The 247,276-nt window shown below is 43.8% G+C and overlaps 8 protein-coding genes and 3 long non-coding RNA genes across 27 annotated transcripts in view; 5 read left to right on the top strand and 6 right to left on the bottom strand.

The window, feature by feature from the left end:
* Window positions 1–10,608: 10,608 nt before the first annotated feature.
* LOC112216900 lies at window positions 10,609–23,413 on the bottom strand. 4 transcript variants are annotated; one of them, XR_006079220.1, is made up of 5 exons: window positions 23,131–23,413; window positions 16,308–16,574; window positions 16,060–16,125; window positions 15,896–15,956; window positions 10,609–11,907 (listed from the first exon to the last, which is right to left on the bottom strand). XR_006079220.1 is itself a non-coding variant. In XM_024377043.2 (5 exons), exon 2 carries the CDS (start codon window positions 20,891–20,893, stop codon window positions 16,334–16,336), a length of 4,560 nt encoding a protein of 1,519 aa, XP_024232811.2. In that variant the 5' UTR covers window positions 20,894–21,937; window positions 23,131–23,406; the 3' UTR covers window positions 10,609–11,907; window positions 15,896–15,956; window positions 16,060–16,125; window positions 16,308–16,333. The 4 variants fall into 4 exon arrangements, 3 of the variants coding, with proteins under 3 accessions (XP_024232811.2, XP_042156158.1, XP_042156159.1); XM_024377043.2 differs by having other exon boundaries at window positions 16,308–21,937; window positions 23,131–23,406; XM_042300224.1 differs by having other exon boundaries at window positions 16,060–21,937; window positions 23,131–23,409.
* Window positions 23,414–24,148: 735 nt separating this feature from the next.
* On the bottom strand, window positions 24,149–54,745 carry ttll12 (tubulin tyrosine ligase-like family, member 12). 6 transcript variants are annotated; one of them, XM_042300222.1, is made up of 16 exons: window positions 54,482–54,743; window positions 52,842–52,990; window positions 52,285–52,483; window positions 52,035–52,194; window positions 43,760–43,893; window positions 43,159–43,235; window positions 42,962–43,078; window positions 42,098–42,292; window positions 41,927–41,999; window positions 41,358–41,378; window positions 41,170–41,187; window positions 40,503–40,654; window positions 32,088–32,169; window positions 31,800–31,868; window positions 27,267–27,405; window positions 24,149–25,086 (listed from the first exon to the last, which is right to left on the bottom strand). In XM_042300222.1, the coding sequence occupies exons 1-16, from the start codon at window positions 54,632–54,634 to the stop codon at window positions 24,935–24,937; spliced, it is 1,890 nt and encodes a 629-aa protein (XP_042156156.1). In that variant the 5' UTR covers window positions 54,635–54,743; the 3' UTR covers window positions 24,149–24,934. The 6 variants fall into 6 exon arrangements, 5 of the variants coding, with proteins under 5 accessions (XP_042156156.1, XP_024232804.1, XP_024232806.1 ...); XM_024377036.2 differs by lacking the exons at window positions 41,170–41,187; window positions 41,358–41,378 and having other exon boundaries at window positions 41,888–41,999; window positions 54,482–54,742; XM_024377038.2 differs by lacking the exons at window positions 41,170–41,187; window positions 41,358–41,378; window positions 54,482–54,743 and adding an exon at window positions 53,377–53,471 and having other exon boundaries at window positions 41,888–41,999.
* LOC112216899 lies at window positions 32,604–34,867 on the top strand. Its single transcript, XR_002948419.2, has 2 exons — window positions 32,604–34,605; window positions 34,682–34,867. It is a non-coding gene; the product is annotated as an uncharacterized LOC112216899 (long non-coding RNA).
* A 264-nt stretch (window positions 54,746–55,009) lies between the features above and the next one.
* On the top strand, window positions 55,010–82,057 carry LOC121839775. The gene is made up of 3 exons (XR_006079219.1): window positions 55,010–60,432; window positions 70,364–70,472; window positions 81,650–82,057. It is a non-coding gene; the product is annotated as an uncharacterized LOC121839775 (long non-coding RNA).
* Window positions 68,593–89,691, bottom strand: LOC112216898 (patatin-like phospholipase domain-containing protein 2). Its single transcript, XM_024377042.2, has 10 exons — window positions 89,553–89,691; window positions 88,806–89,019; window positions 87,301–87,533; window positions 86,928–86,993; window positions 75,229–75,438; window positions 70,730–70,790; window positions 70,342–70,530; window positions 70,006–70,138; window positions 69,446–69,565; window positions 68,593–69,320 (listed from the first exon to the last, which is right to left on the bottom strand). The coding sequence occupies exons 1-10, from the start codon at window positions 89,688–89,690 to the stop codon at window positions 69,089–69,091; spliced, it is 1,596 nt and encodes a 531-aa protein (XP_024232810.2). The 5' UTR covers window position 89,691; the 3' UTR covers window positions 68,593–69,088.
* Window positions 89,692–103,354: 13,663 nt separating this feature from the next.
* LOC112216895 (patatin-like phospholipase domain-containing protein 2) lies at window positions 103,355–130,415 on the bottom strand. Of its 2 annotated transcripts, XM_024377034.2 has the most exons (11): window positions 130,270–130,415; window positions 130,014–130,167; window positions 129,663–129,876; window positions 121,966–122,198; window positions 121,588–121,653; window positions 119,105–119,314; window positions 110,471–110,531; window positions 109,704–109,889; window positions 108,714–108,846; window positions 105,529–105,648; window positions 103,355–105,403 (listed from the first exon to the last, which is right to left on the bottom strand). In XM_024377034.2, the coding sequence occupies exons 2-11, from the start codon at window positions 130,128–130,130 to the stop codon at window positions 105,175–105,177; spliced, it is 1,569 nt and encodes a 522-aa protein (XP_024232802.1). In that variant the 5' UTR covers window positions 130,131–130,167; window positions 130,270–130,415; the 3' UTR covers window positions 103,355–105,174. The 2 variants fall into 2 exon arrangements, with proteins under 2 accessions (XP_024232802.1, XP_024232801.1); XM_024377033.2 differs by having other exon boundaries at window positions 130,014–130,392.
* Window positions 130,416–152,614: 22,199 nt separating this feature from the next.
* On the top strand, window positions 152,615–173,953 carry sult4a1 (sulfotransferase family 4A, member 1). Of its 2 annotated transcripts, XR_006079218.1 has the most exons (8): window positions 152,615–153,130; window positions 161,123–161,253; window positions 162,271–162,351; window positions 162,450–162,576; window positions 162,848–162,942; window positions 166,761–166,899; window positions 168,278–168,376; window positions 172,043–173,953. XR_006079218.1 is itself a non-coding variant. In XM_042300221.1 (7 exons), the coding sequence occupies exons 1-7, from the start codon at window positions 152,962–152,964 to the stop codon at window positions 172,153–172,155; spliced, it is 855 nt and encodes a 284-aa protein (XP_042156155.1). In that variant the 5' UTR covers window positions 152,620–152,961; the 3' UTR covers window positions 172,156–173,953. The 2 variants fall into 2 exon arrangements, 1 of the variants encoding a protein (XP_042156155.1); XM_042300221.1 differs by lacking the exon at window positions 168,278–168,376 and having other exon boundaries at window positions 152,620–153,130.
* Window positions 173,954–189,295: 15,342 nt separating this feature from the next.
* On the top strand, window positions 189,296–190,185 carry LOC121839774. Its single transcript, XR_006079217.1, has 3 exons — window positions 189,296–189,425; window positions 189,796–189,897; window positions 190,096–190,185. It is a non-coding gene; the product is annotated as an uncharacterized LOC121839774 (long non-coding RNA).
* A 204-nt stretch (window positions 190,186–190,389) lies between these two features.
* LOC112217174 (EF-hand calcium-binding domain-containing protein 6) lies at window positions 190,390–205,627 on the top strand. Its single transcript, XM_042299976.1, has 20 exons — window positions 190,390–190,419; window positions 191,155–191,457; window positions 191,771–191,931; window positions 193,791–193,919; window positions 194,099–194,312; window positions 194,550–194,664; window positions 198,327–198,454; window positions 198,787–199,019; window positions 199,122–199,185; window positions 199,297–199,415; window positions 199,540–199,689; window positions 199,838–199,993; window positions 200,403–200,613; window positions 200,867–201,061; window positions 201,119–201,385; window positions 201,801–202,073; window positions 202,332–202,527; window positions 202,678–202,865; window positions 204,603–204,752; window positions 204,868–205,627. The coding sequence occupies exons 1-20, from the start codon at window positions 190,390–190,392 to the stop codon at window positions 204,988–204,990; spliced, it is 3,405 nt and encodes a 1,134-aa protein (XP_042155910.1). The 3' UTR covers window positions 204,991–205,627.
* On the bottom strand, window positions 202,313–245,767 carry LOC112216893 (metallophosphoesterase domain-containing protein 1). Of its 3 annotated transcripts, none has more exons than XR_006079215.1 (8): window positions 245,487–245,767; window positions 241,346–241,807; window positions 240,433–240,614; window positions 230,881–231,106; window positions 212,437–212,552; window positions 210,992–211,105; window positions 210,095–210,277; window positions 202,313–202,447 (listed from the first exon to the last, which is right to left on the bottom strand). XR_006079215.1 is itself a non-coding variant. In XM_024377031.2 (7 exons), the coding sequence occupies exons 2-7, from the start codon at window positions 241,516–241,518 to the stop codon at window positions 210,156–210,158; spliced, it is 933 nt and encodes a 310-aa protein (XP_024232799.1). In that variant the 5' UTR covers window positions 241,519–241,807; window positions 245,487–245,767; the 3' UTR covers window positions 206,517–210,155. The 3 variants fall into 3 exon arrangements, 1 of the variants encoding a protein (XP_024232799.1); XR_006079216.1 differs by having other exon boundaries at window positions 202,320–202,450; XM_024377031.2 differs by lacking the exon at window positions 202,313–202,447 and having other exon boundaries at window positions 206,517–210,277.
* Window positions 245,768–246,817: 1,050 nt separating this feature from the next.
* The window catches only part of LOC112217173 (signal peptide, CUB domain, EGF-like 1), a 144,642-nt gene continuing 144,183 nt past the window's right edge, over window positions 246,818–247,276 (bottom strand). For all 5 annotated transcript variants that reach the window (XM_042300216.1, XM_042300217.1, XM_042300218.1 and 2 more), the window contains one exon: window positions 246,818–247,276. This exon is cut by the window's right edge and continues 2,529 nt beyond it. The gene's annotated coding sequence lies outside the window, so the exon portion shown is untranslated.

The following is a 247,276-nucleotide window of genomic DNA, read 5'->3' as shown; positions in this document are numbered from 1 at the left end:
CAGGACCACATTTTAAATAACAGAAGACTCATCTACACTCTCACCCTCCTAGCCTGTTGGGTCCTAAATTATTCATGCCCACTAAATTAAGTTGTAGAATCTGGGTGACCTCATCGCCATAAAGCAGAACTTGGTATCCTAGGTGACCTTCCTGAGGCTAAGGCAGATAGCTATAACTCAGCTATAGGCACATTCAAATGATAGAGTTTACTCTGACCCACAGGGTGGAGATGTTTTGACCATTTAGTGCCCTGTCACTCAGGTCTCATGATGACCTCTAGGCACTTGGAGAGCAAACAGAGATAAGATGAGTGGTTTGTCCTTCAGTTCTTCAGTAGATAAGTACAGACCTTCCAAGGAACATGTGTCTCCCCATATGCATGTGTGTCTATTAAACCTTTTAAAATACTAAAACATGTTCACTATCTTTTTATCCAGCATTTTCCACACCTTGAAAAAATGTATTGTTCCCAACAAGCCCCAGTAGCCATACAGTTTTAGGTCTGTAAATGTAGCAACCCAACGAATACAGAGTAACAACCTTATGCCAATGCATGTGTTACTTTACACCAAAACATGTATGCAGCTGCTGCTGGTCCTCCGCTGCTCCCCCTCCTTTCCTTACAACGGCGCTACCATCCATCACAGTACCATCCATCACAGGACCATCCATCACAGTACCATCCATCACAGTACCATCCATCACAGTACCATCCATCACAGTACCATCCATCACAGTACCATCCATCACAGTACCATCCATCACAGGACCATCCATCACAGTACCATCCATCACAATACCATCCATCACAGTACCATCCATCACAAATCTGTGTGTAAACCATGCATGGGATCATTTCCACTCAAAGTGGGAGATTATCAATAAGAACGTGGACAATAACAGTTAGCTTATCTATTGTTTGAGACTGTAGCCAGTTCAAGGCCAGACTAGCTGTGCTCCTGTTCCCACAGTGTACACAGTTAGCTCATCTTGTGAATGTGTGAAGAACTCAGTGAGGAATGTAGAGCTCTCTGTCACGACTTCTGCCGAAGTTGGCTCCTCTCCTTGTTCGGGCGGCGTTCGTCGGTCGAAGGCACCGGTCTTTTAGCCATCGCCGCTCCACTTGTCATTGTTCCATTTGTTTTGTCTTGTTACCCCGCACACCTGGTTTACATTCCCTAATCACACTACATATATATTCCCTCTGTTTCCCCCCATGTCTTTGTGTGGATTTGTTTTGTTACATGTTTCGTGTTATGTGCCAGGCTGGTTTTTCCCCGGGTACCGTGTTGAACCCGAGTGTGTTTAATTGTTAAACCTATGCATACTGTATTTGTGACTGCTGTCACGCTTTGCACTTTTGCCATTTGGCTGGAGGTTTTTGATGCAGTTGCGTCCGTCTGTTGTTACTTCTGCCAATTAAAGTGTGCGCCTGATCACAACTCTCCGCTCTCCTGCACCTGACTTCTTACCAGTAGCGCACAACCTGACACTCTCATTCATACTGTTGTAGAAATATTGAGTTAAATGCTTGCACCAATACTGGAACTTGTAAATTCAGTTAGACATTATCACAAAGTAACCGAACCGAGCAATTCCATGGAACAACTAACTTCCTCATCACAGAGCCCTGTCTATTATAGTTTCCCCTCTTTACATACCACACAGTCACCTCCCTCTATATAGAGAATAATAAGTCCCCTTGACTTCGCCACCATTATCTTCCAGTCTCAGTTCTTGCTTGTTAACACTCACATCTGCTTTGGTCTAGATTATAATGGTGATCAGTAATCATTGGCATGAGTATTTGCTCCCACAATACACACACTTGGAGGTACAGAAACATACGCATGATAAGGACGCATTAATACAGCCAGGCCTCACCTCTGTCCCCAGTGCCCCACTTGAGCATAAGGTCTACAGCGTAGATGGCCCGGGAGGAGGGGTAGGCACAGAAACCGTAGGGGGCTGGCTGGGAGGAGACTGCCTGGAAGAGCTCTGCAAATGCCTTGAATGCCTCTCTCTGAGAAAGAGGAGAGAGGGGAGGGGTGAAGTGTGAGAAGCGGCTGGGACGAGACTGCCTGGAAGAGCTCTGCAAATGCCTTGAATGCCTCTCTCTGAGAAAGAGGAGAGAGGGGAGGGGTGAAGTGTGAGAAGGGGGTAGAGAGAGAAAAAACAAGGGGGGATAGACAAAGAAAGATGAGAGGCAGAGACATAAGGAAGAGAGACAGAGAGGATGGGAGTAGAGAGAGAACAGTAACAACTGTATTACCCACAGTGTTGGGGGTAACACATTAAAGTTTCCAGTTTTATTAGTCATATGTACAGGATACACATTGTCGACACCGTCCAACTAAATGCTTACTTGCAGGTTCCTTCTTGACAATACAACGATAAGAAATAATAAAAGAGTACGAACAAAGTAAATGGCAGTAGAATAGAACAAACATTTTAGCATAAGTATGATACGACTCTACAAAGTGTCGAAAGTGTTCCACAGGGATGCTGGCCCATGTTGACTCCAATGCTTCCCACAGTTGTGTCAAGTTGGCTGGATGTCCTTTGGGTGGTGGACTATTCTTGATAAACACGGGAAGCTGTTGAGAGTGAAAAACCCAGCAGTGTCGCAGTTATTGACACACTCAAACGGGTGCTCCTGGAACCTACTACCATACCCCGTTCAAAGGCACTTAAATCTTTTGACTTGCCCATTCACCCTCTGGATGGCTCACATAAACAATCCATCTTAATTGTCTCAAGGCTTAATAATCCTTCTTTAACCGGCCTCTTAACTAGTCTCCTCCCATTCATCTACACTGATTTGAAGTGGATTTAACAAGTGACATCAATAATGGATCATTGTTTTCATCTCGATTCACCTGGTCAGTCTATGTCATGGAAAGAGCAGGTGTTCTTAATGTTTTGTACACGCAGTGTATATGCTTGTGTGACTTATGCTATTCAGCTGAAGCATCCAGTTGAGTGAATAAATCTGGTTTGAGCTTTTATCAGTGTCTGTCTGGTCTGGACCTGGAGTAGAACCTAAACGGGTGAATAAATCTGGTTTGAGCTTTTATCAGTGTCTGTCTGGTCTGGACCTGGAGTAGAACCTAACAGTAAATGTTGTTTAATATACGTTCATTAAGTTTAGGTAATAAACATGTTGGAGTCGCAGTGAAAAATACCGACTTGCTGTTGTGCCAGATTGCATATCTGGGGTCTTCGGTCACACAGACACTTCCCCAAACATGCAGCAACCCTTTTCTCCTCTCATACTACGACTTTATACATCAAAACATCCCAAAGGTTTAAAGCCTAATTGCACTTAAACTTAAATCACACTAAAGCAATTATTTACAAATCAGTTTATATGGCTAATTAAGCATCCAATATACAGTGCAGCACTTGTAGACCAGGACAGGAAAGCAGCGCCACAGATGAAAGGGGAAACTAGTGATCGTCAAACCTGAGTTAGTAGTTCTGCATAGTGACACCACACATACACACTGCTGCTACTGTCTATTATCTATACTGTTGCCTAATTACTTTACCTATTACAGTGCCTTCGGAAAAGTATTCAGACCCTGTGGCGGAAGAATCAGAATTAGCTCGGTAACATAGATAATTAAGATGTCTTATTTGCATAAAATGCATATATGATTGAACTGTTGAACAATTGTAATTAGAATGTATCCCTTCTGTTAGGTTCTAATTATCAGGGTAAGAACTCGAAGGACTCTATGAAAGCTTAAACCAAGTTTATTCTTCCCAAAGGATCGAACAGCTGAACAGACAAAGACATGGCTCCACCCGTGGTAGTATACATACCCCACTTTGGATGGAGTCTCCTCCTTATAGCTAAAAAGTGCATGTTTATTGCTAGGCTGGAAGCTAAGTGATATGGGCAATAAACGGTTCCTCTCCTTATCAGTACTGCCATATGTGACCGTTTTCCCTGCACTCAGCCCCTCGGAAGCTTCATTATGGCTCCCCTCGTGTCTCTATTATAACTAATGATTAATAATATAACTAATGATTAATAATACCCATCACTTCGGACTCTGGTGTTGGTGGTTGCACTTCCTCCCTCATATGGGCCTCAGTCACCTGGGACCCAGAGAGGGGAGAAGTCAGGCTTGTCTATCACATGTCCCTGTTGCTATGCAGAATATCAGAAAGAGAATAGGGCAAAGGAGGACAAGAGGGAACATTGTCTTCATAAGTGAATGTGTCTTTACCTATTGCAAAGCATGTGAAGGGATGGCATGATTAATGGGGAACCAAATACTTGTCTCCACAATGTCTGTGCGCCAGTCACTCCCTCCTTCGGCCTTGGTGTGTGTGGGGGAGGGGGGGTGTAAGGTCTGAGACAGGATGTGTGGGGTAGTGTCTGGAACCATTGTATGTCAACTCTGATGTTGCACTGGGACAATGACCCAGAGGCTCACTCCCCTCAGTGAGCTCTGTGAGAGAAATATCTGGTATTTACCTGATTTGTTTAATATTAATAGTTAACAATTATATATACTTAACAAATAGTAAAACATTTCTGTTCTACTAAGGCTGTGTTTCTGCAAAGGGATGGGTTATACTCCAGCTCCCTGCAGCTAGCTTAGGCGTGTGGTCAAGACATGGGTTTTACGCGAGAAAGGAGTATCTGGAGCTGACAATTGATTTATGCCATAGAATGAGTTGGTGTTTCTGTGCTGTGAGGTACCAGGGACGAGATAAGAGCCTTGTCTTAGGGGCCAAACGCTGTACAATAAGAACAGTCTTCATAGCAAATGCTATCTGGCTTGGGGATACTCCTTTCTTATACATCAAGTCTTACCTTGTGACCCATTCCATACAATCGGGGGAGAAGGGCTTTGGTCAGGGAGGTGAGCAAGAACCCGGTGGTCACTCTGACAGAGCTCTGGAGTTCCTCTGTGGAGATGGGATAAACTTCCAGAAGGACAACCTTCTCTGCAGCACATGTGATAGGAAAATGACATATTTACCTGATTTGTTTGATATTGATAGTTAACGATCATATACTTAACTCATCGTAAGACATTTCTGTTCTATTAAATTAATTCGATATTAAATAAAGATTTTTTTTTAAAGAAATGACAAAGACTCTCTCAGTATGAATTTCCTCAACACACTCCACCATGTCACGTTCTGACCTTTATTTCCTTTGTTTTGTATTTATTTAGTATGGTCAGAGCGTGAGTTGGGTGGGCAGTCTATGTTTGTTTTTCTAGGTTTTGGGTATTTCTATGTTTCGGCCTAGTATGGGTCTCAATCAGAGGCAGGTGTCATTAGTTGTCTCTGATTGAGAATCATACTTAGGTAGCCTGGGTTTCACTGTGTGTTTGTGGGTGATTGTTCCTGTCTCTGTGTTTTGCACCAGATAGGGCTGTTTTTGGTTTTCCACGTTTATTGTTTTGTAGTGTTCGTGTTTATCTTTTTTTATTAAACATGAATCAATATAACCACGCTGCGTTTTGGTCCGTCTCTCCTTCACCACAGGAAAACCCTTACACACCAACTCGGGACTTTATGGTAGAGTGGCCAGACGAAGCTACTCCTTAGTAAAAGGCACGTGACAGCCCGGCTTGGAGTTTGCCAAAAAAGCACCTAAAGACTCTCAGACCATGACAAAGAACATTCTCTGGTCTGATGAAACCAAGATTCAACTCGTTGGCCTGAATGCCAAGTGTCACGTCTGGAGGAAACCTGGCGCCATCCCTATGGTGAAGAATAGTGGTGGCATCATCATGCTGTGGGGATGTTTTTCAGCTGAGGGACTGGGAGACTAGTCAGGATTGAGGCAAAGATGAACCGAGCAAAGTACAGAGAGATCCTTGCTCCAGAGCCAAGACAATGCAGGAGTGGCTTCAGGACAAGTCTCTGAAAGTCCTTGAGTGGTCCAACCAGAGCCCAGACTTGAACCTGATCAAACATCTCTGGAGACACCTGTGCTAGCTGTGCAACAATGCTCCCCATCCAACCTGACAGAGTGTGAGAGAATCTGTAGAGAAGAATGGAAGAAACTCCCCAAATACATGTGTGCCAAGCTTGTAGCGTCATAGAAGACTCAATGCTGTAATCGCTAACGAAGTACTGAGCAAAGGGTCTGAATAGTTATTTATATTTCTGTTTTTTATTTATAATACATTACCAAAGATTTCGATAAACATGTTTCTGCTTTGTCGTTATGGGGTATTGTGTGTAGATTGATGAGGGGGAAAAAACAATTAAATCAATTTTAGAATAAGGCTGTAACGTCACAAAATGTGGAAAAAGTCAGAGGGTCTGAATACTTTCCGATGGCTATGGTATGTACAGTATATCGACTCGAAACTGGTGCTCCTTGTATATAGCCATGATATTTTTACTCATTTCTATTAGTTATTCACTGTTTATATATTTCTTGTCACTATTTATATATTTTTATTTGATCTTATCTTTAACTCTGCATTGTTGGAAAAGGACACGTAGGTAAGAATTTCATTGTTAGTCTACACGTGGTCTACAAAGCATGTGACAAATAACATTTGATTTGAGTAAGTATCCTGTCTCTTGTAGCGTATCGCTGACAGTCAAACAAATGAGTGAGATTTAGATTTTTCTCCTGAAAGTAATATAACGCATTTACTATCCACACAAAGTAATATTGCAAAGTAGCGGATTACTTTGTTCAATGTATCACTATATATTACCTTTCCAAGTAACTCATCTCTGATTATGTAAAAGAGTTACAGAGAAAAGCCGGGTGTACCCTACACAATTTTGGCCACGATATACCTGTTCTAGACAAGTTTGAGATCAGAGACAATATGCCCATGTTGCCTACTCGGAGCGCTGACTAGATATTTCAACTGAATGTCTGACTGAAAACGTTTATGAGGCTGCTTTGAGCCACAGCTCGTTGTAGCTACATTAAATCACATCATTGTTTTCGCGAGACAGCGTGGTATCTACAATCCTCACGACCAAGTGAAGTATCTTGTAGTGTGTGACCCCCCCCTTCTGTACCACGTCGTTTAGTGTGAGAACCACTACGTTGGTAACACCCCAACAAAAATACAGGAAAGACGGTCGTTTAATGTTGAAAGTCGTAAAGTGTCCACCCATCTTAACTCACACACACAGACACAAGCGAAAGATTAAAAGTGTGTGTTTATCTCAACCTCTTTCCATGGATACTGAGGATACTGCTTTTCAAACATAGGTATGAATTCATCGTAGTGAACCTGGGGCACACAGAGTATCAGAGAGAGAATACAGTAGGCTGCATGTGTCCGAAAGTGATTGATGACCTATTTTATGTATCACGTGGTTATGCCCATTTATGTACATCCTGTCCGGATGTTCTCACGCTATCGAGTGAGTGCTTTTGTAACCTGATAGTGCAACTGTTTTGGGTAAACCATGTGTTTGCAATAAAGCTGTCCTGGTGATTGATGTGTAGTGATGTTGTTGAACTGTGGAATGTGTTTGAGCATTTGAAAGAGTTGGGAAATGTACATGAAACGAAAACTGGATGGCTCTGGAGAAACGTATTGGAAGAGACAATGTCTGAACCTGTCACATCTTGACGGTGGTGATTTACAGACTGATGGAGGTGTTGGTTTACCATAGATCATTCCCCAGGCCTTTTTTCTCTTGGAAAGGAATTCAAGAATAATTACATATAAACATGTACAGTTGAAGTCAGAAGTTTACATACACCTTAGCCAAACACATTTAACTCTGTTTTTTACAATTCCTGACATTTAATCCTGGTAAAAAATGTCCCTGTTTTAGGTCAGTTAGGATCACCACTTTGTTTTAAGAATGTGGAATGTCAGAATTTGTATTGTATTTCTTTCATCACATTCCCAGTGGGTCAGAAGTTTACATACACTCAATTAGTATTTGGTAACATTGCCTTTAAATTGTTTAACTTGGGTCAAAAGTTTTGGGTAGCCTTCCACAAGCTTCCCACAATAAGTTAGGTGAATTTTGGCCCATTCCTCCTGAAAGAGCTGGTGTAACTGAGTCAGGTTTGTAGGCCTCCTTGCTCCACATGCTTTTCCAGTTCTGCCCACAAATTTTCTATAGGGTTGAGGTCAGGGCTTTGTGATGGCCACTCCAATACCTTGCTCCCTTCGGTCTCAACATAGACTTTGATCTGAAGCATTCTCGTGATTATTGTGACTTTGCCATTGTAATTGTTTGTAGGCTTATGTAGACTTACTATGAATGTAGCCAAAGGGAGCGTGATAAGATCATAGGATTGGTCCCTTTTTGACATGCCGGGGGGTAATTCTGACCTCTCGAAAGAACTGTTAAAGCGCCAGACGAGAACGCATCTACATATAGTCACACTATCGCGTGGCAGCGCAGACATTCATATCAAATCTGATGCATTAAGTAGGTAAATTGGGTGTTAAATGTCCACTGTATGTAGTATACATATTAATAAATATGTTGCATGCTGCAGGCTATGTTTAATTTTCTCTGAATTGATTTAGTTAATTAAAATGTTTTATGGATATTATCTCATGAGGTGGGCATAACATACAGTATTTAGCCTGTTATTCCCCGATCCATGCGACAGACACAATGGGAAGGGCCTTTTCCTCCACAGCCCAGCACCTCTTATCTGACACCTGCTGAGATCAAAAAACACACAGCTCATTTACAGCCATTCAGAGGACAGTGGGATATTATGACCCCTTGCTGAGAACCTGTCTTCCTGTCCATGGAGTAAGAGGGGAGGACAGGGAGGAGGGTGGAGGAGAAGGTTACTATTACATGACTCCATAATTCTCTCATGGATTGCGTGAATATGTCATGGAAATACCGAATTAAATATTTCTCAGATACCGGAATTTGTCAATTCAAAAATACTTTATTACAAAAGTAACAGAATTCCATGGAACAACTGACTTCTCTTGTTCAAAACATCAGCATTTATACATTTCCACCAGATAATGACACTCTTCTTTTTGTAGATTACATACATGTTCCCTCCTTTCTATGTAAATGATTAACTCCCCTTGGACCACCATTATCTTTGTGTTTTAATTCTGGCTTGTTTACACCCACATCAGACTCAGTTTAAATTATATTGGTCACCACCGGTTTACTATAAAAAATATATATATACATTTATTACATACTGTATATATATGTTCCCATTATAAGTACATTTCCAATAGCTTTTGATTAATACAACCATGTCTTCCCAATACATATACATAGCTTGTGGCCCCTGTTGTGGCCCCTGTTTTGGTTGGTAAATATGTACAGTCACTGGCCCACACCAGTCCAGGTCTATGTCACTTGGAAATGATTAACCCATGTACCTGTATAGTAACCTTGACTAGATTCTATATGTCAGTCCAAACAGTCTGGTCTATGTTAGCTCAGCGTAGCATGTTCACATAGATACCTCTTAGTTCTGTTTATTCGTGTCTAATGGTTAACTCTTTGTTGGACCACTCCTGCACATTTACATGGTTTCCACCTTCATTCTGTTTACACATCTAATATTTAACATTATACTGCTTCTTCTTCCAACCTCAAAAGGAAATAGAATAGGTACAGGAAAATCACCAGGTGACTGGACTCTCCAACATGGGTACAGGAAAATTACCAAAGAGCTGGAAATTTCCCCAACAAATACGATTTGGATTTTAACCCTCTGATCTCCCAGGCCAGGTCAGCCATGTATATAATCCTGTAGCCTACCAAGTAGAAAAGGAGGCGGCAGGTAGCTTAGTGGTTAGAGCGTTGGGTCAGTAACTGAGAGGTTGCTGGTTCAAATCCCCAAGATGAGAAGTCTGTTGTTCTGAACAAGGCAGTTAACTTACTGTTCCCCGGTAAGCTGTCATTGTAAATAAGACTTTGTTCTTATCTGACTTGCCTAGTTAAATACATTTCCTCCTGCATTGAGGAAAACAAGGCATGCTGACCTCAAGTATGGAAGATTAGGACTTTTCAACTCAGGATGAGATATACAAATCTCATTTGTAAGCAGTGATTTTGTACTGTTGAGAATGTCGATTTTGATCTGAAGACATTCTTGTGATTATTGTGACTTTGTAATTGTTTGTAGTCTAAATTGAATCTATGATGCTATGCTATCCATTTGTTTTTTGTATGTCATTTTAATATTTGAGAATTAAACCATATTAGGCCATACTTGGCCATGATTACAGACACCTGTGTGTGTCTTTTGACACTATATAAACGAGTCACCCTGCAGTGTTTGTGATTATACCCTGGCGAAGACAGCTTGTCTGTCGAAACTTCGGACATTACATTTTTGCATCTGAGCTCTTAGTGTGCAGCTCTCCTTTATTTTCAAGTGTTCTACTCTGCTAGCCAGCACCTCGCCTAAATAGGTGTGCGTTTCTTTTTCCTCTAGATAAGTCTCAACACATTGGAGAAGCCGAGAAAGAAGCCTTGCACAAGCGAGTGACTGAAATGAAAGGAACAATAATATTGTACTTTGCTTCCCTCTGGTGGTGTAACTGTATGTGTCTTAATTGTGGTCTTCGCCTGGTGGTGAAGGTAAATAATACTACAATTACCTTCATTGGATGCTGGGTAGTCTGAGAAGACAGGTATCAATCAACAAAAACATATTTTCTATATTTATATTATTTCAGTGCCATAACAATACAGTAAACAGAGGTGTACATAAAAATAAACAATACACCATCAAAACGTACAAAAAATGGACCCATATTAAAAACAAAACATGGGATTGACAACTTTAAGACGAAGTATAAAACCAGTGACCTGTAAACTACATACATTCCTCAATACCTGAAACATCAGCAGCATCAGTTGAATTTAACTACAAACATCATCTATGGCCACAAAACTATAAACCAGTGCAAGAAATCACATTAAAAAAGCGACATAATGGCTTTCAAACATCATTTAATATCGATATCCATGATGGATTTACCCACTTTACCACCAGCGTTAAAAAAAGAACATATTACAACAACAAGTTGTCGGGTTTCTTCCCTTATGTTTTGGTTCTGGTTGCAATAGAAAACACTGTAAACAAACAATGTCCAATACCATCACTATGATGGTGTCCTAACAATGTAGGCAAACAATACTATAGGAATACAGGTAACCAAACACCAATCACCGTTAGGTGTCAAGAGTAACAATAACACATGTACATACTATATAATACACACTTCTGACTTCAACCACAGCTAACCGACCCTATTAATTAGGGAGAGAAATCAGACATTTATTCATTTAAAAATAGATGAAAACATGTAGAAAAGTAAACTGCATAATGTAGCCTAAATATGTAGGGTTTCAAGTTTTTTTTTAAAGAACAGCATAGGCACGATGTCAGGTTTGAGGTAAAAGTATTGTCTTTGCAGGTTGACATCAACTACTGTTCTATCTGGTGTATCCTGTCATGGCCGACTGATATGCTTACGAATTACGTCTCTCCCGACCACCGCTTGTTCCATTCATCCATGGGAGAGCTATGGTGCCTGGCTGTTGGCTCAACTCTTCTCCCATGGCTAGAGGATGAATGGTGACCACGAGGGGGCTTACATTCTGAGAGGAAGGTGGACAGTGACCGTGACGGGGACTTGCATTCTGAGAGGAACCTGGATGGTGACTGTGACGAGGACTTACATTCTGAGAGGAACCTGGATGGTGACTGTGATGAGGACTTACATTCTGAGAGGAACCTGGATGGTGACCGTGACTTGCATTCTGAGAGGAACGTGGACAGTGACCGTGACGGGGACTTGAATTCCGAGAGGAACCTGGATGGTGACCGTGACTTGCATTCTGAGAGAAACCTGGATGGTGACCGTGACTTGCATTCTGAGAGGAACCTGGATGGTGACCGTGAAGGGCGCTTGCATTCAGAGAGGAACCTAAGAGGCAAGCATAAGTGAGAAGGTGAGAAATATTCACATTAGCACTGTAGGAAATAGGCGTCACCCAGCTACTGGCTTTCCAAGTGGAGATGAAGGATCAGTAAGGCAACTTTTCAGTTCAAAAATCTATTGAACGTACACAGGATCCTGAGAACACTGCCTCAGAATATACTCAAGAGCATGAACAGAAAATGTTCCAACCCAGTTAACAGAAGTCACACTTACAGTGGGGCAAAAAAAGTATTTAGTCAGCCACCAATTGTGCAAGTTCTCCCACTTAAAAAGATGAGAGGCCTGTAATTTTCATCAAAGGTACACTTCAACTATGACAGACAAAATTAGAAAAAAAATCCAGAAAATCACATTGTAGGATTTTTTATTAATTTATTTGCAAATCATGGTGGAAAATAAGTATTTGGTCACCTACAAACAAGCAAGATTTCTGGCTCTTACAGACCTGTAACTTCTTCTTTAAGAGGCTCCTCTGTCCTCCACTCGTTACCTGTATTAATGGCACCTGTTTGAACTTGTTATCAGTATAAAAGACATCTGTCCACAACCTCAAACAGTCACACTCCAAACTCCACTATGGCCAAGACCAAAGAGCTGTCAAAGGACACCAGAAACAAAATTGTAGACCTGCACCAGGCTGGGAAGACTGAATCTGCAAATAGGTAAGCAGCTTGGTTTGAAGATATCAACTCTGGGAGCAATTATTAGAAAATGGAAGACATACAAGACCACTGATAATCTCGCTCGATCTGGGGCTCCACGCAAGATCTCACCCCATGGGGTCAAAATGATCACAAGAACGGTGAGCAAAAATCCCAGAACCACACGGGGGACCTAGTGGATGACATGCAGAGAGCTGGGACCAAAGTAACAAAGCCTACCATCAGTAACACACTACGCCGCCAGGGACTCAAATCCTGCAGTGCCAGACGTATCCCCCTGCTTAAGCCAGTACATGTCCAGGCCCGTCTGAAGTTTGCTAGAGAGCATTTGGATGATCCAGAAGAAGATTGGGAGAATGTCATATGGTCAGATGAAACCAAAATATAACTTTTTGTTAAAAACTGAACTCGTCGTGTTTGGATGACAAAGAATGCTGAGTTTCACCCAAAGCACACCATACCTACTGTGAAGCATGGGGGTGGAAACATCATGCTTTGGGGCTGTTTTTCTGCAAAGGGACCAGGACGACTGATCCGTGTAAAGGAAAGAATGAATGGGGCCAACATTGTGAGATTTTGAGTGAAAACCTCCTTCCATCAGCAAGGGCATTGAAGATGAAACGTGGCTGGGTCTTTCAGCATGACAATGATCCCAAACACACCGCCCGGGCAACGAAGGAGTGGCTTCGTAAGAAGCATTTCAAGGTCCTGGAGTGGCCTAGCCAGTCTCCAGATCTCAACCCCATAGAAAATCTTTGGAGGGAGTTGAAAGTCCGCGTTGCCCAGCAACAGCCCCAAAACATCACTGCTCTAGAGGAGATCTGCATGGAGGAATGGGCCAAAATACCAGCAACAGTGTGTGAAAACCTTGTGAAGACTTACAGAAAACGTTTGACCTCTGTCATTGCCAACAAAGGGTATATAACAAAGTATTGAGATAAACTTTTGTTATTGACCAAATAGTTATTTTCCACCATAATTTGCAAATAAATTCATAAAAAAATCCTACAATGTGATTTTCTGGATTTTTTTTCTCATTTTGTCTGTCATAGTTGAAGTGTACCTATGATGCAAATTACAGGCCTCTCTCATCTTTTTAAGTGGGAGAACTTGCACAATTGGTGGCTGACTAAATACTTTTTTGCCCCAATGTACATAGGTTTCAGTTACCTAACAAGTTGGTATTGATGTTCTCATCGATAAGGCTGATTTTCTAGTGAAGTACATCAACTTTTTCCCCGAGCTTTCTCTTTACTTTATGGGTCGTTCCATTTGATTTCAATCACCTTTTGACTGCACCCCTCTTGATTTGACAAATCTTTCCACACATGTTTGACCGGTCAAAACGTGATTGAAATCAAATGGAATGACGCTTATCAATTACATATGGTAACGTATTACAGTGCCTTGCGAAAGTATTCGGCCCCCTTGAACTTTGCGACATTTCAGGCTTCAAACATAAATATATAAAACTGTATTTTTTTGTGAAGAATCAACAACAAATGGGACACAATCATGAAGTGGAACGACATTTATTGGATATTTCAAACTTTTTTGACAAAACAAAAACTGAAAAATTGGGCGTGCAAAATTATTCAGCCCCCTTAAGTTAATACTCTGTAGCACCACCTTTTGCTGGGATTACAGCTGTAAGTCGCTTGGGGTATGTCTATCAGTTTTGCACATCGAGAGACTGAAATTTTTTCCCATTCCTCCTTGCAAAACAGCTCGAGCTCAGTGAGGTTGGATGGAGAGCATTTGTGAACAGCAGTTTTCAGTTCTTTCCACAGATTCTCGATTGGATTCAGGTCTGGACTTTGACTTGGCCATTCTAACACCTGGATATGTTTACTTTTGAACCATTCCATTGTAGATTTTGCTTTATGTTTTGGATCATTGTCTTGTTGGAAGACAAATCTCCGTCCCAGTCTCAGGTCTTTTGCAGACTCCATCAGGTTTTCTTCCAGAATGGTCCTGTATTTGGCTCCATCCATCTTCCCATCAATTTTAACCATCTTCCCTGTCCCCGCTGAAGAAAAGCAGGACCAAACCATGATGCTGCCACCACCATGTTTGACAGTGGGGATGGTGTGTTCAGGGTGATGAGCTGTGTTGCTTTTACGCCAAACATAACGTTTTGCATTGTTGCCAAAAAGTTCAATTTTGGTTTCATCTGACCAGAGCACCTTCTTCCACATGTTTGGTGTGTCTCCCAGGTGGCTTATGGCAAACTTTAAACAACACTTTTTATGGATATCTTTAAGAAATGGCTTTCTTCTTGCCACTCTTCCATAAAGGCCAGATTTGTGCAATATACGACTGATTGTTCGTGCTTCTACACCTGCATTGCTTGCTGTTTGGGGTTTTAGGCTGGGTTTCTGTACAGCACTTTGAGATATCAGCTGATGTACGAAGGGCTATATAAATAAATTTGATTTGATTTGATTTGATTGTTGTCCTATGGACAGAGTCTCCCACCTCAGCTGTAGATCTCTGCAGTTCATCCAGAGTGATCATGGGCCTCTTGGCTGCATCACTGATCAGTCTTCTCCTTGTACGAGCTGAAAGTTTAGAGGGACGGCCAGTTCTTGGTAGATTTGCAGTGGTCTGATACTCCTTCCATTTCAATATTATCGCTTGCACAGTGCTCCTTGGGATGTTTAAAGCTTGGGAAATCTTTTTGTATCCAAATCCGGCTTTAAACTTCTTCACAACAGTATCTCGGACCTGCCTGGTGTGTTCCTTGTTCTTCATGATGCTCTCTGCGCTTTTAACGGACCTCTGAGACTATCACAGTGCAGGTGCATTTATACGGAGACTTGATTACACACAGGTGGATTGTATTTATCATCATTAGTCATTTAGGTCAACATTGGATCATTCAGAGATCCTCACTGAACTTCTGGAGAGAGTTTGCTGCACTGAAAGTAAAGGGGCTGAATAATTTTGCACACCCAATTGTTCAGTTTTTGATTTGTTTAAAAAGTTTGAAATATCCAATAAATGTCGTTCCACTTCATGATTATGTCCCACTTGTTGTTGATTCTTCACAAAAAAATACAGTTTTATATCTTTATGTTTGAAGCCTGAAATGTGGTAAAAGGTCGCAAAGTTCAAGGGGGCCGAATACTTTTGCAAGGCACTGTAAGTCACATCCTGTGAGAGTTGGGAAATACACCAGTCTGTTCACCCCTATTCTCTGTCACCCCTCTCACTTTGACTCCCAAGTTTGCTTAGGTCATATTGACCCAGACTCAATATAGCATGATACATTTGCATTCACTACTCAGCTCCTATAAATAACACAATACCCTTTCATCTAGATGATTCCAATCAGAACCCAACGGTCAGTCAGTCTAGGTCGAGATTTTTCTAAAAGGAAAAAGACATACACAACAGTTTGAAATACTGGGAAATCATTGGTGCAATTGTAAAAGTAGCCTACGATGTGAGGCTAGCATAGCCTGCGACTTACCTTCAATTTCATTTGGCCTCTTCTTCTGCTTCTCGGACCACTTGTAACCAACTCCAGTTATTTTTGCTGTAACCAGAAGAACTTGTCAATGACTGGAAATCCCCAAAAATGTATCTAAATATTGACCTGTTGTGTGTTATTCTGTGTGTTTGTTTTTCATGTCCATGCTAGCTATACATATTACACAAAAACTTTGAGGGAATACATGCCATTTTCTTTTGCCAGTGGCTTGTGATTAGTGTCCTTACCTGAGTGCCTGAAGTCTTTCGTAGGATCACGATGGAGAGACTTCGTCCAATGCTTTGCCTGACAAATACTCTTCATCAAAATGGCAGCAGGATCCTGCATTTGCCACTTCCTTTTTGAAGCTCTTTTCACAAAACACACTTGGTCCAGGCTTCAGCTCCCCTATATCTCGCAGCTTCTCTTCCATAACGGGGGACTGTTCCTTCGTGTTCTGGCAGTTCACAGGAGCATCTTCAGAACACTGTGCATCTTCCGGATCTGTGTAAGACCTGTTGAACATGGCGTAATTTTCATATTCACAGGGCTTGAAGTAGTGCACTTTCCTTGGATTCAAAGGAAAGCTGATGTTCCGCTTGGGTTTTGGCGGAGCATCGACACGTTTTAGAATGGGTCGGATGATCCTGGTCTCCGAGCTGGACCTGGGACTGGCCTGTTGACCTTCCACTTCCTCTGGAGGACACCCTGATCGTCTACGAGTCCGGGGGGTTGGAGTCGGTACAAAGCTGCTCTCCCAATCTGAGAACACCTGTTGCCTCGCAGAGACTTTTTCCCCAAAATCTACGTTGCCATGTGACGGTGACACCATGGCCGTATTAAGGCAAGCATGACTACCTGGGCTGTAACCACTGGGACTGGCAAGTTTGATAAAAGATTTGGGCTTGTGTGCCACTCTTGCTGGTTTGTCCAGCATTTGTGATTCAGGTGAAGCACTGGGAGATGGCTCTTTCCTGTTCTCTCTCTCATGCCAATCCTTTGAAACCTCTGGAGTCCTCGGAAGCTTCAGAATCCTTGGCGGCGAGTCATTCTTACACTCACTTTTTGAAAACATTCCATTCAACACCTTTGGAATCTTTGTCAAATTCTTTTGGGATTTCAAGTCGCTCTGTGCCTTACGTTTTAGTTTCTTGGACAAGTCAGGATGCTTAGAAACCTTTACCCCTAAACCCTCAGGCTCTCCTCTATCTGCCACCCTCTTCTGCCTTGGTGGAGAACCTTCCTCCCTCTTCCGGCTTGGTGGAGAACCTTTCTTGACAAGATTTTGGGGTAAGGACAGCTTTTCCAATCTGATTTTTAAGCATTGAATTGTTTGCTTTTGTTTGCCGCCATTCCTCTGCCTCTCTTTGACAACAGGAGACATTGACTTTGCAGGGGAGCAGTGTCTGTTAGTTTTGTTCTGGGCTTTAGTCTTCGGGATTTTGAGGATTTCCTCTGCATGTTTTGAGGGTGAGGCGTTTATGGAAGGCTTTTTGGGGATGTTTATGGAGATTTTGAGAGGAATGGTGGTGGTTGAGGATCCCTGCACATGGAGGGTTTTCACCCCAGGGCACGGGAGTGAGTTTCCACTGGCCCTCTCTATGTCCACCAACTGGCACTGTAACTCTTTGGAGTCTGAGTTCCTGCCGTCAGTTTCAGTTGAATTTCTCCTCTTCTGTGACATCTTGTCCCTACTTTGATTGTCCTCTCTCTCTTTCACAGTTGAATGTCTCCTCTTCGGTGGCTTCTTGTCCCTGGATTGACAGCCTTCACGCTCTTTCTCAGTTGAATGTCTCCTCTTCAGTGGCTTCTTGTCCCTGGATTGACAGCCCTCACACTCTTTCACAGTTGATGATCCCTTCTTCTTGTCTTTACATCGATTTTCATCACTCTCAGTTGAATGTATCTTCTTGTGTGATGCATGTGGCTTCATGTCCCTGCATTGATCATTCATAGTTGCCTTCAACCCAGAGCTCTTAGCGGTTTGGGATGGTGTCCTTCCCCTCTCTGCTCTCCCATGGCTTTTCTTGTGCTTTTGCCTGTCAGATGACATTGGATGGAGGGTCTTCTCCTTTTCCATTTTTTGATGTACTTTTTTCTTTGACTTGCAGGTTTTGTATTGAGTGACAAAGTCAGCAACTTTGTCATACTTTTCTACAGGCGAACCACAGACCTCTATAGGTGAAAACCAGTTGTCTGCTATGATGTTAGCTCTTAACTTAGAGGGGTTTTCAACCTTGGGAAGTGGTAATGTACTCGTCCTGCAGTCTTGGTCCTTCTCTTGCCATATTTCCCTATCCTCAGAACCAGGACTGACTTTGCTTTGGGTCGTACGTTCTTGGGCTGACGCACATGGTGCTTTGGCATCAGTTTCAGGTTCTGTCCTTTTAACATTAGAAGCATGAGCTTCAATCTGAGCATGTTGTTCATTATAGCTCTCCTCTGTCTCCTGATCGGTATCTGACCAGAAAAAAAAGTCAATGATCGGTATGACGCCTGTCCATTGCTGCATTTCACCCTGTGTCTTATTGTCATCACCCTCTTCTTCAGTTGAATGTATCTGCTTCTTGTCCCTGCATTGACTGTCAACAGTCACCTTCCCCCCAGAGTCCTTAGGGACCTCTGTCTCCTGATCATTTGTACGTGACATGGTAAAGCAGTGAGCGATTGTTATGCATCTTGTACCTTGCTGCAATCCTTTCTCTCTCTGACAACTGGAGCATAGGCCCATTTCAAACCCATTGTCAGTTTCAATACCACAAGGACAGTAGCAGGACTTATCTAAGCTGCCACTTTCTATATTCTCTAGTTGCTTTGTCTGTGTTTTATCTTTGTTTTTAGAGCAGGATTTAGGGGACGCGAATTGGAGGTCAGAGCCATTCTCGATCTGGCAAAACAGTCTCATGGCATCCTCAGATGTCAGGATGGTCAAATTCATTGGGGAAAGGGGTTCTGTGTCCGAGTCTGTTGTGAGGTCTACGACCGTTTTGAGGTCTGTGTCTGGTGCCTCTGTTTCAGCAAGCAGTTTCACAGCGTCCTCTGGTGTGAGGACGGTCAAAATCATTGGGGAAAGGGGTTCTGTCTCCAAGTCTGCGTTTGTTGGGAGGTCTGTGTTTGTTGGGGGGTCTACATCCATCGTGAGGTCTGTGTTTGTTGTGGGGTCTGCGTCCATCGTGAGGTCTGTGTTTGTTGTGAGGTCTGAGTCTGTTGTTTCTGCAGGAAATTCCACAGTCTCCATCTTGCTGTGGAAGGTCTCATCCATCTGGACACCCCCAACCACTTTGGAACTGTCCTCTGCTTTATCTGGTATGAACCACAGAGACCAAGCTCTTCCAGAATCTTTGTCAATGTCATTCAGCTTCTCGTTGACATTTAACCATGACGACCTGTAACCCACTTGGGAAGAGGTGTCAACATGTACTGGAATGGGAAACTTCTCGAGCACTTCCCCTAGTGATATACCACTGACTGCAAAGAGAACCACTGCCTTCTCATCCTCTGTGGCCCAGGCAGACACATCCTGCATGATTTTCTCATCCATTTGATCTTTTAAAGCCTCTACCAGGTCAGAAGTATCCCCTCCCCGATACAACTCCAATATGGCCTCGAGACAACCATCCTCTGCCTCTGTGAGTGTTGTCGCACTCTCCAGATAAGTAACCAGTCTCTGCAGCGCACATAACTTGAACTGAACTTCAGAAATTGTGGACAAATCAAGAGTGCTCTCATCTGCAACATTAGAGCTACCTTCCACGATTATCTGGGCACCACCGATGCATACAATATCAGTTGCCTGAGGGTTGGTGTGGACAAATGGTGAAGGTGATCTCTTGTCCATTTGTGTGATGACCTGAAGGACCTCATCATTGTCCTCTCCTGTAGATGCCATTGAACTTGTGGCAGATGCATCTACAGGTTTATCACACTCCAGAAGACACTCAACTTGAACCATCTCATTTAGGACAGAGAGAGAACTTGCATCATCTTTAGCTCTTTCCCACAGGTTTTCTGCCTGTTTTTCGTTGATGGACCAGGTCTGTAAAATCTTAAATGGCAGCTCATTGCCTGCATTCTCTGTCTCCATGGGCTCTGGGGACTGCTGTGGACCCATTGGCGGGACGATAGCCACGGGGGGCGGCGGAGCGGTGGCGACTGCCGTCAGGGTCATGTACCTGGGGGTGGACTTAATCTCCAGCCGTATAGTGGAGTCCTCATCACTAAACCTCTCAGGGGGCCTCGCCTGGTAGTCTTTGGTGTTTAGATGTAGTTGTGTTTTGTCTACTTGTAAAACATCCATCTTCTCTGTGCTAGATTGTTGGGACTGAGAGGGGTCTTGTGTTGAGTTATTCCCATTTACAGGTCCATTTTTAGATCTTAAAACACTCTGGGGCCAGTGCTGTATTTCCTTGAGTGAGATCTTATGTTTATGAGGTTTTTCCCGATGGGTGTCAGTGAGAGAAGGAGAGGAAGCAGGTTGCTGTTCAGGGGTGGTAGAGGTCTGTGTGTGAGAAACCAGAGCAGCATTGCCAGGAAGATGATCTGTATGTTGTGTTATGGCTTGGAAAGGAACACTAGGTCCTAGTATACCATGGGTGTCTGCATTTGTTACCTGGGCTGCTTTTAGGTCAACAACACCAGATTCTGTACCTCCCGTGGAAGGGAAATCCGTAAAAACACACTGCTGTGCAGTCGTAGTAAAGGTCTGCACAAGTGATGTAGAATATCTCGCAGGACCTGTTGTATAACCTGATGTTGTTTCACTGTGTTTGTTGTTGACCATAGGAACAGTTGGAGTGATGTTGGCGTTCTGAATGTCTGTAGAACTGTTGGTCATAGTTTGACATGCTTAGCCTGGAAGTCCAGCCTGGGAGACCTGCTGGAATGGACGCTAGAACGTCCACTAGAGCCACCCCTAGAACGTCCACTAGAGCCACCCCTAGAACGTCCACTAGGGCCACCCCTAGAACGTCCACTAGAGCCACCCCTAGAACGTCCACTAGAGCCACCCCTAGAACGTCCACTAGAGCCACCCCTAGAACGTCCACTAGAGCCACCCCTAGAACGTCCACTAGAGCCACCCCTAGAACGTCCACTAGAGCCACCCCTAGAACATGCACTAGAGCCACCCCTAGAACGTGCACTAGACCCACTCCTAGAACGTCCACTAGACCCACCCCTAGAACTTCCCTTTGAGCATTCAGTATAATGAACCCTGGAATAGGAATTAGAATGTCCCCTTGAATGTTCATTAAAATGTCCTCTAGCATGTCCATTGGAATGGGTGGGATCTAACATCTGCCATTTGCTTTCCAAGTAATGGAGATTGTTATAATTCACTATTCGACCAACCATATAATCCCGGTCAGCTTTATGGTGATGGGTTATATCCTCATGCCCTCTTTCGACAATGAGTGGGGGCAAAAACTCATAGCTGGGGAAGTGGGGTTCATGCTTAGCCCATGTTTCTGTTATCTCTCCACTGCGGTGTAAGGTTACATTAGGGGATGCCTGGCCTCTCAGGGGTCCATAGAGATTTGGCCAATCCTTTATGTTCTGACTCGGAGCCATTCTGTGATGGTCCTGATGATACAGATGCGGCGGCTGGGTCTCTTGTGCCCCATGTCCACGGAAGTCCATTGGAGAGTTTTGTCTAAGGGAGTTGTAGTGGGCCCGTATGGCAGCTTCTTTCTCATGGTTCAGCCACTGGCGTTCCCTTTCCTGTTGGATGAGGTACTGTCTTTCACCAGCAGGGGGAGGACTTTCCCACTGAGCCATATTATGGCAGCTGTATCCATCACCATTATTCCATTCTCTTGCTCTGGCATTTTCACAGGCGTTATCCATGTTGTGTCAGTTCTATCCGTCCCAGCACATTGAACTGGGTAGGATTTCAAGTATAAAAAATAGAAACTATTGTGAAAACTAAGCAATGGTTATCCATCAACCAAGTTATTGATTTTTCTAACAAACTGCAACATGTTTTTGATATGTGACTGCCAGTTGACATTATGGGCTGAAAGTTAGTTAGAGTGCAGATCACAATCAAGTAACACAATCAATATAGTACACGCTCATATAGGAGGAGCCTGTGCCCCACAAATAGCAGTCTGGGCAGGAGTAGAGTTCCACCTCAGGTCAGGTTGACCCCCCAGAGGAATCAGAGAGGGTGTTGATCCATCCACATCTGTTTGGTATATAATATCGGCATTGTTGATATCCAAGGCCATTTCCCGGGATTAAACTAAGGTAATTTGTCTCACGCTAATCAGTATTATAACGATTAACCACACAACGGTCTCCAGCCTTGAAGTGATGCAGAGATGCAACCTTGAAGTGAATGAATCACACTGGTTAAACGGTTAACATAACAATGGAGCCTATTCATTCTATCTAAACAACTTCCCTAGAGCAGCGTATCTTAAAGTATGGGTCGGGTCGCGATGTGTCAGAGGAAATGTATAATTATTTTATCAATTACTGGAATTGATTTGGCCAAGTGCATCTGCGCTCTCGGGTTCAGTGCGCTCTCTGCTTAGCAGCGGTGCCTCTGCTGTCTGACAGCTTTGCGAGTGGGAGGGAGATGTCTGTGCGCTTCGTGGTTTAACGGATCTTTTTTCAGCAGCTTTATTTTAGATCACTCCCCGCTCATGCAGCGTCTGGGCGGCAGGTGATAAACTATCAGACCCTGACTTGTCAGTCCCACTCCTCAGCAACTCACCGCCGTTATCGAATGGACTCGAGCTACCCACAGGTGCTGACTGAGCTCAATCGTCACGAAACGCAAATAGCGATGACTTTCTCTCTTGTTTTCCATACAAACTTTGAGAAATAACGAAGTGCGCCCATAATGTGTTTTGTGGGGTGAAGAGCTTAGTAAGGATTGCGCTAAAAATGTGTTACAAAGTGACGAACAAACATATTGAAACGGTCATCCATGCATTTGCTTGGATATCTCTTGGGGAATGAATACCCATACGTAAATCTGCTGCTTTTTTTGCATAAATATAACACTGTTCAACATAGATAGCATTGCTGTTCATGTCAACCATTGGATGTTCCTAGTATACTTACAGAAAGTGTGCCCCGCTCCTCTCTCTTTCACATACGGCAGATCAGCTGAACACATGGATATCCCCAACCGATATCTATCAATCAACAACTCGCACTCTTCTTCTTCTGGGATGGGGTTTATCAGCATCCAACGTTATAGTGCATTATTGGCAAAAACACTCCAGTCTTCTGTTAGAACTTCTTCAAATGTATATGTGGGAGCGCCCGTGGCTGGTACCAGTAGATTCAAGTTCCACGCCCCCAGAGTTTTCTTCGCTCCTTCGCAACTGATCGGCAGATTTCTCGAACTATTTTATTTTAGCAAATGACAAAAAAACATAAAACCAATTTTACAAGACAAATTAATATACAGAAACATGTTATAATTTCTGTGATTTTTGCTATAATTTACTTATTTAAAAAAATATAAATTCATGCTATAAATTGACCGTTGATCAAGTAAAAATAAAATAACCAGTTGTTTCGTTGATTTATTACTGAACTAATGCTTAGTGATATGGAAGAACTGACTATAGATCTGCAGCTATTTAGAAAGCATTTTCAAATGGTGAAATTCCATCAATTGCCGAAAGCACGTGGAGTCCGGAGAACGTTGTCATAGAATGAGAAATGCTCACAGAAGGAAAACGTTATAAGCTTAATGACAACTGTACTGTGTGCTTTAAAGCTATTATCCAAGTTGAACTAGAACCAGACAGATCTGGATTTGAGAGAAGGTAGTATGAAACGTGGCAGTATCTAATTGTTAAGTTTGTCAAGAAAACCCAGCAGAAAAGAGAATACTTATTTAAACCCGATGTTCCTTGCCCATATAAGCTAAAAATGGATGTGTCTGTCCAGAAAACGGTATTCCCAGCGCAGGTCACTTGAATAAACCGTGTGAATGCTTAACAGTTTTTTCAACTACAAGAGCAAATTTTTCTACAACACTGTAACCCATCAATCACCATACTTATGATTGGGGTATGATTATGAACACCTCTTCACACAAATTAATAGTAATACACCACACTGACAGTTCATTTAACATTTGCATGAGGTTTAATACCGATCAGAACATTTACAAAACAAACCAGTGTTCCTTGGAAGTTGGAGGATCTAGAGAGAAACCACAGCGCATAACAGTGCAATGGCCTTACTTTGCCTGCTCAGCAGTCCTCTCCAGCAGGAAGTGCAGTAGTCGACCTCCTGATTTGTACTGGAGCGGAGAAAAACTTGCCTTTCCCCTTCTTCTAGATCACTTTCCCAACCTCTAGCTTGTTCCCACTCTTTCCCCACGTCAGCTTCCCCCCCCCCCCTTATCATTTTACTGGGGGTGTGTGTGATCATTGTGTATCAGTCCAGACCAGGGATGTCAAATATACAGCTCGCGGCCCAGATCCATCCCGCGAATAATGCTAAAAATAAATACAATTAAAACATTCGGAGAAACTCATTTGACATTTAAATATGACTCTAGCTAAATCCAAACTGTGTAGAAATGATAATGAACCTACATTTACATTCTCTTCTCAGTTTGCTAAGTCATCGAAACAAAATCTAGACAGTCAGGGAGCATAGAAAACTCCAAAAGTGATTTAAAAAAAATGTCCTTACTAATTTTGATGAAGAAGAAATATAATACATTTGAAGTGCGATCCTCTGGACCTCAGTAGTGAATGAATGCAACCCAGGAGGGGGGAAATGTATTTGGCACCGCTGGTCCAGACCATTACTCATGATCAATTCCTACTAGAAACACAAATTGTCCAAATGGACCTTTTCAAGTGTCTAATATGGGTTCAAGATCAGGGGTTAGAGGTCATCATGAGACCTGAGTGACAGGGCACTGATCAGCCTCATCCAGGAAGAGTGTTTGAAACATGTGGTCGTAGAAACCAGGGTGATGGAGGCAAGCCCGGGCGCAGTCTGGACTGAAGTTCACCTCCAGGATCTGAGGCTTCATCACACGTTCACCTGATCCAGGAACAGATCAAAGAGGGTTAGATCATACACTGAATATTATTAGCAGGGGATAATAATGGATTACATTATATAACTAAAATATGAGTTTTATAAAGAAATACAAATTAAGTGTGAGAAATTTGATGAAGTATATGGTATGTAGTGTACAATGGTCTATACTGGTAATACTCCACAATGGTATAACTATTGATTTATAGATGAACAGTGCCATTGTACCCATCCTCCTGGGTGGAAACTATCACTACGGGAAATTCCCACTAAGATACATAGCAGTTTTCCTACACGCTGAGGTGTGAAACTAAACCTCTGTCAGTTGATTAGTGATGTATAACACATACGGATTCTGTTAAACCATCCAATCTACCTCTGACAGATCTGAGTGAGTAATGCACGCTATTTAGCAGATACTTTTATCCAAAAGCGACGTAGTCATTTTATTTAACTAGGTAAGTCAGTTAAGAACAAATTCTTATTTACAATGACGGCCTACCCGGACAACGCTGTGCCAATTGTGCACCGCACTATGGGACTCCCAATCACGGCCTATTGTGATATAGCCTGGAATCCAAACAGGGTCTGTAGTGACGCCTCTTGCACTGAGATGCTGGACCAGTCGGGAGTCATGTGTGCATACCTTTTACCTATGGGTGGCCCCAGCGGAGGTTGAACCCATGACGCTTGCCATTCCAAGCGCCATGCTCTACCAACTGAGCCACACAGGACCACATTTTAAATAACAGAAGACTCATCTACACTCTCACCCTCCTAGCCTGTTGGGTCCTAAATTATTCATGCCCACTAAATTAAGTTGTAGCATCTGGGTGACCTCATCGCCATAAAGCAGAACTTGGTATCCTAGGTGACCTTCCTGAGGCTAAGGCAGATAGCTATAACTCAGCTATAGGCACATTCAAATGACAGAGTTCATTCCCACCCCTTTGCTCTCTCTCACCCCAGATACAAAGTTAAATCGATTAAACTTTCTGAAATCTTCATCCATCACCATTCAGCAGACAGTTCCAGCTAATGGAAAACCCACACTGCCTTATCTAAACATCCTAGCTAAGTTGAGTCGGTTCAACCATAGGTTAACGACCCTTTCTGCTTACTTAAAAACCCACAATTCCAGTCTTCTCCAACCTGGCTGGAATGGTATTTATTTAATTTAATTACCCCCCGTTTCAGGCTCCACAATCCCTTTCTTATGAATTAATATTGTTAATCAGATATAATAAAACAGTAGAGATTGAATTAGTTATAGTTCTATTTAAAATGTAGATATTGTTTAGTCATTATTCATAAAGTTCCTAGCAATAAGTACAGACCTTCCAAGGAACATGTGTCTCCCCATATGCATGTGTGTCTATTTAACCTTTTAAAATACTAAAACATGTTCACCATCTTTTTATCCAGCTTTTTCCACACCTTGAAAAAAATGTATTGTTCCCAACAAGCCCCAGTAGCCATACAGTTTTAGGTCTGTAAATGTAGCAACCCAACAAATACAGAGTAACAACCTTATGCCAATGCATGTGTTACTTTACACCAAAACATGTATGCAGCTGCTGCTGCTGGTCCCCCCCGGCAGTACCACACATCAGATCAGGTTCTTTACTTCTCACAGTGCAGATGCATGGTGTCATCATTACAACACAATCAGTTATGGGGGTCTCCTATAGCTGGTTCAACTAGTCTGGTCACAGAGACAAGAGGCTGATTTGGCTGCGTTACCTTGCATACAAAGTGGGTACTGGTCAGCTGGTCTGGCCTTGAACTGGCTATTCTCAGAAACAATAGATCAAATCAAATGCATTTGTCACGTGCGCCAACAGGTGTAGACCTTACCGTGAAATGCTTACTTACAAGGCCTCATTTACCAATCGTGATTAAGCACAAATCAGTGTGTAACCCATGCGTGGGATCACCGCCACTCAAAGTGGGAGATTATCAATGAGAACGTGGACAATAACAGTTAGCTTATCTATTATTTGAGACTGTAGCCAGTTCAAGGCCAGACTAGCCGTCCTCCTGTTCCCACAGTGTACACAGTTAGCTCATCTTGTGAATGTGTGAAGAACTCAGTGAGGAATGTAGCGCTCTCACACGTAGACACACTTGGAGGTACAGAAACATACGCATGATAAGGACGCATTAATACAGCCAGGCCTCACCTCTGTCCCCAGTGCCCCACTTGAGCATAAGGTCTACAGCGTAGATGGCCCGGGAGGAGGGGTAGGCACAGAAACCGTAGGGGGCTGGCCTGGATGAGGCTGCCTGGAAGAGCTCTGCAAATGCCTTGAATGCCTCTCTCTGAGAAAGAGGAGAGAAGGGAGGGGTAAAGTGTGAGAAGGGGGTAGAGAGAGAGAGCACAGCAGCAAGATGTGACCTGTTGCCACAACGGCAACCAGTGAAGAACAAACACTATTGTAAATACAACCTATATTGATGTTTATTTATTTTTCCTTCTGTACATTGACTATTTGCACACCGTAACACTGTATATAGACCTGACATTAAAATGTCTATTCCTTTAGAACTCGAGTGTAATGTTTACTGTTCATATTACTTGTGTTTATTACCCATTTCACTCTCTTTGGCAATGTTAACATGTTTCCCATGCCAATAAAGCCCTTAAATTGAAATAAACAAGGGAAGGGAGGTAGAAAGCTGAGAAAGAGGCAGAGACATAAGGAAGAGAGACAGAGAGGATGGGAGTAGAGAGAGAACAGTAACAACTGTATTACCCACAGTGTTGGGGGTAACACATTAAAGTTTCCAGTTTTATTAGTCATATGTACAGGATACACATTGTCGACACCGTCCAACTAAATGCTTACTTGCAGGTTCCTTCTTGACAATACAACGATAAGAAATAATAAAAGAGTACGAACAAAGTAAATGGCAGTAGAATAGAACAAACATTTTAGCATAAGTATGATACGACTCTACAAAGTGTCGAAAGTGTTCCACAGGGATGCTGGCCCATGTTGACTCCAATGCTTCCCACAGTTGTGTCAAGTTGGCTGGATGTCCTTTGGGTGGTGGACTATTCTTGATAAACACGGGAAGCTGTTGAGAGTGAAAAACCCAGCAGTGTCGCAGTTATTGACACACTCAAACGGGTGCTCCTGGAACCTACTACCATACCCCGTTCAAAGGCACTTAAATCTTTTGACTTGCCCATTCACCCTCTGGATGGCTCACATAAACAATCCATCTTAATTGTCTCAAGGCTTAATAATCCTTCTTTAACCGGCCTCTTAACTAGTCTCCTCCCATTCATCTACACTGATTTGAAGTGGATTTAACAAGTGACATCAATAATGGATCATTGTTTTCATCTCGATTCACCTGGTCAGTCTGACATGGAAAGAGCAGGTGTTCTTAATGTTTTGTACACGCAGTGTATATGCTTGTGTGACTTACGCTATTCAGCTGAAGCATCCAGTTGAGTGAATAAATCTGGTTTGAGCTTTTATCAGTGTCTGTCTGGTCTGGACCTGGAGTAGAACCTAAACGGGTGAATAAATCTGGTTTGAGCTTTTATCAGTGTCTGTCTGGTCTGGACCTGGAGTAGAACCTAACAGTAAATGTTGTTTAATATACCTTCATTAAGTTTAGGTAATAAACATGTTGGAGTCGCAGTGAAAAATACCGACTTGCTGTTGTGCCAGATTGCATATCTGGGGTCTTCGGTCACACAGACACTTCCCCAAACATGCAGCAACCCTTTTCTCCTCTCATACTACGACTTTATACATCAAAACATCCCAAAGGTTTAAAGCCTAATTGCACTTAAACTTAAAATCACACTAAAGCAATTATTTACAAATCAGTTTATATGGCTAATTAAGCATCCAATATACAGTGCAGCACTTGTAGACCAGGACAGGAAAGCAGCGCCACAGATGAAAGGGGAAACTAGTGATCGTCAAACCTGAGTTAGTAGTTCTGCATAGTGACACCACACATACACACTGCTGCTACTGTCTATCCTGTTGCCTAGTTACTTGATCTCTACCTATAGAAACCTAGCTAGCTCAGTTACCTCGTGCCTCTGGACATCGACTCAGTACTAGTACTCGGTATATAGCCATGTTATTTTAACTTGTTATTCACTTGATTTCTTCCTTGTGTCACCATTTCTATATTTTTATCTTTGTTGAAAAAGGACCAGTAAATAAGAAATGTACTGTTAGTCCACACGTTGTCTATGAAGCATGTGACAAATAACATCTGATTAAGTAGCTCATCTTTGGTAGAGCATGCACGTGTTGCCTTGTTCTGACAGTAACACCGGTGAGATTCAGATTTCTTTTCATGAGTGAAAAGTAATAACTCGTTAGTTCCGACAAAAAGTAATATTGCAAAGTAACGTTACTTTGTTAAACGCAATGGGTAATATATTACTTTCCCAACTAACTAATCTCAACACTGATTATGTAACAGAGTTAGAGTAAAGCTGAGTGTACGCTACACGATTTGTCAGTCCTAGACACATTTTTGAGATCGGAGACAATATGCCAATGTTACCTATTCGGGGCGCGCGGCCGCCACCGACGCTCATTTAATGTGAGCGGGTCAAAGACGCAATCTAAGGGTTACCGATCTAGTCTTTGACAATATCGGGACGTCTGGGACTGCTCAAACATTTTGGATTTTATCTGCACAAAATCTGCAATGCTCTTGTACGATGAACGATGATCAGCAATAGCCAATGAGAGCTCACCAGAGAAGACATCACCCAGAATGTGTCGACTCTGGGGCAGGAGCCATGACTACTACTAGCATGCGTTTGTACTTGCCTTTGTAGGAGCAAAACTCATGACAATGATTACACTTCCAGTATCCGGACTGACCACTGAGGTATTGAGACAGAAACACATGTATAAGGGATAAAACATATGTGAGCTGAATATCTGCTTAGGTAAATGGACAGAGCTAGATAAAAAAAAAAAAAAAAAGAGTTAAGTATTGGACTACAGTAAAAAAAAAGTCATTGGAAAGGTATATGGACCTGATAACTAGACACGTAGAAACTGAATGTCAGCAGGAAAGGTATATGGACCTGATAACTAGACACGTAGAAACTGAATGTCAGCAGGAAAGGTATATGGACCTGATAACTAGACACGTAGAAACTGAATGTCAGCAGGAAAGGTATATGGACCTGATAACTAGACACGTAGAAACTGAATGTCAGCAGGAAAGGTATATGGACCTGATAACTAGACACGTAGAAACTGAATGTCAGCAGGAAAGGTATATGGACCTGATAACTAGACACGTAGAAACTGAATGTCAGCAGGAAAGGTATATGGACCTGATAACTAGACACGTAGAAACTGAATGTCAGCAGGAAAGGTATATGGACCTGATAACTAGACACGTAGAAACTGAATGTCAGCAGGAAAGGTATATGGACCTGATAACTAGACACGTAGAAACTGAATGTCAGCAGGAAAGGTATATGGACCTGATAACTAGACACGTAGAAACTGAATGTCAGCAGGAAAGGTATATGGACCTGATAACTAGACACGTAGAAACTGAATGTCAGCAGGAAAGGTATATGGACCTGATAACTAGACACGTAGAAACTGAATGTCAGCAGGAAAGGTATATGGACCTGATAACTAGACACGTAGAAACTGAATGTCAGCAGGAAAGGTATATGGACCTGATAACTAGACACGTAGAAACTGAATGTCAGCAGGAAAGGTATATGGACCTGATAACTAGACACGTAGAAACTGAATGTCAGCAGGAAAGGTATATGGACCTGATAACTAGACACGTAGAAACTGAATGTCAGCAGGAAAGGTATATGGACCTGATAACTAGACACGTAGAAACTGAATGTCAGCAGGAAAGGTATATGGACCTGATAACTAGACACGTAGAAACTGAATGTCAGCAGGAAAGGTATATGGACCTGATAACTAGACACGTAGAAACTGAATGTCAGCAGAAAATACAGAACCTATACAGGAAACACAAGTATTATTTTTTGTATAGTAACAAGGAAACCCCGCAACCGTTATAATCTAGACCAAAGCAGATGTGGGCGTTAACAAGCAAGAACTGAGACTGGAAGACAATGGTGGCGAAGTCAAGGGGACTTATTATTCTCCATATAGAGGGAGGTGACTCTGCTTAAAGGTGTTGTGGAAATATTGAATCAAATATTTGCACCAATACCGGAACTTGTAAATTCAGTTAGACTTTATTACAATGTAACAGAGCCGAGCAATTCCATGGAAGAACCGACTTTCTTATCATAGAGCCCTGTTTATTTTAGTTATCCCTCTTTACATAACACAAAGTGTCAGATTGTTACGGCTCTGAAGTTCACAAGCAAATGTTACTCAATTAAAAATGTTGCCTAGATATTTCAACTGAATGTCTGACTGAAAACATTTATGAGGCTGCTTTGAGCCACAGCTCGTTGTAGCGACGATAAATCACAGTGTCGATACCACGCTGTCTCGCAAAAACAGTCCTCACGACCAAGTGAAGAATCTTGTAGTGTGTGACACATCGTTTAGTGTGCGCGCCACTGCGTTGGTAACACCCCAACAAAAACACAGGAAAGACGGTTGTGAGGCTCAGTGATGTTAGGATGTTGAAAGTCACGTAGTGTCCACCCGTCTTAACACACACACACAGACAGACAAGTGAAAGATTAAAAAGTGTGTGTTTACCTCAACCGCTTTCCATGGATACTGAGGATACTGCTTTTCAAACATTGGTATGAATTCGTCGTAGTGAACCTGGGGCACACAGAGTATCAGATTTAGGAAATACATTCAGGTGGTGTGTGTTTATTGTAGCTGTGTGTATATGTTTTTGTGTTGCTGCCTTGTGTGTGCGCGTTTTCTTTGACAAGTGTTTGTTTACTTTTCTGTGTGTGTGTGGATGTGTGCGTCCTTTGACGTCGGTTGGCTTCGTCTGCTTTTGATGAATGCGAGGGTTTGCTTTGTCATCATTACCTGTTTGAGCTGGACCCCCTCTGCATAGTTCATGACAGTGAAGTGCTTCTGGTAGTCATCAAAGTGGTCCAGAGAGAAAGGCCTGTGTGGAACAGAGATGAGTGAGACCAGCATAAAGCTCCAGGCCTGTATTCACAAAGCGTCTCAGAATAGCAGTGCTGATCTCGGATCAGGTTCCTCTTCTATGAGGCAAAACAGATCCTAGATCAGCACTCTCAATCTGGAAGTGTTAGTAAAATTATGATTAAATGACTGAACAAATCATTTTAAATGGAACTGTAAGTAAACTTATACTCTGTTTTATTATATCTGATTAACAATATGAGTTCATAAGGGATTGTGTGACACGGACAAGGAGTAATTAAAGTTAATGAACACCATTCCAACTAGGCAGAAACGAATGGGTTGTGGATTAAGTAAGCAGATAAGGTAGTTAACCTATGGTTGAACCGACAAACTGAGCTCTGGGGTGTTTTAGGTAAGGCTGTGAGTGCATTCCTAGGTTCTGTTAATTAGAACTGTCAGCTAAGTGGTGATCGATAATGTTGAGGGGTCAAAAGTTAATTCAGTTATGTTGTGTGACCTGTGAGTGTGTTAGTGAGTTAGAATGAACTTTTAACCTCACTTGATTCTAGGTCGGGAGGAGGGGATTCATTTTAGGAGCAATGAAATGATGTCATGTTATTGTATATAAACTGTTGCTCGTGGTAATGTGGGAGCGCGCACTGTGTAGCATTCATAGAAGTGGAAGTGTGGTCTGGCCTCTGATGTGTTCTCTGGGAGAGGGTGGGGCTTTACAGGAGTGTCAGTGTACCTGTGTAATGGGGGAGGGTGTCCGTATGGGGATTACATGATAACCAACTTGGGACAGTTCTGGGATTGGAGAAGAGGGTATCCTTATAGCATAGGGGATCCCACAAAGGTGGACAGGTTTTCCACGATATGGGGGAAACCTGGGAGCACTGTTGAACTCTGTAAAGGTGATGACATCCTACTAACCATCAAAACTATTAAGCTCTCTGATGCAGGCACTTACACCCTCGGACTACAAAGGACCGGGACAGACACGATGGGTGTGTTTTCTATTAAGGTGCTGCCAAAACCACAGAGGTCCCAGACAAACCAGAGCCAGACACACTCCTCTACCACCCCTGGACTGAACCTGCCACCACTGTGTCAAATCTCATTCAGGTAATTAACATTAGAGACTATTCAGCTTTTGATCAATTAGGCACTGAGACTGGTTTTGATGGTAGGGACAATTTGTGGCTGTCTTATATGAGGTACACAGCTAAAACCCTGAGAAGAAAGGACTGCATTATTTGTAGTCATGCTAGACCTGTTTTGGCTACACACTCATTTACTGTAGGAGAAGGAGAGGGGTGGTTGTGTATTCTGAGAGGTTTTTACCAGGTTCAGCCCAATTCAACTCTCTGTTCCTCTTTGAGCCTTGTGTTTCCTACAGTACCTCCTCATCGGGTCCCTTCGGGTGTTAAGGCATATGGGGGCAATTACAGTTGCATCACAGGTACAGGTAATGGCATTGATTATGGGAGATTGCCTGAAGATGATTGCAGTAGTAACATAACCATTAATGCCACTTGGCCAGTTACAGGCCTAAACCAAACTAGTGGTCTGGCTGATGTGTGGTGGATCTGTGGACCCAAGAGAGTGCTGAGACCCATTCTTAGAGGAGACTGGCAAGGTACGTGTGCTCTGACCAGTTTGATAATTCCACTGACCATTGTTGATGTTACTGCTGAGCAGCTGTTGGGTTCTGTATCCAGGAGACCTGAAAACATTCCATCCCATGGGAGACATAGACGTAGTGCTCCAGGACAGAGGATGTAGTTGGCATACACACTAACCTGTTGGGAGTGCCAGTGGGGGTTCCTCATGAGTTTCAGGCCTTGGGTAGGAATGATGGACTCTGGCACTTACTACCTATTATGGGTCCAGCCATAGTGGATACTACAGACTGCATGGATTAATTACATCTACTATAATCAACAGCGTTTTGTGAATTACTCCCGTGATGCACTCACTGGTATGTCTGAACAGCTTGAGGCCACATCTAGGGTTTCCAGAATATACTTGCTTTGGATATGCTTTTTGCCAGTCAGGGGGGTGTCTGCAAGATGTTCGGTGAACAATGTTACACGTTTATTCCTAATAACACCAGTCCAGATGGTAGTATATCTAAGGCCCTTAGTGGGCTTGATGCACTATCTGCTGAGATGAGGACCATGGCGGGGGTGGAGGAGTCTGGACTGTTCTCTTGGTTGGGAGCCTGGTTTGGTAAGTACACTGGCATGGTGGTTACTGGATTTCTGACCCAAATTCTTGTATTTTTGTTATTGATGGTATGATGCAAGCAGCACAACACGTGTTTTAAGAAGTCTGTTACAGATGTGGTGAAGGCTTCAGGCATGATGCCTTTGCTTGATGCTCCAGTTGGAGATGCTGATACTGAATCAAGCTTTCAGGGGAGGATGGGACTGACTGAGGATGACCCATGGTATGCTGTGGGTGAGGTAGTAGAATAAATATTACACCACCACAGTTCCTTCTTTTACATTTTTGTTTCTTTCCAGTATGTTTGTTCTCCCTGTTGTGAAGGTTTGGAGTCCCTGGGTGGCATGGTGCCCACCTGGTGCAGGATAGGAGTAGCTGAGAGGACCAGATGGTTTATAATAATGCTTTGCTCTGCTTTACTCTGTTTTCCATGACCAAAGTTTTATCCTACATCTTACATGTCAATAAACAAAGTCTTATCCTGTATTTGTCAAAAGGGGGAGACAAAAGCATATATCACTTGATTTTTATTTTCTCTTGGTCGATTTTTATTTTGTTTTTCTGTAAATTAAAAAAATTATAATAATAATTATGTTTTATTAATAATAAACTTTTATTTTCATGAACTGCTATTAACATATTACTATGTTGGGACTTCTGAAATAAAGGATAATGAGTGACACCCTAGCGGGTGTCAAAAGGGGGACTTAAATGTAACACCATTTTCTTTTATTCTGTTTTTAAATGAGCTGTTGTTCTCTTTTGACATGAGGGTTTTAAGTTCCTAGGTGGCTGATAGCCAATCTAGTACATAGTGGGATCGAATGGAGGACATGTAGGTATTTTAAACTTTGTAACTGTTATATAATTCATTGCTGAATTTTTGTTCACACCCTTAGGGGTGTGAAAAAGGGGGATTGTTGGATCCTGTGTTTTACATTATAGCCATTACCATATATATGATTGAATATTATCTGCTGTTGGCTTGTGTGGATGTATGTATGTGTTATGCAACATAGCTGACTTGAAACATTGTTAAAAGCTTCAGGGCCATGGGCCTTTCTTATGATGGAAAAATACAGAGTAGCATGAAGACAGGAGCTGTTCAAATTAGTTGGGAGGGGGGCACATTCAGAGCGGGGTGTTGCGAGAACAAGCGGTCTTTTGTTAGACAACAGGAGCCAGGTGCGAGATAACGGTATGGAGCATGAGAGCCTGGATGTTCTTCACAGCAACAGTTACATCAACAGAAGCGCCAAGAGGCGGGGACCCGCCTGAGCGCCTGCAATAGGCTGAGCAAGTTTAAACCACGCCCAGTCTCTACTGTGATAGGCCAACAGATGGGTTGGAACTGTCTATCACATTAAAGAATACTGTTTACATACATCTTGTCAGTTCCCTGTTCTGCCCTGCGTGGTATTACAGTGAGCCCGTTTATACGAAAGTTGCATTTGCCATTTATTACTTAGCTAATAAAAAATACATAGTATTCAATCGTTGACTCATTGTTATATTTATCCTGATACCAGATTCGAATTTACGCAACCCTAACACTATCCACCGGATGTGTACCAAACTCACTAAAAGTGGCAGCAATAAAGCCTCTCGAAAAAGCCAGACCGTGACCCAGAAAATATAAAAAACTATCGGCCTATATCGAATCTTCCATTCCTCTCAAAATTTTTAGAAAAGGCTGTTGCGCAGCAACTCACTTCTCCCTTTTGTCTCCACTCACCTGAAGACAAACAATGTATACGAAATGCTTCAGTCTGGTTTTAGACCCAATCATAGCACTGAGACTGCACTTGTGAAGGTGGTAAAATACCTTTTAATGGCATCAGACCGATGCTCTGCATCTGTCCTCGTGCTCCAAGACCTTAGTGCTGCTTAACTGTAAATTTCGGTGTTCCTCAAGGTTCCGTTTTAGGACCACTATTGTTTTCACTATATACTTTACCTCTTGGGAATGTCATTCAAAAACATAATGTTAACTTTCACTGCTATGCGGATGACACACAGCTGTACATTTCAATGAAACATGGTGAAGCCCCAAAATTGCCCTCGCAAGAAGCCTGTGTTTCAGACATAAGGAAATGGATGGCTACAAATGTTCTACTTTTAAACTCGAACAAAACAGAGATGCTTGTTCTAGGTCCCAAGAAACAAAGATCTTCTGTAGAATCTGACAATTAATCTTGATGGTTGTACAGTCATCTCAAATAAAACTGTGAAGGACCTTAGCGTTACTCTGGACCCTGATCTCTCTTTTGATGAACATATCAAGACTGTTTCAAGGACAGCTTTTTTCCATCTACGTAACATTGCAAAAATCAGAAACTTTCTGTCCAAAAATAAATGCAGAAAAATGAAACGATGCTTTTGTTACTTCTAGGTTAGACTACTGCAATGCTCTACTTTCCGGCTACAAGGATAAAGCACCAAATAAACTTCAGTTAGTGTAAAATACAGCTGCTAGAATCCTGACTAGAACCAAACAATTTGATCATATTACTCCAGTGCTAGCCTCTCTACGCTGGCTTCATGGTAAGGCAAGGGCTGATTAAGGTTTTACTGCTAACCTACAAAGCATTACATGGGCTTGCTCCTACCTATCTATCTGATTTGGTCCTGCCGTACATACCTACACGTTCGCTACGGTCACAAGACGCAGGCCTCCTAATTGTCCCTAGAATTTCTAAGCAAACAACTGGAGGCAAGGCTTTCTCCTACTGAGCTCCATTTTTATTGAATGGTCTGCCTATGTGAGAGACGCAGACTCGGTCTCAACCTTTAAGTCTTTATTGAAGACTTGTCTCTTCAGTGGGTCATATGATTTGAGTGTAGTCTGGCCCAGGAGTGTGAAGGTGAACGGAAAGGCTCTGGAGCAACGAACCGCCCTTGCTGTCTCTGCCTGGCCGGTTCCCCTCTCTCCACTGGGATTCTCTGCCTCTAACCCTATTACAGGGGCTGAGTCACTGGCTTACTGGTGCTCTTTCATGCTGTCCCTAGGAGGGGTGCGTCACTTGAGTGGGTTGAGTCACTGACGCGATCTTCCTGTCTGGGTTGTGCCGTGGCGGAGATCTTTGTGGGCTATACTCGGCCTTGTCTCAGGATGGTAAATTGGTGGTTGAAGATATCCCTCTAGTGGTGTGGGGGCTGTGCGTTTGGCAAAGTGGGTGGGGTTATATCATTCCTGTTTGGCCCTGTCCGGGGGTATCATCGGATGGGGCCACAGTGTCTCCTGACCCCTCCTGTCTCAGCCGCCAGTATTTATGCTGCAGTAGTTTGTGACGGTGGGGGCTAGGGTCAGTTAGTTATATCTGGAGTACTTCTCCTGTCTTATCCGGTGTCCTGTGTGAATTTAAGTATGCTCTCTCTAATTCTCTCTCGGAGGACTTGAGCCCTAAGACCATGCCTCAGGACTACCTGGCATGATGACTCCTTGCTGTCCCCAGTCCACCTGGCCGTGCTGCTGCTCCAGTTTCAACTGTTCTGCCTGCGGCTATGAAATCCTGACCTGTTCACCGGACGTGCTACCTGTCCCAGACCTGCTGTTTTCAACTCTCTGGAGACGGCAGGAGCGGTAGAGATACTCTTAATGATCGGCTATGAAAAGCCAACTGACATTTACTACTGAGGTGCTGACTTGCTGCACCCGACAACTACTGTGATTATTATTATTTGACCATGCTGGTCATCTATGAACATTTGAACATCTTGGCCATGTTCTGTTATAATCTCCACCCGGCACAGCCAGAGGAGGACTGGCCACCCCACATAGCACATAGCCTGGTTCCTCTCTAGGTTTCTTCCTAGGTTTTAGCCTTTCTTGGGAGTTTTTCCTAGCCACTGTGCTTCTACACCTGCATTGCTTGCTGTTTGGGGTTTTAGGCTGGGTTTCTGCACAGCACTTTGAGATATCAGCGGATGTACGAAGGGCTATATAAATACATTTGACTTATGGGTTGCAGCATTTGACTTTCAAATTCTGCCTTCGCTTAAATCTTATGAGCCTCACACCCCTCCCCCACACATTCTAAAAGATGAGCGACGAACAGAGGACCTATATGCAGTCTTGAGTGGAGCATGTCGATAAAGGGGGAAGCTGTGGTTAGCAAGGCAGCTGGTTTCTAGCTAAAAACAGGAAGTACCAGTGACACGCTTAATACGGATGTGGTCGGATGAAGCAGACGAGGCTACAAGACTGTTTTGCTAGTAGACATGTTCTGGGACTCATCTGAGGGGTTTTAACCACAACAGTCAAGTGCATAGATGATGTCATCCCCACAGTGACTAAGAATGTATGCAAACCAAAAACCTTGGATTACAGGCAACATCTGCACTGTGCTAAAGGCTAGAGCTACCGCTGACAAGTAACAGGACACAGACGCATACAAGAAATCCCACTACGACCTCCGACGACACATCAAACATGCAAAAGGACCATATAGAAGGAAGGTGTTATTGGAGAACATTCCAGTATACGTGTTATGTTTTTATAAGCTTCACTGTAATGCATCTTACAGGGTTTTACCACATGTAGAGGACAAGGTTCCTAGGCTGAAAGTCATAAACTTAGTCCAAAGAGTCCATTATAATGTATGTGTGTGTCATGGTCACTGGACTAGAGGAAGGGTTACTAGGTTGGAAGTTGTGTGTGTGTGTGTGTGTGTGTCATGGTCACTGGACTAGAGAAAGGGTTACTAGGTTGGAAGTTGTGTGTGTGTGTGTGTGTGTGTGTCATGGTAGGTGGACTAGAGGAAGGGTTACTAGGTTGGAAGTTGTGTGTGTGTGTGTGTGTGTGTGTGTGTGTGTGTGTGTGTGTGTGTGTGTGTGTGTGTGTGTGTCATGGTCACTGGACTAGAGGAAGGGTTACCTGGTTGAAAGTCATTGCTTAATCCCAAGAGGCCATTAGATCTGTGCTTGGGAGCCATTGACCAACTATATGGGCACCAGTGGACACAGACCTACATTAGGAGTGTGCGTCCAAACTATTTTTGCATTAACACTGTGGTTTCGCCACCATAATTGATGCTTGGAAACTACGGCCAGGAAGAGGGGTAAATCAGATATTGTCAAGGTTACGCCACCAATATAATCTAAACACGGACCAACAAGGGTAGCAGATTAAGATGGGAGTAAACATAATGGAAGGAGACGAAGATAAAGGTTGTGAGAAGCCAAGGGGTATAGATCATTTACACAAGAGGGAACGGCTATGAATATGATGCAAGGATGAAACTGTATAAAAGAAATGTCCCGAGAATGGAAAATCAGTTGCTCTGCAGACCAGCTCGGCTCTATCGCTTTTGTAATAAAGTCCATCTTGATTCCAAACACTTGGAGATGCTTCGCTTTTTTTAAGGAAACTTGAGGACAATTTTCCACAACAGTTGCAGGGCTTGCAGACTATAACAGACTACAAAAGGAAACCCAGCCATGAACTGCACAGCAATGCAGAACTGCCAAACGAGCTAAATGCCACAGAGTGGTGTGGACAGCCCAGTACGTCACTGGAGCCAAGCTTCCTGCCATCCAGGACTTCTATATCAGGCGGTGTAATTGCCAAAGACTCCTGCCACCCAAGCCATTGAGTGTTCAGTCTGCTACCGTCTGGCAAACGGTACCAGAGACAATATGTGCACTGACCCCACACAGCCACTCCCACATTGCTGCAGCAACTCTGTTCTTTATTTTACTCCAATTATCAATCCTGATACCTAGTCACTTTACCCTGCCTTCATGTACATATCTACCTCAAATACCTTATTATTATCATCATCATATATCCTGATGCCTAGTCAGTACCATTGATCTGGTACTGGGACTCTCTGTATATAGCTCCATTTGTGTGCATATTTTATATTATATTATTTTTTTATTTTATTTTTTTCCTCCACATCGTTGGGAAAGGTTCGTAAACGAGCATTTGACTGGAAGGTTGAGACCAGTTGTATCCGGCGCATGTGATAAATAAAACGTGATTGATTGGTTTCCTACTGGAAAGAAACCCAGTATAGACCAGCATTTTGTGGTGAACGCCAGCATGGCAAACGTGGACAAACAAGTGTTGCAAGGAATCTCCACCTCCTGTAGCAGTTGATGGGAAGTGTCTCTAACCTGTTGGCGAAGCGCAGCCAGAACACGTTGTAGGAGTAGAGGCGTAGAGGCTGAACGGAGCGCAGCAGCAGCATGTAGCGGATATCAAACTTCACCATCCCCACCTCCTCCCTCTCAAACAGCACCGGATCCTCCAGGTACTTACACACCACCTGAGAGACACACACACACCTTCAACAAATAGGCTAGTCAACAACTTCATTTATCAGGCAACATCTAATTGCTGTGTTCACTTCATATTGTGATGTTTTGACTGGATGTGTATAGGCATTATGGTTCTCTCCGAGGCTTGCCTTTGGCTTACACCTGTGGTGGAAATCCTAACCAAAAGAAGAGACTAGATGATTTTTAGCAGAAATTCATGAGGCCATCTGGACCGGGTCTCAGAGGGGTTTAAGATGGGACCACATGGGACACAAAACTCCAGGCCTTAGACAGAGGAGACTGGTGGTATTAATATTTAAAAGTCTGATGTAAATAGATACAACTGCTGGGGGTTAAATTAGCATGCTTTTCCATAATAGTTTTTCCATATGACCATGGTGTGTGTGTTACCTTGGGTGTGCTCTCTCTGTCTGATGATGTAGTCTAGATTGTTGGTGGTGTGTTACCTTGGGTGTGCTCTCTCTGTCTGATGATGTAGTCTAGATTGTTGGTGGTGTGTTACCTTGGGTGTGCTCTCTCTGTCTGATGATGTAGTCTAGATTGTTGGTGGTGTGTTACCTTGGGCGTTCTCTCTCTGTCTGATGATGTAGTCTAGATTGTTGGTGGTGTTTTACCTTGGGGGTGCTCTTTGTCTGTCTGTCGAATGATGTAGTCTAGATTGTTGGTGGTGTTTTACCTTGGGGGTGCTCTCTGTCTGATGATGTAGTCTAGATTGTTGGTGGTGTGTTACCTTGGGCGTGCTCTCTCTCTGTCTGATGATGTAGTCTAGATTGTTGGTGGTGTGTTACCTTGGGCGTGCTCTCTCTGTCTGATGATGTAGTCTAGATTGTTGGTGGTGTGTTACCTTGGGCGTGCTCTCTCTCTGTCTGATGATGTAGTCTAGATTGTTGGTGGTGTTTTACCTTGGGCGTGCTCTCTGTCTGTCGGATGATGTAGTCTAGATTGTTGGTGGTGTTTTACCTTGGGCGTGCTCTCTGTCTGTCGGATGATGTAGTCTAGATTGTTGGTGTTTTACCTTGGGGGTGTTCTCTCTGTCTGATGATGTAGTCTAGATTGTTGGTGATGTGTGTGTGTGTGTGTGTGTGTTACCTTGGGCTGTTCTGTCTGATGTAGTCTAGATTGTTGGTGATGTGTGTGTGTGTGTGTGTGTGTGTGTTACCTTGGGCGTGTTCTCTCTCTGTCTGATGTAGTCTAGATTGTTGGTGATGTGTGTGTGTTACCTTGGGTGTGCTCTCTCTCTGTCTGATGATGTAGTCTAGGTTGTTGGTGATGTGTGTGTCCAGCCCCCGAGCCAGGTTCCAAGGCTTACAGATCCAATGATTGTCCTCTCCCCTGGAGCAGACACACACCCACAATGACTTCGATGAAAACGTATCAAGGTAGTAAGTTATGTCCTATATGAAGGGAGACATCTGATTATCTGAGCTCACCTCCCTTGTCTCTGTTGGTAATGTCTGACAAACTGAGGCAGCTCGGTCTGCAGGTTGAATGTCTCTGGCAGCCACTCGGCCCCCTGGCCTCCCCGGGCCCTCCGCGACACGGCGGAGACGCAGTCCTTCACTGTGACCACCGTCTCACAGGGAAACTGATTAGTCATAACGTGAGGACGCTCCTCACTTAACTTCCTGTGGAGACACAGACAGACTCCGTGTTTGAGGGAGAGTGAGTCAGATTAGGATTATTATATTAGTTTGGTATTGTTGACATCAAGGCTAGGATTGAGAGATCCTAGATGAGTAAGTTATCAATAAATCACTTGTACTCTCATTAATGGTGTCCTAAAAGACATAAGTCTCCAGGGCTCTGGCCTCAATCTTATCTCATCACCCAAACAGCCTGGAAGCTTTGGTTAAAGTGTCTGTGGTGTGTCTCATTGGGACAGAGAGCAGCCATCTCTGTCCCAATGCACTATAAAATAACTACAATTTGAAGCATCTCATCATTTACATGTCACCTAACACTTCTTACTAAAAGGTACTCACACTTGGAAGGCCATCAGCGTTACATATGCACCTGTGATGTCGGTGGTTGACATAAGATATGGGTTGTGGTGAAGTGAGCCCTGATCTTACTAAGACGACAGTGCGGTGTCAGTCAAAAGCAACATACTCAGAAAGCACACCAAAAAGACCACATCTAGTGAAAACCCCAAATTAGTTGTAGAAGTGAACAGTATCATTTCTGAAATAATGCAGGCGTTTTGATACGTCGGGTAGATTCCTGCCGGGCGTCAGTGTGATTACATGATGGAACAGTGCTTTGGGTACATGTCGAAAGAGTGTGTGTTTGTTCACCTGTAGTCTCTGATGTGGGAGAAGGTCCAAAGAATATCCGCCTCCTCTTCAGTCTCGGTGAAGGTGAACCGGGGGTGATGGAGATTGGTTAGAACCTGTCCCATCTCTGTGAACACCCTGCAAGGCATGCAGACAGAGGTGTGTGAGCATCATTATGTCACATCTCGGTAATGAAATCTAAATGGACTTGGACTGACTTGAGCACTTTGTCTTTGGGGACAGTATGGGGCTGAATGTCCAGAGGAAGAATCTCCTTGTTCTCCTGTGAAATGGTCTGAGGAGAGAAAGGCAGGGGGAGAAAGAGGGGTTGGCAGTTTAAAATGGCACTCCAGTCGGCTTTTCACTCCATTTAACAAAAGGCACATCTCAATAACTGGTCCAGGTAAGTCATGACATGGCACAAGTGGGGGGGGGGCCTTTACTTATTTGTTTTCTATTGCTCCTCAAGCAACAGATATCCATCAGATCAACTCCTTGAATTCCTTCCATGCAGGTTTGCAGTTGTCTAAATAAACACTTTTGTTAAAAAACTTTTTTTTAAATTACCCTTTAGTGTGTGTACTTTACTGTACTTATACTTGGGATATTGCTTTTCAACAGGATCTTACATTTTTTAAATATTTTTTTTACATAAATCACTAGAGGACATATTTAAATGTAGTTAAAAATGTCATTCATTTGACCTCTGCAGGTTTCATGTGTAGACTTTTCACTTATGAACTTCCTCAAGACATTGCGTGAGTCATTCATTCATGGCTGACTGTATTGACACTAGAAACATGTTTCCGGTCTCCCTACCTCATAGTAGATATCAGAGGGTTCAGGGGTCAGAGTGCTGACCCCTTCCAAGTCAGCGGGTACCCATGGCAACAGTCGACATCTCCTCACCAGAGGGTTGCTCTCGCCATAAGCATAGTCCCGTGTCACTTCCTCTGGGAGAGAAACTTAGTTAAGAGAGACACACTGGGGAAAAAGGGTTATGGGGACATAGGGGGAAACACACGAGAGAAAGAGATGCACTGACCGGTTCATCACACCTAGCCTATAGATTACGTGGACCATTTTTAAGCAGTGTGTTGTTGGGTTCTAGTTTGAAATACTTGCTATAATAGAAGTATACATTCGTCATACGGTTACATGTATAAAGAATGTATATGGTGGGGTCAATGGAGGGTGGATAAGAGCCAAGGGGAAAAGGGAATAACATTGTTGCGGTCACTGATAAGGGTGAATTGTTGAGGAATGTGGCTGAGGTCAGGTCAGATGAAAGGAGAAGGAACAGTTTTACACACTTAAATTTAAAAAAAAAAAAATACTTTAACAAAGTCAGTTAAGAACAAATTCTTATTTTCAATGACAGCCTAGTAATAGTGGGTTAACTGCCTGTTCAGGGGCAGAACGACAGATTTGTACCTTGTCAGCTCGGGGATTTGAACTTGCAACCTTCCGGTTACTAGTCCAACACTAACCACTAGGCTACCCTGCCTCCCACATTATGTAAGTTCCTGCCTAGCAACAGAGATTTATTGGCTGTCTAGATGTGCAATGAGTTGACTCCACACAATATATGTACTTGTGTCTGTCTTTATGGCTGTCTTTTTCAGCTGTTTGAACCAGCAGGTGAATAAACTTGGTTTGGAGCTTTGACTAGTTGTCCGCCAGGTTCTAAATAGAGTTAAAAACGAACCGTGGTAAACATTAGTTCAGAAACTTAATGTAGGTATTGTGATATGCTGTAGACCACACTATCTACCTGGAGAGTTTCTGTATTCTTCGTAGCTGTCTCCATACCACCACAGACCAAGACTAGCACTAAAACCGCACTCAATGAGCTGTATACCGCCATAAGCAAACAGGAAAAAGCTCATCCAGAGGTGGTGCTCCTAGTGGCCGGGGACTTTAATGCAGGGAACCTCAAATCAGTTTTACATAATTTCTATCAGCATGTTAAATGTGCAATCAGAGGGAAAGAAAATTCTAGATCACCTTTACTCCACACACAGACGCGTACAAAGCTCTCCCTCACGCCCCATTTGGTAAATCTGACCATAATTCTATCCTCGTGATTCCTGCTTACAAGCAAAAATTAAAAGGAAGCAGCAGTGACAAGATCAATAAGCAAAAGCAAGTGGACAGATGAAGCATCTGCTTCACTACAGGACTGTTTTGCTAGCTCAGACTGGAACATGTTCCGGGATTCTTCCGATGGCATTGAGGAGTACACCACATCAGTCACTGGCTTTATCAATAAGTGCATCGAGGACGTTGTCCCCACAGTGACTGTACGTACATACCCAAACCAGAAGCCATAGATAACAGGCAACATTTGCACTGAGCTAAAGGGTAGAGCTTCCGCTTTCAAGGAGCGGGACTCTAACCCGGACGCTTATAAGAAATCCCTCTATGCCCTCCGACGAACCATCAAGCAGGCAAACAGTCAATACAGAACTAAGATTGAATCGTACTACACCGGCTCTGACACTCGGATGTGGCAGGGCTTGCAAACTGTTAGACTACAAAGGGAAACACAGCCGAGAGCTGCCCAGTGACATGAGCCTACCAGACAAGCTAAATAACATTTATGTTCGCTTTGAGGAATTAACACTGAAACATGCATGAGATCATCAGCTGTTTCGGATGACTGTGATCACGCTCTCTGCAGCCGATGGGAGTAAGAACTTTAAACAGGTCAACATTCACAAGGCCGCTGGGCCAGACGGAATACCAGGACATGTACTATGAGCATACACAGACCAACTGGCAAGAGTCTTCACTGACATTTTCAACCCCTCCCTGTCTGATGCTCTAATATCAACATGTTTCAAGCAGACCACCATAGTGTTCTTGGACACAGGTACTAAGGTAACCTGCCAAAATGACTACCGACCCGTAGCACTCACGTCTGTAGCCATGAAATGCTTTGAAAGGCTGGTCATGGATCATATCAACACCATCATCCCAGAAACCCTAGACCCACTCCAATGTGCATACCGCACCAACAGATCCACAAATGATGCAATCTCCATTGCACACCACACTGCCCTTTCCCACCTGGACAAAAGGAACACTTGTGAGAAAGCTATTCATTGACTACAGCTCAGCGTTCAACACCATAGTGCCCTCAAAGCTTATCACTAAGCGAAGGACCCTGGGACTAAACAACTCCCTCTGCAACTAGATCCTAGACTTCCTGACGGGCCGGCCCCAGGTGGTAAGGGTAGGTAACAACAACTCCGCCACGCTGATCCTTAACACAGGGGCTCCGCAGGGGTGCGTGCTCAGTCCCCTCCTGTACTCTCATGACTGCACAGCCAGGCACAACTCCAACACCATTATTAAAAGTTGGCTGACGACACAACAGTAGTAGGCCTGATCACCGACAACGATGAGAGAGCCTACCGGGAGGTGATCAGAGATCTGACCGTGTGGTGCAAGGACAACAACCTCTCCCTCAACATGATCAAGACAAAAGAGAGGATTGTGGACTACAGGAAAAGGACTGAGCACACCCCCATTCTCATTGACGGGGCTGTAGTAGAACAGGTTAAGAGCTTCAAAGTTCCTTGGTGTCCACATCACCAACAAACTAACATGGTCCAAGCAGACAAAGACAGTCTTGAAGAGGGCACGACAAAACCCATTTCCCATCAGGAGACTTAAAATATGTGGCATGGGTCCTCAGTTCCTCATCCTGACGAGTTGCATCACTGACTGGTATGGCAACTGCTTGGCCTCCGACCGCAAGGCACTACAGAGGGTAGCGCGTACGAACGGCCCGGTACATCACCGGGGCCAAGTTTCCCGCCATCCAGGACCTCTACCAGGCGGTGTCAGAGGAAACCCCCTAAAATTGTCAAAGACTCTAGCCACCCTAGTTATAGACTGTTCTCTCTGCTACCAGACAGCAAGCGGTAACGGAGCACCAAGTTTAGGTCCAAGAGGCTTCTATACAGCTTCCACCCCCAAGCCATAAGACCCCTGAACAGCTAATCAAATGGCTACCCAGACTATTTGCATTGCAATTGTAATTATGAGATTTGTGGTTTGAATTTGGCGCCCTCTATTTTCACTGGTAGTTGTCATATCGATCTCGATATCGGGATTGCAGCCATAAGTTAACACAGGTGTGAGTGTTGACGAGGACAAGGCTGGAGATGACTCTGTCATGCTGATTGAGTTTGAATAACAGACTGGAAGATTCAAAAAGAGGTTGGCGCTTGGAATCATTGTTCTTCCTCTGTCAATCATGGTTACTTGCAAGGAAACATGCCGTCATCATTGCTTTGCACAAAAAAAGGTCTTCGTAGGCAAGGATATTGCTGCCAGTAAGATTGAAACGAATTCAAAATTGTATCGGATCATCAAGAACTTCAAAGAGAGCAGTTCAAATTATGTGAAGATGGCTTCAGGCTCATCAAGTCAGTCCAGCAAGCGCCAGGACAGTCTCCTAAAGTTGATTCAGCTGCGGGATCGGGGAACCACCAGTACAGAGCTTGCTCAGGAATGGCAGCAGGCAGGAGTGCATCTGCACAGGAGTGCAACTGCACGCACAATGAGGCAAAGACTTTGAGGATGGCCTGGTGTCAAGAAGGGTAGCAAAGAAGCCACTTCTCTCCAGGAAAAACATCAGGGACAGACTCATAAAAAGCTTGTCCGGAGAAGACAAGGTGAGCGCTACCATCTGTCCTGTGTCATGCCAACAGTAAAGCATCCTGAGACCATTCATGTGTGGGGTTGCTTCTCAGCCAAGGGAGTGGACTCACTCACAATTTTGCCTAAGAACACAGCCATGAATAAAGAATGGTACCAACACATCCTCCGAGTGCAACTTCTCCCAACCATCCAGGAACAGTTTGGTGACAAACAATGTCCTTTCCAGCATGATGGAGCACCTTGCCATAAGGCAAAAGTGATAACCAAGTGGCTCTGGGAACAAAACATCGATATTTTGGGTCCATAGTCAGGAAACTCCCCAGACCTTAATCCCATTGAGAACTTGTGGTCAATCCTCAAGAGGCGGGTGGACAAACAAAAACCCACAAATTCTGACAAACTCCAAGCATTGATTATGCAAGAATGGGCTGCCATCAGTCAGGATGTGGCCCAGAACTTAATTGACACATGCCAGGGCGGACTGCAGAGGTCTTGAAAAAGAAGGGTCAACACTGACTCTTTGCATAAACCTCATGTAAATGTCAATAAAAGCCTTTGACACTTATGAAATGCTTGTAATTATACTTCAGTATTCCATAGTAACGTTGACAAAAATATCTAAAAGACACAAGCAGCACTTTGTGAAAATTAACTTGTCATTCTCAAAACTGTACAATGCCTTCAGAAAGTATTCACACCCCTTTGCCTTCGCACATTTTGTTATTACAAAGATTAACAGTAAAAAAATAATAATAATAAATATAATATATATATATATATTAGATAAGTATTCAACCCAGAGTCAATACATGTTAGAATCACCGTTGGCAGTGATTACAGCTGTGAGCCTTTCTGGGTAAGTCTCGCAGACCTGGATTGTACAACATTTCTACATTATTCTTTAAAATTATTAAAACTGTCAAGTTGGTTGTTGATCATTGTTAGACAACCATCTTCAAGTCTTGCCATAGATGTTCAAGTCGATTTAAGTCAAAACTATAACAATGCCACTCAGGAAGATAGTGTCTTCTTGATAAGCAACTCCAGCATATATTTGGCCTTGTGTTTTAGATTGTCCTGCTGAAAGGTAAATTCATCTCCCAGTGTCTGGTGAAAAGCAGACAACCAAGTTTTCTGCATGTGCTTCGCTCTATCCACTCCATTCATTTATCCAGAAAAACTCCCCAGTCCTTAACGATTACAAGCATAGCCATAACATGATGCAGCCACCACTATCCTTGAAAATATGTAGAGTGGTACTACGTAACATGTTGTATTTGATTTGCCCCAAACGTAACACTTTGTATTCAGGACATTTTTTTAACAGTATTTCTGTGATGCGGTAGCACAAAAAAGGGGTCCGATGACACCTCCTTTACTGGATCCGCCCTCTTAAGTGGGAGCCGAACAACTGGTTCGATGAGATACCTCAGGTTCAAGCACCATCCACAGACAAAGGAGAATGCGAGTCACTAAACAAACCAGAGAAAGTCAAACCAGAAGTAGAGTCTGACTGGGTGAACTTGATGCAAGATTTGGGCTTAGAGGATGCATAGACACTGTCACTAGTGATAGTTTCACAGTGGCATTTCACAGTGACAGCTGGCCGCATCTAAAAATGTGTCGGTGTGATGTGTCAGTGTGACATGTCAAACTGACCCTTTGCAGGAATAGCTAGCCACAAGATTAAAATGTGCCTCAGCGCTAAGGCTGACTTGGTCCTGAAGAGAGAGTATAGAAGCATGCTTTCAATGGAAAGGCATGATAGTGCTACTTGACTTATCACTGACAGACAGCCCGTGATACTTCAACGATCATCAACCTAAAATGTCTGACTTTCATACTCCAGAACAATTGTAACTTTTGATTTCTGGATTTTGTAAAGAGACAACTACCCTGTACGCTCCTATTGCTTAATAAATCCACTCCGTAACTGGAGTAGATACACAGCATCAGTGGAGATACGAAGGGTCTTGATCTCGACACAGCCTTTTAACAAGATTCAGCGAATCATAGTACAACTTCTAGTAGGAGAAGCAGATACAATTGTTCTAGAGTATGAAAGTCAGATCTGTATCTCTTGACTTCTGAACGAGACATACTGAGACAACTACCAAATACCCTCCTCGTGCTGAATATATCCACCCCCTAACCGGAGTAGATAAATAGCATCGGGGATGTTACAAAGGGACTTGATCTCAAACCGTTCTCTTCACTGATCAGTAAATCATAGTACAAACTTCTAGTAGGAGAAACAGATACTGAGTGATTGGATAAGCCTCTAGAGAAATTGTGAGTGGAAGATCATACTCTTTGGGGAACAACCAGGTCATTCTACGCTAAGGTAATTAACAGCCTGTTGTAATACATATATAAGGTAATTAACAGCCTGTTGTAATACATATATAAGGTCATTAACAGCTTGTTGTAATACATATATAAGGTCATTAACAGCTTGTTGTAATACATATATAAGGTCATTAACTGCTTGTTGTAATACATATATAAGGTCATTAACTGCTTGTTGTAATACATAAGGCATTAATAGTAGTAAGTGTTTAGATGATTGTTGATGTTATAGATTAAGGACAAAAAATAAAACTGTAATAACGTGTACAACTGTGTGAATTGCAAACATTGAATAAAAAGTAGAAACTAGACCCAAAACCCTAGGGGAGAGACCACCTCTGACACTCCCAATCTAGGGAACAAGTCTAGTTTCTACACTAAAGACAATATAATGGTCTGGGCAGAATAATCATTTTATTGTAACAGTTATCCTCTATATTAATACTCAAGTAGTATTAGTCAACGGACATAGACTATAAATCGTAACCAAGTTATAGCTTGCGTGAGTCTAGATATAAGAGCATACAAAGGGAAAGTAAGGTACTCTAAGTATGATTGATATTATCTAAGATCCCGAAACAAGCCTAACGGCATCACACAAGGCTAATCTCTGAATAAAGGGCAGGATACATAACCAGGCCAGTCCGGCGGACCTGTCAGTCACCTGTTAGCCGGGTGACACAAGAACTTTAGTGAGACAACTTGTATCACTCTCGACAGGGGTACCTTAACGGTCCTACAGCAAAATCCCCTGCCGCGACAACGCTTGTGCCTTGCAAACAGCATGCATGTTTTGGAATATTTGTATTCTGTACAGACTTCCTTCTTCTCACTCTGTCATTTAGGTTAGTAATGTGGAATAACTTCAATGCTGTTCATCCATCCTCAATTCTCCTATCACAGCCATTAAACTAAGTTTTAAAAAGTCACCATCGGCCATATGGTGACAACCCTGAGCAGTTTCTTTCCTCTCCAGCAAATAAGTTAGGAAGGACACATGCATATTTTTAGTGACTGGGTGTACCGATACACCATCTGAAGTGTAATTAATAACTAATGCTGTAATGCTTTGCACACCGAGTGAGTCCATGCAACTTACTGTGTGACTTGTTAATTAAGCAATTTTGTACTCCTGAATTTATTTAGGCCATAACAAAAAGGACTGACATCTCTGCTTTTCATTTTATTATAAAAAAGAAAAGGAAAAACATAATTCCACATGGAACATACACATAACATGCATACTGGAAACACTCACACACTGCTGGCACAGTCTTATCTATTATGTTGCCTAGTTACTTTACTCCTACCTATATGTACAGCACATTGCTAGCTCAATTACCTCATACCCGTGCACATTGACTTGGTACTCCCTATATATAGCCATGTTATTCTGTTTCCAGCCATGTTATTTTTATGTCACCCATTGAGCATGTTTGGGATGCTATGGATCGACAGTGTTTCAGTTCCAACCAATATCCAGCAACTTCGCACATCCATTGAAGAGGAGTGGGACAACATTCCACAGGCCACAATCAACAGCCTGATCAACTATGCGAAGGAGATGTCTTGCGCTACATGAGGCAAATTGTGGTCACATCAGATACTGACTGGTTTTCTGATCCACGCCCCTACTTTTTGTTCAACGTTTGTCACCAACAGATGCATATCTGTATTCCCAGTCATGTGAAATAAATAGATTAGGCCCAAATGAAATTCTTTCGATTGATTTCCTTATATGAACTGTAACTTAGTAAAAATCTATGAAATTCTTGCATGTTGCGGTTATTGTTTTTCAGTAGTTTCCTTCTGTCATAATCACATTATGATTAGTATTGCATGGATTCTACAGGTTGAGGAAACGTCCCTCTCTCTAATGTAGATCAAGTGGTGATTGAGATCCATGTGTGTTGGAAGTTTGTATGCTGCATGTGTACAACTCGTCATGGCTCATCATTTATAAAACCTTGAATTGAAGGGTTTTTGTCATTTTGTTCTCGGGATTCATCAAAACTCAGAACCCTCCACTGTGAATGTGTGTGTGTGTATATATGCACATGAGTGTCTATACCTCCCTCCTGCAGGTCTGCGAGAGGCCAGAGCACAGTGTAGGCCAGCTGGCCCTGTGTGTAGAAGAAGGGGGCCATGCAACAGCTAGGCTGGTCAGAGTGCTGCACCTGGGAGCCAAACTCATCCATGATGTACCAGACGGGCACTTTTTCCTCTGCTGACTGGACACACACAGGAGAGAGGGGGGGGGGGTGTTAGAGAGCGAGAGAAAGAAATAGTGTGCGCGAAAAAGAGAGAGTATGTGCTCATACCCCCTGGGCCAACTGGTAGGTCTGGTTGTACTTCCACATTTGTTCCAGCACCAGCTCCACAACGTCTGGGTCAGGGGCCTCTCCGTGGAAGTCCACCCCCATGAGGGAAGCCATCCTGGGTAGGAGTCCGGGGATCTGCTCCAGCTGCTGCCTAGAGCTCTCCACACGGTACGTCCATGCATGGTCAACCAGGAAGATACTAGAGGATGTAGGAATTAGAGGATATGAGGTAAAAGAGATATAGGATAGGGAAGTGGAAGAGGAAGTGATGAGGCAGGACAGACAAAGAATAGAAGAGATGTAGACAGAGGTGAAATGCTAGTATGTGGGATGTCTTTAAAAAAAATGGGTAGGCCCACCAAAGCGTAAGAAAATAAGTGTACCCACTTTATACAATACTATCTGTAGTTTTACACCTACTTATGAAAACACTGCACTTGACCTTGAGAAAATAAAGAAAAACGATATATCTCCATGAAAAAGTGAGGTGACATGCACTGGTGACTTGCATGAGATGGTAAACAGGTGGTTATTTATTATGACTAAAGCGCCCTCACCTGGTGGGGTCCGAGGCTTGCATGCCAGTCCCCCTGGTCACAACCACTTTACACCTAATCTCTACACTAGGATAAGCCTTCTTTCCCTCTTCCTCTTCATCGTCCTGTTCTACCTGCATGACGCCAAACACTTCTCCTGCATCGTACACCTAGATCCGAAGAGCAAGGGCAGATTTAGATAGGCTAGCCAGACAACCATAAAGCCCAATTGTGTATACAACAGCATGCACAGAACATTTGGCTCACATAATATAAATTAAAGGTGTACATTAAGGTGCCTGTAATAGAATTAACTAATGTAAATCTCAATAAATGCATTTCTATAGCTTCCAAAACATATCAAGTATCAAGATGGCTGTGCAGTGGGTTCAATACAGCAGCCCCTGTCCTGTCATCAAGGATTTTCGAATTTACAAAACACATCTTTTAGAAACATCAATAATGATCACTTTCAGGTATGGCTTTGAAACATATGGCCCTTATCTTTCATCAGCGAGAAAGAATCCTTAACATAAAATATTTAAAAAACACTTACTGTAGCAGTTTTGCAGATCCATATAACCATGGATCCATACAGCCATACGAAACAACACTTCCTGAGTTACTTTTACACATACACTACATGAGCAAAAGTATGTGGCCACCTGCTCATCGCATATCTCATTTCAAAACCATGGGCATTAATATGGAGTTGATGTTGGGCGATCAGGCCTGGCTCACAGTTGGCATTTCAATTCATCCCAAAAGTGTTCGATGGGGTTGAGGTCAGGGTTCTGTGCAGGCCAGGCAAGTTCTTCCACGGCAATCTCGACAAACCATTTTTGTATGGACCACCGTTTGTGCACATGGGCATTGTCATGCTGAAACAGTGAAGGTCTTGCACAGAATCGTCTAGAAAGTAATTGATGGCTGTAGCATTGAGATTTCCCTTCACTGGAACTAAGGGGCCTAAGCCCAAACCATGAAAAACAGCACCAGACCATTATTCCTACTCCACCAAACCCCACAGTTGGCACTATGCATTCGGGAATGTGGCATCCTCCTGGCATCCGCCAAACTCTAACAAGGCAGAAATTTGACTGAGTTGTTGGAAAGGTGGCATCCTATGACGGCGCCATATTGAAAGTCACTGAGTGCTTCAGTAAGGCCATTCTACTACCAATGTTTGTCTATGGAGATTGTATGGCTATGTGCTCGATTGTATACATCTGTCAGCAACTGGTGTGACTGAAACAGCCGAATCCACTAATTTGAAGGGTTGTCCACATACTTTTGTATAGATAGTGTAAGTGTTCGGAGCATGCTACATAGCTAATTACCACAGGTGGTCGGTCTCCTTTTGTCTTGTTTTCCGTAAATAAACGTGCGGTAAAAAATGTAGGGGTTACTGTTCCTACACGGCCATAAAACGTGTATATCAATTTAACCTAACCTTTTGTTTTTTGACAATTCTTTCTCACTGATTTCAACGATCCTTATGTTTGCAAAACCGTACCTCAAGCTTTGCATGTGTTCAGACCGAGCGCCCAGGATCTTAACAAATATCTCCCCTTCGTCCAATGACTTAACGTTACGCGTAATGTAATTGAACAGAGTCATGATCAAGGGCTATATCTAGCTTCAGCCATTACGTTACCGACCTCGTTGATAAGTTTGTAATACAAGCTCTTCCAATACAGCGAAGGGATTCTTGAGGACTGTAGTGCAGCGGAGTGCAAAGACAGGAAGGTATTGAAATGTTCCTCCTCGCCATTCATAACGTTTATGTTAGATTCCGTGTTTGGCTGCTCCATCTTTAACGTTACGCGTGAATCGCATGAGGTAAATAAGAACGTGTACCGAACTACCGGGTACTACCGGAGCATACTGGCGGTGCATTGTGGGAGATTTCTGGAACGAACCATAGACTTGGATAGACATGTCGTCATTGCATTTGTCCTATTATTGCGTCTGTTAGAGCAGTGGTTCCCAAACGGTAGGGCGCGCCCCCTAGTTTAAAGTTGTAATAGTAGAATGCACAAGGTGCAATTTCGAAATTGGTTAGTGCATCATAAGTTATTCTTGTCATGTTAGTCATTGCATACCTTCAACTAGCCCATGTCAGATACCGGGTTTTTTTGTCACTCAAATATCACATGTATACACATTAGACATGGCAAAATGATAGAATTGCAAGAACATTTGCTTTAAAACTGCTAGGTGTTATTTTCACCCCATGACAAAATGTGTATAATTTCAGGAAATAAACCTGTAAAATTCTCTCCACCAGCAGGAGAGTTGTGAACAGTTTGTCATGAACAGTGCTTGTGCCCATAGAAATAGATGTGGTGCGCGCGGGATGTTCCCCAATGCTGGAAGGAGGGCCCTGAGGGAAAACGTTTGGGAACCCCTGTGTTAGAGCACCCGAGTGGTCAGCGGTCTAAGGCACTGCATCTCAGTGCTGGAGGTGTCACTACAGACACCCTGGGCCGAATCCAGGCTGTATCACAACCGGCCATGATTGGGACTCCTATAGGGCGGCACACAATTGGCCCAGCGTCGTCCGGGTTTGGCCCGTGTAGGACGTCATTGTAAATAAGAATTTGATCTTAACTGAAGTTGTGGAAATATTAAGTCAAATATTTGCACCGATACCGGAACTTGGAACTTGTAAAAGTTTAGACTTTATTACAGAGTAACACAAAGTAACAGAGCCGAGCAATTCCATGGAACGACTGACTTCTCCTGCCCTGGACCTCTGTTTTTATAGCCTTCCTTCTTTGCATAGCATAAAGAGCTACCTCCTTCTATATGGATAATAACTCCCCTTGCCTCTCCGCCACTATTATCTTCCAGTCTCAGTTCTTGTTAACGCACACATCTGCTACAGTCTAGATTATAATGGTGGCTGTGATACAAAAAAGAATACATTTATTACATACATGTGTTTCCAGTACAACCATTGTTTGTTTTGTTGCATTTTCTGCTGACATTCTGTTTCTATATGTCTGGTTTTTAGCTTCATGTACCTCTTCCTGCTGACATGCAATGTCTACATGTCTGGTGAGGGTTTCCATATGTATTTTATGCTGACATTATGTTATCACTGTAGTCTAATTTTCAATTCTATGTTTATCTAGCTTTGTCCATCGTTATATATTTTCACCTGTCCTAAGGCTTCAAAGTGGTCAGTCTAAAAACTAGAACTACAATCATTGACACATGGGTTTTTGCTCCTACACTGACTTGCCTAGTTAAATAAAGGTTAAATAAAATAAATATATATAAATAAAATAGAGCATTTACAGCAGTTTCCACTAGCACAGCCACAAAGTCAAAATTGGCAGTATCGTAAACATTTATGAAAACAAAATAATCCTTTTTAGTCTTAATTAAAGGTTAGGCATGATTTTGGCAGTGTGGTTAAGGTTAGGTTTAAAATCACATTTTAATTAGATAAATTGTAGAAATAGGTGGGGTTCAGGACTTTATGGCTGTGGTAACGAGACCATGAGCGCCATTGAGGCCATCTCCATTTTGAAGTAGACCATTTTCTTCCTCTACTACTTCTTTGAGTTGGAAAACATACATACTATAAAGCCAAGGTTGACGATTTACTTCCACTTTCATTTACGGAATGTTTCCTCACAAGGTATAATTCATTGGCTGATCCCTCCCGATGACCTGGATGGAATTAGGTGATCATCCCTTAATCCATAGGGTTGAATCATGTCTTACAAGTGGGCTACACTTTAAGTGTGGTAATTTTAGCATATGGAAGTACACTTTGTTGTCATTTTATAGTACTATTACAAAGTACGAAAATATATGCACTCACAAAGTCGCTCTGGATACTAGTTATTTTTTTATTTTGTAGGGGTAATTCAACGAGAATTACCCAGGCCACCTTGACCTATGGGATGGTGGTTTATTTTTGTAGAGGTAATTCTGTGAAAATGACCCAGTGAATGAGCTGTTTGTGAAAATGACCCAGTGAATGAGCTGTTTGTGAAAATGACCCAGTGAATGAGCTGTTTGTGAAAATGACCCAGTGAATGAGCTGTTTATGAATAGTGCGTTGTATGTTTCATTGTTTGTTTGTCTGTGGATTATGGTGGGGTTTATTGGGTAATGGCCCAATGGTGGAATAAAAAGTTAGGAGTAGGACAGAAGTTATTTGAATAAAAGGTTGAACATATTTGTTAGTGACATTTTTCTACAATAGGAAATGTACAACCCTTAGTATACCAGTAAAATTATTACAAGGAAGTTGTGTTCTGTAGAGATTTTCATCGAAAATTACTTTGTGACGCTATCACCAGGGGGCACTGGTGTATAACATATTACTGTTACTCTGCACCCTTAAGATATAATATTCATGCGGTTGTATATCATGCGGTTGTCTCTGTGAGGCCCGTGTGTGAAATATATTTGCGTTTAGTAGAACCATTTACTATAGCCTGGATTAAGTGAGCGTAGAAATAGGATTACAGTATCATCCACTGTTGTTTAACACACTAAAAGGAGATAGATAATAATTTATATAGGCATACTGCTACATATTACGCCCACTTTAGGATAACCCTATAGGAATTAAACAATACATTACACGCAGACTAGCTAAATAAAAAGCCGGAGCACCATGGCACAGTGGAACCAGAATGAGGAGATAGGAGCAATGAAGCCTGTACAAGACTAGGTTGGATTTAGTCAAGGAGATAATTCAGACAAGAAAAATGGACAAAAAGAAAGTGGATGAAGAAGAGTACCCTCGTATCAGAAACTGTGATAGGAATGATGATGCTGAAAGGACAGATCTTTCTGAACAAGGCTACCGCGACCAAACTAAAGCTGGAGAGAACAATAGAGTGCGGGAGGAAAGAAATGAGTCAGGACAGAGGCAGAACAGGAATACTCCCTACCGCCGTATGAGACTTAACCCAGAGGAGAGGGTAGATACACAGATCTACCCTCTCACACCACTGACAGAAGAAAATGGAGAAGTAACCACAACTGTCCTCACGGGGACTCTGATGAAGGAGGTGAATGACACAACAGCAGCAACGAGCGGCATGAGAACAATAGAATTGGATGGGGGAAAAGGAGGCACAGTTCCTGGAGGGAGTATCCCTCGACACCCCAACTCACTCCACAAAAAAAAAACATACTGGCAGACCCTAGACATATGGCCGTCTGTAGAAAACAAACTAACAATTAAAGAAGTAAAAGAACAGTGTTACCATCCATGGGTGACCTATTCAGAGACCAGAGAGAAATGGAAGAAATGAAGAGAGAAGAAGGAAGACTGGAAAACGATAAGTTGTATACACTGTGAAAAGAGAAGAGAAAGTTGAAAGAAGATCTGCAGGTGCTAATTGCTGATAAGATTAAAGAGACAATGGAAACAGATGATGTGGACAAAAGTAAAAAGCTAAAAGAGGAGGTCAGACAAGCCACGGATATGGTAAGACAATTCCAGCGGGAGATAGAAGAGTGTGAAAGGAGGACACGACACTGCACTGAAGAAGGCCCAGCTTGCACAGATCGAGACAGGAAGTGGTGATTTTACTCACAATATGATGGCGGCTCAAGTTGTTTCGACAGGCTCACCACAACCACAGCCTGCAGCTCCCCCACAGTCACATCAGTCACACCCGTGAACCCAGTGCCTGCAGGGTATGTGCTTTTCACCACTCAGCATTATGGTGACCCACAAACATGGACTGGAAGAGGAGGTGGGCCCGCCAAAGCCCCTTGTGACTGGAACAACACTCAATGCTGGACCTGTGGGCAGTTGGGGCATGTGAGTTTGCAGTGTGGGGTAAATGGAAGAGGAAGAGGTGACTAGAACAATGCTGGACCTGTGGGCAGTTGGGGCATGTGAGTTTGCAGTGTGGGGTAAATGAAAGAGGAAGAGGTGACTAGAACAATGCTGGACCTGTGGGCAGTTGGGGCATGTGAGTTTGCAGTGTGGGGTAAATGAAAGAGGAAGAGGTGACTAGAACAATGCTGGACCTGTGGGCAGTTGGGGCATGTGAGTTTGCAGTGTGGGGGAAATGAAAGAGGAAGAGGTGACTAGAACAATGCTGGACCTGTGGGCAGTTGGGGCATGTGAGTTTGCAGTGTGGGGGAAATGAAAGAGGAAGAGGTGACTAGAACAATGCTGGACCTGTGGGCAGTTGGGGCATGTGAGTTTGCAGTGTGGGGGAAATGAAAGAGGAAGAGGTGACTAGAACAATGCTGGACCTGTGGGCAGTTGGGGCATGTGAGTTTGCAGTGTGGGGGAAATGAAAGAGGAAGAGGTTGCAACAGGGGCAGAGGAAACATGGGCCTTGCAGAGGAAGAGAAAAATAGGGCAACATGGCAACAATATGCTCCTCAGCCACAGTACCACTCGCCCGGAGCTGAAAATGCTCCCCAGGGGCCACCTATGCCCTATGGACAAGGTGGACAAGTTAATGACAGAGGACAGCCATGGCCAATGGGAAATCAGAACACCAACAGTTCTTATTTCCTTCCTTGCACAAATTTGAATCAGCATGTAGAACAGTTCATTTATCGTTGCGAAACATATTTATTATTTATTATATAATATAGACAAGGGAACTCCACTGCAACCAGGGAAGTTCCCCACTCCAAAATGATCTTTTATCCACCTTGCTATGGATTTCATAGACATGGTAGAGCAAAAAGAAAGAAAGAGATGCTGCCTGGTGATAATTGACAGGTTTAACAGGTGGGTGGAAGCATTTCCCACCACCAACTGCGATGCACGAACAGTTGCAAAATTGCTAGTCAGGGAAATTATACTCAGGTTTGAAGTGCCTGAGGTTTTGTCTGCAGACAATGGGACCCATCTCATAGGAGATGTGGTTGCCCAAATGGCCAAAATGATGGGTGTTGACCAGAAGTTTGTCTCCATCTATCACCCGCGGAGTAACGGGAGTTACTGAGAGGGCTAATCAGACCCTGAAAGGCTCCCTTGCCAAACTGCCATTCCACAGGAATGACATGGGTAGAGGGATTGCCCCTTGTCCTCATGAAAATGCGCACCAGCCTTAACAATGGTATTGGGTGTACACCTTCCGAGATGTTAACAAGACAACCAATGAACACCCCAGGAGTGAGACCTATGACTGTCCGACAGACATAACAGAGGCACAGTGTGATCACATTGAGTACATGAAAGAACTAACTTCTATTGTCAGTTTTCTCCACTCTCACACTAGGAAAGCAGCAGAACCAGTCCCAGGTGAGGATCCAGATGCTCTGACCATCTGCATGGAAGTCTGGGTGAAACTATTAGTCCATAAAAGAAAATGGAACCAGCCAAGATGGATGGGACCCTTCCAGGTAACCATGGCAACACCGATTGCAATCCAGGTAGCGGAGAGGTCCGGCTGGCATCATCTCTCCCACTGCAAGACTCTCCCAGAGTGGAAGCCATGGATGAGTGACTGGAGGGAGAGCAGGGCCCCGAGAACATCTGAAGGAGGAAGAAGGTTTCGAGCCAAAGGACAGAAGCAGAGGGCCCAGACCAAACGGCCGGAAAGAAAGATGAAGAAGAAGGCTGTAGCCAACCAGCAGAGGAAGGAGACCATTTCACACTCAGGTTCACACTCATTTCACACTCAGGTTCTATAACCACTGAGCTGTTCGGGAGTCAGGTTGAGCCTATGAGACGGCCGAGGTTTGAATGTGTTTTTTTTCCTTCTCCCAAATTTCGTGGTATCCAATTGGTAGTAGTTACTGTCTTGTCTCATCGCTGCAACTCCCGTACGGACTCGGGAGAGGCGAAGGTCGAGAGCCATGCATCCTCCAAAACACAACCCAACCAAGCCGCACTGCTTCTTGACACAACACACACCCAACCCGGAAGCCAGCCACACCAATGTGTCGGAGGAAACACCGTACACCTAGCAACCTGGTCAGCATGCACTGCACCTTGCCCGCCACAGGAGTCACTAGTGCGCGATGAGACAAGGATATCCCTGCCTGCCAAACCCTCCCTAACCCGGACGACGCTGGGCCAATTGTGCACCACCCAATGGGCCTCCCAGTCGTAGCCGGCTGCGACATAGCCTGGGCTCAAACCCAGAATCTCTGGTGGCACAGTGCCTTAGACCACTGCTCCACCCGGGAGGCCTTGAATGTGGGTTTTTATACTTTATAAAGAGAGGTAGTGAGACACAACCTATTAGGAGAAGGGAGACCACAGGACTGTTCTGCCATAATTACACAAGAATGTTACAATACCTCCAGGGCACCCTATTGTAGCAGGCATTGATGCGGTAATGGCTCCTCTATCAACCTTTGTTTACTTTTTTATTAGACCACTCGCAGAACAGCTCCCCTCCTTTGTAAAGGACACCAGCAGTATGATCTCTATCATTGAATCTCTTGATCCTCTCCCTGAGAATACTTTGTTAGTTACTTTTGATGTTGAGTCGTTATACACAAATATTCCACACAAGGGCGGTATTGAAGTTATGGAACATTTTCTTCTGCAACTTGACCCTAATGAACTACCTTCCAGTGCATGCATTGTAACATTGGCTGAAATAGTACTCACACACAACTACTTAATGTTTCTAAATGATTTCTTTATTCAGACAAAGGGTACTGCTATGGGATCCCCCAAGGCTCATAACTATGCTTATTTGTATGTGGGTTACATGGAGAAATAGTCTATTTTCAATCCTCTCAAAAATGTTTTCTTGCCTAACATCATTATTTGGAAACGGTACATTGATGATATTATTGTTCTGTGGAGGGGTGATGCAAAACAGCTCCAGGCATTCCATGCTTTTCTTAACTCCTGTTCTGAGCATCTGAGATCTACTATGCAATCTGATACACGTCAAATCAGTTTTCTTGATCTTCTGATCTTGTGTGAAGATAATGTTCTATACACTGATCTTTACAGGAAGCCTACTGATCCTAACAGTTTGTTGAGGGCTGACAGTTGTCACCCACTTCCCTTGAAAAACAGTTTGCCCTACAGCCAAATCTGTCGAATCAAAATAATTTGTAAAAAACAATCAGATTTCGACAGAAATATGGCTGAGACGCAAAGACAATTGAAGGAGAGGGGGTACAAAAATGGTCAGATTGATACTGCCATTCAGAAAATTCAGAACCTTCCCTTGGTCGTATTCTCGCAGGGCAGAAACCTCTGAACCTCTGATTTACCACCCCAAGATATCTCTGAACAACGTCTATTTGCTCCCCAACTGGATGGAAACTACAAATGTAACGGCTGTGCTCAATGCAATGGCACTTATAAATGTAGATCCTTCAAACACCCCCAAACAGGGAAACAGATCCCAATCAAAGGTGTTATCACGTGCTCCACTAGGCAGCTATTTATCTTAGAACGTGGCCTTGTGGTAAAAAGTTTGTGGGTAAAACAAAGCGCAAATTAAAAGTACGAATCTCGGAGCGTCATAGCACATTTAGGTGCAAAAACTTGACTTACTCAGTACTCAATTTCGTCTCTACGTTATATTGGCATCGAACATGTCACCCTCCCTAGGAGAGGGGGTGACCTCGACAATTTATTGTTAAAACGAGAGGCTGCCTGGATCTTTAATTTAAAGACCTTGCTCCCTTCAGTCTCAACGTAGACTTTGATCTGAAGCCATTCTTGTGATTATTGTGATTTTGCTATTGTAAATGTTTGTAGGCTTATGTAGCCAAATTATATCTATTATCGTATGCTCTCCATTTATGTATTTAGTATGCTATTTTAATATATGAGAATTAGCCAATGATATCAGGCCATACGTGGTCATGATTACAGACACCTGTGTGTGTCTTTTGACACTATATAAATTAGTCACCCTGCAGTGTTTGTCATTATACCCTGATGAAGACAGCTTGTCTGTCGAAACGTTGGACATAAACATTTTTGCATCTGAGCTCCTAGAGTGTGCGGCTCTCCTTTATTTTTTAAGTGTTCTACTCCGCTAGGCAGCACCTTGCCTAAATAGGTGTGCGTTTATTTCGCTTCTAAAAGACACAGAACCCTGCAGGGGAGTGAAAGAGATAAGAGACAAGTCAGACATACCACTATAAAGCAACTTGGGGAGTGGAAAATGACTGCTGAGCCCTTAGAAAACACTGGAACTATTGTCTCTCCTGCAAGGTTGTATAACTGTATATGCATGGGCTTGGTCTCATGAGTAGAAGGCCTTGATGTAGGCAGTTACATCACTAGGGTTTGATTGCAAGCATATTAAAGCAACTTGGAACCTTTCCTATTTTGCAGAACTTACTCGGAAACATGCGTGCTATGTTCCCGTTGTCAACTTCTGTCTGCAATTGCATTAATAAGGTTTTTTGATTGATTTACTTAAAGATATTTTCTGATTGCTGATTTCACCAATAAGCAAATATTTGACAACGAACAAGGAACCTACCCCAACACTTGAAACGAAGTGTATTGCGTGAACATTGGAATCGATTTTTCCATACTCCAAACATACAACAGATATGAGCTCTGTTGTATGTTTACTGCTCACCTGCTGAGTATCTTTACTGCTCACCTTATGTATGGTGTGAATGAAAAGTTACCATATCCACGGTCACCAGGTAGTATGTCCACTATGTTGTCCTCTCTGAAACTGAGCACACAATGAAGAGTTGAGAAAAATCCTTGAATCATGAGTTGCGCCTTTCCAACGGGCAACAGTGTTAGAAAACTCTAAATTAAGAGTGCATACACCCTGAACATTGATGGAAAACCAGTTCTTAAGGTTCCTGTACTCCTCAGTCAGCATCAAGAGTTGATGGACACTTGATGGGAACATGACATCCATTTATACAGTCAATCACTCCTGGGAAGTGCCCATATTCATAGAATAGCACATTATAGTTGGCTTGGCCAGTAGTATCAGGAAACTTGATGTAAAGCCTCCTCAGTTCACAAATGGTCCTGCAGACTTTGAACTATTCTACACACAGTTGCTTCACTGGCACCACACAAATCACCAGTTTCACAATGAAATATTCCAGATGCCAGAAACCTCAAAGTGATCAGAACTTGGAGAGAATTAGGTGAAGGCCTTCCTCTTTGAGACAGAAAGGAATGTCTAGGCTCAAGCAAAGATATTATCTCCAATGCATGTTCTTTGTACATACGAAGGCGGTCTCAAAAAGCTATTTCATCAAAGTAATTTAATGGATTACTCCTACAGTGCCTTGCGAAAGTATTCGGCCCCCTTGAACTTTGCGACCTTTTGCCACATTTCAGGCTTCAAAACATAAAGATATAAAACTGTATTTTTTTGTGAAGAATCAACAACAAGTGGGACACAATCATGAAGTGGAACGACATTTATTGGATATTTAAAACTTTTTTAACAAATCAAAAACTGAAAAATTGGGCGTGCAAAATTATTCAGCCCCCTTAAGTTAATACTTTGTAGCGCCACCTTTTGCTGCGATTACAGCTGTAAGTCGCTTGGGGTATGTCTCTATCAGTTTTGCACATCGAGAGACTGAAATTTTTTCCCATTCCTCCTTGCAAAACAGCTCGAGCTCAGTGAGGTTGGATGGAGAGCATTTGTGAACAGCAGTTTTCAGTTCTTTCCACAGATTCTCGATTGTGTTCAGGTCTGGACTTTGACTTGGCCATTCTAACACCTGGATATGTTTATTTTTTAACCATTCCATTGTAGATTTTGCTTTATGTTTTGGATCATTGTCTTGTTGGAAGACAAATCTCCGTCCCAGTCTCAGGTCTTTTGCAGACTCCATCAGGTTTTCTTCCAGAATGGTCCTGTATTTGGCTCCATCCATCTTCCCATCAATTTTAACCATCTTCCCTGTCCCTGCTGAAGAAAAGCAGGCCCAAACCATGATGCTGCCACTACCATGTGGTGTGGTGATGAGACACTCATTCAGTGGCTGTAGTGTAGTTAGTATGTGTTAATAATTCCATATCTGGCCATGTCTTATGACTTTAAATTCTTATTTCTTCTTATTTCATGTTTTAATTCATGGGTGATGAGCTGTGTTGCTTTTACGCCAAACATAACGTTTTGCATTGTTGCCAAAAAGTTCAAATTTGGTTTCATCTGACCAGAGCACCTTCTTCCACATGTTTGGTGTGTCTCCCAGGTGGCTTGTGGCAAACTTTAAACAACACTTTTTATGGATATCTTTAAGAAATGGCTTTCTTCTTGCCACTCTTCCATAAAGGCCAGATTTGTGCAATATACGACTGATTGTTGTCCTATGGACAGAGTCTCCCACCTCAGCTGTAGATCTCTGCAGTTCATCCAGAGTGATCATGGGCCTCTTGGCTGCATCTCTGATCAGTCTTCTCCTTGTATGAGCTGAAAGTTTAGAGGGACGGCCAGGTCTTGGTAGATTTGCAGTGGTCTGATACTCCTTCCATTTCAATATTATCGCTTGCACAGTGCTCCTTGGGATGTTTAAAGCTTGGGAAATCATTTTGTATCCAAATCCGGCTTTAAACTTCTTCACAACAGTATCTCGGACCTGCCTGGTGTGTTCCTTGTTCTTCATGATGCTCTGCGCTTTTAACGGACCTCTGAGACTATCACAGTGCAGGTGCATTTATACGGAGACTTGATTACACACAGGTGGATTGTATTTATCATCATTAGTCATTTAGGTCAACATTGGATCATTCAGAGATCCTCACTGAACTTCTGGAGAGAGTTTGCTGCACTGAAAGTAAAGGGGCTGAATAATTTTGCACGCCCAATTTTTCAGTTTTTGATTTGTTAAAAAAGTTTGAAATATCCAATAAATGTCGTTCCACTTCATGATTGTGTCCCACTTGTTGTTGATTCTTCACAAAAAAAATACAGTTTTATATCTTTATGTTTGAAGCCTGAAATGTGGCAAAAGGTCGCTAAGTTCAAGGGGGCCGAATACTTTCGCAAGGCACTGTATCCACAAATCCTCATCTGGCTGGTCTCTGCAGTGCATGTTGGTCTACATTTAGATATTCCAAATAGTCTATGTTCCCTCACAAAAGGTACTAAGCAGAAGTTAAACATGTTTCTTTGAAGGATTAATTTAAACTTCAATTTAGTCCTTAGAGTAGCTCTAATCCTCCATCTTGCAATCGGCTTTGTTTAATCCAGAACAGGCTAAATCTACCACTATTTTAAGATAAATCTGTGCAAGTCGCTTTGAGTTAAGACAGCTCAAACAGGCATTTTAGTCTTGGACTAACTAGGCTTAAGCCTTGTCTGTGAAACCGGCCCATAGATGGTTTAATGAGAGATCACCTCATGTTGAGCCGGTGCTCAATGTTGGTTGCAATTGACCCAATGTTTTCAGTTTTCACTTGCACAAAGAAAGTACAACAATATACAGTACATACTGCGGCAATATTGAAAACACGTATACACAGTTTCCATAATCAATAGGATTTTAACAGTTACAGTATATTTAAACACAGAATGTCACGACTTACGAATGTGCACACCTGGTTTCCATTCCCATAATTATATATTTCCTTATTTAACCCGCTGGTTCCCCCATGGTTTTGTGCGTGTTTGTTCGTTGTAAGTTGGTCTGTATTTGTGAACTTGATTATTTTCCTTCTTGGAATATTTGTTGTTTTGAGTAAAGTTACGTGAATTACTCATCTCTGTGTCCTGCACCTGACTCCGCCTTACCTGCTACACCTAGACGCCTTACACATCATAACATTTTTTGTTGTGCTTTATGTTATTAAGATAAGGGCTGTGCAATAACAACAATAAAGGATAAAAGGAACAAGTAGGCAGAGGTTTTCAGTGTAACACATACAGTACCAGTCAAAGGTTTGGACACACCTACTCATTCAAGGGTTTTTCTTTATTTTTGCTATATTCTTCATTGTACAATAATAGCGAAGACATCAAAACTATGAATTAACACATATGGAATCATGTAGTAACTAAAAAAGTGTTAAACAAATCTAAATATATTTTATATTTGATTATTCAATGTAGCCACCCTTTGCCTTGATGACAGCTTTGCACACTCTTGGCATTCTCTCAACCAGCTTCATGAGATTGTCACCTGGAATGCTTTTCCAACAGTCTTGAAGGAGTTCCTTTATATGCTAAGCACTTGATGGCTGCTTTTACTTCACATTCATACCAAACCATCTTCCAACTCATACCAAACCATCTCAATTGGGTTGAGGTCGGGTGATTGTGGAAGCCAGGTCATCTGATGTAGAACTCATTCACTCTCCTTCTTGGTCAAATAGCCCTTACACAGCCTGGAGGTGTGTTTTGGGTCATTGTCCTGTTGAAAAACAAATGATAGTCCCACTAAGTGCGAACCAGATGGGATGGCGTATAGCTGCAGAATTCTGTGGTAGCAATACTGGTTAAATGTGCCTTGAATTCTAAATAAATCACAGAGTGGCACCAGCAAAGTACCCCCACACCATCACACCCCCTCCTCCATGCTTCACGGTGGGAACCACACATGCAGAGATCATCCATTCACCTACTCTGCGTCTCACCAAAACACGGGATTGGAACCAAAAATGTGTAATTTGGACTCATCAGACCAAAGGACAGATTTCCACCGGTCTAATGTCCACTGATCGTGTTTCTTGGCCCAAGCAAGTCTCTTCTTATTATTGGTGTCATTTAGTAGTGGTTTCTTTGCAGCAATTCAACCATGAAGGCCTGATTCATGCAGGTCTCCTCTGAAGAGTTGATGTTGAGATGTGTCGGTTACTTGAACTCTGAAGCATTTAATTATAAATATTATTATAGTCAACTAGTATACCATTTGTATGATTTATGGACAAATTACAGCATCATATTTTGTGTCTTATTCATATGAAATTAGGTTGTCCTAAATATTTTTTTAATAAAATGACTTGAGAATTTAATTCAAAAGCATTTCAGTCAAGAGAATTTGGGGTAAAAAAAAATACAAAATTCTGGCAAAAATGTCAAATGTATTGAAAATAAGACACTTTCCAAAAAACTAGACATCTTAGTCCTCTGAATGATAGTTGATTTTGCAGATGCATCATGGTTTTGTAACTCAGTTTTCTACATACATTTTAAAACTGGTTTCATGAAAATGACCCATTTGAGATGCCATATAAAAATTGTGAATCCTATGCAACTCAAGTTATTGTGCTTAAGCAACGGTCAACATTAAGAGAAGTTCTGAAAGGAACTTTCAAGAACATTGTGATTCAAATTTCTTGACATCACAGTAGTTCATAGTTCAGTTCAAGGGTCCTGTCTAATAGTAGTCAGGAAAACGCACAGCTCATAGTCAAGGAAGTCAACTTTAACTCAGGTCAACAGTCCATTAGGAATGAATGCTACATTTAATTGAACACACGTAGGTAGGTACTGTTGCAAAGGAGGCTGCTGAGGGAAGGACAGCTCATAATAATGTCTGGAACAGAAAACACATGGGAACCATGTGTTTGATACCATTCCACTACCGCCATTACCACGAGCCCATCCCCCCAATTAAGGTGCTACCAACCCCCTGTGTACTGTAGGTAGGTAGCAGAGGAGGCTGGTGGGCGGAGCTATAGGAGGACAGGCTCATTGTATTGGCAGGAATGGAATTAATGGAACAGAGTCAAACATGTGGTTTCCATATGTTTTTTAAATTTTAACTAGGAAAGTCAGTTAAGAAAATATTATTATTTACAATGACAGCCTACCGGGGAACAGTGGGTTAACTGCCTTTTTCATGGGCAGAACGACAGATTTTGACCGTGTCAGCTCAGGGATTCAATCCAGCAACCTTTCGGTTACTGGCCCAACATTCTAACCACTAGGCTACCTGCCGCCCCTGTTTGATGTTGTTGATACCGTTCCATTTATTCTATTCCAGCCATGAGCCAGTCATCCTATAGCTCCTTCCACCAGCCTCGTCTGGTAGGTAGGTACTGTAAGTAGGTAGGTATAGTTGTAGTGACAACAAGTAATCTGGAAAAACTAGACATAGTTATTTATAAAATGTATAATTTCAAAAAAGAATTCACTTGCAGAGGTCTTTGGTGGTGAGCTGGTAAAATTGTTCTACAATGTAGAATAAAATATGATTGTTAGAGTGATCAAAAGACATGATTAGTGTGTCTATAGCAACAGTTCTGGATCCCAAAGCTATTCAATCACATGACCATCATTTGTCCATCCCAGTTCCTATAGCCTATAGACAGGCCCTGTGGGAGGGATCTTGAGCTGGACTGTCCTATCATATTTTAAAACAATGTCAAAGTGTCCTCTCATTGGTGGATGGGACTGTCAGTCAGTCTCATCCTGCGAGCCAACAAAGAAGCAGATCTGTCGTGGGGAGGGGCTGGGCATGAGGGGGCTGGTGGGGCGGCGGGAAGAGGGGGCGGTGGGGATGTTCCAGTATTGGCTTTGGAGGTCAAGAGCAGAGAGAGCGAACCCGGAGGGATGACTGTTTCTCTCCCTGGGTCCGTCACTGTCCAGGGGTAGGGGCAGGCTCATGTAATTCCTCAGGGAACCATCACTGCAAAAAGAAAAACACACAAGGCCATTAGCCTTTATTCATACTGTATGACATACATCCAAATCTACACGTAGACTCCATCCATCCATAATATAACCCAGTAGTAGAAACTCCATGTCTCTCACCTGGTTATGTCTGCTGGTGCTCCTCTCCGGGTCTGTCTGTACACGCTCCCAGCTACATCCCCAGCCACCCCAGCTAGCCAACGCATATCTGCAGGCACCTCTGGGATCCACTCCACAAACCTGGAGTACAGGAGCGGGACGAGAAGAGTCAATGTACTGTGATGTACCACCAAGTGTGTGTGTGTGTGTGTGTGGGGGGGGGGGTCCTCAACAATTCCTGTGGTGGATTGACTTGCCAACTAGGTGGAGCCCCTGTGCAGCACATTCAAATTTATTTGAATTTGTTTGCTGTGGTGGGCTAATGACTACTTTAAAGACTACTTTGTTGTCAGTGGTTGCTGTCAGGGCTAGTTTGAAGGTATTGGCTGCTGTATGCTAAAGCCTAGTTATGCTAAAGGATAGTTATGCTAAAGAATATTTCTGGGCTTTTTAAAAGCTGATTTGTTTGCATTACTGTTGTCATTGGTTGCTGTTTGAGCTACTGTGACTGCGTTGAGTTCATTGAGGGCTTGTTAGTTTGTGGTAGGCAGCACTAGTAGTGGTATAGGATGTAGACTTACCTCTTGCCCACTGAGTAGGCTGATACCACAGGTAGTGTGCAGGGCAGGAGCATGTAGGAGGCCACTCTGACCGGCAGCATCTCAGACACCTGAGCATACAGACCAGGCTTCTGCTGGCACGCCTCACAAAACACTACAGTCATAGTGACACAATAAGTCACACTTCGCTGACACGGGCACAGCCTCAGATGACTTTCAGATACACAGAACAACCACACGTCACTGACAAGAGCATGATAACAACACAAAGTTAATGTCAGAATTGTAACTAGATAACAACAGTTTCTAACAGCTTTGAACAGAAAACATCTGAGTCTAGGTTAACCTCCCATCTACCTTTTTTGATTTGGGTTGGCAGGTTGTCAACAATCTGCTCGTCCAGCCACCAGTGCCGCTTCCTCAGGAGGCGGAGCCGGCGGAGCATCCAGTCCTTAGTGGTTTCCGTGGCGATGGGCTTGCAGCAGCAGGTGTGTGTGGCTTCTGATAGGCTGGGACCGGCAGTCGGACACTCCAGCTTCAGCAGATCTGACATCATAAACAATACATTCATCATCTTTGTAACACAGCATAAAAATATTACCCCATAAATAAGTGCAGGGTAACTCCATACTTCATGTTGAACCCTGTACATCATTGATGCCCACTGCATGTACTGTATTTCACATTAGCTTATGATCTTAGCACAGCCCACTACTACTGTCAAAGGCAACATAGTTATACTCACGGTTCTCCTCAAGAAAGCGAAGGGTGTCCTTGTAGCCACTCTGACATATCTCTGCCATGACCTGTCAAAGAAAACACATAGATCGTACCTATTGAGGTAAGGGATCATATGCAAGAGGTAGATTGAATAAATAATCATATCACAGGATCATCAGGACTCAGATATACCCACCCACACACGATACAGAGCATGATCTCACATTATGTGATTAGTTATAACTATCACTACCGCTGACTGGTTAGCAATCATGTTATCGCTGACAGTTAACAACTGTATTAAACAAGTACAGCTGTTTATAACCACATAAAACAGAGGGGACTAATATCATGGCTTTGTCGTGGGATTTGGCATAATCCCCAAATTCCAGTTACAACATTCCAGGCACACATGAAGGGAAAAGACGGTGGCAGATCTTAGCAAAAACTGAACCAAGAGACAAAGACCAACCTCAAAGAGGGCAAAGTTCACCTGAAGCTAAAAGTTGACTCCCATGTTATTATCCAGACAGTGAAGAAGTATGTGCAATACAGGAAATGTAATTCAACAAGGACAGAAGCCAATAACGTCAAATCAAATCAAATCAAATTTTATTTGTCACATACACATGGTTAGCAGATGTTAATGCGAGTGTAGCGAAATGCTTGTGCTTCTAGTTCCGACAATGCAGTAATAACCAACAAGTAATCTAACTAACAATTCCAAAAAACTACTGTCTTATACACAGTGTAAGGGGATAAAGAATATGTACATAAGGATATATGAATGAGTGATGGTACAGAGCAGCATAGGCAAGATACAGTAGATGATATCGAGTACAGTATATACTTATGAGATGAGTATGTAAACCAAGTGGCATAGTTAAAGTGGCTAGTGATACATGTATTACATAAGGATGCAGTCGATGATATAGAGTACAGTATCTACGTATGCATATGAGATGAATAATGTAGGGTAAGTAACATTATATAAGGTAGCATTGTTTAAAGTGGCTAGTGATATATTTACATCATTTCCCATCAATTCCCATTATTAAAGTGGCTGGAGTAGAGGCAGTGTCATTGACAGTGTGTTGGCAGTAGCCACTCAATGTTAGTGGTGGCTGTTTAACAGTCTGATGGCCTTGAGATAGAAGCTGTTTTTCAGTCTCTCGGTCCCAGCTTTGATGCACCTGTACTGACCTCGCCTTCTGGATGACAGCGGGGTGAATAGGCAGTGGCTCGGGTGGTTGATGTCCTTGATGATCTTTATGGCCTTCCTGTAGCATCGGGTGGTGTAGGTGTCCTGGAGGGCAGGTAGTTTGCCCCCAGTGATGCGTTGTGCAGACCTCACTACCCTCTGGAGAGCCTTACGGTTGAGGGCGGTGCAGTTGCCATACCAGGCGGTGATACAGCCCGCCAGGATGCTCTCGATTGTGCATCTGTAGAAGTTTGTGAGTGCTTTTGGTGACAAGCCGAATTTCTTCAGCCTCCTGAGGTTGAAGAGGCGCTGCTGCGCCTTCCTCACGATGCTGTCTGTGTGAGTGGACCAATTCAGTTTGTCTGTGATGTGTATGCCGAGGAACTTAAAACTTGCTACCCTCTCCACTACTGTTCCATCGATGTGGATGGGGGTGTTCCCTCTGCTGTTTCCTGAAGTCCACAATCATCTCCTTAGTTTTGTTGACATTGAGTGTGAGGTTATTTTCCTGACACCACACTCCGAGGGCCCTCACCTCCTCCCTGTAGGCCGTCTCGTCGTTGTTGGTAATCAAGCCTACCACTGTTGTGTCGTCCGCAAACTTGATGATTGAGTTGGAGGCGTGCGTGGCCACGCAGTCGTGGGTGAACAGGGAGTACAGGAGAGGGCTCAGAACGCACCCTTGTGGGGCCCCAGTGTTGAGGATCAGCGGGGAGGAGATGTTGTTGCCTACCCTCACCACCTGGGGTGGCCCGTCAGGAAGTCCAGTACCCAGTTGCACAGGGCGGGGTCGAGACCCAGGGTCTCGAGCTTGATGATGAGCTTGGAGGGTACTATGGTGTTGAATGCCGAGCTGTAGTCGATGAACAGCATTCTCACATAGGTATTCCTCTTGCCCAGATGGGTTAGGGCAGTGTGCAGTGTGGTTGAGATTGCATCGTCTGTGGACCTATTTGGGCGGTAAGCAAATTGGAGTGGGTCTAGGGTGTCAGGTAGGGTGGAGGTGATATGGTCCTTGACTAGTCTCTCAAAGCACTTCATGATGACGGATGTGAGTGCTACGGGGCGGTAGTCGTTTAGCTCAGTTACCTTAGCTTTCTTGGGAACAGGAACAATGGTGGCCCTCTTGAAGCATGTGGGAACAGCAGACTGGTATAGGGATTGATTGAATATGTCCGTAAACACACCGGCCAGCTGGTCTGCGCATGCTCTGAGGGCGCGGCTGGGGATGCCGTCTGGTCCTGCAGCCTTGCGAGGGTTAACACGTTTAAATGTCTTACTCACTTCGGCTGCAGTGAAGGAGAGACCGCATGTTTTCGTTGCAGGCCGTGTCAGTGGCACTGTATTGTCCTCAAAGCGGGCAAAAAAGTTATTTAGTCTGCCTGGGAGCAAGACATCCTGGTCATTGACTGGGCTGGGATTCTTCCTGTAGTCCATGATTGACTGTAGACCCTGCCACATGCCTCTTGTGTCTGAGCCGTTGAATTGAGATTCTACTTTGTCTCTGTACTGGCGCTTAGCTTGTTTGATAGCCTTGCGGAGGGAATAGCTGCACTGTTTGTATTCAGTCATGTTACCAGACACCTTGCCCTGATTAAAAGCAGTGGTTCGCGCCTTCAGTTTCACACGAATGCTGCCATCAATCCACGGTTTCTGGTTAGGGAATGTTTTAATCGTTGCTATGGGAACGACATCTTCAACGCACGTTCTAATGAACTCGCACACCGAATCAGCGTATTCGTCAATGTTGTTGTCTGACGCAATACGAAACATCTCCCAGTCCACGTGATGGAAGCAGTCTTGGAGTGTGGAGTCAGCTTGGTCGGACCAGCGTTGGACAGACCTCAGCGTGGGAGCCTCTTGTTTTAGTTTCTGTCTGTAGGCAGGGATCAACAAAATGGAGTCGTGGTCAGCTTTTCCGAAAGGGGGCGGGGCAGGGCCTTATATGCGTCGCGGAAGTTAGAGTAACAATGATCCAGGGTCTTTCCACCCCTGGTTGCGCAATCGATATGCTGATAAAATTTAGGGAGTCTTGTTTTCAGATTAGCCTTGTTAAAATCCCCAGCTACAATGAATGCAGCCTCCGGATAAATCGTTTCCAGTTTGCAGAGAGTTAAATAAAGTTCGTTCAGAGCCATCGATGTGTCTGCTTGGGGGGGGGGTATATACGGCTGAGATTATAATCGAAGAGAATTCTCTTGGTAGATAATGCGGTCTACATTTGATTGTGAGGAATTCTAAATCAGGTGAACAGAAGGATTTGAGTTCCTGTATGTTTCTTTCATCACACCATGTCACGTTGGCCATGAGGCATACGCCCCCGCCCCTCTTCTTACCAGAAAGATGTTTGTTTCTGTCGGCGCGATGCGTGGAGAAACCCGCTGGCTGCACCGCTTCGGATAGCGTCTCTCCAGTTAGCCATGTTTCCGTGAAGCATAGAACGTTACAGTCTCTGATGTCCCTCTGGAATGCTACCCTTGCTCGGATTTCATCAACCTTGTTGTCAAGAGACTGGACATTGGCAAGAAGAATGCTAGGGAGTGGTGCACGGTGTGCCCGTCTCCGGAGTCTGACCAGAAGACCGCTTCGTTTCCCTCTTTTTCTGAGTCGTTTTTTTGGGTCGCTGCATGTAATCCACTCCGTTGTTGTCCTGGTTGTAAGGCAGAACACAGGATCCGCGTCGCGAAAAACATATTCTTGGTCGTACTGATGGTGAGTTGACGCTGATCTTATATTCAGTAGTTCTTCTCGGCTGTATGTAATGAAACCTAAGATGACCTGGGGTACTAGTGTAAGAAATAACACGTAAAAAAAACAAAAAACTGCATAGTTTCCTAGGAACGCGAAGCGAGGCGGCCATCTCTGTCGGCGTCCTGACAGTATTATTCACTGTGGGGTTAGGGAGGAACAGGGGAGGACAAAGTTCAGATAGGAAGTATGGGGGGTAAGGATAGGAGTCCAAAGAGGAGACAGGGTAAGGGGTGAAATGGGGGAGTTGGGGTTATATAATCAGGGAATAGGATAGTTGAAGGTCAGGGGCCCAGTCTCCCATACCAGACTACTACGCTCTCCTACAGAAATGTACACTCCTACAGAATGTTTAGACTATTTCAAGGGTACCTATATAAGGATTTCATTTACACAAAACCCATACATAAGGCTTCTATTTACAAGTAGTCATAAACAACCCATCTGATGAATTGGACTAAGGAGCATCCTGATCCTCCATCCTACCTTTGGGAATAGGGCCAACATAAGGACTACAAACCTCTTCCCAGGGCCATGCATAACGCATTGGTAAGCAGTCATAGCGGTCTACCTACCTTGGGTTCTGGGGGGAACAGGGCATTGCTGAGGCGATACATATTGTCCAGGTTCATCTGGATGGAGTTGTTGGTGAAGCGCAGCTCGTGGAAGTTGAAAGAGGTGTCCCGGGGACAGATGTCGCACTCGCCGGAGAACGGAGAGATGCTGATGGTGTTCTTCAGCTCCGACTGAGGAAGGTTGTCACTGATTCCCCCATCCACGTAACGCTACAGTGAGAAGAGGGGGAGACAGGGAGGAGGAAGAGAGCGAGAAAGTGAGAATAATTGGGTGTTTTTGGACCCATGCACAACTATAAACAAGCCGTATTTGTTTGACCACAGGACCACAGCCTTTACATAACAACACCCCAGGCATACTGTAGTCCGGACGTCTCAGGGCTGACATAGATGACTGTTCTAAATCTCTATTTATTTATTATAAATATTTGTTGTTGACTTCCTCTACCTATCTTCTGCTAAAAAATATGTAACTTATAACCCAACTCGGTTATCACTGAAATCTAACATGATACGATATGTCACGCCCTGGTCTTAGTATTTTGTGTTTTCTTATTATTTTGGTCAGGCCAGGGTGTGACATGGGTTTATTATGTGGTGTGTTTTATCTTGGGGTTTTTAGTAGGTATTGGAATTGTGGCTTAGTAGGGTTATCTAGTAAAGTCTATGGTTGCCTGAAGTGGTTCTCAATCAGAGGCAGGTGATTATCGTTGTCTCTGATTGGGTACCATATTTAGGCAGCCATATTCTTTGAGTGTTTCGTGGGTGATTGCTCATGTCTTTGTGTTTGTTTGCACAAGATAGGCTCAGTCACTTTGGTTTTTCTTTTTTCCTTGTTTTGGAAGAGTAGAGAAGAGAACGAGCGCCATTCTCCTTGCGGAGATGGTGCTAAATCCATCAACACGGTCGGTCCCTGGGATTGGGCTGGCCAACACGATTCGGTTTGCTTGGAAGGAAAAGGAGTTGGAGCCTTTAGGACGGGAAACTTTTGGAAGGATAATATTGATGGGGATTCTAAAGCTGATGGTGAAGGACGTGTTTTGTTTCCAAGGCAACTCGTTGGAGGGAGCATACGACGTGGCACTATATACAGAGGAGAAACACGATGATATCCTGAGAAGGGCAAGAGCAGTGGGAGGTGAGAGGCCGATGAGCCACTATGAAATAACAAGCCTGGCGAAGAACAACTTTAGGGTTGTAACTGTCAACATTTACAACCCATACGTTAAGGACGAAGAGGTGAGGGCCTTTCTGGGGAGATACATGGATAACGTCTCCTCAGCAAGGCACCTCAAAGACTCCCTTGGGTTTTGGAATGGGAGGAGAGGCTTCCAGGCCCTCCTCAGGGAGGACCCAAAGGGACATGGTGGCTACCTCCATCCTCCTGCTATGTTCTCCCTAGGGGCTGACAGGGGACGTTGTTTTATGCACGTCAGCCCCCATTTTGCAGGCGCTGTATGGCCTACGGCCACATATTCGCCTCGTGCAGCACAAGAAAATGCAGATTTTGTGGATCTGAGGAACACGAGGCGGGGATTGTGACAAGCCTAAGGCGTGCCACGGGTGTGGCTCGTCAGCACACCTGTGGCGGGGGTGCTGCTGGTTTCCCCAGGCCCTCAACTTCTGTTGGGTGGGGACACACCTAACAAGACTTAGGACTGAGTACAGGAGGAGGTGGGGAGTTTTTTGTTTGGGGACTCAGCCTCCCCGACTTTTTTATTTATTTATTTATTTATTTATTTCCAAACCAGCTGCAGCACTGGGGAGGGGGAGGAGTGTGGGGGTAGACCCAGGGTGCAGGGCACCCCGGAGCCAAACACTATTCCTGCATCCTGGGTTGGTGAGATGGAGGAAGAGGGGGGGGATGTCGGGAGTACGGATGGTGTTCTCACCGGTAGATATGGAGCAGGGGAGCATCGGGTGAGTCTCCTGTTTTTGTTTTTTTCTGTCTGGGTTTAGAATTTGAGTGTATTACATGTTTTTATTTTATTATTTCATGGGGTCTAATTTTACTTTTGTTAGTTTAAATGTAAGGGGTTTAAGGGATTTTGTTAAGAGGGCGGTTTTTAGTTATTTGGAGGGTGTGGGGTTTGATTTTTGTTTTTTACAGGAGGTTCACCTGAGGGATGGAGGGGATGTTAGTAGGTTTAAGAGGGAGTGGGACAAGGGGGAGTCGGTTTGGGGTATTGGGGGTGCACTCATCGGGGTAGGGATTTTGTGTGGGCACAGCGAGGTAAAAGTGGAGGATTCTTTTGTGGTAATGCAGGGAGGGTTATAGGGGTGGATGTCACGATAAGGGATTGTAAATTTAGATTAGTGGTGGTGTATGGGCCACAGGTGGTGGCAGAGAGGAGGGAGATGGTGGACTATCTGACGCCCCTGTGTGTCACAAATAGGAAATTAGTGATAGGGGGGGATTTTAATACAGATTTAGGAATAGGGGGGGATAGCAGTGCAGGCGCCATTACCGGGCTAATGGCTTGCCATGGTGTGGTTGATGGTGGTCTGCACACTACTCCCGAAAATGGCCGGTCCTACATGGCGCAACTCCAGGGGTTGAGTGGAGGCTCGACTATATTTTTGTACCCAGGTCTTTGGGTAAGTTGTCTGGGCGGCTGTTGCCTGTTTTCTTTTCGGATCACGACGGGGTGCTCCTGCAGGTGGGGTCGCCAGTCTGCCTCTTTGGTAGGGGGTACTGGAAGTTAGATCGGGTTGTGCTGGAGGAGCAGGCTTTTGTTGACGGGTTTTATGGTTTCTTTTGGAGGCTTGAAGGCCTCCGGTCCATGTGCGAGGGGGTGTTAGAGTGGTGGGAATTAGTTAAGGTGAGGATTAGGGCTTTTATAATAGGGTATTGCAAGAGGGAAAAAAGGGAGGAGAGGAGGGAGGTGGATCGTATCCAAAGGTTAATTGAACTCGAGTACGAGGCAGGCAACCTCGGTGGGTCGTTTGACTGGGAGAGATCCGCTACCCTAAAGGCGCAGCTCAGGGAGTTGCAGGAGCGGAAGGCTCGAGCTTTCCTGGAGCGTGCGCATAGTGGCTTTCTAGAACACAATGAGACTTGTTCTGCTATGTTCTTTAAGTTGGTTAGGGCCAGACAGAGTAGGAAGGTAATGCATGGCGTTAGGGAAGAAAATGGTAGTATAGTAAGTAAACCAGAGGATATGGTCAGGGTGACAACTGATCATTTCCAAGGTTTATTTAAGGAAAGGGAAATAGATGTAGAGCAGGGAAATGTGTTTTTAGAACACTTGTCCAGGCGGTTGCCGGAGGACATTAGAGAAGTGATGGAGGCCCAGATTTCACTAGAAGGGGTTGAGAGCGCTCTTAGGAGGATGGGAAAAGGGAAGGTGCCTGGGATGGATGGGCTGCCGGCTGAGTTTTATCTCAAGTTTTGGGGTATACTTGGACCAGTGGTCCTCGAAGTCTTGAAGGCCATCCTTGAGACGGGGGTCCCGGGGGATCAATGGCTGTTGGTGTGCTGTCACTTTTATATAAGAAGGGGGAAGTAACAGACCTTGGCAACTGGCGGCCGTTGACCATGCGGTGTGTAGATTACAAGCTACTTGCAAAGATTTTAGCAGACCGGTTGCGCACAGCCCTTCCCTACGTCGTCCATGAGGATCAGACGTGCGGGGTAGAGGGCCGCTCTATTAGATGGAACCTACAGTTAATCAGGGACTCCATCGCTTGGGTTGAAGATAGAGGACTGCCTTTAATGGTAGCAGCGCTAGATCAGGCGAAAGCCTTTGATCGCGTGAATAGATCCTTTTTATTCAGAGTGTTAGGTCAATTAGGATTTGGGGAGAAGTTCATAGGATGGATTCGTACATTATATGTCAGAGCGGGGTGCCGAGTTAGTGTAAATAGTCACTTGGGTGACGTTTTTGACCTCTCGTCTGGGGTCAGGCAGGGGCGCCCACTCTCGGCTCTCCTCTTCGTTCTGTACATGGAGCCTCTGGGGGCTGCCATTAGGGCAGACACAGGGGTGGAAGGCTTGTTGATCCCTGGAAGTGGTGGGCTGCGTGTTAAGATGACGCAGTACGCCGACGACACTTCCTTGCTGCTGTGCAAGGACTCGTGCCTGACAAGGTCCCTTGCCATCTTTGGGGATTTCACCCGTGCGTCGGGAGCGGTTCTGAACCATGCAAAGTCTTCCGTCAAGTTTTCCGGTAGATGGCGCGGTAGAACGGATGTGCCTGGGGGGTTATCTCTCTGTGAGGGGGCCCTGAGGATTCTCGGGGTCCATTTTGAGACCTCCGGCTCAGCGACGCTAAACTGGAACATGCGTATCGCAGTGGTACAGAGGAAGCTAGCCATGTGGAAGGCTAGGTATTTGTCTTTTATGGGCAAAGTCCTGGTCCTAAAGGTGGATGTGTTGCCGTCTCTTTTGTATTTGGCGTACATCTACCCATTGCCGGCTTGTCTGAGGAGGCCTCTAGTGAGGCTTGTGTTTCAGTTCATGTGGAGTGGCAGGTGCGAGTGGGTCGCCAGGGCACGCATGCTCTGTCCCATCGGGGAGGGAGGTAGGGGGGTACCACATTTCCCCCTCAAGCTGGACACAATTTTTGTTTCTTTCTTGCTCATCCAGTGATACACCCGTCCGGTTACCTCCTGCGGGTGTTCTTCTCGTATCAGGCGAGAAGCGTAATGGTGTGGTCTAACACGGGTCCTCGGGCGGAACAGCTGCCGTGGCACTTTGGTCATGCGGCCAAGTGGCTGCATGCGCACCCTGAGGTTGAAGTTGCCCGAGTAGGTTTAGATCACAGGCACCTGTACGAGGAGGTCAGAAAGGTAGGGAGTCCGGCGCCTGTAGTGGGCATCTCGGAAGTGGTTTGGGAGGGAGTGCAGGCGCGGGGTCTGGACAACAGGCTCAAGGACCTGAATTGGTTGAGCCTCCATAAGTGCTTGCCGGTACGTTCCATCATGTACCGGTATAGTTTCGTGCAATCTCCCACCTGTCCAAGATCCTCTTGTGGCCAGGTTAGAGAGAGGTGTAGGGAGAGCGAGAGGGACGGATAGGGAAAGGTTTCTGCTCTGGCTTCTCATGAGTCTCTTTAAACGGGGGCTGTGGGAAGCCAGGCAGAACATGGTGAAGACAGGGAGAGATTGGGGGGTGGAAGGGATAGTGAGGAGGGTGGAAGGAGATTTGAGGGGGAGGATGAAGAGGGAGGAGAGGAAGTGGGGGCAGAATGCTGCTCGGGAGAGGTGGAAGGGGGGTTTAGGGCTGGGTGTCATTTAGATTTGTAAGGGGATAGATTAGGGACGGGGAGATAGGGAAAGGTAGTTTGTAGGGTGACGGGGAGGGAAGATGCTCCCCTGAGGTTTTGTTTGGGGTTTTTGTTTAGTTAAATTAGTTAAATTAAAATACCATTATTTGAGTATGTATGAAAATTATGAGTTGTAAAGAATGAATGGTATTGAAGATAATAAATTATTTTTTTATTTAAAAAAAATAGGCTGTATAGGTTTTCGCGTTACGTTTGTTGGTTTTGTATTGTTCGTTTTTTCATCATTATTAAACATGTATGAAAATGACCACGCTGCATTTTGGTCCGACTCTCCTTCACCGCAAGAAAACCATAACACGATACAACACATTCAAGGAAACATTCCCCTCTTGAGGGCATATTAGGCATGTCAGATTTCCCCTTAGCCGAGCTTCTCCACACTGCCAACTCATGACCAAACAATCTCACGTTACTATTTGGAGAATTAATCCATTTTTACACCAGTCTCATGTAATTATCCGATGCAGCTCCATTCCCAAGTTCAGATGCTACCCTCTAACATTTCAACATGAATTAATCGTTTTCCTGTGTAAAACGCTGAGAACATCTGAGGGGAAAAAAGGATAGCAGTGCCAGTTTCAAAGCATGATCAAGACTCAACTTGGCAGTGAGTTTAGCAAAGAGAGTTCAGGGCTGAGGACAAAGAATGCACTATTTTTCCTTGTTCAGAGTGTCAAAGCCAACTGTTACGAGTCCAGTGATGAAATCTAGTTTAAATTAAACTTCATCACTTTCACAAGAAACTTACATAAATAGTTTGCACATTATTCTGAAAAAGTACATGCTCCGCCAACTGGCAGATAGTTCAACTTCATGCCCTCAGATATGCTGTTTATAAGTAATTTATGACTGTTCTATATATTTGTCATAATAGACCGAGTATGGGGCATATATATATAGAGAGATGGGGCATACATCTATATAGAGACATGGTGTCACACCCTGATCTGTTTCACCTGTCTTTGTGCTTTACTACACCCCCCCCCAGGTGTCGCCCATCTTCCCCATTATCACTTGTGTATTTACACCTGTGTTCTCTATTTGTCTGTTGCCAGTTTGTTTTGTTCGTAGAACCTACCAGTGTTTTTCCCCTCGCTCCTGTCTCGTCTTAGTCTTGTCTTCCTGTTTTCTAGTTTTTTCCCGGCTTTGCCCCATCTGCCTGTCCCGACCCTGAGCCTGCCTGCCCCGACCCTGAGCCTGCCTGCCGTCCTGTACCTTTGTCCCGCTACTCTGGTTTATCGACTTCTGCCTGCCCTGACTGTGAGCCTGCCTGCAGTCCCGTACCTTTGCCCCACAACTCTGGATGACCAAGCTCTACCTGACCTGATGTAACTCTGAGCCTGCCTGCCATCCTGTACCTTTGCCCCTGTTCTTGTAATAAACATTGTAACTTCGACAGTCTGCATCTGGGTCTTACCTTAAAACATGAGAAATGGAGCATACATCTACATAGAGAGATGGGACATAAATATAAATCCAGAAATGGGACAGAACGTGTCTCCTTCCTGAGCGGTATGACAGCTGCGTGGTCCCATGGTGTTTATACTTGCGTACTATGTATGTACAGATGAACGTGGTACCTTCAGGCTTTTGGAAATTGCTCCCAAGGATGAATCAGACTTGTGGAGGTCTACATTTTTTTTTCTGAGGTCTTGGCTGATTTCTTTTGATTTTCCCATGATGAGGTATGCCTTGAAATATATCCACAGGTACACCTCCAATTGACTCAAATGATGTCAATTAGCCTATAATTTTCTGTTTTTTTCTATACTATTCTATAATATTACTTGTCATGCACAAAGTATTGTCGTGGCCAAAAGTTTTGAGAATGACACAAATAATAATTTTCACAAAGTCTGCTGCCTCAGTTTGTATGATGGCAATTTGCATATACTCCAGAATCAAAAGTCCCTCTTTGCTATACAAATGAACTGAATCCCCCAAAAACTTTTCTACTGAATTTCAGCCCTGACACAAAAGGACCAGCTGACATCATGTCAGTGATTCTCTCGTTAACACAGGTGTGAGTGTTGATGAGGACAAGGCAGGAGATCCCTCTGTCATGCTGATTGAGTTTGAATAACAGACTGGAAGCTTCAAAAGGAGGGTGGTTCTTGGAATCATTGTTCTTCCTCTGTCAACCATGGTTTCCTCCAAAGAAACACACGCCATCATTGCTTTGCACAAAAAGGGCTTCAAAGGCAAGGATATTGCTGCCAGTAAGATTGCACCTAAATCAACCATTTATCGGATCATCAAGAACTTCAAGGAGAGCGGTTCAATTGTTGTGAAGAAGGCTTCAGGCCGCCCAAGAAAGTCCAGAAAGCGACAGGACCGTCTCCTAAAGTTGATTCAGCTGCGGGGTCAGGGCCCCCAACAAGTACAGAGCTTTCTCAGGAATGGCAGCAGGCAGGTGTGAGTGCATCTGCACACACAGTGAGGCTGTCACGCCCTGACCTTAGTTATCTTTATTATTTGGTTAGGTCAGGGTGTGACAAGGGTGGTTTGTTTAGTTTTTGTATTGTCTAGGGGGTTTTGTATGTCTAGGGGTTTTTCTAGTCTAGGTGTTTATATGTCTATGGTTGCCTAGATTGGTTCTCTATCAGAGGCAGCTGTTTATCATTGTCTCTGATTGGGAACCATATTTAGGTAGCCATGTTCCTTGGTTATTTTGTGGGTTGTTATTCTATGTTTAGTTGCCTGTTCTGCACTAGCCATATAGCTTCACGGGAAGTTTTGTTGTTTGGTATAGTTTTGTTCAGTGTTCTCTCTTTCATTAAAGAGTTATGTACGCTTACCACGCTGCGCCTTGGTCTCATCAATATGACGAACGTGACAGAGGCGAAGACTTTTGGAGGATGGCCTGGTGTCAAGAAGGGCAGCAAAGAAGCCACTTCTCTCCAGGAAGGAGAAGACAAGGTGAGCACTACAACCAGTCCTGTGTCATGCCAACAGTAAAGCATCCTGAGACCATTTATGTGTGGGGTTGCTTCTCAGCCAAGGGAGTGGGCTCACTCACAATTTTGCCTAAGAACACAGCCATGAATAAAGAATGGTACCAACACATCCTCCGAGAGCAACTTCTCCAAACCATCCAGGAACAGTTTGGTGACGAACGATGCCTTTTCCAGCATGATGGAGCACCTTGCCATAAGGCAAAGGTGATAACTAAGTGGCTCGGGGAACAAAACATCGATATTTTGGGTCCATGGCCAGGAAACTCCCCAGACCGTAATCCCATTGAGATCTTGTGGTCAATCCTCAAGAGGCGGGTGGACAAACAAAAGCCACAAATTCTGACAAACTCCAAGAATTGATTATGCAAGAATGGGCTGCCATCAGTGCCATGTGGCCCAGAAGTTAATTGACAGCATGCCAGGGTGGATTGCAGAGGTCTTGAAAAAGAACACTGCAAATATTGACTCTTTGCATCAACTTTATGTAATTGTCAATAAAAGCATTTGACACTTATGAAATGCTTGTCATTATACTTCAGTATTCCATAGTAACATCTGACAAAAATATCTAAAGACACTGAAGTGGCAAACTTTGTGAAAATGTATATTTGGACGTCGTCATGGAAATGACCGGACCAAGGTGCAACGTGGTGAGTGTACATTTTCCTTTATTTATGTAAATGTCGCCAACAAAACAGGAAACAAAGCAATGACCGTGAAGCTTACTAGGGCTATAGTGACTAACAAAGATAACTACCTACAAAATAAAGGAAAAAAGGCTGCCTAAGTATGATTCCCAATCAGAGCCAAAGATAGACAGCTGTCCATGATTGAGAACCATACCCGGCCAAAACATAGAAACAGAAAACAGAAAAATAAAGAAACGAGAATGCCCACCCTAGTCACACCCTGGCCTAACCAAAATAGATAATAAAAGCCACTCCATGGCCTGGGCAAGACAATTCTGAAAACATTTGGACACGACTGTAGATGTCCTATCCGACTTGTCAAAACTGCAGTTTTGTTAACAAGAAATGTGTGGAGTGGTTGAAAAAATAGTTTTAATGACTCCAATCTAGGTGTATGTAAACTTCCGACATCAACTGTACATCTATATAGATAGATGGGTAATATATATATATATATATATATATATATATATATATATTCAAAAAATAAAGGGAACACTAAAATAACACATCCTAGATCTGAATGAATGCAACATTCTTATTAAATACTTTTTTCTTTACATAGTTGAATGTGCTGATAACAAAATCACACAAATTATCAATGGAAATCAAATTTATCAACTCATGGAGGTCTGGATTTGGAGTCACACTCTAAATGAAAGTGGAAAACCACACTACAGGCTGATCCAACTTTGATGTAATGTCCTTAAAACAAGTCAAAATGAGGCTCTGTAGTGTGTGTGGCCTCCACGTGCCTGTATGACCTCCCTACAATGCCTGTGCATGCTCCTGATGAGGTGGCAGATGGTCTCCTGAGGGATCTCCTCCCAGACCTGGACTAAAGCATCCGCCAACTCCTGGACTGTCTGTGGTGCAACATGGCGTTGGTGGATGGAGCGAGACATGATGTCCCAGATGTGCTCAATTGGATTCAGGTCTGGGGAACGGGAGGGCCAGTCCATAGCATCAATGCCTTCCTCTTGCAGGAACTGCTGACACACTCCAGCCACATGAGGTCTAGCATTGTCTTGCATTAGGAGGAACCCAGGGCCAACCGCACCAGCATATGGTCTCACAAGGGGTCTGAGGATCTCATCTCGGTACCTAATGGCAGTCAGGCTACCTCTGGCGAGCACATGGAGGGCTGTGCGGCCCCCCAAAGAAATGCCACCCCACACCATGACTGACCCACCGCCAAACCAGTTATGCTGGAGGATGTTGCAGGCAGCAGAACGTTCTCCACGGCGTCTCCAGACTCTGTTACGTCTGTCACATGTGCTCAGTGTGAACCTGCTTTCATCTGTGAAGAGCACAGGGCACCAGTGGCGAATTTGCCAATCTTGGTGTTCTCTGGCAAATGCCAAACATCCTGCACGGTGTTGGGCTGTAAGCATAACCCCCACCTGTGGACGTCGGGCCCTCACCACCCTCATGGAGTCTGTTTCTGACCGTTTGAGCAGACACATGCACATTTGTGGCCTGCTGGAGGTCATTTTACAGGGCTCTGGCAGTGCTCCTCCTTGCACAAAGGCGGAGGTAGCGGTCCTGCTGCTGGGTTGTTGCCCTCCTACGGCCTCCTACACGTCTCCTGATGTACCGGCCTGTCTCCTGGTAGCGCCTCCATGCTCTGGACACTACGCTGACAGACACAGCAAACCTTCTTGCCACAACTCGCATTGATGTGCCATCCTGGGTGAGCTGCACTACCTGAGCCACTTGTGTGGGTTGTAGACTCTGTCTCATGCTACCACTAGAGTGAAAGCACCACCAGCATTCAAAAGTGACCAAAACATCAGCCAGGAAGCATAGGAACTGAGAAGTGGTAAGTGGTCACCTACTGCAGAACCACTCCTTTATTGGGGGTGTCTTGCTAATTGCCTATAATTTCCACCTGGTGTCTATTCCATTTGCACAACAGCATGTGAAATTTATTGTCAATCAGTGTTGCTTCCTAAGTGGACAGTTTGATTTCACAGAAGTGTGATTGACTTGGAGTTACATTGTGTTGTTTAAGTGTTCCCTTTATTTTTTTGAGCAGTGTATATAGATAGATAGATAGAGATGGCTGGGCGGGGGTGGAGGAGGATAAACAGGATATCTAAATATCTATCTGTGAACCTGACACACCCGACAATGGGACACACTAACTATATCCTAAATTTATTGAACAATCTAGTGTGTTCCGCCTGTGCTCTATGGATGTATAATTTGGCACTGAGCAAGGGACATGCCCAGATAGAGGCTATATGCCCTCAATGAAAAGAAGAGCAGATAGCAGTGAAATATACTAGAGAATAAGTGGCATAAATAGATCATTGTTACATGGTAGTTGATGTTTTGGAGGACTGTGCTCCTATGTCCTAGAGACTCAGTTTAGAATGGAGACACCCTGGACTTCCTGGTCCAAATCTGCTGAGGCCAGAAACCAGTCTGGAAGTATATAATACACCACTGGTCTGCCAAGGGAAATGGTTCACGGGCTGATTAGCTCCTAGAGTAAGGTAGACTGACACATGAACAAGTACCAGAGTGTATGCACAGACCGACAGACAGACATACACACAAACAGAAAAACACAACATTACGCTACACTTGAACCTAGACACCTTATGACTATGACCTGAGCAATAAAGGCATTAGACGAGACCATAATAAACCCAGTCTAACATCAGTCTAACATCTGCTGCTTTTTCTTAGAAAACAAGGAAACAGTGTTCAAAGAAACGTAAGAAAGCAGTTGAGGCATTAGGGCCTTGGGTACTTACCACTCCTTGGAAGGATGGAGGGATCAGGCCACAGTATATGGGGATGAAACAGCTACACAGCAGTGCCTGTAGACACATCAGAGAGAGAGAGATGTTACACAGTCCAACCCAGTTTACATTACATACAACTCATGTAAACAGTCAATGGCAAGGCCAGTAAGTGAAAGGACAAATATGTATGGGATATGTATGGGATATGGAAAAACTCAAGTGCTCAGGGGTGTTCAGGGCCCATATTCACAATGTGCTTCATAGTAGGAGTGCTGATCTACAATCAGGTGCCACCTCCTTATCCAACTGATCCTAGATCAGTACTCTTACTCGGATATGTTTTGTGAATAGCAGCCCAGGTGGGTTGAGTGGGGACACTCACCTGGATGAGCTCCGCCTTGGACTTGAACTCGGACACGATGACGTTTTGTCCATCAGACACGCGAGTGAGTGACACACACAGCCTCCCGGAGGCGAGTGTGTGCGCGTCGGCGGGCAGGTCACGCTCCAGGCCCGACCTGATGACCTTGAGCAGGTTGAAGGAGGGGTGGAGGGGACCCAGGTTACGCTTCCGGGCCTCCTTGACTGTCCCGATCACATCCTCACAGCACTTAGCTAGAGGAGGGGAGAGATGGAGAGACAGTGTGTTAGTTGTGTTTGGGCCTTCCGTTGGGAGGAATTGGATGTTTTTTATTCAAAGGAAGATTGATTCTCAAGGGAACTAAACAGTGATCTGTAGCTCACAAAACATTTCTCCACTGGTTTAACTTATTTACTGCTCTGCACCTGTACTGAGCTAGTTATGTGTGTTCATCTTGTCTACACTTGGATGGAATGGATCTAAAGACTGTTATACACACAGACAGAATTCCAGTAAAGAAAATCAAGTGATTACAAAAACACTGAGGTAGTCTTATCTGGCTGAAATAAGGATGTTACTCGTACTATCAGTGGAACACATTGGAGTCACTGAGTGACAGTGAAACTCTGAGGTCATGAACGGTAACCTATATCTTCCTTCTGCCAATTTTCACAACAATCCAGTACTTTCTTTTGACTCTTAATGACGCTTTTATTGACTGTTCACTCGATTGTTATCCCTCTATTACTATAACTCTCTCTCTCCCGCTCTCATTTAGATAGTAAGTGTCCCAGTTGTGTCCTAAGTTCCCCAGTCTTTCATCTCTTCACTATAAGGTTATTGGGTTTAAAAGACGGTGAAAGAGGCATGGTATCACACCGAGACTCAACTAAGAGTCACGTTCTATGTCAAGCTGGGGCATGTTTGCTCTTAATCATGATTGCGTTTTCCCTCAGTCAGCGAGATCTATCAGTACCATTGGGAGGCCTCTGATCTAGAGGACCAATAGGTCAATAGTCCTATAACTGACCCAGATGACTTTTATCAATGGTGTGACATGATCAATGAGTGGAAGGCTACCATATTTATACACAGGCAGCCATTTTGGCTCTAACCATGTAATTATGTCATTCTTAATAATTAGTAGTTTATTACATGAAAATAATACATGCAATTTAGCAGATGCTTTTATCCAAAGAGATGTACAGTCATGTGTGAATACATTTTGTGTCTGTGTGGACCCGGGAAATGAACCCACTACCCTGGCGTTAAAAGCGCCATGTTCTACACTGAGCTACAAAGGAGACCCAGTATAACCACCTATCTATTACATAATAGCAAAGTTTTAAACATTATTGAAATAATTTCCCCCGTGTATCAAGGCCACAAGTGATGATTCTTTAAAGGTAATTTAGTTGCTAATCTAAAATTGCGACTTTTGCGTAAAAGTCACCATCCAGGCATTCATTCCACTGATGACAGGGTGCGATGAACTCAAGGGCCAGTGTAGGGTATTGGATGCTCACCTATGGATGCCTGGCTGGCGAGCACCGAGGCGGTTAGGGCACCGGCCGAAGCCCCGTAGATCTTGGTGGCACCTTTGATGAGATAAGGCGCTTGTTCCAACAGGCAGCTGGCCACTCCGATGTGATAGATCCCCAGGAACCCGCAGCCGGCAAACGACAGATTCCATTCCTTCGTTAGGTCGAACATCCCGGGTGGACAGTCCTTGGAGAGAACCTGGATGTTTGGGTAAATGCGCTTGTAATAATGACTCCCAAATTTTACCCTTGGAGTCTATGACAAGTTCCCTTCATTACTGAATGTCAACAACTGTTCCGAAAGAGGACGGCTCAAACTAGCGCACACTACTCAGTCTACTCCTCTCGTGTAACGTACAAAGAGACAGTTATGTATTGAGAATTGCGGGAGGGCGGACTTGCCATAAACTTCTCGGTTCTAGAACAGGGCAGGTCTGGCCAATCCGCATAAGGAGGCTGAGCCTTATTTTAGGTGGAGCCACGCCCCCACATTCTGCATCGGTAACACATGAGAGCGATGCAATCCATTCATGTCTATTCTATTCTAATATATTATATTCAAATCTATATTCGTTTCACCTGCCTGCTATTACTGTGACATGTCGAACTTTATTATTAATCGATTTGAGCCTATAGGCTAACATCCGGAGCATTCCATAGGCTCATGATACCATTCACGTATATTTAAAAACCTAATCTGTTGATTTGATCTTCCAAGAACAACAGGCCTACCTGCATCATCTTGAATGCTTCCCGTTCGCTTGAAGGCGTTCCTCCTCCGGCTACAGAGGCTAGTGAGCACGCGCATAACCCGCCACAGCGAACTGGTGCTGAAGCTGAAGAGGAGGCGCTCGCATTACATGATCGCATACAATTCCATCACGTTGCAACGACGTGATTGGCTGAAGCCTGAAGGCCAAGGAGTACTTCGCTCGCCCACTATCACGTCCTAGCCAAGCCATACTCAAGAGGAAACAAATTATCGCTCTCAAAAGAAATCTAATTATAACCGTTGAATTGATTACGAAGATATTTTCGTTTGGTGCCCGTTTTGAGGATGGCGGAGAGTGGAGGATGGCCGAGAGGAGGCAGACACGCCAAGCACCCAGATAGAGTTTGAGAGCAAATACTTCAAGTTTGATGGAGTGCTGCTCCCACCCTTCTGCAGAGGAAAGATGGAGGAGATCGCCAACTTCTCCCTCAGAAGTAGCGACTTATGGATTGTCAAGTATCCCAAGTCAGGTTAACAATATTGACATGTGTTGATGCTATGCTATATGTTAGTGTAGTACCCTCACTACCCTGAGATGCAACATGCTGTAGGCTTGAGAATGCAGGGTCTTAGGTGTATCAGTGGAGGCTCCTCAGAGGAGGGAGGGGAGGACCATCCTACTCAGTGAATGTAATAAAAAATACAAATAGTGAACAATTAAAAAGGTATCCTTTTTAGATAAAATTATACTACAAATATTGAAGTCACCACATAAACTGATTAAAGCACTGTTTTGCAATGGTCAGTAGCCTCAACAGCACTCTCTGGGGTAGCACCATGGTGTAGCCGGAGAACATATATTTTCCACCCTCCTCTGGGTACATTGACTTCCATACAAAACCTAGGAGGCTCACAGTTCTCATCAACCTTCCATAGATTTACACATGAATTTTGACAACTTCCGGAGGACGTCCTCCAACCTATCAGAGCTCTTGCAACATGAGCTGACATGTTGTCCACCCAATCAAAGGATCAGAGAATTAATCCTGTATAGAAAGCTTAATCTAAAGCTAGCTAGCACTGCAGTGCAGTGCATAAAATGTGGTGAGTAGTTGACTCAAAGAGAGAGAGAGACAATAGTTGAACAGTTTTGTACAGAAGCAGCAGAGAGAGAGCGCTAAAATGCATTGCTTTGTCATTATGGGGTATTGTGTGGAGATTGATGAGGATTTTTTATTTAGTTTATCCATTTTTAGAACAAGGCTGTAACGTAACAAAATTTTGAAAAAGTCAAGGGGTCGGATTATATTCCGAAGTATAGTTTACATAGCTAATGCAGCTAGCTAATTTAGCCTACTCAAATACCCGGCTCAAACAGAGATGAATGCTATTTATGCTAGCAAGCTGGTTAAGGCTATCCAACACTGGAACTCTTCCAAGTCAAGGTATGCTTTCGGTTTTACTTATTTATTACCGTCGGGTCCCGCCGGTGTAACTGCTAAACTGCTTGCTGTACACTGTACTGCATGATTTTAACTGGTTAACAAACATGTTAGTTCTAGTAGCTATGTTAACTATGACATTAGCTAATATGGTGACAATGATGTAGGCTGTGTGTAATGATTAGCGGTTATGGTACTGTATGAAGGTTTGGCTTGGAAAGGTTTTTTCGCTTGGTCACAGACAGCTGTTGTGTTCTGCACTGAGCTCTATGAGCAAAGGGAAAAGGTTAGAGGAGAGCTCATAGATGCGAGAAGGAAATATACAATGAGCAAAGTGATGATGCTGTTCGTATGTGGCTGCTATGAAAGTGAATTGTGTGTGTGCGGGTGGTGTGGTGTATTCACTCGGCCGAGTCTGTTGAAAAAAGTTTCTTAAATGGAACGAAACGGGGATAAACCTACTTGAATTTGTCCAATAAAAACTCTTACTTGCAACTGTTTGGCCTAATGATTACACTGTAGATCAGCTTGATGCAAGCAAGAGTGTGCAAGGCGGTATTCAATGTGTCACCTTAATTACTCTAACTTGTACCTCGGCCTGTGCACCTACTTTACAAACTTTCATTTGTAGGCTAGGTTGTAGGAACCTCATGATGCGTATAGGGGAAATTAGAGTGGTAGCCTAAACCTATTGATGTTACATTGAGCTGGTTGAATTGAATATGAATGACTGTCCTCCCTAATCTTAAACAGCACCGACCGCCACTGGTGTAGGTCTATAGTTGCTTTAGAAAGACAATGTCCCGTGGCAGCAGCTCAGGTTGATGTTATTTTGATCTTTTCCTGAAGACAACTAATAGAAAGGCTTCAGAATGACCAGTGAAATATGTGAAACATATTTGGTGGACAAAAATAACTAGCCTGTCATTGCACAGTATTTGCATATTTCCCAGTGATCTTTGCCCAAACTGAACTTTTCAGTGAGGTTTGTTGTGTGAACCCTACAAAAATGCTGACACAATGGCAGAGTTGAACTGCCAAGCCTGACTCTTTTCTCTGTAAGTGTGCCTTAAAAACGTATTGGTGACAGGGGGGCAGTACTGAGTAGCTTGGATGAATAAGGTGCCCAGAGTAAACTGCCTGCTACTCTGTCCCAGATGCTAATATATGCATGTTATTAGTATTATTGGATAGAAAATATTCTGAAGTTTCTAAAACTGTTTGAATGATGTCTGTGAGTATAACAGAACTCATATGGCAGGCGAAAACCTGAGAACTCCAACCAGGAAGTGGGAAATCTGAGGCTTGTAGTTTTTTTAAACTCAGCCCCTATTGTAGATAGATACAGTGGGATGTTGGTTATGTTGCACTTCCTAAGGCTTCCACTAGATGTCAACAAACATTAGAACTTTGTTTGAGGATTCTACTGTGAAGTGGGACAGAATGAGAGATTGCCACAGGCTCTGAGGCACGGTCACGAGAGAGTTAGCTCTCGTTCCATTGCTTTTCTACAGACATAGGAATTCTCCTTTTGGATTTGTTTACCAAACGCCCTAACAAAAGAAGCTATTTGAACATAAATGATGGACATTATCAAACAAAACAAACATTTATTGTGGAACTGCGATTCCTGTGAGTGCATTCTGATGAAGATCATCAAAGGTAAGTGAATATTTATAATGCTATTTCTGACTAATGTCGACCACCCAATATGGCGGATATCTTTTTGCTGCTTTGTTGTCTGAATGCTGTACTCAGATTATTACATGGTTTGCTTTTTCCATAAAGTAAAAAAAAAAATCTGACACAGTGGTTTCATTAAGGAGAAGTATATCTCTAATTCCATGTATAACAGTTGTATTTTCATCAACATTTATAATGAGTATTTCTGTAAATAGAAGTGGCTCTCTGCACAATCCCCGCATGTTTTAGAACTACTGAACGTAACCACGCTGCGCCTTGGTCTCCTCCATACAACGACCGTGACTCACTGGCTGTTGGCGAGGTGGGACGCTACCGTCCCACATATCCCAGAGAGGTTAAAGGTCCACTGTGTAGTTTTTGTATGACCTGACCAATTTCAGATAGGTGGGGGAAGAAGGTTCTTCTCATCACTCCTATCAATGCCAACTAACAGGCACATGGAGGGAGGGCTTGGAATTGAGGTTGGTTTAGGAGTTGGGTCTTGTAATACTGTGTTCGTAACCAAGTGGGAGGTTGGAATTTACCAGTTGTGAAGTCGTAAATACCAGTTGGATTTACTCAAGTGCTTGAACTCGTTTGAAACGCTGATTGGCTAAAGGCCAACAAGCTGCATAAACCATGAAAGAAAAGTACAGCAATCATGCTTGTAAACAAATTATAGTGTTCAAAACCATATTAATAGAATGATTTTTAAAAATAATGTTTTGTTGTTACATGTAGCCCTTTACACTCATATACAGAGCTGTGAAGGACAGAGCCTGGGGTCTGACATCATGTATAGCATGTTACTGTTCAGCCACAATGTTCCAATTTTGGCGTTAATCACTGCCTAAATCAGCCGTTTTCAACCCGTATACAATTACTGTTGATGTTTACACAATCCAAAAACAGTCCATTATAAATCGCAATCTGGGCCAGGTGGGCATCCTTTGAAAGCCTGTTCGATTGTCAACATGACTAGCTAAGTTAAATACAATATTACAGTGTTAGGCTTTCCCAAAGCAAATCAGGGAAACTAATTCTGGTGCGCATGGATAGGAGTCATGAGTCATTAAGAGGAGTGTGCCGCGGCATATTTTCTTCACAGTAGACAAACACAGGCTCATTTTGTTCAGAATAACACAGGGTATGACGCAATGTCATCTTGTAACTGTACGTCAAACATAGTGATCATAAACGTTGGCGTGTTTTATGATATAGAATTGTGAAGTGCACATTTGACTTGTTTGGTTTGCTTGTATGACAATTAAAGCAGCATTTATTATAATCCATTAATTATAATTATAATGAAAGTCTCATCTTTCAAAATACAATGAGTCCTCTTAACTTACAGCATTTCCCTCAGTCAGACAACAAAAGATTTGCAAAAGTTGCCCAATTAGCAGGAGGGACGGGGGCAAATTCCTGTCGCATAAGGTGCTCAAGTTCAGAATGGCTGTCAGTCAAAACCCATACAGATTTTGACTGACAGTCAGTAATTGTGTGCTGGTGCGGATGCAGGGTTGTGTTCCAAGCAAAACAACTACAAAAGTGTGCTTTCTCTAGTTCCTCGATGACACAGCTAGGATTCAAAAAAGCACCTCAGAGTTTAAGACTCTTTGAGTCATCAGTGTGCATTGTGTGATTTTTAACCAATTATGAGTAGGTATTGCCTACTAATTGGTTATCTTCCTCTATATTTTTTACTACAAAACATAGAAACGTGCAATCTTCATGTTGATGTTGGGGTGATGCTGGAGATAATGCAGTGGATTTAAAAAAAAATGTCTCTTTTAAACACTGTACAGGAAATATGTATTCTTTTGCATTTGATGTGATATGAAAGTATTATCGCAATTGAGATTGTTGGGGGTGGTGCTGGAGATGATAGATATGAAGTAGACGTTGTTTTATTTATTTCCCTTTAACACAGTTGCAGCCAACAGTACTTCTCAGTTTCAACAACTTTCTGCCGTCCATCCGTTACACACGGTCATTCAAAGACGCTTCCGTAAACAAGCCGTAAACATGGAAATAGAGCCGTGTGGTGGTAAGAAGGAAGTGGTGGTCTGGAAGGGAGATAGAAAAAGGAAACATTAAGAGCACGTTAACACAAAGGTGCTCGAACTGATAAAGTAGGGCCAGGTGACTAAAGAAAATGGACATATAGCATCGATAAACTTAGGAGCCCGCCAGAACTAAACATAACTAGAACAGAGCATTAGCATAATCGTTAGCATAAACGGAGGGGCATAGATATATTACATAACACTTACATCTACACGACTATATAATAATATAAAGGCACTTACATCATCATATCATGCACGTAGGATTGATATGCTGCTTATATGGGGAAACAGGAGAGACAAATGCAGAGGGGAGGTGATTAGGGAGTGGGAACAGGTATGGAGGGAAAGGGCTTGACATTTTTTGACAGTTGGAGTCCTGTAGTGGTGCACCCCGCATTTAACCTAACCCCTCAACAACTACTCATATACATTTTAGTCATTTAACAGACGCTCTTATCAATAGTGATTAGGGTTAAATGCCTTGCTCAAGGGTACAGACAGATTTTCCACCTAGTCATCTCAGGGATTCAAACCAGTGACCTTTCAGTTACTGGCCCAACGCTATTAACCGCTAGGCTACGGCTAAAACATTAAATTAGAAAAATATTGTGATATGACATTTAGGCTATATCACCCTACACACAACGCATCTCTTTAATAATAAAGCAATGATGCTTGGGTTTTATATAGCATTCATCATGGAACCAAATATGATGTTATTAGAATCTGTATTGTAAGCTTTGTACATCTTGTCCCCAGTGCAAGCTCAAAACATGATGTCCCTAAAGCCAGTATTAGACATGGTTATGGCAGACAGGCATTCCTTTTGCGGGACATGATGTGGCCTGTCATTACTTCATTAACCTCGATCACATGAAACCAATTCTAGTGAAGCTAACTGTTGGATTATCTTGAAATTCCTATTTTATTTGATTGTGGTCAGTGCCACTGGGCTCTGTTTTGAGACTTGGTTTCCAGAAAGACATAACTACTGAGAGACATGATTGTTAATTGTAATGTGTTGGATGCATGGATTCTGTGGGACTTGCTGATTCTATGGGATTTATGTGGTGTGTCATTGCCTCTGGAGCTTATATGCCCAATGATCGGTAACCAGGCTGTCTAGTATCTGATCTCTACTTCACAGTAACAGTGTTTGTTTCCCTTTAAGAGAGGGTTCATGGAAGCCAACTACATAATTTGGGGTGTGAGGTTGGCATAGCTGTGAAATCTCTTGTCCTAGGCTACTGTAGGGCAAGTCTCTGTCACAGACGGTGGGAGATGCTAAAAGCTGACAAGTTGCACATTGAGAAAGACCAGATTTGGAAAGAGAAATATAGTTTGGTAAATGTTTGCCTGACATAGCACTATACTGGTTTAGTTTGGGCTGTGAATATTTCCCTCATTGATGTCATATTCCATTTTAACTAATGACTAACCATTTATCTTTTCCTCTAGATTTCAACTACCCATTACCCTTTCCTCTTGATTCTCTCTACCTCCCTCAGCCTGGCCTAGACATCATACAGGTAGGCCTACAGTACTGAGTATTACTACTGTTCTGTAGTACCCTCAGCCTAGACATCATACAGGTAGGCCTACAGTACTGAGTATTACTACTGTTCTGTAGTACCCTCAGCCTAGACATCATACAGGTAGGCCTACAGTACTGAGTATTACTACTGTTCTGTAGTACCCTCAGCCTAGACATCATACAGGTAGGCCTACAGTACTGAGTATTACTACTGTTCTGTAGTACCCTCAGCCTAGACATCATACAGGTAGGCCTACAGTACTGAGTATTACTACTGTTCTGTAGTACCCTCAGCCTAGACATCATACAGGTAGGCCTACAGTACTGAGTATTACTACTGTTCTGTAGTACCCTCAGCCTAGACATCATACAGGTAGGCCTACAGTACTGAGTATTACTACTGTTCTGGAGTACCCTCAGTCTGGCCTAGACATCATACAGGTAGGCCTACAGTACTGAGTATTACTACTGTTCTGTAGTACCCTCAGCCTAGACATCATACAGGTAGGACCTACAGTACTGAGTATTACTACTGTTCTGTAGTACCCTCAGCCTAGACATCATACAGGTAGGCCTACAGTACTGAGTATTACTACTGTTCTGTAGTACCCTCAGTCTGGCCTAGACATCATACAGGTAGGTCTACAGCACTGAGTATTACTACTGTTCTGGAGTACCCTCAGTCAGAAAAATATTGTGATATGACATTTTGGCTATATCACCCTACACACAACTCATCTCTCTAATAATAATAATGTTTGGGTTTTATATAGCGTTTATCATGGACCCAAATATGATATTATTAGACTATATTGTAAGCTTTGTACTAACACTAAAACTTCACTCAATGAGTTGTATACCACCATAAGCAAACAGGAAAACGCTCATCCAGAGGTGGTGCTCCTAGTGGCCAGGGACTTTAATGCAGGGAACCTTAAATCAGTTTTACATCATTTCTATCAGCATGGTAAATGTGCAACCAGAGAGAAAAGAATTCTAGACCACCTTTACTCCACACACAGATGCATACAAAGCTCTCCCTCACCCTCAATTTGGCAAATCTGACCATAATTCTATCCTCCTGATTCCTGCTTACAAACAAAAATTAAAGGAAGCACCAGTGACTCAGTCTAAAAAAAAGTGGTCAGATGAAGCAGATGCTAAACTACAGGGCTGTAGGACTGGAACATGTTCCGGGATTCTTCCGATGGCATTGAGGAGTACACCACATCTGTCACTGGCTTTATCAATAAGTGCATCGAGGACGTCGTCCCCACAGTGACGGTACGTAATTACCCCAACCAGAAGACATCAAACAGGCAAAGCGTCAATACAGGACAAAGATTGAATCATATTACACCGGCTCCGATGCTCGTCAGATGTGGCAGGGCGTGTAAACTATTACAGACTATAAAGGGAAGCACAGCCACAAGCTGCTCAGTGACACGAGCCTACCAGACAAGCTAAATAACTTCTATCCTCGCTTCGAGGCAAGTAACACTGAAACCTGCATGAGAGCATCAGCTGTTCCAGACGATGCTCTCAGCAGCCAATGGGAGTAAGAACCTTAAATAGATCAGCATTCACACAGCTGTTCCAGATCACGCTCTCCGCAGCCGATGGGAGGAAGACCTCTAAACAGGTCAACATTCACAAGGCCGCTGGGCCAGACGGATTACCAGAATGTGTACTATGAGCATGCACAGACCAACTGGCAAGAGTCTTCACTGACATTTTCAACCTCTCCCTGTCTGATCCTGTAATACCAACATGTTTCAAGCAGACCACCATAGTCCCTGTGCCCAAAAACACTAAGGTAACCTGCCTAAATGATTACCGACCCATAGCACTCACGTCTGTAGTCATGAAGTGCTTTGAAAGGCTGGTCATGGCTCACATCAACAACATTATCCCAGAAACCCTAGACCCACTCCATTTGCATACCGCACCAACAGATCCACAGATGATGCAGTCTCTAGGGGCTTAGACAGCTGCCCTAGGGAATTCCTGAATCTACCTGTATTATGCTGGAGAGAACACCCTCTGTGTTTTGTTAGACAGGTTATCCACAATATCGTTTATCCACAATATCGTAGGGAGTGTCAAGCCATAAAACTTGAATTTTTCCAGCAGCAGACTGTTATCGATAATGTTAAAAGCCGCACTGAACAGCCCCCACAATATTTTTATAATTATTTTCTCTCAGCCAATCATCAGTCATTTGTGTAAGTGCTGTGCTTGTTGAATGTCCTTCCCTATAAGCGTGCTGAAAGTCTGTTGTCAATTTGTTTACTGTAAAATAGCATTGTATCTGGTCAAACCCCATTTTTTCCAAAAGTTTACTCAGGGTTGGTAACAGTCTGATTGGTCGGCTATTTGAGCCAGTAAAGGAGAATTTACTATTCTTAGGTAGCATAATGACTTTAGCCTCCCTCCAGGCCTGAGGGCACACACTTTCTAATAGGCTTAAATTCAATGTGGCAAATAAGAGTGGCAGTATTGTCCTCTATTATCCTCAGTAACTTTCCATCCAAGTTGTCAGACCCCGCTGGCCTGTCATTGTTTATAAGACAACAATCATTTGTGTGTGTGAGTGAGTGCGTGAGAGAGAGAGAGAGAGAGAGAGAGAGTGAGAGAGTACTCGTACACCCTGGGCAAGCTGGTAGGTTTGGTTGTACTTCCACATTCGTTCACCAGCTCCACAACATCTGTGTCAGGATCCGCTCTATGGAAGTCAACCCTCATGAGGAAAGCCATCCTGGGCAGGAGGCTGGGGATCTGGGGCGGCAGGTAATCTAGTGGTTAGAGCATTGGACTTGTAACCAAAAGGGTTGGCAGATCAAATCCCTGAGCAGACAAGGTACAAGTATGTTGTTCTACCCCTGAACAAGGCAGTTAACTCACTGTTTCTATGCTTTCATTGAAAATAAGAATTTGTTCTTAACTGACTTGCCTAGTTAAATAAATATAAATCTGCTCTATGTCCATGCAAAGTCAACCAGGAAGATACTGGAATTAGAGGATATGGGAGAGGGAGATGGAAGAGAAAGTCATTAGAAGGCAGAAGAGATGTAGTGGGATGTGAAAGAACATTTTAATTTGACCCTTTTTCTCCCCAATTTTGTGGTATCCAATTGTTAGTAGTTACTATCTTGTCTCATCGCTTCAACTCCTGTATGAGCTCGGGAGAGACGAAGGTCGAAAGCCATGCATCCTCCAAAACACAACCCAACCAAGCCGCACTGCTTCTTAACACAGCACGCATCCAACCCGGAAGCCAGCCACACCAATGTGTCGGAGGAAACACAGTGCACCTGGAGACCTGGTCAGCGTGCACTGCCCACCACAGGAGTCGCTAGTGCGCGATGAGACAAGGATATCCCTACAGGCCTAACCCGGACGACGCTAGGCCAATTGTGCGTCGCCCCATGGACCTCCCGGTCGCAGCCGGCTGCGACAGAGCCTGGGCTCGAACCCAGGGTCTCTGGTGGCACAGCTAGTACTGCAATGCAGTGCCTTAGACCACTGGCCACCCGGGAGTAAGAACATTTTTAAGTATAAAAAAGTGTACCCACTTCATACAATACTTTCCATAGTTTTACACCAAGGCCTACTTATAAATACATTGTGTGTTCTTGAAATGCTCAACTGCATATCTCTATGAAGAAGTGAGGGGGTAGGTGACTTGAGTTGGTTACTTGTCTGAGATCCAACAGATGGTTATTTGTTATGACTACTGCGCCCTCACCTGGTGGGCTCTAAGCCTTGCATGCCAGGCCCCCTTGACACAGTCACTCTTTTGTATCTATCTACTGGACACCAGGATTAGCATTCTCTCTTGATCTCCTTCCTTATCGTCCTGTTGTACCTGCAGTGAGGCCTACGCCTGCGTCGTGCACCTAAAGCAAGGGCAGATCTAGGTAGGCTAGCCAGATAACAAGAACATGACCAACAACAAAAAAACAATTAAACGCAACTGCATGCACAGAACGATAACTTTAAAATTGTGTTAAACCAACTGTAAAATATGCAAACCATTCAGAAAGGCATTTGATCTGATACTGAGCTGTAGCTAATAGTATCTAGCCATAGCCATAAGGCTACCAACCTCACTGATGAATTTGTAGTACAAGCTCTTCCAATACTGCGGTGGGAATTGTTCTTTTTTGCCTGCACTACAGACTCCACTAATACAGAACTAGTAAAGGCCCAGTGCACTATATATTTCTTTGTATTACATTTATTTATTATTATATATATCATATTTTTTACTTCCCGAGCCTATGCCCATAAGCACTCTGTTATGTTGTGCTGGATGTCAAGCACGGATGCTGCTTTATAATGTTTCTAAATTTGAGTCTTCAGTCGAGCCAGAGTCCTTAAAAGAACAGCAAGTTACCTAACCACAAGAAGATTAAAATGTGTTTTTTGGTGATGGCTTTATGGGATACCTAGCAACTTGTAAACAACTACCCATTCCTATGAGTGAGTACTATTTTAATAGTTATGTTAAATAATACACACAAGGTCCAATTATACTATATGACTGTTGCCTCCCGTTTATTGGGATGGTAATGCCGTTTGTTTTCTGATTTTATATATATATATATATATATATATATATATATATATATAAATACAGTTGAAGTCGGAAGTTTACATACACTTAGGTTGGAGTCATTAAAACTTTAATTCAGAACCAAAAATTAACCTAACTTCAACATCTGGGAAAAGACATCTTTCAGATGTGTACAAAACAGGAACACCTTCCTAATACTGTGGCAGGTAGGTAGCCTAGTGGTTAGAGTGTTGGACTAGTAACCGAAATGTTGCAAGACCGAATCCTGAGCTGACAAGTTAAAAATCTGTTGTTTTGCCCCTGAACAAGGCAGTTAATCCACTGTTTCTAGGCTGTCATTGAAAATAAGAATTTGTTCTTAACTGACTTGCCTAGTAAAATAAAACTGCACTCCCTTTTGCCCTCAGAACAGCCTCAATTCGTCGGGCATGGACTAAAAGCGTTCCGCATGGATGCTGGCCCATGTTGACTCCAATGCTTCCCACAGTTGTGTCAATTTGGCTCAATGTCCTTTGGGTGGTGGACTATTCTTTACACACCGGAAACTGTTGAGTTTGAAAAACCCAGCAGTGTTGCAGTGCTTAACACACAAAGCGGTGTGCCTGGCACCTACTCCCATACCCTGTCCAAAGGCACTTAAATATTTTGTCTTTCCCATTTATCCTCTGAATGGCAGACATACACAATCCATGTCTCATTTATCTCAAGGTTTAAAAATCCTTATTTAACCCATCTCCTCCCCTTCATCTACACAGATTGAAGTGGATTTAAGTGACATCAATAAGGGATCATAGCTTTTACCTGGTCAGTCTGTCATGGAAAGGGCACTCAGTGTATGTACCCAACAATGAAAACACTTACGGGAGAGTGGTGTAAGTTGAGCCATTTTTTACATTCAGCATCACTCTGTCAAGGGAAATGTAGTATTTTTCTAACAAAGATATCTACATATATTTCAGGATGTTGCGTATCCCTGGAAATAATCAGAATTTATGTAAAAATTAAAGTTTTTAAGATATATCTTGTCCAAAAAGTGGTTTGCACAACTTACCCTGGGTATGGGGTTAAGCCACCTACACATTTATGTACTGAATTAAATATTACCACTACCTTTATAAAACCATGTCTATCTTTATTTCCCAAACACAATTCAGTACAATCACAATATATATTTGTATCATTTTAAGCATATTTTAACACAGGCTTAATACCTAACAAACACTTTGTACTTTTAAAAACATTATTAACATCGGCCAGACCCTGTTTAAGCCTGGGAAGAAAACACAAATTTGCTCAACTTGCAATTGGCTCAACCATTGTCTCAACTTACCCCATGGTCATTGTCTCAACTTACCCCATGGTCATTGTCTCAGCTTACCCCATGGTCATTGTCTCAACTTACCCCATGGTCATTGGCTCAACTTACCCCATGGTCATTGGCTCAACTTACCCCAAGGCAAACATCTTCACTATATTAGCCCACACAGCTACAAGGATGCACTTTCATGCTAGGTTTAGGACCTCATATTGAAGGTTATTGAGACCCCAACTGTTGTATAGAACAATCTTAAAATGATCTACCTAAGTTGGTTTAGATACAAGCATCATGAAACCTCGAACACAAATTAATTTGACGTGGTAAACTTTTTTTTTTTTTTTTACCTAACTTGCTTACCACTTTTTCCATGTGGTTTCTTCCTTCAAACTCCATGAAATTATGGACTCATCCTAAATATTTGGTCAAATTATGAATTTTGTGTATAAACAAAGCTCAATTTACCGCTTTGGTTCAACTTATCCCACTCTCCCCTACCTATTCTGCACAGTTTCCATAATGATGAGGCACCAAAATAGGATTTTAATACTTACAGTATATTTAAACACAAAAGGTCACATCATAAAAACCGTTGTTGTGTTTTATGTTATTAAGATAAGGTCCTTAATGTGAAATAACAACAGTAAAGTATATTTAAGAAATAACCGCTAACTACTAGGTCATCTTAGGGACATCTTAACCACCTGCCATCTTAGGGACAAGTAGGTAGAGGTTTTCACAGTGTTACACATGTTATATATACAAGTACAGTATGTACCCTACTATAAATGGGGCCGTGTGGTAATTTAAATTTGACATTTGATTATGCCATTAACATTGTGAATCCTATGCACCTAAAGTTATTGTGCAAAAGCAATGGTCAACATTGAGAGACATTGTGATTCAAATATCTTGACATCACAGCTCATCACAGTAGTTCATAGTTCAGTTCAAGGGTCCTGTCTAATAGTAGTCAGGAAAGCACACAGCTCTTAGTCAAGGAAGTCAACGTCAACTCAGGTCAACAGTCCATTGGGAAGGAGGCATGAATGCTACATTTGACTGAACATAGGTAGTTAGGTACTGTAGGCATGTAGGTACTGTAGGTAAGTAGGTAGTGATAACACGTTATCTGGTAAAACTAGACGAAGTGATTTATAAAATGTGCATTTCCAAACAATAATTCACTGACAGAGGTGGTGAGCTGGTTAAATGTTTTACAATGTGTACTGTAGAATAAAAAATGATTGGTGGAGTGATCAAAAGACATGATTGAGTCAATAGTGTGTCTAACAGTTCTGGATCCCAAAGCTTTTTGATCACATGACCATATTTTGCCTATCCGAATCCACCTTTCAGTTCCTATTCACTATAGACAGGCCCCGTGGGAGGGAACTTTAGCTGGTACATGTGGCTTCCATATGTTTGATATGTTCCATTTATTCCATTTCAGACATTACAAAAATGCCCATCCTCCTATAGTTCCTCCCACCAGTCTCCTTTGTTGCTCAAATAGGTTAATAACTGATTGATAGTGCTAAGTGGTTTGCTGCAACCTACAGTATCAGACCACTACTTATGACACAACTGATTACAATATAGCTACAGTATGTCAAGGGGCAAGGCTCTAGACTGAAACCATTTAATGGCGTTTTGCAACCCTTTGACTTGGCTGTGCGAGTTAAATTTGTATTGGGTGCCGTGCGAGCTGAACATTCATGACATGTTCACCTCACTCAAAAGTTTAAAAAAAATAATTTAAAAAAAAGTCCTATTTTTTTGGGTGGCTAAGATCATGATTTGGTCAAACAGTAAAGTGCATTATCCTCATGATTCCTGCAATGAAAGTTTCTGCCCAGTCCCTTGGCTTGTTTCGCTGGAGCCACAGTGTGCACTCCGGGAGAGAGAAAAAAGGCTTCTTGATTGTATAGCATTTCAATATAACATTTCAAAATCCAATTGCATGAAATACATAGCTTTAGAAGCACCTACTGTGCTCAGCTTTCTGTGGGTATACTTTATATTTGTAATTTCCATCATTTTCAGCTCAACTGAGCTCCTGAGTGGCACAGCGGTGTAAGGCACTACATCTCAGTGGTTGAGGCATCACTACAGACACCCTGGTTCAAACCCAGGCTGTATCACGACTAGCAGTGATTGGGAGTCCCGTAGGGCGGCGCACAATTGGTCATCTGGGTTTGGCCGGTGTAGGCCGTCATTGTAAATAAGAATTTGTTCTTAACGGACTTGCCTAGTTAAATAAAAAAATAGCAACTATTTTACAATCAAAATATTAGATATGGCTTTAAGATACGAAGCCTGCGAAATGCGCTATTGCGACTGCATAGGGTAGCAGGGCTACAACTGCAACAAAAAAAGGACATTACATTTACTTTTAGATTAATACATGGCTACTAGCAGTGGGTATTATATTTAGTATTAGTGATCTAGCTAATGTGTTTTGAGTTTTCACTTTATCATGTGGTGTATAAGCCCCAAAATAAATTTGCCTATGATATTTGTGCACATAACGATATAGGCAAATTCATCTCTATTGAACAAAAAAATATCAGAAAATTCTGGAGCCCTATTTTAACAGTAAAATATAACAACTCACAATTCATAAATATATCAACTCGCAATTCATGACAATTTTTGGATTACGTTGCACATCAAAATACTGTATCTGGAATCATGCTTTCCTGCTTGGACGTTAGATAGAACAACTTATTTCTTGAATAGCCTACCATCTCAGTAGTTATAGTCCATCTTGGGTTAGTTATACAAATCTTTGATTTGACTTTACTCCCATAAAAACTCTGGATGGAAATGTGGTTTGTGGCTAATGAGGCAATACAAATGTGATGTGACTAAAATATGACTCAAATTAAAGTGCATTCAGTTGACTAAAATGGCTCTGTTTTTGTCATTTTAACAATGACTAAATCATTATTCAAATCACAAAAATGTGACTAAGATTTAATGATATTTTAGTCAAATACCAGACTAGAATGAATCTAAAAAAGAGTGCCAAAATGAACACTGAAGCAGATCTGTCGTGGGGAGGGGCTGGGCGTGTGGGGGCTGGTGGAGCGGTGGGAAGAGGAGGCGGTGGGGATGTTCCAGTATTGGCTTTGGAGGTCAAGAGCAGAGAGAGCGAACCCGGAGAGATGACTGTTTCTCTCCCTGGGTCCGTCACTGTCCAGGGGTAGGGGCAGGCTCATGTAATTCCTCAGGGAACCATCACTGCAAAAAGAAAAACACACAAGGCCATTAGCCTTTATTCATACTGTATGACATACATCCAAATCTACACGTAGACTCCATCCATCCATAATATAACCCAGTAGTAGAAACTCCATGTCTCTCACCTGGTTATGTCTGCTGGTGCTCCTCTCCGGGTCTGTCTGTACACGCTCCCAGCTACATCCCCAGCCACCCCAGCTAGCCAACGCATATCTGCAGGCACCTCTGGGATCCACTCCACAAACCTGGAGTACAGGAGAGGGACAAGAAGAGTCAATGTACTGTGATGTACCACCAGTGGTGGATTGACTTGCCTATTTTGTTACAATGTCCACTAGGTGGCGGCCCTGTGCAGGACATTCAAATTGATTGGGTTTAGTAAGAAACCTCAACCTATTAAATTGTATTTGTCACATGCTTCCAACAATGCAGAGATAAAAAAGACAAATAATAAAAAAAGAATAATACAAGGAATAAATACACAATGAGTAATGATAACTTGGCAAAATACACAGGGTACCAGCACCGAGTTGATGTGCAGGGGTACGAGGTAATTGAGGTAGATATGTACATATAGGTAGTGATAAAATGACTAGACAACGGGATAGATTAAACGGTAACAGCAGCCTATGTGATAAATCAAAAGAGATTAGTACGAAAAGGGTCAATGCAGATATTCCAGGTAGCTATTGATTAATTATTTAACTATTTAGCAGTCTTATAGCTTAGGGGTGGAAGCTGAACGGTCAATGTCTTGGGTGGCTGGAGTCTCACAATTTTTAGGGCCTTCCTCTGACACCGCCTGGTATAGAGGTCCCGGATGGCAGGGAGCTCGGCCCCAGTGATGTACTGTGCCGTACACATTACCCTCTGTAACACCTTGTGGTCGGATGCCAAGCAGCTACCATACCAAGTGGTGATGAAACCAGTCAAGATGCTCTCAAAGGAGCAGCTTTAGAATTTTTTGAGGAATCTATTCAGGCTCCTGAGGGGGAAGATGCATCATCTCCTCTTCACGACTGTGTTGGTGTGATGTGGACCATGATCATTCCTTAGTGATGTGGACACCGAGGAACTTGAAGCTCTCGACCTGCTCCACTTCAGCCCCATTGATGTGGATGGGGGCATGCTCAGCCCTCCCCTTCCTGTTGTCCACAATCAGCTGTTTTGTCTTGCTGACGTTGAGGGAGAGGTTGTTGTCCTGGCACCACACTGCCAGGTCTCTGGCCTCCGCCCTATAGGCTATCTCATTGTCATCGGTGATCAGGTCTGCTACCACCATCGTATCGTTGGCAAACTTAATGATGGTGTTGGAGTCGTGCGCTGCCAGTCATGGGTGAACAGGGAGTACACTAGGGGACTAAGCACGCACCCCTCAGGGGCCCCAGTGTTGAGGGTCAGCGTGGCGGATGTGTTGTTGCCTAACCTCACCACCTGGAATGGCCAGGCAGGAAGTCCAAGATCCAGTTGCAGAGGGAGGTGTTCAATCCCAGGGTCCTTAGTTTAGTGATGAGCTTGGAGGGCACTACGGTGTTGAACGCTGAGCTGTAGCCAATGAACAGCATTCTCACGTAAGTGTTCCTTTTGTCCAGGTGGGAAAGGGCAGTGTGGATTGTAATAGAGATTGCGTAAACTGTGGATCTTTTGGGGAGTTATGTGAATTGGAGTGGGTCTAGGGTGTCTGGGATGATGGTGTTTACATAAGCCATGACTTTCAATACATTTTATGGCTACAGATGTGAGTGCTGCGATAGTCATTTAGACAGGTTACCTTGGCGTCCTTTGTCACAGGGATTATGGTGGTCTGCTTGAAACATATAGGCATTACAGATTGGATCAAGGAGAGGTTGAAAATGTCAGTGAAGACGCTTACCAGCTGGTCAGCGCATGCTCCGAGTACGCATCCTGGTCATCCGTCTGGCCTTGTGAATGTTAACCTGTTTATAGGTCTTTCTCACATCGGCAACAAGAGCGTGATCTCACATTCAACCGGAACAGCTGCCAGTCTCATGCATGGTTCAGTGTTGCTAGCCTCAAAGTGAGCATAGAAGGTATTTAGCTCGTCTGGTAGGCTCGCATCACTGGACAGCTTGTGGATGGGTTTCCCTTTGTAATCCATGATTGTTTGCAAGCCCAACCACATGCGACGAGCTTCTGAGCCAGAGTAGTAAGATTCGATTTTGGTCCTGTATTGACGCTTTTTCTGTTTGATGGTTCGTCGGAGGGAGTATCGGGATTTCTTATAAGCATCCACATCAGTGTCCTGCTCCTTGAAAGCGGCAGTTCTAGCCTTTAGGCCAGTGCGGATGTTGCCTACAATCCATGGCAACAATAAATATGTATCTACGGTCAATTTGGGGACGACGGCGTCGATGCACTTATTATTGAAGCTGGTGACTGATGTGGTAAACTACTCAATGCCACCGGATGAATCCTGGAACATATCCCAGTCTGTGCTAGCGAAACAGTGCTGTCCGCGTCATCAGACCACTTCCATATTTTGCCCGTCACTGGTACTTCCTGTTTGAGTTTTTGCTTGTAAGCAGGAATCAGGAGGATAGAGTTATGGTCAGAATTGCCAAATGGAGGTCGAGGGAGAACTTTGTATGCATCTCTGTGTGTGGAGTAAAGGTGATCTAGAGTTTTTTGGACTCTAGTTGCACAGGTGACATGCTGGTAGAAATGAGGTGAAACGGATTTCCTGCATTAAAGTCTCCCTCCACGAGGAGCATTTTCTTGTTTGCTTATAGCCCTATACAGCTCGTTGAGTGTGGTCTTAGTGTCGCATCGGTAAATGGTATGGTCTACAGCTTATCATGAGCTATTCCAACTCAGGAAAGCAGAACCTAGAGACTTTCTTAATATTAGCGATCGCACACCAGCTGTTGTTAACAAAGAGACACACACACCACCTCCCCTGAGCTTCTCAGACGTCACCGTTCTGGCCAAATACATTTATATTTACCATGTCCTTGTTCTGCCACAACTGAGAAATATAGGATATTACAGTTCTTCAGATCACATTGATAGGATAGTCTCGAACAGAGCTCATTCCGTTTATTTTCCAGTGATTGCACGTTCGCCAACAGAACAGAGGGTAGATAATTGGTTGCTGTAGTGGGCTAATGAGGTTGCTGTATGCTAAAGGATAGTTATGCTAAAGGTTATTTCTGGGCTTTTTAAAAGCTGATTTGTTTGCATTACTGTTGTCATTGGTTGCTGTTTGAGCTACTGTGACTGCATTGAGTTCATTGAGGGCTTGTTAGTTTGTGGTAGGTAGCACTAGTAGTGGTATAGGATGTAGACTTACCTCTTGCCCACTGAGTAGGCTGATACCACAGGTAGTGTGCAGGGCAGGAGCATGTAGGAGGCCACTCTGACCGGCAGCATCTCAGACACCTGAGCATACAGACCAGGCTTCTGCTGGCACGCCTCACAAAACACTACAGTCATAGAGACACAATATGTCACACTTCGCTGACACGGGCACAGCCTCAGATGACTTTCAGATACACAGAACAACCACACAGTTTAAGAGTTAAGTTCCTCCAATTCATCACATTCTGCCAAGGGGCGTAGAGACAATGTTGTAGTTTTCAACCAAGTTTGCTACAATTCTACACATTTTGCCATGGGGCGGAGAGAAGATTTAGCAGTTTTTAATATGATATCTGAGTGACTAACAAAATCATTGGGGGCTCCCCGATCTGTAATTCAACCATGATCATGATTACTGTAAGTTTAGATAAATTCTAATTTAGCCAACTATCAATCCCCCCCAAAAAATGCTGACATGGGCTAATTGAGTGACGGAGTAGCTAAGTTTCCATCCAATTTGCGACAGATTTTCATGTGAAAATATGATAAAATCTGCATAAAACAATATGCACATTTTCCCACCAGAGATGTGTTTTCATCTATCTGAGTTTTTGTGGATAAAAGGCTGGTTGTGATGAGTTAGTGCCTGCCATGTCTGCATCTATAAAATTGTACTGGCATTTCATGTTTTCATCAGCCTGGTGGTGACCTTTTTTAATGCTTCAGGTAATTCAACTGCATTAAATGGTTGATGGAAACCTGCTTAGTGACTGACATATCAAGAGAAAAACCGCTGATGCACAACCATCTTACGAAATTGTACCTTGTGTATTCTACTATACGAACTCTCAAGAGTAAGTTGAGACCCCGGCTGAGTAAAAATATATCATATATATATATATACACACAAAAACGTGGAAATTCATACGTAGGCCTACAAAAGGGCCAGTTGCCAATCCCTGGTCTAGGTTGACCCATTTACCTTTTTTGATTTGGGTTGGCAGGTTATCAACAATCTGCTCATCCAACCACCAGTGTTGCTTCCTCAGGAGGCGGAGCCGCCAGAACATCCAGTTCTTTGTTGTTTCCATGGCGATGGGCTTGCAGCAGGCAGCTTCTGATAGGTTGGGGTTGGGGCCGGCAGTCGGACACTCCAGCTTCAGCAAGTCTGACATCATAAACAATACATTCATCATCTTTGTAATACAGCATAGACAAGTTGTTTGTTTAGCAACAAAACCGACGCGTGGCAACTATGGGGCAAAACAGACAAGGTTGGCTTAGGTTGTTGACAACATGTAAACTATATTTTGTCTCAATGTTTATTGAAACCATAGATACAATTGCACAATGAGCATTTGTTGTCACTTAAATACATTGTTAAAGTTGTTGGTTAGCTAGCTAGCCATATTAGCATTGACATGAAATCAGTCTAAACACCTCAAAACAAGACCTGGTAATCAAGATAAAACTAGCTGAAACAAGCCACCTACGAGTCCCCACACGGCAGTTTCTTGTCATTGTTGCTAGCTATCTGACTGTTCAGAATCATAACAAAGCATGGCTTCGCGCACCTTGTCAGCCAACCCTATACAAATATTACACCATAAATAAGCGTTGGTTTACTCCATACTTCATATTGAACCCTGTACAATTGACATCATTGATGCTCACTGCATGTATGTCACATTAGCTTATGATCTTAGCACAGCCCACTACTACTGTCAAAGGCAACATAGTTATACTCACGGTTCTCCTCAAGAAAGCGAAGGGCGTCCTTGTAGCCACTCTGACATATCTCTGCCATGACCTGTCAAAGAAAACACATAGTTCGTACCTATTGAGGTAAGGGATCATATGCAAGAGGTAGATTGAATAAATATACTGCTCATAAAAAAGAGACACAAGATACCCACAAGACAGAGATTTTGTTAATCATATAACAACCGATACAGTTGAAGTCGGAAGTTTACCTACACTTAGGTTGGAGTCATTAAAACTCATTTTTCAACCACTCCACAAATGTCTTGTTAACAAACTATAGTTTTGGTAAGTTGGTTAGGACTTCTACTTTGTGCATGACACAAGTAATTTTTTCAACAATTGTTTACAGATTATTTCACTGTATCACAATTCCAGTGGGTCAGAAGTTTACATACAATAAGTTGACTGTGCCTTTAAACAGCTTGGAAAATTCCAGAAAATGATGTCATTTGCTTTAGAAGCTTCTGATAGGCTAATTGACATAATTTCAAATCAAATCAAAGTTTGTCACGTGCCCCAAATACAACAGGTGTAGACCTTACAGTGAAATGCTTACTTACAGGCTCTAACCAATGGTGTTTAAAAAAAGGTATGTATGTATGTATGTGTGTATGTGTAGTAAAGAAATAAAACAACAGTAAAAAGACATTTGAAAAAAGAGTAGCAAGGCTATATACAGACACCTGTTAGTCAGGCTTATTGAGGTAGTATGTACATGTAGGTATCGTTAAAGTGACTATGCATATGTGATGAACAGAGAGTAGCAGAAGCGTAAAAAGAGGGGTTGGCGGGTGGTGGGACACAATGCAGAGAGCCCGGTTAGCCAATGTGCGGGAGCACTGGTTGGTCGGGCCAATTTAGGTAGTATGTACATGAATGTATAGTTAAAGTGACTATGCATATAAGATAAACAGAGAGTAGCAGCAGCGTAAAAGAGGGGTTGGGGGGGAACACAATGCAAATAGTCCGGGTAACCATTTGTTTAACTGTTCAGGAGTCTTATGGCTTGGGGGTAAAAACTGTTGAGAAGCCTTTTTGTCCTAGACTTGGCACTCCGGTACCGCTTCCCATGTGGTAGTAGTGAGAACAGTCTATGACTGGGGTGGCTGGGGTCTTTGACAATTTTTAGGGCCTTCCTCTGACACCGCCTGGTGTAGAGGTCCTGGATGGCAGGCAGCTTTGCCCCAGTGATGTACTGGGCCGTACTCACTACCCTCTGAAGTGCCTTCCGGTCGGAGGCCGAGCAATTGCCGTACCAGACAGTGATGCAACCGGTCAGGATGCTCTCGATGTTGCAGCTGTAGCACCTTTTGAGGATCTCAGGACCTGAGGGGGAATGGGCTTTGTCGTGCCCTCTTCACGACTGTCTTGGTGTTTTTGGACCAATCTAGTTTGTTGTTGATGTGGTCACCAAGGAATTTGACGCTCTCAACCTGCTCCACTATAGCCCCGTCGATGAGAATGGAGATGTGCTCGGTGCTCCTTTTCCTGTAGCCCACAATCATCTCCTTAGTCTTGGTTAGGTTGAGGGATAGGTTGTTATTCTGGCACCACCCGGCCAGGTCTCTGACCTCCTCCCTATAGGCTGTCTTGTCGTTGTCGGTGATCAGGCCTACCAATGTTGTGTCGTCAGCAAACTTAATGATGGTGTTGGAGTCGTGCCTGGCCATGCAGTGGTGGGTGAACAGGGAGTACAGAAGGGGACTGAGCACGCACCACTGGGGAGCTCCAGTGTTGAGGATCAGCGTGGCAGATGTGTTGCTACCTACCCTCACCACCTGGGGGCGGCCTGTCAGGAAGTCCAGGATCCAGTTGCAGAGGGAGGTGTTTAGTCCCAGGTTCCTTAGCTTAGTGATGAGCTTTGAGGGTACTATGGTGTTGAACGCTGAGCTGTAGTCAATGAACAGCATTCTCACATAGGTGTTCCTTTCGTCCAGATGGGAAAGGGCAGTGTGGAGTGCAATAGAGATTGCATCATCTGTGGATCTGTTTGGGTGGTATGTAAATTGGAGTGGGTCTAGGGTTTCTGGGATAATGCTGTTGAAGTGAGCCATTACCAGCCTTTCAAAGCACTTCATGGCTACGGACGTGAGCGCTACGGGTCTGTAGTCATTTAGGCAGGTTGCCTTTGTGTTCTTGGGCACAGGGACTATGGTGGTCTGCTTAAAGAATGTTGGTATTACAGACTCAATCAGGGACATGCTGAAAATGTTAGTGAAGACACCTGCCAGTTGGTCAGCACATGCCCGGATGACACGTCCTGGTAATCCATCTGGCCCCGCAGCCTTGTGTATGTTGACCTGTTTAAAGGTCTTACTCACGTCGGCTACGGAGAGAGTGATCACACAGTCGTCCGGAACAGCTGATGCTCTCATGCATGCCTCAGTGTTGCATGCCTCGAAGCGAGCATAGAAGTGATTTAGTTCGTCTGGTAGGCTCGTGTCACTGGGAAGCTCGCAGCTGTGCTTCCCTTTGTAGTCTGTAATAGTTTGCAAGACCTGCCACATCCAACGAGCGTTGGAGCCGGTGTAGTATGATTCAATCTTATCCCTGTATTGACGCTTTGCCTGTTTGATGGTTCATCGCAGGGCATTCCGGGATTTCTTGTCAGCTTCCGGGTTAGAGTCCCGCAGCTCTAGCGGCAGCTCTACCCTTTAGCTCAGTGCGAATGTTGCCTGTAATCCATGGCTTCTGGTTGGGGTATGTACGTACAGTCACTGTGGGGACAACGTCCTCAATGAACTTATTGATAAAGCCAGTGACTGATGTGGTGTATTCCTCAATGTCATCGGAAGAATCTCGGAACATGTTCCAGTCTGTAGCAAAGCAGTCCTGTAGTTTAACATCTGCTTCATCTGACCTTTTTTTTAATAGGCCGAATAGACCGAGTCACTGGTGCTTCCTGCTTTCATTTTTGCTTGTAAGCAGGAATCAGGAGGATAGAGTTGTGGTCAGATTTACCAAATGAGGGCGAGGTAGAGCTTTGTACGCGTCTCTGTGTGTGGAGTACAGGTGATCTAGAAATGTTTTTCCCTCTGGTTGCACATTTAACATGTTGATAGAGATTTGGTAGAACTGATTTAGGTTTCCCTGCATTAAAGTCTCCGGCCACTAGGAGCACTGGGTGAGTGGTTTCCTGTTTGCTTATTTCCTTATCCAGCGGACTGAGTGCGGTCTTAGTGCCAGCATCTGTCTGTGGTGGTAAATAAACAGCCACGTATAGCTGAGAACTCTCTAGGCAAGTAGTGTGGCATGCAGTTTATCACAATATACTCTACTTCAGGCGAGCAAAATATCAAGACTTCCTTAGATTTTGTGCACCAGCTGTTGTTTACAAATATGCACAGACCGCCCCCCTCGTCTTACCAGTGTGTGCCGTTCTATCCTGCCTCGGTACAGCGTGTATCCCGCTAGCTGAATATCCATGTCATCATTCAGCCACGATTCCGTGAAGCATAGGAATTTACATTTTTTGATGTGCCGTTGGTAGGATATTCGTGATCGTACCTCGTCTAGTTTATTGTCCAATGATTGCACGTTGGCGAGTATTATTGACGGTAACGGCAGCTTTCCTAGTTGCCTTCTGCGGGTCAGGATGAGGTATCTGGCTCTTCGTCCTCTGCGTCGCTTCCTTTTGTGAATAATTGGGATGTCTGCTTGTTGTTGAAGAAATCTTTGTCTAATCTGAGGTGAGGGATCACTGTCCTGATATCCAGAAGTCAATTGGAGGTATATCTGTGGATTTATTTCAAGGCCTACCTTCAAACTCAGTGCCACTTTGCTTGACATCATGGGAAAATCAAAAGAAATCAGCCAAGACCTCAGAAAAACAATTGTAGACCTCCACAAGTCTGGTTCATCCTTGGGAGCAATTTCCAAACGCATGAAGGTCCCACGTTCATCTGTACAAACAATAGTACGCAAGTATAAACACCATGGGACCACGCAACCGTCATACCGCTCAGTCTCCTAGAGTTGAACATACTTTGGTGCGAAAAGTGCAAATCAATCCCAGAACCACAGCAAAGGACCTTGTGAAGATGCTGGAAGAAACAGGTACAAAAGTATCTATATCCACAGTAAAACGAGTCCTATATCGACATAACCTAAAAGGCCGCTCAGCAAGGAAGAAGCCACTGCTCCAAAACCGCCATCAAAAAGCCAGACTACGGTTTGCAACTACACATTTCTGACAAAGATCATACTTTTTGGAGAAATGTCCTCTGGTCTGATAAAACAAAAATAGAATTGTTTGGCCATAATGACCATTGTTCTGTTTGTAGGAAAAAGGGGGAGGCTTGCAAGCCGAAGAACACCATCACAACTGTGAAGCACGGGGGTGGCGTAATCATGTTGTGGGGGTTCTTTGCTGCAGGAGAGACTTGTGCACTTCACAAAACAGATGGCATCATGAGGCAGGAAAATTATGTGGACATATTGAAGCAACATCAAGACATCAGTCAGGAAGTTAATGCCTGGTTGCCAATGGGTCTTCCAAATGGACAATGACCCCCAAGCATACTTCCAAAGTTATGGCAAAATGGCTTAAGGACGACAAAGTCAAGGTCAGCATTTGTGTATGAGAGAATCTACAGATCTGCAGTTCATGTGGGACGCTCTGTGAACGCAGCTGCCCTCATCTCCATCTACATGGTGGTGCAGGTTAGAGAGCTATGCAACTCCCTGGCGAACGGTGGCACCGTCGACCGGGAGAAGCTAATGGAGCTAAGTCACCATGCCGACCATACCACCAGCACACTCAAGTGTACTGCGCACGCGACCGCCGGCCAGAGAGCCATCTGGCTGAACAACGCAAGGGTGTCAGAGGGAGAAGGGAAAGATTCTCAATGGACAGATTGATCCAACCAGACTTTTTGGACCAGCCTTACAGGATATACAGGCCAGGTTTGACTCTAAGAAAAAGGAGACTGAGGCACTGGGCTCCCTGTTACCACAGAAACAATCCCTGAAACCGCAGAAGCCCACGTTTGCCCAGGTTGTCAACATGAGCCTTCCCTCCCAGAACTGGAGGATCCCCAAGAAGCCTCAGCAGGCTTCTCCTGCATTTATGACCCAAGGACAGACACAGTATGCTCACCAGCAACGCAGTGCCTCAGGACACAGGCGTCACTCCAAGCAACGAGCAGCGGAGACACCCTCAGCTTCATCCGGAGGGAAGGGGAAGAAGCGGCACACCTAGTGCTTGAAGATCCGGAAGAGTTCCTTTGACCTTAATGACCAGAGTCTTCTCGGGAGTCCTGCGTCAAGTCCCACAAGCTCGTTTACACATGGTATAGGTGTAGCACAGGAGCCCCCCTCAAGACCCATAAGCCCTCATTGGGGTGGGTCAACACTACTCTTCCCCAAGTACAGTTCTCAAATAAAGAGTTCCCATCACATCCAGGCCCACGGTCCGAGGGTGATGGTTCAGAATGTTCCCATGCAAAACAATCAACCTGCGGATGTGCCCCAGTGGGGTGACTGCCACAGAGCTCCCCGTCCCCCCCAGGGGGCAGGCGGGTTCGCTTACTTCTGACAGAGAGCAGTGGCATGCGTGTGCAGTCTCCCCTTGGGTTCCACGCACAGTAGACCAGGGGTACAGACTACAATTCAAAGGGGTCCCCTAGCGGTGCATGTCCACTGCACAGGGGGAAGCTGCCCGAGACCTTAGGGATGAGATACAGTCTCTGTTGGCCAAGGGAGCCATATGCGTGGTGCTGAGGGAGGAAGCTCACCTGGGCTTATTCAGACGGTATTTCTTGCACCCACCCCCCCCAAAAAAAGGGGGATCCTGGATTTATAGCACTTCAACAAGCATCTGAAAGTCTACAGATTTCGAATGACTGGTTGATCTGCGCGGACACTCGGGCGGAGGCAGTGGAGCACACAGCCCTGCTGTTGTCATGCCTACTCACTCTAGGCTTCAGGATAAATCGTGCCAAAATCGTACTCTACCTGACCCAGCAGAAATATTTTAGCGATTGTCTCTGGACAATCTGGAAAAAAAAAATCCTGTTGAGCAACCCTCACTGTAGAGACAGCAACGGCTTTTCGCCACTGCCTCTGTGTTTTGCCCAAACAACATCAGTCACGTAATGGATGAGTCTGAGGCTTCTTGGGCTCATGGTCTCCATGATTGTGGCAGTTCCGCTTGGTCTCCTCATGAGAGACTTCCAGCAGTGGGTGACCTCACTTCACTAGGACCCGTTTCTCCATCGGCACAGGCGCGTGCTTCTCTCTGCAAAGTGTATATCGGCACTTCAATGCTGGAAAGACCCAACCCTATTGACGTGGGGCTGCCCTACTGGGAGAGTGTTCACGCGTAAAGAAGTGACAATGGATGCATCACTACAGGGATGGGGGCAGTCCACAAAGGGCGTACGGTGAACAGCGTATGGTCAGACTATGAGGACAGCCCATATCAACGTTTTTGAGCTCTACACTGTGTTACTAGCCCTCAGGCACTTCCGTCCATTCTTACAGGGCCAAAATGTCCTGGTCAGGTCTGACAATACGTCTACGGTGGCATATATCAACTGCCAAGGAGGAACATTCTCAACTTCACTCTCTGGCGAGAGAGCTCTTGCTATGGAGCAGCGACCATCTGTTGTGTCTCGGAGCAACACGTGCCAGGTAGACTAAACTGAAGTGCGGATTTACTGTCGGGGGGAACCCCCTACCAGGGGAGTGGTGACATCATCCTGAAGTCGTCAAGGAGGTGTCGGGGCGTTACGGAAGGGCTGCTGTTAATCTGTACGCATCGCAGGACAATGTGCACTGTCGCTTGTTTTTTGCGATGAGAGATCACAATGCTCTTCTAGGCGTGGACGCGCTGGCCCACAAGTGGCCAGACGTGCTTCTGTATGACTTCCCTCCAAATGGGCCTGACCCCACCTACTCTGGACAGAGTGAGAGCAAATGGTCTATCCCTCATCCTGATAGCTCTGCAGTGCTCGGGAAGCCATGGCTGGCGGAGATTGTACCTCTCCTGTACACGCAACCATGGTGCCTCCCACAGCGCAGGGATCTGCTATCCCAAGAGCAGGGCGAAATATTCCACCATCATCCCGAGCTGATGGATCTCTGGGACTGGCCCATGAAAGGTCCAACTTAGACTCGGCGGGCTGCCTCTGAACGTGGTTGCCACAAATCAGAGTGCCACAGCCCCTTCAACAAAGAGATCATTACGACCTGAAGTAGAGGGGATTCGAGAGGTTGTGTTAGAGACGAGAGTTGGTGTTCTTTCAGTGTTCCATCACTGCCGTTCGCTCCTTCCTACAGGAATTTCTCGACAAGGGCAATGTGGTAGAAACCTACATGCGTGCTCGGTTCATTCTTTATGCACTCAGTTTGCCCCTGACTACTCAGGGGCAAACTGAGTTAGGAATGAACGCAGCGTTAGGACATATCATAAGGTCATTACCATGACTTATAGTAGACAATCCACTGACCTCTTTCCCTTCCACCCTCCCCTGTTCTCTTCTCCAGAGCAGCATTAACACGTTGTGTCCGGCACGCGCACTGCGCAATTACATCGACAGTAATAGGCCATTCTGGAGTTGTGATCAACTGTTTGTTTGCTTCACCAACCCTGCTCGGGTTAGGGCTTTGCCCAAACAACACGTCTCCCATTGGGTAATCACCAAGGCGTACAGTTGTCGTGGATTGCAGTCTCCCCTGGGTGTCTGGGCACATTCCACTATAGGAATTGCCACATTATGGGCACTGTTCAGAGGCATCTCCGTCTTGGAGATTTGTGTGGTGGATAGTGAGGTTCTATCACCTGGATGTTACTGTGCCCTCCCTGGCACACACAGTCCTTGGTGCTGGAGCTGAGTAGGATGGATCAGGTACATTACCATGTACCAAAACAGGCTTCTCAGGAAACTGACTACTGGCAATCGGTGTGTTTTGCAAGTATCCCATAGTGAGATGTCGAACCGAGTCGACTGAAAGAAAACTTTGGGTTACCGTATTTAAGCCCAGTTCAGTGTAGGCGATGAGGGAGACATCTCCCCAGATTGCCCCTCTTGCACGACTTGTGTAAGAGGTAGTTCTTAGAATGAGGAACCCAGAGCAGTACAGGGTGTTATATAGACATGCAAGGCATACACCCACAAAGCTCTGATTGGCCTGTTAGGCGTGAATGAATAAGGCTTCAACAAATGACCCGCCGAAGAAGGCGTGTCCCATAGTGAGATGTCTCCCTCAGGAAACCGGGGTTACATACCGTAACCCAAACATTTAATATTAGATTCATAACCCATACATAAGACATTTACAATCAGGCATAAACAACCACGTCTAATAAATGGGACTAAGGAGCATCCTGATCCTCCATCCTACCTTTGGCAACAGGGCCTACATAACGACTTCCTAACACATTCATAACCCATAAATAACGCATTGGTAAGCAGTCATAGCGGGTGACCACCACTCCTAGAGTGGTTCTTAGGAGAACCCTTTTTGGTTCCAGGTCGAACCCTCTGTGGAAAGGGTTCTACATGGAACCAAAAAAGGTTCTACTTGGAACTAAAAAGGGTTCTTCAAAGAGTCCTATGTGGACAGCCGAAGATCCATTCTAGGTTCTAGATAGAAACAAAGGTGCTAAGTGTGTACCTTGGGTTCTGGGGGGAACAAGGCCTTGCTGAGGCGGTACATGTTGCTCAGGTTCAACCGGATGGAGGTATTGGTGAGACGAAGCTCGTGGAAGTTGAAGGAGGTGTCCCGTGGACAGATGTCACTTTCGCCCGAAAACGGAGAGATGCTGATGGTGTTCTTCAGCTCCGACTGAGGAAGGTTGTCACTGATTCCCCCATCCACGTAACGCTACAGAGAGAAGAGGGGGAGACAGGGAGGAGGAAGAGGAGGAATAATTGGGTGTTTTTGGACCCATGCACAAATTCAAACAAGCCTGTTTCACTATTTCCTTACATCAGGACCACAGCCTCTCCACAGAACAAGACCCCAGGCATACTGTGGTCAAGATGTCTCAGGGCTGACAGATATGACTGTTCTACATCTCTTATACTGTATAAAGGCTATCAACTTAGAATGAATGCCAGACAAATCTTCTCCAAGGGGTAAGACACTTCAATATACAGTGGGGGAAAAAAGTATTTAGTCAGCCACCAATTGTGCAAGTTCTCCCACTTAAAAAGATGAGAGGCCTGTAATTTTCATCATAGGTACACTTCAACTATGACAGACAAAATTAGAAAAAAAATCCAGAAAATCACATTGTAGTATGTGCTAGAATAGCACTATTCCATGTAGTTCTCATTCCTGTTATTATGTTACTACTGATAATGTATGCAAAGAGTCCTTGCTCTTGTGTGTTGCTGTGAAATAGGATACTATTTGTATAATATACAGTCCTTGTCATCATTCTTACTGTGCTATTGTCACGCTCGTCATTAATCTGGTGTTACTATGTAATGCATGGTTATTAAGTCATTATTAGATACAGTCCTTGTTGTTCTATACCATATCTCATTCTATCGTACTCTGAACATATCTATTCAGGACAGTGTATTTGTCTCCTGTATAGCATATTTACTCCCTCTCTATTTCAGTCCATTACAGAACCATACCCATGTACATCTTCTCCTGTGTATGATTAAAGTTCCTGTGCGTGTTAACTCTGGGCTGTTTTATTCCCTCTAACCGGGGGAGGTGTCAGTGAGTCACGAACCAGTAAAATATGTAGAGGGTCGCTCTCTTTCAACAGCCCTGTGCCCGAGACCAAAATAGATATAGCACATAGGCCACTTAAGCACTGACAGAGACCATTAGGTATTTTGAGAAGAGAGGAAGTAAATAATAGTATTTGGAAAATCTATTATAAATATCTTCTGCTAAAAAAAAAAACGTGCCACTTAACCCAACTCGGTTATCACTGAAATTGAATGTATACGATACGACATATTCAAGGAAACATTTTCCTTGTGGGCATATTAGGTGTGGCGTGTCAGTACAAGATTTCTCCTAAACCAGCTTCTCCACACTGCCAAATCATGACCAAACAGACCGACAGTACTATTCGGAGAATTAATCAATTTTGCCAGTCTTATGTAATTGCACGATGCAGCTCCATTTCAAGTACAGATTTGTGCATAATTAACATTTTTCTTGTGTAAAACACTTAGGACATCTAAGGGAAAAAAGGATATCAGTGCCAGTTCCAAAGCCAGATTAAGACTCAATTTGGCAGTGAGGTTGGCAAAAACATTGGGTTGTTAGTTGACCCGAAATGCACATAGATACTTTTTTCTGGATCTTAGTAGAATTTGGACCCATTTTGAGTCCCACATATAATCGTGTTCTCTCTACTCCCACCATTTAAAAAGGGGAAACCGAGTTCGTTTCTAGTAATCTCTCCTCCTTCAGTCTTATTCTGTGGACTTTACATGGCGGTTAGCAGCCAACCTGGCTACGCAGACGCTCATTGACGCGCGCAAGCAGTTTAGATTAAATGGTTGAACAACATGCATGTGTACATTTATTTTGCAACGCATGCAATGAGGGGCGGTGTGGTAAAAGCATATTAGACAGGTCTGTGTGTTAATGTGCTCAGTCACAATGTAGACTTGGCTCTGAGACAGTTCTTCCCCTGAGTCAGAATGGTACGAGAGAGAAAGAGAATACTTTGATAGGTCATTGTTACATGGTAGTTGATGTTTTGGAGGACTGTGCTCCTATGTCCTAGTGACTCAGTTTAGAATGGAGACACCCTGGACTTCCTGGTCCCAATCTGCTGAGGCCAGAAACCAGTCTGGAAGTATTTAATACACCACTGGTCTGCCAAGGGAAATGGTTCACGGGCTGATTAGCTCCTAGAGTAAGGTAGACTGACACATGAACAAGTACCAGAGTGTATGCACAGACCGACAGACAGAGACAGACACACAAACAGAAAAACACAACATTACGCTACACTTGAACCTAGCCACCTTATGACTATGACCTGAGCAATAAAGGCATTAGAGACGAGACCATAATAAACCCAGTCTAACATCTGCTGCTTTTTCTTAGAAAACAAGGAAACAGTGTTCAAAGAAACGTAAGAAAGCAGTTGAGGCATTAGGGCCTTGGGCACTTACCACTCCTTGGAAGGATGGAGGGATCAGGCCACAGTATATGGGGATGAAACAGCTACACAGCAGTGCCTGTAGACACATCAGGGAGAGAGAGATGTTACACAGTCCAACCCAGTTTACATTACATACAACTCATGTAAACAGTCAATGACAAGGCCAGTAAGTGAAAGGACAAATATGTATGGGATATGGAAAAACTCAAGTGCTCAGGGGTGTTCAGGGCCCATATTCACAATGTGCTTCATAGTAGGAGCGCTGATCTACGATCAGGTCCCAACTCCAATCCATTATGATTTAAGTGGAAAAACTGATCCTAGATCAGTACTCCTACTCGGATATGTTTTGTGAATGGCAGCCCAGGTGGGTTGAGTGGGGACTCACCTGGATGAGCTCCTCCTTGGACTTGAACTCGGACACGATGACGTTTTGTCCATCAGACACGCGAGTGAGTGACACACACAGCCTCCCGGAGGCGAGTGTGTGCGCGTCGGCGGGCAGGTCACGCTCCAGGCCCGACCTGATGATCTTGACCGGGTTGAAGGAGGGGTGGAGGGGACCCAGGTTACGCTTCCGGGCTTCCTTGACTGTCTCGATCACATCCTCACAGCACTTAGCTAGAGGAGGGGAGAGACGGAGAGACAGTGTGTTAGTTGTGTTTGGGCCTTCCGCTGGGAGGAATTGAATGTTTTTTATTCAAAGGAAGATTGATTCTCAAGGGAACTAAACAGTGATCTGTAGCTCACAAAACATTTCTCCACTGGTTTAACTTATTTACTGCCCTGCACCTGTACTGAGCTAGTTATGTGTGTTCATCTTATCTACACTTGGATGGAATGCATCTGAAGACTGTTATACACAGTGTTCTAGTAAAGAAAATCTATTGGTGATAAGAAAATACTGAGGTATCTAATAGTTCATCAAATGGCTATCAAGACTATCTGCAGTGACAGCCTTTTTTTGCACTGACTCTCTTGCACTGGCTCTATGCACACTCACTGGACTCACCCATACACTCACACATACTACAGTGACAATCACACACACACTACATACACTCTCACACACACTTTCACACACTGCTCCTACTCTATTTATTGGCTGTTTATTATCTATTCTGATTGCCTAGTCACTTTTACCCCTACCTACTTGTACATTTGACCTAAATCACCTCAACTACCTCATACCCCAGCACATTGACTCGGTACCGGTACTCCTTTTATATAGCCTCGTATATTTTGTGTTCCTATTTCCTTTTTTTGTATCCAAATGTTCTTACTTAAGCCCTTCACAGTAAAGTTTACAACTGTTGTATTTGTTGCATTGGGCACAGAGAATATTTTGCAGCTGTGAAGCAAATTTCCTGTAATAAAAAAAAATGTCATGGCTTATGATGTATTCATATACTATCTGGGGGGACCAACCCAAAATTAATATATGTCAAACAGTCCCTCAACCAGCCAAATCACCAGTTGAGATCTTTATCAGCCTCTCTCCCCTCAAACATACAGTCATCACAGGAAGGTTGGTGGCACCTTAATTGGGGAGAATGGGCTTATGGTAATGGATGGAGCGGAATCAGTGGAACGGTATCAAATACATCAAACACATGGTTTCCAGCCATTATTATGAGCCGTCCTCCCCTCAGCAGCCTCCACTGACGGTCATAAATCAACAGCTGTTCAACATGGATTCTTCAACGGCAAAACTATTTTGGTGCATCTTTTATTGGAAGTGTTGTTAATGGTAATGTTATCTGTCTTAGTTGGCAGGCTAATGCTACCACACATTCATGGGCGTTACCAAGTAGACCTTATGCATTTATTTATTTATTTTAGCTTTTTGAATAATTCAAATCAAATCAAATTTTATTGGTCACATACACGTTTAGCAGATGTTATTGTGGGTGTTTCGAAATGCTTTTGTTCCTAGTGCCAACAGTGCAGTAATATATAACAACTCACAAAAATACACAGAAATCTAAAAGTAAAAGAATGGAATTAAGAAATTGATAAATATTAGGAGGAGCAATGTCAGAGTGTCATTGACTAAAATACAGTAGAATACAATATATACATATGAAATGGTTCCATTATTAAAGTGACCAGTGATTCTATGTCTATGTACATAGGGCAGCAGCCTCTAAGGTGCAGTGTTGAGTAACCTGGTGGTCGGCCGGCTAATGATGGCTATTTAACAGTCTGATGGCCTTGAGATAGAAGTTGTTTTTCAGGCTCTCAGTCCCAACTTTGATGCACCTTTACTGACCTCGCCTTCTGGATGATAGCGTCCTCGATGATCTTTTGGCCTTCATGTGACATCGGGTGCTGTAGGTGTCCTGTAGGTGATGTGTTGTGCAGACTGCACCACCCTCTGGAGAGCCCTGCGGTTGCGGGCAGTGCAGTTGCCGTACCACACGGTGATAGAAGTCAACAGGATGCTCTCAATTGTGCATCTGTAAAAGTTTGATGTTTGTAGGGGCCAAGCCAAATTTCTTCAGCTTCCTGAGGTTGAAGAGGCACTGTTGCACCTTCTTCACCACACTGTCTGTGTGGGTGGACCATTTCAGATTGTCAGTGATGTGTACGCCAAGGAACTTGAAGCTATTCACCTTCTCCACTGCGGCTCCGTCGATGAGAATAGGGGCGTGCTCTCACTGTTGTCTCCTGAAGTCCACGATCAGCTCCTTCATTTTGTTGACGTTGAGCGAGAGGGTATTTTCCTGGCACCACTCCACCAGGGCCCTCAGCCTACATGGAGGAGATGTCTCGTCATTGTTGGAAATCAGGCCTACTACTGTTGTGTCGTCTGCAAACTTGAGGATTGAGTTGGATGCGTGTGTGGCCACACAGTCATGGGTGAACAGGGAGTACAGGAGGGGACTGAGAATGCACCCTTGTGGGGCCCCTGTGTTGAAGAGCAGAGAAGTGGAGGTTTTGTTTCCTACCTTTGCCACCTGGGGGCGGCCCGTCAGGAAGTCCAGGACCCAGTTGCACAGGGCGGGGTTCAGACCCAGGGCCCCAAGCTTAATGATGAGCTTGGAGGGTCCTATGGTGTTGAAGGCTGAGCTATAATCAATGAACAGCATTCTTACATAGGTATTCCTCTTGTCCAGATGGGATATGGCAGTGTGCAGTGTGATAGCGACTGCATCATCTGTGGATCTGTTGGGGTGGTATGCAAATTAAAGTGGTTCCAGGGGTGTCAGGTAGGGTGGAGGTTTATATGATCTTAACGAGACATCACTTCGTGATGACAGGGTTAAAGTCATTTAGTTCCGTTACCTTTGCTTTCTTGGGTACAGGAACAATGGTGGACATCTGTGGACAGCAGACTGGGATAGGGAGAGATTGAATATGTCCGTAAAGATTTCAGCCAGCTGGTCTGTGCGTGCTCTGAGGACGCGGCTAAGGATGCCGACTGGGCCAGCAGCCATGCGAGGGTTAACATGCTTAAATGTCTTATTCACATTGGCCACGGAGAATGAGAGACCACAGTCGGTGGAACTGTGTTATCCTCAAAGAGAGCAAAAAAGGTGTTCAGCTTGCCCAGGAGCAAGACGTCAGTGTCTGCGACGTGGCTGGTTTTCCCTTTGTAATATGTGATTGTCTGTAGACCCTGCCACATGTCTCATGTCTGAGACATTTAATTGAGAATCATATAATTGAGAATACGTCTCTGTACTGACGTTTTGCCTTTTTGATTGCCTTACGGAGGAAGTAACTACACTGTTTGTATTCTAACATATTCCCAGTCACCTTGCTGTGCTTAAATGCGGTGGTTCGCTGTTTCCGTTTTGCGCGAATGCTGCCATCTATCCACGGTTTTTGTCTGTGCATATGTCAATGTAAATCTCAGAGGCAACCCGGAACATATCCCAGTCCATGTGATCAAAACAATCTTGAAGCATGGATTCCGATTGGTCAGACCAGCGTTGAATAGACTTTAGCACGGGTACTTCCTGTTTGAGTTTCTGTCTATAGGAAGGGATGAGCAGAATGGAGTCATGATCTAATTAGCCAAAGGGAGGGCGGGGGAGGGCCTTGTAGCCATTCCGGAAGGAAGAGTTACAATGGTCGAGAGTTTTTGAAGTGCAAGGACATCAGGCAATATGTTGATAGAACTTTGGTAGCGTTTTCCTCAAATTTGTTTTGTTAAAACTTCTTAAGGATAGCCCCCTTTTTTTCCAATTTTAGCCTAAATGACATACCCAAATCTACCTGCAGCTCAGGCCCTAAAGCAAGGATATGCATATTCTTGGTACCATTTGAAAGGACACAGTTTTAAGTTTGTGGAAATGTGAATTGAATGTAGGAGAATAACACAATAGATATGGTAGAAGAAAATACTGTGTTTTTTTTTCTTTGTATCTTTCTACCACTATCTTTGAAATGCAACCGAAAGGTCCCTGTTCCAGCCATCACTGGTTGTAATTCTGATGGTGTCCACAAGATGGCAGCAGTGTATGTGCAAAGTTTCAGACGGATAACTTGAAGCATGAGCGAACTCCATGACATTTAGTGTGGAGTCACCCAGGTACATTTGGGCAAATCATGAAGTATACATTTGCATTCATATTACATTTTTTCGGATACTCCCATAAAGCCCAGCTCATTGGCTATCTAGCTAGTTTTGACCCCGATTGGTGCTTATTTGACAAAGTTAGAGTCGTTCAAGTGAAGACCACCCGCGTCATCGGCGTGCCATGAAGTTGTCACTTATATGTACCGACATTTGTTTCTCTAAAATCTGTGATGATGACACAAGACACTGCATGATTTACAAGTCCAGTGTAGTTCCTTGAGGGCCATCATGGTATTGGCTTGAGGGGGAATATACACGGCTATGACTATAACTGAAGAGAATTCTCTTGGGAGGTAATACGGTCTACATTTGATTTGTGAGCTATTCTAGGTCGGGTGAACAAAAGGACTTGAGTTCCTGTGCGTTATCACAATCACACCATGAGTAGTAAATCATGAAACAATCATGAAACACCTTTCTTTTTCCCAGAGAGTTCTTTATTCCTGTCTGCGCAATGTACTGAGAACCCAGATGGCTGTATGGATGGGGACAGTATATCCGGAGAGAGCCATGATTCTGTGAAACAGAGTATGTTACAGTCCCTGATGTCTCTCTGGAAGGAGATCCTCGCCCTGAGCTCATCTACTTTTGTCCAGGGACTGAATATTATACTCGGAAGCGGTGGATGGTGTGCACACTTCCTGAGTCGGACTAGAAGCCCACTCCGAATAACTCTTCTCCACCGGCTGCGTCTTGGAGCAGCCTCTGGGATAAGTTCATTTGCCCTGGGGGGTACGAACAAAGGATCTATTATGGGAAAGTCGTAATTTGGGAAAGTCGTACCCTTACCTACATATACAAATTACCACGACTAACCTGTATCCCCGCATATTGACTCAGTACCGGTACCCCCTGTATATAGCCTCTGTATTGTTATTTTGTGTTACTTTTTATTATATATTTTACTTTAGTTTATTTAGTAAATCATTTTTCTTGAACTGCATTATTGGTTATGGGCTTGTAAGTAAGCCTTTCACGGTAAGGTCTACACCGGTTGTATTCGACGCTGTGACAAATAAAATGTTATTTGATTCTGGTTGTAATGCTGGCGAGTTACCGCCGCTCTGATATCAAAAAGTTATTTCCGGCTGTATGTAATAACACAAAAAACGGTCTGGGCTAATGATGTAAGAAATAACACACAACAAACAAAGAAGAAGAGCTGCCGGCGTCATCTATTTTACTTCAGGAATGATGTTCAAACCCCTGCTCATATGAAACCTCTCTCCTGGACGAATCAATTGATCCACACCAGTCACTTTCCTCCATCCTCACCTACCACAGGTACTTTTGGCTGGCTGAGTTAGCGTTTTATAGCCTATGCAAGCACAACACTATTTTGAATATCTAGTTTATTCAATTGTTATAGCCTACTGACTCACTTTTGAAAGAAATCCTGAATATGTTGCCAAGCAATTGTGGTCCCAATAAGGGCCCCTGTTTATAGTGTTTTAGGCCATCCAGGGCTTTTTAAAATCCAAGACCAAAAATACTAGACATTTACATAATTGTATTTCACTTTACAGGAATCTCTGTGATACAACCTCTCCCCGGATTACACAAAACTAAGTACTATTACTCACCTCAGCGGAGTACCTGACCAGAGCTCCCCTTTGCATGCACATAAAAACATCTATAGATATCTGTACATCCCCTGAACTGTGACATGAACTCAGGCTACCTGTCTTTCCCTTGCCTGTCGTTTGCTCTGTATTCGTAGTGCCTGTATAACATCGACATTGAGTAAAGCTGAAACAGTTCAAATGGGCTGTGGGCCTGTGTTCGGTACAGCTACATGTTCAACACAGCTCAACTGTCATGACCTGTTTAATTGACACCTCCCCACTAGATGGGGTGATGTACTTGTTGTCGGTGATATAAAAGTTGGCGTTGATGGGGTCACAATAGTGCATTGCCTGTCAAGTCTCCTCGCTGCTGATTGGTCAGCTCAGTGGAGCCACATTCTTATCTGGTCGAGGCTGGAGAAGGGGAGGTGTAGTTGAGTGAGCTTGAGTCTTTTACGGTCTGTGCCTGTCAGCTTGTAACATGATGAATGAGAGTGAGAAAGGGCCTGGAAGATATCTGTAAGATATTTTGTGAATAGGTCTAAAACCGTAAATGTATTTGGAGAGTTTTTTTGGCCACCGAGCCTAGACACAAACATTCATGAACACGTGAAAAAAGTTCTCTCTACATCAAATAATGTATTTTTCTCCATAAAATTGCTGCAGAAAGATTTGACACAATTGTACATTTTGGAGAGGTTTTTGATGCCTGGGTATGAACAAAAGAACATTCAGTCAGATTGGTATAAGATATCAGCATAATTTTTCCAGGCACATGTTGACAAGATGTTGGGGAATCACTGGAGGGTGACCAGCTGAGTATATTTGACTAGTCACATTAGTGTACAGCTCAATGAACAAACCAGGCGTTTTGTTATATTTCAGTCTTCTGTGATATAGTGTATATAAAGTGTAATATTGGGATGCAATCTCAAAATGGAATACATTTCAACTCCATAATCATACATGGTACAGGTCAATTCTTCAATTTAAGCCCATAACCATGTGTGATGTGTATACTCTTGTCTCAAAGTAGATTTGTTTAAGACTACCAGGAAACGCTCTGTGCGGACCCCTGTTTAAGCCCACAGTGGTAAAAGGTTCATGACCCCTATATTGACTGTTCACTCTATAAGTCAAATAAATAAATAAATGTATTGGTCACATACACGTGTTTAGCAGATGTTATTGCGGTTGTAGCGAAATGTCTCCCTCTATTACTCTTTCTTTCAATCTCTCACCCTCTTTAACGCGCTCTCATTTAAACACGATACAACTGGGACAGGTATGGACTGATTCCAAGAAACCTGGCAGGCTACTCCTTAGTCTCTTGACTATAAGGTTCTAGAGTTCAAAATTAAGAGAGGGAAAAAGGCCAGGTATCGCACAGACAGTCAGCTAAGAACTACTCTCTAAGTCAGTTCTATTATATTATATTTGTTATATTTGCTCTTAATCGTGATTGCGTGTGTGTCCCAAGTCAGCGAGATCCATCAGTACCATTGGGAGGCCTCTGATCCAAAGGACCAATAGGTCAATAGTCCTATAACTGACCCAGATGACTTTTATCAATGGTGTGACATGATCAATGAGTGGAAGGATACCATATTTATACACAGGCATGTATTTTGGCTCAAATTATACATAATTTGCAGTTTTTAACATGAGAAAAGTGTAGCCTTTTTTTAAATTCTAAATTCAACCTATCTATTACATAGGAGCAAAGTTTCCAGCATTGTTAAAGTAATTTCACCCCATGTCTCAAGATCACAAGTTATTATTCTTTAAAGTGAATTTGACTGCTAATCTGAAGTTGCCCTAAACACATGAAAGAGAGGACTACTCCTTGTGCGTAAAAGTCTCCATCCAGGCAATCAACTGATGACAGGGACCGGTGAAATCAAGGGGCCAGTGTACGGTACTGTAGCCTACCTATGGATGCTTGGCTGGCGAGCATCGAGGCAGAGAGGGAACCAGCTGAAGCCCCGTAAATCTTGGTGGCACCTTTGATGAGGTAGGGCGCTTGTTCCAACAGGCAGCTGGCCACTCCGATGTGATAGATCCCCAGGAACCCGCAGCCGGCGAACGACAGATTCCATTCCTTTGTTAGGTCGAACATCCCGGGAGGACAGTCTTTAACGAGGACCTACAAGTTTGGGTAAATGCGCTCGTTATGATCAATCCAAAATGTTAACTTTTTTGACAAGTTCCCTTCAGTGTTGGTTGAATGTCAACAACAGCTCCGAAAGATATTGGAATAGAGGACGGCTCAAACTCACGTACACTAGCCAGTTTACTCCTCTTGTGCAATGTGCGAAGACACGGAGAGTCATCTACTGAGAATCGCCGGAGCGCTGAACTACCCGGTTCTAGAAGAGGGCAGGTCTGGCCAATCTGCATAAGGAGTCTTATTTTAGGTGGAGCCACGTCCCACACTCTGCATTGGAAATAAATGACAGAGATGCATTCGATTAATATCTATTATATCATAATCTGTATATTTGTTTAACCTGCCTGCTATTACTATAACAACTCGAACCTTATTAACCGATTTGAGTAGTCTATATCGTCTACTGCGGTCAAGAGAGCCGAGACTCGCAAAACCCAGTCAAGCCACCCGCGCTTCAGGCTCCTCCTGAATTTGGTTCACGAATACACAACACTTTCCGGTATCGCGTATTTTCAGGTAGGAAAACCTAGGGGGGTGGAAAGATCATGTCGTACCATTCTAGCCAATGAGAGGGCAGATAAGCGTGTGAACAACTGACACAACTCCGATATAATGTTTTTTTTCGCAAAGTTGCCGGGATGTTACGTGCTCTATTTATAACAGTATACTCGTAACAACCTAATCATTGCGAAACTCATATTCGATCAAACAAGTAGTGATGTTACGTTTGATACAGGAGCTCCAAGGCATGCCTTGAAATCGTTAAGATGCTAACGCCTCGATCACACCTACAGTACAAAGAGCAAAATGGTACGCAGCACCATATGGATATGTGTGCAACAAAAGTTCAACATTCACCTTCTGCTACCACTTCTGTCAAGCCATTAACGCATAAAATGTGATGCATGCGTTCGATAAATACAACGTGTAAACCACACAGAACGCTCTGCAAACACAGCTTCCATTGGTATCTGTGTTACTGTACCCTCCTATTGTTCTCTCTTGCCTCAAATCAAATCAAATCAAATGTTATTTGTCACATACACATGGTTAGCAGATGTTAATGCGAGTGTAGCGAAATGCTTGTGCTTCTAGTTCCGACAATGCAGTAATAACCAACAAGTAATCTAACTAACAATTCCAAAACTACTGTCTTATACACAGTGTAAGGGGATAAAGAATATGTACATAAGGATATATGAATGAGTGATGGTACAGAGCAGCATAGGCAAGATACAGTAGCTGATATCGAGTACAGTATATACATATGAGATGAGTATGTAAACAAAGTGGCATAGTTAAAGTGGCTAGTGATACATGTATTACATAAGGATGCAGTCGATGATATAGAGTACAGTATATACGTATGCATATGAGATGAATAATGTAGGGTATGTAAACATTATATAAGGTAGCATTGTTTAAAGTGGCTAGTGATATATTTACATCATTTCCCATCAATTCCCATTATTAAAGTGGCTGGAGTTGAGTCAGTGTCAGTGTCAGTGTGTTGGCAGCAGCCACTCAATGTTAGTGGTGGCTGTTTAACAGTCTGATGGCCTTGAGATAGAAGCTGTTTTTCAGTCTCTCGGTCCCAGCTTTGATGCACCTGTACTGACCTCGCCTTCTGGATGATAGCGGGGTGAACAGGCAGTGGCTCGGGTGGTTGTTGTCCTTGATGATCTTTATGGCCTTCCTGTGACATCGGGTGGTGTAGGTGTCCTGGAGGGCAGGTAGTTTGCCCCCGGTGATGCGTTGTGCAGACCTCACTACCCTCTGGAGAGCCTTACGGTTGTGGGCGGAGCAGTTGCCGTACCAGGCGGTGATACAGCCCGATAGGATGCTCTCGATTGTGCATCTGTAGAAGTTTGTGAGTGCTTTTGGTGACAAGCCGAATTTATTCAGCCTCCTGAGGTTGAAGAGGCGCTGCTGCGCCTTCTTCACAATGCTGTCTGTGTGGGTGGACCAATTCAGTTTGTCTGTGATGTGTACGCCGAGGAACTTAAAACTTACTACCCTCTCCACTACTGTCCCATCAATGTGGATAGTGGGGTGTTCCCTCTGCTGTTTCCTGAAGTCCACAATCATCTCCTTAGTTTTGTTGACGTTGAGTGTGAGGTTATTTTCCTGACACCACACTCCAGGGGGCCTTACCTCCTCCCTGTAGGCCGTCTCGTTGTTGTTGGTAATCAAGCCTACCACTGTTGTGTCGTCCGCAAACTTGATGATTGAGTTGGAGGCGTGCGTGGCCCCGCAGTCGTGGGTGAACAGGGAGTACAGGAGAGGGCTCAGAACGCACCCTTGTGGGGCCCCAGTGTTGAGGATCAGCGGGGTGGAAATGTTGTTGCCTACCCTCACCACCTGGGGGCGGCCCGTCAGGAAGTCCAGTACCCAGTTGCACAGGGCGGGGTCGAGACCCAGGGTCTCGAGCTTGATGACGAGCTTGGAGGGCACTATGGTGTTAAATGCCGAGCTGTAGTCGATGAACAGCATTCTCACATAGGTATTCCTCTTGTCCAGATGGGTTAGGGCAGTGTGTAGTGTGGTTGAGATTGCATCATCTGTGGACCTATTTGGGCGGTAAGCAAATTGGAGTGGGTCTAGGGTGTCAGGTAGGGTGGAGGTGATATGGTCCTTGACTAGTCTCTCAAAGCACTTCATGATGACGGATGTGAGTGCTACGGGGCGGTAGTCGTTTAGCTCAGTTACCTTAGCTTTCTTGGGAACAGGAACAATGGTGGCCCTCTTGAAGCATGTGGGAACAACAGACTGGTATAGGGATTGATTGAATATGTCCGTAAACACACCGGCCAGCTGGTCTGCACATGCTCTGAGGGCGCGGCTGGGGATGCCGTCTGGGCCTGCAGCCTTGCGAGGGTTAACACGTTTAAATGTCTTACTCACCTCGGCTGCAGTGAAGGAGAGACCGCATGTTTTCGTTGCAGGCCGTGTCAGTGGCACTGTATTGTCCTCAAAGCGGGCAAAAAGTTATTTAGTCTGCCTGGGAGCAAGACATCCTGGTCCGTGACTGGGCTGGATTTCTTCCTGTAGTCCGTGATTGACTGTAGACCCTGCCACATGCCTCTTGTGTCTGAGCCGTTGAATTGAGATTCTACTTTGTCTCTGTACTGACGCTTAGCTTGTTTAATAGCCTTGCGGAGGGAATAGCTGCACTGTTTGTATTCAGTCATGTCACCAGACACCTTGCCCTGATTAAAAGCAGTGGTTCGCGCTTTCAGTTTCACACGAATGCTGCCATCAATCCACGGTTTCTGGTTAGGGAATGTTTTAATCGTTGCTATGGGAACGACATCTTCAACGCACGTTCTAATGAACTCGCACACCGAATCAGCGTATTCGTCAATGTTGTTGTCTGACGCAATACGAAACATCTCCCAGTCCACGTGATGGAAGCAGTCTTGGAGTGTGGAGTCACGACCTTCAATTAGCGAGGTACGTTGCCCTTGGCTCTGCTACTTTTCAATATAAACCTGTGGTAATGTTACACAATGTGCTGTTATGGTTGCATACGTTTTGTTCAATATTTATATTTGACATATTGTATGTTCAAAAGTTTTAACGAGCTCGCTTGCTAAGGTAACTATTGTAACTTGTGGTTACTTGGGACAGTGTTTGAGTGAGATGTGCTCGCGCAGGTGCCTGAGAGCTGTGACTCCGCCAACGGCTAACAATTTGTACATTGTCTCTTCGTGCACAGGACAAATAAAAATCAAACAAGCAGACCTCCAGTTGTGGCAGTGTCCTCATTAAATTACACAACGCAGAACAATCCATGCTATATATATATATATACAAAAGTATGTGGAAACCCCTTTTAAATTAGTGGATTCGGCTATTTCAGCCACATGTGTGGCTGACAGGTGTATAAAATCAAGCACACAGCCATGCAATCTCCATAGACAAACATTGGTAGTAGAATGGCCTTACTGAAGAGCTCAGTGACTTTCAACTTGGCACCGTCATAGGATGCCACCTTAACATCAAGTCAGCTAGTCAATTCTTTGCCCTGCTAGAGCTGCCCCGGTCAACTGTTTGTGCTGTTATAGTGAAGTGGAAACGTCTAAGCACAGCAACGGCTCAGCCGCAAAGTGGTAGGCCACACAAGCTCATAGAATGGGAACGCTGAGTGCTGAAGCAAGTAGTGTGTAAAAATCGTCAGTCCTCGGTTGCAACACTCACTACCGAGTTCCAAACTGCCTCTGGAAGCAATGTCAGCACAATAACTGTTAGTCGGGAGCTTAATGAAATGGGTTTCCATGGCCGAGCAACCACACACAAGTCTAAGATCACCATACGCAACACCAAGCATCGGCTGGAGTGGTGTAAAGCTTGCCGCCATTGGAATCTGGAGCAGTGGAAACACGTTCTCTGGAGTGATGAATCACGCTTCACCATCTGGCAGTCCAACAGACAAATCTGGGTTTGGCGGATGCCAGGAGAACGCTACCTGCCCCAATGCATAGTGCCAACTGTAAAGTTTGGTGGAGGAGGATTAATATTCTGGGGCTGTTTCATGGTTCGGGCTAGACCCCTTAGTTCCTGTGAAAGGAAATCTTAACGCTACAGCATACAATGACACTGCGACATGTGCTTCTAACTTTGTGGCAACAGTTTGGGTAAGTCCCTTTCCTGTTTCAGCATGCCCTCGTGCACAAAGCAAGGTCCATACAGAATGGTTTGTTGAGATCAGTGTGGAAAAACTTGACTGGCCTGCACAGAGCCCTGTCCTCAACCTCATCGAACACCTTTGAGATGCATTGGAACGCCGACTGTGAGCCAGTCCTAATCGTCCAACATCAGTGCCCGGCCTCTTGTGGCTGAATGGAAGAAATTCCCCGCAGCAACGTTCCAACATCTAGTGGAAAACCTTCCCAGAAGAGTGGAGGCTGTTATAGCAGCAAAGGGGGGACCAACTCCATATGAATGTCCATGATTTTGGAATGAGATGTTCGACTAGCAGGTGTCCACATACTTTTGGTCACGTAGTGTACTTGCAAAACCCTATCGGTGTGATTTCGACGTCATCAATCACGTCTGAAGCTTCTTTTTATCACATGCTTTTTCAAACCATGTGTTACTAAATGCAAGATCCAACTGACTTCACCTTGGTTTCGATGCTTTCTTCGATTCCAAGTTGCTTTCAAACACTGACCTTTACTATACGCCGTACTTACAAATACAGTTAGGATTTTGGAGCTTAGCAGGTGGAGTAGGGAATTATGGAATGTTCAGGGACATGAGGGTATGAGGCCGAATCTCGGTGAAGACACTATTTAGTAACTTGATGAATGTGGAACCATACTTTCTGCACTGTTGTTCAAATAAATGGTTTTATTTAGTATAGTATTAGCTTCTGTCTTAAGCATCCTAAATAATGCCATAGATTCACTTTTTGAAAAAGAGCAAACTTGAATGCAAAAGAGGGAAGCATGATGTAAAATGCAAACATGGTATTCCAACTGATTTTGGGCTACTGAACCCAACATATTTACTGCCACAGAGTTTTGATTAAATTGTTTTTGCTGCTATTTATTGCTGACCAGCAGATGTCACTAATGTGCGAACAGATAATGAATCTCCCAGTACTGTTTTCTGGCACAATTTGGGGAAAGAGCAGAAGCCTTGAGGAAGCCTCTGTTTTCCATCACTACAAATAAGACTCACACAGCAAATAATCTGTAAAAACATTTGTTGGCCAAATTCGACACTCTCACTGACCTCCATACAAAAACTCTTCGCTTGGTGAGCGAAAAAAAATCTACAAAGATTTGGGGCCCAGTTATCAAATCAAATGTTATTTGTCACACGCACTGAACACAACATGTATATAGACTTACTTACGAGCCCTTTCCTAACAATGCAGAGTTAAAAAGTAAGAAACATTTGCTTAATAAAAAAAGGAAACGAGGCTATATATATATATATATATATATATATAAAAGGAGTACCAACTGGTACCGAGCCAATGTGCAGGAGTACGAGGTAGTTGAGGTAAGAGGTAATATGTACATGTAGGTAGGGGTAAAAGTGACCAGGCAATCGGGATAGATAATAAACAGTAGCATCAACGTATGTGAAAAGTGTGAATGTGTGTGTGTCTGTGTGTGTGGAGTTAAAATAAATGTTTGTTTTGTGTGTGTGAGTGTATGTAGTGTGTGTGTGTGTGTGTGTGTGTGTTGGAGTGTCAGTGTATGATGTGTGGGTAGTCCAGTGAGTGTGCATAGAGCCAGTGCAAGAAAACATTGCCTCTTCCTCTCTGGTTGGATTCTTCCTCAACGTTGTGAACAGAGTGCCCCATGGTAGTGGTGGGGTTACGGTATGGACAGGTAGATATAAGCTAAGGACAACAAACACAATCGCATTTTATCAATGGGAATTTGAATGCACAGAGATACCGTGACGAGATCCTGAGGCCCATTGTCAAGTCATTCATCCGCCACCATCACCTCATGTTTCAGCATGATAATGCACAGCCCCATGTCTCAAGAATCTGTACACAATTACTGGAAGCTGAAAATGTCCCAGTTCTTCCATGGTCTGCATACTCACCAGACATGTCACCCATTGAGTATGTTAGGGATGCTCTAGATTAACATCTACGACAATGTGTTCCAGTTCCCGCCAATATCCAGCAATTTCGTACAGCCGTTGAAAAGGTGTGGGACAACATTCGACAGGCCACAATCAACTCTACGTGAAAGAGATGTGTCGCACTGCATGAGGCAAATGGTGGTCACACGAGATACTGACTGGTTTTCTGATCCATGCCACTACCTTTTATTTGAATGTATCTGTGACTAATAGATGCCTATTATTAGAGTTGCGTAAATTCGAATCTGGTATCAGGATAAATATAACAATGAGTCAACGATTGAATACTATGTATTTTTTATTAGCTAAGTAATAAATGGCAAATGCAACTTTCGTATATACGGGCTCACTGTAATACCACGCAGGGCAGAACAGAGAACTGACAGGATGTATGTAAACAGTGTTCTTATACTGTGATGGACATAGTTCCAACCCGTCTGTTGGCCTATCACAGTAGAGGCTGGGCGTGGTTTAAACTTGCTCAGCCTATCGCAGGCGCTCAGGCGGGTCCCCGCCTCTTGGCGCTTCTTGGAGTCCTCCCTCCGTCGATGTATAGATTCCTACTGTTCTGGTATCACCCCCTAGTTAGAACAGTTGCTCAGTTCCTGCTATTGTGTTGTTCAGTACTTTTCCATCTCAGTTAAACCTCATGATGACCACCCCTCCCTATACCTGCTTAACCACAACTTTGTAAGATACAGCAAGTCACACCATGTGCTCAATATTGTTACATACAAACACAAGGACAAAGCATCTGCTGGACTGTTATCTACAGTTTTGCAACATGCAGGTCACACCATGTTACTCAGTTCTTGTCACACACACAAACAGGCAAGTAGCAAGCAGTTGTTTAATCTCATAATTATGCTCCAGTGCACAAATGCAGATACCTCACACAACCAACATCAGATAATATTTAATCATATATATGGTAATGGCTATAATGTAAAACACAGAATCCCACAATCCCCCTTTTTCACACCTCCAAGGGTGAACAGTTAAAGTTTAAAATACCTTCATGTCCTCCATTCGATCCCACTATGTACTAGATTGGCTACCAGACACCTAGGAACTTAAAACCCTCATGTCAAAAGAGAACAACAGCTCATTTAAAAACAGAATAAAAGAAAATGGTGTTACATTTAAGTCCCCCTTTTGACACCCGCTAGGGTGTCACTCATTATCCTTTATTTCAGCAGTCCCAACATAGTAATATGTTAATAGCATTTCATGAAAATAATAAAAAGTTTATTAAAACCTCTTGAGCTTACTTGAGACGCAGACGTCTCACCTAGAGCTCTAGAAATGCACATGCGCGACGCTATATGCTAATGGTATTAGTTAAAACGCAAACGTTCATTAAAATACACATGTTTGGTATTAAAATAAAGCTACAGTCATTGTGAATCTAGCCACCGTTTCAGATTTTTAAAATGCTTTTCGGCGAAAGCATGAGAAGCTATTATCTGATAGCATGCAACACCCCAAAAGACCCGTAGGGCATGTAAACAAAAGAATTAGCATAGTCGGCGCTACACAAACCGCACAATAAAATATAAAACATTAATTACCTTTGACCATCTTCTTTCTTTGCACACCTTGATGTCCCATAATCAATACTGGGTCTTTTTTTGGATTAAATCGGTCCATATATAGCCTAGATATCGATCTATGAAGACTGTGTGGAAAACGGAAAAAAGAGCGTTTCATAACGTAACGTCATTTTTTAAAAGTTAAAAATTCGACGATAAACTTTTACAAAACACTTCGAAATACCTTTCTAATGCAACTTTAGGTATAACTACACGTTAATAAGCTATAAAAATCATCAGGAGGCGATGTAAATTCGATAGCCTGCCGTGTGGAAAAAATGTCCGGAGAAAAAGGCAGACAATGCCTCGGGTCGGTGGTCGGAGAGAATCGGTTCCCTTTGGGCGGATCTACCAAGAATCAATTCAGATTCAAATGAGGAGACTCTATAGATCCTGTGGTAGCTGTAGGTACTGCAAGCTTGGCCAAATATATTACGGTTCACCTTTAACAATTCATGGGAGTGGCGCATGGATACTTTTTTTCCATCTCCAGTGATCAGATTTTCCTGCGCTTTTCGATGAAACAGACGTTCTGTTATAGTCACAGCCGTGATTTAAACAGTTTTGGAAACGTCTGAGTGTTTTCTATCCACACATACTAATCATATGCATATACTATATTCCTGGCCTGAGTAGCAGGACGCCAAAATGTTGCGCGATTTTTAACAGAATTTCAGAAAAAGTAGGGGGAAGCTTAAGAAGTTTTAATAAAACACCCCCCTGACTGGCAAGAAGCATATCCAAAGCAAGTCTATTGTGTCTGGCAACCCTAGATGTGGCCTCAAGCTCAAGTTCAGACATACCAGTGAGTGCATCACGGGAGTAATTCACAAAACGCTGTTGATTATAGTAGATGTAATTAATCCATGCAGTCTGTCTAGCATCCACTATGGCTGGACCCATAATAGGTAGTAAGTGCCAGAGTCCATCATTCCTACCCAAGGCCTGAAACTCATGAGGAACCCCCAACAGGTTAGTGTGTATGTCAACTACATCCTCTGTCCATGGAGCACTACGTCTATGTCTCCCATGGGATGGAATGTTTTCAGGTCCCCTGGATACAAAACCCAACAGCTGCTCAGCAGTAACATCAACAATGGTCAGTGGAATTATCAAACTGGTCAGACCACACGTACCTTGCCAGTCTCCTCTAAGAATGGGTCTCAGCACTCTCTTGGGTCCACAGATCCACCACACATCAGCCAGACCACTAGTTTGGTTTAGGCCTGTAACTGGCCAAGTGGCATTAATGGTTATGTTACTACTGCAATCAGCTTCAGGCAACCTCCCATAGTCTATGTCCATAGTCATACCTGTACTGTGATGCAACTGTAATTGCCCCCATATGCCTTAACACCCGAAGGGACCCGATGAGGAGGTACTGTAGGAAACACAAGGCTCAAAGAGGAACAGAGAGTTGAATTGGGCTGAACCTGGTAAAAACCTCTCAGAATACACAACCACCCCTCTCCTTCTCCTATAGCAAATGGGTGTGTAGCCAGAACAGGTCTAGCATGACCACAGATAATGCAGTCCTTTCTTTTCAAGGTCTTATCTGTATACCTCATATAAGACAGCCACAAATTGTCCCTACCATCAAAACCAGTCTCAGTGCCTAATTGATCAATAGCTGAATAGTCTCTAACGTTAATTACCTGAATGGGATTTGACACAGTGGTGGTGGGTGGCAGGTTCGGTCCAGGGGTGGTAGAGGAATGTGTCTGGCTCTGGTTCCTCTGGGACCTCTGTGGTTTTGGCAGCACCTTAATAGAAAACACACCCATCGTGTCTGTCCCCGGTCCTTTGTAGTCTGAGGGTGTAAGTGCCTGCATCAGAGAGCTTAATAGTTTTTATGGTTAGTAGGATTTCATCACCATATCATGGAAACCCTATCCACCTTTGTGGGATCCCCCATGCTAAAAGGATACCCTCTTCACCAATCCCAGGACTGTCCCAAATTGGTTATCATGTAATCCCCATACGGACACCCTCCCCCATTACACAGGTACACTGGCACTCCTATACACAGGTGTTAAAACCAAACACAAATATCTCAATTTCTTCCCTGCCTTGTTGGCTCAAAATATGTCCCAAATACTTAACATAAGTCTACCATCATTAAAACTTATCCTAGCTCATTTTTACACCACATTCATCAGAGAAAATATAATAACACTATCATGTAAATTTCACTGCCTTTTTGTATTAAATTACCTTAATATTAGTATTACAAATGACCCTAGATTCTCCATCCAAATGGCTTTCCAATGAGGCTGATCAGACCACAAAGGAAAGTTACAATGGAGGTCATAAGTCATACCACCCCCCCAAAGAAGTGTTTCTTACTATATCAAACAACATTCCTTTATCAAAAGATTTCACCTATTTAATTAAGACTCAGAAAATAAAAACTTCTAATATTTCATATGTGAGTGTACCCCTTTAAGATATCTTGTCTCTGGGAACAGGGAAATCCCCTTAACCCAAACGTTTACTACAAAAACAAAACCTAATAATTACGATAATCCCCGATAATTCGTCTTGATGTTTCATGTCTTACATTCGTGTTTCTCCAAAATGTCTCCCCAAAATACTTCTTAAATACACAGCCATTAGACACAGACAACTGTGGTAAATGTACACTGTCCCTTTAACATAAAATAAACTCAGCCTGCAACCCACTTTGTGGGCCTTTCATTGTTCCCCATAATGAAAACAGATTCTAATGTTAGTATACCTTAACCTCCTGTTTAATTTCAATGGTGTTATCTGAACAATCAAACCAAAATCAATAACCGGGAAGTACTTGTGTAAATGAATTAAAAGAACAAAATAAATTCACCTTATTTCTCAGCACACTCAACACTCACCGGTACCAGATCCAGCTGAAATACCTAATGTACCACACTCGCTTTGGCAGGCTCAAATTAATACAACTCAGACATCTCATCTGAAGGTCCACGACCTCATTCATTCCGATATTAGTCCGACTGAATATCAAGCGTATTTTATGCACACGATTTGAGTCTCACAAATCTTAATTCACGCCAGTAAGCTTCAATTTACACCATACACACACAAATCTTAATTCACGGCAGTAAGCAGACCGGTAGGAGACGCAATGGCCCCGCCTTCTATCCATTCTCTGTACAGCTCACCCCTTCTCACCTTCTCATTTAATTATCTCTTCCACTCTTCCACCTAGTACCACATTCTCTGCCTTCATTCACTTCTAGAGTGGAGACTTCAGTCACACTTTGTTTTCAACCACCTTTTCCCATTTCCAATGACATTTTATGTACACAACCACTCATACATGGTCAACAACCTTTGCCTTTACCCACCACTCAGTCCCAGACTGGTCACACTTTCACTCTTACCCACCACTAACATGTGTCCCAGACTCCCACACTTTGGTCTCAAGTAAGAACTCAACATGTAGTCCCAGACTGTCCAGTCCCCTTTGGGGTATTACCCACCACTTATACATGTAGTCCCAGTGTCCCCACTTTGGTGGTCATTATCACCTTTACTTCAATACCAAATGTACAAAATAAAAAATACAATCACCACTCCATATGACTCCCAGACTATCCAGTCACACTTTGGATCACGTTTCTAGAACCACTCATAATGTCTCCCAGACTCCAAACTTTGGTGGTCAGTGCGCCCACCACTCACCCATGTAGTCCCAGACACACACACTATGCTTTGTTAGGACCACTCATAGAGTCCCAGACCCAGTCACCATAGGGCTAAATGAATCTCAAGTCCAAGTAATCCATCAATTTAATTATCCGTCACCACTCACACTTAGTCCCTGACTAGTACATCACATTCACATCATATGGCTTTCCATTGGCACACTTTGGTGGTCACTCGTTACCCACCACTCAGTCCCAGACTATCCAGTCACACTTTTATAATCAGCTAGTCCCAGACTATCCAGTCACACTTTGGTGGTCACTCGTTACCCACCACTCATACATGTAGTCCCAGACTATCCAGTCACACTTTGGTAATCACTAGAATGACCACTCATACATGTAGTCCCAGACTATCCAGTCACACTTTGGTGGTCACTCGTTACCCACCACTCATACATGTAGTCCCAGACTATCCAGTCACACTTTGGTGGTCACTCGTTACCCACCACTCATACATGTAGTCCCAGACTATCCAGTCACACTTTGGTGGTCACTCGTTACCCACCACTCATACATGTAGTCCCAGACTATCCATTCGCACTTTGGTGGTCACTCGTTACCCACCACTCATACATGTAGTCCCAGACTATCCAGTCACACTTTTATAATCAGCTAGAATGAATCATACATGTAGTCCCAGACTATCCAGTCACACTTTGGTGGTCACCCGTTACCCACCACTCATACATGTAGTAAGTGTCCTCTGTTAGCACCCACTAGCCAGGCATACTAGTACATCCCATACACAATGCATCATTAAGTATTGCTGATCAAATAATAAAATTGCAGTTGCCAATGGAGATATTACTTTCTCAACTATTTTCCAATCTCACACATCATAATAGTTTAAATTTAGTAACTTACATCAAACAGGTTTTCTCACAAAATGAATTTGGATAAAGCCAATATGCAGAATTTACAATAGGTATCTGCTTACCTTTTCAGTAGACCAGTCTTTTTGTCCGATGACAGCAATGGCCAATCTGCCGGACAATCTCCAGCATAGTCCTGTTTTCCCAGTCATGTGACATCCACAGATTAGGGCCTAATACATATTTTGACTGATTTCCTTTGTATGAACTGTAACTTAGTCAAATCTTTGAAATTGTTGCATGATGCATTTATTATTTTGTTCAGTGTACTTTTTTTGGGCTACTGTCCACATCTGTTTTTCAACAGAACAAAAAGCCCAATCACACAGAATTGTCATGTCTGTCGCTCAAACGTTATGCCACAAGTGAAAGCCCTTCCTAACGTCACAGAGGGTCACCCCAGTGACCCCATACTCATTAGTGCGACTCGGTTCCATCTCCTGACCTTCATGTGTATTGCACAGTGAAAGCCCCAACTAATATACTGTTTATAGGCAGAGTTTCTTTTACATGATGTAACAGTTGGTCATAGCAATGTCAATGAAATTGAAAAACGGTCTTGAATCATCTCTTAGTCTTGTGGAGCACAGAGTAGCACTGTAGAGTCCATCCACCTGGTAAAGAGGGGGCTGCCACCTCTGATCCACCTCTGTGGGGGTGGTTGGTTGGTCTGGCTCATCTTATCTTCTTGACTAAAAGAAAAATAGATTTAATGTGGCAACATTGTTAAAATATTGGCACATTTCAAAAGCAGAAAATCCTTTATTACCAACATTCATACTACTTTTCACTAAATGAACTGCCCTTCCCTGTTTAGCTCAGCGGAAGTGAAGGTGTGAAGTGGGAGAGCGTTATAGCCTGACCTACGCTATTGCTTTGTTGTATTGGTAGAGGGTTCTGTGCTGTGAAAATGTAGCATACTAGGCATTCAATGTTCATGTTCTGTGCTGTAGCCTTTCGTGATGTAGGCCTATTCCAATATAAATTAAACTCTATATCACCAAGTTTGTATATTTTCAATATCAATACAGTAAAATATTAAAATGCCTTGGGGTTGGAAAGTTCTGTGCTGTAAAAATATAGCATACTTGGCTACATTGTTTATTTTCTGTGCTGTAGCCTATCATGACTTAGGCCTATTTCAATATAAAATAAACCCTGTATCACCAAATATGGATATTTTAATTTACAATTGTATTTATCAATGAAATAAATAACAACGGCATATCCAATACATTTTTTAACACTAGGCTACTCCCGTATCTAGCTTGAAAAGTCATTCTGCCTTCTCCCTACGGTTTTCAGCAGTTAGCTTCGCCCATGACTGCCTCGTGAACGACAATCTTGACGCTGTGTTTTAACGTTTAGAAACGTCAATAATGATCACTTGTGATACGGCTTGCGAAACATATGGCCCTTATCTTTCATCAGCGAGAAAGAATCCTTCAAATAAAAAAAGACAGGCCTTACTGTAGCAGTTTTGCATATAACTCAAGTTTTCCACAGGCAAAATGGCTGCTAAACATATTTTGAGATGTGTGCCACTAGTACATCATTAATCCAGTGGGATGACTATTCCATACCATAACACGCCCATATTATGCCAGTTACAACAATGGAAAAACAATTGATAACTGTATATTACAGTGAACTTTTAAGGGAACCTAATTCAATTTTAACACTGTTAAAATGGATGGTAAACATTTTATGATGTGTGCCACCAGTACTTCAATATTTTATCATTAACAGTGCAAAGCATAACATGCCCATATTATGCCAGCTAGAAGATTGTAAAAAATACTAGTTTACTGTATATTACAGTGAACTTTGAGGGATTCTAATTAATTTTTAACACTGTAAAACACAGTAAAAAAGTGAATTTTAATACAGTAAAAATGGACGGTAAACATTTTGTCAGATGTGTGCCACTAGTATATACAATAGCTTTCTGGGAATGCTATAAAGTCCAAAAGTTATGGGCGGAGCTAGAAAGATGGCTGTCAGAAGTATTACAATGTTAATTTACTTTTAATCCATCTGTCTCTGCATATTTTAAGTCATAGCATATCGGGTGTGGTGAGATACACAATTGGCTGGATGATTGTCTTCTCATCACTCATCTTGAAGAAACTTGGAAATCAATAAATCAACGAACATTAACACAATGGAAAAATCAAATGATTTGTTATTTAAACATTTAAATAGCGTGGGCAGCAGAGAAAAACAAATTGGTTCAATTTTAGGCCATGAGGTAAACATTACATTTACACATTACCAACACAAAAACATCCTATGGCGTTCTGCATTAGCATCGAACAGCCCCCGTGATATGCAGCTGTTCAGGGAAGCTAGAAACCATTATACACAGGCAGTTAGAAATGCCAAGGCTAGCTTTTTCAAGCAGAAATTTGCTTCCTGCAACACTAACTCAAAAAAGTTCTGGGACACTGTAATGTCCATGGAGAATAAGAACACCTCCTACCAGCTGCCCACTGCACTGAAGATAGGAAACACTGTCACCACTGTCACCACTGATAAATCCACCATAATTGAGAATTTCAATAAGCATTTTTCTACGGCTGGCCATGCTTTCCACCTGGCTACTCCTACCCCGGTCAACAGCACTGCACCCCCAACAGCAACTCGCCCAAGCCTTCCCCATTTCTCCTTCTCCCAAATCCATTCAGCTGATGTTCTGAAAGAGCTGCAAAATCTGGACCCCTACAAATCAGCCGGGCTAGACAATCTGGACCCTTTCTTTCTAAAATTATCTGCCGAAATTGTTGCCACCCCTATTACTAGCCTGTTCAACCTCTCTTTCGTGTCGTCTGAGATTCCCAAAGATTGGAAAGCAGCTGCGGTCATCCCCCTCTTCAAAGGGGGGACACTCTTGACCCAAACTGCTACAGACCTATATCTATCCTACCGTGCCTTTCTAAGGTCTTCGAAAGCCAAGTCAACAAACAGATTACCGACCATTTCGAATCTCACCATACCTTCTCTGCTATGCAATCTGGTTTCAGAGCTGGTCATGGGTGCACCTCAGCCACGCTCAAGGTCCTAAACGATATCTTAACCGCCATCGATAAGAAACATTACTGTGCAGCCGTATTCATTGATCTGGCCAAGGCTTTCGACTCTGTCAATCACCACATCCTCATCGGCAGACTCGACAGCCTTGGTTTCTCAAATGATTGCCTCGCCTGGTTCACCAACTACTTCTCTGATAGAGTTCAGTGTGTCAAATCGGAGGGTCTGCTGTCCGGACCTCTGGCAGTCTCTATGGGGGTGCCACAGGGTTCAATTCTTGGACCGACTCTCTTCTCTGTATACATCAATGAGGTCGCTCTTGCTGCTGGTGAGTCTCTGATCCACCTCTACGCAGACGACACCATTCTGTATACTTCCGGCCCTTCTTTGGACACTGTGTTAACAACCCTCCAGGCAAGCTTCAATGCCATACAACTCTCCTTCCGTGGCCTCCAATTGCTCTTAAATACAAGTAAAACTAAATGCATGCTCTTCAACCGATCGCTACCTGCACCTACCCGCCTGTCCAACATCACTACTCTGGACGGCTCTGACTTAGAATACGTGGACAACTACAAATACTTAGGTGTCTGGTTAGACTGTAAACTCTCCTTCCAGACCCATATCAAACATCTCCAATCCAAAGTTAAATCTAGAATTGGCTTCCTATTTCGCAACAAAGCATCCTTCACTCATGCTGCCAAACATACCCTTGTAAAACTGACCATCCTACCAATCCTCGACTTTGGCGATGTCATTTACAAAATAGCCTCCAATACCCTACTCAACAAATTGGATGCAGTCTATCACAGTGCAATCCGTTTTGTCACCAAAGCCCCATATACTACCCACCATTGCGACCTGTACGCTCTCGTTGGCTGGCCCTCGCTTCATACTCGTCGCCAAACCCACTGGCTCCATGTCATCTACAAGACCCTGCTAGGTAATGTCCCCCCTTATCTCAGCTCGCTGGTCACCATAGCATCTCCCACCTGTAGCACACGCTCCAGCAGGTATATCTCTCTAGTCACCCCCAAAACCAATTCTTTCTTTGGCCGCCTCTCCTTCCAGTTCTCTGCTGACAATGACTGGAACGAACTACAAAAATCTCTGAAACTGGAAACACTTATCTCCCTCACTAGCTTTAAGCACCAACTGTCAGAGCAGCTCACAGATTACTGCACCTGTACATAGCCCACCTATAATTTAGCCCAAACAACTACCTCTTTCCCAACTGTATTTAATTTTTATTTATTTATTTATTTTGCTCCTTTGCACTCCATTATTTTTATTTCTACTTTGCACATTCTTCCATTGCAAAACTACCATTCCAGTGTTTTACTTGCTATATTGTATTTACTTTGCCACCATGGCCTTTTTTGCCTTTACCTCCCTTCTCACCTCATTTGCTCACATTGTATATAGACTTGTTTATACTGTATTATTGACTGTATGTTTGTTTTACTCCATGTGTAACTCTGTGTCGTTGTATCTGTCGAACTGCTTTGCTTTATCTTGGCCAGGTCGCAATTGTAAATGAGAACTTGTTCTCAACTTGCCTACCTGGTTAAATAAAGGTAAAATAAATAAAATAAAAATATGTTTTTGCCTCATTTATTCTATTGCAGACACCTTAATGCATTCCTTTGAATGATATTACGTGAGATAAACATAAAAAATAAATACAGTTGAAATCGGAAGTTTACACCTTAGGCAAATATATTTAAATATATTTAAACTCAGTTTTTCCACAATTCCTGACATTTATTCTTCGTAAAAATTCCCTGTATTAGGTCAGTTGGGATCACCACTTTATTTTAAGAATGTAACATGTCAGTATAACAGGGGAGAGAATGATTTATTTCAGTTTTTATTTATTTCATCACATTCCCACTGGGTCAGAAGTTTACATACACTCAATTAGTATTTGGAAACATTGCCTTCAAATTGTTTAACTTGGGTCAAACGTTTCGGGTAGCCTTCCACAAGCTTCCCACAATAAGTTGGGTGAATTTTGGCCCATTCCTCCTGACAGAGCTGGTGTAACTGAGTCAGGTTTGTAGGCCTCCTTGCTCGCACACACTTTTTCTATTCTGCCCACAAATTTTCCATAGGATTGAGGTCAGGGCTTTGTGATGGCCACTCCAATACCTTGACTTTGTTGACCTTAAGCCATTTTGCCACAACTTTGGAAGTATGCTTGGGGTCATTGTCAATTTGGAAGACCCATTTGCAATCAGGCTTTAACTTCCTGACTGATGTCTTGATGTTGCTTGAATATATCCACATAATTTTCCAATTCTTGATGCCATCTATTTTGTGATGCTGCCACCCCCGTGCTTCACAGTTGGGATGGTGTTCTTTAGCTTGCAAGTATCCCCCTCTTTCCTCCAAACATAACAATGGTCATTATGGCCAAACAATTCTATTTTTGTTTCATCAGACCAGAGGACATTTCTCCAAAAAGTACGATCTTTGTCCCCATGTGCAGTTGCAAACCACAGTCTGGCTTTTTATGGCGGTTTTGGAGCAGTGGCGTCTTTCTTGCTGAGTGGCCTTTCAGGTTTTGTCAAAATAGGACTCGTTTTACTGTGGATATAGATACTTTTGTACCCGTTTCCTCCAGCATCTTCACAAGGTCTTTTGCTGTTGTTCTGGGATTGATTTGCACTTTCCGCACCAAAGTACATTCATCTCTAGGAGACAGAACGCATCTCCTTCCTGAGTGGTATGACAGCTGCGTGGTACCATGGTGTTTATACTTGAGTACTATTGTTTGTACAGATGAATGTGGTATCTTCAGGCGTTTGGAAATTGCTCCCAAGGATGAAGCAGACTTGTGGAGGTCTACAGTTATTTTTCTGAGGTCTTGGCTGATTTCTTTTGATTTTCCAATGATGTCAAGAAAAGAGGCACTGAGTTTGAAGGTAGGCCTTGAAATACACCCACAGGTACACTTCCAATTTTCTCAAATTATGTAAATTAGTCCAAGCTGTTTAAAGGCACAGTCAACTTAGTGTATGTAAACTTCTGACCCACGGGAATTGTGATACAGTGAATTATAAGTGAAATAATCTGTCTGTAAACAATTGTTGGAAAAATTACTTGTGTCATGCATAAAGTAATGTCCTAACCGACTTACCAAAACCATAGATTGTTAACAAAAAATTTGTGGAGTGGTTGAAAAACAAGTTTTAATGACTCCAACCTAAGTGTATGTAAACTTCCGACTTCAACTGTACTTAACCAAAATATAAATGCAACATGCAACAATTTCAGTTATTTTACTGAGTTACAGTTCATATAAAGAAATCAGTCAATTTAAATAAATAAATTAAGCCCTAATCTATGGATTTCAAATGACTGGGCAGGGGCGCAGCCATGGGTGGGCCTGGGAGAGTTTAGGCCCACCCATTTGGAAGCCAGGCCCACCCACTGGGGAGTCAGGCCCAGCCAATCAGAATAAGGCTTTATTACAGACAGTAATAGTCCTCAGTTTCATCAGCTGACCAGGTGACTGGTCTTAGACGATCTGTAACGGCTGTCGTGGGTTGAAGAAGGTGAGGACCAAGGTGCAGCGTGGTACGTGTTCATCTTTTTATTTTGAACTGAACACTGAATTAAAAAACAACAAAAGAGAATGAACGAAACCGAAACAGTTCTGTCTGGTACAGAATACAAAAACAGAAAACAACTACCCACCAACACTGGTGGGAAGAGGCTACCTAAGTATGGTTCTCAATCAGAGGCAACAATTGACAGCTGCCTCTGATTGGGAACCATATCAGGCCAAACACATAGAAATACAATACACAGAACAAAACATAGAAATGAATAACATAGAATGCCCACCCCAACCAAACCAAAATAGAGACATAAAAAAGGAACTAAGGTCAGGACGTGACACGATCCCGCAAGTGAAGAAGTCAGATGTGGAGGTCCTGGGCTGGCGTGGTTTCACAAGGTCTGCGGTTGTGAGGCCGGTTGGAAAATCTGTCCTTTGTTCTGAGGAGTCCAAATGTTGTATTTTTGGTTCAAACCACCGTGTCTTTGTGAGATGCAGAAAAGGTGAATAGATGATCTCTGCATGTGTGGTTCCCACCGTGAAGCATGGAGGAGGAGGTGTGACGGTTCTTTGCTGGTGACACTGTCTGTGATTTATTTAGAATTCAAGGCACACTTAATCAGCATGGCTACCATAGCATTCTGCAGCGATACACCATCCCATCTGGTTTGTGCTTAGTGGGACTATCATTTGTTTTTCAACAGGACAATGACCCAACACACCTCCAGGCTGTGTAAGGGATATTTGACCAAGAAGGTGGGTGATGGAGTGCTGCATCAGATGACCTGGCATCCACAATGACATGACCTCAAGCCAATTGAGATGGTTTGGGATGAGTTAGACTGCAGAGTGAAGTAAAAGAAGCCAACAAGTGCTCAGTTAATGTTGGAACCCCTTTAAGGCTGTTGGATAAGCATTCCGAGTGAAGCTGGTTGAGAGAATGCCAAGAGTGTGCAAAGCTGTCATCAAGGCAAAGGGTGGCAACTTTGAAGAATCTCAAATATAAAATATGTTGATTTGTTTAAAACGTTTTTGATTACTACATGATTCCATATGTGTTATTTCATAGTTTGATGTCTTCATTATTGTTCTACAATGTAGAAAATAGTCAAAATAAAGTAAAACCCTTGAATGAGTAGGTGTGTCCAAACTTTTGACTGGTATTGTATATACACTGCTCAAAAAAATAAAGGGAACACTTAAACAACACAATGTAACTCCAAGTCAATCACACTTCTGTGAAATCAAACTGTCCACTTAGGAAGCAACACTGATTGACAATAAATTTCACATGCTGTTGTGCAAATGGAATAGACAACAGGTGGAAATTATAGGCATTTAGCAAGACACTCCCAATAAAGGAGTGGTTCTGCAGGTGGGGACCACAGACCACTTCTCAGTTCCTATGCTTCCTGGCTGATGATTTGGTCACTTTTGAATGCTGGCGGTGCTTTCACTCTAGTGGTAGCATGAGCCGGAGTCTACAACCCACACAAGTGGCTCAGGTAGTGCAGCTCATCCAGGATGGAACATCAATGCAAGCTGTGGCAAGAAGGTTTGCTGTGTCTGTCAGCGTAGTGTCCAGAGCATGGAGGCGCTACCAGGAGACAGGCCAGTACATCAGGAGACGTGGAGGAGGCCGTAGGAGGGCAAAAACCCAGCAGCAGGACCGCTACCTCCGCCTTTGTGCAAGGAGGAGCACTGCCAGAGCCCTGCAAAATTACCTCCAGCAGGCCACAAATGTGCATGTGTCTGCTCAAACGGTCAGAAACAGACTCCATGATGGTGGTATGAGGGCCCGACGTCCACAGGTGGGGGTTGTGCTTACAGCCCAACACCGTGCAGGATGTTTGGCATTTGCCAGAGAACATTAAGATTGACAAATTCACCACTGGTGCCCTGTGCTCTTCACAGATGAAAGCAGGTTCACACTAAGCACGTGACAGACGTGACAGAGTCTGGAGACGCCGTGGAGAATGTTCTGCTGCCTGCAACATCCTCCAGCATGACCAGTTTGGCGGTGGGTCAGTCATGGTGTGGGGTGGCATTTCTTTGGGGGACCGCACAGCCCTCCATGTGCTCACCAGAGGTAGCCTGACTGCCATTAGATACCGAGATGAGATCCTCAGACCCCTTGTGAGACCATATGCTGGTGCGGTTGGCCCTGGGTTCCTACTAATGCAAAACAATGCTAGACCTCATGTGGCTGGAGTGTGTCAGCAGTTCCTGCAAGAGGAAGGCATTGATGCTATGGACTGGCCCGCCCGTTCCCCAGACCTGAATCCAATTGAGCACATCTTGGACATCATGTCTCGCTCCATCCACGTTGCACCACAGACTGCCCATGAGTTGGCGGATGCTTTAGTCCAGGTCTGGGAGGAGATCCCTCAGGAGACCATCCGCCACCTCATCAGGAGCATGCCCAGGCGTTGTAGGGAGGTCATACAGGCACGTGGAGGCCACACACACGACTGAGCCTCATTTTGACTTGTTTTAAGGACATTGCATCAAAGTTGGATCAGCCTGTAGTGTGGTTTTCCACTTTAATTTTGAGTGTGACTCCAAATCCAGACCTCCATGGGTTGATAAATTTGATTTCCATTGATAGTTTGTGTGATTTCGTTGTCAGCACATTCAACTACGTAATGAAAAAAGTATTCAATAAGAATATTTCATTCAGATCTAGGATGTGTTATTTTAGTGTTCCCTTTATTTTTTTGAGCAGTGTCTATACAAAACGTTTCCTTAAAATATAATGTTTAGAAAGTTCATATGTTACTGTCCCCACTACAACAACAAAATACTTAAATCATGTAATTTTGTCCTTGAAACATTTAATTGAAATAACTGTAGAATTCCATTCATTCCAATGAGGACTGCTCCTTCTGGGGAGTTCCAATGTGGCCGACATTTGCCTCAAAGCCATCTTGCTTTCACAATTCACCATTTGGTTAACAGCATCCCCGGTAGGCTACTGCAGCCTATGCAGCCTTACTCTACTCGTGAGGCCCGAAAAGTAAATAAACGATTTGGTAAACTTTTTTGTGGAAGATCGGATAAGTGTGCTTTACACTGTTTGCTTGGTATGATTTGTAGCTATTGTCTCTATCTGTGCATCCGACAGCTTTTCTACCATAAAACGTGCGATACCGTAAAGTGTTGTGTATTCACGCAGTTAAATTCAAGAGGAGACTGTTGCGCGGATGGCTTTGCAGCGTTTTGCGGGCGTCGGCTCACTTGACAGCAGTCTACCCAGATCAAACAAGAGACCATTACATAGGCTAATGTAGAAGGCCATTGACGTATAATTTGAAAACCTAATCTCTTGATTTTAATTTCCAAGAACAACTGCCTGCATCAGCTTGAATGCTTCATGTAACCTATGCTTGAAAGCATTCCTCTTCCGGCTACAGACACTAGTGAGCACGCGCGTGCTCCGCAACAGCGAACTGGTGCTGAAGCTGAGGAGGAGGCGCGCGCATCACATGAGCGCATCGCATTACATCACTTTGCTACGACGTGATTGGCTGAAGGTCAATGCGTACTTCGCTCGCGGACTATCACGTCCTAGTCTAACCATATATCTCGACTCGAGACGATAATTATTATCGCTCTCAAAACAAATCTAATTATAACCTTTCAATTGATTACACATATACTGTCGTTTGGTGCCCGTTTTGAGGATGGCCGAGAGCGAGGCAGACACGCCAAGCACCCCGATAGAGTTTGAGAGCAAATACTTCGAGTTTGATGGAGTACGACTTCCACCCTTCTGCAGAGGAAAGATGGAGGAGATCGCCAACTTCTCCCTCAGAAGTAGCGACATATGGATTGTCACGTATCCCAAGTCAGGTAAACAATATTGGCAAGTGTTGATTCTATGCAATACATTCGTCCAGTACCATCACTAGAGAATGCAGGGTCTTAGGTTTTCACCATATTGTGTCGTGTGTAATAAACGCAATTGTCTTCAGTTGAGTCCTTATAAGTTTATGACTGCATTGTGTTCAGAGTTGCACTGGCCTATTGGGGAAGGGCATCAATGTTTACCTCTCTCCAAACGTAGCCTGCAGCAGGCTAAATGCTGCGATCGCCTGGCTGGGTTAGGAACATTCACAAATAGACAACAGTCTGACTTCGTGGCAGTCATGGCAGCTCATTGAAGGACTTTTCATTCTGAGTTATGTGCTGCTGAAATCAATAACTTAGCATAGGAACCTTCGAGTTACGTTAAACGCCGGCGCTCGTCGCATTCATTCGCTGTTGACATATGTTATCGGAGGATACACAGACAATCTATTGAATTTTCAGGCCTCGGGTTACTGCTTACATCCGTCTCTTTCTGTCAGATCCAGACTGCTTTGCGCAGTGCTGTGCTGCTGCGGACAGGGCTACGCTGTGCTTGCGCGTGACGCACTTGTGTGTTGACAACCTGTGCTGGAGCAGAACTCGCTCCACGGGTGGGTCCTCCTGGTCACGTGACTAGGTGGACATAAATATCCATCTTCCCTCAAGTTCATTGTGGGAGTCAAATCTTTCAGAGACATATATAGCAATTATTCCTTTAATGTCTCTTCTCTGTCCACACTGGATTTCAGCAGTGCCTATTTCTGCATCTGCAGGAGTAAAGTATAATTGCAGGAGAGAGAGTAGAGAAGAGAGGTGGGAGCAGTCTGGGTTGTTGTGCTCTCTAGGCCTGTCACGACTTTTGCCGAAGTCGGTCCCTCTCCTTGTCCTGGCGGTGTGTTCGGCGGTCGACATCACCGATCTTCTAGCCATCAGTGATCCATTTTTCCTTTTCCATTGGTTTTGTCTTGTCTTCCTTCACACCTGGTTCCAGTCCCATCAATTACATGTTGTGTATTTAACCCTATTTTTTCCCCTCATGTCCTTGTTGGAAATGGTTTGTTTGTTTGTTAATGCTATTATGTGTTGGTACGCGACGAGTTTTGTACCCATCTTATTATTTTTTGTATATTTTGGTTTTGGAGTTTGTTTGTAAGTTCTTATTAAATTACTCCGTTTTTACCAAGTTCGTTCTCCTGCACCTGACTTCCCTGCCTCCAATACGCACACCTTACAAGGCCTGGTAACAGATGCAGGCTGGCGATGTTGTTCCCTACAATAGTAGCACTGTAATGGAGTGAATGTTATTTATAATAAGGGTTACATGAATAGAATCAGACCTCTGCAACACAAATGGCTGGCCCTCCCTCCAGCTAAATATATGACCTAAACCCTCCCTGAACGCTTGAAAGAAACTGTCGCCTGTACCCAAAATAATAATTAAACCAAAGTGGAGAGCAGAGAACATGTCTACATTTACCCTCACTGCTTGGACAGACCAGAGTCTTAAATATGCAGTTTTAGAAACTGTTCATCTTGTAAGCATTACAAAGCAACACAGGAATTTTGATAGCGCGCAAGGTTTTGGGTTTGCAGACCACTGTGGACAAGAGTAGGGGTGGAAAGATCTAGTAAAAGCATTGCATGAATCTTTCAGGTCCAAGGAGAAATGGCCTTTAATAAACATTTCATGCAATTCTACTCCATTTTACATATACTACATGACCAAATGTATATTGACACCTTCTTGTTGAACATCTCATTCCAAAATTATGGGCATTAATATGGAGTTGGTCCCCCCTTTGCTACTATAACAGCCTCTGGGAAGAGGCAGTTTGGAACTCCATCGTGAGTGTCGCAACCGAGGACAGATGATTTTTACGCGCTGCGCGCTTCAGCACTCAGCGGTCCCGTTCTGTGAGCTTGTGTGGCCTACCACTTCGCGGCTGAGCCGTTGTTGCTCCTAGACGTTTACACTTCACAATAACTGCACTTACAGTTGACCAGGGCAATTTGATGAACTGACTTGTTGGAAAGGTGGCATCCTATGACGGTGCTGTGTTGACCGTCAATGAGCTCTTCAGTAAGGCCATTCTACTCCCAATGTTTGTCTCTGGAGAGTGCATGGCTGTTTGCTCAGTTGTATACACCTGTCAGCAACAGGTGTGGCTGAAGTAGCCTAATCCACTCATTTTCAGGAGTGTCCACATACTTTTGTATATATAGTGTATCTTAGAAATATAACTTTGCTCTATGCTTCTCCCAGCATGCACTTCATAGCCTATAGGCTATGGATCATTTGATTGAGACCACACTAAATAGCCGATAGGCGCAGTTGATGTTGCCCGCAGCATTGGGCACACATCGATACAGCCTAATATGCAACTAATTCTAAAACCTAGAAATATTGAGATTTCATCCATTACAAATTACATGACCCACTACTGGACTAGATTTAAAAAAAATACTAAACCCTCCCTTTGACTGAAATTACAAAGCATGACCCTACCCCATTTTCCTCCAGGTAACCATTCTGTACATTTCTATCCCGAGTGGCGCAGTGGTCTAAGGCACTGCATCTCAGTGCAAGAGGTGTCACTACAGTGCCTGGTTTGATTCCAGGCTGTATCACATCTGGCCGGGATTGGGAGTCCCATAGGGTGGCGCACAATTGGCCCAGTGTCGTCCGGGGTAGGCCGTCATTGTAAGAATTTGTTCTTAACTGACTTGCCTATTTAAATAATGTTTAAATATAAAAACATTTTTACAAAGTGCCATTTATAATGTTTTGAGAGTGGAACGTCAACTATCGTAAAGTTAAGACTAGATATAGGCAAAAAACAGGAGCTATTGAGGGAGAGCACAGTCCTTCCAAGTGCACCTAGCCACGAATCTTCCTCAATCATGTCCATGTCACAACAGGCTTGGGCCCATCAAAGAGAAGGGCGGGAGATGCACAATTCCCCAATGTCCGCAAAGCTTTCGGGGAAAATAAATGATCAGATAGATTTCCCAAGTCCTGGTAAAATATGTAGTTGGTAAAGACATTGTACACAGGTGGACATTAGGCTTGAGGCAGTATACCGTATATACTGTATACCGGGGTAGTTGGAAATAGCCACTGGGTGGTTTTTCAATACAGTCAATACCATTTGTAGCTACTTTTTTAAGTAAATACCTGCAGTCAACTTGAGCAATTAGGAGATAAAGCAGATCACGTTCTTCATTTCACCCGTCACATTATTTTACATTATGAAGCTTTATGAAAAGTTGAGCCAGTCATGTTTGTTTGTAAATAGCACAATGGGTGAAAGCAGGAGCAGCTGAGTCCAGCTGTGTATTGAAAGGGGTTGTATTTTATATTCCAAGTCAACCGTGTTGTTGTTTTTTGCTTCAACACAGTGATCAGGGAACCATCGTTTCCCTTCAGAGAATACATTAGTGCAACACATTCGACAGATGGCAGCCACACAAGTAAATGTGTTGACAACGAAAAACGATGCATGGCCATCATTTCTAATGTTTATCATAGACATAATGTCGCCATACACATTTCTTAATGTTTTGCTGACAGTTAATCTTGAATTGTACCTGAGAAAAGCACAGAGAAAAGTACCTGAGAAGAGAGCTACACATCAGTCAGAGCGCTGTCTGCTGATAGAATGCCCATTCGGGAATTCTCAGAGTGGAGAAGTGCAACTGAAGCACAAAATTTGTCTGACGCCTAGCAGAAATGACAAAAAAAGCATTTTAGATCTGCTTTTATAAAACACACCAAGAGATATCTTACCTGTTATATATTATCTTCCTGCTGTGAAAAAGGAAGAATTCTGTGTTAACGCGACCCGTAAGTTTAACTTACTAGTTATCTAAGTAAGTTACTGAATTAATAAGGTGATGGGGCGTCATATTGTGTCAGCTTTCTGCCGTATTCGAGAAGTCAAAGCACTTTGGGTGAGTTATCTGGACAGCAGCCACTGCTGTCAATTTGATTTCCTTGCATTTTTTCTCCTCCGTTTTCTCCTTCTATCTGCTTCTCCCCAATCTTCTCTGAGTAGAGCAGGCAAACCCCAGACAGACACAGCTTGTACACATGCTGCTTCAGATCAGACAAGCGTGCATCAAAACTTTTGTTCATTTGTACGTCTCTTGTTCACATTCGCTTGTAAATGTTCAAACGCACCAAAAATGACATTCGGGATCTCCTACCTATATACACTACCGTTTTTTTGTCAGAAATACAGTGTAGACATTGTTAATATTGTAAATGACTATTGTAGCTGGAAACAGCTGATATTTAATGGAATATATACATAGTCATACAGAGGCCCATTATCAGCAACCATCATTCTTGTGTTCCAATGGCACATTATGTTAGCTAAGCCAAGTTTATCATTTTAAAAGGCTAATTGATCATTAGAAAACCCTTTTGCAATTCCGGAGTCGCCTCTTCGCTGTTGACGTTGAGGCTGGCGTTTTGCGGATACTATTTAATGAAGCTGCCAGTTGAGGACTTGAGAGGCGTCTGTTTCTTAAACTAGACACTAATGTACTTGTCCTTTTGCTCAGTTTGTGCTCCCACTCCTCTTTCTATTCTGGTTAAAGACAGTTTGCTCTGATCTGTGAAGGGAGTAGTACACAGCTTTGTACGAGATCTTCAGTTTCTTGGCAATGTCGTTGCATGGAATAGCCTTAATTTCTCAGAACAAGAATAGACTGATGAGTTTCAGAAGAAAGGTCTTTGTTTCTGGCCATTTTGAGCCTGTAATCAAATCCACAAATGCTGATGCTCCAGATACTCAACTAGTCTGAAGAAGGCCAGTTTTATTGCTTCTTTAATCGGGACAACAGTTTTCAGCTGTGTGCTAACATAATTGCAAAAAGGTTTTCTAATGGTCAATTAGCCTTTTAAAATAATAAACTTGGATTAGCTAACACAACGTGCCATTGGAACACAGGAGTGATGGTTGCTCATAATGGGTCTCTGTGTATGCCTATGTAGATATTCCAAAAAACAATGTGCCGTTTCCAGCCACAATAGTGATTTACAACATTAACATTGTCTACACTCTATTTCTGATCAACATCATATTTTAATGGACAAAATAAAATGCTTTTCATTCAAAAAGACATTTCTAAGTCACCCCAAACTTTTGAATGGTAGTGTATGTATAGCTTTATGAGCTGGAATTGCAAATTGCAATTTGTTTATTTTTGTTCGTACTTGTTAGCATATTTAGATAGCAGCTTCCATGGAAATTCACACATTTTGTTAGAATTTTGGTAGCAGATGCCCAATGCTTTTTATGTTTTTGGCGCCCCCCTTGTGCACTAAACCGGTAATACCGTAAATTCTGGAATGATAGAAGGACGGTATGACAATATGAATAATCTGGAAACCGCACAACCCAAGCGGACAGTCAATACTCACTGTTCGCCTGTCCGACAGCCAAGGGCGTAACTTTGTGTTGTTGGGGGGAGCGGAGAGACCGGATAATTTTGGCTATTCTTCAAATTGTAATATCTGATTAAGTTAAGTTTGCGCCTCTTTAACCAGCTCTGAAGGACTTTGTCGTCTTCTGCCTTTTAAAAGTTCCTAAAGATTTTCATGTTCTTCCTCATGACCTGTTAAGGCCTCACCCTGTCTTGCAAAGAACTTCACTGAACCTTACATTTTCAGTAGATAATGTTTTGCTTCCTCTTCTTAAATCAGTAGATAACTGTGAGTCCACAGGGTTTGATTTTTGTGAACTCTTTAAGCATAAGCTGAAAACTTCTCAAGAGCCTTCTTCCAATTTCTAAAGCCTGGTGCTAGCTTAGCTACCTAGCTAAGGTTAGCTAAAAAATATAAACGCAACATGTTAAGTATTGGTCCCATGTTTCATGAGCTGAAATAAAATATCCTAGATATTGTCCATATGCACGAAAAGCATATTTTTCTCAAATTTTGTGCACCAATTTGTTTACATCCCTGTTAGTGAGAATTTCTTCTTTGCCAGTATAATCCATCCACCTGACAGGTGTGGCATATCAAGAAGCTGATTAAACAGCATGATCATTACACAGGTGCACCTTGTGCGGGGGACAATAAAAGGCAGGGTTTGAGTTTTTGCCAAAGCGTGACCTCTAATTCAGAAAAACTTTGGGTGCAATGGAAGCTGAAAACCCCCTTTAAAGAGGCACTGTAATGCAGCAAGAGGAAACTTGAAACCACTTCACTTGAAATGACAAAACTCTGTCAGCTCGCTTCTGGATTACAATGCACTTGGGATGTGGATGATTTGGCTTTGTACTGGGACTGATGTCGATAACTTCTATTTGTGGCTCTGCACCTGTCATCTGTGCTCAACTGGTCCCTGACTTGTGGCTCAGTCCCCTTCATCAAACATGACAACAAACCGTGTCTTACTTTCTATTGCCAAAATAGAAGGGCCTTGCTATTGCCAAAATATGATTACACTTAAATAATATTACATCTATAAGGCATGTCTTACAGGACTACATTTAAATATTCCAATTTGTGTGTTCACAAATATAGTCATACCGTCCTTCTCTCATTCCAGGATTTGTTTCTTCACCACTACATTCCAAATTCTCACCTGATGACCTATTCGTCCTCTCCCTGCCTCTACATGGGCGGTCCTCTCTCTCTCTCCACTGACTGTCTCTGTCCCCTGCCATAACAACGATATGAAATCAGAATCTAGGCAACAACTGTTTTGTTATAGCACTTGGGCTTAGTCAGCAAGATGAGTTGAACTGATAGTTCCAATCTGTGTGCGATGTAAATTGCTGGTCAAAGTGCTTTACCAGACTGCCTTATAACAGATATTCAAAATGGTCACCTGATGACCCGCTCGTCCTCTCCCTGCCTCAACATGGGTGGTGCTCTCTCTCTCACTCTCTATGGCCTGTCTTTGAACCATGCCATAATCATTTGACCAAATGCCATTATCATATGACAAAAATGGCTGACCTGAACAATGATGGGGTTAACTTATTAACATGAGTTAGATTCTGATTTATTAGCTAAATTATTTATTTACTGTCTGGCAAAATATGTATAGCTAGCTAGCTGACTACGTATTACCAGACCATTACAGTATGTACAGTGTATAGCTAGCTAGCTATATAGCCATTCATTCATTTACAATTCTCTGCCCAAAAAATCTTATGTCCTGCACTTTTCTCCTCTTTGGCATTGGTATTAGGGGCACTAGCTACTTTTTCACTAGGTTTAATTAACACTGACTCACTGAGTGCTGCTCATCTGAAACTGCAGTGGAAAAGGAAAGGGGAGGATCCAGATACTGTGCTAGCTTTGGTGTTAGCTTAGCTAGCTACCTAGCTAAGGTTAGTTTGGCTATTTTAGCTACCTAGCTATGGTTAGCTAGTTAAAATAGCCCAAATATCATTTCATGTTTAGTGTTGGTCCCATGTCTCATGAGCTGAAATAAAAGATCCCATAAATGTTCCATCCACACAAAAAGCACATTTCTTTCAAACCGGCCTCACAACCGCAGACCACGTATGATATTGTGTGGGCGAGAGGTTTGCTGATTATGAACAGTGTCCCATGGTGTCGGTGGGGTTGTGCCATTCATCCGCCCCCATCACCTCATGTTTCAGCATGATAATGCCCCAATTCCTGGAAGCTGAAAATGGCCCGGTTCGTCAATGGCCTGTATCTGTGACCAAAAGATCCATATCTGTATTCTCAGTCATGTGAAATAAATAGATTAGGGCCTTTATTTTAATTGACCCATTTCCTTATATGAACTGTGGCTCGGTAAAATCTTTGAAATTGTTGCATGTTGCGTTCATATTTTTGTTCCGTGTAGATAATTTGGTGTGTGAGGTTGGTAAATGTTTGCTAAACAGCACTATAATGGTGTAGTTTGGGCTGAATTTTTCCCTCATTGGTGTCATTTTACATTGAGACAAACGACTACCCATTTACATTTTCCTCTTGATTCTCTCTACCCCCCCTCCTCCCAGGTACTAGTCTACTTCAGGAGGTGGTGTATCTGGTGAGTCAGGGGGCGGACCCAGATGAGATTGGTCTGATGAACATCGATGAGCAGCTTCCTGTTCTGGAGTACCCTCAGCCTGGCCTAGACATCATACAGGTAGGCCTACAGCACTGAGTATTACTACTGTTTTGTAGTACCCTCAGCCTGGCCTAGACATCATACATGTAGGCATACAGCACTGAGTATTACTACTGTTCTGGAGTACCCTCAGCCTAGACATCATACAGGTAGGCCTACAGCACTGAGTATTACTACTGTTCTGGAGTACCCTCAGCCTGGCCTAGACATCATACAGGTAGGCCTACAGCACTGAGTATTACTGCTGTTCTGGAGTACCCTCAGTCTGGACTAGACATCATACAGGTAGGCCTACAGCACTGAGTATTACTACTGTTTTGTAGTACCCTCAGCCTGGCCTAGACATCATACAGGTAGGCCTACAGCACTGAGTATTACTACTGTTTTGTAGTACCCTCAGCCTGGCCTAGACATCATACAGGTAGGCCTACAGCACTGAGTATTACTACTGTTCTGGAGTACCCTCAGCCTGGCCTAGACATCATACAGGTAGGCCTACAGCACTGAGTATTACTACTGTTCTGGAGTACCCTCAGTCTGGACTAGACATCATACAGGTAGCCCTACAGCACTGAGTATTACTACTGTTTTGTAGTACCCTCAGCCTGGCCTAGACATCATACAGGTAGGCCTACAGCACTGAGTATTACTACTGTTCTGTAGTACCCTCAGCCTGGACATCATACAGGTAGGACTACAGCACTGAGTATTACTACTGTCCTGGAGTACCCTCAGTCTGGACTAGACATCATACAGGTAGGACTACAGTACTGAGTATTACTACTGTTCTGGAGTACCCTCAGTCTGGACTAGACATCATACAGGTAGGCCTACAGTACTGAGTATTACTACTTCCTGATCCTGAATCACTTGCTTGTAAAACAGACAGGTACAGTTAACCAAAACACTCAGCCCACCACATGCAGCACCATATTTCAATGCAAAGCAAGAAATAGATTAGGTGTTTTTCTGCTCCTTGTTTTATACCGTCTCTGTTCCCAATGTCATGATGACAATTCCTCTATGTTTTTACAGGAGTTGACGTCTCCTCGTCTGATAAAAAGCCACCTGCCCTACCGCTTCCTGCCTACAGCCATGCACAATGGAGAGTCCAAGGTTAGAGTACATTTCAATTGGTTTGTGTAATGTTTTCTATAATGTTTCCATCTATTCAGTCCTAATTGTCTGTGTGGTTCTATGTGGTTCTCCTGTAGGTGATCTACATGGCGAGGAACCCTAAAGATCTTGTGGTGTCTTACTACCAGTTCCACCGCTCCCTCAGAACCATGAGCTACCGCGGAACCTTCCAGGAGTTCTGCAGACGCTTCATGAACGACAAGCGTGAGTGTCAGAGTTTAGGGTTCACCTGCCCTGATGTGCAGGGGGTGTCACTATTCATCATGTGTCCTCTGTCTACACTGGGCTACTTCTCTTAATTGGGACTAAGAGGAATGGTTGGCTAACAGGGAGGCCTGGCATTATTTAGGTAATAAGTAACTGATCAGACCAGATTGTGTGACGAGGGAAGAGAAAGCCTAGTCACCTGGGGAAACTCACTAAACTCTCTCCACCTATGTCTCTCTCTCCCCTACTTTTTCTCTCTGTCTCATAGTGGGATATGGTTCCTGGTTTGAGCACGTGCAGGAGTTCTGGGAGCATCGCATGGACTCAAACGTCCTCTTCCTGAAATATGAAGACATGTACAAAGTAAAAACAACCGCTTTCCCTCCCTTCCTCTCTCTCTCTCCATCACTCATCTATATCTACTGTCTATATCTAACTAAAACCAACCCTTACCTGAACCTCTATCCTAGAGGTACAGTGATTAGTGAGCCGCAAAAACCCACCATTTATACATAAGTTCATTCTGGAAGCCTCTAGCAGGCCAGGTTTGGCCCTACTTTGGGTGGTTCTGCTCTATCCTATCCCAAATGTCACTGTAACTTTACCCATACCACCTAACCCCTATGATAATTGTACCCCCCTCAGAGCTACGTGGCAACCAGAGTTCCGGTCTATGGAACGTAACTGCACTCTCACTGGGGCAGAATGGGGACAAATCAGTAGTGTTGTTTGCTGTTCCAAAGGTCCCTTCAGGGCTGCATTGCACGGAAACACACACACACACACACGTATGCAGGCTCTCATGCTCACATACACACACACACGCACACACACACACAACACCTGCCCAGAAACACAGCGTGTTCTTGTTAGGAATAATTTGCAAACATGAACATTTATACAGTATATACACTAGCAAGCCTTCCAGGACGAGATCTTATTCACTATCACTCAACGTGACTATCAGTGTTACAACATAGTTACAGCATTGACACTGTTGGGGGGAAAGTAGATCATGTAGCCTACCTTTCTTGGAAAACACACAGGCTTTTCTCAATCGCGTACAAGCATATTTTCTTTTAACAATGTTGTCGACAACCAAAGTAGAGTTCAAAAGTGAACTCTGTGGCCTTTGGCGAAACAGTAAATGCCGTCTCAAAACATGGCTGCATTCTTCAAAATGATATTATACCTTCAAAATGTCAGATTGATCAAAGGAACACGACTGCCTGCAAAAAGATTAACACAGACATGTTTATCTGTTGAGTCCAAGCAGACAAAACTGAAAGTTAGTCAAGTAGATCCAAGTAGATCAATGCATTTTCTTTGCAGTCACTAAAAAGGAAGTACAACTATCCAAAGGTGCAGAATTATGGGTTATTACTCTCCTTTTATGCATATTACACCAAACAATTTCATACACAAGTATTATTCCTGATAAAAAAATTAAAGAAATAAGCACATTCATCGGTATCATCACAATGCAGTTCCATGTATTCAATACAAAGGCTAGTTTGCTCGTTGCTATATAGACTTTCCATTGGTGCGCAGAAACACTATCCGGAAGTTTCCTCCGACACGTTGGTGCAGCTGGCTTCCGGGTTGGGCGAGCAGTGCAGCTTGGCAGGGTTGTGTTTCGGAGGACGCATGGCTCTCGACCTTCGCCTCTCCCGAGTCCGTAGGGGAGTTGCAGCGATGAGACAAGACTCTAACTACCAATTGAATATCATGAAATTGGGGAGAAAAAGGGGTAAAATAAATAAATACAAATAAAAAAGGTGAATAGAATGGAGGAAGACAACTATGAATGTACAGGCCTCAATCATCACCATAGAAAAGCTCTATCAAAGTTCACAATGAGGAAGATGATGACTTATGGGTAACCCAACTTCATGCTCTGCATCCCTGCATGTCCACAATATTTTGGCAGTTAGACAGTCCCCGTTTCCTCGATCTTTCCATGTATTGTTATTATATTGTACATGGTATGACACTGATGGGGTGATCTAGAATTTTGTGCAGTAGTATTTACTGATTGCCAGAAACAGTGAACACAATTGCACAAATTTCTCTTCTGACGAAAACAATGCGTTATAGTCTAGGAACAAAACTTAACAGTGACTTTAGTATTCACTGATGACAAAAGTTGGTCTAAGAAATGCAAGTCAGTTACTAAGGCAAGAAAATGATCAGAATTTCTGTACATGTATTTGAGCATTTGATCATTGCTGTTCTGCTGTAGATCCGTTTCAACACAGATCCAAATATGGCTTGTACGCAATTGAGAAAAAAAACGTAACATGTATGGCAAGTGTATTTGCTGAGCAAGTGTGTTATATAAGCATAAGACTTCTGTTTCTATAGAAAGAAAAAAGGAACTGTGGTCAAAGTTTATACCCGTCCACATAGGCAGACAGAAATTCAGCCGCTTTATTGCAAGGCAATGAAACTCCAATGTATAACCGCTAGATAACACATAGAAGGATCCGTAAACGTGTCTTAGATGACATAACCAGATGTTCGGAGTCAGAGTTCAACCCCTACTCTGTCTGAGATGTAGGGGAGAGTGGAGTGAGTTGAGCCACTTTTTACATTCAGCATCCCTCCGTCAAGGGAACTAATAGTATTCTTTCCAACAAAGATTTCTACATAGATTTCAGGATGTTGTGTATCCCTGAAAAGAATCAGATGACATGTAAACATGACCGTTTTGAAAACTCGCGGGGTAAGTTGTGCCAACAGAGACCTCTTGTTTTGGACAAGCGGGACGGGGGGAATTAAGACGCCTACAAATGTCTGTACTGAATGAAATATGACCTTTTAAAAACCATGTCTATCTTTATTTCCCAAACACAATTCAACATGATCACTTTTTGTCTTTGAATCACTTTAAGCATATTTTAACACAGGCTTCACGCCTGACAAGCACTTCTTACTTTTTACCACTGTTACCTCCTATCCAAGCAATAATGCCTTGTATTTTTGTTGAGTATATTTTATTTCAATGATACATTTTGTGTATGGTTTCCTAGAAACAAGACAACCATACCCCTTTGGCTCAACTTCCCCCACTTCCCCCTATAAATACAGCCCCAACTACCTTGTCACAGTGGTGTGACTGGGTTGTGTATGGAATAGAAAGTACTACAGCCTGTCTTATACTCCCTATTATTAAGACGTTATCAAACTCGAGTTCATAGGTCATTTGGGAGTGATAAGTAGAAGAGATAATTTGGTACAGTCACCCGATAAATGATTGGCACTCTTGATAAAGATGAGCAAAAGAAATACTGTATTAATTAAATGACACAAATACTGAGCAGTATTGAAATGTTTTCTACAAAACTGATATTATTTAATATTGCTCAGAGAAATAGATTTTAATAATAGTAATAATATGTTTTCTCAAATAGATACGTAGGTGTCAAAAATATTGGCACCCCTATATACATTTTTGGGGCTTTTTTAATTTAGTCTCAGCTTAAAGCGCAATCAGCATTAGGAACAATAACAAAGCTGTCTCCCCACCCCTGGTTTTGATAAAAATCTGAGGGATGGAGCTGGAGAAATGTAACCACTCTCAAATTCATAGACAAGGCTATGGATGCAAGGAATCATGTTTTGAAGCTATATAGTATTGGTTTACAAACTGAGTAAAACAAGTTTATATATTGTTTTCTGATGGTGTACGACAGTTGAACTAAGATCATGAGGCATTTATAAGTTATATTCTTCAATAATCAACGGGTACATATAATGTCCAGAAATAGATGTAACAACTGCAGATTTCCCCTTTTAAGGAACTGTATTGTGGCCTTCCATGGCTTCCTGTTTCACTGGGGTGTAAAAATGAGGTAACATGCATGTAAAATGCCAATCATTTTGGAGGTGACTAAATATAATTACTATTTATTTACATTTCTCTTCTGTCTTTGACTCCTTCCCCTCTCCTTTCCCCCTCTCTCCTCTCCTCTCCTCTCCTCTCCTCTCCTCTCCTCTCCCTCTCTCCTCTCCTCTCCTCTCCTCTCCTCTCCTCTCCTCTCCTCTCCTCTCCTCTCCTCTCCTCTCCTCTCCTCTCCTCTCCTCTCCTCTCCTCTCTACTCTATCCTCTCTCTCTACTCTATCCTCTCTCTCTCTGTCTCTTCTTCTCCTCTCCTACTCTCCTTCATCTCTCTCTCCAGGACCTGGGGACGTTGGTGGGGCAGCTGGCGAGGTTCCTGGGTGTCTCGTGTGACAAGGCCCAGCTGGAGACCATGGTGGAGAGCTGCAACCAGCTCATAGAGCAGTGCTGCAACTCAGAGGCCCTCTCCATCTGCAGGGGTGAGGTCCTCTCCATCTGCAGGAGGGAGAGAGGAGGAGGGATGCGGGAGAGAGGGCGGTAGAGAAATAGAGGGGGTAGGGAGAGAAGGAAGGGAGGGAGAAAGATGGAACAAGAGATTTGGGAGAATGAGATAGGGCGGGAAAGGGAAGGACAGAGGTAGAGAGCGAGGAAGAGAAAGAGAGGGATAGTAGGCATAGAGGAAAGGAAGATAAGGATGAAAGAAAACAGAAGTGAGGGGTAGACAGACACTAAAGATAAGCCAAGGAATGATCGTCATGGAGGCAGAGATTTCCGAATATCTCCCGACGACAGAGTTGAGAAAGTAAAGAGATCTGTGGGGTTACTGAAGCATTGTGTGTTTTGTGCCGTAAAGTGAAAGGAAGGGGTGAAGGCTGTGTGCCAGGAGGGACAGTAACCTAACGTGTGTATGTCAACTCCAACCTTTACACACACACACACACAGTACTTGATGTAGTCCCTCTAGCCCCATTCATAGCTTCGCTGCTTGCATCATATACATTGTTTAGGCTATTATTAGACACTCACAAGCCTAGACACAAGCATGCTTGCAGTGCATGATATGGTGCACTCAGATAGAAGAGGGGGATCAGAGGGAGAGCGAGAGAATGACAGAGAGTCAAATAAAGAGGATATCAGAACGAAATGTGTGAGCCTCAGCCGTACACCAAAATGCAGCATGCTGGAATGTTATCCGTTGCTGTATGCATACGGATGCACTCACACTCTTCAAGGCATATAGAATATGTTCATATGGCTTTACATCTCTGCTAACCTGGCTGAGGATGAGTCAACCTAGACCAGATTTGTATGTAGGTTATGTAGAACAGTTACATACTATGTGTTTGTGTGTAGTCTATAACTTTAAGCAATGATCCAGGGCCAGTTTAGGTGTTTGGCTCATAGTGGTGAAGGTTAGCACTGGGTTGCAGAAGTCTGATCCTTGGTCTGTTAGGGGCAGAGAGTAACGAGAGCTTTATTGTAGCAAACCGCAGATCATGAGTCAGATGTACATACCCCAGCAGTAACATAAACCTTCAAAGGAACAGGGAATATCTCACTGGACCATTCATTAAGGGCATTTCCATACACTCCTATTTTTGCTCTGCAACGCCTCCCTGTGGTTAAACATAGTAATTACAGCTCAGTGATTTCTGGCACAAGGAGTTGCACCTTACTGTTCAGTTTGGAAATCCGTTCACATTTGTTGTACTTTTTCTGGCATTATGATTTATGAATGTTGTTTTAATATAATTATGATTTCATTTTCATGTTGATCATTGTAGATTTTTGTTATGTTTTTTTCTTATGATTTGTTGTCAGATTTGTCTTGTTTTCTCCACGTTCTGTTTCTTTTAGTGCATGGACCCTAGCCTCTGACCTGGTGCTGGTCTAACATACAGCTCTGAGCTAATAGGGCCATAAACACACATTCCCATACACACTACTGGAGGACAGGTGAGTCCATATCTGTAGACATACATACATAGGCCCAAAATAATTGGCGCTCTTGATAGATGAGCAAAGAAGACTGTAGCAAATAAATAATACAAAATACTGAGCTATATTTAAAAAATATATATATTTAAGTAGGCAAGTCAGTTTTACAACAATGGCCTAGGAACAGTGGGTTAACTGCCTTGTTCAGGGGCAGAACGACAGAGTTTAACCTTCTCAACTCAGGGATTTGATTTAGCAACCTTTCGGTTACTGGCAAACCACTAGGCTACCTGCCGCCCCATATTGTATGCTCCAAAAATGATATTACTTTATTCTAATACAATTTCTCAGAGAAAGAGATTTAGTTTAACAAGTAATATTTTTCATCTCAAAAATCTGTTTTCAATACCTTTCAATACCTCACCTTGTGAGGATAACGGCACTGAGACTTTTTCTCAAATGTTTTATGAGATTGGAGAACACATTTGGCGTGGTCTTCCATACAACATCTTTCCAGATCATTGATATCCATCGTCTGCTCTTATGGACGGCAGTCTTCAATTCAAACCACAGGTTTTCAACGGAGTTCAAATCCATATGACTGAGATGGCCATTGAAAAATTTAGATTTTTTGAGGTCAATTAACCATTTGTTTGTGGATTTTGATGTGTCCTTGGTGTTATTGTCTTGCTGGAAGATCCGCTAGGTTTCAGCCTGCTGGCAGAGGCAACCAGGTTTTTGGAAAAAAATGTCCTGATACTCGGTAAAGTTCATGATTCCGTTGACCTTGACAAAGGCACCAGGACCAGTGGAAGTGGAATAGCCCCATAACATCAAAGATCCACCACCATATTGTACAGTAGGTATGGGGTTCTTTTCTGCTTCTACACCCTTATTTCAACACCAATTTCGATATGAAAATAGAGCGCCTTGGCCACACACACCAGTGGTGGGTTTGGCGTCGAAATAAGGGTGTATAAGCAGGAAAGATCCCCATACCTAGATATTTGAGATTGAGCTACGTTAGATAGTAGCTGTTTTACGAGCCTCTGTAACGAATTGGCAGCTCTAGATATTCTGCTTACTGCGGACCAGGCCCTAATCACTGGGACTTGAAAAAAGAGGCAGGCAAGGCGGCCTCCTAACGAGCGAACAAATGGACTGCGCTCTGTTCTGTTGGTGTAGGTTTTCATCAAGGATCTCTCTGTACTCTGCTCCATTAATCTTTCCCTCGATCCTATTAGTCTCCCAGTCCCTGCTGCTGAGAAACATCCCCACAGCATGATGCTTCCTCCACCATGCTTCAACATAGGGATGGTGCCAGGTTTCCTCCAGACGTGACGCTTGGCATTCGTGACGCTTGGCATTTCATCAGATCAGAGAATCTTGTTTCTCATGGTCTGACAGTCCTTTGGGTGCCTTTTGGCAAAGTCCAAGCGGGCTGGCATGTTTCGAGTCACATGGCAAAGGGTCTGAATACTTATGTAAATACCTGTGTTTTTCATATTATTTATTTATTAAAGAAATGTGCAAACATTTCTAAAAACATGTTTTTGTCATTATGCGGTATTGTGTGTAGATTGCTGAGGAATTTTATTTATTTAATCCATTTTAGAATAAGGCTGTAACGTATCAAAATGTGGAAAAAGTAAAGGGGTCTGAATACTTCCTGAATACACTGTATATACATATCTACCTCCATTACCTCGTACCCTTGCGCAGCGACCTGGTACCCCCGTGTATATAGCAAAGTTATTGTTACTCGTTGTGTATCTATTCCGTGTGTAATTATCTTGATCTTTTTTAGATTTTGATTTGATTACCTACTGTAAAACATGCTGTTGGATCTTTGATGTTATGTTATTATATTTTGCTCAATATAACTTGTTAAACAAAATCTCTTTCTCTGAGCAATTGTATTACTATAAAATAATACACTGCTCAAAAAAATAAAGGGAACACTTAAACAACACAATGTAACTCCAAGTCAATCACACTTCTGTGAAATCAAACTGTCCACTTAGGAAGCAACACTGATTGACAATAAATTTTGCATGCTGTTGTGCAAATGGAATAGACAACAGGTGGAAATTATAGGCAATTAGCAAGACACCCCCAATAAAGGAGTGGTTCTGTAGGTGGTGACCACAGACCACTTCTCAGTTCCTATGCTTCCTGGCTGATGTTTTGGTCAGTGCAGCTCATCCAGGATGGCACATCAATGCGAGCTGTGGCAAGAAGGTTTACTGTGTCTGTCAGCGTAGTGTCCAGAGCATGGAGGCGCTACCAGGAGACAGGCCAGTACATCAAGAGACGTGGAGGAGGCCGTAGGAGGGCAACAACCCAGCAGCAGGACCGCTACCTCTGCCTTTGTGCAAGGAGGAGCAGGAGGAGCACTGCCAGAGCCCTGCAAAATTACCTCCAGCAGGCCACAAATGTGCATGTGTCTGCTCAAATGGCCAGAAACAGACTCCATGAGGGTGGTATGAGGGCCCGACGTCCACAGGTGGGGATTGCGCTTACAGCCCAACACCGTGCAGGACGTTTGGCATTTGCCAGAAAACACCAAGATTGGCAAATTCGCCACTGGCGCCCTGTGCTCTTCACAGATGAAAGCAGGTTCACACCGAGCACGTGACAGAGTATGGAGATGCAGTGGAGAACGTTCTGCTGCCTGCAACATCCTCCAGCATGACCGGTTTGGCGGTGGGTCAGTCATGGTGTGGGGTGGCATTTCTTTGGGGGGCCGCACAGCCCTCCATGTGCTCGCCAGAGGTAGCCTGACTGCCATTAGGTACCGAGATGAGATCATCAGACCCCCTGTGAGACCATATGCTGGTGCGGTTGGCCCTGGGTTCCTCCTAATGCAAGACAATGCTAGACCTCATGTGGCTGGAGTGTGTCAGCAGTTCCTGCAAGAGGAAGGCATTGATGCTATGGACTGGCCCGCCTGTTCCCCAGACCTGAATCCAATTGAGCACATCTGGGACATCATGTCTCGCTCCATCCACCAACGCCACGTTGCACCACAGACTGTCCAGGAGTTGGTGGATGCGTTAGTCCAGGTCTGGGAGGAGATCCCTCAGAAGACCATCCGCCACCTCATCAGGAGCATGCCCAGGCATTGTAGGGAGGTCATACAGGCCCGTGGAGGCCACACACACTACTGAGCCTCATTTTGACTTGTTTTAAGGACATTACATCAAAGTTGGATCAGCCTGTAGTGTGGTTTTCCACTTTAATTTTGAGTGTCACTGCAAATCCAGACCTCCATGGGTTGATAAATTTGATTTCCATTGATAATTTTTGTGTCATTTTGTTGTCAGCACATTCAACTATGTAAAGAAAAAAGTATTTGATAAGAATATTTCATTCATTCAGATCTAGGATGTGTTATTTTAGTGTTCCCTTTATTTATTTGAGCAGTGTATAATTTCCCCACCAAAATGTTTCTCCGTATTTGTATTATTTATTTCATAGTCTTTTTTGCTCATCTCTATGGAGGGTGATTATGGACCTCACTGTACACGGTTGGGAGTCATAAGGAAGCATAGATAGCCTATGAGCTGATCAATATGCAATAAAGAAGGTTTCAAAATAATAACGTTCATATCGACTACTGACCATTCCTCTCGGGCCGTTTGTCTCAGTGATGTATGATCATGTGACTCTTTCTTCTGTCAGGTCGCGTGGGACTGTGGCAGGACATCTTCACCGTGTCTATGAATGACAAGTTTGACACGGTGTATAGACAGAAGATGGGCAAGTCTGACCTGACCTTTGACTTCGGCCTGTGAGGACCGGACCGACTGACCACAACGACACGAACACGGACTACACTCCTCCTCCTGCTGCCTAAACACTGTACACTCCTCTGCCTCTCTTCATCAATCAATCAATCAATCAATCACGTATTGGATATAATGTATATATCAATCGCTCCACCGCCAAAGACTATAGCTGTCAATCAACCAACCAATCAATCACCCAATAAATTAGTCAGTCAACACACCAATCAATCAATATAAAGATTGCATCCTTAAAAAGCTCACAAATAAATTTTGATTTATCAATCAATCGGTCAGTTTCTCAGCCAATCAGCGAGATCCTGTTTTAGCCCAATGTGGCACAGATCCCATCCCCCACCCCCATTTATGTCCCCCCTCTCCGCCCATCATTCCATTCCTCTTCAGTATGTACCGCTGTGTATGTATACCAGTGCTCTTTAGCGAGTTGTGTATGTGGCAGTGGCCCAAAACCTGAGGGAAACGCATGGAAGTTTGTGGCGCCGTCGCCAAACCAATACAGAGGAAGCTTCCACATCTCGTTCAACACTTAACGTTGAGACAGTGTTATGTTTTTTAAACGCTGTATGAATGCTATGGGAATCATAAGTCCAGCTCAGAGTCAAGTATAGAGACCACCCATGACTGCCCTTTGATACAGAGCAAGTGTTCAGTTTTGGCTGTATCCAGGTCAGTTCCTATTTGACCTAGTCCTTCATTTTAGCGTTTTTCACTTTCAGTACATTACACAGCTTGTTTGTTACAAAAAGGCTTTCAATGGGCATTAGCTTAATCAGCACTAGACTTTTTGTAACAGCCTTTCTTGCTGAAGTGAATGGGGATGAATGGGGATGTGAGTGTGTGTGTGAGTGTGTGTGTGTGTACATGCTCGTGTGTGAGCAAAATCACAAAAACAACACATCACAACTGCCTTTCATATCAGTTCTGTTTGTTCATGCTGCTAAAGTGATGCCTTTCTCTGTCCTCAGACCCATAGCCACCTATAGAGTTACTGTACTACACTGAGACAACAGAGTATCCCTCCATGTTACCAGCATTCTCTGTGTGCTATCCCCCAAGTACATGTCCCTTCAGACTGGATCCAAAGTTGGATGGATGGATGTATTCATCCCTCCCCAAAGGTTAGGCATCAAAACATCAGCGCCCTCTGTTTGTCATCAGAGCCCCCTTTCTCTTCTATTGCTTACATCTTGTTCTCTTCCTCCTCTCTGCTGTAAATGCCCTCAGACAGACCAGTAGACCCTCCCCTCCCAACCCCTCTGCTCTGCTGGACACTTGTGAATGTGTTTATTGATGTGGATGTAACAACCTCAACAGACCCCTCCCACAGGCTCAGTTCTCTGCTTTAGGACTTCCCTCTTTCACTTTCTCTCACTCACTCTCTCTGTGTGTTTCTCTCTCTCTCTGTGTGTTTCTCTCTCTCTCTCTGTTTCTCTCACTCTGTGTCTGTATCTCTCGCTCTCTGTTTCTCTCTCTCTGTTTCTCTCACTCTGTCTGTATCTCACTACCGATTCAATTCAATTGGCTTTAGAAACATGTGTTTACATTGCCAAAGCAAGTGGAATAGACAATAAACAAAAAGGGAAATAAACTGTCGTCAGCTTTTTCTCTCATTCTCTCTGTTTACGACTTTTGGCAATCCTGCTGCAGCCCACCTCTACAAGGGTAATGTGGTGTACTGTTTGTTTGGTTTTTATATACCTGTAGGGTTGTCCTAACCTGGGCATAATGAATCGTACTTTACATGCTTGCTTGCTGGTTTATTAATAAAGTTATGTATTCAGGACAATGGTGTTGCGTGTGATGTCTTCAATGCACTTGCATTACTTACTAGCAATTTTGAGTCAAAGTATAAATGCTGATACTTCCGTTGACAACCTCCCTCTGCTCAAGCCATGTGGTTCCCTCTCAACTGTTGCTCCATCTGGAGGCTTGGAATACTCAAAACGCTCAACTCTGGTTGAAACTCGTAGTCCAGACCTACTCTTACCGTATACTGGAGCTGCTTTATTTGATTCTTGATCGTTTTGCGTTTTCAAGCGCTTTGAGAGTCATTTTTTTAAAATAAAAAAACGCGACGTTGAATACATGTATTATTAATTCAGTGGGCATCTGCAGTATCACCATAGTCCTTATCACTGACCACTCGATGTGTTTACTGTTGCGTGAGGGTCTACTACTCTGGATGAAGAACATGTAGCTTCAAGTGGAGGCAAAGGCATGAAGGGAATTCCTGACATAACATCCAATCATAAACAATAGCGGGAGGAGTCGGGAACTGTAGAACGGTGTCAATACATCTCTATGACAACCACAAAGCGTTCTCTGCGTCCCCCTGCGCTTTTACTCAACTCAAAGAAACCCGAAGGAGAACGTAGGTCAGAGTCAGAGAGAGACCATTTCAATTTATCCAGAACTACATGACATAAAGGAAGGGGGTAACTATGACATTCAGTAATTGTAGTAGGGTACATTTCTTCCTGCCCCTTTTAATGGATATTTTTTTAGTTGCAGCTTAAAATTAAACAAGCAAAAGTCAAATAATTTATTTATAACAAACAAGCATTTCAAATGGAGAGATCACAGGAACTAATTTTGATATTTCTAAATTACAAACGGTACTTTCCATTCAAGTACTAATTCATGAATTCATTTGTGACATAATTTGCATAAAACAACACAAACATTTTAATAAACAACTGCCCTTTTAATAATCTAAGCAGGAGGCAAATATGTAAATGTTGTGATTAACCTTGGGGCGACTTCAAAGTTTATGCTAATTATGAAAAGGTTAATTTGAAGTAAAATAATAATTGCCTTTTATGTTTAAATTCTGCTCCCATCCCCGATGTAAAATGTTTCCTATTGCTGTTGCTTTGATTGACTGAGACAAGCTGGCAAACATCTCCTCTACAATGTGCTTGTCTGATATCTTAACACACAGTTCAAGTAGAACTGTAGCTTTGAGTTGATTTATGATGCGTTTGCGTTGGGAAGAGTAAGACATTGTAAACCATCCTCATGTGACGCAGGAACAGAACACCCTGCTCTCATGAATAATGTCACCTGGGTTTCACCTGTCACACACACACACACACACACACACACACACACACACACACACACACACACACACACACACACACACACACACACACACACACACACACATATCAAAAACTCTCCAGTGAGTACTGTATGCACCACCCTTCTCTCCCCCCTGTCCCCACAGCTCCACCGGAGCCAGAAGGTATGAGACGTTCCCCCCCTGTGGTGCCCCACAACTTGGGCCTGGGGGACTTGACCCTCATGTCCCGAGGACTGGTCATCGCCCCGCGCCCCTGGACCGCCCAGCACATCAGCATTACACACACACCTGGCTCTACACACTCATATACACACACACCTGTGGAAGGACAGGGAGCAGGGGAACCCAGAAAGACAGCACTGCAGTCAGACTCAGGTGAGTTCATTCATATATCATTCTCAACTCATAGCTTACTCATAACTTAACATGATAATGTACCGTAAGGGCAAAACCCTGGAATAAATCTAAACCAAACACACTAAACAGTGTCCCCCACACAGACTCCTAATCACTTCCATGTCCTTCTCCAGTCTCATTGGTACAGTCAGCCCCAGATGAGCATCTGTCCCTGGGGGAGATCAAGGCCCTGCTCCCCCGGAGGCTGGGGGAGAGGCTGGAGGATGTGAGGGCAGCGTTCAAGGCCCTGGACCCTGAGAGGAGCGGCTCAGTGACCCGGGGGGAGTTCAGACAGGTGGTGGAGGCCTTCCTCTTCCCCCTCACACAGACCCAGCTCAATGCCATGCTGGCCAAGGTGAGAGAGGGCAGATGTGGGTCTCTTATAGACTGGTTTGCGATCTGTTTGTGCTGTCTTGCCAACTCCAATGATAATAGCAGTTGGCAAGACAGCACAAACAAATCTGTAACCTGTGGGGTGTACTACAAAGCAGGTTCAATGAGTTAGCTAGCTAACTTGCCTAAATATTCTGAAATAACTTGTAATTTGTTAAAAAGATATGCTGGAAATTGACATGGTCTAATTGACTCAACAACCAAAAACACATATCTAAGTTGAGCTTTTTTAAAGAACCAGAAAATCCATAATTATTTCTGGTTGTTTATCAAAGTTAGCAGGCTAACTCATTGAACCTGCTTTGTAGTACACCCAATAGGTGTCCTATGTTCTGCTCTTGCATAGTCTGACAAAGTAATGCTGATTCTCAAGCTCCGGGCTCCACATCGCCACCACTGCATGGTCATTGACTATATTGGCCACTAGATAGCAGTACAAGACTTGAGGTTAGTCTTGGTAATGACAAGTGACATGCTCTATCACATGAAATTATTTCAACTTTTTCCCACTAAGCCTTACTACATAGTCTTGGAGTTCTCAGTTTCTTTATAACGTTTTAGGACAAGTGCTGTGCACAGATGTTTGGTTTGGGTGTCACTGCCCTTTTCTGTTTTCAGAACTACACGGAACAAAAATATAAATGCAACATGTAAAGTGTTTCCCCTGTTTCATGAGTTGAAATAAAAGATCCCATGCATTTTCAATACAAACAAAAACCTTATTTCTCTCAAATGTTGTGCACATCATCTGTTTAAATCCCTGTTAATGAGCACTTCTCCTTTGCCAAAATAATCCATCCACCTGACAGGTTTGGCATATCAGGAAGCTGATTAAACAGCATGATCATTACACAGGTGAACCTTGTGCTGGGGACAATAAAAGGCCACTCTAAAATGTGCAGTTTTGTCGCACAACACAATGCCACAGATGTCTCAAGTTTTGAGGGAGTGTGCAATTGGCATCTTGACTGCAGGAATGTCCACCAGAGCTGTTGCCAGATAATCAAAAGTTAATTTCTCTACCATAAGCCACCTCCAACGTCATTCTAGAGAATTTGGCAGTATGTCCAACCGGCCTCATAACAACAGACATGTATGGCATTGTGTGGGCGAGCGGTTTGCTAATGTCAACGTTGTGAACAAAGTGCCTCATGGTGGCGGTGGGACTATGGTATGAGCAGGCATATGCTATGGTCAAAGAACACAATTGCATTTTATCGATGCCAATTTGAATACACAACAATACCCTGACGAATTGTGAGGCCCTTTTTTTTTTAAGGTACCTGTGACCAACAGATGCATATCTGTATTCCCAGTCATGTGAAATCCATAATTAATTGATTTCAATTCAACTGATTTCCTCATATGAACTGTAACTCAGTAAATACAATGAAATTGTTGCATGTTGCGTTTATATTTTTGTTCAGTACATGAGGACCACTTAAGGAAATGTGACTCTCTTGATGCATCACTGACAGTAGTAATAGCATTGGCCACATCATCATTGATCAAATTGATCATTCCCTTGCACTGTTTATGAAAGCAGTGGGGACATTGATCGATATTTAGTGACGTAAGTGTAGCTGTTCGCGCGTTTACATTTTGTGTTCCTATACCTCCCACTGTTTGTTCTTCATCCACACCTGTTTATCATTGATCAGTACCAGAGTGGTGTTATGGGAAGTGATATACACCTACAGCAGAGTTGTTTATCATGTATACGGTGTATCCCTTCTCCCTCCATCCGTGGTGTGTTGCTGTGCGATGCCTCTCGTCACTCCACAGCGCCAATGTAATTGTCTCCACTGTTCCTCTTTGTTCCGTCTCAGCGCTCACGCCTGACAGTTTGACTGCCTGTCTTTCCCACAGATTTCCACCCATAATATCAGCACTTTGTGCTCCTTCCTCCCACCTCATCCTCCTCCTCCTCCCCCTCTCTGTCTTTCTGTTCCTTATTCATTAAAAAGACGGTGTTTTTCGAGGGGAGTTGTCGAAAGTTTACTTTAAAGGACCATATCGCAGGAGCAGCAGCTGTTGTGCTGGTGACATTTTGATGTGGAAGTCGCTTTGTGCTTGAGGGAGGGAGATGCCACAAGCGGCTTTTTCCCCCCTTCTCTGTCTCCCTCCTCTTTCTCTTTCCTTGCCTTTTTGTCTCATCTGTTTCTCAAACACTTTCAGAGAAGTCTAAATTATAATTTAAAAAAAATCGTGATCAATTATTTAGCAGGCGGTGGTTGCCTTACATGTTAAAAAACACTTGCTCCAATAATTACAGGGAAGTCCTAGAGCAGAGTTAGAGAGGGAGGAAGGGAGGGAAAGAGAAATAAGACAGACTGACAGAAAGACAAACAAGAGGTGGACAGAGAGGGAGTGGAGGGGAAGACGGAGGTGGATGATGGACAGAGTCTAAGACAGACAGAAAGAGAGAGAGAGAGAGAGAGAGAGAGAGAAAGAAACAGAGGGAGTCTGTCATGTCTGAAGGGTGAAGGTGCCACCCACTACTCTATACTGCCTACCTCTACTCCACTGCACATTCACTATAACATAATGACCTGGGTCTGACCTTCACACTAGAACACTGTACCTACAGTTGTGGACAAAAGTTTTGAGAATGACACAAATATTCATTTCCAGAAAGTGTCTTTAGATATTTTTGTCAGATGTTACTATGGAATAATGAAGTATAATTACAAGCATTTCATAAGTGTAAAAGGCTTTTATTGACAATTATTTTTCAAGACCTCTGCAATCTGCCCTGCCATGCTGTCAATTAACTTCTGGGGCACATCCTGACTGATGGCAGACCATTCTTGCATAATCAATGGTTGGAGTTTGTTAGATTTGTGGGTTTTTGTTTGTCCACACGCCTCTTGAGGATTGACCACAAGTTCTCAATGGGATTAAGGTCTGGGGAGTTTCCTGGCCATGGACCCTAAATATAAATGTTTTGTTCCCTCTAGCCACTTTGTTATCACTTTTGCCTTATGGCAGAGTGCTCCATCATGCTGGAAAAGGCATTGTTCATCACCAAACTGTTTCTGGATGCTGAATCAACTTTCTTGGGCACCCTGAAGCCTTCTTCACAACAATTGAACCGCTCTCCTTGAAGTTCTTGATGATCCGATAAATGGTTGATTTATGTGCAATCTTACTGGCAGCAATATCCTTGCCTGTGAAGCCCTTTTTGTGCAAAGCAATGATGACGGCACGTGTTTCCTTGCAGTTAACCATGATTTACAGAGGAAGAATAATGATTCCAAGCACCACCCTCCTTTTGAATCTTCCAGTCTGTTATTCAAACTCAGTTAGCATGACAGAGTGATCTCCAGCCTTGTCCTCGTCAACACTCACACCTGTGTTAACAAGAGAATCACTGACATGATGTCAGCTGGTCCTTTTGTGGCAGGGCTGAAATGCAGTGGAAATGTTTTTTGGGGGATTCAGTTCATTTACATGGCAAAGAGGAACTTTGCAATTCATCTGATCACTCTTCATAACATTCTGGAGTATATGCAAATTGCCATCATACAAACGGAGGCAGCAGACTTGGTGAAAATTAATATTTGTGTCATTCTCAAAACTTTTGGCCATGACTGTACACAGCAGTCTTACCAGCCCCATTCCCAGGTATATAGAGGTATATAGAGCATGCAGAGCGGTGCAGTACTCCTGTGGTTCTAGCTAGGCGTTCCGCTCGGTGCCTGCTGATAGCAGTGATAATTAGACAGTGTGACATCTATAATAAGACTCAATGCCATAGAGCTCTGTAGGGAGCAGAAGCACTGGATTACACCGTGGGAGGATGTAGGGCAGGGTGTCAGAGACTAGACTTTGATTATGAACCAGCAGAATAGGTGTGTGTATATATCTACCTATCCATGTGAGTGTGTGTGCTTGCGTGCGTATCTCCCTTATCCATCTGTGTGCGTGTGCGTGTGTGTGTGTGGCTTACTTAAGAGAGATACTGTTCCACTGCTGGTGCCAGCATAAAAGCAGTGGGCTGATTCCCCAGGTGTGACCCGTTCTGAACATCCACCTATTCCCCGACCACCCAGCCCCAGAATTACAGCTCAACCCACCTGACGCTACACAGGCAGAACCCTGCTCTTACTGTCTGACACCATGGAGTTGTCATTACTCTTCACTTTGGTTGTTGTGGGCAAAAGTCTGGAATTGCTCAGAAGTTTTAGGGGAAAAAATTGATTTAAATTTCAGCATTATTATTATGCTTATGATGAATGTGATCATTATCATCCTCCTTATCACCATCGCCATCCTTGTCCATTCTCTACCAGTGATCCAGATACGCTGAGTAAACAGTCTGGATTTGTTGGTCTCCTGTAGGTGTCTAAGAGAGACAGTGTAACGGTGGACTACATGGACTTTCTCAGGAGGTACAGCAGGGTGACTACAGCACAGAGACCCTACAGCTCTACAGCACAGAGACCCTACAGCTCTACAGCACAGAGACCCTACAGCTCTACAGCACAGAGACCCTACAGCTCTACAGCCTCCTCTACAGCACAGAGACCCTACAGCTCTACAGCCTCCTCTACATCACAGAGACCCTACAGCTCTACAGCCTCCTCTACAGCACAGAGACCAGACAGCTACCACAGGTGGGCACACCCTTACACTGTAACGCGCATAGGTGAAAATACTATCTGTGTTACATGACCCTATGGTTGGTTTGGTTCAGCAGGTTGACCTCTCTCTCTCTCTCTCTCTCTCTGTTTGTCTGTATGTCTGTCTTTCAGGTGTGTCTCTGGATCAGACCAGAGGGGTATGACCCTGACTGAGATACAGCAACGCCTCAAACACAAGGTCTCGATGACACACACACACGCACGCACGCACGCACACACACACACACACACACACACACACACACACACACACACACACACACACACACACACACACACACACACACACACACACACACACACACACACACACACACACACACACACACACACACACACACACATAAAGACACTAATGCACACTTTGTTGTTTCAACACAAGCCTGGAGAAGATAGATACCACTCTATATAAAAGGGAGGTGACAAACATGACAAAATGACATGTCTATGTGGGCGGTGAAGTGATTCACCTGTGAAATTGAGATAGAGATGTTTTTGTCATGTCAACATAATATTATCCCTATGCATCCAGAAGAATGTACAGCACACGTAGGAGGCATACTACACTAAACACAAATATATACGGAACATGTGTTGGTCCCATGTTTCACGAGATTAAATAAAAAAAAACCCTGAAGGGTTCCTGATTAAACTGGATGATCATTACATAGGTGCACCTTGTGCTGGGGACAATAAAAGGCGACACTAAAACATGCAGTCTTGTCACACAACACAATGCAACAAGTGTTGAGTAAGCGTGCAATTAGCATGCTGACTGTAGGAATGTCCACCAGAGCTTTTACCAGAAAATGGGATGATAATTTCTCTACCTTAAGCCGTTTTAGCGATTTTGACAGCACGTCTAACCGGCCTTACAACCGCAGACCACGTGTATGGCGTTGTGTGGGCGAGCTGTTTGCTGATCTCAACGTTGTGAACAGAGTGCCCCATGGTGGTGGTGGAGTTATGGTATGGGCAGGGATAAGCTATGGACAATGAACACAATTGCATTTTATAGATGGCAATTTAAATGCACAGAGATACGGTGACGAGATCTTGAGGCCCATTGTCGTGCACTCAGCCGCATCACCTCATGTTTCAGCATGATAATGCACGGCCCCATGTTGTAAGGATCTGTACACAATTCCTGGAAGCTGAAAATGTCCCAGTTCTTCCATGGCCTGCATATTCACCAGACATGTCACCCATTGAGCATGTTTGGGATGCTCTGGATCAACGTGTACGACAGTGTGTTCCAGTTCCCGTGAATATCCAGCAACTTCGCATAGCCATTGAAGAGGAAGGGCACAACATTCCACAGGCCACAATCAACAGCCTGATCAACTCTATGTAAAGGAGATGTGTCTCGCTACATGAGGCAAATGGTGGTCACACCAGATATTGACTGGTTTTCTAATCCACGCCTCTACCTTTTTTTTAAAGGTATATGAACAGATGCATATCTGTATTCCTAGGCATGTGAAATCCATAGATTATGGCCAAATTTATTTATTTCAATTGACTGATTTCCTTATATGAACAGTAACTCAGTAAAATCGTAGAAATTGTTGCATGTGGCGTTTATATTTTGGTTCAGCGTATAACGCAACCATCTGTATTTGCATTTTGCAGTGCATATGTTCCAGATATTAACTAGGTTGTTTATTGTGATGTGAAATAGAGGATTGTACTAAATAGAATCAGCGGTTAGCCCTCAGAGGTTGGGGTTGTCACAGTTCTGTTCTGTTGGGCTGTATGACAGGCTGCTGTGCAGTGGGTAATGTAGTAATGTACAGTGCCGTCGGAAAGTATTCAGACCCCTTTACTTTTTCCACATTTTGTTACGTTACAGCCTTATTCTAAAATGGATTAAATAAAAGATCTCAGCAATCTACACACAATACCCCATAACGAAGCGAAAACTGTTTTAAAAAAAAAATCTTTGCAAATGTATAAAAAAATTAAAAAACAGAAATACCTTATTTACATAAGTATTCAGACCCTTGCGCACAGCTGCATCCTGTTTCCTTTGATTATCCTTGAGATGTTTCTACAACTTGAATGGAGTCCACCAGTGGTAAATTCAATTGATTGGACATGTTTTAGAAAGGCACACACCTGTCTATGTAAGGTCCCACAGTTGACTGTATGTCAGAGCAAAAACCAAGACATGAGGTTGAAGGAATTGTCCGTAGAGTTCCGAGACAGGATTGTGTCGAGGTACAGATCTGGGGAAGGGTACCAAAAAATGTCTGCAGCATTGAAGATCCCCAAGAACACAGTGGCCCCGATCATTCTTAAATTACAGAAGTTTGGAACCACCAAGACTCTTCTTAGAGCTGGCTGCCCGGCCAAACTGAGCAATCGGGGGAGATGGGCCTTGGTCAGGGAGGTGACCAAGAACCCAATGGTCACTCTGATAGTTCCTCTGTGGAGATGGGAGAACCTTCCAGAAGGAAAACCATCCCTGCAGCACTCCACCAATCAGGCCTTTATGGTAGAGTGGCCAGACGGAAGCCACTCCTCAGTAAAAGGCACATGACATCCCACTTGGAGATTGCCAGAAGGCACCTAAAGACTCTCAGACCATGAGAAACAAGATTCTCTGGTCTGATGAAACCTAGATTGAACTCTTTGGTCTGAATGGCAAGCGTCACTTCTGGAGGAAACCTGGCACCATCCCTACAGTGAAGCATGGTGGTGGCAGCATCATGCTGTGGGGATGTTTTTCAGCGGTAGGGACTGGGAGATTAGTCAGGATCGAGGTAAAGATGAACAGAGCAAAGTACAGAAAGATCCTTGATGCTCCAGAGCACTCAGGACCTCAGACTGGGGCTAAGGTTTACCTTCCAACAGGACAACGACCCTAAGCACACAGTCAAGATAACACAGGAGTGGCTTCGAGACAAATCTCTGAATGTCCTTGAGTGGCCCAGCCAGAGGCCAGACTTTATCGAACATCTCTGGAGAGACCTGAATCAAAAGGGTTCTACCTGGAACCAACAAGGGTTTGTCAAGGGACAGCCGAAGAACCCTTTTAGGTTTCTAAGAGTATACATCACAGCTCAGGTCAGTCACACGTGTGTGTGTATGTGTGTGTGTGTTTATGAGTGTGTGAGTGTGTATATGAGAGAGTATGTGTGTGTGCATGCGTGTGCTTGCGTGCATATATGAGTGTGTGTATATGACAGTGGGTGTGTCTCCGGTCACTCTCTGATGAGTCGTCTCTGCAGAGCATGGTGAGTCTCAGAGTAACAGCTGTGGCTGGTAATGAGTGATACACACACACATATGATGAAGTACCAGTCACAGCTGTTTGCCCTGCACATGCGCCTCACTTATCAATATTCCATGTAGACCGCAGTCCCCCTCTTACCTCCCTCCTCTGATACCTCCCACCTTCACCTCCTTGGAGAAGTGCAGAGGGAGAACATTAGCTCATCTCTGGAGTAACCATCCAAGAACCTTTGAATGAGGAACACTCTCTCACTTTCTGGGGTCATTGGGTTCTCTCGCTGTGTTTATCTCGCTGTTGATCTGAGTGGGCTCTCTATGTCTTTCGCTGTTCCTGAACTTCTCATTCATTCCCTTCCTCTCATTCAATCAATAATAACGTTGTAAGTCCAACTTCCCTCATGCTTAACTTCAAATGCGTCCAACATAGGTTTAGCTATGTCACCTTGTGTAGAGGTGTATGCTTTGAGTTTCAGTGTCTCTACTTTCCCTAATCCCCCTCCGTACCCCTCCATCCCCCTCCATACCCCCACCTCTACCGACATGCTCTGACCAGAGAAGAATTACCCCCTTAACTGACAGACACACGTAAAGGCAGCAGCACTCTTCTCTCTGATCTATTCTCTCTCTCTCTCTTTTCTTCTCTTTATGTTCCTCCCTCTCTCCCTCTCCCTTTCTCCCTCTCCCCCCTCTCTGCGTCACTGTGATTTCTCTTCTTAACTTCTATTTGTGATCCACCTCCCTTCATTCCTTTCTGAGTCTCTCCCTCCGTCTCGTCTTTCATCGCTCTCTTCAGAGAGCCACCCGCGTCCCTCTGCTTGTCTCCTACCCATAATTCACGGTGACAGGAAAGGTTAGATTGCGCGTGGAGGAGTTCTGGTTGACAGAAAGAGGAGCGGGAACACTATTTAGGCCTGTCGTTACACACTGTTTACAAGACATCTTCAGAGTCCGACCTAGACTCACACATCTCCACACAATTGACCCTATGACACTGTAAATAATGACAAGTTACAGTGGCTCCACTGGCTTTGTCAGTTTGAGATAGAGAAATATACATTTGCTTTAGTCATTTAGCAGACGCTCTTATCCAGAGTGACTCACAGTAGTGAGTGAATACATATTCATACTTTTATGTATAAAAATATACTATAACCAGAGGAGAGACAAAGTAAGAAGCAGGGAATTGAGAAAAAAGGGAGAAAGAGCGAGAAACAGAGACAAGGAGAGATAGATAGAGCAAGAGTGAGAGATCGAGAGACAGACAGACAGAGAGAGATGATATGTAGCCAGTCATAGTCTGTAACCCATCCCCAAATGCCCCTTTGAGTGACTAGATCTGTGGCTGTGTTATCCATCTCATTCTAACCAGCTCACAAGGACACACACACACACACACACACACACACACACACACACACACAAAGATGGATTAACATATAACAGGCTGGTAAACAAAAACAACAGAGCTTTCGTTAATTAACGAGCGCAGGGCCGGCCGGGCGGGCGGGTGGCGAGGGGCGCTCACTGTGGCACCATGCCAGGCTCCAAGCCATGCCAACCTGAAACACAGCTGCCTAATGGTGAACTGGCACTGGCTGGGACAGGGATGGGAGACTAGGGAGGAAGGGATGGGAGAGAGCGAGGGAGGGAGGGAGGGAGGGAGAGGATGGGATGGAAGTGGGGGAAGGGGATGGAGGGAGAGTTAGACAGAGGATGTGGAGATAGAGGGATGGGAGAGAGAGGACACGAAAATGATGGAAGCAAGGGAGGTGAGAAAGACAGAGAGAGGAAGGGACACAGAGAGACAGAGCAAGAGAAAGAGCGACAGAAAAGAAGAGAGAAAGAGAAAGCAAAAAGTTAGCGAGAGCGAGCAAGCGAGGGAGGGAACAGAAAAGGAAGAAACAAAGACAGATTAACGGAGAGAGGAGAGGGGGAGTAGCCATAGCCCGTAGTGTGCAGAGAGAGGAGATAGAGAGATAGCGATAGAGAGATAGCACTGGAGATTGGATGATGATATCCCCATGTCTCTGCTCATTAATAGTGTAAGCTCTCCTCTCTCTTTCTCCTTTGTGATTTTAACACATTTCTAATTAGCACAGAATCCTCTTCGTTTGGGAGAGGGGATGGAGAGATGGGGGGGATCATATTTATATCTGTCTTTAATACATTCCCTTTCATTTGATCTTTTTTTAAACACGACACGACTGTATAGCTAGTGTTTCCTTTCCCCTGACTCCAGCAGAAGAGAATGAAAGCTGGTCCTAATGCAAGAGGTAATTGGTATGCTTGTCTGAAAGCTTTCATAGTTGTCGAAGTTGTTAGATTCTACATACAGTGGGAGATTTTTCGGAAGTTAACAACAGAGAGCAGAGAATCAAAAGGCGGACTCAAACGACTTTGGAATCGAGTCTTGAATCAGTATTGTTCATTATGATACTCAAAATGATGAGATGCTAAAGGGTTCTTACTATATGATGCTAACATTTTAGGTCAGTTAAGGTGACTTGGGTGGTGTTCGTTAGGGAATCCAATGGAAAACGTTTTAAAAATGTTTCGCAACGAAAACCGAATAAGTGTTTTTTATTGGATATGTTCAGGTAGTCCCTCCTTATTTTAGTCCATTTTCTTCCTTTTGGTGCCTAATGAATACGACCCTGAGGGTGTTCTATCAGCTTGTTTTCAGTCTATCCTTCTCCATTTGGAAGGACAGTATTATGTGCAACACATTGCCATATAGACAATGTCAGTGTGTTAGCCCAGTGGGGAGAGGGAGGCTCCCCTGCTTGTCTTTCAGGGAGACGTTTGGTAGCGCTGCTAATCAGAGTGCAATTAGACAGAGAACTCTTTGGGCGACAGAAAACTCTGATTACCCAAGAGTCAACGGGGTATATTTAGTATCTAACTGTTCCTGTTCTTCCATGGTTTCCGTGGCACCCCGAGCTATGAGCTGAAGTGTGGAGGAGAATGAGGAAAGATGGAGGAAGGAGTGATCACACAGTGGCTCTAAAGGACACTGCCCATAGCTAACCCATCACTGTTTACTTTATGGCTAGTCAACCTATAGATGTACAGCATACTGTACTTATCACCCACAAATGTTACCACTTACCGCCTGTAACCTACAACTACCTACAAACAAAAATGTAACCCCTCTAGAAGGACCCCAAACTCAAACCCAGCTATCTGCCCTAACCCCTCATGAAACCATTTACCCCAAAATAGCACTCCAACTACCCCCCCATTAACAATCACAAAATAAGTCTGACATAAGTCTGACTTAAATCAGTCTGTATCTAGCCTCCAAACCCAAACCTACCTATCTCTCTGACTCAGCCTTCATCCCTCTAACATCCCTCCCCTTACCCTCTGCTCCATCTCTGTCTCTCAGAAGTCTGCAGTACTTGTGTTTACACCCTCCCCTCTCACCCCAACACAGTGCTTTGGGGAACAGAACACACTCTGCTCTGCATCAACAGATCAAGGCTTCAGAATCAGAGGCGTCAATACCACTGCTTGTGCAGATGAAAGTCAGAGAGCTTCAGACAGAGTTTAGCAGTTCACACAGACACTTCTGAGTTGTTTTCTTGGTTTTGAAACTCTGCAGATTGGGAGCAACCTGAAGAATGTAATCCGGGCCTTTCGTCTATTCGACTACAACCGAGACGGACAGATCCAGCAACACGAGCTGCGCCGAATACTGGAGAATTACTGCTTCCCCTTATCACAGAGAGACTACCAGAGGTGGGAGAGAGGGTCCAATACATACAAGCATGCACACACACCCATCATGGATGATGGATCCAACTATTTCCAGTACTCCCTACGGTCAGAAGTAATCTTTTGGAATGGACATGATAACTAATGCTAACTTTGTGGTCAGTCCTTTGTCTTCTCATTGAGAGAGAGAGCTAATTGACTTTTAAAACTTTGGGCCCTGCAGTCAAATCCACTCCAGAAACGTCGCCCAACTTTTAGTGATGTGGCTCTAGAGGATTCTGTGTGACAGGTTCATTTAACATGGCTTTAATTGGTTTCAGTACTCAGGAAGCTCTCTCTCACTTTGTCTCACTGTCTCTCCTTTTTTCTATATCTTCCTCTCACTTTATCTCTGTCCCACTCTCTCTCTCTCACACACTATCCCTCTCTCCATCTTTTCCTCACCCTCTCTCGCTCTGTTTATTTTCAGCACATATCTCACAGTGTTGCCCCTCTATCTCTCATTTCCTTTTCTGATCTTCAGTTTACTTACCCAATAAAATGGACTATGATTTTGATCTCCTCTCCACTGCAGACTGTGGACCCACCACAGCCCTAACAACATGGCAACCATGTCCTACAAAGTGTTCCTGGAGAAGCTGGGCCTGGAATCTAACAAGTGCAGGAAGCTTGTCCCGGAGCCTCCAAAGCTAGGTAACGTAGGGGTCTTATTGTATGATAGGAGGGCGTGATAACTCAAATGATTACAATCAGTTCATAAGGCACTCAAATAGCTGTTTAGAGACACATAGACCCGCAGACAAATATACACAGAGTTTCAACCATTAAGCTACAGCCGAACACTTTAATCTGTCTTGGCTATGACTGATGACATCGTGTGTTTTACAGCGTTGGGCTGGCAAGAAATTAGTCCTCCAGACAAGATAAAACTGAGGAACAGAGCCTTGTCCCAGAATGCAACAGGAGATACACAGGAGATCCAAGGCCTGACTCAAGATGAGCTGCAGACGCTCTTCCTGGAAAAGGTAGAAGAGTCAACTTTGACGGCACCATGATAAAGTATTGTGGCCAACTCAGTGGAGAAAATAGCATAACAGAGATTATCCACTAGCTAAACATTTGGCCAACTGCACAATGACCTTATCAAGGTCACTGTTGAAAAGTGAAAGCATTACATGATATGATTGGGAGGATACCATCTTTCCAGATTGGTTTAAACTACGACAGTGTGTGTGTTTGCGTTTTTGTGTGCGTGCATGCATGTGTTTGTACGCTCCTGCTTGTGTATGTGTGCATAGTTGTGTGTGTTTTATTCTTGTTTGTATGTCACCATCTGGCCCTGTTCCGTGAGTTATCCTCTTAGATGAGACAGAGAGAGGAAATTGGCTCTAAGTGGCGTGCTAGTATGCGTCGCGACAGAGGGAACACTTCTCATTAAAATGTTTGCCCAGAAAAATCTGCTCCTGAGTTAGTGTGTTAATCATGACTAATTTGTGGGAAGGCAGCAGCAGTGTAGTACTGCACATCATATGGGGGTGATCCCCACGGCAACCACAGCGTTGAGTCACTTCCTGTCATTAGTGTTGTGTGTCTACTCCCCAACGTAATGTGTGTGTGTGTGTGTGTCTCTGTTAGTTGTATGTGAGCTGTACCCTAGTGTGGAGAGCACTGCAAGCGTTTGATGTCACCCACTCTGGACTGGTGTCACAGGAAGACCTGAGGGCCGTCCTCAGCAGCTTCCTGTTTCCCATGAGCCTCAGCACCTTCCAGAGCCTGACCTGCCGGTATGAAAGTGAACACAGTGACACGGTTAACTTGATTACTATGCTCTCTTCTCTTTCTGTTACCAATTCCCTGCCGGTGACTCTTATCAGCAGCTCACAACACTTTCCCGTTTTATCTCGGTTAACCCAGAAAAATATTTGGTCAGATGCTCGATTGTGTTTACGTAGTTTGTCCACGAGAGATTATTTCAAATTCCCACTCCACTCCCCATCCCCCAGGAGCGGTGCCTGAGTCTAGCAGGGGAGCACTTCCTCTTCCTTTGTTTGCTTCACTGCTTTCTGACATTTCGTTATCCAGAGTCTCAATGTTAACAAGATTTTTTGCATTTGTTGTGTTTGTTTGTTTGTGTGGTATGTGCGCATGCTGTAGTTTTGGGGTGAGAGCAACAGGGCCTGTCAAATGGAAACCGTTCCTGGGTCAGTTTCAGGGTCCAGTCACAGAGGAGGACTACACCACTCCTCAAACAGAGAGGTCAGTTATCTCTCACTACCACTCCCTGATCTGAATTCTATACAAGGAACATATTCCATACTACTTTAGGATATTCTATTATATATCTCTATTTCATGACATCTGGTTCTGGACTTCCAATACACCTTTCTCACTATCGACCGCCCTCTCTCGCCATCTTTCCCAATATCTCTCTCCTCCTCCTCTTCTCTCTCATAGGGTTCCAGAGCTACCTGACGCAGAGGAGGGCCATCGGAGTCTGACAGAGTTCTACCCTATACTGAAGAGAGCCTTTAAACAGTTGGACAGGGTAAGAGACAAGTCCTCACGAAGGAGTGGAACAAGGGACAGGAGAACTATAAGAACTACCACAGTGTAAAAGATTTAGAGAAACACAGTACTTCAGCAGATTACAGATAGGCAGACTGTTAGATGCAGCTATTGATGTCCAGAAATTGAGTTACGTATGGCCACTAGTTACACACTCAGTCACCATATGTTCACTTGACAACCATGTGCGACATCAACATCATCATGCCTCAAGTTCTATGTCCAGATGCTCAAATCACTCCACATCAGCCGTATGAAACGTATGAAACGTGATAGTCACACTAAACTTTAGTGGAGAATATGTCTTCGATTGATTCACAGCGATGTTTGATGTTGATGGGCTACAGCAATACACAAAACAATCATTGGTGTCCAAGTTTAAGCGTGTGTGAAGCCTATCCCAGATATGAAATCAAAACATATCCATCAGAACCTCCTCCTTTTATGGCACTAAAGAAAGAAAAACATCCCCCCCATCAACTGTTTTAATAATCAATTCTGTGGGTACTAGGTCAAACATGGCGTCCACACACACCTCCCGCCAATAATTTGCTTTTCCAGACAGGCAGGTTGGAAGCCAGCCTGCATGTGTTTTAGACAGACTCTGGGGAGAAGTTGTGTTAAGCTGGGATGACGTATGCTGATGCACAATGTGTCTCTGTGTGATTTACCAACCAATATAAAGCTGCTAACTGTTTAAAATGACACAAGGGCAACAGACGTCTGGCTAATGGTAAAACAACACTTTTACACAAGCCTCTGGCTGCTAATGTATGAAGATCACTTTTCAACACCAACGAATAGCAACTAATGTTACCTAACTATTTTACACAAAAACACTTCACATTTCAAAACTGGGGCTTCAAGCCCAAATGTAAAGGCAACTCCTACACCTATATCCTAAATGAGGAAGAGAACTCAAAGAGTGGGTGTCATGTCTCTCTACAGGGTAGGATAGGGAGGATCACCAGGGCAGACCTTCGTCAGGCTTTGGAAGTCCCCCAGTATAACCTGAGGGGTCCCCAGGGCTCCTGGTCCAGCCGCAGGGAGCCCCACACCCCCAGGCCCCGTCTGAGCCCAGCCCAGGTTAGAGAGCTCCTGATCCTGCTGGACCCAGAGCACACTGGGGTCATCACTCAGCCTAGCCTGGAGCTGCTCAAACCCAGGAGGGTGCACTCTTCCCCGGGGAGGGAGACACTACACACCCCTACTGGAGGATGGAAGGAGGAGATCATGGAGGATGCGGCTCAGGTACAGGAAGTTCAGTGTGTGTGTTTGTGTGTTGATGTGTTGGCACATGTTCATGTGTGTGTCTGTTGACTAAGGAGGAGCAGAGAGAGTTGAATGAGACTCAGTATCCACAGTGGATTGAAAAGGCACCCACGGCAGCAGACACATGGACTACCGTAAATAAACTGCAAAACACAACATAGCACAGAAAAAATGGCTGTTTTCACCCATTTTAGTATGATGAATAATGAAACATAGACATATACAGTTGTTTTTGTATTGATGTTTGTATTGAGGTGTGTATTGAAGGGTGTATTGTGGTGTGTGTCTGCAGGTGAAGGGCTTGCTGCGTGATAAGCTGAGTGATCAGATAGGTCCCATGCTGGAGGCTTTAGGGGACTGTGACCCTCGAGAGACAGGATCTGTTCGCAATGAAGACCTGAGAAGGATCATACAATGTTATGGCCTGCCCCTCTCACACACACACTTCAACAAGTGAGCAACCAATCCCTCTTGTAGACACACACTTCAACAAGACTTAACATCCATCCTCCAAAAATGATGAAATATAAAAACGACTGATTACAATTTGAACTGGTGAATAGATGACTCAATAGGTAGATTTAAAAAAAATTATTAATTGAAACTCCATACATTTTGAAGAATACAAATTAAAATGTGCTACAAAAATCTATACATCCTTTGTAAAAATGTTAGCACACTTCATTACCTTCTAATTCTTACAGAACATAGAGGTTATACAGTGGCTTGCGAAAGTATTCACCCCCTTGGCAATTTTCATATTTTGTTGCCTTACAAACTGGAATTAAAATAGATTTTTTGTGGGTTTGTATCATTTGATTTACACAACATGCCTACCACTTTTAAGATGCAAAATATTTTTTCTTGTAAAACAAAAAAGAAATAAGACAAAAAAACTGAAAACTTGAGCATGCATAACTATTCACCCCCCAAAGTCAAGTAAATACTTTGTAGAGCCACCTTTTGCAGCAATTACAGCTGCTAGTCTCTTGGGATATGTCTCTATAAGCTTGGCACATCTAGCCACTGGGATTTTTGCCCATTCTTCAAGGCAAAACAGCTCCAGCTCCTTCAAGTTGGATGGGTTCTGCTGGTGTACAGCGATCTTTAAGTCATACCACAGATTCTCAATTGGATTGAGGTCTAGGCTTTGACTAGGCCATTCCAAGACATTTAAATGTTTCCCCTTAAACCACTCAAGTGTTTCTTTAGCAGTATGCTTAGGGTCATTGTCCTGCTGGAAGGTGAACCTCCGTCCCAGTCTCAAATCTCTGGAAGACTGAAACAGGTTTCCCTCAAGAACTTCCCTGTATTTAGAGCCATCCATCATTCCTTCAATTCTGACCAGTTTCCCAGTCCCTGTCAATGAAAAACATCCCCACAGCATGATGCTGCCACCACCATGCTTCACTGTGGGGATGGTATTCTCGGGGTGATGAAAGGTGTTGAGTTTGCGCCAGACCTAGTAGCTCAATGTTAGTCTCATCTGTCCAGAGTACCTTCTTCCATATGTTTAGGGAGTAGCCCACATGCCTTTTGGCGAACACCAAACGTGTTTGCTTATTTTTTTCTATAAGCAATGGCCTTTTCTGGCCACTCTTCCGTAAAGCTCAGGTCTGTGGTCCTATGGACATATACTCCAATCTCTGCTGTGGAGCTTTGCAGCTCCTTCAGGGTTATCTTTGGTCTCTTTGTTGCCTCTCTGATTAATGCCCTCCTTGCCTGGTCCGTGAGTTTTGGCCCTCTCTTGGCTGGGTTGTTGTGGTGCCATATATGAACCATTTTTTAAATAATGGATTTAATGGTGCTCCGTGGGATGCTCAAAGTTTCTGATATTTTTTATAACTCAACCCTGATCTGTACTTATCCACAACTTTGCCCCTGACCTGTTTGTAGAGCTCCTTGGTCTTCATGGTGCAGCTTGCTTGGTGGTACCCCTTGCTTAGTGGTGTTGCAGACTCTGGGGCCTTTCAGAATAGGTGTGTATATACACTGAGATCATGTGACAGATCATGTGACACTTAGATTGAACACAGTTGGACTTTATTTAACTAATTATGTGACTTCTGATCTTATTTAGAGGCTTCATAGCAAAGGGGGGGAATAAATATGCACGCACCACTTTTTAAATTTCTTTTAGAAGTTTTTGAAACAAGTTTTTTTTTTTCACTTCACCAATTTGGACTATTTTGTGTATGTCTATTACATGAAATCCAAATAAAAATCTATTAAAATGACAGGTTGTAATGCACCAAGGGGGATGAATACTTTTGCAAGACACTGTATGTTGTTTGTTGTCCTGTGTACTCTAGGCTGTGTGAGGCTGGTTTAGACCCAGGGTCATGCAGGGTCAGGTACAGACAGTTCCTCAGGGCCCTGGGCCTGCCTACAGGAGAGACACAGACAGGCACTATACACTACCCCCGCAAGGGCTCTGGCAGGTATGGAGAACAGAGGCAGAGAGATAGAATGGAGAAAGTGAGAGATAGAGGGAGAGAAAGGTGGTCAGACGGAGACAGGGGGTCCATAATAACAAAGGGTAAAGTTAAGTAACAGAGGCGTCAGAGAGGAAGTGTCTTTTGTTCTAATGCAACATGTACTACATTTCTGACACCAACAGACTGAACTATCAAGCCCAGAATGCCTTGGTGAACAACAAGCCAGTGCATTCCCCCAGCGCCACTGTGGGGGGTCCAAGGGTTCGCATGGTGGAGAACATTATGTTCAGGAAGCTCAAAGAGAGGCTGGACCACAGACATGTTACCCTCAACGACCATATCCAGGCAATGGCCAGAAGCTCAGACGGAATGCTGTCGTTGAGAGATCTAAAGAAGGTCAGAAGGTCAAAACAGTTGTGTATACTTGACCTCTACTTGACACCTGGTGTACTTGAGCTCTGCTCTCTCAGGGCCTTGACAATAGTGTTCCTCTATGTGAGCCACAGTTTATTTTATGAAGATTATATCGCTATACAGTCATTATTATAAGTATCTTATCTGACACCTTTGTATAGGACATGCACCTTGTCCTAATGTAGTCCCAACCTATTTCCTTGTTATCAACATTCCCAGATACTGGATGAGAGCTGGATCACCTTGGATGAGAAGCAGTTCCGCAAGCTCAACGTATCGCTTGGTTTCAAAGACGGAAAAATGTCCTGTTCGGCTTTCCTGGATAAGTATGATGGTACGAGTCGAGTGTGAATCTTAACTTGCCATGGTCTAGAGACTCAGACTGATCTCTAAATTAGTGTCCTAGCAAGGGGAGATAAAGAGAGGGTCATTCCACTTGAAAACCCCTCAGAAATCCTCATCCCCTCCCCAACCAGCACCCCACCCACAGCGATCAAAGGCTACCCCCCTGCTTCCTGTGAAATGATGTCTCTGTTATCACATGACTCATTGGGATTATAAATATAGTTTTATACAAGCTCTCCATCTCTCATTGGTACAGAGGAGAGGAGAGAGAAGCAGAATCCCTCTTATTGCTGACTGTTTGGGGTAATTATGAGCTTTGGAAGCAGAATGGAAGCAGCAGGGCACCACTCTAATTTGTATCCTCGATTTAATATATATTTTTTTACATTAAACAGAATCAGGACCTAAACTTAGACATGTTTGCAAAGTGCAACATTTGTGTTTTAAAGGATTTGGAGAGAAAAAGTGCCAAGATCCTATTTAGAAATGGGTCAGGCAGTTAAAGGACTACCGACGTCGGCAGTTGTGAGGGGTCCTTTTTCTGTGTGAAAAAAACACAAACGCCTAATCCGAGTGGAAATTATAACAACATTCTAATTTGTTGATGTCAATTTCAGACACTGAAATTGCATTACAGTGACCAGTAAATAACATAAAAGGGCATATTTTACACAAAAAGACAACAAACTGAAATGAATCCTTTAACCTTATCAATAAATATAAGAGGATAGTCTCAGTTATTAATTTTGTGCCTGACATTCTTCCTTTTTTCCTTTTGCAACTGGGAACATTAACATTTGACATGCCAAGTTGAATTCTTGGAAGTCAATAAAATAACAATAAGGACGACATTAAAGGAGCAATCTGCTGTTGTTGCATCCATTTTTGCGACTTATAAATTAATGACACGTACCCCTTGATTCTTGAAGAATATAACTTATTACATACGTTTTTTGCAAGGGCTGCGTCTCAATCCACCACATCCACCACATCTGCGGTGGAAGGTGGCCAAGCTACAGTGATGTTTGTCAGACCATGAGACATCCCAAAAATCAGTCCTCTCACGAAAACGTCTGTAGCATGCTAACGGTTTGGCTTACAAACTATTATGACAACTTTACAGAAAGGGGAGACTCTCACGAAGGAGTTCTCAATTTTAACTTGTTTGTAGGTAACCCATACATATAGAAGTATGGAGGTAGTTTTGTTCCAACATAAATAAGGGGTTAAATATGTGTCCTTAAATTTCCTGAGCTTTCTTATATCTCCTACAGTAGATATAGGGCCGACACTTCAAGACTTTATTCCTTATGATTTATTATTCAACTGTCTTTTTTGCCATTTATGAATGTGTTGTTCACTGCGGTTTAATGGGCTATAGTTGTAAAGACCAAACTCAATATTTAATCAAATAATTGTGCACATTTTTTTTTATACCTAAAGGGGTCCTAAAATTCAAAATCCAATAGCTAAATGATCCATGGTTTGACCATCCTAAAACAATTCCATATTTTAGCTTAGTAACCCCCCAACGGCATAGATTTTTAGAGGTTAATGTCTCATGAGCTTCGTTCAACTGCCATACCCCATCACAACCCAAAATCTAAGCTTGTTTTACGCCAATGTTTGTAAACAAAGCAAATGTAAACAACCTGTATAGCTTCAAAACATTGGTTACAATCAGTCCTTGCATCCATAGCTTTGTCTGTCCATTTGAGAGTGGTCCGAAACAGTGGCGGGAAACTTTTAATGTTATTGTTTCTACTCCTGATTTCCCTTTAAAGTGACAAATGTAAAGGTCCAATGCAGCTGTTTTTATCTCAATATCAAATCATTTCCAGGTAACAATTAAGTACTTAACTGTGATTGTTTTCAGTTAAAAGTGCCAAAAAGAAACAAAAATATAAACGCAACATGTAAGGTGTCGGTCCCATGAGCTGAAATAAAAGATCCCAGAAATGTTTCATACAAACAAAATGCTTATTTCTCTAAAATGTGCACAAATTTGTTTACATCCCTGTCAGTGAGCATTTCTCCTTTGCCAAGATAATCCACCCACCTGACAGGTTTGGCATATCAAGAAGCTGATTAAACAGCATGGTCATTACACAGGTAAAACTTGTGCTGGGGACAATAAAAGGCCACTCTAAAATGTGCAGTTTTGTCACACAACACAATGCCACAGACATCTCAAGTTTTGAAGGAGGGTGTTTTTGGCATGTTGACTGCAGGAATGTCCACCAGAACTGTTGCTAGAGAATTTAATGTTAATTTCTCTACCATAAGCCGCTTCCAATGTCATTTTAGAGAATTTGGCAGTACATCCAACTGGCCTCACAACCGCAGACCACGTGTAACCATGCTAGCCCAGGACCTCCACATTTGGCTTCTTCACCTGTGGGCTCATCTGAGACCAGCCATCCGGACAGCTGATGAAACTGTGTGTTTTCACAACCAAAGAATTTCTGCACAAACTGTCGGAAACCATCTCAGGGAAGCTTATCTGCATGCTCATCGTCCTCACCAGAGTCTTGACCTGACTGCAGTAACCAAATTCAGTGGGCAAATGCTCACCTTCGCTGGCCACTGGCACGCTGGAGAAGTGTACTCTTCATGGATGAATCCCAGTTTAAACTTTACCGGGCAGATAGCGTCGTGTGGGCGAGTGGTTTGCTGATGTCTACATTGTGAACAGAGTGCCTCATGATGGCGGTGGGGTTATGGTATGGACAGGCATAAGCTACAGGCAACAAACACAATTGTATTTTATCGATGACAATTTGAATGCACAGAGATACTGTGATGAGATCCTGAGACCCATTGTCGTGCCATTCATCCGCCGCCATCACTTCGTGTTTCAGCATGATAATGCACAGCCCCATGTCGCAAGGATCTGTACACAGTTCCTGGAAGCTGAAAATGGATTGGCCTGCATACTCACCAGACATTTTACCCATTGAGCATGTTTGGGATGCTCTGGATCGGCATGACAGCATGTTCCAGTTCCTGCCAAAATCCAGCAACTTCTCACAGCTATTGAAGAGGAGTGGGACAGCATTCCACAGGCCACAATCAACAGCCTAATCAACTCTATGTGAAAGATATGTGTCGCTCTGCATGAAGCAAACGGTGGTCACACCAGATACTGACTGGTTTTCTGATCCACGCCCCAACTTTTTTTTTAAAGGTGTCTGTAAAATCCATAGATTAGGGAATAATACATGTATTTAAATTGACTGATTTCCTTATATTGAACTGTAACTCAGTAAAATCTTAGACATTTTTGCATCTTGCGTTAATATTTTTTTCAAAGAAACTACTTCATAGCAAAGAGCAATTTCTCAAGCAAAAACTTTGTTACGATTGTCTGGGAGAGGGGAGGGGAAAACTGAAAACTCTCTTTCTTATTGGGCTATTAACTAATTTACCACTTGGTGATGTCACCAGGCAAGCCAAAACTCTCTCTTACCAAAACCGGCCCTTACACTAAAGGTCCTTATCATCATTTTCACAATTTTACAGTATTATTTCAACTTCATAGTGTGTAAATATATATAAATCACAGGCAAATCCCATTTTTGACTGCACTGGGCCTTTAAAATCCAACCCTTTCATCCAACCAAATTGAATTTTAATTGTGTTTTTTAAAAGAGCACCAGGCCAGAGAGCAGAACCAGGCCTCGGGGGGTAACCATGGTAACCTACGGGCTAAGCCACGCCTCCTGACAGCGGAGGACTGCCTCGGTGTGATCAAAGAGAAGATCGAAAACATCCACGGGGTGAGAGAGAGGAACCGTCCACGCCCACTACACAACTCCACACTCCATTACCTCTGGGATCAATTGTTTTGATCAATATACACATTCTATACTGCACACACAAACACCTAGTACTGACAGGATAAGACGACAAGGGGTTGGGATACTAACCCTCACAGACACCCTTTAAAGTCAGTTGAAAAAGAATGCATAATGCCAAAGCCCAAATCCAAGCCTAGCGCTAAAACGTCAAGAAAACGTGTAGCAAAACAATACACATTCCATACATATTTACAGCCAATCAATATACACAGCCAATCACCATGTCATCATCATCTTCTCTGTCAAATCAGGACATCCTGTCAGCGTTCCGTGTGATGGATCAGAACTGTGACAGGGTGGTGGACAGGCATGACTTCAGAGAGCTGTATGACAGTCTGGGCCTGGTCACCAAGGAGAGGGAGTACCAGCGCCTGCTGCAGCTGCTGGGCCTGCAGCCTGGAGCCAACCTCAACTACCCAGAGTTCTTCACCCTCGTCCAATCCAGCGGCAAGACCCGCAGGCAGAATTTCAAGCCAGCCAATGGGTGAGTAGGGTCTTGTGGAAGTGTGTGTGTGAGGTTAGACAGGATTCATATGTAAATGTCACTGAGGTGTTTCTGTGTGTGTTCTTGATGCTGTTCAAACAGGCCAGACCAACTGCATGACCACTTGGTGTCCAACGCACGCCACAGATGGACTGCTATGTCAAAGGTCAGTCTGGTTTAACTCATACCTCTACCCTGAAGCTCAAGTCTCAAAGAGGATAATGTGTATGTTAACATGTGAGAGGAACCCCATTGCAAGTTATGTTACCTCCTCCAGGTGATTTGTCGTTTTGATGAAAATGGTCAGGGTCTGGTCTTTAAGAAGGACCTCAGGAGTCTCCTCTATACCTACGACCTCCCCATCAGTCCTAATGAGTTTGAGGAACTGTGGGCCAGGTGAGCGATATTAGAGTGCGGTAGAACACGACAACTCAATCCTAACTTGAGATCTGTTTTGTGTAAATCATTCAACGTTATCAATGCGGAGCTGTGATTTGTCCGAACACTGTTCCACTGACAGGTATGATGGAGAAGGGCGTGGCTACCTCACCTGTGCTGCGTTCCTGGAGAAGCTGGGTGTGGATCAACAGGAGGTGGGACATGTGAGGAAGGATGCAGACACCACTCCCACAGATGGTCTCCCTGCAGGGGCTACGCTTCAGGACGTTGAGTGAGTGAAGAGTGATTAACTAAATTAATTAGTGCAATTACTAATTAAATTCTATAGAATACGCTTCTAGAGTTAAGCATGTGTCTGAGCTTTGGCCAAAGGAGTAATCAATAATAACTATGTTTGTGCTGTGTATTTGACCATCCAGGCGCTTGGTGCAGGGTAACTGTGAGGGGTTGAGCAGTGCTCTGACCCGCCTGGATAAGAAGAGAGAGGGCCTAGTCAGGGTGGAGGACCTACAGAGTCTGCTCCAGAGATACAACTGTCCCCTACACAGACACCAACTCACCCACCTCCTACACACGTAAATAACTCTCATTATAAAGACCTCTCCATTCCTTCATATAGCTAACACACCTTAATAATGATCAAACTACTGGGTTATAATCAATCTATCTATCTTCGTCGTGGTCCTGGAAAAATCTTATATCTCATTTTTTGCCCGATGTTATTTCAACAAAATAATAATAATACACAAATTGTTCTGTGAACGTTTCCTGACTCTAGGACTAATAAAAGTAATGCCTTGTGAACTACACCTGAAAATAAACCGTTTTTAATTCCCTGAAAAGTTTCCAGGAAGCAGAAGCATTTACTGATGTTGAATACTGTTGAAGAGATGTTGAACTGATGTTGAGTATTGTTAAACTGATGTTAAACGGATGTTTGTAACTGCTGAATACATAGACACTTTTGTCTCCTCTAAATTTTAGACTCAAGGTTCCAATGGACAGTGAGGACAGGACGTTGTCATACGTGGACTTCCTGAAGGCGTTTGACCACGTGACAGGGAAGGGGTGTGAGCACCCCCCTAGGCCCTGTGGATCCCCTGACCCAGCCGAGAGTCTGGAGTGGCTCAGTCCTGAAAGAGCTGCTGGTAGGATACGGGAACTGGTCACTGCATCGATGGATATACTCCACAAGGTTAGGCCTCTCCCGACACTCTGTCCCTCTTCTTCCCTGGCTCTCATTGTGAAGACCAACAACGTATACAATTAACATCAATTTGTTTTAGCTACTTACAGTAATAAACTATTTAAATTGTAAATATTGAACTGTGCTTTTTAATATGCATTAAGACTGAGGGAGGTCCTTCTACTTGTGTAAGCTCAGACATGCTCTCATCTGGTCAGCCACACCGACTCCTACTCACTTGTCTCTCCGTCTGGTCTCTTAGGCCTTCTCTGCCTTCGACAGGAGTGGGAACGGGACAGTCACCCCTCTGGAGTTCCGGCGGGTGCTGGACCATTTTTGTGCCCGCCTCTCGGACCCCCAGTTCAGATTCCTGCTCGACAGAATGAAGCTGAACTGGGAGAACCACACGGTGTACTGGAGAGACTTCCTCAACCAGTTCAACCTATGCAACCTGGACGTGTGTGATTGGGTCTGTGTGTGTGTGGTGGGGGGTCCGTACTCTGTTTATACGTAGGCCTGTGCATGTGCATCTGTTTTTATTTGTTGCGTGTGTATGCATCTGTGTGTGCAGACCCCTGAGGATTGGTCAGACAGAGTGGGTAAGGCAGGTTTCCCCGCCCAGCCCCAGCCTCTGCAAATCAGTGAGGAAGTTGTCTCCGCCTGCCTGTACACCATCACCAAGGAGATAGTGGACCTAGAACACACCCATAATGACACCATCTCTAAAGAGGACTTCAGAATGATGTGTGACCGCCATTTCATGAGGCTCACCAGTGACCAGGTAAGCTGACAGGGTCCTGTCTCAATAGGGTCATACAGTATAGCTTTTTACATATATTTTTATTTATTTAAGCTCTTACAAAAAAAAATACTAGGCACAATTCATTATACTCTATCAATGGGTTGTCATGCAGAAACCACAGGAATAGGCAAACGTGCATGTGTGTAAATTAGATTTTTTTCATTTTTTTATGCATTTGCCAGCCAAGTTCTCCTTAGTTATTAATTATTGCAATCAAAAACAAATGTGTATGTGTTGATAATTATTGACTACTTATAGAGAACGTTAGTCATCCGTGAAGTTCATTAAGCTTGTGTGTAAATGTGAGTGTGTGTCTGTGTGAATATCAGTTTGAAAATGTGGGATATGATGTGTGTGTGTGTGTACTAAACGTGTAATTCCTCTCTCTCCTCAGTTCGAGAGGGTGTGGGAGAAGCTGCCAGTGAATGTGCTGGGGGATCTGGAGTACAGGGAGTTCCTGAAGCACGCCAGTGGAGCTGTTGCGATAAGGGACAAGACCACAGACCCAGAGGACATCAGTCCCCTGAAATCTGCATCACCACCATCCCCTGGGCTCATAGATATGTCACCATCACCACCATCCCCTGGGGCCATAGATAGGATGTCATCCTCCCCACCAGCTCTACAGAGACCAAAGACTACAGGCAGCAACCTCCAACGCTCAAAGGTACAGGATCTCTCTATACATGATGCTTATCAGTTTACTTATATATCTCCATCTTTGTATTTGATAGTCCACAGTTCTAAGTAGCGTTACAGAAGCCATCCCAGTTAGTTCTGTAAGCTCCTGGGAGTGACCAGAAGTGATATCCAAAATCTAACTAGGATGGCATCCAAATCATAATTACAATATCTTATCTCTTCTAATCTGGGACTGAAAGTAACACACATTATCAATCCCCTGTCCTTGTCCCCCTACCCCCAGTCGGAGGTGGGTGTGTCCAGCAGGGCCAGACGTCCGTCCACGGCTGGGAGAGAGAAGGAGGGCCCCCTGGTGGACTGTGAGGAGGTGGAGAGGAGGCTGAAGGGGGAGGTGCAGCGCTGCTGGAGGGACATTCAGAGGAGGTGCAGGGAGGAGGACAGAGAGAGAGACGGAGAGATCAGCACACGCTGCTTCCTGGGTAAAATGACCAATCACAGAGTGACATATGTACAGCGCAGCGTCTGATTCGTTATCCCCAGTCAATCATTATTTTACGTAACCTCAATTCACAATCCACCTCAAAATCATTTGATCAAAATCACTTCCTGACTGTGTGTGTGTGTGACAGACATCCTGCAAAGCCTCAATGTTAGTGTGACCCAGAAGGAGCTTGATCGTCTGGCCGTAAAGTTCGACATGAGGGACAGTGGGCGCGTCTCATATCTTGACTTCCTACGTCACTTCCTCCTCAACTTGAAACCGCCAGCAGTCAGACAGCCCTTTGAGCGGCCCAAACTACCTCTCCCCACTACACCGGTACTGTACACCCCTGTTTAACTACCTCTCCCTACTACACCGGTACTGTCCACCCCTGCTTAACTACCTCTCCCTACTACACCGGTACTGTACACCCCTGTTTAACTACCTCTCCCTACTACACCGGGTACTGTACACCCCTGCTTAACTACCTCTCCCTACTACACGGTACTGTCCACCCCTGTTTAACTACCTCTCCCTACTATACCGGGTACTGTCCACCCCTGTTTAACTACCTCTCCCTACTACACCGGTACTGTCCACCCCTGTTTAACTACCTCTCCCCACTACACCGGTACTGTCCACCCCTGTTTAACTACCTCTCCCTACTACACCGGTACTGTTCACCCCTGTTTAACTACCTCTCCCTACTACACCGGTACTGACCACCCCTGTTTAACTACCTATCCCTACTACACCGGTACTGTCCACCCCTGTTTAACTACCTCTCCCTACTACACCGGTACTGTCCACCCCTGTTTAACTACCTCTCCCTACTACACCGGTACTGTCCACCCCTGTTTAACTACCTCTCCCCACTACACCGGTACTGTCCACCCCTGTTTAACTTACTGTCAATATGGGACAGAGTGTTGTATGAACATAAATGTTTTTACTGCAGAAACTGTGGTAAATTAGTATTTGGGGTGAGAGAGAAAACATATTTTATCTTGCTCTTTTCTCATACTACTCTTTTTTCCTCTCCCTCGCTCTTTCTCTGGTCCATTATTGACTCATTAACTATCACTTTCAATGGGGAGGGGGTCTGTGATGTAAAACGAGGGGGCGGTGGGTTGCCAGATTGTGTATACTCAACGGGGACCTCTCCCACCCTCGGGCTCTCTGCTGTCTCCTCCTTGACAACAATACCTGTCAAGTTTGGTGATTTGTGTGCTTTTGGCACAATGAGGTATGTTAATAAAAGCTTCGAAAAATGACACGCGGGTGGCCAGGTTGGAGAAGATCCCCCCGGGCTACTAAACATTAGCATTAAGCAGGGCCCCAAGCCTCACCAGAGTGAGTGGGTGAGAGCTTGTCTGGCAACCTGCGAGATGCAAACCATCCAAACCCCCTCTCGTACTGGCTTTGGTTCACAATTATAACCCTCATTATCTACTAACCAAACCAACCATCTGTGTTATAAATCAGAGACCTAGCCTGACGAATCGCACTGTCGTCCGCCACACACTTTAGTCTGAGACTCTGCCATCGTTGAAGTTGTTTGTGGTGACGAGGGGCGTTGTACAAAACAACATTATCAGCGATTGGATCAGAGAATCAAAGCCAATGACAGATCTTTTCAAACCGCCGCTGTACCCATGTGTGTTCCGGCTCTGGCCGAACCCATCGGTTTCTGGACCATTCAGACGGCCGCGAATGTGTTGGCATTCGGTTAAGGGTCGGAGAGGTACTCAGATCCAGACTCACTGCGGAGAGGAAACTAACGTCCGTGGGTGTGGCGTAACGTTTGGCCAGAGCAAGGAGTCTGGGTAGCCAGGCAACCAGAGACCCCCTGTGTGCTTCATGCTGGAACGGTCTTTCAGAACAAGTTCATAAAGACTGCTACTTTACTGAGTTAAACTCATCATGTAAGGTGTACAAAATAGCGATATGATTGGAATGATTACATCCATGCAATTGTCTTTCAGTGTTTGTTAACGCTGTTCTGTCCTATCTGGTCTTCTCTGGTCCGGTGTGGTCCTGATGCGGTCTGGTTGTGGTTCCCTTGCGATCCAGATGAGTGGGGGTATTCTCAGTAGACAGTGTGTGGAAGCCATGCTGAGACTCTATGGCCCGGTCCAGCAGTTCTGGCGCTCCTTGAGGCAAAACTTTGTTACCTTCGACCACAACCGCAGTGGCAAAATCTCTATCAAGGAATTCAGAAAGGTATAGTCCAACAATCTACTGTTTGACCATTATTTAAAAAGCTGTAAACTAATAACACGTCACACACGTGACAGTCACACACACACCAGATAATCCTGATTGTGTATTTCTACAGGTACTAAGGCAGTTCAGAGTGAACCTATCTGAGGAGGAATTCTTCCACCTCACCTCTTTCTTTGACAAGAACACTACGGGGAAGATCTCCTACAATGACTTCCTACAGGGCTTCCTACACTGACCTCTAACCTCTGCTCTCTAACTATGGCCCTACTGTAGGCTCCTGTGAAGGTTTAGCTAGTTATCACTGATAAATCAGTCCATATTGATCACTATAATTGCACTGCACCACTGAGTGAAGGAGGGATACACAGAATTATTACAAAATCATGTCATGTAAATTAAAACATATTAAGTGATGTATTATATAAAATATGCATTTGAGGGTTTTCTCCCAATATCTTCCCCTGGCATGTCTACATCTTTTTCTCCCTCTAGCATACCGATTTATCTCTCCGCTGTATGACTTTATGATACTGATTGCTTTCCGAACCAAACCCAACCAAATAAAGTGCTTTTGAATGATGTACGGATGCTGCAACACGCAGGGGGACTGTCTTTGTTCCCATCTGACGGGAAACGAAATGGATGACAAGGAGAAGGAGAGGGCGTTTGTCATTCATGAGATAGACGGCATCACCGTTGCAAGACAGAACCCAGAGAGAGAGAGAGAGAGAGAGAGAGAGATCATTATCTAAATAATCTACAGAAAAATGGAGAGAGTGAACAACCGAAAGGGCCAATGGAGATGGAGTGTGAGACCATGGAAAGATAGAGGGAGGGATAGAAGGAAAATAAAGAGAGAGAGAGGAGATGGGAGTCTATATGATAGGTACTGTATTAATGGTGTAAAGCGAAAAGCCATCCGCAAATAAATTACCCCATCTCCTCTGGGATTACTAATGTAATTATTTGAACGAGGGTTCTCATTAGAATGTGCAGAGGTGTGGAAGAACCAAGCTATCAAATGAGAGATGAGGAACCCAGGTTTAGACACTGGAAATTAACTCTGGTCCCGGCTCACATAATTGATATGAGACACAGATACATTTGATTGGTGCAAAAGAGCCAAGCTGAAAAAGAAACAATCACCACACTTTTTTTTACCACAGAACAAAAGAAAAGAAAGGAGGAAAACTTACATAAAGAAAGAGTGTGGGGAAGAAAAGGAGGGATGATCCATTGGTCACAGATAAGGTTTAATTAAATTTGTGTAGATAACCTCTCAGAAAACCAGAAGCAGGTAGTTTTAAGAAAGGTATTTTACATTTACAGAGTTGTCTCCAGGGGCAACACATTATACAATACCATTCTAAAATGGTTGGACTTTTCTTCTTTTCACATTATAAAAAAATATTGTACATCATTAAAGCAATAAAAAAATCCCTGTCACGACTTCTGCCGAAGTCGTTGCCTCTCCGTGTTCGGGCGGTGCTCGGCGTTCGACGTCACCGGTCTTCTAGCCATCATTGATCCTTTTTTCATTTTCCATTGGTTTTGTCTTGTCTTCCCACACACCTGTTGTCAATCCCATTCATTACCTGTTGTGTATTTACCCTCTGTTTCCCCTCATGTCTTTGTCAGAGATTGTTATTGTCAGTGTAGTGTAATTGTTTGTATAGGTGCGCGTCGGGTCCTCGTACCCATGTTTTGTGTTTATGTACATAGAGTGTTATGGAGCATACTCCGTGGACTTTATTAAAAGACTCCATTTTACACTCCATTTGACTCTCCTGCGCCTGACTTCCCTGCCACCTATTACACCTATGCATGACAGAATCTCTGACCCTAATATGAAGTCAGCAGGAGAGGACACTATGCCCATGGAGCTGGAGGAACGCGTTCAGGAACAAGCGAGGGAGCTTGACGTTATCAGCTCCGTATTGGATCACATTGTCATGAAAAAAGGATCAATGATGGCTAGAAGACCGGTGACGTCGAACGCCGAGCACCGCCCGAACACGGAGAGGCAACGACTTCGGTAGAAGTCGTGACAATCCCAATAGTTAGTATATCCCAAACAATGGTAACAATGATATACAATTCAAGCAGATTGTCATCAGAAGTTATTAGATTCAGAACAGCATGCCCCAAGGAACGAACAAGAAATACAACAGCAAAACTTGAGTTTTCAAAGAAAACAGGAAATACAGAATACAGCTATCGAGGAACAGTGCATAAAAAGTGAGACATTTCAAAGTTATGGTTGAAAGAGAATAGTAAGAAATGCCCCAAAACAAACAGACATTTCCCCCTACAGAAACCTTTAAAAGAAAAGAAGATGATACAGACACTGACTCCCCCCCTCGTTTAAGCATGTTCTCAGAATGCTTACCCCCTGGCCCTATCCACACGCACACATACACACACACATACAGTATTCACACACACCTATCTGTAAACATTCTATCCTAGTCTTTGTATTCCTACAACAGCCCACTAGTCTGCCCCATTAAGACATAACCCAGCTAGCACAATGTGCAGAACAGCAGTGAAACACCAGTGACCCTGTGAATAAAACGTAGCCAGAGGGGATGTTCATATATAATGTCTGAGAGCAGAGAGATCAAACAGGGATGTAGTCTTGTTATGCTAACCACACTTTGAGCTCAGCCAAAGACTTTGGCTGCCAGACGAGCAGAGGAAGGACGCTCATTCACAAGTGCTTCAGAAAGATAAAAAAATTAACCCTTTTTACGCAGACAACTGCTTGACAACATGAAAGAGTTAATAATAGCTAATAGGGTTGTGGATAACCCCGTGCACTCAAAAAAATTATATTTAATTTAGAGCTGTTTAAATAGTGGCCAGAACACATGTTGGGTTATTTTGGCAAAGCCAGTTGGGTTGCATGAATGACCCAACATGTTGGGTTGTTGGGATTACCCAAACATGGGTTAATGTAACCATCAGTTGGGTATTTTTTACTCTCATGCTGGGTTAACCTAGCATCTGGGTCTTTTTTAACGTAACCCTTAGGTTATTTTCAGGAGGCGTGGTTTATTAGGGGCGTGGTTTTCAGCTAGATCTTATTGGCCACCCGTGAGAGTAAATGTCATTCCTGTACATAATTTTAAACATACATACTGCAAATTTAAATGTCAATAACATGTTTTTCACACATTCTTTTGTAATGTTAAGATGATTTATTATAAGGTATACCATCTTACAGCCTAATAAGGTATACCACCTTTTTTTCACCTTTATTTAACCAGGTAGGCTAGTTGAGAACAAGTTCTCATTTGCAACTGCGACCTGGCCTTGTGTCCCAACAATGGGATTTACGTAGGTTTTAGGGAACTTATACACTTCTGTAAGTGTCGTTGAAGCTACAAAATGTTAAATGTTTGACCTTAATATGTCATAACTATGCAACAGAACAGATGAATACGAATGACATTTACTCGCATGGGTGGTTAAAAATAACTATCTGAAAGCCATGCCCCTACTAAACTACACCTCCAGTCTTCTGACCTGACCTGCTGGGTCATATCTCAATAACCCAGCATCAATAACCCAGCATCATTAACCCTGCACCAATAACCCAGCATCAATAACTCTGCTGTTTTTAAAGAAAACAACTCAGCAGTTGAGTCAACCAAACAACCAGCATTTTTTAGAGTGTAACATAGTGCAGATATATTCATACAGTAATAAGCATTTATTAGCCTATATAAGAAAGAACTGAACTTAGAATAAAATGTAAACATTGTTTGCACTGGCTCTTTTTTTAACAACACACACACATATTTAACAACATTTGAAGTAATCCTTGATTGCTAACATGTTTTTACAATGACAGTTGATGTAGATTTACAGTTCCAAATTCTTGATCAGTTACGGTACATTAGGCCTACACCTCATCGTCATCCACTAAGAGTTCAACGTTCATTCCCATGATACATCTCTCGCAGAAAGGACACCATGGAGCAGTGAGAACATTCCAGACACCGCTGCTTCTGTACAGGGTCGGGAGCGAACACATTTGCCAATCTGCTCTGTTGGTTATTACGTATTTCCAGTATTCCGTACTCGGAATCAAAATCTTGCAGGCTTCCCGGCCGGTGACCTCGGAAATAAACTTGTCAGGATCACGGCACATGAGCCAGAGATCAGAGGATGAGCTGATTACACATGCAACGAAGGATGGAGGGGGGAAGAAGGAGAGAGGGGGAAAAACAGAAGAAGGGAAGAGAGGAAGAGAAGAGATCCCACTCCCCTGGTTAAGAGGCTTACTGAGAGTTGTAATGAGACCCAGGGGAGTGGTGTCAACACGTTTGACACCTATACTCACACACAGCCCGTGGCAGAGACCTCCCGCTGCCCTCACACACACTTTGATCTCACACACACACAAACTACCATGCCCAAGGCCTGAGAGAAAGAGAGAGAGAGAGAGAGAGAGAGAGAGAGAGAGAGAGAGAGAGAGAGAGAGAGAGAGGGGGGGGTGGAGAGTGAAACTAGAGGTGCAGAGAAAAAGAGGGATCAAGAGAAAAAGGGATGAGGGGAAAGCAGTGTTTTAATCTGCAGTGCAGGAAGTGTGATATCAAAGTACTGTCAGGGGTATCCTTTCTGTGCTGGCAAACGGCTCCACAAAGTCAAAAATGGACATTGGGTTAATGTTCTGATACCCTACTGGTAAGTGTTCAATCACTCCCCAGGGAAGGTATCAAATGAAGGGTGGACCACAATGTCACAAAGTCAAAACGTCACCACTGAGCAACTTCCACTGGTGACTTAACAGAGTCCTCTATGAGGGACAAGAGGGAATGAGAGTTATCCAGTGTTTTCTTCTGAGAGAAAGACTGTGAGTTCAAACAGTGACACAGGAGACACTGTTCCCCCTGTCCTCTTCTCTATCTGACAGCCAGGTCAGATTGTCAGTGCAGTAGAAGTGCAACAGAAGATTTACAGACTAATGCTGACATGTTCATATGAGGCATCTGGGGTCTGTCTTTTGCCTTACTTTAGAGTTTGTAAGAGCTTTTGTTGAAATAAAGGAATGACAGTACATAAAATAACATGAATGGATTTGCTAAGTGAGGATTTGCAATGGCGCCTGTCTATTTAGACACACACATCGTCCATCTCTTGGGCATGTGTGTGTGTTGTGCCACACACACACACACACACACACACACACACACACACACACACACACACACACACACACACACACACACACACACACACACACACACACACACACACACACACACACACCATCCATTAGAGCCTTGAATATATACAGTACACCACCACACCTGCCCTTCACCCTCACCTACCTGCCTTCCCACCACCAGGCTCCTGATTGGAGGGGGGCTCAGCAGGGCGGGGCTTCTCTAGTCATGTGGTCCTGGTGGGATTGGGCAGGTCGAAGACGATGGGCGGGTTCATGGGCTGGAAGTTGACGGTGCAGGCCGAGGCGTTGACGAACGTGGTGGTGCCGTCAGTCATCATACCATAACCTGGAGGAGGTAGAGGAGAGAGGAAGGGAGACGACTGTTAGAGAGGGAGAGAAAGACAGACTGTGACAGTAACACTCATTTGTTCATTGACTTCTTTACACTCTCTCTACATTTCCCTTTATTGACAGAACTAGCCACATCTAACTCTGATAGCGGCGACTGCATCTCGTTTGACATGGAGCAAATGTTTTACAGGTGAGATACTTTCTGCTTTTTCGATCACTCAGAATGAACTGGTCTGATGTAGAGAATTTGTGACAAATGACAAAAGCTACAATTCCTTTTCTCTCCCTTCTTCCATGCTCCCAATCTATCTCAGTCACTCAGATCCACACGCAGGGCTAAATACGGCCTGTTCCTCCCTGTGTGAATCTTATTTAGCTACTAATCTGGTCCTCTCCGAAGGGGCCATGGTGCTCCAGGGGACACACGCTGACCTGCTAACCCCAAAATACAATCTCTCAGCCTGGAGACAAGGCCTCCAAGTCCCCCCTGGCCTGGATGAGATACTGCAGTACCACTTACAGTATAATATATGACTAGAATTAAATACAGCCTCATTGCAAGAATCCATAAACGAGTCATAATGATATATTCCAAAGACCTTGACCTACAAGATCAATAATCTGATTTAAATATGTAGGCTTGTGTAGCAGTATGAGAAACCTCATTCATACAGAATGAAAGTGTGTATGTGTGTGTGTGTGTGTGTACCTTCGTGGATGTGTCCGAACACGTGCAGCTTGGGCTGTACTCTCCTCTGGACAGTGTTGAGCAGCTCCATACAGCCCACCCGCTGCATCTTCTTAGGAACCCAGTCCAGGAACCCTACACAGAGACAGCAACACAACACATGTCAATAACCACATAGGAAACACTGGTGATATAACATATGGACACATACTACACCCCGTATACACATCACTCCACAATACTATAATGCGCTAGTCCAGAAGCCCTGTAGAGAATGGAGATGACTCACACACACACACACACACACACACATGCACATTCTGCTACACACACCGCTGCACTCTACTACACACAGTGACACGGGTGAGAGAAAGACTGATTTAGTGCCACTTCTACAGGAAGCATTCTGCTGAGTCTATAGAAACACTATCGGGACTGGTCTATCTTGTGCCATGCACACGTTGGTGGTGGATGGCGTGACACACCCTCATACACAAAGTGCTTTGAAAGCTGTGAAAAGCTCGAAATAAGTAAACGCAATTCGACTAAAAACCCATTGGGTAACTTTACAAGTCTGTGGAGAGTAATGGCTCGGTCTCCATTTCTGGACACAACTAATTCTCTGCTTGTTTTAAAGCAGCTGGTGAGTAAACAGCTTTTATACAGATGTTTCTCTCCTGTGTAACTTCCTCCTCAGCGCTAGATAAAGAGGCCATATTTCTCCTCTCCTCCATCTCCGTTCCATCGCTTTATCGCACCCCATAAAATACGAGGGGTTTTGCCGCAGTGCGAACGAACGGTGTCTCTCACTCTTTTTCTCGGGTCACCTTTCGTCTAGCCCTCGCTTTCTGTTGTATCTTTCTCTTCCTCTCTCTCTAGACTGACGGTCTCTCTGTAGTTCTCTGTCCCTCGCTATCTCCTTCTCTTGCTCTCTGTATTCTCCCCCACCCCTTTCTCCCTCTCCTCCCCAGCCTCCTCTCTCTCGCTCTGTCTCTCCTTCTTCCCAAACCTCTTTCTCCCTCTCCTCCTCTCTATCCCTCTCTTTATCTCTCCCTCTAATAGGCATTAGTGGCCCGCGGTAGATGCTCCATATGCGGGTGGCTTATGAGGAGAGGGGAGCTGGAGACACTTGGCTAAACTGAACGGAAAATAACTCTCTGTGTTTAGAGGCGAGACGCCACGCAGCAGCCACAGAAATCAATCACACACTCGTCTGAGCATCTCCCAGCTGCAGCAGGAGATGGGCTGTGAAAGTGTGTGTGTTATGCAAATGTGTATGTAAGTGTGGGTAGATATTTACACGAGGATGATAACAGGAATAAATTACAGATTATTCAAAAAGAATACTTATTTGACAGTCTATCAAAGCATGTGCGTGTGTGACTGTGTGCATATGTGCGTGTGTATGGAACGTGTGTGCTGTGACGTCTCATGATTGTGTCCACCAGGTGTAATGTCTCCCTCACCCAGTGGGGGGCAGTGTGTGACCAGTATGTCGGTGGAGTCGGGGATCTGGTTCCACTTGTCCAGCAGAGCCTGACCTCTTGGCAGGTTGAACCCCCAGCCATAGTACCATGGCTGCCTGGCTCAGAGAAAGAGAGAGGAGAGAGATTAATACAGTATATCATATCAACTGTCAACACAGTCACCCATCAGATCATCATCTCTAATAAGGTTGAGCCCTGCTGGGGAGAGATTAAAATGGCACTTAACCTCTGAACCTCAATCATCTGCTCTGACAAATCAAAGACTACTGCTGCCACGTACAAAGTGCAACAGCATAAATTAGACAGAATCTTAGAGACGCAGGCAGAAAGCTCTAAGCTACAAAACCTCACAGCCTCAACATTAAACATGAACATCCGCTTGATTCAACAGTCGGCATTGGAGCCTTCCAGGACGGGAGGGGAAAGGAGAAGAGAGAAAAGAAGAGGAAGAGAGGGACTTGACAGCTGGGTCCGTGTCCCTTCACTTTGATAGCGGACGCCTCTGGTGTGTGAGTGACGGTGGAGAAATTAACATGTCACTAACAATGAGTCCTCAGATCCATCTTCCTCTGTACCGTAAGGCGAGCCACGCGTGTGTAACCACGATGACGCCGCCGTTAGCTCTCGTACCGCCGGCTTTTGTTAATTTGCAGAGGGCAGTCACTGGAAAAGCCAACTTTTATCGGCGCCACGCCGCTTGTCGCTTCAGTGGAACATCAGATGGAGTGTGTTTTATCATTTCCTGCCCGTCTGTGTATGTATGCAAGCAAGTGTGTGTGTGTGTGTGGGGGGGCGCACACACATGTACACGCACATACACATACTTAATTAAAGAGACCTAGTGGTATAATACAGCAGGATACATTTGGTGAATGTCCCAACCCTGGGGTCACTGCCTGAGAGAGGTTAAGGAGACAGAGTGAGAGATGCATCATGGGAAACGCTGTCCCACTTCAGCTTGAATTTACTCCACTAAAATTCCATCACTACGGGACATCAGAGCCTAAACATTTGATGAAACATCTGAAGTTCCCAGTGAACGCAATTTCAATCATTTACACAGTGAATTTGAAAAGGTTTAAATTGGCCTGAGCATATTAATTGGGCCGGTTAAATATTAATGTCTGTCTTAACATGGATGTCTCAATTAAAATGAGATGAGCTGCCAGTCTCATCTGTGTTCCAAACGGCACCCTATTCCCTAGTACTTTTGACCAGAGCTGTATTGGGAATAGAGTGACATTTGAGACGCAAACCATCCATCCCCTCTTCATATCTGAATGGAGAGATGAAGAACAAGCGAGAGATGAGAGACGGAGGAAAAGCACTTTTCTCTGGTAATCGCTATTGGACTGTAATTTCCCTAACAGAGGATTAGATAAAGAGAGAGAGAGAGAGAGAGAGAAGGGGAGATGAGAAAGAATTAAGGGGCTATTGAGAGAGACATGGAGATGGAATGAGATAGAGATGAAGGGAATGAGAGAGAAAAGAGTGAGTTTGTACATTATGTAAATACTTGCATTTCTTCTTTTTGTTCCCACTTCCAACTTGTCTCAAGTTAAAAGTCTGGTATTTTCTACCACTAGGACCAAAATCACATGATATACAGTATCTAGCATGCTAGCAGATACCCATACTGCCCTACCAAGCAAAAAGGCAGTATCTGCTCATATCATGGAACTGAGAAAATGGTGGTTTCACAGTAACTTATTGCAGTTACTCCTAATATGACCCCCATTTTCTCCAAAACACAATACAACCGATGCAGTATACTTGTCCACATGATTAAGCATGTATTTAATATAGCAAAAATTACATTAATTCATTTTCAACCAAATTAGCAGTTACTGCCTTTTTGCTTGGTAGGGCAGCATTGACTTCCAGTCATTGCGCTAACGCTAGTTAGCATAGGATCGCGATACTACCACCAACTACCTTGATACTGGACACAGACATAAAAATGGTATCCACGAGTGTACCTGACTCTGAAACTGCCCCTGACTCTGAAAGTGTACCTGACAGGCCTCCCGGGTGGCGCAGTGGTTAAGGGTACTGTACTGCAGCGCCAGCTGTGCCACCAGAGACTCTGGGTTCGTGCCCAGGCTCTGTCGTAACCGGCCGCGACCGGGAGGTCCGTGGGGCGACGCACAATTGGCCTAGCGTCGTCCGGGTGTTAGGGAGGGGTTGGCCGGTAGGGATATGCTTGTCTCATCGCGCACCAGCAACTCCTGTGGCGGGCCGGGCGCAGTGCGCGCTAACTCCTGTGGCGGGCCGGGCGCACGGACTTCCGGGTTGGATGCGTGCTGTGTTAAGAAGCAGTGCGGCTTGGTTGGGTTGTGTATTGGAGGACGCATGACTTTCAACCTTCGTCTCTCCTGGGAGTTGTAGCGATGAGACAAGATACCACGAAATTGGGGAGAGAATGGGGTAAGGGGGATACCTAGTCAGTTGCACAACTGAATGCATTCAACCCAAAAAAGAAAGTGCCCCTGACTCTGAAAGTGCCCCTGACTCTGAAAGTGCCCCCGACTCTGAATGTGCCCCTGACTCTGAAACTTCATTCCAGGAAAAACCCTGACACAAAAAAATGAAAGAATATAATACTAACAACTTTTCTACATAAATAGGATTGCACCAGGAAAGCGATTAGAATTGAACTAGTGTTTTTTGGTGCAGTTAGGAAGGAGAATTGGGGACGTGCTCAGCATATGTCTGTTAAGACTGTTAATACCCAAGGTTTGTTACGGATATGGAGAAAAAGGAAACAGATGTTTGAGTTAGAGCGCTGGATCCCTAGGCATCATCTAGGGGCAAAGCAAAGCACACTGGGAAAAAAACAATAGCATCAAAATCACTACTTTCATTTGATGTGATTCTTTCCCCCCTTTCTTTTCTGAAGCAAGAGAGAGAGACTGACACATACACAGAGAGAGAGAGACAGACAGAGACAAAGAGAGGGAGAGAGAGAGAAAGAGACACAGACAGAGAGAGAGACAGAGAGGCAGAGAGAGACAGAGAGACAGAGAGGCAGAGAGAGAGACAGAGAGCGACAGAGAGAGGGAGAGAGAGAGACAGAGACAGGTGGAGACTGACAGAGACAGACAGCAAGAGACAGACAGCGAGAAAAAGACAGCGAGAGACAGACAGTGAGAGACATAAAGCGAGAGACAGAGAGACTGAGACAGAGAGACAGGGTGATTGTGTCAGGTTTACCCAAAACACCACTTTACCCAACAGGGTAATATTATAGAAGGTTTGAAAACAAATAAGAGATCAGTCTCGCGTTTGGTAATGTGTGTGTGTAACTATTTCAGTGTGTGTGTGTGTGTATTTGTTTCTCCATTCAGAAGCTTAATGATATCATTGGAGAAAGCCATGAATGATTAACGAATCAGGCAGTGCTGAGGGGCGTGAGGCGTTAACCACACACACACACTTTGGTTAACTTCACAGTCGTTAGGAAGAAAAACAGCACGCCAAAAGAGGAATTTTAAATCTAAATCAGTTCCAGACTTATCCTGAGGTCTAGAGAGGAACAGGCTTTGTGAGAAATAGAGAAAGAGAGACAGAGAGGGAGATGGTTTTAGTGATGTTGTGAGACACAGGAAAAGAGAGTGGTAGAGAAAGGGAGGTGAAGAAAAACGGAGAGAGCACACAGAAGAGAGTGGTATCTAGACAGTACACAGCCAGTCTGGGTTCTCTCTATATATCTTTTGACAAAAAGTATGAAGAGACTCAGAATAGGAAGATGGAAAAGATGCTGAGAGAGGGGGGCAACCAGAGAGACAGCTAATGAATGTGTGTATGCTATAGGAGTGTGTGTGTGTTCATTTCAAGTTTTCTATTTCTCAGAGAAGCCGAGTGGATGCAGTCACACCCCATCATCATCACCTCAGCTTGAGTTAATTAAGACAAACTGTCGACTTAACGACCCTAATAACAGCCTGGAAGGGGAGGAAAACACACAAACACACACACACTGAGTCACGACATACACTCTGCTTGTGTGCTCTTATTAGACTGAGTGTATGTGCGTGTACTGTATACGTGTATGAGTGTGTACAGTATGCACACCTGGGTAATACTAAAGGGGGTTGCTGTGCTGTCACTTGTCACTCCTAAGAGCTGAGATCTTCTTATTAAACTCCCTGCCTCCCCGCACCACTTGACGTGTGTCTCCGTACATGATCACCCCCCCACCACCCTCGCTAACCTCGTTAAGAGCCTGTTTCAATTAAAAGTGTTCTGGGGTGGGAGAAGTCCATTGGGACTCCACTGCTCAGATAGAGGTCAACAGAGCTGCTTAGAGATGCTATTAGCGTCTTCCTGTTCTCATTTACTCATTCACTAGCCTGGAGGCTAGGTGGGCTAGTTCAAACACAGGCTACTGACTATTAACACTGCTTCCTATTACTGGGTAATTACACACAAACAATACTTACTGCTAGGTACTCTATGTCCTCTGACTGTCTGATATCTCCTATTGTCCTCTTTGTTTAGTCTACTCCATGAGCCAGTGAGGAGCCATTTTAAAATGAGTCAGTTCTCTCTATCGTACAAAATAGGATTAAAATCTTTCAATAGGACAGTTATAAATTAATTTACACACACACACACACACACACACACACACACACACACACACACACACACACACACACACACACACACACACACACACACACACACACACACACATACACACGCTGGTACATGGAAGCATGAGAGAGTTTGACTCCAAGAAGACGCTATTTCATGTTACAGAGAAATACGTTACTTTCTCTTATCCATTATTAATCCCAACTCTAAACCTTTCTCAGCGCACACTATTCTCCCTCCCACACACAATAGTTAATGTACAGACTTTGATGTTTAATCACGACTACCACACACACAAGCCAGTCCACCCGGCAAGATTGATCCTCACAGCAGGACTACTGAGACAGAGGGAGGGATGGAGGGAGAGAGAAGGGGAAGGGGAGGGAGAGGGACAGGGAGAGGGAGAAGAGAGGGACGGACAACGACACTGATGCAGAGAGAGAAGGAGATTGAAAGAGAGAGAAAGAAAGGGAGTGGGATAGAGGGGAAATAAGAGATGGGGAAGGAGAGAGAGAATGCTGAAAGGCAGAGTACTGTATATCTGACTGACAGTATGGAGGATAAGATATGTGACAGGGCCCAGCTCAGCCTGCAGTAACCGAAAGGTAGCTGGTTCGAATCAGCCGTTCTGCCCTGGAGCAAGGCTGTTAACCCCCGATGGTGTCGATTAAAGGCAGGCCCCTACACCTCTGATTCAGAGGGGTTGGGTTAAATGTGGAAGACACATTTCGGGTTGAATGCATTCAGTTGTGCAACTGACTAGGTATCCCCTTTCCCTGTGTGAGCTACAGAACAGTCCTTACTTCAACACTACCGTACCCTCCTGTTCTTCCCGTCACCATCTTGTCCTTATTTAATCTTTCATTCTCCATCTTCATTTTATCTATCCACGTACCATAACTCAACCCATCTATTCCTCCTATATTTCTGTCCATCACCCTCTCTTCCTGTCTAATCTCACCTCTCCACCTCTTTACCTCCAACTGCCCCCATCCCCACTTCCCCTCTCTCTGTGGAGAGGCAGATTGGGGACATATTGGCCCTCAGCGTGACTTATGTAACACCCAGCAGGTTCAGGAGGAACCGAGGAGCACCGGGCTGACACACACACACACACACACACACACACACACACACACACACACACACACACACGCACACACACGCACACTCAAAATTCGGAAAGAAATATGAACACACACAAGACACCGAAACAGGGAAACTGTATCAGTAAATGTTGACCCACGGGAAATCAAAAGCAATGCTGTTTTGTAGTCAGTCTCTCCTCCCATCTTTCCCCCTCTAGGCACCTGTGTGTGTGTCTCTGTAATGGCTTAATTGCAGGTGACTGGTGAGCGCGGTAATGGTCTAAGCACTGGATGGGTGGAGGATTAGGTGATAGACTACCACCGAGCTCTCATCCACTAAACACAGTACAGTCACTGAGCTACACCAGTCAATGTCTGGCCCCGGGGCTGACACACACACACACACCTGCACAACTCCCTCTGAGCTGATATACACATTTTGATATACACAGATACACCCCCATACAGCAGTAGTCTCAGAGTGTCCAACCATCCTGGTGAAACTGGAGCAGACCAAGGTGGCGTCGCAGAGCCCATCTGTGACAGAGTGCAGGGAGATCTGCCCACACACACACACACACACACACACACACACACACACACACACACACACACACACACACACACACACACACACACACACACACACACACACACACACACACACAAACACACACACACACACACACCGACCAAGCCTCATCAACAAAACAGTGATGGGTACAGAGACACTTGTCTTGTGTGAAGTCTGAAAGGCCTGGTTCTCTGGACCAGTAGCAGTCAGCCTCACAGCTGTGCTCATTCACAGCTTCACACTCATCAGCAGCACCAGCACACAACCCAAGAACCCCCACCACCTCCAATGTTAGGTTTAAAGCCAGGCATGTTCTTATAGGGTTTTCTCAAAGGATATATTCTGTCAATAAAAACCTTATCTTTATTGAACTAGAAGCAGCACACAACAATATTATACAGCTGTGAAGCTGCCTGTACATTTCCTATTGAAAATCTACATTTCTTTATCAAATCAAGCTGGTTTCATCCATTCCCACAGCGAGCCCCGTCAATGAAGAGCAGCTGCTGTCTAAACCAACCACTAACCCTCACCTCCCCCCATAAATCCCAGAGCTCCCACCTGTGTTTGTCACCCCTCCCTCCCATGTCTACTCCTCCACTGTGTCATTAATTCTGCTTGTTTGGTAAAATGCTGAAACATTGTTCCCACCGCCCCTTGTCGATCACAACTCTCACACACACACACACACACACACACACACACACACACACACACACACACACACACACACATACACACACACACACACACATACACACACACACACACACCTGGCAGGTCTCTGTCTCCCTATAGACTGATGTTTCCCACATTTAATAAAATGCAGGCAGACTTCCTCGATGAGGGATGGAGGGAATTAGGAGAGGAGAGTTGAGAGGAAAACATAGGGGGAAGAGAAAGATATTATATACTGTAGGGAGAAGGAGAGACCGATAGACAAAGACAAAAAAGAGAACAATGAATTAGCAATGGAAAAAAAGAGTGATACAGACGTACCACCAGATAGATAAAGAAAGAAAAACGAGACAGACAACTGAGGGACTGATGCGTAGGGTTAGTGACAGATGAATAGATGTCTCTTGTTCCTGCTCTCCTCTCTTCCTCTCCCTCTCTCGCCTGCTTGCTGCTGTTCCTCTGTAATCAAGTTGGATGTCAGAAAAGACAAACGCATCCCTGCCCTCCCTCACTTTCCTCTCCTCCATGCCTCCCCCCCCTCCCTTTTTTAGAAACAGTTAGGAAAAGTACGGATCAGCAGAAACTAGCCCAGTCAGAATCTCAGAAACTCAGAGGAAACCGTGTTTGATCAGGGACAGAGCCTCTCACACACGTCTCTCCTATACCTGTGCTATAGCTTACACAGCATACGCTTCACAATTGTACATCTGCACACACGTCAAAACTACATCAGTGACATGCATTAAAGTGGGACTTAGGAAAGACTAGTAGTTAATCAGACAAGACACATGACTTTGAATGAACTTAACACAACAGAATATGACATCTGGGTCGTTCACTATCGTATTACCACTAATATTTCTGGTGTTTTACATCGCACCATAAAGCAGCAAAGGAAGCTCTGAAACTAAATCAGGCTAAAAGCATTTCTTCCCGTATTAACCCGAGAGAACGAGGAAGGAACACTTTTATTGACAATGTTTCAGCAATTTACTGCCCTTTTTCAAATAAGTATTTTAACCATGAATTTACAAGTTACAATACAGTTGCCAATACAATCTCAAGCAATATGCAGTAAACAGAATTATATCACCCTCTCTACCTAATCAATAGACTAAAGGTCGACCGATTATGATTTTTCAACGCCGATACCGATTAATTGGCCGATTTTTATTTATTTGTAATAATGACAATTACAACAATACTGAATGAACACTTATATTAACTTAATATAATACATCAATAAAAATATATTTAGCCTCATATAAATAATGAAACATGTTCAAATTGGTTTAAATAATGCAAAAACAAAGTGTTGGAAAAGTAGAAGTGAAATATGTGCCATGTAAAAAAACTAACGTTTGAGTTCCTTGCTCAGAACATGAGAACATATGATAGTTGGTGGTTCCTTTTAACATGAGACTTCAATATTCCCAGGTAAGAGGTTTTAGGTTGTAGTTAATATAGTATTTATAGGACTATTTCTCTCTATACCATTTGTATTTCATATACCTTTGACTATTGGATGTTCTTATAGGCACTATAGTATTGCCAGTGTAACAGTATAGCTTCCGTCCCTCTCCTCACCCCTACCTGGGCTCGAACCAGGAACACATCGACAACAGCCACACTCGAAGCAGCGTTACCCATCGCTCCACAAAAGCCGCGGCCCTTTGCAAGGGGAATAACTACTCCAAGTCTCAGAGCCAGTGACGTTTGAAACGCTATTAGAGCGCACCCCGCTAACTAGCAAGCCATTTCACATCGGTTACACCAGCCATTTGGCTGATAGGCTTGAAGTCATGAACAACGCTGTGCTTGCAAAGAGCTGCTGGCAAAACGCACGAAAGTGCTGTCTGAATGTATACGAGTGCTGTTTGAATGCTTACGAGCCTGCTGCTGCCTACCATAGCTCAGTCAGACTGCTTTATCAAATCATATACTTAATTACAACATAACACACAGAAATACGAGCCTTTGGTCATTAATATGGTCGAATCCGGAAACTATAATTTCGAAAACAAGACGTTTACTTCAGTGAAATACAGAACTGTTCGGTATTTTATCTAACGGGTGGCATCCCTAAGTCTAAATATTCTTGTTACATTGTACAACCTTCAATGTTATGCCATAATTACATAAAATTCTTGCAAAATAGTTCGCAATGAGCCAGGCTGCCCAAACTGTTGCATATACACTGACTCTGAGTGCAATGAACGCAAGAGAAATTACACAATTTCACCTGGTTAATATTGCCTGCTAACATGGATTTCTTTTAGCTAAATATGCAGGTTTAAAAATACATACTTCTGTGTATTGATTTTAAGAAAGGCATTGGTGTTTATGGTTAGGTACAGTCGTCCAACGATTGTGCTTTTTTAACTAGTGATTATGATTAATTGTTTTTTATAAGATAAGTTTAATGCTAGCTAGGAACTTACCTTGGCTTCTACTGCATTCGTGTAACAGGCTCCTCGTGGAGTGCAATGAGAGGCAGGTGGTTATTGCGTTGGAAGGTTGCAAGATTGGATCCCACGAGCCGACAAGGTGAAAATCTGTCGTTCTGCCCACCAAGGTAAATAAAAAACATTTTAATATGTTCTTAAACTAGTAAAATTAAGGTCTAAAAATAATAATATATATATTTTTTAAATCTGCAAAATCGGCGCCCCAAAATTTCCGATTGTTATGAAAACTTGAAATCGGCCCTAATTAATCGGCCATTCCGATTAATCGGTCGACCTCTACAATAGACTGCTCACAAGGTTTCAATATTAAGACACGTAGTCACACTATGACACGCCTGTCATGGATCCCTATGAAATGCACTGTCAGGAATAGATACTGTGCATGGTCATGACATGCTCTGTGAGTTTCTCCAGATTCTGTAGCCAACTACCCCGAACAAAGAACCCCCCTCCTCGCTCCCCTTCCTCTCCTCCCCCTATTCCTGGCTGGGTAGTGCAAGGTACTGAGAGATGACAAATCTGCTGGGTCATGACAGACGACTTCATGTCCAGCGATAATGAACTCCTGTCGGACGCTGCTCTCACAGGATGCTCAGAGACACGTTGCACTAACGTTGCCGCTAGGTTGGGGGGTTTTCATGTGGATGTCCACATGCCGCCACCTATGTCTTCTCGCAAAGTGGATACACTTGAAAGAATGTGTGAAAGAGAGAAAGGAAGGAGAGAATGAGAGAAGAAGAGAAACATGGGAAAAAAGAGACTGACAGACAAACAGACAGAGAGGAAGATTGGCAAACAAAGAAAGACTAAGAGGATGAGGAAGTGAGTCTCTCTGTGGATGTACATGTTCAATGTGTGTGTTCGTCAGCAGCGTGTGTGTGTGGAGAAGTAGGGGTGTAGGCAGCGCCTGCTTCCAACATCCTGTAAGCCTCTCTTGTTGCAGCAGGTGGAGGAAAGCTGCAGCAGCCCAGTGTGTGTTTGGGTGTTGTGTGTGTGTGTGATGAGAGCAGGTGGGTGAGAACTGTGTCATATGGAGGTTTCCTGGAGCGGCACTGGAGAGAGGGGTCCAAACTCTGCAGGCATCGGGGGGGACAGAGGAGGGCCAAGAAAGAAAGAGGGGAGGGGACAGTGAGAGGAACGGAATACACCCAAATATGCCAGCAAGGTTCCCCTTAAAAATGTGTCTGTGCGATGACCCACCTAATGCTTAAAGTAGTGATGTTGTATCAAGCCAGCGCTCATGATGTTAAAGCCATGAGTTGACCTACCATTTGGATAACACTGATCTGGGTCAACATGGTCATAAAGGTCCAACACACAGTAATCTGAACTTCCCCCTCCACTTTGAAGCAAGCTGCAGATTGAGTAGAATATCTGACATCTCTAGCCTCTTATACCTGACACTAGCCCTCCTACACGTTCTCCTGTGTCCATACCTGCCCATACGCCCATCATCCACAGTCTAGTCTGACTCCACTCAAAATACCTCTATAGAGTGCCACAGGCAGACAACAGGTCTTTGCCATATTTTGATTCCCATGGTTGAGCCTAGACTGCTGCCTGCCTGCTTGTCTCATTTCCACAGTTCCCTAATAACAACCGTGGCAGTAGTCGCTAACCCTGTTAGCATAGAACATAATGCATTCCCATTTAAATAGCATTTAGAAGCGCTAGGGAGGCACATTTGTCCCTTCCTGTTCTAAATAATGACCAATTACCATGGAGGAAGAGGTGGCTTCACAGGGGAGGAGTGACAGTCGAGACGACAGTGGGGAAGACAGGGAAGAGTGGAGAGATGGGGGAGGGGCTTTCCTTTTTAATTGGTGGCAGATCTCAATGTGACGTGTATCTTTTTCTTCTTCTTATGATTCTGCAGAGGGGGGGTGAAATAAGGAGGAAGTGGGGAGAAGAGGTAGGGAGAGAGGGGGAGAGAAAAAGCGGGATGAGGCAATAAGTGAGGGGAGGAGGGAAAGAGCGAGAGAGAAAGAGGGCGAGAGAAAGAGAGAGGGACTAGCATGTGTCTAAACTGTGTTTGTCTTGGAGGGATAATGTGCGTTAGCTACATCCACTACAGTCTAATTCCGTCCAGAAAAGCTGTTGGACTCCCCCCTCAGTTGTAGTTGCCTAGGCAACCGTGGCAAATCTTCCCTTTGTCAAACAGATGTCCCATTTAGTTGGAAATTAGAATGTGTAAAAACCCACGAGACACAAATTATTTCAAAGTTCTCCGTTGGACAGAGGGAGGGAGAAGAACAGGAAAGAAAGGAAAAGAAAAAGGAGAGCCTTCTACTGTTGCTCCCTCCCTCCCATCCACCAGTCTCCTGTGCATAAGGAAACACACTGATTTGCCAAAGATGGAGGTTGATGGGATGGTGGAGGGTGGGGTGAAAATATGGCAGGCGGGGAGGAAGAGTGACCCCTGTTCTGAACCAGTGCTGGGCATCATGGCAGCACGCGTTCCAGCACAGCAGAAGGGTCTGATATAGAGGACAGAGACACCCTAAGGGAGAAGAAATCACCCCACACACACAAACACTCACAGCATCATACAACCCCACTCACACCCCTGATGCCTTTTTGGACAAGTATTCCTGGTCCTCTAGACTGGTTCTGACTGTGTGGTCTAATTGTGGTCAACAAGGACACTGACCAGTGACTGCTCACTGCCTGACCCGACTGAGACCGCAAGTGTGTGTGTGAGCAAGAAACAGAGAGAAGAGGGATAACATATGGATAGAATCACTTTAATTCAGAATTAATATGAAGCCCACATGCCTTGTAGAGGGGAATCAAGGAGAATGGCCTACAGCACCACACACACACACACACACACACACACACACACACACACACACACACACACACACACACACACACACACACACACACACACACACACACACACACACACACACACACACACACACACACACACACACACACACACACACACACACACACACACACAGTATTTCCTCTTGAGGCCATTTAACAGGTAATTTAAAGAGAAATCCCTACAGGGAAACGACACACTAAACGTCTTCTCCTCCTCGTGCATCCTCTCTCTCCCTCCCTTCATAACACCTCACCATAACAGTGTGTTTACTCACCTGCAGGTACAGAGACTGACAGCACTTAGAGAAAGAGAACGAGAATGGAGGAAAGAGATTAAAGAACAAAGAGAATCTACGAAGGAGGGAAAGTGACAAGTGTTGAAGTAGGCCGTTATCTCTCCCTTTTCCCCTCCAAACCGAAAGTGGCCGTTTATTACTACTCAGTGTTCATCACAGGGTACCTCACTGTCCCACTTGGGGAATACACCTCAACCACTGGAAACAGGCGATGTGGAGGAACAAGAGAAAAAGAAGAAAAGAGGAAGGAGAGAGAAGGAGGGGTAGAGCACAGGGCTGCAGGGGTTTTGGGACAGTCTCTGAGCACATCAGAATTTAATTTAGCAAGGACCCTGGTGAGCAGCCCTACAAAAGCAACACCCACGACGAGACACTACTGTAGCTAGCTAGCGCACACATGGAAGGACGATCTCTCTCTCGTTATAATATCCTGTAAGAGATGTTCAGCAGTAACAGCTAGAACTCTTAGACAAACTCCAAAGAGGTCAAATGACCTTCATCATTTCTACATCATTAGAGTCATTATATAAAACCCCTGGAGTATTCTGTCCCTCTCTCCCTCTGCCACTCTCCACCCATCCTCTCAGTCTACATCAAAACACCTGTTAATTAAAAACACAGAGAAAGAGGAGAGATCTCTCCTTCTTTCCATCCCCCCTTCATCAGAGACGTTTTCAAAACAGGGGGAGCAGGTATTCTGTCCCTCACCATGAATCAAAGAGAGGAGATGGGGAGGAAGAGGGGGAGGAAGAGGAGAAGACTCTCTTCATCTCTTTAGTTTTTCTGATGAGCTTTCTTAATTGGGCCACTATAGAAAGAAGTGAAATCCTAAATAATTAAAAAATCTAATTAAGGAGTCTTTTGCATCTCTGTGCTTAATTATTCCGTGCGGAGAGCAGCGGGGAGCGATACATTTCTCCCTTTTTCATTTAAAAAAAAGTCTCCTCATCCCACCACTCCCCCATCAATAAACAGCTCCTGATTTCGCTCCTCTGTCCTCCCCCTCTCTCTCTCCCGCCGCTCTTCAGATGTGTGTGTGTCTCTGTGTGTGGTGTGTGCCGTCCTTAGAGACTGTCATTATGAACACTTAGAGAGAGTTAACCCATTAGTTCATTCCACAGAGAGGGCCGCTATAAGGCCTCTGTTACTCTCTCCATCCCCCTCTTCTCCATCTCTCCCCCTTTCTCCATTCCTGCCTCTCAATCTCTACATCTCTCTTTCTTTACCCCATTCTCTTACCTTCTTTCTACACCCTCTCCCTTTTACCTCTCTCTGCAATACTATTCCTATCACCCTAATATATCTCTCTCTCAGGAGAAAACCAGTGAAGAGAGAGTGAAATACTGTGAGGATCTATGTGGAACTAAAGCTGTAGAAAGAACATGTTTAAAAGGACATGTTTAACTACAAGGTGATCATTCATTATTCCGTCCATGAGCAAGGTGAGGACGACACAGTTGTGTTGATGATAACTGAATCACAATTCAATTCATTGTTTAAGAGATTGGTTTACGATGAATTGAATCAGGCCCACACAGTCTCTGCTAATCATTTAAATAGGCTACATCATTTATAGTTTACTTCTTGGCTATACCAGTAGGGCGCACACACACACATGCACACACATGCACACACACACACACACACACACACACACACACACACACACACACACACACACACACACACACACACACACACACACACACACACACCACCGTGTTGTGATCTCCTTAATTAGCCATGTGATTAGCTACATTGGAAGTCTGCAGTGAAGCGAGGAGCTCTCTCCCCTGTGTAAAACAAAACGTGTTCCGAGACCTCGGATACACTCTGACACACACAGCTGTAGACTACACTAATGCTGCCACCTCTGCCCTCTCTGACACACTCAAAATAGAAGGCCTAAAATTCCAAACACAGTTGAGCAGGTCTACATTAAAAAGAAACTCGCTCATTCCACTTTGTCCTCTTTCTCCCCTTTTCCCTCGTTCCGCTGTGTTTCTGTGCTTGTGCGTTGTGTAGTGGATTCTCTGCCTCGTTTGGGCTTTGAAAAGACGACTACTGTGGCTAATTCCCATGCCTCCCACGCTACTGTTAGACTATGGTTTGGGGCACTACTGTTCTGCCTCCATCACACACACACACACACACACACACACACACACACACACACACACACACACACACACACACACACACACACACACACACACACACACACACACACACACTTCCATTCTGTCTCCCCGTCCCTTTAGCTCCAAGACGCGGGGTGGCTTTGCGATACGCCCATGACAAATGACTTGTAAACTTGCATTACTGTCAGAACAGGAACAGAGGCACACACACACACATACACACACACACACACACACACACACACACACACACACACACACACACACACACACACACACACACACACACACACACACACACACACACACACACACACACACACACACACTGCTCCCCCATGCTGTCCTTTTGATTCCACATTTCAGAGAATGACAAATTGTTAGGATTCGGGTAAGATGCAGCATGCTATGTTCGGATCTAATTTTGTCTGGAGACTGGGGGGTAGGGATAGGGATGGTGGAGCTGTGAGTGTCTGTGTGTGTGTGTGTCTGCGACGGAGACAAGGGACGGACAAGGAAGCACCGTGCTGCGAGCAACCTGCCATCAGACCCCCACGAGGAGAGAGGGACGGATGAAGGGATAGAAAAGAGAACGAGTGATTGAAGGATGACAGAACATAAGTAAAGACGGATGGAGGAATGGGGAGAAGGAGAGATATGGGTTTGGAACAGGGCTTTGTGGAATAGTGATGGCTGAGGGGATTGAGGGAAAAGAATGTAGGAAATGAGACAGGGAGAGATAAGAGGAAGAAGGGATGAGGAGAGGTAGAGAGATAGAGGCACAGACAGGTGGATTGAGGGAGGGAAGAGGACAGGTAGAGAGATAGAGGGGCAGACGGGTGGATTTTTTAATTTTTAATTTTATTTCACCTTTATTTAACCAGGTAGGCTAGTTGAGAACAAGTTCTCATTTACAACTGCGACCTGGCCAAGATAAAGCATAGCAGTGTGAGCAGACAACACAGAGTTACACATGGAATAAACAAATTAACAAGTCAATAACACAGTAGAAAACAAAGGGGGAGTCTATATACAATGTACAATGTGTGCAAAAGGCATGAGGAGGTAGACGAATAGTTACAATTTTGCAGATTAACACTGGAGTGATATATGATCAGATGGTCATGTACAGGTAGAGATATTGGTGTGCAAAAGAGCGGAAAAGTAAATAAATAAAAACAGTATGGGGATGAGGTAGGTGAAAATGGGTGGGCTATTTACCAATAGACTATGTACAGCTGCAGCGATCAGTTAGCTGCTCAGATAGCAGATGTTTGAAGTTGGTGAGGGAGATAAAAGTCTCCAACTTCAGCGATTTTTGCAATTCGTTCCAGTCACAGGCAGCAGAGTACTGGAACGAAAGGCGGCCAAATGAGGTGTTGGCTTTAGGGATGATCAGTGAGATACACCTGCTGGAGCGCGTGCTACGGATGGGTGTTGCCATCGTGACCAGTGAACTGAGATAAGGCGGAGCTTTACCTAGCATGGACTTGTAGATGACCTGGAGCCAGTGGGTCTGGCGACGAATATGTAGCGAGGGCCAGCCGACTAGAGCATACAAGTCGCAGTGGTGGGTGGTATAAGGTGCTTTAGTGACAAAACGGATGGCACTGTGATATACTGCATCCAGTTTGCTGAGTAGAGTGTTGGAAGCCATTTTGTAGATGACATCGCCGAAGTCGAGGATTGGTAGGATAGTCAGTTTTACTAGGCTAAGCTTGGCGGCGTGAGTGAAGGAGGCTTTGTTGCGGAATAGAAAGCCGACACTTGATTTGATTTTTGATTGGAGGTGTTTGATATGAGTCTGGAAGGAGAGTTTGCAGTCTAGCCAGACACCTAGGTACTTATAGATGTCCACATATTCAAGGTCGGAACCATCCAGGGTGGTGATGCTAGTCGGGCATGCGGGTGCAGGCAGCGATCGGTTGAAAAGCATGCATTTGGTTTTACTAGTGTTTAAGAGGAGTTGGAGGCCACGGAAGGAGTGTTGTATGGCATTGAAGCTTGTTTGGAGGTTAGATAGCACAGTGTCCAATGACGGGCCGAAAGTATATAGAATGGTGTCGTCTGCGTAGAGGTGGATCAGGGAATCGCCCGCAGCAAGAGCAACATCATTGATATACACAGAGAAAAGAGTCGGCCCGAGAATTGAACCCTGTGGTACCCCCATAGAGACTGCCAGAGGACCGGACAGCATGCCCTCCGATTTGACACACTGAACTCTGTCTGCAAAGTAATTGGTGAACCAGGCAAGGCAGTCATCCGAAAAACCGAGGCTACTGAGTCTGCCGATGAGAATATGGTGATTGACAGAGTCGAAAGCCTTGGCAAGGTCGATGAAGACGGCTGCACAGTACTGTCTGCTTGAGGGATTGAGGGAGAGGGAGGGATGAGGAGAGGTAGAGAGATAGAGGAGCAGACAGGTGGATTGAAGGAGAGGGAGGGATGAGGAGAGGTAGAGATAGAGGAGCAGACAGGTGGATTGAGGGAGAGGGAGGGATGAGGAGAGGTAGAGAGATAGAGGAGCAGACAGGTGGATTGAGGGAGGGATGAGGAGAGGTAGAGAGATAGAGGAGCAGACAGGTGGATTGAGGGAGGGATGAAGAGAGGTAGAGAGATAGAGGTACAGACAGGTGGATTGAGGGAGAGGGAGGGATGAGGAGAGGTAGAGAGATAGAGGAACAGACAGGTGGATTGAGGGAGAGGGGGAGGGATGAGGAGAGGTAGAGAGATAGAGGAGCAGACAGGTGGATTGAGGGAGGGATGAGGAGAGGTAGAGAGATAGAGGAGCAGACAGTGTGGAGAGGGGAACACACAGAGCCTCCAGCTGGAGTCCCCCTGTAATGGAGGAACAGAGCCTCGGGCTGCTGCAACACACACACACACACACACACACACACACACACACACACACACACACACACACACACACACACACACACACACACACACACACACACACACACACACACACACACGCACGCACACACACACAGGCACACTAACACACACACACCATTTCATCTGCCTTCTGTGGTAAGCCTACTGCACAAGCCAAGCCCAGCCGGTGTTACTGAATTGAAGCTGTGTACACCATTCTTCCTCTCACACCCTCAGTCTTCAGTTCTCTCCTGCTTCATTTCTCATTCACTCCCTCTCTCTCTCCCTCCTTCTTCCTCTCTCTCTCTGTCCCTCCCTCCCTCTCCCCATCTCTTTCTTCATCTCTCTCTCTCCCTTTCCCTCTCCATTCTCTCTCTCTCACCCCTTCTCACTATCTCAACACACATCAGGCATCTCTCTATAGCGGCTATTCCTCTAACTCAAGGGACCCCACAATCTCAAACCAATTACCTAACACTGGGGGCCCCACACGCACATCCCTCCCAAAAACACACTACCTCTGGTGCCCCACACCAAAAACACATGGACATACCAAAATCACAAAAACACTGCATCATGGAGCATTGGTCACACACAGCCTGGTGCTGACCAGGGAGTGAAAACAGGAGAGGAGAGGAGAGAGGGAGGGTGAAAAAGAAAAAGGAACCATAGCTAGAGAGGTAACCATGAAAAAAAAGAGCATGGGAGGAAGAGTGTGGAGGGGAGGGTGAGTGAATGACTGACAGGAAAGTAAGTGGAGAGGAAGGACAAAGTGGTTGTGAGAGAAGATTGATAGATAGAAATAGATCAAGTAGTAAGAGTGTTGTCCACTATCAGGTATACTGCAGTTACAGAGTTACCCACCAGGGGGAGCCATAGATGCGGAAGCCGCGTACGGTGACCTCTGAGTCCTGCAGGTAGATACAGTTGGTGAGCAGGGACTGGACGTTCTCATAGTTCTCTGGTTTCAACTTGGAGGCTGATGGGAAGTAGTAGAAGTCCTGCTTGATCAGGTCAGCCATGAACTCCTGGTCAAAGGTCAACTCATGGTTCCCCGCAATCACTATCTTTATGTCGTAGGGCAAGGTGCCTGGGAGGGAGAGGAGAGAAAGGAGAAAATGGACCATCAGTTCAAAAGTAGTCCACACCCATTCAACAAACTTCTACAGGTGCAACAGAGTACAAAAATCCAATGGAAAAAGATCATTAATTGATACGGAATGTCTTTATTTTTGTCTCGTCTGTCATGGGTCATACTAGCTCCGATCCATCTTAATTGCAATAGTGTCAACAATCATATTTGTTTTGTTCGTTCTCACAAAGACATCTCTCATCTGACAGTCACAGTTCCATTAATCACAGGTAACAAAGGAATAGGAAAGGAAATATTTCACGGAACCTTCAATACACTTATTTCATTATTTAGAATTTTAGGGATATAGTCATTTTTAAAAATTTTAGGAATATTATAAATAAAAGGATTTTAGAACTATAGTAAATATCAAACATATTCTATTAAAATAACCATTTTCTACATGAGCCATTGCTAGCATATATTTATCATAGATGGGCCCTTCATCCAAACCCAGTCAATAATCGTGTACTGCAACTCTTCCTCCTCCTCCTCCACTAATTGTCTATTCAGAGATGGGCACAGTGGGGACAGTCCATCGATCCGCGTTGCCTGTCCAACACTGTGGCAGGCCAACACACACACATCTACATATCCCCTAATGTTTTCAAAGGGTTGATGAAAAAACCTTGTGAAAACCATGACAAATCTGGGGGTCTTCTTTGTCTACGAGACGTGAGACGCATTGGCGTTTGTCAGGTAGCATGGTTGATGGAGACTTCAATCGCTGTGCGTTTTTTGACAATTACTGCGAGAACGATGTGGCATGCTGTGTGTGTGTGTGTGTGTGCGTCGTGCTGCTGAAAAGGAGTAATTAAACTCAGCTTTAGGAGAGGCTGACAACTCAAGAGACGGCTCTGTCACAACAGCCAGTCAGAGAACAGTGACAGCATCCAGAGAGACAGAAGGGGGGACTAGCTAGGCTGGATGTAACACATTTTGTTCTTGCATGTCAACTTTATTTATTGGGTTATTGTACAGATAGACATAATGGCAATAAACTGTATAGACCTTGATTTGGGTTTTTCTTACTCATAGAAACAACAAAATAACCTAAACCATAAGAATGAACTTACATGATTTTTGCACCTGAAAACAAAGGCAAGTTTACATACAGGCATGATTTAACAGCAAACAGTACACATCACAAAGAAGGGTCACAACTCACTTGTAACAACCATATAAATAGAATGATTATTTTTCTATGGTTCCAATAAATGGTCACAATGTGCAGCCAGAGAAATAGTGGAATGTGTACAGTACCATTCCAAGTGTTCCACTGTTCAGAGAAATAGTGGAATGTGTACAGTACCATTCCAAGTGTTCCACTGTTCAGAGAAATAGCACAATGCCTTAAGTATCTATCTTCATCCTTTACTGACAGACAACCCAAGTGCCTTTTCCAGCCAATAAAAAGTAAATCCTGAAAAAAGTTAACTCTTCATAACAGAGCCCCCCACCAACATGGACTGGCCGGTATTCACACTTCTTTTTTTCCCTTTACCCCCTTTTCTCCCCAAAGTCTTGTTCAGATACCAACATGGTAGTTTGGCATGGAACGCCGGCTCAGTTTTGTAAAAGAAGTGAGAGAAGAGAAGGAAGTATACTCATGGACGTTGTTTTAAAGAAGAACTTGTGTCCAGACACCTTCCGGAGGCTTTGAGACGCCAAGACCTGCAGCCAGTGGACAAAGTTAGGAGCTTCAGTTCATCTGATGACTTAAAGGGACATTTCATGTTCATCATCACCAGCACCACCCCAACATCAACATATGTGAAAATGGCACGTTTCTGTTTTGTGTACGTCTTCGGTGTGCATCGTGTGATTTGAACCAATTATAGGTAGGCATTGCCAACTAATTGGTGAATGTCGTCATTGGAAACATTTATTTTCCTCAATGTTTTTTTTCCCTAGAAAATGCACCATTGTTGTTGGTTGTGCTGGAGATGATGAATGTTGAAATGTCCTTTTAAAGAAGATAAGCCTGCAGATACTCCTGGAGCAAGGACAACAGCAGAAGTTGGAACACACAGAACACTCAAAGCCTGATGTCCCATTTGCAGATGATCACATAGAGGCTGTCAAATAGCCCAGGTTAAAGACGTCGGGATTTGGAGCTCCTTCACAGCAGAGGCCAAAGCATTTAATTGCACCCCTGTGGCCAAGGACTGGGCAACACCTAGAGTGTCATCGTTTCCTATTTGTCCTACTTCCATTCCCATTTCCTCTGCCGCCTTATCTTGAAACTTTTGAAATTAAGGACCTCTTAACAAAAAACACTGACCCAGAATATAAATTCAATTATGTCTATTTCCCTAGGTAGGATGTAACCGGAAAAAAATCCATCAAATACGTTCACTGGCCCTCAGTTAGGAGTGGAGTTAGGTCGACTGGAGTGAAGCATACCTCGTTCAGTAAACACGCCCCCGCATCCACCTCCATTAATTCAAGTTTTATGGGTGACATTTTAAAATCATGTTTGGTGAAAGGCTGAATCTGCATATTGTATGACTAGAATTATGGCCAGGAGCGTTTCCTGACTACATGACCTTACCAGGAAAAACTCCTGGTCCTATGTACTTTATGAACACCACCAGTGATCAAAACATGATGTTCTTCCAATGAGTCAAAGCAGGCCGTGCTTGTCTCTCTTTATCAAACAGAATCTCCATACAGGCACAGTGGAACAATGTATCAACGCTCAAATCACCGTTCCACAATACAATCACTCTCCCACATCCACAAAGCACACACGTTGGGCACATTAACTCACTCAAACACAAAACTACATGAAGAAAGATGAATGCGATGCTTTTGGAAAAGAGAAAGGAAGGTAAGAGAGAGACGACAGAGAGTGAGAGAGAGAAAGAAAGAGGTAGAGAGAGACTAATCCAAATATGCAGGCAGCGGAGCACTGTCTGCTGCTGTTAGCAACCATATTTTCCCAACTTTTGTCTTAGATTTCAAAAGCCGCTTTCAAGCAACAAATAGTTTAAATTTCCCTGTGAATCACCCGCACAAAGCAGCCAGCCTTCTCTGTGTTTCAGTTCAAAAGAAGTAATCAAATAAAAACACATGTACACACACACACAGTAAAACACACCCGAAAACATGCACAACACTTATAAGTCTAAAGCTTGTCTAAGCAGCCCTGCACTACATTCTCCTCCCAAGACACACTGCAGAGGCACCCTCCCTCCCTCTCCATCCCTCCCTCCCTCCCTCTCCATCTCTCTCTTTCTCTCCATCCCTCCCTCCCTCCCTCTCTCTATCCCTCAGCCTCCCTTTATCCCTCTCATTTCCTCCGTCACTGTCCAGTGTGTGTGTGTGTGTGGTTTAATACAGACCCAGTGCTAACAGGGTTAGTTAAGGGGAGTGATCTGCTGTCTGAAGGGACCTGTGCTTGACTAGATACAGTGGAATGTGCTCTATACTGGCCTTTACAATAACCCCCAAATCCTCAATATCCTAGAAGCCGAGGAGGGCGGTTAGTCTGTGTGTCTGTGTGTGAAGCTTCCGGCGCTCCAGCCACCATTGTTCTGGTGTTCCGATGGGTGGTCCTTGCCCTTTGAAGAAGAAAATCCCTGTTTTGACCAAATCCATGGCATGTCGAGGGGGATTACTGCCCTTTGTGTGTGTGTGTGTCTGTGTGTGTGTGTTGGTGTGTGTGTGTACACGTATTTGTCTGTAAGTCCAACTTGTTCTAGCTGCCCATCGACATAACAGTGTGTATCTACCAGTACTTACTAATAATGTCTCCTGCACATTCAATCAAGTCATTCTATGCCATAACAGCCTAGTTTCATTGGTCTGTCTACAGAAGCAATAACTACTGTTTATAAGAAAAAAGACATGTTGAGACTCAACCTGGTTTAGCATTACAACGCCCATTCAGTGTGTGTGTGTGTGTGTGTGTGTGTGTGTGTGTGTGTGTGTGTGTGTGTGTGTGTGTGTGTCTAATCCCTCCCACCTGAACATGAAGCCATGAGGCAAATACACTCTCCTGTTTAAACACCACCCACACACCGCACTGGCACATACACAATCGAAAAAACACACACAAACACACAAAAACACAAGCGATTAAGCAAGCAATGCATCCAAAACACACACTCTGCCCTCACACAGAACATCCCAGTAATCACACACACACACATTTCATTTGCACCCGCCACCTAAACGCAAATCCGACAAAGACGGTAACACCATCCCCGGTCTAGTAGGTGGTCTCTGTCGTTCCTCTCACTCTCTCTCTTCATCTCTTGTTTCAGTCTTTCTCTCTTGCTGTTCCACTTCCATACCAAGCCCAGCACATACAGAAGACACAGCATCAAAATAGCAGCCTGTCCTGTTCTTTGTCACACAATGTCACATCAATATTCGTCCAGTGAAAAGGGTGATGAGTCAGAATACAGCCAGAAACAGAGATACCCCCACTAGGCACGCATTACACTGAACTCAAAAGTGACTTTATTTATCTTACTAGCGCCGACCTTGCTGATAGCTACTTCATTGAAGAAAAATATACTAACTGTGACTGAGATATGTGGTTATCCAACCTAGCTACACCACAAGACCAAATGTATGTGGACACCTGGTCATTGAACATCTCATTCCAAAATCATGGGCATTAATATAGAGTTGGTCCCCCCTTTGCTGCTATAACAGCCTCCACTCTTCTGGGAAGGCTTTTCACTAGATGTTGGAACATTGCTTAGTGAGGTCGGGCACTGATGTTGGGCGATTATGCCTGGCTTGCAGTCGGCATTCTAATTCATCCCAAAGGTGTTCGATGGTGTTGAGGTCAGGGCTCTGTGCAGGCCAGTCAAGTTCTTACACACCAATCTCGACAAACTATTTCTGTATGGACCTCACTTTGTGCATGGGGAATTGTCATGCTGAAACAGGAAAGGGCCTGCTACAAAGTTGGAAGCACAGAATCGTCCAGAATGTAACTGTAGCGTTAACATTTCCCTTCACTGGAACTAAGAAGCCTAGCATGAACCATGAAAAACAGCCCCAGACCATTATCACTGCCCCACCAAACTTTACAGTTAGCACTATGCATTGTGGCAGGTAGAGTTATCCTGGCATCCGCCAAACCCAGATTTGTCCGTTGAACTGCCAAATGGTGAAGCGTGATTCATCACTCCAGCAAATGTGTTTTCACTGCTCCAGAGTCCAATGGTGGCAAACTTTACACCACTCCAGTTGACACTTGGCGTTGCCCATGGTGATCTTAGGCTTGTGTGCGGCTGCTCAGCCATGGAAACCCATTTTATGAAGCTCTCTTGTTGGAAAGGTGGCATCCTATGACGGTGCCACATTGAATGTCACTAAGCTCTTCAGTATGGGCCATTCTACTGCCAATGTTTGTCTATGGAGATTGCATGGCTGCATGCTCGATTTTATACACCTGTCAGCAATGGATGTGGATGAAATAGCCAAATCCACTCATTTGAAGGGGTGTCTACATGCTTGTATATATAGTGTATCTTAAGATGAATATAGTTTCCAAGATCATTAAAAATATAAACTTTACTTAATTGTAACCGATCTAAAAAGATAGAACCAAGCCCCCCTCATCATCCACACCTCTGCAAACTCCCCAAATTTACCGTAGGCATGCGCCAGTGTCAGCACCCGCAACATAGCTCTGAGCTCCGTACACCTCACCCCCTGCATCTGATGCTCCCTGGCATTCCACACTGCCACTTTCACCTGCCCCAACAAGTAATTACCTAGACAGTCCCTCCAACTGTTGACTACACTAAATGTAGGTCCCCTCCAAGGTACACCAGCCCCCCTGGACATAGAAACAACAAGTGCTGCACTGTCTCCTCCTCCCCACTGATGGATCAAGTTGAGAGAGAGAGAGAGAGAGAAGCCTGTGAAGAGAAAGACAGCACTCATGAAATGTTTATGATTGTATTTTCTATTACTGAGCTAAGGAGAGGGTTGGGGAGGGGTCATGAAGTGGACACAGAGTGCCTACATGGCAATCACATCATAGGAGTCAGCCATCTATTATTCAGGAGAAAAGGGGAGCAGAGGGGAACAGGTGCTAAATAAAGAGCAGTGCCATAGACACAGGAGTCTCTGAACTCTACAACCCAGAGAGAGACACCCAGAGACACAGAGAGAGACACAGAAAGAGACACAGAGAGACACCCAGAGAGACACACAGAGAGAGACCCAGAGACACAGAAAGAAAGACACAGGGACACAGAGAGAGTCACAGAGACACACAGAGAGACACCCAGAGACAGACAAAGACACAGAGAGAGATACCCAGAGACACAGAGAGAGACACAGAGAGACAGAGACACACAGACAGACACACACAGACAGACACAGAGAGACACCCAGAGAGACACACAGAGAGAGACCCAGAGACACAGAGAGAAAGACACAGGGACACAGAGAGTCACAGAGACACACAGAGAGACACCCAGAGACAGACAAAGACACAGAGAGAGATACCCAGAGACACAGAGAGAGACACAGAGAGAGAGAGACACACAGACAGAGACACACAGACAGACACAGAGAGACACAGAGTCAGACAGACAGACAGACATACACAGAGACACAGACACACAGAGAAACACACAGAGACGCACAGAGACAGAGAGAGACACAGAAACACAGAGATACCCAGAGACACAGAGAGACACACAGACAGACACAAAGAGACAGACACACACAGAGACACAGAGAGAGACAGAGAGACACAGACAGACACACAGACGTACACACAGAGACACAGACATACAGAGAGACACACAGACACAGAGAGAGACAGAGAGAAACAGAGAGAGACAGAGACAGAGAGACACAGAGAGACAGACACAGAGAGAGACAGAGAGAGAGTGGGAGAGACAGAGACACAGAGAGAGACACAGAGAGAGACAGAGAGAGACAGAGAGACACAGAGAGAGACAGAGAGAGAGACACAGAGAGACACACAGAGAGACACAGAGAGACACAGAGAGAGAGACAGAGAGAAACAAGAGAGAGAGACAGAGGGAGACAGAGATATGGGAAGATGTGCAAATACAGAGTAAAAGACCAAGGTAGAGATAGAAACAAGGGAAATAAGAGTTAAAGAGCAAAAGAGAAGGAAAGAAAGGAATGGACAGGGGAATAAAGAGAAGTGAGAGAGAAAAGAGGAGAATAGAGCAGCAAGTTAAGAATGAAAGCAACTCCACTCTTGACCCCTGTTGGACCCAGAAGCACAATGAGATCCATATTTAACCAGCGATGGAGAGCGGGCGGCAGCACAGAGAACATCTACTACTGGATACAGGCCCCGCTCAGCGACCCTTCACCATCACGCGATGAATGAAGACACCACTGGAATCTAAAGCAGAACCTTCTTTCTCATATCCACACGCAGGAACATTATGCACACATGCACCGCAACGTCACCCATGACTTAATGCATAGTACAGGTTCATCATATGGTTTGCGTCTTCTGTGTAATTTTTCTAACCTGTATTGATTCATACTGGGCTGTGAAGTCTTAGCAGCATCAGTGTGTGTGTGTACTCTGTGTTAGAAGCATTGAAAGCTGATCAAAGAGAGCGTTATTGGAAAGAATTGGACTGAAGTGGTGCTGTATATCCTCTCTGTGTCTACCTCTCGCCTTCTACCTATTCTCTCTCCCCTTTCTCTCCTCTCAGCATCTCTTCATCCCATCTCCTTTTCCAGTTAATCTGACACCATGCCTAACAAATTACGATTACATGCCCTACCACCAAACCAGGTCTTTCTTAGAATCCACAAAAATAATTTTCACTAAAACAACAAGACCTCTGTCTTTTGGGTCTCAAGGGACCAAAGCTGAGGATAACCAGCTAAAGATAGACCTTCCATGGGATGAAGTTCAACTCTACCTCCCCCCCCCCCTTCTTCTCCTCTCCTGCAGTGTGCACCAGCTCTGACAAAGCCTTGAGCCCCTGCCAGAAGAACCGGGAGGAGCCTTCCTGCTAAAAATACTGAGAGAAGGGAGGGAGCTGCCACGATGCCAAGAGGAGAGAGAGAAAAAAGAGACCCATATCTTCATAAAGGGAGGGAGAGATAGAGGAAGGGATAGAAGAAAAAGGGAGGGAACCAGACAAAAGAAAAGACAGAAGTAAAGAAAGAAAGAAAGAGAAGACAGACTTTCAGACAAAGGAAGAGAGGAAAGAAAGGACGGTTGGAATGAGTGTGTTCACCAGGCAATATGACAGTGTTTCCCTGCAGTGTGTTTTTGTACCGAGGTTCATCAGGTAGAATGAAAGCCTAATGCTGAGGCCAATGCTGAGCTCTCACTGGAGCCAGACTGCAGACACAAAGCAGCATGAGCTATACATTCATCCAGAGAGAGCGAGAGAGAGCGAGCGAGCGAGCGAGCGAGAGCGAGACAGAGACAGATAGAGAAAAAGAGATAGAGAATGGAACAGGAGAAGAATACAGATTATAAATATTTATATGAACGAGCGGGAGAGAAAGACAGCTACAGGAAAAGGAGAAAGAGAGAAACTTCATAAGGCACACCGGGCGCGTTTGGCGGGTTTTATCTTCCTAGCAGTCTCTCCCGCCAGTCGAGGCGTGGGGCGAGCAGGTTTTCAGCTCGCACTCCCCGTCGACTAGCCTTGGGGGGGCTGAGCTGCCATCCCGTCTCCCCCTTCTTCCCCCCTCGAGCTTCATCCTTATCCCTCTGCTCTCCACCCCCTCTCCTCCCATCGCAAAAAGACAGGCGCTGGAAATAGGAATCACTGCAGCACGCTGGCTGGGGCGGCACACGGCTAAGAGTTGCAATGTTCTGGTTCTTACAAGATCACTTAGAGTTAACGTTGGGTTCATGTTTTATGAAGACAGTAACGTGTGCCAACTATAATGTCACTGCTCTAAGTACTGAACATGAACAGAGTGGGCAGTTTCTTCTCTGTTTCATCTTTTTATCTCTTTTTCATCAGGTATCCCTCCATCCATGACATGTTTTTTTTGACGTTGAGTGAAAAACACATTTTCTAATTTAATTTGTGCGTAATACATAGAAATATTTTCACTGGTGGCACTGGATTTTGAGTAAGCTAAAAACACTTAAACTCTTGAGAACTGGCTCTCATTTTCTCATTTCTCATTTCACTACAACAGCAATAAAAAAGGAAGAAAAATAATTCAAATAAGATCTATCACATTTGAAAATAAATTGTGCACCATTTTAAAAAACAAACATCTCTAGTACTAAACTTTGACGTGGTGTGATGTTGCTTAATGTGATTGGTCAGTCTTACCTAGCCAATCGTTGAACTTCTTGACCTCAGAGGGCAAGCCCAGCTCTGTGAAGTCTCCAGCATGGATGAACACGTCACCGTAAGGCATCTGAATGGCGTCCGTACGGGAGTGGGTGTCTGAGATACACACAAAACGGGTGTAACCTGGCGGCTTGGGAGTGTCATGGGGCAGGGGGTCCACCCTAAAGTAGAGAGAGGAGAGAACGAAGGAGAGAGAGAGAGAGAGAGAGAGAGAGAGAGAGAGAGAGAGAGAGAGAGAGAGAAAGAAAAGCGTGAGAAAGACCATGGGAAAGATAAACAATGGGAAGTCTCAAAATGAAGAAGCAGAGTTGCGGTGTTAATGTAGTCTGGATCCGTATCCATCACCATCCCTTATAGAAAGTTAAAAAAGAGAGAGAGAGAAAAAGAGAGAAATTAAAAGAGGGAAAAAAACTGTGAGAGGTCAGCCACAACAAAGGCGAAGGAATGGTAGAAAAAAGAAAGAAAAGCACAGATAGAGAGAGGAGTCCTGTGGGAGTTTCCGTGAGTGTGCAGCAGCCCCAGAAAGTCTCCAGAGGGAGAAGTGAGCTGGTGAATAACAGTGGCCCACTTTAGTGAGCTCTCCTCCAGGTACACAGCAAGCCCTCAACACTCCACCATCACACAGAGACCGAAAGAAGGACAGAGAGACAGAGAGAAATGGAATGAGAGAGCAAATAACAGCATGCAGAGAGGATGGGTCTTAAAGAAAAAGAAAGAGGGAGAAAGCGGAGAGACAGGAATAGAGGAGGGCTTGGGAATGGAGATAGACAGAGACCAGGTGTCTGAACATATGTAGTGTGTATCTGTATGCCAGCTTATGTGTATGTACATGTATATCTGCTGGGGTGTGCGTCTGCCTGCCTGCCTGCCTGCATGCATGTGTTCTACTTACATGTGTACGTGCGGGGGCTGGAAGCGTCCCTGGTTGATGTTGTAGAAGGTGAAGGCCTGGGTGGGGTTGGTGCTGTATTCATCCACCTCCACGGCCACCCTGCCTGCCGCCCGCTGGGCCTGGGACTGCTGCTGCCGCCGTGCAGCCATGATCTCTGACAGGGTGAAGGCCATGCTTCTGGAGCCTGGGCCTGGGCCGCTACTGGGCTGGGGAAGAGGTGGGTTGGGCTGGGGCTGACCCACTCTGGGCTGGCCTGGGGTAGACGTGGTCTGGCCTGGGCTGGAGGTGGCCTGGTCCTGGCACACACAGTAGTTAGGACTGGGAGTGAGGCCTGCTGGAGCGGTCAGGGTTGCGGGTTGGCTCACCAGAGAGGCCCTCTGTCACAGCTTGGCCCACCTCGGAGAAACTCTGCTGGGTTGCTGAGCAAGCATGTCCCCCCTCCACCTCAGTGTCCCCCTACTCCTGCACACACAGAGAACAGAACCACTGAGTGGGAATACAACGCCAATCTGGAATGCGCAGTTAAGACAGTAAATAAAACACTATCCACCAAAGCAACATAACCCAACCCCTAAGAGCATCTACGGCTTTTACACTGTCAAGCAGATATCACATTTACTACTGCCTTTAAATTACAGCTCTGCTTCTGGGATTCTAGTCGGATTTCATACGGATCCTGAAAGATGGTGAGATGGTGAGGGAGGGATGTAAGGAGGAAGGAGGGTGATCATTTGGGGATGAGTGGGGGAGCTGGATTTATCCTGGATTGTGCTGCTATGTCAGTGTGCCACCTCATTCATGTGAAAACGGCCACACACCATTTCATAATTACACACACTTAACACCATGACTCACACAGGCATACTCTTGTGTGTGTCCATGCATGTATATATGTGTGTGTGTGTGTGTGTGTGTGTGTGTGTGTGTGTGTGTGTGTGTGTGTGTGTGTGTGTGGCAGTGCCAGAAGTCCTCACACTGAGTGAATGAGAGCAGAAGGGTGCATTGGCAGATGCTGAGAGCATGGTACACAGTGAGAATAGAAGAGGATTACACTGGCACTAGGAACAAAGGGAACGGGCCGTATTAACATGAACAGGACCTTGTCTACAGGAAGAATGATGAAGAAAGATGTAGCAGAGAACATGGTGAAGAGGGACGGTTTGATAAATGAATAGGCGTGAGGTGGAATTGATTGATGCACTCTCTTCTTTGGCACAGATGACAGACACTCAGATTTAACGACTGTGAGAAGCAGTCCCATAAAATTGTGCGACAATGTTCCTTCGTTTCACTCGTAGGCTATTCCACGCCCTGGTACGGACACACACCATTAGTCATGTATGTTGGTTAGATTCTTTATGCTGTGTAAAAATGGACTGTGTATGTGTATGTATATATATGTGTGTGTAGGCTACAAGTCCTGTTGACAGGTTATGACTGATGCCTACAAGGCTATAGCATACAGCACTGAGTGTGCACGTCTGGCTCAATTTGAATTTGACAAAGCATTGGCAGCATTCACACCTGTCCCATGCTAGCATAGTGATAGAGGGACACAGCCATTATATGAGAACCACTCTGTCAAATGAATAGAACAAACATTACAAAATCTAAATTTGACAAAGTAATTCACATCTGATTAATAAGACAATCAAGAGCCACTTCCAAGCAATCTCGCATAAACAAGCAGTTGATTTGTCTCTCTAATTGAGACATTTAATATGAAGGTTTGGTTTCTTGTTTTCACAATAATTGTCATTAATTTTAATTTTGTCCAGTTATCTGACTAAATCTTACTAAACTAAATTGCAAACAAATCAATCAAATCAGATATAATGTCAAGCCTTTATTCTTGGGTGTTAGCCTACTTCAGAAGGCTATTTTGTGTAGTTTAGTAGAGCATAGTCAACAAAACACAAAAGCATGGAGATTAAATAGTTGTCTTTGTCTTTCTTAATGTTAATAATATTGTAAATTGTTCAAATGAAAACTATATATGTAAGACATTGCTTTTTTGGTATTAGTTGTATTTAGGACCCCAAATAAACTCTCACCAACCACTTGAGGGGTTGTTGGCAAATCTGTTCTGAAATTTGATCGTGACATTGACCAGATAGATATAGACTATGCAGCATTTCATGGTTCTTTATGACATTGACCAGATAGATATAGGATATGTAGCTGAGTGAATGAGAGCAGAAGGGTGCATTGGTACTAAGACTCGGTTCCGTTGTCATCGGGGGATTTGGGCATGGTGGTTCTGCTATTTGGATCTAGCATCAAACACAGAGAAATGTTTTACATTGCCTTCAGAAATTATTCATATACCCTTGACTTATTCCACAATTTGTTGTGTTACTGCCTTAATTCAAATACCCCATAATCACAAAGTGAAAACATGTTTTTAGAAATGTTTCCAAATTTATTGAAAATGAAATACAGAAATATCACATTTACATAAGTATTCACACCCCTGAGTGAATACTTTGTAGAAGCCCCTTTGGCAGCAATTATTTAATTTTTTAAATTTAACCTTTATTTAACTAAACAAGTCAGTTAAGAACAAATTCTTATTTACAATGACGGCCTACCAAAATCCAAAAGGCCTCCTGCGGGGACGTGGGCCTGGGATTAATATATAAATACAATATAAATATAGGACAAAACACATATCACAACAAGCGAGACAACACAACACTCACAGATTACAGCTGTGAGTCTTTCTGGGCTTTTCCCACCTGGATTGTGCTACATTTGCCAGTTATTCTTTTCAAAATGGTTGTTGATCATTGCTAGACAACCATTTTCAGGTCATGCCATAGATTTTCAAGTAGATTTAAGTCAAAACTGTAACTCGGCCACTCAGGAACATTCACTGTACTCTTGGTAAGCTCCATTACGTTTATTTTTTTATCCTGAAAAACTCCTGTCCTAAACAAATACAATCATACCCATAACATGATGTAGCCACCACTATGCTTGAAAATATGGAGAGTGGTACTCAGTAATGTGTTGTATTGGATTTGCCCCAAACATAACACTTTGTATTCCGGACAAAAAGTGAATTACTTTGCCACATTTTTTCAGTATTGCCATGTTCCAAACACGATGCATGTTTTGGAATATGTTTATTCTGTACAGGCGTCTGTCTTTTCACACTGTCAATTAGGATAGTATTGTGGAGTAACTACAATGTTGTTGCGCCATCCTCAGTTTTCTCCTATCACAGCCATTCAACTCTGTAACTGTTTTAAAGTCCCCATTGGCCTCATGGGTAGAAATCCCGGAGCAGTTTCCTTCCTCTCCGGCAACGGAGTTTGTTAGGAAGGATGTACATATATTTGTAGTGACTGGGTGTATTGATACACCATCCAAAGAGTAATTAATAACTTTACCATTCTCAAAAGTATATTCAATGTTTTTTGTTTTTTTTACCCATCTACCAATAGGTGCTCATCTTTGAGAGGCATTGGAAAACCTTCCTGGTCTTTGTGGTTGAATCAGTGTTTGAAATTCACTGATCGACTGAGGGACCTTACAGATAGTTGTATGTGTGGGATACAGAGATGAGGTAGTCATTCAACAATAATGTTAAACACACAGAGTGAGTCCATGCAACTTATTATGTGACTTGTTAAGGACATTTACCCCTGAACTTATTTAGGCTTGTCATAAGAAAGGTGTTGAATACTTATTGACTCAAGATATTTTCAGCTTTTCATTTTTATTAATTTGTAAAAATGTCGAAAAACATAATTCCACGTTGACATTATGGGGTATTGTGTGTAGACCAGTGCTCCCCCCCAAAATATATATTTAATCCATTTTAAACTCAGGCTGAAACAACATGTGTAAAAAGTCAAGAGGTGTGAATACTTTTTGAATTCACTGTACATCATGAAAGCATTCTGGTGGACAACCTAACACAGAGAAGAGAGTGATCCACATCTTGGACTAGATATACTAGACATTAGGCTACGTGAAGTAAAACACATTTCCGACAGAAAAAAAATACACATTAGAATAGAATTGAAATCCAAAATGTGTTTCGGATTGTCATCCTACTAAGCCTGTAGCCTGCGACACAAAACATTGGCAACACCAATTTGCACCCAAGCAGACACCGCCGAACCAAACCTACCTGGCTTCGCCCGGTCTCCCGGTCGGATGAGCTGAGCCTGTCCGGTTAGGGATGAACCAGTGAAGTCCCGTGGGTCTGATAGAGGAGCGGACGGCGGAGGGGGGAGCAGCTAGCGAGCAGCGCAGGTCGGTTTGAAAGTGCAGCGCGTGGTGCTCAGGTTTGCGCTTTGGCTCTCGCGGAAACACTTAATCTCCCGCCTCTTGTGCTGAATGTGCTCGAGCTCTGTGTCTTCCCGCCTCTCCCTGATATGTTCTGGAGCCTTCTGTTGGATGAACAGCTCAATGTGCGAAGGGGAGGTCTGAGCACGAATCAATTCATGTCTGACAGACAGTTTGAGCTGTACAATATCAGAGATTCGTTTCTGTTTTTTCTATCATTTCATCTACCACAGATGCAGAATTAAACTGCATTTCTTTAAGACCAATGTAGAACCATCGATGTGGTGATAAATGACATACATTTTACTTTATATTTTCACATCTGGCCTAGTTTCATCCTTACCATAGCCCTGTTTCTCAAACCTCTTCTGGATTAGTTTACCCCAAGCCAGTTCCACTGACTTTTATGTATTGTAGTACAAGTACACTTGAGTCAAGTTGGTCAACTAATCATTAGGCTATTTGAATCGGGTGTGCTGGTTCTGGAATAATGCAAGATGACATGATGGATGTCTGCAACCCAACTGACCTTGGCTTCAGGGGAACGTTTTATTATTTTCAACAGAATACAGTTGCAAAAAAATACTATAAAAACACATTCTTATTCATAGCCGATGTCTTTATAATTTGTGTAAATGCGCCACTGCCTGGTTAAACATTTGTTGTCATTGGAGACTTGGGCCTATTACTAAACTCAACTACTCTTGAAAACATAATTTAAAATAAGAAGCTAAAGTCAATGAAAAACAAACTAGATGTCCTCAATCTAAACTCTGACTTAATTAATTAATTAATACACAATGAACTTTAAAAATGGATGCCGGTGCCGAAAGAGAAATATTGTAAGAAAATAAGAGAGGCATGAAGATAAGGCCTTATCTACACATTTGCCACTCTCTCATTTGCCTGGAGATTCTCAGCGTTGATAACGTCCTGTAAAGTTCAAAAGAAATCACCAGATTTGGCTGTCAGACTCATTTAATGCTGCAGCTACTGTAAGAAACAACAATGCTAACTTGGCTGTGATGTGAATTCAGCCAGCTACATTTTCAGGAAACATATTTCAGTGTGTGTAAGGTGCCCTGCAGTCACCCATGGAGACAAAAGATGCTAGATAATATGGAAAAGTGCAAAGTAAAGTGTAGCAAGGGAAGATCACAGAGCATGGTGGAGTTGTTTTTCTGCTACTGTTTATTTGAATTTGTTCTTTACTGGATTTTCATGGACCAAACAATGGCAAAACACTGTGATACAGTTTCTCTCTTTGGGTACAACCGACTAACACAAACGTTGAAATTATCCCTCTATAAAATGGACTAAAGTACCTACATACAATATCTCTCTTTCTCCACCTCGATCTCACAAGCTACTCACACACTGAGGCACGCTGTCTCACTCTCTCACACACATACACAGAACATGCACTCTTTCTATATCACACTGTCTCACACTGTCTCTCACACACACACACACACACACACACACACACACACACACACACACACACACACACACACACACACACACACACACACACACACACAATAGAATACATTCTCAGGAAAAGTCAATCATAAAAAAATTTGCATTTCATACCGATTTTCATCATCATCATCATCATCAAACACACTA

Source organism: Oncorhynchus tshawytscha, linkage group LG17 (genome assembly GCF_018296145.1).
Source record: "Oncorhynchus tshawytscha isolate Ot180627B linkage group LG17, Otsh_v2.0, whole genome shotgun sequence".
NCBI lineage: Eukaryota > Metazoa > Chordata > Actinopteri > Salmoniformes > Salmonidae > Oncorhynchus > Oncorhynchus tshawytscha.
This window is presented reverse-complemented; position numbering and strand designations above follow the sequence as displayed.

What these genes read in the sequence shown, in the direction of transcription:
- sult4a1 (XM_042300221.1), top strand. Translation starts at nt 152,962, where the DNA reads ATGGCCGAGAGCGAGGCAGACACGCCAAGCACCCCGATAGAGTTTGAG. An exon ending in TGTCACGTATCCCAAGTCAG is followed by an intron (nt 153,131 to 161,122) that starts GTAAACAATATT and finishes CCCTCCTCCCAG; the next exon opens with GTACTAGTCTACTTCAGGAG. An exon ending in AATATGAAGACATGTACAAA is followed by an intron (nt 162,943 to 166,760) that starts GTAAAAACAACC and finishes CTCTCTCTCCAG; the next exon opens with GACCTGGGGACGTTGGTGGG.
- LOC112216895 (XM_024377034.2), bottom strand. Translation starts at nt 130,130, where the DNA reads ATGCAGATTGGCCAGACCTGCCCTCTTCTAGAACCGGGTAGTTCAGCG. An exon ending in TCGCTTTCTTGAGGAGAACC is followed by an intron (nt 109,890 to 110,470) that starts GTGAGTATAACT and finishes TTATGATGTCAG; the next exon opens with ACTTGCTGAAGCTGGAGTGT. An exon ending in GCCAACCCAAATCAAAAAAG is followed by an intron (nt 108,847 to 109,703) that starts GTAAATGGGTCA and finishes CTATGACTGTAG; the next exon opens with TGTTTTGTGAGGCGTGCCAG.
- LOC112216898 (XM_024377042.2), bottom strand. Translation starts at nt 89,690, where the DNA reads ATGCGATCATGTAATGCGAGCGCCTCCTCTTCAGCTTCAGCACCAGTT. An exon ending in AAGCATTCAAGATGATGCAG is followed by an intron (nt 89,020 to 89,552) that starts GTAGGCCTGTTG and finishes CCAAACATCCAG; the next exon opens with GTTCTCTCCAAGGACTGTCC. An exon ending in GCACCAGCAGACATAACCAG is followed by an intron (nt 69,321 to 69,445) that starts GTGAGAGACATG and finishes TTCTTTTTGCAG; the next exon opens with TGATGGTTCCCTGAGGAATT.
- LOC112216893 (XM_024377031.2), bottom strand. Translation starts at nt 241,518, where the DNA reads ATGGCCTTCACCCTGTCAGAGATCATGGCTGCACGGCGGCAGCAGCAG. An exon ending in CAGCCCCCGCACGTACACAT is followed by an intron (nt 240,615 to 241,345) that starts GTAAGTAGAACA and finishes TCTCTACTTTAG; the next exon opens with GGTGGACCCCCTGCCCCATG. An exon ending in GAAGTTCAACGATTGGCTAG is followed by an intron (nt 231,107 to 240,432) that starts GTAAGACTGACC and finishes TCTCCCTCCCAG; the next exon opens with GCACCTTGCCCTACGACATA.
- LOC112217174 (XM_042299976.1), top strand. Translation starts at nt 190,390, where the DNA reads ATGTGCGACATCAACATCATCATGCCTCAA. An exon ending in TCACACACACACTTCAACAA is followed by an intron (nt 191,932 to 193,790) that starts GTGAGCAACCAA and finishes TGTGTACTCTAG; the next exon opens with GCTGTGTGAGGCTGGTTTAG. An exon ending in CTATCAAGGAATTCAGAAAG is followed by an intron (nt 204,753 to 204,867) that starts GTATAGTCCAAC and finishes GTATTTCTACAG; the next exon opens with GTACTAAGGCAGTTCAGAGT.
- LOC112216900 (XM_042300224.1), bottom strand. Translation starts at nt 20,893, where the DNA reads ATGACCAACAGTTCTACAGACATTCAGAACGCCAACATCACTCCAACT.
- ttll12 (XM_042300222.1), bottom strand. Translation starts at nt 54,634, where the DNA reads ATGGAGCAGCCAAACACGGAATCTAACATAAACGTTATGAATGGCGAG. An exon ending in CCTCTGATATCTACTATGAG is followed by an intron (nt 43,236 to 43,759) that starts GTAGGGAGACCG and finishes TTCTCTCCTCAG; the next exon opens with ACCATTTCACAGGAGAACAA. An exon ending in TACCAACAGAGACAAGGGAG is followed by an intron (nt 42,000 to 42,097) that starts GTGAGCTCAGAT and finishes TGTCTGCTCCAG; the next exon opens with GGGAGAGGACAATCATTGGA.